The following is a 217,107-nucleotide window of genomic DNA, read 5'->3' on the forward strand; positions in this document are numbered from 1 at the left end:
CTGTACTACTGGCAAGCTAGGCGCCCCCCATCTTACATTTGCACAGCTGGCTATTCCTGTCTAAGTGTAGAACCTTACGTACGTCCCTACTAAAATTCATTTTGTAACTTTGGGCCCTGCAATCTATTAAGGTCTTTTTAGTTCTGCAATCTATTAAGGTCTTTTTGAATTCTGATTCTGTCCTCTGCAGCATTAGCTACCCCTCCCAGTTTGGTGTCATCTGCAAATTTCATCCAAATCCAAATCAAGGTGTTGAACAACAACGGGCCCAGGACTGAACGCTGCAAACCCCACTTAATGAGCACACTTTGGGTTCTGTCAGTCAACCAGCTATCTACAAATCCACCTAACAGTTACCTCATCCATCCCACATTTTACCAGCTTCCCCATCCTCCACAGATTAGTTCCAGGGTTGATGGAACAAAGGAATAACACTAATGACTAAGGGGGCAGTTTATAATCACTCTCTTACTTGGAGAAAAAACAACAACGTGAAACGTGTCAAATGGTCCACCTGTCATATTTCTCATGTATTTTTAGAGCACTCGAATAACCATCTTTCTGCTCGCACTTTGCAAAGGGTAATGCCACCTCAGTGATGCATAATGAAATGGTACCTCGGACAGGTTCTTCTCTCCCCCTGATATCCTGTAATTTAGTTTTTCAATGGACAGAATGGTTCCTGTGTTTATTTTTAGCCCTACTTTCCTCCAAAGGGTGGTGTTTACCATTCTTCACTTTTAACATTGCAACAACCCTATGAATTAGGTCAGGCTGAGAAATGGCAGCTCGCTCAGCAGGCACCATGGACCCTGGGCTTCCCCCAGGAGGGGAGTGGGGGAACCTTTTTTGGCCAATCCCCGCCCCTGCCCCACTGATCCTTATCCAACTCTGACAGGCCTGCCTGTCCGTCACCTGAACTGACAGGAGGGTTGTCCCACCTCCTCATCCAAGTCCCGGGCACAGCTTTACCCAAGTGCCAGCTGGTTTTCAGGCGCTTGGGAACCATAGCACAGGGGGCTTTGCTGGCCCTATGCTCTGCGAAGCACCAAGGTGGCAATCAGCTTTCTCCAGGGACTGGGTGCACGGCTGAGTTTCCCCGGGGAACTTGGTCATGCAGCCGATCCATCAGGATTCGAACTCACTCCCATTGTTGGAAAAGGTAAAGGGACCCCTGACAGTTAAGTCCAGTCGCGAATGACTCTGGGGTTGTGGCGCTCATCTCTCTTTACAGGCCGAAGGAGCCGGTGTTTGTCCACTTCCTCTGACAGTTTTTCCGGGTCATGTGGCCAGCATGACTAAGCCGCTTCTGGCGAAGCCAGAGCAGCACACGGAAACACTGTTTACCTTCCTGCTGGAGCGGTACCTATTTATCTACTTTCACTGCATGCTTTCAAACTGCTAGGTTGGCAGGAGAAGGGACCAAACAACGGAAGCTCACCCTGTTGCGGGGCCTCGAACCGCCAAACTTCCGATTGGCAAGTCCAAGCGGCACAGTGGTTTAAACCACAGTGCCACCCACGTCCCCCCATTGTTGGAAAGCTCTCTGCAAACTAATAGTTTTATGTCATTGGCACCATTGGACATAAGAACATGCCCTGTTCTATATACGTAATTGCACCTTCAGCAGTCATCAAATTGTAGAGTTGTGGAGCTGGAAGGGACCAATAGGTGTTATCTATTCCAAACCCTGCCATGCGGTCCTTACAATAGTAATCCTTACAACAACCCTGTAAAGCAGGTCAGTATTGCTATCCCCATATTTCAGATGGAGGCTGAGAATCGGAGATAATGGCTTTTCTAAAGCCACTAGAGACCCTCAAAGCACTGGTGTGAGATCAAGGCATCCCAATGTGTTCCTAGAGCATCTGTGCAGCTAATAGGACCTCTCTCTTTGTTTACAAGCCCCTTCTTGTGCCTTTGACAGCAGCTGGGCACACCTGGACTCAGCAAATGAAACCTTTCCCATCACTTATCTTCTAGACAAGCAAACAAAACCCACCAGTTTCCTCCTTGAGGTGATATGGAACCTGCAGGAAGCTGTCTTAAGGTAAAGGTAAAGGGACCCCTGACCATTAGGTCCAGTCGTGGCCGACTCTGGGGTTGCGGCGCTCATCTCGCTTTATTGGCCAAGGGAGCCAGCATACAGCTTCCGGGTCATGTGGCCAGCATGACTCAGCCGCTTCTGGCGGATCAGAGCAGCGCACGGAAACGCCGTTTACCTTCCCGCCAGAGTGGTACCTATTTATCTACTTGCACTGGCATGCTTTCAAACTGCTAGGTTGGTAGGAGCAGGGACCAAGCAATGGGAGGTCACCCCGTCATGGGGGTTTGAACTGCCAACCTTCTGATCGGCAAGTCCTAGGCTCTGTGGTTTAACCCACAGTGCCACCCACGTCCCTCAGAAGCTGTCTTGCTCAGTACTGTTACCCTGACTGGCACTGGCTCTCCAGAATTGCAGGCAGGGATCTCTCCCAGCCGTACTCAGAGCTGGCAGGGATTGATCCTGGCATCTTCTGCCTGCAACGCCCCTCGGCTATGGCCCTCCCTGCTACTCGGCAAGTAAATTGACAAGAGCGTCTCTTGTGCCAAGCCAAGGGGGCAAGCCGCCTTCTTAACAAATGAGTGCCGCCCAGGACGAGAAGTTGGATGCGCGAACCGATGGGAAGGGCAGGTTTTCAGTTAAGGAGCAAGTGGAGCATAGAGGGAGAATGCTAATCGCCTAATTAATAATTGAGCCTGAGCATTTAGCTGGGTCTTCAGCTCCGGAGGCTTCCGTGTGCTGCTTTCGGAAGCGGTGCGGTGACACCGGGACATGTCCACCCGGATTCCAGGAGAACCAACCGAGGCGCCCCAGAGGGCTGCCACTGCAATAAAATAAATGAGAAGAGAAATGCCTGCTTCTGAGTCTCTCCATGGAGGACGGAACCTTTTTCCTTTGCTGCCTCGTTTCTTTTCAGGGCAAGTTTGTTCTTGTCGACACCTGCTTCTCTTAAGGTTGCTTCAGCCTTCTGCCGCACTGCCCTCTGGGTGTTTGGGATGGTGAATCTCATAGAATCATTGAGTTGGAAGGGACCCCAAGGGCCATCTAGTCCAACCCCCTGCAATGCATTCTCATCGAAAATTTGTCAGAGGCAGTGTGGTGCAGTGGTTAGAGTGTAGGACCAGGGTTCAAATCCCCACCTAGCCCTGATGCTCGCCAGGTGAGCTTGGGACAGTGACTGCCCCTCAGATTATTCTCCCTCACAGGGTTGCTGTGGGGATTCATCGAGGAGCGGGAGAACCAGTGGTCCCCCCCCCCCCCGGAGGTACTTAACAGCAAGCAGTACTGGCACCTCTTTTCATTGTCGTTAAAAAGTGTGACATTTACCATAACAACACCTATTTTTCTAGGGGGGAAAGCACTGGGGAGAACCATGTGTGCTCCTTGGAGGAAAAGGAGTGCTATAAATGCAATGTATAAAACAAATAAGGAATAGATCCACACAGCTGCCTGGGGTTGATGGGAGTTGTAGTCCAAAAACATCTGGAGGTTGTTGCAAACTGGCTTATAAGGAGAGAGGCCAGGGCAAAGGAGGTGGGTAGGCTGCTTAGAGCGAACGAGGTTTTCCTACAAGGCGGTGTTAAAAGGGACCCCTGACCATTAAGTCCAGTCGTGGCTGACTCTGGGGTTGTGGTGCTCATCTCGCTTTACTGGCCAAGGGAGCCGGTGTACAGTTTCTGGGTCATGTGGCCGGCATGACTAAGCCACTTCTGGCAAACCAAAGTAGCGTTTACATTCCTGCTGGAGCGGTACCTATTTATCCACTTCCACTGGCATGCTTTCAAACTGCTAGGTTGGCAGGAGCAGGGACCGAGGAACAGGAGCTCACCCCATCACGGGGATTCGAACCACCAACCTTCTGATTGGCAAGCCCAAGAGGCTCAGTGGTTTAACCCACAGTGCCAGTAACCTGTTACAAAACAGGGTTGTGAATACAGGAACCCAAGCATCCCAGGATCCTCAGCTTCCTCTTTTGAAGAAGGGCAAGTTCCTAGCACTCTTTTCCTATCTGATGATGGGAAGTTGGAAACGTAACAATGTATTGCAGGGGGTTGGACTAGATGATCCTCAGGCCCCTTCCAACCATACAATTCTATGAAAGGTGCACTTCTCATATCTATAACATCAAAACTGCCAGAGGTGTGTGTGTATTTGTGTGCACCCCTGTGTGTGTGTGTGTGTGTGTATCCACTTCCCGAATTCCAGAGGACCAGGTAATTCATCATTAATCTGGTTCTGTTTCTCTGCACAGAGAAAAAGCCCAGAATGACAAAGAACCAGAAAGACAAATTCAACCGGTGAATAAGGTACTTAGGCTTTAACGACTCCCGCCATTAGCTCAAGATGCTGGAGCAGGAAGCTGTGGATGGGCTGAGATGAAAAGGAGAGGCTCATTAATTTTAATGTGGGGAGTCTTCAGCCCCAGGAGGGGTGGAAATTGCCCATCTCCCAAAGACAGCCTTTGAAATGCATGGAGCAGGTTAAGTGCCACATCAGTCGCAGGAGCAAAGCAGGGGAGAAAGTGTCTGGTGTGCAGCTGCTCAACATTTGGGATAGGATTGTCTTCCCTCCGCAGAGGCACATTGTAATATCGCAGTGGGGTCAGTGCTTCTGATGCAGCAGTGATCATCACAATGGGTGGGAAGCGGGATGAGGCCATCACACCTCCCTTTCTGGTTTATTAAATGGGGCGTTTGTGGTCACCAAGGGTGTGGAGCAGATGCGCACACACACCACTCCTCACATTAGGACAAAAATAACGCGGCAGTTTCCAGAGCAACCATTAATCTTGGTGGAGGCTTCTCTGCAGTTAGACCTGGAGGAGCAGAGTCCAGGTGGAGCGAAAGCTGTAGGAGTCAGGAGCAGATGGTGTGCAGGGCTAGCAGGAAACTGAAGGAGACAGAAATGTCCTCGCGAGGAATGGATGTGCCTGTGGAGGAAGAAGAGATGCATGCAGAGAATGAGAGAGAGAGAGCGCTTTGAAGACACAGAATTGCTTAGGGACAGCACTTCAGGGACCCTGGAGCAAAGCAAGCTGGCTGGCTGGTGTTTCACTTTCCTCTGGGAAAGTTACAACGCGCAGGACCGTGTCCTTGAATTCGCTTCACCTGGGCAAATGGCTCACTCAGGCCTAAAAGAGGAAGGCAACGTGGTGAGTTGAGGCCTCCCCATAATGGCGGAACTGAACCTGGGCGATAAGAAGAGTCAAGGAGAGTTGGGTTTTAAAGGACCGAGAGGACCAATGAATTAACCGAAAGCATACCTAAACTGCTTCGTGTTGAAAGACCTCTAAGCGCTACACAAAAACACAGCATAAACACAATAAAACGTACCATTAAAAATGGAGGCACACACAAAAAGACATCTCTTTACAAGGCCTCTCAGGCAACCAATGGACAATGTTTCACGTATTACGGCAGAGGGAAGGGCAGCTCTGGGATGCTGCCAACTCTGGGAATCAAACAGCCCATCATAAAGCCAGAGAAATGACAGGCTCCATTTCTTCTCAATATATAGAGATACTTTCCCTTCAGCTATCACGGCATTGAAAAGGCTGGTGGCAAAGAGTCAAGTCATACGTGCCGAAATTGAGCCCCTGGACACCACGGGCCAGCCAGCTGTGGCCGAAGTGGTCTTTCCTGGAGGGGGTCACACCAGCCCCTGGTCTTTCTGCTGAATGGACTTTTCCCTGGAAGTCCTGCCTGCTGGGCTCACCCACATGATGGCAACATAGCTGATTTCCCACAGGACGTTGTAGGGCTTCCACCAAATCCTATGTCGTATCTCAGCTGGCAGGTCTTCAGTGCAGGATTGCTCCCTAAGAGATCAGGGCTGGGTGAAATGGGAGTGGAATTATAGGAGACGTGTCTGGATGTTTAAACCAACCGATATTGGTCTTCTTTTCCACCAGATAGATTTGTGATTATTCATTTCTGTTTCAGTCAATATTTCCAAAATGCAGGAGCGTGAAATATCCGCTCATCTAAGAAAAAACCAAAATGAGAATGTCAGGTGAGGAAAACTCTGGAATGATTTCCTTTGGAATCAAATGTACAGGGGATCAGTGTTTACCCTGGAATAGAGGAAAGCTTGCAAGTGCCCCCACCACATCTTAATTTCCATCAGCAATTTAAATGTGCAGCCCCTGGATATTTTCCTATCATATATATTCCCAGCTACCTCAGTCGTTCCACAAGTCATCGGTTTGCCATAAGGCAACCTTCACTAACCTGCTCCTCTCTAGATATTTTGGACTACGATTCCAATCAACCCTGGCCAGGACTCTTCTGGAAAGCACTATAGATTTAAAGCAGTATCATATCACTTTAAACAATAATGGCTTCCCCTGAAGAAGACTAGGAAATGTAATTTCTTAAGGGTGCTGAGAGTTGTCAGGAGATTCTTCTTCCCCTCACTGAGCTACAATTCCCAAATATCCCTAGGAAGAGGGATTTGGACTGTTAACCCTCTCTAGGAATTCAGAAGGGAATAGGGGCACCCTTAACAAACCACTGTTCCCAGTATTGTTTGAGGGGGAGCCATGACTGTTTAAAGCATGAAAGTTCTGATCCTAAACCGGGGTCGGCAAGGTTTACCTCACCTGGGCTGGCTCACTCCAGCGGAGAGCCCTCTGTGGGCTGGATTGTGCTCGCACACCCACAATTTGATTTTCGGTGCCACGGAAGCGAGTCCCTGCGCCGCACTATGCCGGTTTAGTGCAGTGCGCGGGGACTCGCCAAGCAGGCGGTTGGGTTCAGGGGCGGCTTGTGGGTCAGTTAAATACCCCCGTGGGCCGCTTGTGGCCCATGGGCCTTAGGTTGCCTACCCCGTTAAACCCTTGCAGCCTTCCTGGATATCTTTGAGAGAAGAAATGGCTAGGGAGTCAACCCTACAGAAATCCGGAGTCCCTAAGATGCTTGGAAGGTGCTTTGTTCGTCTCCTTCCAGCAACTCCTGCAGCCAAGCAGGTGCCAAGCTTCTTGCTCTGCTTTCCTTTGTACCACAGGCTGAGGGGTGTGTGTGTGTTTTGTCATCTGGGCAGCCCAGGACCTCCATACACACTTCCCAGGCTGGTCGCTTCAGTGCTGCTAACATAGCAATTTGACCTCACCCTTGGAGGAACACTCCATTGCCTCTCCAGCGCCAACAACGTATCTCTACAGATCTCCCTCCCTCCCTCTCTTTGTGTGCATGTCTCGCCTGTCTGCTTCCTCTTCACTGAGCCCATCTCCCTGCCCCCTGTAGCATTGTATCCCATCATCTCAACCCAAACAGCCCGACTTGACAGGCCGGAGCCTTTCTCTGCAGAGCGCCCCGGGCCTGCCTCGCATGCGTGCACATGTGTGTGTTTGCTGGTGGGAAAGATGTGTCCCAGCAGATCCACGTGCCTCCGCACCCTGCCTCTGTTCCTTTGAGGAGGCCCTGGGGGAGCATCTTCCCGAGTGCCCTTGTGACTGGGAGACAGGAGCAGGGACGCCACTCGCAGAGTTTCACATCGGATGGGATTTCGTGCTGCTGCAGACTAAAGTGCTGAGCCCGGCAGAAACGGTCACATTCTCCAGGCTTGGACGATTTGCTAGCAACAACACAAAGGTGTTGAAGCCTGATTTCTCACCACCACCAGGAGCTATGAATTGGGGCTCTTCAACCCCAAGCCTGGTGGTACCTCCTCAAGGAGTGGGAATAGTGCCAGAATTTTTTATTTATTTTTTGCTATATAAGGATATATAAGAAATAACAACAACCTCAGATATGCAGATGACACAACCTTGATGGCAGAAAGTTAGGAGGAATTAAAAAACCTTTTAATGGCGGTGAAAGAGGAGAGTGCAAATTATGGTCTGAAGCTCAACATCAAAAAAAACAACAACCCGAAGATCATGGCCACTGGTCTCATCACCTTCTGGCAAATAGAAGGGAAGAAATGGAGGCAGTGAGAGATTTTACTTTCTTGGGCTCCATGATCACTGCAGATGGTGACAGCAGTCACAAAATTAACATCACCTTGCCGACAAAGGCCTGTATAGTTAAACCTATGGTTTTCCCAGTAGTGATGTATGGAAGTGAGAGCTGGACCATAAAGAAGGGTGATCGCCGAAGAATTGATGCTTTTGAATTATGGTGCTGGAGGAGACTCTTGAGAGTCCCATGGACTGCAAGAAGTTCAAACCTCTCCATTCTGAAGAAAATCAGCCCTGAGTGCTCATTGGAAGGGCAGATCGTGAAGCTGAGGCTCCAATACTTTGGCCACCTCATGAGAAGAGAAGACTCCCTGGAAAAGAGCCAGATGTTGGGAAAGATGGAGCGCACAAGGAAAGGGGACGACAGAGGACGAGATGGTGGGACAGTGTTCTTGAAGATACTAACATGAGTTTGACCAAACTGCGGGAGGCAGTGGAAGACAGAAGTGCCTGGCATGCTCTGGTCCATGAGGTCACGAAGATTCGGACACGACTAAACGACTAAACAACAAGGATCTGCACTTGGAGAACAAAGGTCTGCACACACAGCATGATAATGTGCATTTGGTGCTGGACGTAGTGGCCTATTAGGCGTGCTGCACATGTGAAGCCATCCCTGTGTTGTCGCTGTCCCACACCACTTGTGCTCTGAAGCGCATGCTGCTGGAACTTGCAGTTTGTTGTGCACCGAGCATGCCTTTCTCAAGCACTTGCTACCTATGTGTGTATCCCTGAGAGTGTTTTCTCAGGCGAACCCCCCTTGGGGCAGGCCCACGGATGTTGTAGGGCTGTAACGCTCCCCCTTGCCAGGTTTCATTTGCCTGTGAATGAAATAGGGAAAATAGGAAGTAGTACAGTCACTTAGCCACCCTTATATACCAATATATATTCTCTGCATATCGGTATATCAACAGACACGAAGTTTGCATCACATCTCTTTCAAAAGATTGTAAAAATGGGGGGGTTGGGGGGGAGAGAGGGAACATGAATTGAGGGCATGTTCTGAACTGCAGGCCCAAAAAAGGGCTCAGTACAGGGATATTGAAGAAAGACTGACACAATGTGGTCCAAGGTCACCCTGGACTCAGCTACATTAGTAAAAATAAAACGTTATAAATGTGTTATAACACTGTAACACCAGATGGCGCTGTAGAGCTGAAATCAGAACTCTATGAAATTTTCTCCTGCGAGCTTTATGTTTTTCCCCCAGAGCCTTTTCAGAGCCTTTTTTTTATAGCTGTGTAGATGCAGCCCCAGTGAGCTTCATGGCTGAGTGCGGGTTTGAACCCTGGTCTCCTGGGTCCTCGTCCAACACTCTAACCTCGTTCCTGCACTGCACCACACATAAAACCTCAAGAAGGCCCTCTTCCACTTTGTTATCCCGTGACAAATCACTCATCCTGGAAAGGCTAGCAGGAGCTGCTTGCAAGATTTTCCTGCGTGGGTTGGTCCGGTCTGGGGAAGGGAGTCTGCAAGGTATCCTGGCCTTTTGCAATACAAAGCCTGTGGCTGTTGCTGGGCTTCTGGCACGATCGTAGAAATTCACACGTATTCCAGTAACATTTTTGCACTGTTTTAAAATGCAATGCAATACATGTTTAAAACCGTATTGCAGCTTATTTTTGTACATTTTTGCAAGCGTCTCTGGGAAACCTTTTGTTTGCGGCAGCTAATGAATCTTTTCCTTTTGCCCCTTCAGTGTTGGTTCTCTAGGCCTGTTCATCACAAGGGCCCGTCTCAGAAGTTCTTTAGCCATTCAAGATTTGGTCCTTCATTATCACAAGGGTGGGAGTGAATATTTGGCATATTGCCATCATCCCAAACTGAAACTGGATATATATATATATATATATAGGGTACAGCTTGGTTCATCACGGCACTGTATTTTGTTAAGGGACTGATCCACGGTGCCACCAAAGCCATAAAACCGATGCCGAAAAAGAGAACGACAACTGGATCCTTTCCCCATGCATTTTTCAGAAATGGGATAATTTTGCTCAGCGCAGCCATCTTGAAAGGCCCATCCCTCTTACTTTTGACAGCTCGGGGAGGCTCCCCTCCCCCAGGAAGCAACCCGGGAGTGGGGGACAACGGTACGCCACCAGACTGCGACTCCCAAGCCTCCCCCGAGCTGTCAAAACAAAGGGGGAAGGGGGGAAGGCCGCTGGCAAGGGGGCACAGCTCCGCCCCTTCTCCTGCCGGCCTGGGGTAGGTGTGGGTGTTCCGGGTGGGCGGTGCATCGAATGTCACCCCCCCTCAGTGATGACCCCCGGGATATACCACCCCCACCATCCCCTTCCTCCACCCCTGAGACCAGTGGCATACTCTCCAGCATTTCAGTTGAAAACATGTGTGTGTGTGTGTGTGCATTAGGAATCCCTATCCTTACCTTAAGGATCAGTACACATCGCTGGAAGCTTCCCCTTACCCACTGCTTATTGTATTCCTGACCTTACGTTGCAACGGCTAATGGAACTGCATGCCAGCAAACTGACCAGAACAGGCTCTTCCCTAAAAATGTTTAATCTCACAATGAACTGCTGGCTGCACCTGACCGAACCACAAAATGCCGCTCTCCCTGTCTGCTGGGGGGAAAGGGGTGAATGAAGATCCACATCACGAACAAGGGGAGGGGGAAAATAAAGATCTCCATTTGGACCTGCTGCCCCTGTGGACCCTGCCGCCTCAGGTCGCTGCCTCACCTTGCCTCATTGGTGGGCAGGCCCTAGTTTATGCCTGACTAGGAAAAGTCCTTCTACAGTGGTACCTCGGGTTACAGACGCTTCAGGTTACAGACTCTGCTAACCCAGAAATAGTACCTCAGGTTAAGAACTTTGCTTCAGAATGAGAACTGTTATGTACTGAAGTTCTCACTCTGGGCCAGCAGGGGAATACTGTAGATAGTTTTCACTCAGGTCCACATATGCAAATAAGGGATTGAAAGTGACGTTCAATGATTGGATAGTTACAGAAAGTGGTTACTGTTGCGTTGTAGTGGAGCTCTGTAAAAGCAGGCTGGCTAAACCCTTCAGTTCAGTTCTGTTCTGGCCTGTGAATAAACAAGAACTGTTTGAAGAATCGCTGTGTCGTCTGATATGTTCACCGACAACTTAACAAGAACAGAAATCGCATGGCAGCAGCGGGAGGCCCCATTAAATAAAGTGGTACCTCAGGTTAAGAACAGTTTAAGGTTAAGAACGGACCTCCGGAACAAATTAAGTTCTTAACCTGAGGTACCACTGTACTTTGATAATGCTTCACTTGCTTGTTGGGATGGAGCATGGAGCGTGTGTGCAATTCCTAGAGTGGTTTCACAGTCATTCTCTCCACTCAGGGAACTGTGTGAATTCTAGCTCTGTGAGGGGAATAGGGGATCCCTAACCACTCTTGGTGCCCATAATAAACCATTAGCTACTGAAGGTAATGGGGCCCTTTATATGTCCAGCTGTCCTTTGTCAACAAATTGGCACTGGTTTTTTTTGTGTTTAATATATGCTATAGGGTAATTTATGCACCTAATAGGTATCTAAAGCCATTTGCACATAACAAATAGGAGCCTACACAACACGAAACACTGTTGCTGTATGTAGGTTTTTATTGGTTTTTTTATCTTATATTTTGGAAATGTACATCCAGGTGTTTTATTTCCCTTTAATTCCCTCCCCCCAGCTTATACATAAATCTGGCACTGGAGCCATGATTGTTTAAAGTGGCATGATTATGCTTTAAATGCATAATGCAGATGGGGCCTTCAATTGCCCAACCTGAATTTGCTAATATGTGATCAAACCCCACCCGAAAACAGCGACAGACTGTAAGTTCACCCCCTGCCCCCCCCGGGGATGGTTTGCGTGCAAAGCCTGCACTCCGTCACTGAACTACAATTCCATCCTAACACGCAGCTACTCTTTAGGGAAATTTGACTTTTCATACATTAGTCCTCAGAAAGCCTCTGTGTGTTAGTTCCCAACGATTACTCTTGAACAGATGGAGGGCTAAGGCTGAGAGACCGCGAACCGGGTAGGGTGTCTGCACCTCGTGTGGGACGGTGTCAAATCTGCTTCTTACTCCAGCGACATTCCTTCGAACCTCCTTTGTGATGGATCTGCCTCCTCCGGGTGGTTTTTTGATTTATTCCTCCTGTGGCGAAACAGAGATTGGATTTGCAGAACACTCTTTAGCATCGATAACCATTTTGATTACCTTGTTCTGAATTTAATTTGCACCAGGTTTTGCTGGTGTGCTTTTCCTTCTCATCATGCAGGTCTGAACGTTGTCGAGCTTATTGTTTTCTTATTTCAGATCTGAGGTGACCTAGTGGAACAAACAAATGAAACAAACCAGAGAAAAGAGCTGACATGACTTTTTCCCCCCTCACCCTCTCCTCCCCAGGAAATCAAAATATTTCACAGTACCTGGAAATTATTTTGTTTGCATTGGAAATCTGTTTAAATTGAGACACACACACACACACACACACACACACACACACACACAGTGGTACCTTGGGTTACATATGCTTCAGGTTACATACGCTTCAAGTTACAGACTCCGCTAACCCAGAAATATTACCTCGGGTTAAGAACTTTGCTTCAGCATGAGAACAGAAATTGTGCTCCGGGGGCAGCGGGAGGCCCCATTAGCTAAAGTGGTACCTCAGGTTAAGAACAGTTTCAGGTTAAGAACGGACCTCCAGAACGAATTATGTTCTTAACCTGAGGTACCACTGTGTGTATATATATATATGTGTGTGTGTGTGTGTGTGTGTGTGTGTGTGTGTATATGCATGCACGCACACCTACAATGGAATGTCACCAAACATTTCAGCTGGAAGAAAATAATGAGTTCTTCAGTGCACCGGGCAAAAAACCTGCCCTCCTCTGCAGGAAAATAGATTATATTCTTATGTAGAAATAGCAGAATGCAGAGAATCTGCCAACAAAGTGAGACTGGGAAAAGGCCCTTTCTTCATAATTTTACATCTCATTTTTCAACATGCAACCTGTGTTATAATATTGTTCCTATCACAGCCCTGCGTGGAAGGTTATTGCTGACAGAACTGAGACTCTGTCAGCACCTGCGCTCACGAGATCTGCATTGGTTGCTGATTTGCTACAGAGCCAAGCTATCAGTATTTAAAACCCTTAACAACTTGGGACTAGTTTAGCTGTGAGGTTGCCCTACCCACCTCAATCTGCGGCACTGGCACTGCGGCACTACTCTGCGCTTGCAAGAACTCAGTCTGTCAGTGTGGCTGAACCTACACTTTGGAACTCCCTGGCTATTGATGTCACTGTACAGTGGTACCTTGGTTCTCAAACACCTTGGTTCTCAAATGCTTTGGTTCTCAAACTCTGAAAACCCAGAAGTAAGTACCTTGGTACCTCGGGTTACATACGCTTCAGGTTCCATATGCTTCAGGTTACAGACTCCGCTAACCCAGAAATAGTGCTTCAGATTAAGAATTTTGCTTCAGGATAAGAACAGAAATCGGGCTCCAGCGGCACGGCGGCAGCAGGAGGCCCCATTAGCTAAAGTGGTGCTTCAGGTTAAGAACCGTTTCAGGTTAAGAACGGACCTCCGGAACGAATTAAGTACTTAACCTGAGGTACCACTGTAAGTGGAAGCTGAACGTCTGATGCGGCTGTTGGCTATTGTTTCCAGGCTGCCTGCACCAATCAGAAGCTGCGCCTTGGTTTTCGAACATTTTTGGAAGTCAAATGGACTTCCAGAACAGATTAAGTTTGGCACTTTTGTTTTTGCTATTTATTTTGCCTTTTTTTGTTTTTGAGGATTTTTTAGTTAATTTGTTTTTGTGACTGTGTGGAACCCAGTTCAGCTACTGATTGATTGTGTGACTGTGGAAATGTATAAAAGCCCCTCATCCAAACAATGACTATCATCAGTGCAGGGGAGAAAATAATTTAATTATTTTTTTTATCATCTACAATACTGTCTTATTTACTTAATAGGGCAGTACATTGATTATTGCTTTTGTTAGATAATAAACTTCATGTTAAATTGCTGTTTTAGGGGTTGCTTTTAAAAGTCTGGAATGGATTAATTCATTTTGCAGTACTTTCTATGGGAAAGCACGCCTTGGTTTTGGAACAGACTTCTGGAATGGATTAAGTACTGTACTCTTCTCGGCACCCGCTAAAAGCATTTTTATTTAGGTGAGCCTACCCAGCTATTTAGAAGGTTGTGGCACATTTCAATCTGTTTTTAGTTTAATTTTTGATTGTTTTTTGTTGCTGAAAGTTCTTAATGATTGTTTTATTGTTTTATCAAGCAGTCAAGTTTGTCTATCCATAGCAGTGACCAGAGGAAAAATAACCGCTGGGAGGAGCGCAGAGAGAAGAAATGCCATGGTACATCTGCAGCAGCACAACCGGACGCCTTCCTCTACCCCAGCTGCAACAAAACATGTCCCTTCCGCTTTGGTCTCTACAGTCACAGAAGGAAAACTCTCAGGTGTGAGCTGGGAGTGTCTGTCCTTTTTTGTAGCTGGCCAAGAATTACCTGTAAAAAGACTCCATATTTGTGCAGTGTTTGTGTTTTAGATATTCTGCTGTTGATTTTCTCCTCTGTTTCTTTATGGCTATTGCTGTTATGGGAACCTGTAATTTATTATGGATCTCGCATTATCATTATTGTTGTATTTGTATAACTGTGTTTATGTTGAAGGGCTCTTGGGTTATGTATTGATATTTGTGTCCCGTGCTGTAAACACCACCCCCGAGGGCAATTTAATGAACAATTATAAACAATTATGCACCTTTACTCAGGACTAAAGGGATGCGGGTGGCGCTGGGGGTTAAACCACAGAGCCTAGGACTTGCCTATCGGAAGGTAGGCGGTTCGAATCCCCGTGAAGGGGTGAGCTCCCGTTGCTTGGTCCCTGCTCCTGCCCACCTAGCAATTCGAAAGCACATCAAAGTGCAAGTAGATAAATAGGTACCACTGCGGCGGGAAGGTAAACGGTGTTTCTGTGGGCTGCTCTGGTTCGCCAGAAGCGGCTTAGTCATGCTGGCCACATGACCCGGAAGCTGTATGCCGGCTCCCTCGGCGAATAAAGAGATGAGCGCCGCAACCCCAGAGTCGGCCACGACTGGACCTAATGGTCAGGGGTCCCTTTACCTTTTACTCAGGACTAAAGTCTTACTCTTTGCAATGGGGCAGACTCTGAGCAAGAGTAGCGCAGGAATGCAGCCTGGAATTAAACCCCCTTGACCACAAAGGAAATTGCTGCGGAGGAAACCCGCAGAGAATCAGGTGCCTTCTTCAAAGAAGAAAGACCCATTCGTGTAAATTAGTGGCATTTACACCCGACTATATGTACCAGACTATATGTACCTATATGTATATGGGACGTGGGTGGCGCTGTGGGTAAAACCTCAGCGCCTAGGACTTGCCGATCGCATGGTTGGCGGTTCGAATCCCCGCAGCGGGGTGCGCTCCCGTCGTTCGGTCCCAGCGCCTGCCAACCTAGCAGTTCGAAAGCACTCCCGGGTGCAAGTAGATAAATAGGGACCGCTTACCAGCGGGAAGGTAAACGGCGTTCCGTGTGCTGCGCTGGCTCACCAGATGCAGCTTGTCATGCTGGCCACGTGACCCGGAAGTGTCTGCAGACAGCGCTGGCTCCCGGACTATGGAGTGAGATGAGCGCACAACCCTAGAGTGTCAAGACTGGCCCGTACGGGCAGGGGTACCTTTACCTTTACCTTTATATGTACCAGGTTATCAGGCTGCGAAGCTGAGAAATTTTGTTTGTTTCTAAAATTTATGAAGGCATTTATATGCTGCTTCTTTTCAGCCCTGAAAACCCCAAAGCAGCTCTGCAGTAAAACAATTAAAGTCCAATAAAACAACTGCAAATACAATAAAACCAGGAGCGAGATAAAATCATCATTAAAGGATTAGCAACAGGGGAATCGGCAAGCGCCTGTTACATAGGAATGCAGGAGGCAGCTGATACTGAGGCCATTGGTCCATGTAGCTCAGTATTGTCTACACTGACGGACAGCAGCTCTCTGGGGTTTCAGGTAGTGGTCTCTACCAGTGCTAACTGGAGATGCCACAGGCGACTAAACTCAAGACTATCTGCTGCCGCACTAGCACTGTGCTATGGCCCTGTTGTACTCAGGTTCAGCTTGTGAGCATCTAGTCAGCCACCTGTGTGGTGTCATAACACGGATAGAAAAAGAGCAGTGCTGGATCAGGCCAGAGGCCTGTTTTCTCCAGCATCCTGTTTCTCATAAAGGTAAAGGTAAAGGGACCCCTGGTAAAGGTCCAGTCACAGACGACTCTGGGGTTGTGGTGCTCATCTCGCTTTATTGGCCGAGGGAGCTGGCGTACAGCTTCCGGGTCATGTGGCCAGCATGACTAAGTCACTTCTGGTAAACCAGAGCAGCACACGGAAATGCCGTTTACCTTCCCGCCGGAGCGGTACCTATTTATCTATTTGCACTTTGACATGCTTTCGAACTGCTAGGTTGGCAGGAGCAGGGACCGAGCAATGGGAGCTCACCCCATCGCGGGGATTTGAACCACTGACCTTCTGATCACAAGTCCTAGGCTCTGTGGTTTAACCCACAGCGCCACCCGCGTCCCTCCTGTTTCTCATAGCCAAGCCTTTTTATGAAGATTACCCACTCTGGTATCCCACAGCTAATTCTCCCCTGGTCTCCTTGCTGGCCCAAATAGGACTAAGCCAGCTAGCCCTGGTGATCATCTAATGTTTATTGGATAGATTTCCCCCCTAAATTGATTTTTGAATTCTGAATTTATTGTTATTCATGTTTTATACTGTATTTTATGCTGTTTTTTGTTGCATCAATTAAGTGTTTTAAATTTGTTGTTAGCCGCCCTGAGCCCGGTTTTCTGAACCGAGAAGGGTGGAGTATAAATAAAATATTATTATTATTATTATTATGGAGGGTGGGTGTGGCTAGCCAGGTTTTTTGCCCTGGGTGAAGCCTCCAGAGGGGCGCCATTGAGAGTCCCAGCCTGTGTGTGGGTGTAGTGCTTTTTTCCAAGGGTAGGTAAAGGACCCCTGGACGGTTAAGTCCAGTCACACTTGACTATGGGATGTGGTGCTCTTCTCACTTTAGGCCGAGGGAGCCGGCGTTTGTCCACAGACAGCTTTCTGGGTCATGTGGCCTGCGTGACTAAACTGCTTCTGGCGCAACACGACACAGTGACGGAAACCAGAGCTCATAGAAACGTCGTTTACCTTCCCATCGGACCTATTTATCTACTTGCACTGGCATGCTTTTGTTTTTGTTTTTTTAGCTTTTTTATTATTATTTATTTATACAACAAGAAAAAAACACACACACAAAAAACACAAATACCAAATTACACACAAATTACAAAAATAACCATAGACACATGATTTTCTTGGCAAACAATAAAACATCTATTGGTCTTAACACTAAAGACCCAACTTCCTGTCTATTCCATATTTCAAATTCATATTACTTATTGCCAATACACATTTTTTTCATAATTAAACTTATTCTCAATAAATCTAATTTCTTCTATCTACCTAGCAACTATTACTGAAGTTCCTCGAATGCTGCAACAGAATTTAAACTACTATATTTATTTTACAGATATTCTTTGAAAACCTCCCATTTAGAAACAAATTCCTGTTTTGATTTATTCTTTATTTTTTCTGATAAACCATCTAATTTGGCATATTCTGTCAGCTTTTGGATCCAATCTTGTATAGAGGGGATTTCATTACTCTTCCATTTTGCTGCAATCAAAACTCTTGCTGCCGCCGTCGCATATAAAAAGATACCCTTCCTCTTTTGTGGAATATCCAAATCTGTTATTCCCAGGAGGTAGGCCTCTGGTTTTTTATTGAAAGAGATCTTTAGCATTTTTTGCAGTTCTGCATGTATACTCTCCCAGAATACCTGTATTTTCCTACATGTCCACCACATACGGTAGAATGTTCCTGAGTCTCTGCATCTCCAACAATTACTTGACACATTTTTATACATTTTTGAAAGTTTCCATGGTGTTAGATACCATCGATGTTGCATTTTTTGAAAGTTCTCTCTAATCGTGTAACAGTCAAGGAGGAGGAGGTAACAGTGGCAATGGTGAGGTGGTCCCAGGATTTTGGCCATTCAATAACCATTGCCCAATGGGAAAATTTATGGAAGATCAATTGGAAATTCACAAACTGTTCACAAACTGTTGCACTGGCATGCTTTTGAACTGCTAGGTTGGCAGGAGCTGCAACAGAGTGACGGGAGCTCACTCCATCGTGGGGATTTGAACCGCTGACCCTCTGATCAGCAAGCCCAAGAGGCTCAGTGGTTTTGACCACAGCGCCACCCACGTCCCACCCACTCAAGGGCACACAGTACTGGCACCTCTTTTTCACTGTTGTTAAAAAGTGTGGCACTTACTGAACCAGGGTGAGTAACAGCTTCCCACTTTTGCCCGCCCCTGGCATGTGGCCCTCGGAAGGTTGTCAAGAAAGTAAAATGGCCCTCGAGTAAAAAAAAGTCCCTCACCCTTGGATGAGATGCTGTTTCCTAGCCAGCATGGCTTTTTTACATTTCAGGTTTCGGTGAGGTTTCTGGCTGTTGGGCTGGAACTTTCAGAGTGTGCCGTGTTCGGGGCAGAACACAGGCTTGGACGAAGCCCTGTAGCTCCCGTAGGGGAAGGGCCAGGATGCCAGGGGGAGGTTCTGCAGTAGCGGATGCCAGCAGGGCCTGTGCCTCAGCCGGTTCCAAGGGCTGTGCATCTGCATCCCTCCATCTGCTTCCTTGTCCCTGCCTGCTGTGTGGGATCAGAAGCACTGGCTGTTTGTTGATCAAAGCACTCCAGGAGCTCTAGATGCTGAATCAGGGCTCAGCGGGGAGCAAAAGGCTGGCGCTTTAACCCTGCCTTGCCCAAAGCCTCCTCCAACCTCCGGGGCAGCTCTGGAGATGAACGAATGGGCGATGCTCTTTTGACCTTTCTCGCTGGAGATGGGGGACCTAGGAGGGAGTGGCTGCAACAGCAAACCTTTGCTCCCCTCAAAGTCCCCAGATCCAAGAGGCGACAGATAGGGATCTCGTGAATTTCTGCCACTGCACTGAAATCGGAGACCCGCTTGCAGCGACAGCAAAATCTGCTTCCTGCTGCAAACACAGGGGTCGCCTGGGGTAGAGGGCAGATCCAGCAACTGCTCCAAATGGTACTCCCCCCCATGCCTCGGGGGCTGCTGTTACTCCTGCACAGAGGCAGTGGGGTGTAGTGGTTAGAGCTCCCGGCTGTGACAGGGGAGGGCTGGGTTTGAATCCCCACTCAACCATGAAGCTGGGTGAAATATACTCGGAGTCGAGAGTGGATTTCGTGCTCTTTATTCAGCTCATAGTGGTGAGGAGGAATGGAAGTTCCCCAGAATGTCTGCCTTATGTACCTTATTTACACAATGGGCCCCACGTGATTGGCTAATTCCGGGATTCTCCTGTAATCCAATCAGGTTGCGGATACACTTCCACCTGGAGCTAGATTGGCTGGCTCCTGTAAACCAATCAGACTGCTGCATTCTGAATCCTATTGTTCTAGAACTAATCAGACTGCTGCATTTTGGATCCTATTCAACTCAGTACATAACACTGGGTGACCTTGGGCCAGTCATTGTCTCTCAGCCTAACCTACCTCACAGGGTTGTTGTGAGGATGAAACAGGGGGCGGGGGAGACTCATGTTCATCACTTGGAGCTCCATAGAGGAAAAGGGGGGCAAATCAATGCACTAAATAAATATATAATATAGTGTTATCAAAGTGCTCAAAGCACTTCACACCCACTATCTTGCTTTAACCCTTTCATCCTTCAAGGAAGGTCAGCACCACTCCCTCTGAGCTGCAGATCAGGAGCTGAGGTTGAGGGAATGTGTACTGGCTCCGGCCTGGTGGAACGCTCTGCCTCATGAGACCAGGGCCCTGCAGGATCTGATTTCTTTCTGCAGGGCCTGTAAGACAGAGTTGTTCCACCTGACCATTTGGCTTGGAATCAACTTGATTCCCTCCCCCTCTTTCTTTTTTCCTTTCTTCTTCTGTGATGGAACTCCTATTTGGGGATTTCCCTGGCCCCTGTAGGGCCAGTCTGGATAGTTAGCCTTGGTGAAGACTTGATGTTTTCACCCCCCCAAAAGTTTTTGATTTGAGTTTCCACTGAAATGAGGCTGCATGTTAATGTTTTAATGTATTTTAATCTGGTTTTTTTAGCTGTATTTCAATCAATTGTTTTTATATCTGGTGTTAGCCGCCCTGAGCCCGGTCTTGGCTGGGGAGGGCGGGGTATAAATAAAATCATTTATTATTTATTTATTTATTTATTTATTTATTTATTTATTTATACCCCGCCCATCTGGCTGGGCCTCCCCAGCCACACTGGGCGGCTTCCATAGAAAGCAAAAATACAGTAAAATATCACACGTTAAAAAGATGTCTTCTGAATGTCAGGTAGTTGTTTTTCTCTTTGACATCTGGTGGGAGGGCATTCCCCAGGGCGGGCGCCACTACCAAGAAGGCCCTCTGCCTGGTTCCTTGTAGCTTTGCTTCTCGCAATGAGGGAACCGCCAGAAGGCCCTCAGCGCTGGACCTCAGCGTCCGGTGGAGACGCTCCTTCAGGTATACTGGGCCAAGGCCGTTTAGGGCTTTAAAGGTCAGCACCAACACTTTGAATTGTGCTCGGAAATGTACTGGGAGCCAATGTAGGTCTTACTTGCCTCATGGCACTATAAGGCGTATGTTTACTCAGAAAAAGCCCATCCCACTGTGTTCAACAGCGCTTGCTCTCCAATAAGCAGGCTCAGTTTATGCAGTAAAGATGCAATTTGAGCTTCCTGGTTCCTGGTCGCCTGCATCCACAATCCTATGATTGCTTATATATATAAAGGGAGTTAAATGGCGCTTACAGTGCTCTTGAACTTTGGTTCCCCAGACACTGTTGGACTTGATTCCCATCATCCCCACCCACCTTAACCCATGCTTAGGAATGATGGGAGTTGTAGTCCAGTACAGCCCCTGAGGCCCCAAGAACAGTGCTCTTGTAATATTTAAGACTGCAACCTTTAGGCTGAGAATTGGTGACTGGCCCCAGGTCACCTAGTGATTTTAAAACTGAAGTGCAAACTAACAGCAGCCACTCAGTGGGGAACCTTTATTCAGCCCAAGGGCAACATTTGCTTCTAGAATCTAGGCAACCTTCTGAGGGTCACATGACAGGTGTGGGCGGGTTCAGAGGCAAAAGTGGGCGGAGCAATAAACGTTGCCTTTATAAGGCCGGCTAATTTTGACACTCTTCCCTCTTCTAGATAAGGCAAGAGGCATTAGTGGGTTGTGTGAAGCAGAACCAGGCAGGGGTGTGGCCCTGGGGAGGCTTCCGAGGGCCACATTCGGCCTGAGGTTCCCAAGGCCTTCTTTTGAGATGTGGCATCATCCTTCTGGGCCTCTTGCAAATTGGGGCAGAGAGGTGGCTAATGAGTCCTATTGGGTCTCTGTTCTGCAGTGCCCAGGGCTGCCAAGAGCAGATAATCCCATAATCTGCCTAATCCTTTGAGGGTGGAGGGAGGGGAATCCCAGAGGAAGGACAGGCAGATGGGAAAGATGAATGGGGTTGTGGCACTCTTTGTGTTGTTGTGGGAAGTAGGGAAGGAGAGCATACTAGCAGCCCCCAAAGCTTATAGGTTGCGTCACGGAGGTTCTGCCAGGGCATCATTGTGAAAGGCAAAGTGGGAGAAGGAAGGGATGTGGGGGGCGGGGATTATTATTTACCGTATATCTACATGTGTGTTTGTTGCATACAGTTTCCCAGCACTCCGATTTTTGTCAATCTGCCTGCACTCGAAATACCTCCTGGCAAATAGAAGGGGAAGAAATGGAGGCAGTGAGAGATTTTACTTTCTTGGGCTCCGTGATCACTGCAGATGGTAAGAGCAGCCATGAAATTAAAAGACGCCTGCTTCTTGGGAGAAAGGCGATGGCAAACCTAGACAGCGTCTTAAAAAGCAGAGACATCACCCTGCCAACAAAGGTCCGTATAGTAAAAGCTATGGTTTTCCCAATAGTGATGTATGGAAGTGAGAGCTGGACCATAAAGAAGGCTGATTGCCGAAGAATGGATGCTTTTGAATTATGGTGCTGGAGGAGACTCTTGAGAGTCCCACGGACTGCAAGAAGATCAAACCTCTCCATTCTTAAGGAAATCAGCCCTGAGTGCTCACTGGAAGGACAGATCCTGAAGCTGAGGCTCCAATACTTTGGCCACCTAATGAGAAGAGAAGACTCCCTGGAAAAGACCCTGATGTTGGGAAAGATGGAGGGCACAAGGAGAAGGGGACGACAGAGGACGAGATGGTTGGACAGTGTTCTCGAAGCTACCAGCATGAGTTTGACCAAACTGCAGGAGGCCGTGGAAGACAGGAGTGCCTGGCGTGCTCTGGTCCATGGGACCACGAAGAGTCGGACATGACTAAACGACTAAACAACAACAAATGGCACACAGAGGAGAAGTTGCCAGCAAGTTGCACACAGGCTAAGGGAACCTCACACAAATAGCAGGTATTTACTCGCACGTCACAAACACGTGCAGAACCGGAGCTCACAACTCGGCAAAAAACAATGCCAGCAGCTTGCACAACAGGCAGGTGTGGAGTCGCACTGTCGCACAGCCTTGAGACACCAACACCCCAGACCTATGTTGACAGAATAAGGCGACGCTGCGCATTCTCTGAGACATCCCTCCAAGGCACGAGCATGGAAGGGCATGCACAGCCGCAAATAACTGGCGCACACACTTCCACAGGCAGATACATCACCGTTAAATTCAGGTAGATGGTGGCTGTTGCTCTTTGGCTGTGAAAATCTGCATCTATTCAATTTTCTTTGTGGACCTGCACTTTTAATTCCGTAAGCACACACTTTTCTGAAGGGTGGTAACTGTGTGTGTATGTGTGTGTGTGTGTCTGTGTGTGTGTGTGTGAGAGAGAGAGAGAGAGAGAGAGAGAGAGAGAGAGAGAGAAATAGATAAAATTAAATTGGTGCTGGCACACATCCAGTCACACACATGGAGGTGTTCGCATCGCAACACCTCCACATACCATCACACAAAGTCTGCCTGAACACACACACACACACACACACACACACACACACACACACACACCTTGGCCCAGGCATCCATTTACACCCACAATTTTGAGCAGAGGTACATCAGTAGTGGTGCATTTTTAAAAATTCATTGCATAGCACCTCTTTTAGTCATACCGTGGTACCTCGGGTTACAGACGCTTCAGGTTACAGACCCCGCTAACTCTGAAATAGTACCTCGGGTTAAGAACTTTGCTTCAGAATGAGAACAGAAATCGCGCAGCGGTGGTGTGGCAGCAGCGGGAGGCCCTATTAGCTAAAGTGGTACCTCAGGTTAAGAACAGTTTCAGGTTAAGAACGGACCTTCAGAACGAATTAAGTTCTTAACCTGAGGTACTACTGTACTAGGACATGAGGACAAAATAACACTAGACTCCATTGAATGTGGCAATCCAAAACAACTTAAAATCATCAGAGTTTGAGGACGTATCTTTGTCTTTTACAAGCTATGGCTTGGTATGCTAGCTGTGGCTGTTCTTGGACAGGGATAAACTGGATGCACAGGTAAGTAACCTCAGTTCACTTTGTCCCTGGTGCAGAAGCTCCAACTGGTGCAATATTCTGTGGCTCCGACTGTTGATGGGGACAGACTACTGCTTTCTCATAACTTCAGTGCTCAAAAGCTTGCACTGACTGCTCATATGCTACCGCGCCAGGTTCAAGTTTCTAACTTCAAAGGTTAGAGTACCGCAACATGTTATCTGTGGGGCTGCCTCTGAAGATGATTTGGAAACTTCAGCTGGTGCAGAATTCGGCAGCCAGGTTGCTCACTGGGGCAAGATGGTTTGGGAAGATTGCACTGATCCTGGCTCGACTGCACCGGCTGCCAGTTAAGTTTCCAGGCCCAATTCAAAGTGCTGGTTTGGACCTATAAAGCCTTAAACAGCTCAGGACTGCAATACCTCAAGGACCGCCTTTCCCCATATGAACCAACCTGGACCCTGCAAGCATCATCTGAGGACCTCCTCCATGAGTGGTCCAGGTGGTGGCAATACAAGAACAAGCCTTTTCTGTTCTGGCTCCCTGCTTGTGGAATGCTCTCCCCAGGGTGGTTCGCCTGGTACCTTCATTCCATATCTTGAGATGTGAGGGAAAAACATTTCTCTTTAACCAGGCCTTTGGCTAATTAAACATTCTATAGCCTTTTAAATGTGTTTATGGGAGGGGAGTTATTGGTATGATGATGAGGATGATGATGATGTACTCTGTTTTGTATTTTTATGTTGTGATATTAGAACAAAAGGTGATATAAAAATTTAATAAATAATAATAATAATAATGTCCAGAATACCTCAGGGCCCGCCCGATCCCTTCTATCCATGCTCAATCACTTTGGGGGAGTCAGTGTTAGTGGCCCCCCACAGCTCAGATGCATGGCTCATATCCAATTTTATTTGCTCCAGCTGATGTCAGAAATGTCTTCTCCCTATTGAACTTCTGGCACTTGCCAAAGTCTTTGTTTTTAAAATTCTGACAGGCTTTTTAATTGAATTCTGATTTTATAATTTTATAATTTAATTTAATTTTTAGTTGATTTTTTTTAACACATTCTCCTGTGCTCTGCTGACAGGCGGCTGTGATTAAGCAGTATACAGAGTTTGCTGGAATAAAGAAAAAGCCATCATCCCCAGAGATTTAAAACACACATACCACACCAACCATCTGGAAGCAGCACAGCCCCATTCAAAATAAAAATAAAAATTATTAACCCGAGAGAAAGAAAGGCTGGAGGAAGTGACTGGATGGTCTTTCCTAGTGCAGGAATCCCCCCAAAGTGGGCACCATTTCAGAAAAAGCGCGAATAACTTCTGCAGAAGCGGTGCTGAAAGAAGAGCTCTCGCAAACTCTCCGCTGTTCTGTCATTTGGCAGTAAAGCCTACACTAAATAGAACGAGCGCTCCATTTTAAAGCAGGAACTCTCTTACACTTACTGGTGTCCCCCTTAATCCGCATTCACAAGTGTCCAGACTCGAGTTCCAGTTTCCAAGGTGTTCTCAGCGTCACATTGTGTGTGTGTGTGTGAACGTACCACCCTTCCCACAAAGACTCCTTTCTGTTTACATTTGCCTTCATGTGCGCAGTCTCACAACATGTGAAACGTGTCTTCCTGGAAATCGCCCGTCGGAGATAACTCGAGTCTCCGCGCCAGATCCAAGCTTTGCCTCCCGCGTGAAAGCGCTAACACGACCCCTGGTATCGCGGGGAGGCGCGAGGCGCGGATCCGCGCTTCTTCGGTCGCCTTTCACGCTACCTATGAGCCACCACAACTCTTCGCGCTTCCCACCTCTCCCTCCCTCGCACGCCTGGGCCGCCCTTCAGCACCCTGGACAGCTCCCGCCGCTTGCAAGCTGCGCGCTTTGCTGCTGCTGCTGCTGCCGCCGCCGCCGCTTTGACACTTCCCTGGCCACCCGTGGGCCGTGTCCACGGGTGCAATTCGAGGCTGTGGAATTAAGGGGTGTCGCGCGTGTGAGAGAGATGTTGACTCCGCACTTGATCGGGACCACCCCCTCTGTAGCCGTGCGCTACTTCGCTTTCCCCCAAATGTGGGTAAGGCAGTCCCACGCGTGCACTTTTGGGGCGGGTGGGGGAGCCTCCTCCTGATCATTCCTCTGCGCTGGGTCCTGGGCATCTACCCCAAAGTCCTGCCCGGACAGACCTCCCCCGCCCCCTCCACTTCACCCCCGAGAAAGAAAGACCCTCCTTCCTTTGCCCATTGATTTAGGGATACAGGCGGGCGCGCAAACACACACACACATTTTCTCATTCTCTCTCCCTCTCTCACAGGCCCCTCCCCGCCTCCATCATCATCATCCTTTTATCCATCCTCCTCCGGAGAAAGCAGCGACAGCCGCCCAAGCGGGCGGGGGAGGCGGGCTGAGACGGACAGAGCGGCCCCTCCCCTCCCCTCCCATTCCTTTCCTTTCCCGGCACCGGGCACCCTCCCCCTCCCGCTCTCGGCTTTGCGCGGTCGCTGCTCCGGGTCCCCAGCTGCTGCTCGGGGAGATCCCAGCCACTACCGCCACTAACACCACCACCACCTCTCCCAGCCTTTCCTCCTCATGTCTTGGATCTGTTAGGATCCAGCGCTGGGATCTACCAAGACCGCCGTCCTGCCTACTCACCCCCCCTACCAGATCACCAACACGCCCGCGCTGCCAGGCGAGATTGCTTCCTCTCCCAGCTGGGATCTCTCCATCACCAAGAGGGCTGTCCCTCTCTCTCTCCACAACCTCCCGCATCCGCCCGCCCGTGCGTCGGTCTCTCCGCCGCCGCTGCCGCCGGCTCTCTCAGCCTCTGGGATGGCTCAGCCGCCGCTGGGAACCCCTCGCTGACTGGGATCTGGCTTCTCCTCGGCTCGCTCGCTCTCCATCACCAAGGGGACTCTGCCCACCTCTCTACCAGAGAGCCGCTTCTTCGGGCGCCTCCTTCGCCCTCGCCTGGAAATTGGCTACCGCGGACAGCGCCCCAGGTAAGGATTCAGTTGCCTTTTGGCCTACCGTGGGGGGGGGGGGGGAGCCGGGGGTGGCGGCAGTAGTACTGGTGGTTATGGAGGCAAAAGCTCTTCCTATTGTTCCCCCCCTCAAACACCTTCCTCTACTGGCACTCAGCGCTGTGGCAATCGGGAACAGATTGTCCTGGGGTAATTGATGGGAGAAGGTTGGGCAATGGACTCTAGGCAGGGGGCAGAGGGAGAGAGCGGGAGGGGAGGGCAAGTCTGTTTGTGTGTGTGTGTGTGTGTGTGTGTGTGTGTGTGTGTGTGTGTGTTGCTTGATGGAGTGGGGGGGGGATTTCTGGTCTTCTGGGAAGCTCAGGGCACCAGGCGGCGTTGCTGCCCAGGTGGCCAAGTGCCAGGGCCATCCCCTGTGGGCAGGGCAGCGATTTACAGAGCGGGTGCTTTGTAGCAGGGCTTGGATTTATGCCTGGTGCCAGCCTGCTTGATTTACGCCTGTCCCCAGAGCTAGGCCAGGGAGACAGCTTAATCAGGGGCTCTCACTAGTCCCGTTTCACTTGGCATTTGCAGAGCAGAGGGGGAGGGGGAGTGCAGAGGGGTAAGGAGGAGGCCTGCATCTCTAGGGAGGGCAGCAATGGGGTGACATTAAGGCCTAGCTGGTTCTGATGCGCTCCTCTGCTCCCTCCATCACTCACAACCCTGCTCTACCCTACATTCCTGTCTGGACATGCCTCATCTTCTCCCTCCCTTCCTCCCTGTGTACTTGGAGGGTGCTAGCCACCCACACAGTGTGTTGGCCAAATGAGTTATTACTCCCTATGAACCCAGAGAAATCTTTTCTTCTTCTTTTTTTTAAAAAACCCTTGGCTCCAGCAATTTGTTGTAGCGGTCTTTTACTATCAGTTCTTTATTTATTGCATCCATATCCCGCCATTTCTCCAAGGAGCTCAAGGTTGGCATATGTGGTGGTTTGCTCCCTCCCCCATTTCCCCCCTCACAACAACCCTGTGAGGTAGACTGGGTGGAGAGACTGTGACTGGCCCAAGGTCGCTCAGGGAGTTCCATGCATGGCTGAGCGGGGATTTGAACCCAAGCCCTAGTTCTGACGCTCTAACCATTACACCGCACTGGCTCTCTCTGTTGCTGCCATTATTCATCGCATCATTGCAGGGGGTTGGACTAGATGACCCTTGTGGCCCCTTCCAACTATGATTCTAGGACAGGCTGGATGGTCGTCTGCCATGGATGCTTTAGCTGAGATCCCTGCGTTGTAGGGGGTTGGACTAGATGACCCTTGGGGTCCCTTCTAACTCCAGTTCTATGATTCCCTGAGGGTAGAGTAGACAATTCTGCCACTAGGGCCCTTTGCCTTGCAGCAGAGCTGTCAAATCTGGAAATAGAGGGAGTTTATGTCTGCAAGGGGGTCAGCAGAGGTTGCTAACCTGTGGCCGTCCCGATGTTATTTGGATTCCCATCATCCCTGACCATTGGCCATGTTGACTGGGGCTGTAGGGAGTTGGAGTCCTATGGCATCTTGAAGGCCACTCCTGATATCTTAGGGCAGGAGTTGGACCAGATGGTCTTCATCTCACCCTTGACTCCTGTGCTTCTTCTTCCCACAACCACATTCTTCCTTGTGCTAAGAGCTTTCCCACACACCCCTTCAAAACTGCACGTCCGCATTCGCACGCACACACTCCTCCCTTGAGTCACTGTGGCCAAGAGTTTTCCCCTAGATCTTGCCTGTGTTTAGGAAACCGTGGCTATCGTACATCTTAGCCCTCCAGGCAGCTGCAGGCATGCTTCTGGGCACTGACTATAGGCTGCTCAGCAGAGCTGAGCAAGCATTCACTCAGGGGTGGCTGCATCCCACATCGAAGTGTCACATGAAGACAAATGGCCCGCACTTCAGGACAGGTTGCAAGCACAATGGAGGCTGTGGACGGGGAACGAAGGGTCAATGCCAACCTGGGATAGGTGGGTACCGACCTATAGCACCAGACCAGGTACACTAAATGGAGATTAAATTCAAAGGAGTTTTGTTGCACCCAAAATAGATTTTGGATGGCATAAACTTTCACGGACTAGAGTCCACTTTGCTAGGTACATGAAGCATATTATGAGTGTGGAATGTATCTGTGGATTTATTTGTGTGCGTCTACAATTTGAGGACAGCACTCCAGGCATTTGAAGAGGTGAACTCTCACACACGGACATGCGTGCCGCAACAACTAGGTTTTTTTTAAGGTGCCAAAAAAACCCTTCCTTGCCTTTGCTTGTAACAAGACTAGCATGGTTGCCTTCAAAATGCATATTTCCTTTGGGATGTTTGGCTATGCAGGTATGACTCACTAGTTTCCCCACTGGGCTGAGCTTTAATCTGAAAAGTGTTAAAGCGTATGAGACTTGAGCCAGGAAACCCCTTGCTCAAAGGTCACCTCAGCCGTGAGCTCGCTAAACTGGTCTTTCAGTCTTAAATCCCTGAGTCTGTAATACGGGGATAATACTAATCACGTTTGCCCACCAAACTAGCCAAGACAACATCATTGTTGCTATTTTTATTAGTAAGCAACCTCAAAAAAATCATTTGATGAGGTGGATCTCTCCCCCTGTCCCATATTAGTTAGTAATTTAAGTTAGTAATTTATTTATCACCTTTAAAGGGAAAAAAGCTTCTCAATGTAAAATGCAATTAATCATAAGCCCCTTGCATAGCATGCAGGCCAGGTGTTACCTAGTTATTACTGTTAGCTTTGTGTGTATAAGTAGGGACAATATCTTGATTCTAAGTCTGTGTTGTGGTGGCATGGATTATTTGGGGTTAGAAAGCATGCAAAATACATGAATAAAAATTATTTTTTAAAAAACCCTCCAGATCTGAAGCGCTAGGTTACATGCAAAAGATTGTCATCCCTGCCTGCCTCCCAGGACAGCTCTTACGAGGATAAATGCGTCGAGGACTGTAAAGCACTTTGCACGCAGAAAAGTGGGACAGCAGCCTGATTAATATTAATGGCTGAATGAACCAAGGTGGCAGAAGTAACGGAGAAGCTCTTTGATTGCATTTATTTGTTTCCTGGCAAAGTGCTGATTCCTCCGGTCTCTAAATAGATTCCGGGAGCGGATGTTTCCCAGGGCTCAGCCCTGATCACTTCTGTCTCTTGGGGCTTCAAGGGTAAGGAACTGTCAGTGGCCAGGATGGCGCTGTGGAGAAGGGGAAGGAGGAGGAGGAGGAGGGCCAGGGCACGGCTCTGAGCTTCCTTCCAGCAGTGCCTAAACTGGGCAGCTGGAGATTTGCTGAGAGAGCTTCCCTCCAGCAGCGTCTGGCTGAAACCTTTGGTGGTGTTTCGCGCCCTGGCTTCAGGAGCCGCGGTGCCTTTGCTAAGCGTTTCCCACGGAGCGTTGCCCTGTGCATGGAGTGCTGCGGGACCCAAGAAGGTGCCGGAAGGGAAGCAGCAGAGGTGCAGCTCAGAGGAGCCTGTTGTGAGGCCTGTCTGTGTGCCCAGGCCCTGTGGCAGAGTGCGTAGCTAGGCAACCGGCTTAGCAGTTGTTGTCAGCTTTTATTAATGCCTGGGTTAATTACCCTGCTGGGGTCAGGAGACAGAGCACCTGTGGGGGAGAAGGCCCCTCTGACAGCTTTGTGCATCCCGCATGCGTGCATGCATACGCACACATGCACAAACACACAAACACATACATAGCAGTTCCCCGCAACTCTGACAATTCCAACATGTAAACCGCTCTCTAATATCAGTCAGGCCTACCTCAGGCCCAACAATGGAAGAAGGGCCCATTCTCTCAGTTACTTGTTGTCAGGCAAATGTTCCCATGAGTTTACGGCAGTGGTCAGCAAACCTTTTCAGCAGGGGGCTGGTCCACTGTCCCTCAGACCTTGTGGGGGGCCGGACTATATTTTGGAAAAGGAATGAATTCCTATGCCCCACAAATAACCCAGAGATGCATTTTAAATAAAAGGACACGTTCTACTCATGCAAAAACACGCTGATTCCCGAACCGTCCGCGGGCCGGATTTAGAAGGTGATTGGGCCGGATCCGGCCCCTGGGCCTTAGTTTGCCTACTCATGGTTTACGGTGTGAGCCACGGTCCTCCCCTGGGGTTGCTCCGGCTATCTGGTATCCAGAGACGTACTGCCCAGTTCTCCCTTTCAGAGGAATTTGAGCCCAGACGCCATAGTCACATCTTGTGGCAGTGAGTTCCATCAGTTCATTTTGTGTTGTGTGGATAAATGTTGTTGTTTGTTTGTTTTGGTCTGTCCTGAATTGACTGCCAGTTCTAACGATAAGAAGGAGGAAGAAAAAAGGTTCTCTTTCTGCCCGCTTTCTCCTCACAGGGCAGAATTTTATAACCCCATTATTATATCCCACATGCCACACACAGACACGTGACAAGATTTTTTTGGGAGGATGGGTCCTCCTTTTCCTCAGCTTCTGTGGTTTCTCCCTATGTTCCACAGCTTTCCTCTCCTCTCCTCTTGTTCTGTACTATTCCAGTTCCATCCCATAAAAGATAATATGAATTTAGGCACCTCCATGTCTAGAACTCACACTGGTAGTCAGGGACAATATCATAGTTTGATCCCAATATAATGTACTCTTTTGAACGCAGCTCTGTAATTGAAATGTGTGGCACAAAGTTGCTTTTCTTGTTGTTGTTGTTGTTGTTAGACAATTATAATATTATATAATACCATTGTTGTTGTTATCACCTTATAGCATTTTTGAGTTTTAAAACTGGCCCTACTTTACAGGTTTGTTATAATGAATAGCGAAATAATGTAAGTGAAATGTATGCTGCATAGACACCATACATCTGAAGCACATTCTTCCCCTCCCAAGAATTCTGAGAACTTTAGTTTACCCCTCAGGGAGCTATAATTCCCAGCACCCTTAAGAAGCTACAGTTCCTAGAAGTCTTTGGAGGAAGCCATGTGCTACAAATGTATGGTCTGTATGCAGAGTATGCTTCACTTACATTATTTCAGTATTTGTTACAACAAACTTGTAAGGTAGGCCAGTACTATCACTGAACTGTATTTTGTGGTGTTTGGGCGGAAGCTGAGGGATGCTGGTCGTCATAAGATAACACAGTGAATTCATGGCAGAGGTGAAGTTTGAGTAAATCACACTGGAGAAATATTGGCCTTGCACTGAAAAATATGAAGAATGGAAATGTGCTTTACTGGATTTTAAAGCTACAGCTAGACGTCAAAACATATTTAGTTTTCCCTCCCTTTATATCATTTGACTTTTTATTGATTCCATTTAGGCGCAACAAGTGAATATTGTTACCTCGCAATAATAGCAATGCTTAGATTTGTGCAAATAAGTCATGACAACATTTCGATTCTAAAGTTTTATGTTGCTGCATAGACTGTTTTGGGCTGGAGCTGTGTTCCAGCCTGGAATTCTTGCTTCTGAACGGGAAGTCTGCCTTATGGATCTTTTTGCCCAACTCCAAAAATCTGTTTCGCAAGTCAACATGTGGAGATTCTCAGGCAGTTGTGTGAAAGCCCTTGCTGTGTGTGAAAGTTTGTACATATCTCACAAAACACCGGCATTAAGAAAAGGATTGAACAGGATATCTTCCATTGCCTCCTTAAAACAGACACAGGGAACCATGGTTAGAAGAAAGCCAACAACTGTTTGTAGGGACATAGGAGATTGCTTTATAAAAGCAGGCACAGGGAACCATGGTTAGAAGAAAGCCAACAACTGTTTGTAGGGACATGGGAGATTGCTTTATAAAAGCAGGCACAGGGAACCATGGTTAGAAGAAAATCAACAACTGTGTGTAGGGACATGGGAGATTGCTTTATAAAAGTAGCACCGGGAACCATGGTTAGAAGAAAATCAACAGCTTTATAAAAGCAGGCACAGGGAACCATGGTTAGAAGAAAGCCAACAACTGTTTGTAGGGACATGGGAGATTGCTTTATAAAAGCAGGCACAGGGAACCATGGTTAGAAGAAAATCAACAGCTGTGTGTAGGGACATGGGAGATTGCTTTATAAAAGTAGCACAGGGGACCATGGTTAGAAGAAAATCAACAGCTGTGTGTAGGGACATGGGAGATTGCTTTATAAAAGCAGACACAGGGAACCATGGTTAGAAGAAAATCAACAGCTGTGTGTAGGCTTTACAACAATTTCAGACTATTGGTCCATCTAACTACTGTTGACACCGATTGGCAGGTTTCTGACAAGATAAGTTTCCCCGGCCTTACCTAGAACTGCTAGGGCTTGAACCTGGGATCAAAGCATGTGCTCAACCACTGAGCTACAGCCCACCATAGCCTCACATTCCCATCTTCCTAAAACAGGTTGGAATGACGTAAGGGGACTGGGGTGTGGTCACCCTGACATTGTGAACTAATGGTCATCAGTCAGGGCACATTCAACGCACTTAGACCTTAGGTAGGGGTGACCCAGGTAGATCTCTCAAGAGCTGACTTCCTGCGTGAATCTACCTGAATATTAAGTCCTTGGAGGCCATTCTCTGATTTCCCCACCTGGTGGAGACTGGGAATAGGGTTGCCTCTGTTGTGCTGCCTCTTCTCTGGCTGCTCTCAGTACCCCCACACCACACATTTGTGGGCACATTTCCTTTTACCAGTTGCATAAACCAGGGATAGGAACCTTTCTCAGCCCAGGGGCCACATTCCCTCCCACACAAGCTTCCCAGGGGCCATATGTCAGTGGTGGGCGGGGCCAAAGTGGGCAGAGCAATGGCTGCACATTTGACCTTTGTGCACTGGGCAAGTTTCTACCATCCCTTTCTGTCCTTCGGAAAAGCAAGAGGCACTACCAGACTTCGAGTTTGCGCCCCAGCCAGGCAAAAATGCTCAAGGTGCGAGGCAAGGCTAGTGAGCGGTGTGGCCGAGGGAGAGGGGGATGGCCTGTGAAGATGTCAAGGGCCAGAAAAAAAGGTCTGAAGGGCCACAGAGGCGGTTTTAGGGTACTGTGACCAGTGCGGTTGCCCCGGGCACCATGCTGTGGAACAGTGCTGTGGAACGGAGCTCCAAATTCAGCGTTGCATAGGGCACTGCTGAAATTTGAGAGCCGAAGAAGAAGAGGAGTTTGGATTTGATATCCCGCTTTATCACCACCTGAAGGAGTCTCAAAGCAGCTAACATTCTCCTTTCCCTTCCTCCCCCACAACAAACACTCTGTGAGGTGAGTGGGGCTGAGAGACTTCAGAGAAGTGTGACTAGCCCAAGGTCACCCAGCAGCTGTATGTGGAGGAGCAGGGAAGCGAACCCAGTTCACCAGATTACGAGTCCACCGCTCTTAACCACTACACCACACTGGCTCTCCTAAGGTCTACCACTGAGGGCTGCATGTGGCCCCGGGCACTGAGCTCCTCCACCACAAAATTAGGAGGACAGTGGGACAGGTAGTAACACCAGCAAGGAGGAACAGCCAGGTCAGGCGCTTTCTGGGGTGTTGGCTGGGGTAGGTGCCCACCAGCAGTGACCCCTGGCTCTTGCCTGGCACTCTTCCTTGGCAGTGAGTCAGATACCATTTCTGTTCCTGATGAAGACATTTCCAGCCGAAACCTTTCTGACCCTTTGTATTTTGTTCTGCGTCGTTTTCCTTTTGTTCTGCTGATCTTTGTTGCCACACCGCAGCCCTTGCTGTAATAATAACCGCAGCAGGAGTTTGCCCGATGTTAAAGAGCATTTGGCCACCCTGCCCCTTGCTGGGGCTTATTTCATGTGTGTGGCAGATCGTACCATAGAGGTTGCTTCCTTGCCGCAAAGAAAGGGAAACAAGTGGCTACATTTCAGGTTGCAGGAAAGTTCTGAATATCGTTTTGAACAGTCGTCTGGTTGGTGTTGTTGAAGATTTCGGACATAAAGGAAGACAGGAGAGAATGAAAATGGAGGAAGGCTGCATACGTGATGAATTGTTTATCTGTCAGAGGCATAGAGGGCCCTGAAACAGGGTTCACCACGAAGTCCACCCTGACAATTTTTAACATAGCCTTGATTATATAGTTGTAAGGGGGGGTGTGCGCGCAGTGAAGAGCGCTCCAGAGTTCTGTAGGAGCTAAAACGTGAAATTATTGATCTACCAACAACAGCCTGCAACTTGCCACTGTAATCAGCCTCCTTAACAGACAATTGGAAGGTAGCCTACATAACATCAATTTTTAACAGCATAGCAAGGGCAAAGCTAGAAAATTACAAGCCTGTCAACTTAATGCCTTTCCCTGGGTAAACTGGTGAAAGGCATTCTTTAAGATAGAATTAGAGATAAACAAGCCTTGCTGATGAAGGATCAGTATGGCTTTTGGAAAAGGAAGGCCAGCCTCACCAACCTTTTAGCATTTGCTGCAAATGTCAGTATGGATGTAGGCAGCAGTGATCAAGGAGACAAGAGGTACCTTGGTTTCCCTCACAATTGTTTGTGATGAGGTCCCTCCCCCAAATGCTCATGAGTGAACTCAGTGGTCATAGGACAAGAGCCAGACCCTCCATTTGTGTATGCTTGTTATTTGTTATCCTGTTGTTGTTTTTCATTCGGAAGCCAAAAGTGACTTGGAAAGTAATTTAGAACAAGCATCCGCCAACGAATCATAATAAAACAAGGCAATAAAATTGACAGCGGCAGTAAAATGAATACAATCACAGCAGCAGGAAGGTTCTAGAGGCAACAAAATGTTGAGTAAAAATCAGTGCAAGTAAGTGTAAAGCTTACACTTTGAGGCAAATCTGTGTGTGTGTGTGTGTGTGTGTGTGTGAGAGAGAGAGAGAGAGAGAGAGAGAGAGAGAGAGAGAGAGACTTGGCAGTGACTGACCATGACCCTCAGTAAACATGAACAAGGCAAATTCCATGCTTAGGAAAGAACCTGAGATAGCTCAGTTGAGACTCTTAATCTCAGTGTTGTAAATTCAAGCCCCATGTTGAGCAAAATAGTTGACCCATTTGGATCCTTCCAACTCTACAATTCTACGATACTATAACTGTGAAGGTAAGGGACGCGGGTGGTGCTGTGGGTTAAACCACAGAGCCTAGGACTTGCTGATCAGAAGGTCAGCAGTTCGAATCCCCGCAACGGGGTGAGCTCCCATTGTTTGGTCCCAGCTCCTGCCAACCTAGCAGTTTGAAAGCACCTCAAAGTGCAAGTAGATAAATAGGTACCGCTCCGGCGGGAAGGTAAACGGCGTTTCCGTGCACTGCTCTGGTTCGCCAGTCACGCTGGCCACATGACCCGGAAGCTGTACGCTGGCTCCCTCGGCCAATAAAGTGAGATGAGCACTGCAATCCCAGAGTCAGCCACGACTGGACCTAATGGTCAGGGGTCCCTTTACCTTTACCTATAACTGTGAAGGCAGCTACCCATATTGCGGCGTGTAAATCCATTATGGGTTTGCATTTGGAAAGATCTGTACCATTCTGGTAACCCCTATCTCAATAAAATAAAATAAAATAAAATAAAATGATTTGTTGTTGTTGTTGTTGTTGCTTACCTGCCCTTCAGGCTAAGATCCCAGGACAGATTACAATGTTAACATATACAGAGCTGGAAAAGATGCAGAATAACATGATCAAAATGACCAAGGGGCTACAGACCCTTCCCTGCAAATGTCTGGAGCTTTTTGGTTTAGACAATAAAATATGGCCGGGGGTGGAGGAGGGCGTGATACAATGGGAAACGATAAAATAGTGGGGAAGGTGGCTGGTCGGATTTTCCTCTCCCTCTTTCGTAACTGCCTGAGACCTTGGGGAACCGTTGCTGCAGCTCAGAGGAGACCTGAATCAGTGGCCTGACTCACTCGAAGGCAGCTTCACGGGGGTCAGATCATTCGGTTACCTTTTAAAACTTGCTCCAGTAACGCTTTCGCACACCCAACGAAGCTGTGAGGAGAATAATAAGAGGATGAACGCCGCTTTGCTCCTTCAGTATAAAGAAAAGAAAAAAGAATCCAAAAAACGTGTAGCGTCGTGTTTCCTAGCATGGGAAACAGGGTTTCTTTTAAGGCAGGTGAGTCCTTCAAAGGCCCTTGGCCAACCAGCATAGTCAATAGCCAAGGAGGAGGATGGGAACTGTGGCCCACCAACATCTAGAGCAACGGTTCTCTACCTGTGGGTCCCCAGATGTTGCTGGACTACAACTCCCATCATCCCTGAGCTCTGGCCTTGCTTGCTAGGGGTGATGGGAGTTGTAGTCCAACAACATCTGGGGAACCACAGGCTGAGAAAGACTGATCTAGAGGGTGCCACTGGTTTCTGCATCTTGGCTTTAAAGCCATGCTGTGCTCCCATTGAGCGTCAAAATCAGGCGATGGCGCCAGACCTGGATGAGCTATCCCAGAATGCAATGGTGTGGTTTTCTGCCAGTGCTGTTGTGGAACCCCAGAAGTGCTTTTCACAGCAGGAGCAAAGGGCATCGCCCGCCTGCCAGAGTGGTATTTGACAGGGCAGTGAGCTTGGGGTGAGTTGAAGGACAGCTCTGGCGTGGGGCACCATCCTTTGTTGAGCAGGCTAGGCTCTTTTTTATAGTACTTTTTATTGATTTTAACATATAAATTATAAAATGTACCACAAAACTTATCACTTATACAGCCTTTTTAGACTTCCATCAGCACCTCTGGTAATCCACCGTTTTGTCCACTTCTTATACATTTCTTAACTTTATATTGCCTTTAAATCTCTTAACAAATTATCCTTCCCCTTCTTCATTTTTGCAATACAGTACTTCCAATAATACTCCTCACAGAACATCTTGCAAACCTGCAAACGTCATCTGATCTTCACAAATACTTTTCAAATAATCTGTAAATTTACTCCAGTCTTCCGTGAATTTCTGGTCCCACTTGTTTCGAATTCTTCCTGTTAGTTTATCTAATTCTGCATAGTCCATTAACTTCATCCTCCATTCTTTAATCGTCGGTAATTCTTCTTGCTTCCATTTTTGGGCCAATAATACTCTTGCTGCTGTTATTGCATATAAAAAGAGCTTACATTCTTTTCTATTTATATCACTCCCAACCATAAACAGTAAAAATGCTTCTGGTTTCTTTATAAATGTATATTTCAACATTTTTTTCAACTCATTATATATCATCTCCCAGAAGCATTTCACCTTTTTACATTCCCACCACATGTGATAAAATGTTCCCTCTTTTTCTGAGCAGGCTAGGCTCAGAGGGTAAAGAGCTCAAAGTCATCAGGGCTGATCAGGGCTGGGAAGCCAGGTCTCCCCCGCCCAGAAGCAGCTTGCGAGGTGGGGCAGTGGCACTATTCCTGGCAGGTTGGTGGCTGTCACTTGCAAGGGAGGGAGGCTGGCACGGTGCAAATGCCCCAACAGCCTCAACTGACGTGTTTGCACCAGGCTGCCTCACTCCTCCCCTCTCCCTCCTGGGAGGCAGCAGTGACGTTTGCCAATTCACAATTCCGTGACTGTCAGCTGACCCAAATAGTTCTTTGCAGGGCATTTTGCTGTGTCCTGATGCTTTTTGTGTGCCTGTGTATGTATTTATATATATCGCCACATCTATCTTTCTGCGTACATATCTATATCGTCTATAACCTTCACTGTACTCGTTTTGGTGCCCGCTAAAAACATTTTTGTTCAGGCAAGCTTACCCAGACAGGCAGAAATTGGCATGAAATTAGATATATTAAGAATAGGTTTAATTATGATAAAAGTGTTGGATAGTGTTTTCGAGGTTACCAGCATGAGTTTGACCAAACTGCGGAAGGCAGTGGAGGACAGAGGTGCCTGGCGTTCTCTGGTCCATGGGGTCACGAAGAGTCGGACACGACTAAACGACTAAACAACAACAACAACAACATGATAAAAGTGTGTATTGGCAATAAGTAATATGAAATCGAAATATGGAATAGACGGGAGGTTGGGTCTTTAGTGTTAAGACCAATATATGTTGTTTTATTGTTTGCTAAGAAAAAGAAAAAGAAAAAAGAAATTGGCATGCATTTTAATCTGTTTCCAGCTTAATTGGTTAAATTTAATTATATTTTGAATTTTTTAAAATACCTGTTTTTAATGTCCTTTTTGCCGATTTAATAATGTTGTTGTTGTTTATAAACCGCTTAGGAGTTCGCTTACAATCAACAAGCAGATAAGAAATATTCAGTGGAAGTCTGCTAAATACAACCAATCAAAACAATGTAAAATAACAAAAGCACAAAATGCCCATCAATTACATTGGGTGCATGTTTGATATGCCGGCATGTCTTGTGACACAGAAACAGAAAAATCAAGCCACCCTTGTCTCTCACCTAGGGTGCGCATACACCCCTTCTGTGACTGGGCAGCGTTGGCTTCATGCGCACCATACATTTAAAGCACATCGCTTCCCCTCAAGGAATCATGGGAATTGTAGTTTATCCCTTCCAGAGCTATGATTCCCAGCAAGCTACAGTTCCCAGGATTCTTTTGAGGAAGTCCCGTGCTTTACATGTATGTGGTGTCCGCCACCTAAGAAATAAAGTAAATAAAATACGGAAATAAATCATATTTAACATTTTTGCACCTTTACAGTAACAGACTTTTCTGGGTGGGAGGTGTTTCTGAGGCTCTTGCCTCATATTTTGAAGTTCCTTTTTTATATATATATAATAAATTTTATTAGTATTTTCCACACAACAACAACAACACGAAATATATCAAAAAATAACAATACACAACACACAAAAATCAACATTAGAAAACTAAAAAAGCAAAAAACAAAAACAAATCCGTATCTTACAAGTTAATATTATAAACACTAAAAAGAAAAACAAACATTGACTTCCACCAATCCCACAACACCTCCTTTATCTCTCATTGTGTCTTCCTGTTTTCTTTATCATCTCTGTCCTAACATCTAGATATAAATCCTTCTTTCATATCCTTTCACTTCACAAGGTTATTCCAGACTCAGCCAGATTTCTGCCCTCAAAACTTGACTTTTGAGTTATTCATTTAGGCACTCCCATTCTTTTTTTACTTCACTTTTTGGTTTTCCCCAGGACCAATCCTTGGAATCTCCAGCTTCATAAACACACACACATATCCACATTCTCAGGCAGCACGGCTTTAAAAGACCACCCTCTGCCCTACAAGCCTTGAGAGCTGTCTGTCACAGCTAAGACAGGACTGGGCTAGGTGGATCAATGGTGTCAATCTATACTGAGTAGCTTTGTGTGTGTACATGTGTTTTGTGTTCAGGAAGGAATCCCTGCTAGCTTCAATGAAAAGGAGCGCCTGCCTCTCGTTATTCATTTCCTAAACCGAGGATTTATATCCCCCCTCCCTTTCGCTGTAGAAACTGTGCTCAGGGCGGCTTGCAACACTTTACGAGTTCCAACAGGAATTAGAAAATTAGCGACACAGTGCAACAAACTAAAATAAGCTCGCAGAGCTTATTTCTCTGGAATCACAAGGGGACAAAGCAATATCATCTGCTCTGTCTCAGTAATTGTCAGGTAAGAATGCCGTAAGCAGAGGTGTCATTTATTTTTGATATGCAAGAACACACCACTGGTCATCTCGCTGACCAGTAGCAAGGGAAACAGAATGAGTCTTGCGTGAGTGCCAAGAGATTTCCTCCAAGCTGGAGGAGATCTTACTGGGGTGGCACTTTCAGATGAGCTTCAACAGAAAGTATTAATGTGGTGCTGTGCACAGGTCTCCAGCTGCTGGATTGGGACCCAGGAGTGTGTCGTGATCTGATCCAAGGTGGGTTGTTGCACCGGAGCACTTCCACCGTGTAGATAAACAGTAGAAGATTAAGACATGGGTCCACAAATGCATGCTTGGGTTGAAAGTGGATCCTCAGCCTGAAAAGGCTGAAGATACCTGATGTAGTGGATATAGGAGAACTGTATTCAGATTCCCATTTGGCCTCAAAGACGATTAGTTGACTTTGGACCAATTGCAAGCTCTCAGCACAACTTAAGTCACAGGGTTGTAAGAGTAAAGTAACCACCCAGGTACACTGTCTTGAGCTACTTTCAAGAAGGACACTACCGTATTTTTTGTCCCATAGGATGCACCAGCCCATAAGATGCACCTAGTTTTTTGGGGGGGAAATAAAGGAATTTTTCCCCCTTTATTTCCCCCCCCCAAACCAGGTTGGGGAATCCAAACCAGGTCAGGGAACAGCGGGATGGAGGTGCTGCGCCTCCCCGCTGTCCCCCGAGCTGGTGGGGCTGCCCAATGTCTGCCCGAAGCGTGGGGCGCTCTGCTTCAGCGCGCCCCGCGCTCCATGCAGCAGGCTGCTATCTGCAGCCTAGGAAGCCCTGAGGGAACTCCCGCGGGCTCCCCAGGCTTACGGATAGCTTCCTGAAGCCTGAAGAGCGAGAGGGGTCGGTGCGCACTGACCCCTCTCGCTCTCCAAGCTTCAGTGAAAGCCTGCATTCGCCCCATAGGACGCACACAGATTTCCCCTTCATTTTTGGAGGGGGAAAATTCCGTCCTATAGGGCGAAAAATACGGTATATACATTAATCAAGAAAAGAAATTACATATTGGAAGCTGTGGCATGTGGTCAGTGGACATGGGGGACTAGGCTAGTCCCCTAAATCAGGCATGTCCAACAGGTAGATCGTGATCACTGGACATGTTGTAGATCACTAGTAGATCACTGGCTCCCCCCCCCCAAAGAAGCTCAGCAACTTTCCCTCCCTTAAAAAAAAAGCGGGCTTTCCTTTCCTCCTCCTCGCTAAAAACAGCCCAACAACTTTGACCAAAAAGGGGGTAGGTCACTGCCAGTTTTTAGTTCTGTGAATAGATCGCAGTCTCTTGGGAGTTGGCCACCCCTGCCCTAAATGTTCCCCTGGAACCTCCTTCCCAAAGCCCAGGAAGCTTCTGTCCAGCTTAGGGAGGGAGGCACACTGCTCATGCATGCAATGTCAGGACGTGAGCTCATCTGTGCAATGTCCCCCCCACCCCACAATCTCCCCTTGCAAGCTGGTGCCTCTGATCCTAACTCAGGGGTCAGCAAGGTTTACCTTTCCTGGGCCAGTTCATTCTAGCGAAAATCGCTCCATGGGCTGGATCGGGTGCGTAAGTGTGTCTGCACAGATATGATTTCCGGGGTCTGCGCATGCACAGACACGATTTCCAGCACCGAGGAAGCGAGCCCCCATCCCACACTGGTTTAGCGCCACGTGTAGGGACTCATGGGCCGGTTAAACAATCCCTGTGGGTCGCTTGTGGCCCATGGGCCTTAGGTTGCTGACCCCTGCCCTAACTGTTCCCCTACGAAAAATTTCACCCCCAGGTGTTAGGAGTAATGTACTGATGGATTTTCATGAGGATCAAAAAGTGAACAAATTGCAAAATGCAGAAATGTAGAGGGCAGAGTTTAAGATTGGAAGAACGAGAAAAGGAGAGACAGCGAAATCGGTAGATCCATCCATCGCTAATTACCACTGAGCCACACAGCTCGTGCTCAAAGACATCACCTGAAGCAAGTTCGCTAGAATATTGCAGCAGGCAGCTGCAGGGGGGTGTCGTTCCAGAATTCCTCCCCCTCGCCTAGCCCTATTGACCAGCAGGCAGGGATGGCATTGGGTAACCCAACACCATATATTGAGAACAAATTGTTTGTGGGGAAAGAGCGCAAGGCATTACATTATCCGAAGGAGGTCTTGAATGAGGAAGATCTTCCCGCACTGTATTCACAATTGGCTCGGACTCATCCGCCTGAGTTAAGCCATCAATGGCTGCACATGTAATTGCAGAATGCACTGACTAATGTTTGCAGACAGTGCCTTGTGCAATCTGAAAGGCCTTTGGGCGCCGGGGATGTCACAGAAAGCCTGCAATAATATAGAATAACATGCAGAGTGCGGGTACATTCCTTAGAACTGTCTCCAGGTGTGTTGAAAGGGACCTGGGAAAGAGATACAACACAGATGAATCCGGGGTGCCGGGAAGCTTTGGAGATCTGTTAGATCTACAGCACAGTGCAGCACTCCTCAACCGGTTGCCCTCCAGACGTCTCAGACTATTTTCCCCATCAGTCCCACAACCGGCATAGTTGGTGCGAAGGCTGGCAAGCTCCTACACAGGTGGTGGCTGTTTTCCTCAGAAATAAGTCCCATTCTTTTCAAGAGGCTTTCTGCAAAGGAATTCTGCACAGGATTGCAAAGCTGAGCACAACCGTTGTTTTGGAATAGGTCTAAACTCGAGCGGTTGCAGAATGCTGCAGCGAGGCTCCTCACGGGGTCCCTGCCATGGGAGCATATTCACCCAGTGCTTTACCAGTTGCACTGGCTCCCGGTGGAGTATAGGGTCAGGTTCAAGGTGCTGGTCTTGACCTTTAAAGCCCTTTGTGGCTTAGGGCCCTCATATCTACAGGACCGCCTCTCCTGGTATGCCCTTAAGGTCCATGAATAACCATAGTTTAGAGGTCCCAGGCCCTAAAGAAGTCAGATTATCCTCCACCAGGGCCAGGGCCTTTTCAGTGATGGCTCCGACCTGGTGGAATGCTCTGTTCCATGAGACTAGGGCCCTTCAGGATTTAACCTCCTTCCGTCGGGCCTGTAAGACAGAGCTATTCCGCCAGGCCTTTAATGCGAATTCAGCCTGATCTTTTATTTCCTTTCTCTTCCCTTTCCCTCCCCTTTTATGAAGATCGCCCGCTCTGAGACCCCACAGCAAATTCTCCCCTGACCTCCTCGCTGGCCCAAGTAGGACCAATTCAGCCAGCTAGCCCTGGGGATTATCTAATTGATTTTTGAATTTTATTGTTATTTGTGTCGTGAAGCTGAGGCTCCAATACTTTGGCCACCTCATGAGAAGAGAAGACTCCCTGGAAAAGACCCTGATGTTGGGAAAGATGGAGGGCACAAGGAGAAGGGGACGACAGAGGACGAGATGGTTGGATAGTGTCTTCGAAGCTACAAACATGAGTCTGACCAAACTGCGGGAGGCAGTGGACGACAGAAGTGCCTGGCGTGCTCTGGTCCATGGTGTCACGATGAGTCGGACATGACTAAACGACTAAACAACAACAATACCTATTTTATTCTGCTTTTATAATTTAGTGTTTTAAAGTGTTCTAAATTTGTTGTTAGCTGCCCTAAGCCCGGTTTTTGAACCGGGAAGGGCGGGGTATAAATAAAATTATTATTATTATTATTATTATTATTATTATTATTAAACAGAAAGACATAAGAAGAGCACTGCTGGATTAGGCCAATGGCATCCTGTTCTCACAATGGCCACCCAGATCCCTGTGGGAAGCCTGCAAGCAGGATCTGAGCACAGCAGCACTCTGCGCACCTGTGACTCTCAGAAGAACAGAGCTATTCTGGCCAGCAGCCATTGATGCTCATAGGATCAGGCTGCACAACTGATTTTGTTGACTGAGTGCTGCATCCCTTTGAGACAATGACACTCAAAATGAGTGGAGGCTAGTTGGTGGTTGCATTGTGTGGCTCTCAAATGACTACCTCTTTAAATCATATGGTATGGGAATGTTGTAAAATTGTAGTCTCTCCCCCCCCCAATTCCTCCCCCCCTCTCAAATGGCCACATGGTGTTCAAGCAGATCTGTGTTTTTTCGGTTGCTGCTATAAATACAAATTGTTTTTAATGAATTCCCCTTCAGTCAGTGCCACACAGCAAGAGACAAGTACTACTAGACCTAGTTCTCCTTGAAACAGAGCGAGAAATGGTCCTCTTTATGTATAATTAGCAGCTTCAAAGAATGCAGATTTTATGAAGTGAGACAAAAAAGGTATTTCCTAGATTGTGTGTGTGTGCCTAGACTGAGAGAGATATTCTACCTCCATTGTATGAGCATTCAGAATCCGGTTCATTCTTTGGTTCATAATCTGCATATTCATTACAATGGCTGCATGCTATTTTCTCTGAAAGCAGAATATTTGTTTGTTATTGTAACATATACAAACTTCCTTTTATGAGGTGGAATTTGCAGCGCAGTCCTATGCCCGTCTGCCCAGAAGTTACTATTTCCAGATGTGTAGCTAGCTGTGTAAGACTTTTGCAGAAAAAAAAACCAATGGAGAGTTCTGTAGCACCTTAATAGCACCACACAAGTTTGTGCTATGATAAATACATTCGTTGGTCCTCAACATGTCACAGGGCTCTTGTTTTAACTCAGAAGTAAGTGCCTCTGAGCTCAACAGGACTTCCTCTCAGCAGTCACGAGATTAAAAGACGCCTGCTTCTTGGGAGAAAAGCAATGACAAACCTAGACAGCATCTTAAAAAGCAGAGTCATCACCTTGCCAACAAAGGTCCGTATAGTTAAAGCTATGGTTTTCCCAGTAGTGATGTATGGAAGTGAGAGCTGGACCAGAAAGAAGGCTGATCGCCGAAGAATTGATGCTTTTGAATTATGGTGCTGGAGGAGACTCTTGAGAGTCTCATGGACTGCAAGAAGATCAAACCTCTCCATTCTGAAAGAAATCAGCCCTGAGTGCTTACTGGAAGGACAGATCCTGAAGCTGAGGCTCCAATACTTTGGCCACCTCATGAGAAGACGAGATGGTTGGACAGTGTTCTCGAAGCTACCAGCATGAGTCTGACCAAACTGCGGGAGGCAGTGGAAGACAGGAGTGCCTGGCGTGCTCTGGTCCATGGGGTCACGAAGAATCGGACACGACTAAACAACAACAACAACAAATGCGTCTTTGTGTCTTAGCATACTCCTATGCGGGTGGCGGGTCCTCAACTCACAAGTGGTTGCTCTTCTGCCTTCGCCTCGTGTGTGAATGTGTGATTATTTCTCTGACACTGCGTATGTTTCTCTGGCTCCAGATTAGCCTTTCAGGAACCCGCGATTAGGAGGCTGCAAACCGGGGATTATTTTGTCTGCCTGCTGGTCGCCCACCCCTCTGCCTCTCTCCTGCCTGTCCCTGCTATTGTATGAATAATGAATAGGGGATGTCTAGCTGCCGGGAAGCCTCCGTGGGGGGACGCCGCTCCTGCGGCAAGCAACACGGCTTCCCACTTAGTGCTCTCCCGCTTCGTGCAGTGCAACGGGTTGTGGTTAGACTTCCTGGACCTGCTTCCTCCCCGACCAGCCATTCAGCGCATAGCAGTTCCTCGCCGGCCTCCTCACTCCTCCACCGCCTCCACCTGCCTGGCCCGGCTTCGCAAAGGCTTCCTATTCTCAGCGGAAGCTTTAAAAGACTTATGTTCAGGGAAGCGGCCGGCCAGGGCCCCAGAGGGATGCTTGCCTCTGCTTGGGCAGCCAAGTGTGCCGTGTTTGGCCAGTATTCTCCATGCTGGCATAAGCTGCATAGTTATGAGTCGCTGGGCAGGCTTTGTGGCATGGAGATGAAGATGTGCTGAGGGCAGCACAGGTGCAAAGAGCTGCTGGGGGGGTTGCGAGGCATCAAGACACCCCTGCAGCAATGGCACGAATCACTACGGCCTTAACAAAAAAATTAAAAGGGTACAACCGGTGTTATTTATTGCATTTGTGTCCTGTTTTTTATTCGCCAAGTAGCTCACGATGGCGTAAATTGTTCTCCCTGCCCCTCCTCATTTAATGCTCACAGCAACCCTGTGATGTGGGTTAGCTGAGGGGCAGTGAATGGGCACAAGGCTACCCAGAGAGCCTCAGGAAAGAGCAAAGGATTTGAACCCTGGTCTGCCAGCTCAGTGAAGGGACGCAGGTGGCGCTGTGGGTTAAACCACTGAGCCTAGGGCTGGCTGATCAGAAGGTCTGCAGTTTGAATCCCCGCGATGGGGTGAGCTCCCATTGCACGATCCCTGCTCCTGCCAACCTAGCAGTTTGAAAGCACGTCAAAGTGCAAGTAGATAAATAGATACCACTCCGGCGGGAAGGTAAACGGCGTTTCCGTGTGCTGCTCTGGTTCACCAGAAGCGGCTTAATCATGCTGGCCACATGACCCGGAAGCTGTACGCCGGCTCCCTCGGCCAATAAAGCGAGATGAGCGCCGCAACCCCAGAGTCGTCCACGACTGGAGCTAATGGTCAGGAGTCCCTTTACCTTTACCTTACTGCCAGCTCAGAGCCCAACACTCTAATAACTGCACAACACTGGCTTTCTGTTGAATATTTTTCAATTCCTCTTCCTTCTCCTCCTCCTCCTCTTCTTCTTCTCTTTGCTCTTGTTCCTTTTTAAAATAGGTTTTCAAAGAATTTATTTTATTCCAGGATATTATAACATGGTACTAGGTATCAACTTTTGTATATCTTTTGGTAAGCATCAACAAAAACATATCCTTTTTTATTTTTGGTAAATTCATCACAAATTCTTTAGCATACTACTTCCAGTAATCTGAGTAACATTGTTTAGGCTACTGACCTTTGTACTACAGATAGGTCCAGGATAGCTAGACTGATGCTTCATCAATGGGAGATAATGGTTAGGAAATGATCTTTTGTTTGCTGAAAATCTCTCTGTGTTTTTACAATAGCTTTCTCCAGACCACCTACTATTAACTGAGCTTGTTTTGGATGTTTGGATGTGATGCCAATAAAAGGTTTGATGATGATGATTAACTGAGCATTCAATTCTGATTCCTAAAGTTCATGTGGAGGTCAAATTATACCAAGTCTTTCTTGAGCATGACTTCTTCTTCTTCTTCGTCTTCTTCTTCTTCTTCTTCTTCTTCTTCTTCTTTGTCTTCGTCTTCCAGCACTCCTTCTGATTTGTTTGTGTGGTAGCAGAACCCTTTAATCCACTTTAATCCAAATGTGCAAACCTAAAGTATGCACTTAAAAGTCACCCTGCAAAATACTGACGATCTGGAGGCACTCCGAAATATTCAGGAGAGCCGAAAGGAAAGTGACTTTCCTCCAGCTGAGGAGATTGGGCAGGTGGAGGGGAGGGCAGGGATGCTGCAAAATGCTGCAAAACTGTTGCCACACATCAGCACTGTTTTGGAGTGAATAGGACAACGTTGGGTTTTGGAGTGATAGCTATAGCCCTAGATTTGAGGAGCAATTGCTCAGTTTGTGGGACACTGCAAAACATAAAGGTAAAGGGACCCCTGACCATTAGGTCTAGTCGTGGCCGACTCTGGGGTTGCGGCGCTCATCCTGCTTTATTGGCCAAGGGAGCCGGCGTACAGCTACCAGGTCATGTGGCCAGCATGACTAAGCCACTTCTGGTGAAGTCAGAGCAGCACACGGAAATGCCGTTTACCTTCCCACCGGAGTGGTACCTATTTATCTACTTGCACTTTGACATGCTTTTGAACTGCTAGGTTGGCAGGAGCAGGGACCGAGCAACGGGAGCTCGCCCCGTCACGTGGATTCAAACTGCTGATCTTCTGATCGGCAAGTCCTAGGCTCTGTGGTTTAACCCACAGCACCACCCGCGGGGCTTTGTTTTTTTTTTTTTTGCTGCAAAACAACAGTTTTGGAGGGGATTCCAAATGTTGGGGTTCATGGTTAATGTTAAGTACGAACCCCATATTTGATGTATCAATTACTCGGTTTGTGGGGAGCTGCAAAATGCTGGGTTTTGCTGCAAAACGCTACAAAACAACTGCAAAACTATGGCACACGTTTGGAGAGAGAGGTCAATTTTTGAGCTAAGAAGATCCACGCTATACATTTAAAGCAGGTGACTTCTTCCCAAAGAATCATGGGAACTGTAGGTGCTGGGAATTTGTAGCTCTGTGAGGGGAAAACCATTGTTCTTGGAATTCTTTCAGGGAGTGAAGTCAAGTGATTTGTATGTGTGTTGGATACGTTTTAAGTGTGTGGTGTGACTCTGACCAGAGACAGGGGGAGAGAGTAGAGGCTTCTTGCCTTGGAGTTAGCTGAATCGGGGCATGTCTGCCCAAATCCAATCACTGAGAGATCTTTGGCACTGTTGTTTGCATCTGCCCACGGCTCTGCTTGTGTCTTTGTAAATAAAGCAAGCGTTATTGCAATAAGTTCCTGCTGCTCCAGTGCTCCCCGCCTGTGAAGACAACTAACCTAGGTGGAGCTGTGTCCCTGGAATATCCCCACCGACTGAGAAACTGGCCAGGATACAGCAATATAATAGCAGGCTCCTTCTTGAACCTGTAGCCTGTAATTATTACCTCCAGGGCCATATTCCAATAGCTCTGAATCTCAGACAATGAGCATCCAAAAGGACACAGACAACCTGCATTTAACAAACCGTGTTTCCAGCACCTGTAAACGTTCTGCAGATGCCCAGTTTTGGATTTCACAAAAAGGTAAATAAATGCCGGCTCTGTGGATGGGGCCAATGGGCATGGCCTAGATCAGGAGTCAGCAAACTTTTTCAGCAGGAGGCCGGTCCACTGTCCCTCAGACTTTGTGGGGGGCCGGACTATATTTTGAAAATAAAAATAAAAATGAACGAATTCCTATGCCCCACAAATAACCCAGAGGTTCATTTTAAAGAAAAGGACACATTCAACTCATGTAAAAACACGCTGATTCCCGGACCATCCACGGGCCAGATTGAGAAGGCGATTGGGCCGGATTCGGCCCCCGGCCTTAGGTTGCCTACCCATGGGCTACGAGAATGCTCACAACTTGCAGGCACCAGAACAAAGGCAGAGACAATCCCTTCCAATCCAACCCTTCAGTTCTATGATCAGGGATGCCCCCCCGTCTGAGAACCCCAATCACCTTGCCACCTCCATCCCTGGTGACGAAGCAACATCGTCTCTCCCCAGAAATTGGCACCAATGCTGGCAGCAGAGGTGGTGGTGCAGGTGGCATGGTATTGCTGCCAGTGGAGGTGGGCAGTACAGCGGAGGTGAGGAGTGTGGCGATAGAGGTGGCACAGCAGAGCAGTGTGGCACTTCCCCTTTCGCCTCAAGCGGAGAAAGGACGCGCTGCCTTGTCTATGATTCTAAGCGAGAGTTCCTGAACTGGAGTGCTGCAGTGGTTAGAGCAGGGATAGGCAACCTAAGGGTCCCAGGTTGCTGACCCCTGGGTTAGAGTGTTATGGCAGGACTTGGAAGTCTTTGTTACACACACACACACACACACACACACACACACACACACACACCATGGAGACCAGGGATAGGGAAATACACTCCATAGTGGTCTTACAATATGGGATGTGCTCCATGTTATGGAAGAAGAGGAAGTGAAGATGTGTGTATGGTGCTACTCTGAGCCTATTGTAGGATGTTCTTTTGCCCTGTGCCTTCTGCTGTGGACTCTTCTTTGGTTAGGCATCTTTGTGGTTACCATATTGACCCGAATATAAGCCGCACTCAAATATAAGCAGCACCTTTAAAATTGGAAGTGGGTGGGAAGGAAAAAAATTACCCGAATATAAGCCGCAATTGCTTATATTCAGGTCAATATGATAATCATCCAGGATGATTGGCTAATATTTCATCCACAGGAGCCTGCTGTGGTGTGTTCTGTTTTGCTGACTGAACCAAAACAGGAAAGTGCCACTCTGGCGCCCCCAGGAGTCTCAAAGAGAGGCAGAGATGGATGGATGAACAGAGAGAAAAACAGATGGTAGGTAGGTAGGTAGGTAGGTAGGTAGGTAGGTAGGTAGGTAGGTAAAGAGTGTTTCTAGATCACTGCACATGGTGACAGCAGTCACGAAATTAAAAGACACCTGCTTCTTGGGAGAAAAGCAATGACAAACCTAGATAGCATCTTAAAAAGCAGAGACATCACCTTGCTGACAAAGGTCCATATAGTTAAAGCTATGGTTTTCCCAGTAGTGATGTATGGAAGTGAGAGCTAGACCATAAAGAAGGCTGATAGCCGAAGAATTGATGCTTTTGAATTATGGTGCTGGAGGAGACTCTTGAGAGTCCCATGGACTGCAAGAAGATCAAACCTCTCCATACTGAAGGAAATCAACCCTGAGTGCTCACTGGAAGGACAGATCGTGAAGCTGAGGCTCCAATACTTTGGCCACCTCATGAGAAGAGAAGACTCCCTGGAAAAGACCCTGATGTTGGGAAAGATGGAGGGCACAAGGAGAAGGGGACAACAGAGGACGAGATGGTTGGACAGTGTTCTCAAAGCTACCAGCATGAGTTTGACCAAGCTGCGGGAGGCAGTGGAAGACAGGAGTGCCTGGCGTGCTCTGGTCCATGGGGTCACAAAGAGGTGGACATGACTAAATGACTCAACAACAACAAAAGTTGATTTGCTGAAATTTGGGGTGTGTCTGGAATAGTCTACCCAAATTGTTCTCTGGAGTCTCTTTGTTTCACCTTATCCTCTGCTTATATACAGGCATAAACAAAGCAGTTAAAAGCCATAGCACTCTTTCTCACCTGTAAGAAACTTACAGTACAATCTTTTACATGTCTGCATCAGCACTGCAAGCCATCAAACGGCCCCTGATGACCTATTTGTTCCAAAAAAGGCCCTTCTTTGATAAGCATTTTCTGCCGCTGTTAATCGATCTGCCGCTGAATTATCTTATATGTTTTAATGATACTGCATGGAATGGGATGTTGTTAGTTATGGGTGTTGCTGCTTTGCTGATGTTTTGCTGTTTGTGATTCTAAAATCCATGAACATTTACATCCCGTGGGCTGCTTCAGCTATCGTCTGAAGCCGTGTATAGACTCCTCCAGACACAGCTCAGCAATTTGTGACAACAGGGCCTTCGTCTCCATTGCCTGACACGGGATTATTTCCTTACATAATTAATTAACTTAAAGCGTTTATAAAGTGCTTAACATTTCGAAAGCCTCTCAGTGGGTACAATTTTTTTAAACATATTTTTTTAAAGTCATTTTAAAAACACAGCCTAAAACCAATAAAACAGCAGTATGAAAGCTGTTGGGACGTGGGTGGCGCTGTGGGTTAAACCACAGAGCCTAGGACTTGCCAATCAGAAGGTCGGCAGTTCGAATCCCCGTGACGGGGTGAGCTCCCGTTGCTCAGTCCCTGCTCCTGCCAACCTAGCAGTTCGAAAGCACGTCAAAGTTCAAGTAGATAAATAGATACCACTCCAGCGGGAAGGTAAACGGTGTTTTCGTGCGCTGCTCTGGTTTGCCAGAAGTGGCTTAGTCATGCTGGCGAATGACCCGGAAGCTGCACGCCGGCTCCCTCGGCCAGTAAAGCGAGATGAGCGCCGCAACTCCACAGTTGGTCACGACTGGACCTAATGGTCAGGGGTCCCTTTACCTTTACCTTTTATGAAAGCATACAAAACAGGCATTAGGGCTTTCAGACACATACAGCAGGGTCTGATCTTACGGTTCAAAAGAAGCCTGAGCAAAACATCTTTGTAGGACACCTGAAGCCACTAACAGTTGCTGCTTCATGTATGGCAGGGCAGTTGGAGAAAATGTCTCTTTCCACATCACTGGCTTTTGATATTCTGCAGGGTACGATCTCCCCATTCTTCTTCCACCAGGTCAACAGATCTATTGCTCTGGCCAGCCAGAAACCTGCTTGTACATTTCCATCCACATCTCTAAAGGACATGGGCAAAATGCCACTGTCCGGCCTTGAGAGCCAGTGTGGTGTAGTGGTTAAGAGCGGTAGACTCGTAATCTGGTGAACCGGGTTCGCGTCTCCGCTCCTCCACATGCAGCTGCTGGGCGACCTTGGGCTAGTCACACTTCTCTGAAGTCTCTCAGCCCCACTCACCTCACAGAGTGTTTGTTGTGGGGGAGGAAGGGAAAGGAGAATGTTAGCCACTTTGAGACTATCATTTGGGTAGTGATAAAGCGGGATATCAAATCCAAACTCTTCTTCTTCTCTGCTTCCACATCCTCTCCGTCTGGGCTCTGCAAAAGGACTCTTGCTCTCCTGCTTTGCACCCCAAAAGGCTTGCTGCATTTTAACTCCTCCCATGTTAAAGAGTGACAAAAGGGTGGCTTTTGCTTTTTTTCCAAAGTGCATCTAAAGGGCAGAGGGATCGTTCTAATCCACCATAATGATTATGAAAGTGCCCAAGGTTAATTAATTTTGGATAAAACATTAAAGAGAGGATTATAATAGAATTTTTTTAAAAAAAACCAACGCCATCCCATAAATGTGCATTGGAAGCATGCGAGGGTAATCCGGCCTTTAACCCTCATTAACCCAGTTTAGCTAAAAGGTGGCACGTGCATATTATGGGAGAATTCATGATCTTGAGAATATGTCTGCTGGCTCGGCTGGTTTTCAGCTGGCGGGTCAGGATCCACTATTAGGTCGTGGCCTGATGTAAGCTGGGTCGCGGGGCGGCAGCATTAACAACATGCTCCTCCACCTGCAGCTCCTGGGTGACCTTGGGCTAGTCACACTTCTCTGAAGTCTCTCAGCCCCACTCACCTCACAGAGTGTTTGTTGTGGGGGAGGAAGGGAAAGGAGATTGTTAGCTGCTTGGAGACTCCTTCGGGTAGTGATAAAGCGGGATATCAAATCCAAACTCCCCCTCTTCTTCTTCTTCTTCTTAATCTTCTTCTTCTTTAAAGCATGGGTAGGCAAACTAAGGCCTGGGGGCTGGATCCGGCCCAATCACCTTCTCAATCCAGCCCGCAGATGGTCTGGGAATCAGCATGTTTTTACATGAGTAGAATGTGTCCTTTTATTGAAAATGCATCTCTGGGTTACTTGTGGGGCATAGGAATTTGTTCATCCCCCCCCCCCAAATAGTTCGGCCTCCCACAAGGTCTGAGGGACAGTGGACCAGCCCCCTGCTGAAAAAGTTTGCTGACCCCTGGTTTAAAGAGTGCAAGAGCATAAAATGAGCCTTCCGGATCAGGCCAATGACCCAGCTTGTGCAGCATCCTGTTCCCTAGATACCTTTGGAAAACCAGCAAGGACTACTCAAGTGCAAGAGCCCTCTCCCCTCCTGCGGTTTCAGCAAGTGGCATTCAGAAGCATTGCCTCCTCTGCTTGTGGAGTTAGAGCATAGCTGTCATGGATAGTAGCTGCTGATAGCCTTTGTTGTTGTTGTTTAGTCGTTTAGTCGTGTCTGACTCTTCTTGACCCCATGGACCAGAGCACGCCAGGCACTCCTGTTTTCCACTGCCTCCCGCAGTTTGCTCAACCTCATGCTGGTAGCTCCAAGAACACTACCCAGCCATCTCGTCCTCTGTTGTCCCCTTCTCCTTGTGCCCTCCATCTTTCCCAACATCAGGGTCTTTTCCAGGGAGTCTTCTCTTCTCATGAGGTGGCCAAAGTATTGGAGCCTCAGCTTCACGATCTGTCCTTCCAGTGAGCACTCAGGGCTGATTTCCTTCAGAATGGAGAGGTTTGATCTTCTTGCAGTCCATGGGACTCTCAAGAGTCTCCTCCAGCACCATAATTCAAAAGCATCGATTCTTCAGCGATCAGCCTTCTTTCTGGTCCAGCTCTCACTTCCATACATCACTACTGGGAAAACCATAGCTTTAACTATACGGACCTTTGTTGGCAAGGTCATGTCTCTGCTTTTTAAGATGCTGTTTAGGTTTGTCATCACTTTTCTCCCAAGAAGCAGGCGTTTTTTAATTTCGTGGCTGCTGTCACCATCTGCAGTGATCATGGAGCCCAAGAAAGTAATATCTCTCACTGCCTCCATATCTTCCCCTTCTATTTGCCAGAAGGTGATGGGACCAGTGGCTATGATCTTTGTTGTTTTTTTTGATGATGAGTTTCAGCCTTTACCACCAGGAATTTCTCCAGTTCTCTTTTAAAGCTGCCTTTTAAATTTGGTGGCCGTCATGGCCTCCTGCCGGAGTGCGTTCCGTGGTTTAACTATGCACTGCATGGAGAAGCGCTTTCTTTTCTCTGCCTTGGGTCCTCAAACATTGGATGTCTACAAGTTCTAGTGGTTCTCCGTTCCGTTCCTCCTAATTTTCTCTGTGTATCATTTTTATTAAATTTCCTGTCTTCCCATTTAAAATACTCATTTCTCATCTTAAGATATCAGTGACTTCCCTTCTTCTCTTTCCATGGTTCATTTTACATATCATAAATCCCTGCATATTTTACAAAAACGATCCCATTCAGTATTCCATTATTGCATCCATCAAAACTTGTTTACACTGTTGAATTTATCTTAATGCTGCCAGCGTTTTCAGCTGCCAACAATTATTAACCATATGTTCAATAAATGTTTTTCAATCTTCTCTAAATGTATGTTCTTCTTGCTATCTTATTCTATGTGTTAAGTCTGCAAAGCTGCACATATTCTGTCAAGTTGCCATTCTTCTCTGGTTGGGACCTCGCTCGTTTTCCATTTTTGGGCTAACGAAACACGGGCTGCAGTTGTTGCATACATAAATAACCTTTTTTGACACCTGGGAATTTCAGTCTGATTTATCTCCAACAGAAAGGACTCTGGGTTTTGGGGGAAATGTCTTTTTTTTTTTCAATTCATTGTGAATCATTTCCCAATACTCTTTTACCCTTTTATAAGCCATCATTCCTCCTGGTTTTCTGTTCCCCCACCAACCGTCAGCCACCAAGGTCCTGGAGCTCCTCACAATGGAAGGAGGTAGAGGCATCCCTAACCCATAGCTGTCAACCGTCCCTTATTTGGTGGGAAACTCCCTTATCCCAGCGCCATGTCCCGCTGCTGTCCCTTATTGATGATGTCCCTTAAATTTCCCGGGTTTCAAAGGAAGCAGCTCCTCTCCCTCCCTCCCTGCCGGCCACCCAATAAGGAGTCTAAGATCGACTGGGGGTTGGAGCTTACATGCCTTGTGCCGATCAAGTTGGCCGTGTTGCCTGGGGACTCGCCTTCGCTCAGCGCTTCCCAGTGGAGAGGTGACGGTGGTTTTCCTTGCTGCATCCCCTTTGCCAGGTTGCTGCACTGTGGGAACCACTGCTTGAGGCTTCATTTGACTGCTGGCTGGGCTTTCTGCCTTTCGCTCAGAGAGGCTCAAAAGTTGAACATACCTGTGCCTGGAAAATCCCTTATTTTGGCTGATGGTCCCTTATTTTCAAATCTGTAAGTTGACAGCTATGCCCTAACCTGGAATTATATTTCATTGCTAACCAAGTAAGACATGCCACCCCTTTTATTTTAAATGATTTCCAGTGAGTCCAAATGGAAATAGAACTAATCAAGGAAATACCAACCTCAGCATACTAAATTAGAAATTTAGAACCAGCCTAAAAGTTCAAAACAGATTCATGCAAACCATGCTTAATGCCTAGAAAGAGAAGGCAGGAATCCTAACTCCAGTGTTGTCCCCACTGGTGCCTTCCACTCACTATGTCAGGCTTCAGGGGTTCGGCTTCTTTCCCCCCCTTTGGCCGTAGATAAGCAGGACAAAGCGAAAAGAGTCACTTACCATTTAAAGAGTCTGTAATGATCATAGCAAAATAACAAAGCATCCATTCTAGGAACGACGGTGCTCCCAATTAAGGTTTTCACCCACTTCTCCCCTAGTCACTTCCGCATATTGCAACCTGATCTCGCAACCGCTGTGCCTTTTGTGTAGCCACCTTATCTGCTATACGTGACCTTGAACTGATAGGTTGGACGCTTTCCAGTGAGAGAGAGTCTGTTAGCTCTCTTTCTCCCAGTTCTTCACTTTGTTGTTCACCCCCCAGTTTGTCCCAACTTTTGTCTTCAGAACTATGCCCCTCTGCAAACCAGTGTTCCAAATCTATACTGCTCCGCTGCTCCTGGGAAGATTCAGGATCCTGGCCAGGAGCAGGGGGAGAAGAAGAAGAAGAAGAAGAAGAGGAAGAGGAAGAAGAAGAAGAAGAGGAGGAGGAGGAGGAGGAGGAGGAGGAGGAAGAGTTTGGATTTAATATCCCGCTTTATCACTATCCTAAGGAGTTTCCAAGCGGCTAACAATCTCCTTTCCCTTCCTCCCCCAAAACAAACACTCTGTGAGGTGAGCGGGGCTGAGAGACTTCAGAGAAGTGTGACTGGCCTAAAGTCACCCAGCAGCTGCATGTGGAGGAGCGGGGAATCAAACTCAGTTCACCAGATTACGAGTCCACCGCTCTGAACCACTACACCACACTGGCTGGTAGGCTCCCACCATTCCTCATCAGAGCAGTACTCCTCAGCCTGGTCTCTGACACGCTATTTCACAACAGTTCGTGACAATCTGATGTGGCCGGATGGAAGGCAAAAGGTTTATTCTGGTTTTGTGACTTTTATAACAGAAATACACCATTATCAAGGCCAAGAAATATGGGCTAAACTAGGAAACTTACAACCCCCTTGGCTGCTGCTGCTCCATTAAAGCTGCACTATTTTGGCTAACCCAGTTACCACTAGCCCCATTTGAAAGAACTCGTAGTATCCACAGAAGGACAAGACCCAGGTACAACATCCACAATCTGTAAAATTCTACCTGGGGCATTGGTTGGTTCACCTGACCCTATTAAACATCAGTGGAAATGTTATTTTGGCTATGAACTTGAACCAGGACAATGGAATAGCTTTTGGACAAAAGCCCCATTTAAGTCTAGTTCAGCGAGCAAGAGAGAATTAAACTCCAAAACTCATATACAGGTGGTACCTACCCTCTAAGAAGTGGGCAGTGATTCATCCTGGCACCTCACCATGTTGTTGGATGGGCTGCCTTGCCTCCACACCAGGTATGTATCTCCCTATGTGGTGGGAATGTACAGTAATCCAGCCTTTCTGGAATTTGATATTCCAAGAAACTAGCAAAAAAAAACCCACAACAACAACAATTAGAAGTTGAACCAAAATTAGCTTTATTCCAAGACTACAATCTGGATGCAGTCATACCTCATGTTACATTTGCTTCATGTTACGTTCTTTCAGGTTACGTCCCGCGGTGACCCGGAAGTACTGGAAAGGGTTACTTCCGGGTTTCGCCGCTCGCGCATGTGCAGAAGCATGAAACAACGTCACACACATGTGCAGAAGCGGCGAATTGCAACCTGCTGCCGCACCACTGCGGGTTGTGCTCTTTTCATGTTGCGAACGGAATGGATCCCGTTCTCAACCAGAGGTACCACTGTATATATAATGAAGAATTAAGAAGCCATTTACTACAAGTGATGAGATGCAAGACACTGTACAAACCGGTTTGGGAAAGAGTCCAGATTAACAAATAAACTACAGTTGACATGTGGACAGATTAAGAAAGATGGCTTTAGCCCGGTGTGGTTTAATTTCACAACATATGCCAGTATTCCAGAAAATAAACAATCTCACCCATCAGCACTTGGCTCAATCTGGTTGATCTAAATTTAAAATTAAACATGTAATTTTATTATCTTCACTTTGAACTCCCCTCCCACGTCCATCTACATACCAACACTTTATATTGTTCCAATGGTAACATAAGAGGAAAAACAGCTATTAGTCATGCTTCACCTAAACAGAACCACAAGGACTCTCAATTAGGAGTTTGGCTCTACAATATCGAATGGGATCTGTTCACTCTGCTCTATTCCATTTCCCCTTTGTTTCTGTTTTTATTTAAACCAATTCACAAGCCAAAAAGCTGCACATTGACCAATAATAACGAACCATATGCCGCATATACTACTGCAAATTTTTAATGATATTTTGGTGTTATACAAATTACATGAGAAAAGCTGGTCTATGTATTTGTATTATTTATTGTTCTTAGGATCCATGACCCAATAAAAAGTTATTTAAACAGGGGGGGAAAGCCATTGAAGTTGGTAGCCGTCACTGGGAGCCAGTGTGGTGTAGTGGTTAAGAGCGGTAGACTCGTAATCTGGTGAACCGGGTTCGCGTCTCCGCTCCTCCATATGCAGCTGCTGGGTGACCTTGGGCCAGTCACACTTCTCTGAAGTCTCTCAGCCTCACTCACCTCACAGAGTGTTTGTTGTGGGGGAGGAAGGGAAAGGAGAATGTTAGCCGCTTTGAGATTCCTTAGGGTAGGGATAAAGCGGGATATCAAATCCAAATCCAAACTGCTTTCTGTGGGAGTGAGTCCCATAGTTTAGCCATATGCTTTGTGAAGAAGTGCTTTCTTGTAACTATCCTGAACGCTCATATTTCTATTAATACTTTATTTTATGGTTACCAGATTCTTTTCAATGAATATAGGGACACTTTTTTTTTTAAGCTGAGTAGCAACAGGGAGTCAGTAGTGGGGATGGTGAGGCAAAAGACCCTGGGCCCAAGCACAGATGCATATTGTATAAAGATGCAAAACCCTTCTTTCACACCCTGTGAAACATAAATGCGAAGAGTTTTAAAAAACTGGGCAACGGCCACCCACCCATGACTCCTGAGCCTCCTCCGATTAGTCAAAACTTGTGCACAACACATCATATGGGGACTTCCGGCGAGGAAAAATGGCGGGCGCCGTGGCAGCAAGCAGCTCCTGAACTGTGCTACCAGGCTGGCTCCGGTCTGCTGAGGCTGCCGCTGCCACGTTTCCTGGGGACAGATTTGCAAATCTGGGGACATTCCGGGGACGGAATTTGTCCAGGGACAGATTTGCAAATCCGGGAACTGTCCCCCCGGGGACGTCTGGTAACCCTACTTTATTTTATTGTTCCCTGCTCTGGGTTTGAATATATTCAATGGAGCAGGTTACAAATACATTGGTACGGGGGAGAGAAAACCAAGCTATATCCATTACAAAGAAAGAAAGAAAGCTCCATTTCTATTTTGGGCAAAGCAGATTGCTGACCTGGGCCCCCCTGATTTGACACAAAGTGGACACGGGTGGCGCTGTGGGTTAAACCACAGAGCCTAGGACTTGCCAATCGAAGTGCAAGTAGATAAATAGGTACCGCTCCGGAGAGAAGGTAAACGTTGTTTCCGTGCGCTGCTCTGGTTCGCCAGAAGCAGCTTAGTCATGCTGGCCACATGACCCGGAAGCTGTACGCCGGCTCCCTCGGCCAGTAAAGCGAGATGAGCGCCGCAACCCCAGAGTTGGTCACGAAAGGACCTAATGGACAGGGGTCCCTTTACTTTATGCAATCTCCTCTACCACCCACGCCAGTGTCCCAATCTGGATAGGACACCAGCTTCTGCAATGTGCTGCTTCCCCTCTTCTCTCCACAGATAACATAGAAGCCAAGCAGCAGTAGCAGGAGGGACCAGGGATGGGAGGCACCGAGGGCCAGGTGGGGAGTCTTCAAGGGCCGCATCTAGACCAGACGCTGTAGGTTCCTGAATCACACTATAGTGCATCTTAGTCCTTTTTTTGCTAGGTATTAAATGCTCTTTTAGAATTATTATTATTTTCTTGCTGATTGCATTGGATTTTGGGGTTTTTTTAAAAGGATACTTGTGTTGGCGTTATTGTTCTAACTTTTTTTTATCGTTGTGTATTTCATTGGTTCTTTTTGTTTTGTTTTATTGAACGGCCTCTGAGAATGCAGTTAATGGGTGGTCAATAAATGTCGAAATAAAATAAAATATTCTCATAGCCAGTTCTCTCTTCAGAGTTCTTGGGGCAATTTATAGACGGCTGCTTGTGGTCTTCAACCAGGTACAGATCTGGTACTCCACTTGTGCTTGGCTCCAACATTATGGCCACATTCGCACCATTCAGCTATAGATAGATAGATAGATAGATAGATAGATAGATAGATAGATATAGATGATAGATGTTTTTATTAAAGGATTTTCTGTTTAAATTCATAGTCCTTTCTACACATAACACCGGTCCTGAGAGATCTGCATGGACTCCCAGTACGTTTCCGAGCACAATTCAAAGTGTTGGTGCTGACCTTTAAAGCCCTAAACGGCTTCGGTCCTGTATACCTGAAGGAGCGTCTCCACCCCCATTGTTCAGCCCGGACACTGAAATCCAGCGCCGAGGGCCTTCTGGCGGTTCCCTCATTGTGAGAAGTGAGGTTACAGGGAACCAGGCAGAGGGCCTTCTCGGTAGTGGCGCTGGCTCTGTAGAACGCCCTCCCTTCAGATGTGAAGGAAATAAGCAGCTCTCCTATTTTTAAAAGACATCTGAAGGCAGCCCTGTTTAGGGAAGTTTTTAATATTTAATGCTGTATTGAACACTCGATTGGGAGCCGCCCAGAGTGGCTGGGGAAACTCAGCCAGATGGGCGGGGTATAAATAATAAATTATTATTAAATTATTATTACAGGTCAGTTAAATTTGGTGTGAGACACCGAAGAAGGAGGGTAGTGATTTTTCATTCTTTTGCTTAGTGTGTGTGCATAGTTTTTGTTGTCGGCTTTGTGAGGATAGCTTCTTTATTTATCTGTTTGATTCTTTTTGTTGTTGGTGCAAGAGGTTGGAGAGCCCAGAGTGTGGTTGGTTGCATTCAATTAAATGCAGGGCATTTTGTTTGTGTGTGAGAGGGGGTGGGGTTTGCATCATATGGTTAATACAGACGTACCTTGGAAGCATAGCTGTCAACATTTCCCTTTTCTTGCAAGGAATAAAGGAATTTCCCTTTAAAAAAGGGGAAACGTTGACAGCTATGCTTGGAAGTCGAACAGCTTAGTGCCCGAACGTTTTGCCTCCCAAATGTTGCTGTGCTAGTCCCGGGGGCGGGGGGGGGAAGGTTACCGGGAGGCGAGGTCAGGGTCCTGGGTCGAGGGTTGGTAGACTGTCCTCCACGGGCGAAGCGGGGACCAAACAAGGAGCTGGACAAGGACAGGAACTCTGGAGGAACAGGACTGGGTGCTGGCCGAAACAGCTCTTCAATGACATTGCTCCCGCAACCTGGGACCAGGCTGACTGGCCTTTATCTCCTCTGGGGCCTAGGGCGGTCCTAGCCCACAGGTGACTCGCCTCTCCTGGCCTTAAGGCGAGCACTCCTCCTGGGAGAAACCAGTTCCCTTCGCCTCTCTGCCCTGAGCCTCTGCAGCTCAGCAGAGGCTGGTGGGTTACTGGACCCAGGAGAAGACTCACCTTCCCCTGACAGGGCTGGGAGAGGAGCACCTGTAGGCACTGTGTCTTCAATCACCTCCGGAGCCAGAGAGGATTCAGCTGGTGCCTGCTCCTGAGGATCCGGCACAGGTGCAGGTGCTTCAGATCCAAGGCCCTGCCCCAGTTCAGCCGGCCCTGGAGGCGGGGACTCCTGTGCAGGCTGGGGTTCCTCCGGTTCGGCCTCTGAATCGGATTCCCAGGCCATCACAGTTGCATACCCGGAAGTGACTGTTCCGGTTTGCGAACTATTTTTGGAAGCCAAATGTCCAGTGGTGCTTCCTGCAGCCAATCAGAAGTCATGCTTTGGTTTTCGAATGTTTTGGAAGTCGAACGGACTTCCAGAACGGATTCCATTCGACTTCCGACTGTATACTGTTGTGCCACTTTAAAATGGCCGCAGCTCCCCTTTAAAGAATCCTGAGAGCTTTAGTTTGCTATGGGTGCCAAGAGTTGTGAGGAGACAAATATATTCCCTTCAAAGAGTTTCAATTCCCAGAGTTCTCTATGAAGAAGAAAGGCTCTGAAATGGGGGCCCTGTGTTTTCGGGGGGAAATAGAGGCCTTCTCTGAATCCTCAGCACTCTCAAGAAACTGCACCTCCCCTCATAGGAGCCAACTCCTAGCGGCAGGGTTCTCTTTGCGCCCCCCCCCCCATAAAATTATTCAAGTTGGCACCCCTGGCTCCCATAATTCTTTTGGGGAGGCTATGACTGTTCCAAGTGGGATCCAGACCACTTACCAGGCCCCCTTTAGCATGGGGATGTCTAGACTCCTTTAGTCCTATGATCCCATTATTATGGGTTATGCCCCCAATCATAATAGCATTTCGGCGTCCCTGCCTATAGACTCTCTATGCGCTAATTGACTTCTGGATTAGTATTATGGGATTTGCTTAATGCCATAAGTGGTGCACTTTATCAATCAATAAGGCCTCATCAGTCTTATTAGCGTATGATTTTTGTCCACCACCGTCAATAATGCATGCGCAACAAAGTACACAGAACTGTAAAACTAATGTAAGTGCCTAAGCGTCTTAATTCCCCCCCCCCCTTCTTCTTCTGGGAACTTTGTGTCTCTTAAACAACAGGAAATCTTAAATCTTTCAAAGAAGGGCTGCTATTAATACGAATCTTTTTTACATTTCCCTTTTGCTGTTCACTACCCACATCACCAGTTGACTGAAATCATCTCAGGTACTTTGGTCTGCTCTCTAAAATGTTTACAGTCCTTCCCAATGCTATTTTTCCACAAAAAAGAGGCGCTGGAGTCTGGAACTCAACATGAACTCCTCCATTGTGCTCTTAGAATGGCAATGGCACCCACCTGATAAGTTGCCGGATCAGGCCCATCTAGTCCCACATCCTGTTCTCACAGTGGCTAAAGTGGATGGCTGTGGGCAACCTGCAAGGGGACTCTCTTCTCCTGCGGTTTTGTCCTCTTTTAAAACCATCTAAGTTGGTGGCCGTCCCTGTGCCTCCTGTGGGGGTGAGTTCCATAGTTTAACTATGCACTGCATGAAGAAGCCCTTTCTCTCTTTTTTAACCTGTCCCAAATCTTCCAACGTTCAGCTTCATTGGAGTCTGCAGTGCAACTCTGCGCTGCTTAAAGGCTTTGATACGTGCGCTGTGTCAATCAAGTCGTTCCTGGTGATTCTAAGCAGCACTGGGACCAGCCTTTCTCCCTGCAGAACAGCACGCTCATTTAGATTAAATCGATGGGCTACTTTGAGTGAGTGAATGAGTGAGTGAGTAGGTGAGTGTGCCCGTTTCCCACACAGAGACGGTTTCATAGCCACCACTGCATTGTTGTTGAGTCCACAGGAACCTAGGTAGTTGACTTATCCTCTTATAACAAATCCATCTAGCTCAGTATTGTCTTCACTGAACATCAGCTTCTCTCTGGGGTTTTAGGCAGGATCATACCCTCCAACATTTCTACGATGAAAATAGGGATGTGCTATTCAACAACAACAACCCACCAGTCATTTTGGGTGGCTTCCAACACATAAAAACATTATAAATCATTTAACATAAAAAAGTACAGTGGTACCTCGGGTTACATACGCTTCAGGTTACATACGCTTCAGGTTACAGACTCTGCTAACCCAGAAATAGTACCTCGGGTTAAGAACTTTGCTTCAGGATGAGAACAGAAATCGTGCTCCGGCGGTGCAGTGACAGTGGGAGGCCCCATTAGCTAGTGTGGTGCTTCAGGTTAAGAACAGTTTCAGGTTAAGTACGGACCTCCGGAATGAATTAAGTACTTGACCCGAGGTACCACTGTATAGGGTAGCCTTCAGATGTCTTCTAAAGGTCGCATGGTTACTTATCTCCTTAGCTTGGGGGTTGCACACCTTCCATACCCTCCAACATTTCTCCAATGAAAATAGAGACATCCTACCATACCCTCCAACCTTTCTCTAATGAATATAGGGACGTCCTAAGGAAAAGCGGGAAATATTGCCAGAATATTGATTGCAAAAAACTGGAAGGGGGAGAAAATCCCATTACTATTAAAATGGCAAAACAAACTCTGTGAGTTTGTAGAAATGGCAAAATTGGCGGCAATTATTAGAGGCCACTCAAATCAGATAATAATTAGAGAATGGGATGGAGTGAAGGAATACATGGAAAAATATCGTCCCGGAATTGAAATATTAATAGAGAATGTGTAAAACGTGCAGGGGTAAGCAATAAAATAGCAATAGAATCAATTGAATAATTATTAAATTATAACAACACAACAAGATGGAAGAAGTAAAATATGGAGATCACACATGGGTGAAGGGGAGTATATGAGAACTTATAATATCATTTATAATATAATTTGTTAATTGCGTTGTATTTACATACAGCAAAGGGAAGCCTAGAGCAATTAAGGTAAAGGTAAAGGTACCCCTGCCCATACGGGCCAGTCGTGTCCGACTCTAGGGTTGTGCGCCCATCTCACTTAAGAGGCCGGGGGCCAGCGCTGTCCGAAGACACTTCCGGGTCACGTGGCCAGCGTGACAAGTTGCATCTGGCGAGCCAGCGCAGCACACGGAAACACCATTTACCTTCCCGCTAGTAAGCGGTCCCTATTTATCTACTTGCACCCGGGGGTGCTTTCGAACTGCTAGGTTGGCAGGCGCTGGGACTGAACGACTGGAGCGCACCCTGCCACGGGGATTCGAACCGCCGACCATGCGATCGGCAAGTCCTAGGCGCTGAGGTTTTACCCACAGCGCCACCCGTGTCCCCTAGAGCAATTACATATATTTTAATTTAGGTAACAGGCTTCCCTTTGAAAGGACGCGGGTGGCGCTGTGGGTTAAACCACAGAGCCTAGGACTTGCCGATCAGAAGGTCGGTGGTTCGAATCCCCACGACGGGGTGAGCTCCCGTTGCTCAGTCCCTGCTCCTGCCAACCTAGCAGTTCGAAAGCACGTCAAAGTGCAAGTAGATAAATAGGTACCGCTCCAGCGGGAAGGTAAACGGTGTATCCGTGAGCTGCTCTGGTTCGCCAGAAGCGGCTTAGTCATGCTGGCCACATGACCCGGAAGCTGTACGCCGGCTCCCTCGGCCAATAAAGCGAGATGAGCGCTGCAACCCCAGAGACAGTCACGACTGGACCTAATGGCCAGGGGTCCCTTTACCTTTACCTGCGTAACAGGCTTATGTTAGAAAATGAATATGGATTTTGAATTTGATGTTTGTAATTTTTTTTGGTTTTGAAATAAATTTTTAAAACCCAGCAAAAATCTTTTTTAAAAAAAGGAAAAGCAGGAAATCCAGGATCTGTACATCCAGGACTGTCCCTGGAAAATAGGGACCCTTGGAGGGTCTGCACGATTCTTTCCTGAAGATGCCAGGGATTTGACTTTGGCCCTCCTGCCTGCAAAAGGAGGTTCTCTGCCTCTGAGCCAGGGCCCTTTCCCATGTTGCTCCACCTTCCTTTTCAGGATGCCCTCGTGGGTCTAAGTGAAGAGTCCAGCTGCGTTCCCTTTGTCTTTTGAAACCAGCTTTAAGAAGGAAAGTAGGGTTTCTGGCATGAATGATTTGTGCTTAATAAAGCCATGCTGGCTGGCTTGTAATCTCTCCATTTTCTCTGAGTGCTGATACATTAAGGTTGCAGCCCAGCCTCGTCAAAATCAATGGGGGCTCTTCTATTGACTCCAATTGGATGTGGATTGCCCCTTAATTGTGTTTTCATTTCCGCTAATGTACACCAAGGTGCAGAAGTTGAGCTAAGAGAGCTGCAATTTCCCAGGTTTGCCGCCTTCCTGTGTGTGTATCTGCGTGCAAACATACAGGCTCTGCACTTGCCCTTTTCCAGTCTTCAGGGAGGGTGCCAGTTCCTTCCTCATGACTGAGCTCTCCAAAAAACAAAACCCTTCCATCCGTCCGCTTCCTACAAGCTTTCCTTTTTGTTGAGGGCCTCCACACAGATAATGGCTTCTGGTTGGGCTGCCCCTGAGGTTCCTGAAAGGAAATGTAATCCGATTAATGGTGCATGCTCTAGTTATCTCCCGCTTGGACTACTGCAATGCGCTCTACGTGGGGCTACCTTTGAAGGTGACTCAGAAACTGCAATTAATCCAGAATGCGGCAGTGGCCACCAAGAGACCACATAACACCGGTTCTGAGAGATCTGCATTGGCTCCCAGTACGTTTCTGAGCACAATTCAAAGTGTTGGTGCTGACCTTTAAAGCCCTAAACGGCCTCGGTCCTGTATACCTGAAGGAGCGTCTCCACCCCCATCATTCAGCACGGACACTGAGATCCAGCGCTGAGGGCCTTCTGGTGGTTCCGTCATTGCGAGAAGTAAGGTTACAGGGAACCAGACAGAGGGCTGAGTTTCCCCAGCCACTCTGGGCGGCTCCCAATCAAATGTTAAAAACAGTACAGCATTAAATCTTAAAAAGTTCCCTAAACAGGGCTGCTTTCAGATGTCTTTTAAAGATAGGATAGCTGCTTATTTCCTTCACATCTGAAGGGAGGGCGTTCCACAGGGTGGGCGCCACCACTGAGAAGGCCCTCTGTCTGGTTCTCACTTCTCACAATGAGGGAACCACCAGAAGGCCCTTGGCGCTGGATCTCAGTTTCCGGGCTGAACAATGGGGGTGGAGACGCTCCTTCAGGTATACAGGACCCAGGTCTCTCAGGTCCTAGTTTAACACTCTAGCCCATGGGTAGGCAAACTAAGGCTCGGGGGCTGGATCCGGCCCAATCGCCTTCTAAATCCGGCCCACGGATGGTCTGGGAATCAGCGTGTTTTTACATGAGTGGAATCTGTGCTTTTATTTAAAATGAATCTCTGGGTTATTTGTGGGGCATAGGAATTTTTTCATCCCCCCCCAAAAAAAATAGTCCAGCCCCTCACAAGGTCTAAGGGACAGTGGACTGGCCCCCTGCTGAAAACTTTGGTGACCCCTGGTCTAACCTCTATTCCATGTCAGAGGAGTCCAGGGGCTGTGATCATGGTCCTTCTAGGAGCTGCTGCTTTTCCACTGGAAGCCATGTACCCTGTGCCACCATTTCCACAGAAGCAAACGGGGACATTATAACACCTCTCCTCATACCAAGGATCATTCCACAAGACCCGAAATACTGTCTCTGCAATGGGCTCTCCTGGTCTGGCAGCTGAAACTGCAGGAGGGGGTGTTAGGGGGTTGTTATATATGGCCGGTTCCAGAGAATGTTTATTCTCACAATGGATGTTCCGGAGCACTTGTAATTCGTCTTGGCTCGGTTTTATTGTCCTAGCCATTAAGCAGAACAAGCATTTATTACAGGAAAGCCGCAACATCCTGCAACGTTAACCACTCAGTGAAGCTGCTCTGAGGCATGGGCAGAAAAGGATCAGGAGGCACATTTTGTATGTATGTGCATTTTGACACCCATGTGTGTAGGTACCCTCCAACTTCTCCCTGGTGAAGCAGAGGAGACATTGCCTGTGCTTGAGAACCCGCCGATTGGGTGGACTACAACTCCCATCATCCTTGACCGTTGGTCATACTGGCTCTAGGGCTGATGAGGAGCTGGCACCCAACAAAATATGGAGAGCCACAGGTCAGTCATACCTGTGGGTACTGAAGTCAGGGAAACTCTGTGTTTGGTGAGAAGATTCTCAGTCCTGGTTCTCAAACCTGCACGAATATCTCTTGAATTCTTTATACTCAATCCCTGCCCACTTTAAAAGTGGAAGCTGAGTGAACTCTGCCCCAGTGGCGTAGCGTGGGTTGTCAGCACCCGGGGCAAGGCAAGTAATTTGCGCCCCCTAACCCATGGATTTGCGCCCCCTAACCCTAACCCCCAGATGTTGCGCCCAGTGCGGCCGGCCCCCCTTGCACCCCCACGCTACGCCACTGCTCTGCCCTCTTGCAAAAATGCACTGTTCTTATATTTCCCCGACCAGAATTTGTAACCTGGGCTGGGGAGGAGGTTAACCTTAGAATTAATAGCAAATCTCCCCTTCCCTCTTTATCCCATCAAGGCTGGAGAGGAAACACAAGAAGACCTGGGTCTGGAACATCCCACCGGCGTGTCTGGGGAGATATGATCCCAAGGAGAAAGGTAGGCGGAATCTATGGCTAGTGCGTCAACATGAGCATGGGAAGGTTATTCTCTACTTTTTATTATTTATTAAAGATTTTCTTGATTTACAGAAGTGTTTGCAATGTCTCTCTCTCTCGTATCCCCCCCCCCCATGTAATATTTTTACAAATCAGTTCCATTCGTTGAGACATTAGGAAGAAAAGGGGGAAAGAGATGGAGGGGGGGAAAGGGTTGGGTAGTAAGTTTCTATTTCACTTACTATATGTGGGGTTTGGTGTCAGCGTTGCTTGTGCAGGTTCTTTGCTGTTCACTTGTGTTCCTTTGGTGGTGAGAGAGGTTGGGGTTGGCCTAGGGTGTGGGTGTTCATTTGTGGTTGGCTGCGGTGGTCTTTGTTGTCGTGTGTGAGTGGGGTGGGTGGGTGTTTTGGATCAGGTTAGCCATATTGATTTGTACGCTGTTTTTGGATCTTTTGTTGTTGTCTTGTTGGGCTGTGTATGTGATAAAGGGGAGCCATACCAGAGTGAAGGTGTCTTTTTCTATTTGTCCCTGTGGGTTATTCTCTACAGTGGTACCTCGGGTTCGTTCCGGAGGTCCGTTCTTAACCTGAAACTGTTCTTAACCTGAAACACCGCTTTAGCTATTGGGGCCTCCTGCTACCGCCATGCCACCGGAGCACAATTTCTGTTCTTATCCTGAAGGAAAGTTCATAACCTGAAGCACTATTTCTGGGTTAGCGGAGTCTGTAACCTGAAGCGTATGTAACCTGAAGTGTATGTAACCTGAAGCATATGTAACCCGAGGTACCACTGTACTTTAAAGCTGTGTATGGTTAAGGTCCACTCCCAATTACTGATATATTTTAATGTAACACAAGAAGAGCCCGTTGGATCAGGCCAATGGGTCATGTAGTCTGGCATCCTTGTTCTCACAGTGGCCAACCTGTGGGAAATAGACAAGCAGGACCTGAGTGCAAGAGCCTTCTCTCATCCTGTGGTTTCCAACAACTAGTATTCAGAAGCATTGTTGCCTCTGGCCGGCCGTGGAGGCAGAACATAGTCACCCTGGCTACTAGCCATCGATAGCCCTATCCTCCATTTTCAAACAGATGTCAACCACCAATAATGGCTCGAGATCTTAATGAGTGATACAGTGGTACCTCGGATTACAGATGCTTCAGGTTACAGACTCCGCTAACCCAGAAATAGTACCTTGGGTTAAGAACTTTGCTTCAGGATGAGAACAGAAATCGTGCAGCAGCGGCGCAGCAGCAGTGGGAGGCCCCATTAGCTAAAGTGGTGCTTCAGGTTAAGAACCGTTTCAGGTTAAGAACGGACCTCCAGAACGAATCAAGTTCTTAAGCCGAGGTACCACTGTATTCTAAATGCAGCTTCTGAGTTCCTATCCAGGAGAATGGAAAATTGAGGTCTTGCCCATCCAAAAGAAATGAGTTTGTCAGGACTGGTCGTTGACCTCTTCAGATCACCACACAAACGCTTCTTGTTCTTTTATAACTTTTTATTGCTTATTAACAAAACAATCTTATAAACGGTTCTTAAGTATTATTCCTCAAGTCACTTATTTCAGATACCTTCTGAGCTCTGCTTCTCCGTGACCAGCCACTCTCAAAATGTCGAACGCGCCCTTCCTTTTGCTTTCCCACTCTTTTTTCTAACCTCCTGGCTAGAGCTGGCTAGTATCTCCCCTCCTCCGAATCTGAGCTAGAACTGAACCCTTGCCTTTCCTGGGAACAGCCGGTCCCTCCCTGTTGTTGTCTTCTATTAGATTCACTGCTCTCCTTCCCCCCCTTGGGGAATGCTTTCTCCCTCTGAGAAACTGGAAACTTCTAACTCTTCCCTGACACCACCCCCTCCCCTAGGCCCCCCTTCCTCCTCCTCGCACTCCTCTGTTTCTGAAGGACCGAACCCTATGAACTCCTCTTCCTCGCTATCTGTCTCTTCAAAAATAGTGACTCCAAAGCACTGGCTGTCAACCGATTGCATTGTTAAAACCATGTTTATGGAAGACAATCTTACTTGGCTATGAGTGATTGCCAAAGAAGAAAGAAGCAGCAGCAGACACCTCTTTTGGCCACCCAGTTTGATGGACAAAAGCGGGTCACCTGTCACCACTCTGACATCAGGTGATGCCTCCACCCACCTGCCAAACTGGGCCTGTGGGGTGTGTGGAGATAAGAATCTGGCCCACCATGGCCAGATGGCACAGGGGGTGCCAGGCCCGTCCCCTGATTTCTCATAATGTGCAATGCTGCCCTGCTAAAAATCAAGCCTCCCTCCACACCTTGAGTTTAAAGGGGCTTTCCCTCCCCACAAAGTGCTCATAGGAGCCAAGCAATCATTAATCCTTGGCTCTCACAGCTGAATGTGTGAATGAGCCTCATTGATAACATTGTGCCAGTTACAGATAGGTAGCCGTGTTGGTCTGCCATAGTCATAGTTATCTGAAGAAGTGTGCATGCACACGAAAGCTCATACCAAGAACTGACTTAGTTGGTCTTTAAGGTGCTACTGGAAGGAATTTTTTTTTGTTTTGATAACATTGTGGTTCGAGGTGATAGGAGGCAGTGCCAAAGCTCACTGCAAGCCATCAGATGATGGAGAGGCATGCCGCAAGGTGCCTTTAGACCAGGATCACTCTTGGATGATTCCCCCATGAGATGGCAACATTGATTATCTCCTGCCAGGCATGTCCAAAGTCTGTTTCAGGGGCCTAATCTGGCCCGTCGCTCAGTTTAATCCAGCCCTTGTGGCAGTTTATTTCCTGAGGTAAAATCCTAAAAAACCCTCAGCAACTTCAACCCCTCAGCAACTTCAACCCTAAAAAAAAAAAGGTCAACAATTTCAATCCTAAAGGTCAACAATTTTGGTTGGCCCCTTAGTTGGCCCTCATGGCCCTTCACTTCTGGCCCTCTTTGAAAAAGGTTTGGACACCATTGCCTGATGCTAACACAGGGAGGGGAGCAGGATTTGAAAGGCACTATCAGCAGGAGGGAGTGCTTAGATCCCGCCCCCCACATTTCCCCCAATTTTCTCAACCACCCCTCATCCATTCCCCCCCCCCATTTTGACCCCAGCTGGCTTTGAGTATGGAAATGAGCCCAGGGTTTTTGGGGAGGAGAGGGGGAGGAGGGGCATTTGTTGTGACCCCATGGACCAGAGCCCGCCAGGCTCCCCTGTCCTCCACCGCCTCCGGCGGTTTGGTCAAACTCATGCTGGTAGCTTCGAGAACACCATTCTCGAATGTAAAGTGGGGGGGGGGGGCGTGTAAAGGAGAACTGGTAGGTAGAAGGAAGGGTTCATACACAAAGCAAACATTTGTGTGGATTTATTGTATTCCAGATGATAAGGAAAAAATCCTAGGGTGCAGGGATTTACGGGTCTCTCCAGTCAGCAAAAGAAGGCGTCTCCAGCCAGGTTATAGAAGCAAAACAGTGGTCTTTATTTGCTGCAAACACTCAAAGAGTAGGAACCCTGTGCGTGGGGTTGCATGAACTTTCAAGACCTCTCCCCATTACCCATACTACATTTTTCAACAGCATCATCGATACATCACAAATATGTCACAATGTAGGAACGTTTGGCATGTAGAAACATGAGCCCGTCACCCACCAGTCAATAACCCCAGTTCCCAACACCTTTTAACTACCCTCTTCCCCAAAGAACAATAAAAGTATTTGCACATCCCCCTAGCTGCAAGCCTTTCCTGAGCTCTTCCTTTGAACATATCAGGATTCAATCCACCATCCCATGGATTTCTGTCTGAGGCATGTGCTGCCCTTGATTGCCTCCTGCCTCATATTGTGAGGCTAAGTTCACGCCTTATTGGAGGGGCAAGGGGTATGTGACCTTATGTTTAAGGTGTTATGGAGGCAGGGGGAGCCCTGGATTCCTCTCTTCCAGAGGAGTCTTTAGCACTTGGAGCCAAGGAAATCAGTCAAAACGTTGAATTTTGGTGATTATTTGTGAAGCTTCTACCGTTTTCTATACAGTAGAGTGGTACCTCGGGTTAAGAACTTAATTTGTTCTGGAGGTCCATTCTTAACCTGAAACTGTTCTTAACCTGAGGTACCACTTTAGCTAATGGGGCCTCCTGCCACTGCCACCATGTGATTTCTGTTCTCATCCTGAGGTAAAGTTCTTAACCCGAGGTACTATTTCTGGGTTAGCGGAGTCTGTAACCTGAAGCGTCTGTAACCCAAGGTACCACTGTATTGGATAGTCAGAGGAAACAGTACAATACATGGTATCTGCCGACTGCTACAATTTTATACACTGCTTTTCTGAGTCTCTTTGCTGTTGTCTATGTATGGTGCTTGTGTAAACAGTCCAGAATTGGCCTCCACAGTCACTTATGGACTCACTGTTAAAACCGTGTTTATGGAAGACAATCTTACTCTGCTACGAGTGATCGCCAAAGAAGAAGATTGCCCTGGCCTTAATTTGAGGCAGTGGTGGGGACTTGAGATTTTGGGGGAGTCATTTAACAGCCCCCCCCATTCCTATTTGACACTGTATTTTGGAATATTTAATAAACAGTGCTAAAATAAAAAAGAAAGATTGAAACACCTTTGGACCCTCTCCTTCGGATCCAGTGACCTCATACAGTGGTACCTTGGGTTACATACGCTTCAGGTTACAGACGCTTCAGGTTACAGACTCCACTAACCCAGAAATAGTACCTCGGGTTAAGAACTTTGTTTCAGGATGAGAACAGAAATCGCACGGCAGCAGCGCAGGAGCAGCAGGAGGCCCCATTAGCTAAAGTGGTGCTTCAGGTTAAGAACAGTTTCAGGTTAAGAACGGACCTCCTATTCACCATAGTTTTAGAAGTTTTGGCGAATAAAATAAGATCAATGCCTGAGATACAAGGGATAAAAATTGGATCAAAGGAGTTCAAACTAAAAGATTATGCGGATGACCTGATGTTATCCTTGGAAGAGCCGCAAGGAAGTCTGGGTAGAGCGCTGGAAGTCTTAGAGGAGTACGGTAGACTATCTGGTTTCAAACTGAATAAATTTAAAACCAAAATGCTGATAAAGAATCTGGGTAACGATATAAAAGAAAAATTAGAGAGACAAAACGGAATTAAAGTGGCAAAAAAAATAAAATATTTAGGAATATGGCTCACACCAAAAAATATAAACCTGATTGAAGACAATTACTCGGCAACGTGGAATAAAATCAAAAAAGATCTGGATGTTTGGAACAGAGTTAACCTCTCCTGGTTGGGTAGGATGGAGGCTATAAAAATGAATATACTCCCTAAGATGCTGTTTCTGTTTCAAAATATTCCTGTTATCAGAGGGTCCAAAATATTCAAAGACTGGCAGAAAACTCTCTCAAGATTCATTTGGCAGGGAAGAAGGCCAAGGATCAGGTTTAAATTACTCACGGACCGAAAGGAGAGAGGAGGGCTCGCAGTCCCCAATCTAAAACTATATTACGAAGCTGCTTGTTTATGTTGGGTTAAGGAACGGATAACCTTGGAGAACACCGATTTATTAGATCTCGAAGGGGCAGATAATAGGTTTGGCTGGCACGCCTACCTTTGGTCAAATAAGGAGAAGCCCCATAAAGGATTTTCGAATCACATCATCAGAGGCCCCCTGTATGAAGTTTGGGAAAAAAATAAAAAATTGCTAGAGGGGAAAACACCTTGGTGGTTATGCCCAACAAATATCCTAACAATCAAAAAAATAAACCAGGAAGATCAAAGATTGACATATGAAGATTTATTAGTTAGATCTCAAAATAGCTGGAAATTAAGGCCATACGAGGAGTTAAAAGAGAAGCTGACGGGTTGGATACAGTGTCATCAGATTAACGCAAGATGGACGGAAGATAAAAAAATAGGAATGAATGAAAAGAAATCTAAATTTCAGATTGAGATAATCGAGAGTAAATCTAAATTATTGTCTAAAATGTATAACATATTACTGGAGTGGGACACAAAAGACGAAGAAATTAAGGAAGTCATGGTCAAGTGGGCGATAGATTTGGGACATAACATAGAATATGAGAAATGGGCAAAATTGTGGAATGAGGGAATGAAATTCACGGCAAGCGCTGCAATTAGAGAAAACTTAGAAAAAATGATATATCGATGGTACTTAACACCAGAAAAACTAAGTAGGATGTATAGGACTGGAGATAAGGCCTGTTGGAGATGTAAAACAAAAGAAGGCAATTTTATACATATGTGGTGGGCATGTGAGGTAATAAAAAATTTTTGGAATCAAATATATGATGAGTTAAAAAAAATATTTAGATACACATTCCCCAAAAAACCAGAGGCCTTTTTACTAGGGATTGTTGGAGATGAGATAAAGAAAGAAGATAAAACCCTATTTCAATATTCAATGGCAGCGGCCAGAATGCTAATCGCCCAAAACTGGAAAAGTACAACTATGCCAACGGTGAGGGATTGGCAATTAAAACTATACGACTTCATCGAATTGGCAAAAATGACGCAAAGAATTAGAAACCAAAAAAGTGCAAAGTTAAATGACGATTGGAACAAATTTATGGCTTATATAGAAGGAAATTTTAGAAACTTACCAACTATAGCAGGTCTGGTATAAAACTTCCGGTGTACAAACTAAATACCAACACCAGCTGTAAAAAGGAAACTATTAAAACTGGAAACCCGAAATCAGCAGGGAAGGAGGTCAGGTGATGGGTGTTAACTGTTATATACTTTAAGTTTTTTCTTTCATTTTTTTCTTTAATTTTCTCGGTTTTTCTTTTTCTTTTTAGTGCCTTTTTTCTTCAATTCACTGGTTACTGTGTTTAGTGTGCAGCTGTACTTTGTGTTGTTTTTTCTTTAATTGTTTTTCTTTTTCCTGTTTTGCATATGTCTGTGTTATGAAAGCTATTTAATAAAAAGAATTTTTTTTAAAAAAAGAACAGTTTCAGGTTAAGAACGGACCTCCAGAACAAATTAAGTACTTAACCTGAGGTACCACTGTATTACTATTAGGCATTATTAGCAAATACATCTGCCTCTGCCAGAATCACCTGTAGTTCTACTGCAAGTTTTTGGACCTAATCTAACAAGAAAGAGATACTACAAATTCACCATTTTATTTAAAAACTTTATCTTTTTTTCCACATAAGAATAGAAAGGAATGGCATTTCTGACTGACACAAATTGTTCAGGGGGCCTGCTCTGGTATACCAGTGAAACTCTTTTAATGACCTTTTCTCTTGCCTGTTTCAAAAGGGGGGGGGGGGTTAAAAACAGCAGCACGTTTTCTGTGTGATAGAGGGGAACACCAGAAACTGCCTGATTTTGTGATTTAAAGACTGCAGATTGCAGAGATCTGGCATTTTGCAGACATTTTCAATCATATCCACAACCACAGGGTCTAGAAACTTGCTTCTGTGCATCTTAGGTTTCCTGGGAATCTAAATATAATACTTCCCTCTTCCTTATGTACGCATGAGAGTGAGCACACACAGTAACTATTATTTGCAGAGGAAATAATCTTTAAACTACTTTATCTTATACATTCCACAAAAAACAGTGTCCGTCTCTAACAAAAAAAAAAAATCCTATACATGCACAAGTATGTTACCTCCATCATATTGAGCTAATTCCCATATATTATTATTATTATTATTTTATGAATTGCCTTCTACTTGACACTCAAGGCAAATTACATTAGAAACGAAATATATAATGAAAAGCAAAAAAACGGCAACTCAAGATAGGCTGGAAAACAATACAATGCAGACCAAACACCTGCAGAGGAGACATTTCCTTTTTCAAATTCCCCTTCACTCTTGAAGCCTTGGGAGTCTGAGAGAAGCTTAATTTCGCATCTTCTGCTGGATTACAGGCAATGCATTTTTTTCTCCCACCATTCATATTCCCCTCAAGAAATGCTCCCCTGTGCCAGTAGTTAAGAAGGTCTGATTAGGATCTGAATTCTTCCGGAAGCCAGGCTTCCTTGTTATCTCCCCTCTTTTATTCTCCCCACCTTTTCTTTTTTTGCCAAAGGTCTGGCTCCAAAAGATAAGGAAACACAAGTTCCTGACATTTCACTTTACAAATCGCAGGGAGGCAACACGCAGCCATAGCGAAGCCCAGAACTCAGGAACCTCACATCTTTGTGGAAGCAAAGATATAAGAGACCCAGCCCGCAGTTTTGCAGCAATTCGAAAGACTTGCTGGACAATCCATTTAGTATCTTCTCTTTTGCTCACTCCCCCTTCGCTTCCTCACACATCCCACACACATTCACACAAGTCACATTCAGTTCCTTCTTAAAAATATATAGGCATTGCTCTCATATGCCAGCCACAGTTCACTCTCATACATATACAACATTCGCACACAGCCCAGGCGGACGATAATTCACTTGTGTCGCCGATGCTGTTCTGCACTAAATCTTTTCTCACTGGCAGCAAACAGCCTCATTTGGTCCCTGCTGTAGGCCTTATGGGACGGCAGGTTGTTGTTTTCATTGGACAGCAGTTCCTGAACATTCCATTATGTCACAGCAGCTGAACCAATGACTAGGGAGGGCTTATTTCAAATAACGGAAGACAAGGCTCTTGCAACCAACACTGAGGTTTCAAAGGCAGCAATCTGCATTACATCAGTGCACTCCTCCCATCAATTTTACCTGATTTGGGGTATAAATGGACAAAAAACCCCACATTTTTCTATGAAAATCTCAGACTAGGGCTGAAGGGAAATGGGAGTCCAACAAATCTGGATGTTAACAGAGAAATCTGAGGGCTCCCTTGGACAAAAAGCAAGGACACCAACCAGGAAAATTGGAGCAAAACAGCAGCCAGTAGGCTTGGTCTTTATTGAGACTGTCGCGACAGGACTCCAACTCACTGCAAGAGGAAGCAAGATGGACGCCCTGAACAAAAGAGCTCCCAAACTTTTATTAGCTGCTAATCCCCATGTTACACCTCCCCAAACTACATCACTAATACATCATGGTTACATCATGAAAGGGGAGGTCTGGTGGCAGTAATCTGAGCATCCTGGACCCTGCCCCATGGTTCTCCTTGCCCTCCACCAAACACCCATCAAGTGTAACAAAAGAGATATTTACATTTCCCTGTTTCCCAGCCAAGTTAATCACACCCTTTTGTCTTCATCTGGGTTTGTTATTTCTGGAATGGCTACCTGTCTGGCATTCAGGTATCAGGATGCCAGGAATTATCACTCAGGCAGAAGGGCTGCTGAGTAGCTGAGCTACTCAGCTGAGCTACTCAGCAGCTGAAGTTTTCCCTGTGAGCCAGTTGTTGTTGTTGTTTAGTCATTTAGTCGTGTCCAACTCTTCATGACCCCATGGACCAGAGCACGCCAGGCACTCCTGTCTTCCACTGCCTCCCGCAGTATGGTCAAACTTATGCTGGTAGCTTCGAGAACACTGTCCAACCTTCTTGATCCTCTGCCGTCCCCTTCTCCTTGTGCCCTCCATCTTTCCCAACATCAGGGTCTTTTCCAGGGAGTCTTCTCTTCTCATGAGGTGGCCAAAGTATTGGAGCCTCAGCTTCACGATCTGGCCTTCCAATGAGCACTCAGGGCTGATTTTCTTCAGAATGGAGAGGTTTGATCTTCTTGCAGTCCATGGGACTCTCAAGAGTCTCCTCCAGCACCATAATTCAAAAGCATCAATTCTTCGGCGATCAGCCTTCTTGATGGTCCAGCTCTCACTTCCATACATCAGTCCTGGGAAAACCATAGCTTTAACTATATGGACCTTTGTCAGCAAGGTGATGTCTCTGCTTTTTAAGATGCTATCTAGGCTTGTCATTGCTTTTCTCCCAAGAAGCAGGCGTCTTTTAATTTCGTGGCTGCTGTCACCATCTGCAGTGATCATGGAGCCCAAGAAAGTAAAATCTCTCACTGCCTCCATTTCTTCCTCTTCTATTTGCCGGGAGGTGATAGGCCCAGTGGCCATGATCGTCGTTTTTTTGATGTTGAGCTTCAAACCATACATAGATACATTTATCATTTGGTATTGTGCAGCAGAGGCCCTTTGAATAGATCATCAAGAAACTGTGATGAAGTGTTTTGTGGGGACAAATCACCAAAGTCACAAAAGTGATTGTGTTGATTTTGGTAGTGGGCTGCATGTGCGTATCTGCTGGAGGGGCACCCCCCCCAACCTATACATAAATTCCTGCAACAGGGAGAACACCACATTGCCTAGGCCTGCCCTGGAGCATTACCCAAGACTTGGGCTGAATTCAGGCAGCCTGGTAGGGGGCATCAAGGATGAAGGCCCTGCATCTTATACAATGGCTTAAGGGGTCCCCACTGCCCTCAGTCTCCCATGATTGATTCATCTCTGTCTGGTTTTGGGCACCAGATTGTTTGAAACACCCCGAGGCATTTCCAAGACAGACACACAGAAATGTTCCCACAAACAACAGTAACCCCTTCCCTGCCTCCCTTGGCCAAGAGCCAAAGGCTGGCGCGGCGGCAGGAATCCTGCTGGAACCATCTAGGAGAGCTCTGGGCCTCTGTCAAGCCTTGGTTACAGTACCAAGTTAAATGATGGAGACCTTTTTGTGGGCTGCTGACTGCATTCTAAAAAGCACCAGCTTAAAACAGTGAGCAGCATTAAACCGCCCCCCCCCCCAAAAAAACTGGTATGCTTTCAAACTGCTAGAGCACCATACTCCATAGTCGCCTTTGACTGGACTTAACCGTCCAGCTGTGCTTTAAAGGCAAAGTGTAAAGGGACCCCTGACCATTAGGTCCAGTCGTGGCCAACTCTGGGGTTGCGACGCTCATCTCGCTTTATTGGCCGAGGGAGCCGGTGTACAGCTTCCGGGTCATGTGGCCAGCATGACTAAGCCGCTTCTGGCGAACCAGAGCAGCGCACGGAAACACCGTTTACCTTCCCGCCCGAGCTGTACCTATTTATCTACTTGCACTTTGATGTGCTTTCGAACTGCTAGGTTGGCAGGAGCTGGGACCGAGCAACGGGAGCTCACCCCATCACGGGGATTCAAACCGCCGACCTTCTGATCGGCAAGTCCTAGGCTCTGTAGTTTAACCCACAGCTCCAGCCACCCGTGTCCCTTCCAGGTGTCCTTTACCTTTGCCTTCTACCATATTTTGCAAATCAGCCAGTATTTACCAAGCAGGCAGTCTCTGCTTCAAAATCTAATCGGTGTCATGAACTCATTCAGGTGACTTTGGGTGAGCTGCTATTCTCTCAGCCTCAGTTGTTCCACCTGCAATATGAGAATAACAATGGCTCGCCTGACCTGTTTTTTTGTTAGGATGACTGAGAACAGGGCAGTGAAGATTCTGAAGTACACACACACACACACATACACACACACACACACATACACACACACAGCAAATGTGGATGACTCCGCTGGCAATTTGATTGCTCAAAGCCTCTTAAGTATTTGTGTTTAAGGCATTGTAGCTCCCCCTTCCAAGCAGCCCCCCCCTCTCCCAAGTTAATGGCCCACCGGATAACTTTTCCTAGTCATGTTTGTGACCTTTCTTTAAATAGAAGCCGTGCTGTCAAGTTGTCAGCAACAGAGATGGCTAAAGCAAAATTACTAAGGGAGAGTAAAATTGACAAAGCGTGAAACGAAATTAACATGCTGTCTGACAAGGTGGCAACCTAAAAATCTGATTACTGTATTCTAAAAGGTGGCTCCTGGCTTTTAAAGGACAACAGCCATCAGGTAAAGCCATAAAATGCATGATCTTTGAGAAGGATGGAGCAGGGTGTGATTACAGTCTCTTCCATAGCTGGGAGCCCACAAACACAATCGATCAAAGTTTCCGCCTTTCATTTCTCATATTTGCACTCCATCTGTCTACCAACGAGCTCGGGGCAGCACATGCTGTATATTCCTCTCTTATTCCCAACTGGAGTACAATACCCAGTTCTGGGCGCCATATTTTAAGATGGAGGTTGACACACTGGGCTGTTTCCAAAGGTGAGTGACCAGGATGGCACTGGGGTCTGGGAAGTGGTAAGTCTGTACACACACTCCTAAGAACATAAGAAGAGCTCTGCTAGGTTAGGCCCATGGCCCATCTGTTCTCAAAATAGCCAATCAGATGCTGGTGGGAAACTCATAAGCATCACAAGACCCCTCTCCCCTCCTGCAGTTTCCAGCAACTGATATTCGGAAGGATCCTGCCTATCTGTGTCTTGACATCATAGCTAGTAGTAGCTATTGATAGCCTTGCCCTCTGTTAATTTATCCAGCCCTCTTTTAAAGGCATCCCGGTTGATGGTCATGGCTGTCTCCTGTGGCAGTGAGTTCCATAGTTTAACAATGCGCTTCATGAAGAAGCACTTTCTTTCATGTGGCTTTCCAAAGGCATCCGGTTGGCAATGGAGGGAAAGAGGATCCAACAGGGCTATTCTTCTGCTAAGGGATGCCATGCAGAAGAGGGGGCAGGACTGGAGCCAATGGGTGCGCAGATTTTGGCTCAGCGTTAAACTTCCTAATGATACAAGCTGATTGGCAGCGGAACAGATTGGCTTGGGAGGCGGTGGGCTCTCCTTCGCTGGAGGCATTCAGGCAGAGGAGCTAAATGGTCTTCTATCAGGAGTTCAGCCTTTTGTCTTCCTGCAGTGAACAGGCTGGGTTGGAGTAGATGACCGCCGTGGTCCTTTCAAGCAGTACGACGCTGCATGATAATTTTGCGCTTGTCGTTTTGAGAGGCATGAGTCACCTTCTCTTGACACATCTCCGAAGTAACCTACTATAAGAACGTTTTAAAACATGGCAAGCTCTCGCGCATGCAATCAACTAGCAAGCCGTAGGGAGAGGCAGTCCATCTGTCTACCATCTATTTGATGGGAATGCAGTGTGACAGGTTCCTTTTGGACCAAGGTCTTCTGCACAGTATCTGAGATTACTGGCCAGAGGTGATTCCCAGACCCTGCTTTAGTGTTGCTACCCTTGAAATCTGATGGAAATCCACCTGCCTCTCATGACATGGGCCTTTCCACTTTTGGTGGCAGTCAGGATTACGGTGGGGGGACCCTGGAAGTCCTTTTCTTTTCTTTTCCAATATTCCTGGTTTTCCAAAGCAGGGAATATCGCCCCTTGCAGAATGATTTGCTCCTCATTGCTAGCTGATTAGCAGATCTTCTAAAGGAGACCACTTTGATAAGGTCGGGTTTCAATTTATTCCTTATGTTAGGAATAATATAGAGGCGTCTTGTCCCAGACCAGCTCATTTGTCCTGGAAGGAAGAAAACCAAAAGAGGCTTGGGCAACGGGGTCAGCCTCTTTTCTTTTGCCTTAGCCCCACCCACAGCTGGCCCTCCATTGTGCTCCCTGGCTGAGGGTGGGTGAAAGGCCAGCCCAAACAGGTGGGAGTCACCACCCAGGTGAGCCCCATTCGTTGCCGCAAACCCCGCCCACCAGTGGGGAAGGGAGGGAGGAAATTGTCATTGCGGAGACGTATACCAGATCTGACAGATGCTCTGTGGAATTTTTCTTTTTTTCCCCTCCTCCATCTGATTGAGTCCTGCTGTATAATAATAATAATAATAATAATAATAATAATAATAATATATTATTTATACCCCGCCATCTGGCTGGGTTTCCCCAGCTACTCTGGGTGACTTCCAACAAAACACTAAAATACAATAACCTATTAAACATGAAAAGCTTCCCTAAACAGGGCTGGCTTCAGATGTCTTCTAAAAGTCTGGTAGTTGTTTTTCTCTTTGACATCTGGTGGGAGGGCGTTCCACAGGGCGGGTGCCACTACCGAGAAGGCCCTCTGCCTGGTTCCCTGTAACTTGTCTCATGTATAGAGCCAGGGTGGTGCAGCGGTTAGTTAGAGAGCCAGACTAGGATCTGGGAGACGAGGGTTCAAATTCCCCACTCGACCATGAAGCTCACAGGGTAACCTTTGGCCAGTCACTGCCTCTCAGCCTAACCTACCTTGCAGGGTTGATGTTGGGGATAAATTGAGGAGGTGGGAGACCATGTATACCACCTTGATCTTCTTGGTGGGATATAAATGCAATAAACAAATAAAATGTATTATGTGTTTGAAGGCTGCACAGTTGTTGCAAACCGTTGTTTGTTGTTCTTTCTACGGACTTTTTAAAAAACTTTTTTTTCATAGAATCATAGAATTGGAAGGAACCCCAAGGGTCATCTAGGCCAACCCCCTGCAATGCAGGAATCTCAAGGAAAGCATCCATGTCAGATGGATTTCTGAGGTTCTCTCCTTGCAGCTCACCTCTGTGCTCAGGGGTCGCCACCTTTCCTTTCCTTTCCTTTCCTTTCCTTTCCTTTCCTTTCCTTTCCTTTCCTTTCCTTTCCTTTCCTTTCCTTTCTTTTTCAATAGCTCTGTTCCTGTGCCATCAACAGCAGCTTGATGCACAAGAATTGGTTTCACAAAGAAACTAATTGCTTTCACTCCCTCCTTTGAAAAATCATAAGTCTGTTTAGGGACATGGTGGCGCTGTGGTCTAAACCACTGAGCCTAGGGCTTGCTGATCGGAAGGTTGGCGGTTCAAATCCCCGTGACGGGGTGAGCTCCCGTTGCTCGGTCCCTGCTCCTGCCAACCTAGCAGTTCGAAAGCACACCCAAAAGTGCATGTAGATAAATAGGTACCACTCCGGCGGGAAGGTAAACGGCGTTTCCGTGCGCTGCTCTGGTTTGCCAGAAGTGGCTTAGTCATGCTGGCCACGTGACCTGGAAAAACTGTCTGCGGACAAATGCCGGCTCCCTCGGCCTGTAAAGCGGGATGAGCGGCGCAACCCCAGAGACGTTCGTGACTGGACTTAACTATCAGGGGTCCTTTACCTTTACCTTTTTTAGGTCTGTTTAAGGTCTCTGGGTCAGGCTGCAGTTAAAGATGCAGGAGCAGGGCAAGTGGGAAAGGAGGCAACTCTGCAACCATGACTCCTGCTGCTGCTGTGTGGGCGCGCTTAGTGATCCTGCTGTCAGGGACAACCCAAAGTGGTACCTCGGGTTAAGAACTTAATTCATTCTGGAGGTCCGTTCTTAACCTGAAACTGTTCTTAACCTGAGGTACCACTTTAGCTAATGGGGCCTCCCGCTGCCACCGCACGATTTCTGTTCTCATCCTGAGGTAAAGTTCTTAACCTGAGGTACTATTTCAGTGTTAGCGGAGTCTGTAAACTGAAGTGTCTGTAATCTGAGGTACCACTGTATAGGAGGAATTGTTGCCTGGTCTTTCGGATCTCTTGACACTCAAGATAAACATGCAAATGTTCATTCCCCAAAGCCAGAGGAGGCAGACAGAGTAGCATCTCCCCTTCACACTTTTCATGTTTACTGTGGCAAGCAGGAGTGAAGCATCAGAGTTTATCCAAGTATAAACCTTCTCCTTGAGTCTATTTCTGGCCGCTGTGTAGCGGTTGTGCCCATGCTACTGACGCTACTGCGCTCTAGTGGCTAGACAGCGTAATGCCGAGGGTGGCATATGGAGGATTATGCACAGCTGTGAGGGTGTTTCTTCTTGCTTAAGGACACATGGATGATTCAAGCCTACAGCGTGATGCTATGAGTGCCCTCCTATTGGTATGTGGATTGGCCGCTAACCTGGCAGCACCCCTTGCTATCATGACACCTTTTGCATCATTTCATGTTTCCAGAGAGGTAAGACACACTCCTGTCTTCCACTGCCTCCCGCAGTTTGGTCAAACTCAAGTTAGTAATAATATAATAATAATTTATTATTTGTACCCTGCCCATCTGGCTGGGTTTCCCCAGCCACTCTTCCAACAATCTTCCAACAAAGATTTAAAATATATTAAAATATCATACATTAAAAACTTCCCTGAACAGGGCTGCCTTCAGATGTTTTCTAAATGTCAGGTAGTTGTTTATCTCTTTGACATCTGATGGGAGGGCATTCCACAGGGTGGGCCCACCACCGAGAAGGCCCTCTGCCTGGTTCCCTGCACCTTTGCTTCTCACAGTGAAGGAACCGCCAGAAAGCCCTTGGTGCTGGACCTCAGCGTCCAGGCAGAACGATGTGGGTGGAGACGCTCCTTCAAGTATACTGGGCCGAGGCCATAGCTTTGAGAACACTGTCCAGCCATCTCGTCCTCTGTCGTCCCTTTCTCCTTGTGCCCTCCATCTTTCCCAACATCAGGGTCTTTTCCAGGGAGTCTTCTCTTCTCATGAGGTGGCCAAAGTATTGGAGCCTCAGCTTCAGGATCTGTCCTTCCAGTGAGCACTCAGGGCTGATTTCCTTAAGAATGGAGAGGTTTGATTTTCTTGCAGTCCATGGGACTCTCAAGAGTCTCCTCCAGCACCAGAATTCAAAAGCATCAATTCTTCGGTGATCAGCCTTCTTTATGGTCCAGCTCTCACTTCCTTACATCATGTAATGGTTCTAGGGGTTGCTCGTGCGTAAATCAACACCACACCTGGCTTGCCAGATGCAGCTTGTCACGCTGGCCACGCAACCCGGAAGTGTCTGCGGACAGCGCTGGTTCCCGGCCTATAGAGTGAGATGAGCGCACAACCCTAGAGTCTGGCAAGACTGGCCCGTACGGGCAGGGGTACCTTTACCTTTACCTTAGGGCTGCTATATGTCTAGATTTTCCTGGATAGTACCAGGATTTCAATGGCTGAATTGACGTCCAGGGGGAATTTCCAGAAGATGGTGCTTTGTCCTGGATCTTAGGCAAGTCAGCTCAAAAATTGTGAGGTGGTTTTTTTGTGTGTACGTGTTTTTGTAAAATAAACTCAACAACTTTCAGGGTGTCCTGATTTTTTTATTTTTTAAAATATGGCAACCCTAAAGGATGTGTACCACCAAACACCAATTCCTGAGGAGCAACAGCAGACTCTTCTTATATTTGCATAATGTGGGTCAGATGTGCAGCCCTGACCCACATTCAAATGCTCGTCCAATTGACAGCCTGTGGTCCAGCAGAGAAGTTTGCACTGTGCATGCAAATCTTCTCAGCTGGGTTTAAGGAGGAGCATCTTAACCAAGTTTAGACCAATGGCCAAAATGGAACTTTAGGAGGGTTTTTGTACTGCTCCAGCAATGGCTCATTGATATGGTGACAAAATGGAACTTCCATGTTTAGGGGCAGTATATCGCCAAGTGCTGGGAAGCCACAATGCAAGAGGGCCACTGCTTTCATGCCAAGCTCACGGGCTTCCTAGAGGGCCCTGGCTGGCCACTGTGGGAAGCAGGATGTTGGGACTTGTTAAGACTTTGGACTGATCCACCAGGGCTCCTCTTACACCTGAATGGCTCTCTCACACCATCTCCAACTCTCTTAAAAAGTGTTGGCTGCTTCCAGCCTGCCTCTCATGTTCTTAGCCAATATTCACAAATGATTTTGGATGCATGTGTGTGTGTTGTAGCCACACCAATGCCCTTGGTTCTGTGGGCATGGATGTAACTGCTCATAGTGTTGCTACACCTCCATCAGGTTTTCGTTTTCCCATTATTATTATTTCATTTTACGTTTTTATTTATACTTTTCAAGTTTATACATTTCATTAATTTTACAATCATTTTGACATTTCAAAACTTGACTTCCACCCCCCTCTCTCTGCCGTTCCTTAAATTTGTTTTTTAATATCTTCTGCATATCCAAATTCATTTAATTTGCCCATTTATTCATCAACTTTAAATATATACTCTTATGAAACTGCGGGTTATTACAGTGATCCTGCCAATGTTCTTTTTTGTTTGCAATTTATCTGTAAATATTCAATAAACCATTTCCATTCTTTTATAAAAAGGTTTGTTATCTTGATTTCTTATTCTTGCGGTAAGTTTTGCTATTTCTGCATATTCCATAAGTTATTGTATCCATTCTTCCTTTTGCTGAGACTTCTGCTTCTTTCCACTTTTGGGCAAGTAGCATTCTTTCTGCCCTAGTAGAATACATAAATAAATTTCTATTCTTTATTCTTATTTTGAGGGTTTCCATTCCACCCCCCACCCCCCAAAAAGTCCAGAGCAGCTCACAAAATAAATTCTATAAAATTATTTCAAGCCGACAACCAGGTCTAGACTCGTAATCTGGTGAACCGGGTTCGCTTCCCCGCTCCTACACATGCAGCTGACCTTGGGCCAGTCACATTTCTCTGACGTCTCTCAGCCCCACTCACCTCACAGAGTGTTTGTTTTGGGGGAGGAAGGGAAAGGAGATTGTTAGCCACTTTGAGACTCCTTAGGGTAGGGATAAAGCGGGATATCAAATCCAAACTCTTCTCCTTCTTCCCTGAGGCATCTTGTTTTGTCCACTGTGAGAACAGGATGCTAGACCTGATGGGCCTAACCCAGCAGGCCTATTATTATGTTATGCTGCCTTTTAAAGACAAGGCAGGCAGACAGTCACAGTTGCTGGGGTGGGGTGCAGCTGCCCTCCCTAAATCAGGGACGTCCAACTCCCAAGAGACTGCGATCTTCTCCCATAATAAAAAACTGGCAGTGAACTACCCATGGGGGGGGGGGGGCAAAGTTGTTGAGCTTTTTTAGGGGAAGTCTCTCAGCAAAGTCAGCAAACAATAAACCATGCAGCGATAAGTCCATATTCCGTTTATGCAACCGTGCGAAAAGACAAAGCGAGGGGAAATGGCTGGATCTTCTCCCCCCCCCCCCAATCAACTGTGATCAACTGCTAGCACCTGGGGACTGACCTGTCGATCCCGGTCAACCAGCTGGACATCCCTGCTCTATATCACCCAGATGAAGCTGTGGGGGCAACTGAAGGCAGCATAGAAATACGATGATGATAATGAAATGTAACTTCCTACACTAGTTGATGAGCCAGCATGGTGCAGTGGTTAGAGAGCCAGACTAGGTCCTTGGGAGACCAGGGTTCAAATCCCCGCTCAGCCATGAAGTTCGCTGGGTGACCTTGGGCCAGTCACTGCCTCTCAGCCTAACCTACCTCACAGGAATGTTGTGTGGGGATTAAATGAGGAAGAGTAGAACCATATAAACGACCTTGGAGGAAATGGTGGCATATAAACTCAATCAATAAATAACAAATTAATGATCATTCAGTTTTGTTCCCAGTAAGTTTCGAGTATGTGTTTCCTGAATACAGTGGTACCTCAGGTTACATACGCTTCAGGTTACATATGCTTCAGGTTACAGACTCCGCTAACCCAGAAATAGTACCTCAGGTTAAGAACTTTACTTCAGGATGAGAACAAAAATTGTGCTCCGGTGGCGCAGCAGCAGCAGGAGGCCCCATTAGCTAAAGTGGTGCTTCAGGTTAAGAACAGTTTCGGGTTAAGAATAGATCTCCGGAACGAATTAAGTACATAACCAGAGGTACCACTGTAATTTATTTTTGAGGGTGTCTTGCCTGCTTTCGCTTGCTGCCATTTTGTATTATAGTCATTTCTACTATTAGTTTGCCTGAATTATTTTATTTCTTTATTGTTTGGGTAGGGTTGTTCTGCCTCCATTATTTCTTCTTGTTGCTGTTTGGGAGTGTTATGCATACATCTGGAGTTTTTTCGGATGAGGGGTTCCACCCTGTGGAATGCCTTCCCATCAGATGTCAAGGAAATAAACAATTGACTTTTAGAAGACATCTGAAGGCAACCGTGTTTAAGGAAGTTTTTAATGTTTGATGTTTTATCGTGTTTTTAGTATTCTGTTGGGAGCTGCCCAGAGTGTCCGGGGAAACCCAGCCAGATGGGCAGGATAATAAATAATTAATAATAATAATAATAATAATAATAATAATAATAATAATAATGGTGTTGTCTGCCTTGTTGGGGGTATTTGTGTGTGAGGGTATTCGGCCTGCTTTTCATTTTATTGGACCCTTTTCATTTTATTGGGGGGCCCTGCATTTTTAGGGGCCTGCTTCCTTTCTGTTTGGTTGTGTTCTTTCTGCCAACTGCGCAATCGTGGGTATTGCCTACTTTTGGTTCGCTTATGTTTCTTTCTTTGGCAGTGGGGGCTGTATTTGTATTGTTTGTTGTTGTTTAGTAGTTTAGTCGTGTCCGACTCTTCGTGACCCCATGGACCAGAGAACACCAGGCACCTCTGTCCTCCACTGCCTCCCGCAGTTTGGTCAAACTCATGCTGGTAACCTCGAAAACACTACCCAGCCATCTCGTCCTCTGTCGCCCCTTCTCCTTGTGCCCTCCATCTTTCCCAACATCAGGGTCTTTTCCAGGGAGTCTTCTCTTCTCATGAGGTGGCCAAAGTATTGGAGCCTCAGCTTCAGGATCTGTCCTTCCAGTGATTTCCTCCAGAATGGATAGGTTTGATCTTCTTGCAGTCCATGGGACTCTCAAGAGTCTCCTCCAGCACCATAATTCAAAAGCCTCAATTCTTCGGCGATCAGCCTTCTTTATGGTCCAGCTCTCACTTCCATACATCACTACTAGGAAAACCCTGTTCATCTTGGGTGCCCTGCTCGGCATAGTTCATAGCTTCTCTGAGTTCTTCAAGCCCCTTCGCCACGGCAAGGCAGTGATCCATGAAGGGGTGTATTTTTATTACCTAACAATTTTTATTGTTAGTTTGGGGTGGTTTCCTCCTGTTTGGGGGGGGGGGCTGTTTGTTTTGTCTGTGTGTTTTTTTGGAGTGGTTGTTTGCTGTTTTGCCTGTTTCAGGCTCAACTGTTTTTCTCATATCGGATTGTCATTATGTGATGTTTCTTAGGTTTCCAAAGGTAGCCCCAGGCTCAGAAAAGCTTCATTTTGAGCCAGTGTGCCTCTGCTTCTGACTTTCAGATACAGTGGTACCTCAGGTTACAGACGCTTCATGTTACAGACTCTACTAACCCAGAAATAGTACCTTGGGTTAAAAACTTTGCTTCAGGATGAGAACAGAAATGTCATGGCGGCAGCGTGGTGGCAGCGGGAGGCCCCATTAGCTAAAGTGGTACCTCAGGTTAAGAACAGTTTCAGGTTAAGAACGGACCTCCAGAATGAATTAAGTTCTTAACCAGAGGTACCACTGTATAGCACACAGACAGAGCGAGAGAATGTGTGCATTTGCTGCCCTCTGCTGTTATTGTAGCATACAAGTTAAAGGTGCAAGAAATTACTCTGGATGAAAGGCAGGTGGCAGAAGCCTTTGGCTTGCCAAATGTCGTGGGACTCTAACTCCCATCAGCACTAGCAAGCATAGCCAACGACCAGAGTTTATGGGAATTGTAGTTCCCCAAGCACAGAGAGCCACAGATTTCCCACAACTGAGAAAAGGGCTGTGATGGCTCCTACTGTTTCCCCAGGAATGATGTATAGCTCAGTTAGTTAGAGCAGCTCTACATAGCTCCATCATCCTGGACCTGTGATGGATGCTGGCCGGGGCTGATGGGAATTGGAGTATAATAACATCTGGAGGGGCGTAGATGTCATTAATCCAGTCTGCTAGGTGGTAATAGATGAGAAACCGGGCTGCAGGGCCTCCCCTCTTCCCTGTGACACAGCAGGAAATTATTTTCTGCCTGCGGTATTCTACTTTTTATTATGCATTTATTATGTAATTTCATCACGCACATTTGTTTTCGAACTCCGTTGATTTATCTGTATTTTGACGATTTTATTGTACTTTTGTTTTTCAGAGTCTGCTTTTTATTTCTAGTTTAAATGAATATTTTATACCGTTTAATGGGAAAGCCCTTAGATATCTTATATTTGAATCTTGCTAAATAAATAAACAAACCCACATGCCCTGTAGTAACCTGAATTCCGAAGCAGGATGTGTTAGTAAATTGACCATAACCCTTGGGAGTTGTTGTTGTTGTTAATTGAATTTATATACCGGTTCGCAGATCTCAGGGCGATTTACATTTAATATGCTTACATTTTAGAAGAGTGCATGAACAGCCCATTGAAATTCTCAGCCCTGTTTGTGAGCCGAGAGATTGGGGGGGAATCATAGATTCATAGAATCAGAATTGTAGAGTGGGAAGGGATCACAAGGGTCAACTAGTCCAACCCCAACGTGCGGCTTGAACCCACCACCGGAAATTAAGATCCTCATGCTATACTGACTGAGCTAGTGTGGCTGATCAATGAATTTTCCCAGCAGGGATAGAAATTAGGAAATATTGTGTTGGCAGTGGGGGTCACCACAAGCAGCAGAAGTAGCACAGGTTATTTCTCTCTCCCCCCTCACCTTAAGCATATGGTTTGGTTTGGGTTTTTGTTTTGCTGCAACTGCAAGGGACAGCATCAGCATCTAAGTGGACAGCTAGACACCATTTCGCATCCTCCTCAATACTTGGACCTGGCAGTGTTTCAGGGCGTGCAGAGTGGGGAATGGCATCTACCTACCAAAAAATGGAAAGCAATATTCAGAGAAAATTCTGCCCAGCAGCTTTCTTTTCCCCTGCGTGTGTGAGAGAGAATGAAACATCTCAGAAATTGTATTCGGAAAACAGGGCCTGCCTATAAACAAAAATGTTTTTAGCAGGTGCATAAAAGAGTACAGCGAAGGCGCCTGCTTGGTGTCAAGCGGCAGGGAGTTCCAAAGTCTAGGTGCTGCCACACAAACAACTCTAACAAGTCAAATGTCCTGCTCCCCACCACGGCCAACCAGATGACTCTAGGAAGCCCCTGTCACGGTCCGGTCTACAGGTGATCAAAGTCCTGGATGAGGACGTTGGGACCGGGGGCAAGATGGCGGGGAGGGAGCAGGAACAAGAGTCCAGAAGCCAGGGGTCCGAGGGTCGGGAAGCAGGGAGTCACGAAGTCGAGGGTTGAGAAGCAAGGAGTCATGAAGTCAAGGTCCGAGGATCAGGAACCAAGAAGCCAAACGCAGCAAGGCAGGAAATGTGTTGCTGTGGCAAAGAGCCGAAGGGAAATGCTGACCTTATATCCCTTCCTGGCTCTTGCCACCAGGTGCAGTGAGTTACCAAGAGGCCACACCTTGCCTCTCCAGAACAAACTTAGGAAGGCCCCAGTCCTGGGAAGCCCTACTGGTCACAGGGCCTGGCTCCTGCATGCACTCCTCTGACAGCCCCCAAGCTGGGGATCAAAAATCACGTACCCACTGTTGCCTGGGGCTGCAATGGTGCAAAAATGTGGTTGCAAAGCATGGATCCACATGGATTCTCAGGATTTTTGCATTGGGCTACCCCAAACTCACCGTCAAATCACATGTTTGTGGCCACAGCATGAAGCACAAAAATGATACATCCACTGTTTCATTCAGATTTTTTTTTTCTTGTTTTCCTCCTCTAAAAATTATGTGCATGTTATGGTCGGGTGCGTGTTATCGAGCGAAAAATACGGTAATCATGCGCTGCTCTCTCACTTGAGTGTTCCAATAAGAAATGCATTCCCATCTTCCCCCAGGCATGGACCAATTCTAGAGGTAGCGTTAGACTGGGTTGACAACCTCTTCTTTGTTCTTCCCCTAAAAGTTTCTGAAAGCGTGCACTGCTTATCAGATGATGGGTACTGTGATAATATTGCCCCCCTGCTAAACTGCTCTTCCTTCATAGAATCATAGAATTGTAATGTTGGGATGGGGTCCCAAGGGTCATCTAGTCCAACCCCCTGCAATGCAGGAACTGCTCTCTTAAGTAAGTGTCAGGGAACTGACATCGGAGTCAGAGGTGGAGGCAAGGCTCCCGAGCGATGCTGGAGAGGGGCCCAGCAGGGAGAGAGGAAGCTCATCGGCTGGGGAAGGAAATCAGCGCAACACCAGTAGAGAAGGGGGGCAGATGGAGGATTCTGAGAGGGGTCTCCAAGACTCTTCGCCCGAAACTAGTGGGGAGAGCACGGGCACTCCTCTGCCCACTCCCTACCTGCGCAGAAGACTACCGCGCAGGGAGAGTAGGAGGAGACTTGGTGTCAAACAACTTCTTTGCTGGAAGAGGTTAAAAAAACGCCCACTGACGGATTCTGCGAGCGACTGAACGGCCACGGAGTGAAGGGCTGTCAGCCAAGACAGGTTTAACCAGGCAACCTAGCCAGCAGTGGCGGTAACTTACGCACAAGCAACCCCTTAAAACCATTACAGTAAGGGAAGGAATGCATCTCTGAGCCGAGCCGAGCTTCTGTATATTGTGTCGCACAAGCCGGCGACTAGCGAAAGTACTGAAAAAACAGGCACTGGTTTTTGTTTTTTGTTTTTGTTGTTGTTTAGTTGTTTAGTCGTGTCCGACTCTTCGTGACCCCATGGACCAGAGCACGCCAGGCACTCCTGTCTTCCACTGCCTCCCGCAGTTTGGTCAAACTCATGCTGGTAGCTTCGAGAACACTGTCCAACCTTCTTGATCCTCTGCCGTCCCCTTCTCCTTGTGCCCTCCATCTTTCCCAACATCAGGGTCTTTTCCAGGGAGTCTTCTCTTCTCATGAGGTGGTCAAAGTATTGGAGCCTCAGCTTCACGATCTGTCCTTCCAGTGAGCACTCAGGGCTGACTTCCTTCAGAATGGAGAGGTTTGATCTTCTTGCAGTCCATGGGACTCTCAAGAGTCTCCTCCAGCACCAGAATTCAAGAGCATCAATTCTTCAAATCAAACCTAACCTGTGTACTCGCAATGATACCTAATGACCACACGAGGGGAGCAGATGCAAGGAATTATTTTTTTAAAAGCAACTATTAACAGGAACGTCCAGTAGGAGGCAGCCGCGCTTTTCTCCTCCCGCATTGCTATTCCACGTGCTCTCCTCGCCTTTAATTTCCAGACTGTGCTCAATAACAAGCGATGCGTCTGCGTCACGGTTGTTTCTCCTCTCACCTCTCTTATTGTTTCAGGGAATAGAATGTCTTTAGGAACAATGACGTGATTGGGGATTCAGAGGTCCTGTTCGTGGCCGTGGAGAGTTTGCCCCGCCTGCCTTCTCCTCCCAGCTCATTCATTATGTGGGGCCCATCTCACCTCTCCCCACACTTTCCCCTTCGTGCTCTGTCAATAGATGATCATATAAATAGCCACTGTCTGTGCTGGGAGAAGTGTCTGGGCAGCATTGGCTCAGAATTAGCGACGTGTGTGTGAGAGCAGATTGCATTGAAAAGGTGGCTGCATCATCATGTCCTACTTAGCGGAGGGCGGTCCTTTCTTTGAAGGAGCCCTTTTTCCGGAAATTGGTCCACTTTATAAAGATAAAGACCTCCGCAGTTGGAGCTGATAGTGCTTCTATTTGCTGGAACCTGCAGGAGCAGAGAGTGCTGTTGTGCTCTGGTCCTTGTTGGCAGATTTCCCACAAGGCCATTGTGAGAACAGGGTGCCGGACAAAAAGGGACATTGGCCTGATTTAGTTTTTTATGTTCTTATGTTTTTTTATACATTGGTACCTCAGGTTACACTGGGACGCAGGTGGCGCTGTGGGTTAAACCACAGAGCCTAGGACTTGCCAATCAGAAGTTCGGCGGTTCGAATCCACACGACGGGGTGAGCTCCCGTTGCTCGGTCCCTGCTCCTGCCAACCTAGCAGTTCCAAAGCACGTCAAAGTGCAAGTAGATAAATAGGTACCACTCCGGCGGGAAGGTAAACGGCGTTTCCGTGCGCTGCTCTGGTTTGCCAGAAGCGGCTTAGTCATGCTGGCCACATGACCCGGAAGCTGTACGCCGGCTCCCTTGGCCAATAAAGCAAGATGAGTACCGCAAGCCTGAGTGGGCCACGACTGGACCTAATGGTCAGGGGTCCCTTTACCTTTACCTCAGGTTAAGAACTTAATTCGTTCCGGAGCTCTGTTCTTAACCTGAAACTGTTCTTAACCTGAAGCACCACTTTAGCTAATGGGGCCTCCTGCCGCCGCCGGAGAATGATTTCTGTTCTCATCCTGAAGCAAAGTTCTTAAACCGAAGTAATATTTATGGGTTAGCGGCGTCTGTAACCTGAAGCATCTGTAACCCAAGGTACCACTGTAATCTGAAGAAGGGAGAGCAGGAGGGGTCCTGAGGTTGCCCATCAATGGTGAGAGCCCAGGCAGCGGGCAGACCAGGCACATAGGCCACTTGCTTGCCGTTTCCCCCCACTATTGTGGCAGATGTGTTACTTTCCAGCTTAAATTGTAGCTGTCCTATTTAGCTTTGCACCTACAAATGCGAATTTCAGGCAAATCTGCATTCTCGCTTTTAGCCACACATTTATTTTATTTTTTCCCCTTGGCAGCAGCACATAAGTGGCCAGCTGGTCACCTTATTACAGAACCATCTACGCAAGAGATGGGAAAGTAACCATTTCGCAGAAGAACATGGGTGTGGAGATCTGGAAAGCCAAGTGCGTGGTGGCGGGGTGTGTGTGTGGAGGTCATGCGTGTTGAAGTGTAAAATGAATTGATTTTAGAATGCATTTCAATTAATTTATTGTGATTTTATGTAAACTGTGTTACTTTTATTGTTGTTAGCCGCTCTGAGCCCGGCATCGGCTGGGGAGGGCGGGATATAAATAAAAAATTATTATTATTATTATTATTATTATTATTATTATTATTATTATTAAAAATCACCGGTGGAGAAAGGGCTAAGCACCCTCCACACTGCTTTTCTGCCCGAATTCTGCCCCTGTCCTCTTGTGATCTAAAGGTACGAAGAAGACTTGTTTGAGGATAAGAGGGCATTCACATAGAACAAAATCAAGAGGGGAAATGAGTGCTGCAAGAATTTGAGATTCCTGCAATGCAGGTGGTTGTACTACATGACCCTCGAGGGTTACTTCCAACTCTACCATAATATGATTCTACAGAAACTGTGGCCCTCTAAATACTGTTGAACTACCAGCTCCCACCAGCCCCAGCCAGCATGGTCAGTGGTCAAGAATGATGGGAGTTGTAGTCCGCCAACATCTGGAGGGCCACAGCTTCCCTTGCCTCGGCGTAAGCACTCCTTTGTTTGAAGATTTATTTATTTTTTAGTCGGTCTCCATTTCCACTTTGTTAAAGAAGAATTCGTTTTTCCTACGTGTATGAATGCAGATTTGGACAAGCACCTGTGAACAAGTGGTGAAAGGTGCGAAAGGTGGTGGATACTGTGCAGACTCCATAGATATGGGAGTAGAATTCCTTTTCCTTCCCGTTGCAGCTCCTCCCACCCTCCAGCTACCCAAAGCTGCTTCTGAGAGTCAGACAACCCTCTAGGTTTGTGTGGGTTGCAGGGCTGGGGGAAGGCAATTGGAGGAGAAAACTGACAGAAATTGGAGACCTGCCCTGGAGTGGGTGGGGGCAGGCTTTCTACTTGTACCACCTAATTTATCATCATCATCAACACCATCATCATCATCATTAATCACCTGCCCGATTCCTTCATCTTTAATTCCAGGATGGGTCACAACAATAAAAACACAATGTTGAAAACACAGAAATAAGGTGGGCCGTCAAAAGGTATCTCTCTGGTGTCAAATGCCAAGGTAAAGAGGTTTTTCTTCAGCATCTGCCCAGGAACGGTTTAATGGAGGGAAAATGTGGGGAAAGAGTTCCACAACTCAGTTGCTGCCACAGAGAATGCACTCTCCTGGGTCGCCTGGGCCGCTGAGGGTGGCAAAACAACCGAGAGGGCTCATTTTAGCACCCAAGGAGGTCTGTGGGGAAGGAGGTGCTTTTTCAGGTATTTGCAGACTGAGTTGTTTAGGGCTTTAAACGTCAATGCGAGCATCTTGAAGTGGGCCCAGAGATGAACTGGCAACCAGTCACATGCACTTGTTTCCACCCAACTTTTTTTTGGGGGGGGGGCCTGGCATGAGCATGTGATGTCATGCGGCGGGAGGAGGCCGTTCCCTTCCAGCCGTCCCGCTGCGAAGACCATAACCACTGCTCCGATGTAAATCAGCGACCCGGGCTTCTGAGCCAGGGCACACTATCAGCAGATAGAACTGCGCACACAGAATAGGCGTGAGGCTTGTGGAAGCATACTACAACTACAGATTTATTAATCATAAATCAGGAGAAAGAAACAGGAGAAAACAGCTAAAAGCAAAAGCTATACACACAACGGAAGTTCCCAGCGTACTGTGCTGGAATGTAAACAGACCTGTGACACGTAACAATCCCATGTCTGTTCCTTAAGGTGGAATGGAAATGTCAACAGGCTCCACAAGGCCTTTCGCAGCCACAGGCAGGCCCAGAGGGGTCCAATGTAGCCTCAGGAAATCCTGTCAGGGCTCACTGCATGCTGTGGAATATTGAGGGGGGCTGGCCACCTCATTGAAAATTGGTGGCCCTGCAACCAGTGCAGCTGCTTTGAAAATCGGGTAATATGGAATCTCAATGGAACCCCAGCCAGTAAGGTAGCTGCTGTATTTGGGGCCGATTGGAGTTTCTGAGCCGTCTTCAAGGGCAGCCCCACGTAGAGCGCATTGCAATAACCCAGTCTGGAAGTTACCAGAGCATGGAGTACAGCGACCAAGTCATCTCTGTTCAAAAGCAAGCTGTAGCTGGCAAACCAACCATATCTGGAAAGCTACCTATGTATGTGTGGTAATATTTTTGAGGAATTGGGCACTGCTTTTTGCTGAATATGGATAAAGGGGGGGGGGGGACCACTTCACAATGTTGTCCAGATGGTACAGTACCCCATACATATTGCAATATCACAAGTGGGAACAACATTTTCAAGGGGCTGTAAGTACAGAAGCACACACAAAGGAGATTTGTTTCATTTATAATGTAGATGGTCGACTAACAAAGAAACGCTGCTGGGAAATAAATAATGAAAATTGAAAAGATTCTTGGATTTATTAATATGCACTTAAGATGGTGCTTATGTTCTTACAGGGAAAGAACTGGCCTCTTTTATGATAACAGCTGTCAGGATTTTGTGTGCCAGATAGTGGTTATTATTTTTTTTATTTAAAAAAACCCTAGTTATTAAGGAATAGATAAATAAAGCACAAGACAATGTCCTTAAGGCAAAATTAAATCATGATATGAGCAGGAGCGGAGGGGAGTTAAATCGATGGGTTTAATCAGATCTCTCCTGTTGTTGTGCACTATGGAATCAAGATGTTGTGAAATTAAAATGAAAGGAAATGGAAAATAGTATTTAAAGTTTAAATTAAAAGAAAAGGATTACTTTCTTACTGCTTCTTGTTAGGAAAACACATCATATGCACGGAGTATGCTGTTGAGCCATGCGTTCAGCTACCAGAAGGTCAGAGCTTTCAGGAAGATGGCAGCTTGGAAAATGTGGGATATTGTATTGCTGAGATTACAAACAGGGTCGCTTGTATTTTGTTATGCTACAATCTCACTGTACAATTGCAGAATTTGGTATTGGACACAGCACTTTGGCCTCCAGAGAATTTGCACTTAGAGTACAGGAGCATAGGATAGAAAGCTGCGATATACTGAACCAGATCTTTGGCCCATCAATATTGTCTACACTGACTAGCTTTCCAGGATTTGAGACAGGGGTCTGTCTCAGCCCTACCTGGGAATACCAGGAATTGAACCGGCAATCTTCTGCCTGTAGGGCAGATGCTCTACCGTTGAGCTATGGCCTTGCCCCTTAAGGTTGTGGAAATAGATGAGCACATCTGTGTTATGTCCCCATGCTCAGTCCCCACTGCCATCGGTCAACATGGTCACCATGCTGGGAAGCATCCCTGTAAAAAGCTCTTGCTGGGGAGAGCTGACAACACTGGCTAAATAGATGAATGTTCTGACTTCAAATGGATGTTCCAATGAATGCCCTTCCACATTCAGTGAATGTGTGAGGGAGAGGCAGGACTGCACCTAGAAGCCCCCTAGAAGCAGAATACCTGCTCTGAGTGGCCACATGTCCAGCACTGGAGCAGTACAGGAAATATATATATATACAGTGGTACCTTGGTTGTTGAACTTAATCCATCCCGGGAGTCCGTTCGATTCCCAGAACAGTTTGAAAACCAAGGCACGGCTTCCGTTTGGCTGCAGGATTTTCCTGCATTCAATCAGAAGCCACGTAACCAGCGCCAGACATTCAGCTTCCAAAAAACAGTGGCAAACCAGAACACTCAGTTCCGGGTTTGTGGCCCTCGGGAGCCAAAATGTCTGAGTGCCAAGGCGTTCGACATTCAAGGTATGACTGTATGATGTGTGGGTCTTCTTTGGTGGCCGGACACGGAGAATAAAGTCATGCAAAACTGGTCAATATACGCAAATGTGTACCGTTCCTAAGGTCACATTCCTCTCTTCCTGTCCTCAGATGCCGCTTCTCCTGGTGCTGAGCTTGCTGGCGCTGACGACACCACTACCTGGCGATGGGGCGCTTCACCTGAACACCTCCGAAGGTAAGAACCTCTGTTCCCCTTCCTGGCTTCCCCACATCTGCTCAAGGAGCTGCAATTCTGGCTCGCTGAATTCCCTGTGGGGTGCATATGAATGAACAGCTGAAGGCTCATTCTTTCCAGACACTTCTCCCAGTTTGCATCACACATTAAACGTCTGCTCAAACAACCGTTTCTCGTTGTGTTCCTGTGTCTTTGACATTGTTAGCGTTTCTTATTATTTATTCAGCAGTTAAAATATTGCCGAGAAGCCTGCAGCCGAAGGATATCGAGCGAGTGCCTGTGTTGAACTTACCTCAGATCCCTCTTCGCTTTGACCTTTTCCTCAAGCCGTCTTTGTTTTCAACCCACCCTTTCCTCCAAGGACTCCTCCTGGTGTGAGGACCTCCCTGGCAAGTGGATCTTCCCCACCTTGCTTCCAGTACACCCTCAATCGGCAGACTTATCGCTGCTGCCGCCACCGCACCAGGTTGCAAACCACCACATTTTGAGAGGGGCTCATGTGAGCGCCGGCTATTTTGACATTCCCACAATGCCCACAGAGTTGCATTGCTCTGAGGCACTGTGGGCATGTCAAAATGGTGGGTTTCTGCCTGCCTGTGGCTGCCCCTCTGTAAATTTGAACTGAATGGTTGGGGCAGTAGCAGGTGGCTGGGCCCAGCTAAGATGCTGGACCCCCAGAACTCAATAAACACACAAGACGTAACCGGCTGTACTTTTGAATAAATAAGGTATACTATTTATTGTATCAAATTGTAGATTTCAGCGGAAGTCTCATAAAGTTCAACAAAAAAAAAAGCAGAAGACCCAGTGGATCAGTTCATTCTCTAGTCAGTTCATGCAGAAGGTCCATACATATATAAGTGTCTGTGAAAGGATTCTGTGGAACTGTAACAACCCTTCATGTGGTTTACTGGACTCTATGAACAGACAGGTGAAGTAGACACTTATACATGTATGGACCTTATGAATGAACTGACTAGAGAATGAACTGAGTATGTTTCACGTAACCATAGGTTTTTGTTGTTGTTTTGGACCCGCAGAACTGCCTGACCATGTTGTGTATGCCCACTGGCCCTCCTTCCCTCAAATTCCTGCCTCTCGGTCCATTGTCTGCTCTCTGTGTATCCATTGTATCCCCCGCCCCACAGTTTCCCTGCCTTTCTGGGACCTCTTTCTGGTCCTTAGTCTGCCCCTGTCCAAAGCTGTGTGGTTTAACGCCAGCCAAAGCGACAACTCTCCCTTCCCTCAGAGAATCTGAGTTGCGAACATCCTAACTGCTTTGTTCCCTGAGCAGCTGGAATGTTCATGAAGGTTTCAGGCCCTCATGCCAGTCGTTGTCACAGTCATCCTTTGCCCCGCTTTACAGTTACTTAAACTATTATTTTACTTTTATTTATTTGATTTGTATACCCTTATCCGTAGATCTCAGGGCAGTTCACAACCTGAAATCAGAAACAGGCTACAGGAAACAGCTCGGTAACTATTTACAGTAAATAGAGGATAGTCCCCTGAGGTAAAATGGAGGACTGTCCTCCATAAAGTAGGACACAGGGCCACCCGCGCCACTTGTTGCCTCTGTTAGTTGTCATGAGCTGTGGCGTATTTGGCCTGGGGTTGTTGCTTAATTATATTTTGGGTGGAATTTTTGTGCTGTTTCCTCATTTCAGCATGTGATGCTTTTATGATGGAAAGAGGGATCTTTGTTTGTGGTAAAAACCTGATGCGGAACATTCTTTTAGCCAGCATAAAAGAATATTTATGAGGACTGAGCTGTAAGCAAATGCATCCAGCATTGCAGCTGTTACGGTAGGGGTTGCTTCTCCTTTTTTGCCAAAGTTGTTGAGATTTCGCAAATAAGTTTTTGAGTGCTTTTTAATGGAATTTGCCAAAATCTACACTACTCGCATGGGCTGCCATACTTCCAGATTTTCACAGACATTTAAGCGATTTCCGTCCGGACATTGCTTACTATGTCCTGGAAATTCAGGACTTGCCACCCATTCCTGAGACAGTATTAAGAAGAACGATGGATGTGCATTATAGGACCAGGGAGAGTCCTGGGTTCAAATCCCCTCTCTCTCATGAACTTCACCACTGCCAACCTAGCAGTTTGAAAGCACACCAGTGCAGGTAGATAAATAGGTACCGCTGCAGCGGGAAGGTAAACGATGTTTCCGTGCGCTCTGGTTTCTGTCACCATGTCCTGTTGCGCCGGAAGCGGTTTAGTCCTGCTGGCCACATGACCCAGACAGCTGTCTGTGGACAAATGCCAGCTCCCTTGGCCTGAAAGCGAGATGAGCGCCACAACCCCATAGTCACCTTTGACTGGACTTAACCGTCCAGGGTTCCTTTACCTTTACCTAGTAAAATGTGGTAGCTACTCTGACCACCTTTAGGGAAGGATGAGGTAGAATTGTAATAAACATGGGAGTTTCTGACACAAGGGTGGGGGCCAGTTCTGCTGTCCTCAAGAAAAAAATATACACAGAGAAAGCACAGTTAAGGATAAAACACTAAAAAGGGGAGTTACAAACAAACATGCTAAAAGTTATTTAATATTTCGAGTTGCCATATTTCAAAAAGTGAAACTCAAGACACAAAAGTTGTTTAGTTTTGCCCAAAGCTGTTGAATGTTTAATGTTTCATAAGAAAGCATGCTATGGCTGGCATTTTTTAAAGTGTTTTGTGTGTGTGTGTGTGTGTGTGTGTGAGAGAGAGAGAGAGAGAGAGAGAGAGAGATTGATTTTCACCTCATCCTGTGGACACTGGCATTTTAACCTTTCCCTCTGCTATTGGTTTTTCTAAAAACCATGGTGTGCTTTCTAGTGATGCATTTAGCATCGTGTCTAGTGTGGCCCTTACAGTAAAACAGTATGCATTTTGTGGCTGAATAATTATTTTAAAATGTTCTTTACTGGGAAGTTGGCTCTGTCGAGTGGCTCTTTGATGAGGGAGGAAGTCTCCAACAGCACATCCATCAGCTAGTCAGGAAAGTACTGGCTGTGTGTACATTTAAGGATGTGCCAATTCCCCCCCCCCCTTCCTGGCTTAGCTGGTTGCCAAAGATAGGGATCTGTTTTTCACCTGCTCTGGCATCTTTTTGCTGTTGCAATCCTTTTCCGGGGCTCTTCAAGTTGCACTGCTTTCTCTTTCTTGTTTAGCTGAAAGCATGACCAAGTACAGTGGTACCTCGGGTTACGAACTTAATTCGTTCCGGAGGTCCGTTCTTAACCCAAAACTGTTCTTAACCTGATACGCGCTTTCGCTAATGGGGTCTCCTACTGCCGCTGTGCCATTGGTGTGTGATTTCCGTTCTCATCCTGGGGTAAAGTTCTCTACCTGAGGGACTGATTCCAGGTTAGCGGAGTTTGTAACCTGAAGTGTTTGTAACCTGAAGCGTTTGTAACCCGAGGTACCACTGTAAACATAAATTAAACTGTTTGGGGAAGGAAGAAGAAGAAGAAGAGTTTGGATTTGATATCCCACTTTATCACTACCTGAAGAAGTCTCAAAGCGGCTAACATTCTCCTTTCCCTTCCTCCCCCAAAACAAACACTCTGTGAGGTGAGTGGGGCTGAGAGACTTCAGAGAAGTGTGACTGGCCCAAGGTCACCCAGCAGCTGCATGTGGGGGAGCGGAGACGCGAACCCGGTTCACCAGATTACAAGTCTACCGCTCTTAACCACTACACCACACTGGAGAAACACCCATTCAGATGGAGTGGAACCCCTACTCCACACCCCAACCCCAAAAGCTGACTTTTGCTAGATATTCCAATATATATCCAGCTGTAACTGCTGCATGTTGCTGGCATCCGTCTGTCTCGGGAGATAATTAAGCAGTGCGCTTTTGGGGATGAGGTCAAGCTGTTGGAAGGTTGCAGCGCCTGCTGTGACTGTAGAGACCATACACAAATCTGGGGTGTAGTCCCAAAGGCGGTTGGATGGCATCTTGTATCTCTCCTTCCAGCAACTCCTGCAGCCAAGCTGGTGCCGGCTGCTGCTTGCACACATACTGTATTTTTCCGTGTATAAGAAAAGGTTTTTTAGTATAAAAAATGCTAAAAATTGGGGGTCGTCTTATATACAGATAGTGCAGAGGTGGGACGGGCGATTGGTGGCTGCTAAGAGCTGGAGATTGTTAGCGGCGTTTGGGCGGGTGATTGGTGGCTGTGGCAAGGTCCGCCGGCGATTGGCTGCTGCGGCAATTGGACGGGTGATTTTTGGCTGGTGTCGAGCAGGCAGACGATTGGTGGCTTCATTGATGCGTGTGATGGGCAGCAGCAGTCAGGCGGGTGAGTGATTGTCGGCACCCTCCCCCCAAAAAAAGTTCAACCAAAGCTTAACAACTCTGGGAAATCTCCCCCCATTTCCTCAATTTGGAATCCCCCAAAATAGGGGTCGTCTTATACACGGGGGGCGTGTTATACACAGAAAAATACGGTACATTTGTAGCACATAGCTTCCCCCAAGAAACCCTGAGAATTGTAGTTTTTCCAGAGCTACCATTCCAAGTTCCTGTCACAAGCTACAGTTCCCAAGATTCTTTAAATGAATGCTGTACACACAGCCTTAAATTAAGCTTTTCCGGATGGGGGAACGAGTCCTGATCACATATCTGCATATGAATTTCTTTATCTTAAAAGCCTGTTATTTCAGAGTTGGGAAAATTCATCAGATTGGAGTTTATTTTTAGCACTGATAATCAATGGATGTTTCCCCCCCCCCCCCAAATGTCTGAGGCGCATGAAGTCACAGCTTGGCAAGCCATACTTTAATTAAACAGGAACACTTAAAATGCTTAGAATATTGTTACAAATGCCCAGCGCCTGTCCTTCTTTCTGCCAAGCCCTGGCACATGGAATCTCAGGGTCTGTGTCCCTTTTGAGAATAGAAGACACGGCGGAGATTGTCATGCTTTAAGAACTAGGGTTTGTTCACCTATTTACACCCTTGGTCTGCTTGGAGGGGGTCCAGATCGTACAGCATGGCCCAGAGCATTGCAGGGAGTGCTTCCTTCCCCCTCGCCAAGAAGGAACGCCCCTTTCTTCTTCCCAGAAGCCTCTCTCCCAGAGCAGTTACCCTGGCAACCTTCCAAATCTCCAGCCTCTGGTCACACCTGGGACACTGAATTGTTGCAAACTGTGGATGGCACTCTATTGTAATATTAACAGCTCTCCTCTTCCCTCAGCCAGCCAGACTGGGATGTGTCCAGGAATCCCCTTGCAGCTTATATTCTCCCTTCACATCACAAAGAACCCCAAATCCTAGCATTTATTACCGGTAATTTCTAGGGTTTTAGGGGGATCCTTCCTACTTCTATAACAATATCATTGGAGTTGTGGGTTTTGTCCACACCGGAGCATGATGTCTTCCGCCATCCAAGTGTTGCTTTTTATTTAAGATTTTCTTGTGCTACAAAACAAATAAGAAGGGGAAAGTACTTCTCATCTCCACTTTCAGTTGATGGAGTCTTTTTCACAGGGTGTTGTTCTTCTTTCCTTCTTTTGCAGTGTTAGTGGGGGGGGGGTTGTGTCAGCATCACTGTGGGCAGGTCCTTTGTTTTTACAGATACAGGGGTGGGTGGGTGGGTTTGTGTGGGTGGGTGTATGACATTGTAGGAGAAGGGGGAAATCCCACATTTGAAGGTGAAAGGTCCCGGACACAGCTGTGATGGGGAGAACCCCTACATATGTTTCTATTATTTATTTATTTATGTACTTACTTACTTACTTACTTAGTTACTTACTTACTTACTTACTTACATTTACAAAAGTGTTTGTACACCGTCCTCTCTCAAAACATCAGGGTGGCTTATGACAGCATAAAAACATGTAAAAGCAATACAAAGCAATCATAAAAATGGCTCGCTGCTCAAGGGGCATTTTAAACAGCTGCATAGGTCTGCTGGCATAATAATAATAATAATAATAATAATAATAATAATAATAATAATACAGTGGTACCTCAGGATGCGAACGGGATCCGTTCCGGAGCCCCGTTCACATCATGAACAGAATGTAAGACACGACAGTGCGTTTGCGCGTACGCGGGTCGCATTTCGCCGCTTCTGCACATGCGCGTGACGTCATTTTGACCATCTGCGCTTCCGCGAGTGGGGAAACCCGGAAGTAACGCGCTCCGTTACTTCCGGGTCACCATGGAGCGCAACCTAATAGCACTCAATACTGCACTCAAAAGCACTCAAATACTGAAGCGTATTTGTCCCAAGGTGGCAGGTGGCGCTGTGGGTTAAACCACAGAACCTAGGACTTGCCAATCAGAAGGCCGGCGGTTCGAATCCCCGCAACAGGGTGAGCTCCCATTGTTCGGTCCCTGGCCACCTATCAGTTCGAAAGCACGTCAAAGTACAAATAGATAAATAGGTATCACTCCAGCAGGAAGGTAAATGGCGTTTCTGTGGGCTGCTCTGGTTCGCCAGAAGCGGCTTAGTCATGCTGGGCACATGACTAAGCTGTGCACCAGCTCCCTCGGCCAGTAAAGCGAGATGAGCGCCGCAACCACAGAGTCAGCCATGACTGGACCTAATGGTCAGGGGTCCCTTTACCTTTACCTATGACTGTAATAATAATAATAATAATAATAATAATAATAATAGCTTTCAAGAGGCGTCCGAAGAAAACACCTGCCAAATCCCCACCGGAAGACTGTTCCACAGAATGGACCGGGCAATGCTAAATGCCTGCCTTCTGGCTGAGGCCGGTCTGGCCTCTGTAACATCAGGGGAAACTCACAACGTTCCTCCAATCATCAATGGAGGAACAGGTTGGTGCAAATACACATATTGCTATGGCATGGACATGCACTCTGTCTGAACAGTCAGGCTGTGTTTAAAGCACATGACTGTCCCGGGAACCGTTGTCTACCGCTCAGAAAGCTACAGTTCCCAACACCCTTAACAGACTATAGCTCCCAGGACTCTGGAGGAAGCCAAGTGCTTTCAGCTTAGGGCACATTTACGCAGCAAAATAGTCAGTCTCTAGGGACTAATACCAATTCAGTTCTTCCAGATGCCTATGAGTTTGCAGGCAAAGCCGCTCTACCAACAAAGAAGAGAATGGCAGGAGCTGACTTGGGGTAACCCCGAGGTACATTTTTAAAAGGTTTAGCAAGAAAAACTAAAGCGAGGTAGCTCCCTCCGAAAACACAGCCCCATAATAACTTGGTGCTGTGGAATATTGAAAGATTGAGAGGAAATAAACCTGGCAACTGGACGGTGTGGAGGTGGGGGGGGGGGAATAAGAGTTGCTGGAACACTGCAGACAGAGAAATGTAAATATAGAAAGGTTAGAAAGGGTCGTCTCATTACCGTTTTTGGATAGGTCATTTCCTGCTTCCTGCTGAGCAGCTCTTTTCTAAACATCCTCAGGGACAGAGCAAGAGAGCTGCCCATAGACATCAATGGAGAAATGAAACACTGTGATGCAGCTGGAGATGGGTACACGTCTGTCTTTCTGTGTACACACAGGCACACGGAGAAAAAAGAGCTGAATAGAAGGACAGGAAAACCATCCAAAACAGGCTAATGAGGACTGAGCATGCTCAGTGAACATGGAATTCTGTTTGATGGTTGAGGGGGAACTTAAGAAACCTAGAAATTGTTGTATGGGGCAAGGGGGGAGAGAGTTTTGCAGGGAAAGGAAGCTAAGGAGTATCCAACTAGTTTTGTATACAGTTTTGCGGTCTTCTCCTTCTCCTTCTCCAATCACTTGTAAGATTGTCTTCCATGAGCAGGGTCTTAACAGTGAGTCCATAAGTGAGTTGAGAATAGAGTACAGTGGTACCTCAGGTTACATATGCTTCAGGTTACAGACTCCACTAACCCAGAAATAGTACCTCGGGTTAAGAACTTTGCTTCAGGATGAGAACAGAAATCGTGCAGCAGCGGCGCGGCGGCAGCAGGAGGCCCCATTAGCTAAAGTGGTGCTTCAGGTTAAGAACAGTTTCAGATTAAGAACGGACCTCCGAAACGAATTAAGTTCTTAAACCGAGGTACTACTGTAGTTGCCTTGGAAGACGATAATCAGGCATCTGAACAACATGACCAGCCCAACAAAGTTGATGCTGAAGAATCATTGCTTCGACAGTGGTGATCTTTGCTTATTCCAGTACACTGGCATTAGTTTTCCCGCCCTCCCAAGAAATGTGTAAAAAAATTAGGAGACACAGTTGATGGAATATTTTGAGGCGTTGGAGATGCCGTTTATAAGTGGTTCATGTTTCGCAAGCATACAGTAAAGTTGGTAGTACAATACAAAATACAGTAAAAATACAGTAAAGCTGGTAGTACAATACAAAAGCTGGTAGTACATGGGACACAGGTGGCACTGTGAGTTAAACCACAGAGCCTAGGACTTTCCGATCAGAAGGTCGGTGGTTCGAATCCCCGGGACAGGGTGAGCTCCTGTTGCTCGGTCCCTGCTCCTGCCAACCTAGCAGTTCGAAAGTAAGTCAAAGTGCAAGTAGATAAATAGGTACCACTGCGGCGGGAAGGTAAACGGCGTTTCCATATTCTGCTCTGGTTCGCCGGAAGTGGCTTAGTCATGCTGGCCACATGACCCGGAAGCTGTACGCCGGCTCCCTCGGCCAATAAAGCGAGATGAGCGCCGCAACCCCAGAGTCGGCCACGACTGGACCTAATGGTCAGGGGTCCCTTTACCTTTACTTACAATAGCTGCAATAGGGGACAATGACCCCTCAGCTGCCATGGTTCCTTGCTCTTGATTTCAAGGCGGGTGGGAAAGGCAGGTTTGTGGTTCTTCTGGAAAGATCCCCCAGCAAAAAGGGGTCCATGGTGAGGATGCCTGTCCTTCCAAATGACAGGTATGTAACTGGTATTACAAATGAAAATCGGCATCCAAACCATTCACCTTGACTTTAAGCAGGAACAAATGCAAGGACTCTGCTTCCCTGGAGACCCCAGCCCTAGTACGTGTCATCGGAGTGCTTTGAAATGTGAGGGTGCAGCCCAGCCCTGGCTCTTTTCATTTTCCCTGCGACTTAGAATTCAGTGGCCGCTCTCTCGCTCTCTCCTCAAATCCCAGTCGGAGGCCTATTTAGAATACTGATAGCTGAGCTGACCCATATAAGGGCCAGAACTCTGTCTGAAACGCTGGCTTTTTTCAGAGGCAAAGGCAGGAAGATAGCAAAGGGAGGTGATTACCTCTGTTCGCGGCTCTGCTTTGTTATCTGGCAGAGCTCCTGTGATGTTTCAGCACTCGCACAGAAAGCGAAAATTCAACAGGTGACGCTGTTCCCCTGTCAGGTCACCTGTTGGATTCCTGACTGTCAGGTTGCTGTAGAATCAGCAGATGGCCAGAATTAAAGAAACAAATGGTCCGGCCTGCTCTTCCCCTTTTATCAGAGTTAAAACGTAAACTGCTGCGGATCAAAGGAATTGCTACAGGAGCCTGCACAAGAGCTGGCAGCCTTATGGGAATCACAGCAGAGTAAGGGCTGGCAAAATTTTGCCTTCAAAGGGGAGCCATGTCTAAGAACCTTAAGAAAGCAGGAGAAGGGCAGGCGTTGAAGTAAAGGCCAATTGAAAAAAGACAGTCACGGAACTGAGAAATTGCACAAAACAAATGAAATACCATGAAAATCCCTTTAACATCTTTAACATCCAGACCAAGGGACGCGGGTGGCGCTGTAAGTTAAACCACAGAGCCTAGGACTTGCCAATCAGAAGGTCGGCGGTTCGAATCCCCGCGATGGGGTGAACTCCTGTTGCTCGGTCCCTGCTCCTGCCAACCTAGCAGTTCCAAAGCACGTCAAAGTGCAAGTAGATGCCTCTCCGGCGGGAAGGTAAACGGCGTTTCCTTGCGCTGCTCTGGTTCGCCAGAAGTGGCTTAGTCCTGCTGGCCACATGACCCGGAAGCTGTACGCCGGCTCCCTCGGCCAAGAAAGCAAGATAAGCGCCGCAACCCCAGAGTCGGCCACGACTGGACTTAATGGTCAGGGGTCCCTTTACCTTTACCTTTAACATCCAGACCATGGGAGCGTTTCAGCCCTGTTCTTGAGTTTGTTGAAAATCTATAACAGCTTATCTTGTATTCCTTTCTTTGAATTTGTGCCATTTAGGTATTTAAACCTTTTTTGTAAAAGCAGCACTAGAATTTTCACAGCTGAGTCCTCAACCCTTTAATCCTGTGCTTTGCTTTCTTCAAGTTGGGCTTTGTTTAAAACTTGCCATTTAGGTTTTCAAACCTCTTTTGTAAATTAAGTATTACAAACTGTACTTTTGAGTCCTCAATCCTTTATTACTGCACTTTGCTTTACCTAGCTTGAGCTAGGATTAGAATACTTCAGAATTTTGGGGGGGGTTCTACCCTCTTTTTTAAATTTTGGTCATTTAAAGTTTATGATTTTTCTATTTTCTTCTGAGGAAACGCAATAGTTCAGTGAAACGAGGTTTGTAGCCAGCATCCCGTTAAGGCTTTGTTCTATCTTAGGTTTTTCTATTTTTTTCCTTAAGCTTTTTGATTTTTTTTTATTTACCATATTTTTCGCTCTATAAGACGCACCAGACCACAAGTTTCTGGAGGAGGAAAACAAGAAAAAAAAATATTCTGAATCTCAGAAGCTAGAATAGCAAGAGGGATCGCTCCACAGTGAAAGCAGCAATCCCTCTTCCTGTTTTGGCTTCTGGGATAGCTGCGCAGCCTGCATTCGCTCCATAAGACACACACACATTTCCCCTTACTTTTTAGGAGGGAAAAAGTGAGTCTTATAGAGCAAAAAATACGGTAGTTTATTTCCATAAGATAATATTTCTAGCCAATTAATTCTCGTTTCAGGCATTTTCACGGTATTTCATTTGTTTTGTGCAATTGAAGTAGAGGCAGCAGAAACGTACATACTAGGGCTTTGCACCTATTCCAGCTGAATGCCAGATCCTGAGCTGAATCGGGCCAGCTGAGGTTGACCCAGGATTTGTCTGCAACCCAAGATTTGGCCAGAGTTGATTGAGGAGTGATCTGGAGCTGTCAAAGGAGGTGAGGCAGCCCAGCAGAGAGGAGCAGCAGCATGCAGGCTGCCTGTGTGTGTCTCCTCTACCCCCCCCCCCAAATGTATATTTCATTAGGTTTTTGAGCTCCAGTTAAAAGATTATGCAAGGCTCTAGATTTGGTTTGCGGCTGCTCTGAAGTGCTGAGTAAGGCTCTGAATTAGATTGGGGGGTGGGTGGGCATGCACCGCTGTCATGGACTGGCTGGATGCAGAAAAAAGGTGGTGGGAGGCACCAGCTAGGGAACCTCTGGGGGAGAAGGCTCAAAGCCAGGGGACTGGTGGTGGGACTACGATGGGTGGCCAGAGGGTAAAGAGGGAGCAGAATGGGAGGAGGAGGAGGCATCGGAAGCTGAAGGGGCAACAGGGTTTTGTGAGCAGGTAAAAGTTGGGGCAGAGAGCAGTCCAGAAGCAGAGGCAGAAGCAGAGGCTGGAGAGGAGAAGGGTCATGTGGAATCGGATTCGGATGCTGAACCTGAGGAATCCCAGCCTGCACAGGATTCCCCGCCTCCAGAACCAGCTGAGCTGGGCTGGGGCATGAGCCCGAAGGGTCCTCACCTGTGCTGGATCCTCAGGTGCAGGCACCAGCTGAGTCTGCTCTGGCTCCTGAGGGGATGTAGGACCCATTGCCTGCAGGTGCTCCACCCTCAGCCCCGTCAGAGGAAGCTGAGGTTGCCTCTGGGTCCGGTAACCCTCCAGCCGCTCCTGAGCTGCAGAGGCTCAGGGCAGAGAGGCGGAGGGAGCTAAGTTCCCACAGGAGGAGTGCTCGCCTCCAGGCCAGGAGAGGCGAGTCACCTGAGGATCGGGGCGTCCCTATGCCTTGGGGAAGATAAAAGCCAGCCCCAGTCCCAAGTTGCAGGAGCAACATCATTGGTTGTCAGTTCCAGCCTGATCCCTGACCTGCTTCCCTGCCGGAGCTCCTGACCTCACCTGACACCCTGCCCTGCACCCAGCTTCAACTTCTACGGACTGCCTTCATTTTGCACCATCGACCTCGGACTGGACTCGGACCTCACCTCTCGGTTAGCCCCCGGGACCAGCACAGATCAAGAGGTTGCTGAAGAATCCAGGGAGTCTCCCCCTCCCTGCTGCGACCATCTCCCTTCTCCCCTGGTCTCCCAGAACGCACAGAGAAATGAAGAGGGTGGAGCAAAGAGAGACCAAGCGAAGGAGTCTTCGGCTGCTGGGAAAGGAACCAGGGGAGGAGTCTTAGAGAGCACAAGTGCCTCATTGGGGCAAGACCGACTGGGAAGGGTGGCTGAGACCGCTAGGACTGAGCTGTTCCGTTTATTTGAACAAAGAGCTCGCTTTCCTGACTTGGGGTGATTTACTGTATTGTTTCATTGCTGACTTCAGCTCCTGACAACAACCCTAGTTCGCATAGAACTGCCTGCTCCCATAGGAACCTAGGATGCTGCCTTCTACTGATGAGTCAGACCACTGGTCCAGCTACTTTAGCTCAGAATTGCTTGCACTGACTGGCAGGGGCTCTGCGGGGATTCAGGCAGGGAGTCTCTCCCAGGAGTTGCTGGAGATTGAATCTGGTGTTGCTGCACCACTGAGCCATGGCCACACCCCTGTCCTAATATCCACGGAGACCTTTCCCCAGGTGCTTATCAACACAAGGCAAATACGTCCTTGTTCTCCCGAGCTTTTTAATGCCTTCTGACATTTTAAGAACACCTTTTGAAGATAATTTTAGCACCGGGGAAAGACTGGGTTGAATATTAGCGCCCTCGGTCTTAATAGAAGTTTCTTGAGGTTTTTTTCTTTAAAAAACCACACCCTTAATGAAGTTGTTCAGCACGTTTAATCGATGAGGCTCTTGGATTATGGTCGTTGCTGCCTATCTCCCTAGGTTGATGTGGGATTTCTATATTGAATTTTCTTGCGGTGTTGTTATACCATGCTTTAAATTCTCTTTGAAAACTAATGGCTGTATGTTGCCTGGACAACATAATGTTATCCGAGTGGCATGGCCTCCACTGCCTGTGGCAATATATGCCTCTGAATGCCCGTGACTGGGAATGTGCTCAGGTTCTGCTTGCAGTCTTCCCATGAGTACCTGGTCAGCCACTGCAAGAACAGGATCCTAGACTAGATGGGCCGCTGGCCTGATCCAGCATGCCCCTCTTACGTTCCTATGGCCATGTGCCCTAATTTAGAGAAGACTGTCCTTGATTTGAAGGGCCGTCACTGGTCCAAGCCCAGTTTCTTTGTTGCATTGTTGGCATCTATCTGTCTCGAGAGACAATGGAGTGTGCCTCCAGGGGTGAAGTCAAACGGCTGCAAGAGCAGTGCTGAAGTGACCTGCCTGGGACGGAAGCCAGGGCAGTGGGGATGGAGGTCCTGGGCCGCCCAGACAACAGGGTGGGACTTGAACCAATGGATTCAAGTTACAAGGAAGGAGATTCCAACTAAACATGAGGAAGAACTTTCTGACAGTTTTTAAAAAGAGAAGATCAGTATTGCAAAGCCCCGTCTAAACAATATAGCTGTGCTGTGTCCCATTGGTGAAGTGGTGGTCACAGTTGCCCTTCTTCTCATAGGAAATGCTCTGTGAGGGCGAGGGAACAAAACATGGTGGAGTCAAGGAGGGTCAGTTGGGGTGGCAGCGGGGTGAGAAATGTCCCTATTTACCATCTGAGGAATGACGAAGGGAATGTAGGGCCTGCTGCCCCAAAGGTGTGGCCCCTCGCAAAGGCTGTTGTGTTGCGTCTCAGGGGCGTGGGGAACCACCAGAAGTGTCCCCTCAGTGGATCTCAGGGATGGAGAATGGAGCACAAGGGATCAGGTGGTTCTCAAGATACTGTGAGCCCAAGTTGTTTAGCGCTCTGTGCATTATTGTGGGTTAAACCACAGAGCCTAGGGCTTGCCGATCAGAAGGCCGGCGGTTCGAATCCCCACGACAGGGTGAGCTCCCATTGCTCGGTCCCTGCTCCTGCCAACCTAGCAGTTCGAAAGCACATTAAAGTGCAAGTAGATAAATAGGTACTGCTCCGGCGGGAAGGTAAACGGCATTTCCGTGTGCTGCTCTGGTTTCACCAGATTAGCGGTTTAGTCATGCTGGCCACATGACCCGGAAGCTGTAAGCTCCCTCGGCCAATAAAGTGAGATGAGCACCGCAACCCCAGAGTCATCTGCGACTGGACCTAATGGTCAGAGGTCCCTTTACCTTTACCTTACCTTGAACCTGGCCCAGGAGGCAAGTACCACCCAGTGCAGCTCCCTCTGCAGCAGAGTAACACATTTGCAGCAATCTGCTCCTGCAAGCAGGTCCATCCACTGCTATGTCAAATCAGCCTCTCTCTTCATCTGCTGCTTTCTTAAGGTGATCAGCAGAGCTTGCAAGTGCCCAGAACTGGCTGGATGTTGATCATCCAGTTCAGTCCATATGGTTCCTTTATTTTTCTATTAAAGATGAGCCGAAGAAAGGAGAGGGGGGGGGAGAGATTGTGGTTTGTTGATACGCAGGTTGAAAGCAGAGCTGGGACTAAGCTGGCGTTACACCCCTGATTTATTCTTCTCCCTCAATCCAAAGCACCAGTTTGTTTGTTCTTTAATCATACTGAGAGATTGGATTTGATAAGGTCATATGTTCGCCTCAGACTCCACATGGTAGCAATTTAAGGTTAGGTTCAGGAGGCCAGATGGAGTAAAAAGCTTTTCAGAACTCAATGGAGCAAGCAACAATAGCCGAAATCTGTGCTTCCTCTTTTGCATTCCCTCCCTCCCCCCCCCCCCCCCGCACCTTTTTGGGATAAATGCCTTTAATGAATACGAAAATGTGGTTGGTGGTTTGCTCCTTCTTTGTCTGGAAACGAAACCCACTTGAATGCCTGTTAATTACACGGCAATTTTCTTTGTTGAGGAGACTGCTGAGCGGTTTGCCTTCATTACAGGCTAACATAATTATCAGATGCTGGGGACAAACAGCAGGGGACAGCCATCTCCATCATACCCTATTTTTGAACTTCCCAGGGGCTTTTGGCTGCCCACTGCTGGGTACTAAGTGCTAAGACTACATGGGCCTGTCATCTGATCCAGCGCAGCAGTTCTTAAGTCCCTAATGTTGCAACTTTGGGAGACGGTGTATTTTACTCTGCTAAATTTCTAGGTTACGCCAACTCCAGGGCTTCCAATAGGACCAAAGCTACTCAGTTAAAAAAGAAAAGTTTACGCGGCACATCGTTAAACTATGGAACTCACTGCCACAGGAACCAATGGTGGCTACCACCTTGGATGGCTTTAAAAGCAGATTGGACAAATTCTTAGAAGAAAGGCAGGATAAGGACAATAATAAATTCAGCTCTGTACTCTTGCTCAGAGTAAACCCCTTGTCCATTCCTTTTAATAGGCCTGCTAATCTGAATGCTGCCTAATAACAAGAATAAATATTCTTTATATACTGCCTGAAAACTGCTAAACCCTGGGTCCGACCATTTTGGGGATTCATAGGGCAGAGTCATTCCAGAGCCCAAAAATGCTTCGCTGGGAATTTGCTACCTGCTGTTAAAGTTGCTCACACCACAGGGCAGTTGCCCACAGATCCTGGGAGATCTAGAGCAGGGGTTAGCACGGTTTACCTCGCCTGGGCCGATTCACCTCAGCGGAGATCCCTCCATGGACTGGATCGTGCATGCGCACACGATTTCCGGCATCTGTGTCTGCGCAGGTGCGTCGGCGGAGACACAATTTCTGGCATCTGCGCATGCACAGACACTATTTCCGGTGCTGTGGAAGCAAGTCACCGCACTGCGCCAGTTTAGCGCAGCTCAAGGGGATTTGCTGAGTGGGCAGCTCGGTTTGGGGGCCCCTGGGCCTTAGGTTACCGACCCCTGATCTAGAGAGATTCCCCTCCTCCCAGGGAACTCTGGGAATTGTGTTCCTTCCAGTTGACCCAGTCACCGTTGTTGGCGCCTGCTCTTTCCCCCTGTTTCGTTTGAATGGCCTTGGGAGAGTCCTATTCCCATTGCTTCTCATGGCCATTTTATGCCCCTTTCTAAGGTCCGACAGAGGATGCGGTGGCGCTGTGGGTTAAACCAAAGAGCCTAGGGCTTGCCAATCAGAAGGTCGGCGGTTCGAATCCCTGTGACGGCGTGAGCTCCCATTGCTCGGACCCTGCTCCTGCCAACCTAGCAGTTCGAAAGCATGTCAAGTGCAAGTAGATAAATAGGTACCACTCCATCGGGAAGGTAAACGGCGTTTCTGTGAGCTGCTCTGGTTCACCAGAAGCGGCTTAGTCATGCTAGCCACATGACCCAGAAGCTGTACGCCGGCTCCCTCGGCCAATAAAGCGAGATGAGCGCCGCAACCCCAGAGTCAGCCACGACTGGACCTAATGGTCAGGGGTCCCTTTACCTTTACCTTTAAGGTCCGACAGAGCACAGTTCCTACTTGGAGCAAGAGCTGAAACCTGAAGTGGTATCTCAGGAACACCATCACCACTAGCTGCAGCCAGCCAGCCCCTTTGCCTTCCGGGACAAACTCACAGGTACAGAAGAGCAGCATCTTCATCTCCTAAAATGCTGCTGCTGTTAGAGGCACAGCTATCAGTGCCAGTTGTAAAGTTGGCAGCCTCTTGAAGAAGAAAGAAAATCCATACATAAATGCAGCTACATTGTGAGCATAGGAATAAATCTCCCTGTGAGGTATTGATGGTAATCAGTAACTCATTGTTTCCCCCCAATCATTCCTTAGCCTTCCCATAATGTGGAAGAAAGTCAGTTCCCCCAATGGGTGTTTTTCTCAACTACATGGTTACAGTAATTGCTCGATTTGCATGCGCAGCTCAGGTTTTCTCCTGCACTGATCCCACCTGTTTCCTCCCTTTTGGCTCAGCTCAGCCAAGGCACAAAACCAAACCGGAGGCGCATCTTCCAAGAAAGGCCTCTTTCCTGTTTTTCTTAAATAATATATATATATATATATATGCTTTCGTAGATTTTCACGGGTACAGGAATGCAGGTTTTGGTGTCCTCGGGTGTCTTCCCGTGTAAAAGTTGGGGTGTCTAGGCGACGTTTCGACGAGGTCTCACTCGTCATCTTCAGGCTGGTGCTTTCGGCTTCTTGTTACTGGAACAGAGCGGGATCTCAATGTTTGAGTTCCTATAAATACTGTAGAGGGGGTGTGGTGTCTAGCCTCCAATGTTCTGGGCAGAGAGGAAGTTCCCAGGCTAGTGTGCCTTTTCTTCTTTTGTTCTTTTGTTCTTCTTCTTTTGCTCTTTAACACGGAACATCACCACAAGAGAATAATCATGGAAGCCATCGAGATAGAGAAACACCCTCACAACATGAACAAGCGTGACGACACATCCCGCTTGCCAGACATCTGGAAATTAGCCCTCCCCACAAAAACTGACACCAGATCCAGAGGCACACAGAACGCCAACACCAATCAACCACACCAGACCCAAACCCAGACCCTCTCCACAGATGAATTACTGACACCATCCAGTAGCCAATCCATGGTGGCACCTCCGGATGCTGCACCCCCCTGCAATCCCTACACAGATCTGGCTGACACAAGCCACAAAACCACAGCTCGCCCCTATACACGAAGCCAAGCCAAAGCACAACTAAGTGCAATACAGCCATCTTCTCAGGAAAACTCTTCACAAAGTTCAAGAGGTCAAGACACAAAGACTTTAGCAACTAATCCACACCTAATGACCCACCTAAGTGGTACTCAGGATATCACTCAAGAAATCACTCAAGGTATCTCTCAAGTAATTAAGGAACAAAAGAAGAAAAGGCACACTAGCCTGGGAACTTCCTCTCTGCCCAGAACATTGGAGGCTAGACACCACACCCTCTCTACAGTATTTATAGGAACTCAAACATTGAGATCCCGCTCTGTTCCAGTAACAAGAAGCCGAAAGCACCAGCCTGAAGATGACGAGTGAGACCTCGTCGAAACGTCGCCTAGACACCCCAACTTTTACACGGGAAGACACCCGAGGACACCAAAACCATATATATATATATATATATATATATATATATATATATATATATAAGCCATAGAGGCATTAGGCCAGCTGAAGGCTTTTGCAATGGTCTTTTCCCTTGGCTTCGTGGCGGAGCGGTATATTACAATTATATGAGTTGTGCCGGTAGAATGATGTTCTGTCATGTTGCTGTTGTTGTTGCTGCTTGTTTGTAAGCCGCTTTGGGATTCGTTGAATGGAACGCTGCATAGAAATGCAATCAGTCAAGTGAAAGGGGATGACACGGGACGCCTCTATACTGTCACTGTTTTCTGCAAGAGGGATATGAGTGCTCGCCCGCCCGGTTTGCGCATTTGAAGTGGATTCGAGGGCTCTGTTGCCCCAGAGCAACAAATCCAATCCTTTCTCCCTTCATGTTTTTAAAGCTGCGGCAGACTCTTTGTGGTTTGGGCAGTGACAGGGGAAGAGCATTAAAAAGCGTGGGATGAATGAATGATTAACGGAAAGACGGTTTAAACGCCCCGCAAGCAAATCAGGACGTATGCTTATTGTCGCTTAAGCGCCCTATAAACAAATCGGAATAAATGCCGAATAAAGACTCGGTATAAACCAACCTCCCTGTAAGCTTGGTGCAGGCAAACCCAGAGAACATGAATCAGGAGATTCATGCACGCACGAACCGACACATCATCTCTCCGCAGTTCACGCATTCTGTCACGCTGAATACCTGGAACATTCTTTGCCCCACTCTGTTCATTAACTTGCATTGTTCCAATCATTCCACATAGAATCACAGCATTGTTGAGTTGTATGGACCCCCAGGGGTAATCTATTCCAATCCCCCTGGAAGGCAGGAATCAAAACCAAAGAAACCCTGGCAGATAGCCGTCCAACCTCTGTTTAAAAACCCCCAAGGAAGGAGAGTCCATCACATTCCAAGGGAGTCGGTTCCACTGTCAGAACCAGTGGCGTAGCATGGGGGGTGCAGGGGGGGCCGCCAGCACCGGGTGCAACATCTGGGGGTTAGGGTTAGGGGGCGCAAATCCATGGGTTAGGGGGCACAAATTACTTGCCTTGCCCCGGGTGCTGACAACCCACGCTACGCCACTGGTCAGAACGACGCTTGCTGTTAAAAAGTCCTTCCTAATATTCAATCAGAATATCCTTTCCTGTAACTTGAATCCATTGGATTGGGTCCTACCCATAGCTGTCAACTTTTCCCTTTTCTTGCGAGGAATCCTGTTCGGAATAAGGGAATTTCCCTTTAAAAAAGGGAAACGTTGACAGCTATGGTCCTACCCCACCGGAGCAGCCAAAAACAAGCTTGCTCCACCGTCCATTTGACAGCCCTTCGGCTATTTGAAGATGGCCATAATATCACCTCTCAGTCTTCTCCAAGGCAAACGTACTCAGCTCCCTCAACCGTTCCTCATAAGGCTTGCTTTCCAGAACCTTGGTCGCCCTCCTCTGTACACATTCCAGCTTGTCAAGATCCTCCTTAATCTGTGGCGCCCAGAACTGGGCACAGTGATTGCTGCTGAGCCATTGTCAATCTGCCTGCCAAGACCTCAGCGACCATGCTTCAGCCATTTTTGCAGAAAACAACTCCCATTCTCTCCCTCAAGTAGATAGACCAGCTCAACAGAAGCTGCTTTTAGGTACCTGGGACTTGAGTTACTAAACCTTGTCCAGTAACACAGGTCCCATTGGCATAAGAAAATAGGCCCAGGGCCTCCTCCAGAATCTTAAAGAAACAGCCTCCCATGCAAGGGACCCTGAGGATCATCTACTCCAACCCCTTGCAGTACAGGAATATGCACCTCTCCCATACCAGGGATTGAACCTGCAAGCTTGGCATTGTCACCACGGTGCTCTAACCAGCTGAGCTATGTCCCATCTACGATTCCATTCTATGTTCTCATTTCTTCCTAACTAGAACCTACCTAGGAGGGGGGGGGTTATAATTAACCTTTCTTGTACATGTGATTGGCTTCTGCCAAGGGAGAAGAAATGGCCAGTGCTTCCCAATGAGAAGGCTTAAAGAGGAATTTGTGTTCACACACCATTTTTTTAAGACATCATGAGAGCAGGTATCTCCAGGGGGTCCCCACGCCTAGCTGGATGATTCACCAGCCATATCAGCCTAAAATCCCTCAGAAGCCATCTCCATAGATCGGCTTCTTCTATTTTAATTTATCGCCTCACTATCTTAATAAGAGTATCTGCAGACAGATTATATTTTCCAGACAGGATTTTAGCAGCTCTCGGAACTTTAGGTTTGCATAATCAAAGCGGATTCAAGTGATCTGCCTGCCGAGCACAACAAATCCACTTTAAAACACACAAGCACACAATTTGGTGCATCTGTGGGGGTGGGGTTCTTGAATATTGATTGTTGCTTCTTGTATGAATGTGTGAAAACAATCAAATATTGGGGGCGGGGGACCAGATATTATGTGGTTTGGAAAGCGATGGGGAAGTGAAGTGAGAAATGTAGGGCGAACGGACTATTGACGGTTGGTTAGAGCATGGTGCTGGTAACGCTGAGGTTGCAGGTTCGATCCCTGTGTGGGGCAGCTGCATATTCCTGCATTGCAGGGGGTTGGACTAGATGATCCTTGGGACCCCTTCCAACTCTACAATTCTATGATTTTAATTTTATTTTTAAACTTTATTCCAAAACTGAAAAAGAACTACAAACATCAAATTCAAAATCCATATTCATTTTGTAACATAAGCCTATCACATAGTTGACTAGATTAAAATATACCTAATTGCTATAGAGTTCCCTTTGCTATATATAAGGTAAAGGGTAAAGGGACCCCTGACCATTAGGTCCAGTCGTGGCTGACTCTGGGGTTGCGGCGCTCATCTCGCTTTATTGGCCGAGGGAGCCGGCGTACAGCTTCCGGGTCATGTGGCCAGCATGACTAAGCCGCTTCTGGCGAACCAGAACAGTGCACGGAAACACCGTTTACCTTCCCGCTGGAGTGGTACCTATTTATCTACTTGCACTGGTGTGCTTTCGAACTGCTAGGTTGGCAGGAGCAGGGACCGAGCAATGGGAGCTCACCCTGTCGCGGGGATTCGAACCGCCGACCTTCCGATCAGCAAGCCGTAGGCCCTGTGGTTTAACCCACAGCGCCACCCGCATCCCATTTTGCTATATATAAATTTATATAAATTTCTAATATAATATTTCTAATTACGTTGCATTTATATATCTACACTTCTGTGATTATATGGCATGTAAACACTTTGTAAACTAATCAGAAGAGATGCTCAGCAATTGCCAAATATAGCCTAACCAACCTATAAGCTCTCTGCATGCAGATCAGGAGGAATGCTGAGTAAAGGGGTCATTCAGCAGAACCTTAAATTAGCTTTATTAAATTAAGAGCACCACCTTTGTGTCTGGTGATTAATCACAGCTCTGTTTTATTCCTACCTGATAACAATACCATTAAAATAAAATAAAAAATACAAAGCCTTTCATGATGAGCCTTCCTGGTTGCCTGCTCTTCCCTCTCCACCCCCGCAGTTCCTTGTCAGCCTGTGGCCTCTTTGTCTTTCTTGCAGAGTTATGCATCTTCAAACCCTCCTGGACAAGCACTGTGCAGAGTCGGTGTTAGGGAACTCAAAGCAGACCATGTCAAATTCTCCCCTTTGTTCTCACTTCAACCGTGTGCAGTGTAAGGAAAGCCAAAGCACACTTTTTATTCCTGAATCAACATCGGAGGCACCGTTTTTCCTCCTTCTTTTGAAAAAAGGATTGCTTTTAACCTAAAGGAAGAGCAACCCTCGTTTTTCTCCATGAGGCACCATGGAATGTAGAACTTCCATGTTCAGACATAGTCAATGCTCATTGACTACCAATTTGCTGGGGAGCCAGACATGCCCAGAAGCACCTGACTGGTCTCTATTGGAAGCAGGAGGCTATGCTGCTAACTTTCTGTTCTGACCCAGCAGGTATCCTCTTACATTGTGTAAAGATTTTTTTTATCCCGTTCTTCGATTTTTCTTTTTAAATAAAGGTTCCCAAGAGTTGCTTATTTTGGAGCCTAAAAAGAGGTTCCTGGGGTGGCTTACAAGTCAATAAAAACAATGCAGTTCTTGCCCACCGTGCTTGCAATCTACAAAGGCATGACATCAGAGGAAAATCGAATTGGGAGGGAGGAGGAAATAAGAAAAACCACATACCTGTTCTTTCCTTACGCGTCTTCCTAATGGCCAGCTGAGATGAAAACAGCTCTCTCTTTTGAGTGGGTGCCTCAACTTGGAAGAGGTAAGGCCAAGAGTGGTGACTAATGCAAAGAACGAACAGGCAATTTCCTTTATGGGCAGGTAATCGCGCTGCATCTTTGCATCAGAATTACTCACTGTCAGATGAGGTCACTCGCTTTGAGTAGGGGCTACGGTCTTGCAGGGAGCCTTGATTTAGTTACCCGCAGCATGTGAGCAGGCAAATGGCTGCTTCTTGCTGAACGAGAGCAATTGTGCCATTGAGGTCACCCAGGTTACAGACTGAGAGACCTGGGGGGACCATGGAGGTCATCCAGTCTGACCCCCTCACTCAACACAAGATCAACATTGCCAGATGATGCAATTACAGCACACGCAAGAGATGGCCACCGTCCTTCTGCTGAAATACCTGCCACAAAGGAGGGTCCACTTCCTCCCAAGTCAGCCTGTCCCATGGTCAAACAGGCCCAACCATGGGCATAGCCAGGATTTCTATTAGGGGGATGGCCGGGGCAGAACCTCGTTTGCTATGTATTTTTTATTGATTTTTATTAGTGGGGGGACAGCTGCCCCTCCCTGCCGCCCCCCTTGGCTACAGCCCCGTTGAGAAGTTTCTCTTTGCATTTAGTTGAAATGCAATTTAGTTTCTAGCCCTGCCCTCTGGGGCAACAGAGAACAGCTCTGCTTCATCTTCTTCTGTAATGACGCCCCTTCAGATATTTGAAGGTAAGGTAAAGGTAAAGGGACCCCTGACCATTAGGTCCAGTCGTGACTGACTCTGGGGTTGCGGCGATCATCTCGCTCTATAGGCCGAGGGAGCCGGTGTACAGCTTCCGGGTCATGTGGCCAGCATGACTAAGCCGCTTCTGGCGAATCAGAGCAGCGCACAAAAACGCCGTTTACCTTCCCGCCAGCGGTACCTATTTATTTACTTGCACTTTGATGTGCTTTCGAACTGCTAGGTTGGCAGGAGCAACTGGAGCTCACCCTGTCGTGGGGATTCAAACCGCGGACCTTCTGGTCAGTAAGCCTTAGACTCTGTGGTTTAGGCCACAGTGCCACCCACTGCTAATTAAGCAGTCATGGCTTTCCCCACAGCCTCCTGGGAGCTGCAATTTGTTAAGGGTGCTGAAAGCTGTCCCTCCCCAATTCCCGTCAAAGAGCTACAATTCCCAGAGTTCCCTGGAAAGTAGAACTAACCATTAAACTTCTCTGTGAGGGTCTCCTAGCAACTCTCAACAGCTTTTACAAATTGTCGAGGAAGCCACGACTGTTCGAAGTCCCATAATGTCGCTTTCATTGTAAAGTGCCTCCCCTTAATCTCTCATCCAAGCTAAACATACCCAGCTCTTTCAAACATTCCTCTAGTGTGAGCCAGGTTGGGACATCCCTAAGTAGGTGATTTGAATCCAGGTCTCCTGGTCTGAATTCTCCATCTTCTCGATGGACTACCAGTATATGGAATTGGCGGAAATGACTGGCAGAATCCGAGACCAGGGAGAAGAGCTGGTGGAAGAAGATTTGAAGAAATTTAAAGACTATCTGCAGAAATACTGTAAAATTAATGAATGTTAAAATGATGTTGGATTGAAAATAAGTGGCATTAGCAACAAAGTTAATAAGAATATGCAAAAATGGATTGATAATATATGAAAATATATAATATTATGTTAAGATTTAAAGTTAAGATAAATGAAAGGGTAACGATTTGCTGATTTGATTATGTAAATGGGAATACAAAAAGGGGAGGTGTGAGGAGGTCAACGAAACAAGCAAATGAGTTCAAAGATACTTAAAAATGGATTTCTTTTTAATTTTTCTTTTTATCTTGTAATCTTTATTTCTTAATTTTTGTATTTTTCTTTTTCTTAGTTTTTCCTTCTTATATGCTTTTTAAAAATTTTCACTCTGTAAACTTTTGTTTTTTGTAAAATCTCAATAAATATATATATATTTTTTAATGAATTTTCCATCTTCTCAGCTACCCCACACTAATCCTCTGGTCTCGTGACCTACCCGCTTTCTCCCTTTCCCTAGAAATGCAGTGCTAATGCACTCCCTGTTGCCTCTCCCTTCTTCTGCCTGGAGCATATAGAATAATTTGTTATATTTAGGGGCATATGCAGATGGCCATTTACGAAGTAGCAACTTGTGGGCATCAATCCATACGGGGAGCCACCATCTGCCTGGAGCACCCGCCCATGCGTTGAGCTGAGGAGAGCTGTACCGGCTCCTCTGCTTCCCTAGATTCCCTAATTGGTTGCGGAAGTGCGATAAAAACCCTCTCCAGGTGGGCCTGCAGTATGGCTGATCAGCACCCCAGGTGGCTGCCTGCTCACTGAGGAATAGTTATCAACTTGGGAAATGGCTCTCTGTATTCCCTCTGTGCTGATGCAGTTTGCTTAACCTTTAGAGCATGGAGAGGCAAACTAAGGCCCGGGGGCCGGATCCGGCCCCCACGCCTTCTAAATCCGGCCCATGGACGGTCCAGGAATCAGCATGTTTTTACATGAGTAGAATGTGTGCTTTTATTTAAAATGCATCTCTGGGTTATTTGTTGGGCATAGAAATTCGTTAATTTTTTCTCCAAAATATAGTCACAAGGTATGAGGGACAGTGGACCGGCCCCCTGCCAAAAAAGTTTGCTGACCCCTGCTTTAGAGGGTATCTATGTAAAATAACTCGCATTGCATATGGCAGAATTCCTTCACTGAAGACTTCCTTCGCCACGTAAAGATTTTTGTACTGTACCTGAATTGGCTCCTAAACATTTATTCCAACGGGCTGCTTGAAAATTGCTTAGGGTCTTGGATGATCACTTAACAATGTTTCTGTTTGTTTTAGCAATTGCAATGTGCTGTGCTAGATGCGGCGTACTTTTTAATTGTATTTTAAATGCTTCTTTTATTTCTAGCATGCTGGGCAGCGTTCAGCTCAGCAAACACACAGTGGAACAACTTCCGCTTGGGCAGCTGGACTCCCCTAATCTCTCCTCCCTTTACGTGTGGCCTGTGGCATCCACAGATCTGCTCTGGAGGATTTGGGGGATCCCCCCAGGACAGATTTAGAGGGGGACCCATTTTTAAAATTGTGTTATAGAATCGTAGAATTATAGAGTTGGAAGGGACCCTGAGTGTCATCCTAGTCCAGCCTTTCTCAACCTGTGGGTCCCCAGATGTTGTTGAACTACAACTCCCATCACCCCAGCTAGGAAGGCCAGAGCTCAGGGATGATGGGAGTTGTAGTCCAACAACATCTGGGGACCCACAGGTTGAGAACTGCTGTCTAGTCCAGCCCCCTGCAATGTAGGAATCTCAGCCATGACAGATGCCCATCCAACCTCTGCTTTAAAATCTCCAAAGAAGGAAGTTATTATTTTCATTCCGTAAGATTCCATAAGGTGGCATATATGAATGAAAACATGTGCTTTCTATTCTCACAACAGCCTTGTGGAGTTTGTTGTTGTTGTTTAGTCATTTAGTCATGTCCAACTCTTCGTGACCCCACAGACCAGAGCACGCCAGGCACTCCTGTCTTCCACTGCCTCCCGCAGTTTGGTCAAACTCATGCTGGTAGCTTCGAGGACACTGTCCAACCATCTCGTCCTCTGCCGTCCCCTTCTCCTTGTGCTTGTGCCCTCCATCTTTCCCAACATCAGGGTCTTTTCCAGGGAGTCTTCTCTTCTCATGAGGTGGCCAAAGTATTGGAGCCTCAGCTTCAGGATCTATCCTCAGGGCTGGTTTCCTTAAGAATGGATAAGAATGGAGTTATGTAGGGTCAAAAAATGATAGGCTCCAGGTCACCCAAAAAGCTTTGTGGCTGAATCAAGATTTGAACTCAGGCCTCCAAGATCCTAAGCAGTACAGCACACAGACTCTCATGATGCAGGCTGCTTATAAACCAGTGCTGATCACTGCTTAAAATAAAATAAAATAAAATTGTTCCCTTCTTCTTTTCCCCCTCCTCTACCTTGCCTTGCCCCCTTCCCTCCACCTCTTCTTCTCCCTCTCCCCTCCCAGGCTGCAAACTCATCTTCCCTCCTTGGGATGGCGGCATCCGCTACCGAGGCTTGACTCGCGAACAGGTCCAGAGTGCCCGCTTCCTGCCCTTCGACTACGAGATCGAATACGTGTGCCGGCCCGAGCGCGAGATCGTGGGGCCCAAAGTGCGGAAGTGCCTGTCCAACGGCACCTGGACGGACAGTGAAGTCGAGAGCCGCTGCTGTGAGTCCCATGTGGCAGAGGGGGAAGAGTTGTTATTGTTGAGTTGTGGGTGAACATATCAGACAACACAGCGATTCTTCAAACAGCTCTTGTTTATTCACAGGCCAGAACAGAACTGAACTGAAGGGTTCAGTCAGCCTGCTTATATACAGCTCCAATACAACGTAATTGTAACAATTTTCTAAAACTATCCAATCACTGAACGTCACTTTCGATCCCTTATTTGCATAACTATCTGCAGTATCCCCCTCTGGCCCAGGGTAAGAAGTTCAGTACATAACAGTTATTGCCATGCATGTCCTTCTGCTTGCCCCCAGAGTCAGACCAGGCTGCGGAGAGGGGCTGAACCACTGTCCACACTTAGCAGTGAGTTGGATGAGGGTCAGTTAAGCTGAATCTGAATCTTGGCAAGTGGTCTGGTAGCTCCTGAGGCCGGGGATTTACCTGCTTTGGATGGGATGCCACCCCTCCTGTGTCAGGGGCTGGTCTGAATCGGAAGATTGGGGAATGCAATTGCAGGAAGATCAGATCCTAACAGAAGAGGAAGGGGAATATTCGCCCACCCCCTTTGCTTCCAGTGTCTCCAGAATAATAATAATAATAATAATAATAATAATAATAATAATAATAATTTATACCCCGCCCTTCCCAGTTCAAAAACCGGGCTCAGGGCAGCTAACAACAACTTTAAAACACTTAATTGTAAAATCAGATTTAAATACAGTATAAAAACATGAATAACAATAAAATTCAAAATTCCGAAATTTAATTTAGGGGAAATAAGCATTAGATAATTCCCAGGGCTAGCTGGCTGAATTGGTCCTACTTGGGCCAGCAAGGAGGCCAGGGGAGAATTAGCTGTGGGGTCTCAGAGCGGGTGATCTTCATAAAAGGGGAGGGGGAGGGAAGAGAAGGGACATAAAAGATCAGGCTGAATTCAAATTAAAGGCCAGGCGGAATAGCAGGGAGACAGGCAGACAGGCACAGTTGAGAGAGGAGCTGCCCAGCTTTGAGATAGTAGCTAAGCAACCAGAAGGGAGGGGGCAGCTGGGCAATATATCGGTCAAGAGTGGGAGGGAATCCCCTCCCTCCCCCCAAACTCAGGTGTCCGAGCGTGTCAGAGAACAAAGGAAATGTGGGGGGGAGACTTCCGTTTGGCGCACTCCTTGCTGCGGAAATCGCAAGGAGGAGTCAAAGGAGGCAGCTAATGTCTTTGCAGAGAAATGCCCGCTAGTGCTGGTAACAGAATGCTGTAATAAAAAGACCATAAATCTACCAAATGCTCGTTAATTCTTATTTGTGAGCTACCAGAAGGGAGATGGGAACTCCCATACCTGACATCCTGAAGGCACAGGTGTACGGCTGGGGAGCTCTCCTTGATTCAATGGGGTCACGTGATATCCAAGTGTAAATAGCTCTAAGTGAATAATAATAATAATAATAATATTATAATAATAATTATTATTATTTATTTATTTATTTATTTATTTATTTATTTATTTATACCCCGCTCATCTGGCTGGGTTTCCCCAGCTACTCTGGGCGGCTTCCAACAAAAGATTAAAAATACATTAAAACATCAATCATTAAAAACTTCCCTAAACAGGGCTGCCTTCAGATGTCTTCTAAAAGTCAGATAGTTGTTTATTTCATTGACATCTAATGGGAGCGCATTCCATAGGGCGGGCCCCACTATTGAGAAGTTCCTCTTCCTGGTTCCCTGTAACTTGACTTCTTGCAGTGAGGGAACCACCAGAAGGCCCTCTATGCTGGACCTCAGTGTCTGGGTTGAACGATGAGGGTGGAGACACTCCTTCAGGTATACTTATGCTACCAAGCCAAGCTACATACTCTAGTAATGAGACCATGCTTCTCAAAGAACTGCTTCTTTCCTCTCTCCTGCAGTGCGCACCTGTCCCAAGATGCATCTGAGCCTGGAGAACGGGCAAGTGCATGTCCGGGCGATTGAGCGGGTGCCCGTGGAGGGCACCTGGGTGGAGTATCGCTGCAATCCTGGCTTCCACCTGGTGGGCAGCCCACGTAGTAACTGCACCAAGGTGGGCCGCTGGAGTTCCTCCAAGCCTGTCTGCGAATGTAAGTCACAAAGCAGGACAGCAGGTGGAGTGGTGGGAGCAGGGCAAATGGATAGATGTCCTGGGTTGGGGGACGACAACAACAACTGCACACCCCCCCCCCAATGATTGAACCATAACCCCTAGATTCTCATATTTTTAAAAGTCAAATTCTAGCATTTGTGGAACCTGAAATGTGCAACGAAAAAAGCACAGGCACTATTATTCCCTCTTTTTTGGTGAGAAGCTGGCCTGTTGCTCCCCTTTCAGTATTTTACCGCATTTTTTGTTCTATAAGACTCACTTTTTCCCTCCTAAAAAGTAAGGGGAAATGTGTGTGCGTCTTATGGAGTGAATGCAGGCTGCGCTGCTATCCCAGAAGCCAGAACAGCAAGAGGGATTGCTGCTTTCACTGCGCAGCGATCCCTCTTGCTGTTCTGGCTTCTGAGATTCAGAATATTTTTTTTCTTGTTTTCCTCCTCCAAAAACTAGGTGCGTCTTGTTGTCTGGTGCGTCTTATAGAGCAAAAAATACGGTACTTTACTTCCTGTGAACATCCATAACTATATTTGGAGCAGAAAGTTCTCACTCAGAAAAAAAGTGTGTGGATCTGTGACTCTAGCAGAAGTTTCCAGGAATTTTTAAAATATATAGTTATAATGGGCTTAGAATTAACACCACAACAGCTATGTTTGAAACTTTTGTGGTACATGATGCACTCTGGCTCTTGTTCCTCTTCTCTGCTGAGAGAGTAAGGAATGAACTGGTATTTCTGTGAGGGGGGGGGGACACTCTGGAATATAAGGCACTTGCTTGGGAATTTCAAGAAAACTAAAGATCAGTGCAGCTTTTATACTGGTGATTGAAATCAGTGCAGGTTTGATAGGTTCACGCTGTCATCTTGATTAAAAGGAGTGACCAATTGTAACTAAACATAGACAAGAACCTGCTCCTGGATCTCAGGAACCATCATGGAATATTTGGTTATGGTGTCTTAAGAAATGTGCAGATGCGTGCCAAACAAGCAAGCAACTTTCCAAAATATATAGGAGATGAGTTGCAAGAATGAGGTGATGAGAAAGGCTTTGGTATGGAAAGAACTGGGGGTGGGGTTCCTAGTCCCCTGGATTGTGCTAAGAAACTGGTGGCCACAAAATAGATGGCTGGTGTAAATTTGCACCATTGACAGAGGCTGAAAGTGTATAGCAGGGATGGGAAACTTGTGAGCACCCATGTATTGTTGGACTCCCATCACCTGGAGGATGGCAGTCTCCCTATTCCTGGGGTACAGAATTCACAGTCTCGTACTTCCATCAGGGTCACCCAAGGAGGTAAGGTCAAAGGGGAAGAGCCAGACAAAGAATGAAGAAGGGCTCACCACTTTGGCCCATTATAGCCATTCTCTTGGCATCTCTGTCCTGGCAGAGGCATACTGGTTGGCATAATAGGGCTTTTGCCAAGATCCCTTATTATGAGATTCCTTATATCTTGCCCTTCCCACAAAGTGGAATTCACAGAGGCTTGCATAAGAGCCCGTCGTGCAGTTAGTTTAAAAGAGACGATATAAAATTTGATGGCATCAAATGTCATCAAGTAAAACATTAGTAATGGCAGTAAACATCTCAAAAATAACAAAGTAAAGAGAGCAATCAATTACAGGCCTTCTGGAACAGCCATGTCTTGGGCAGACTCTAAAAAGGACAAAGTGTCGGACCCTGGTAATTTTTTCTTTTGAGTACACATCCCATTATCCAGTCCCGTAGGCTCTTGAACCTCACAGGGGAAGTGGGTTGTACCCAGTGAAGTTAAGTCAAGACATGCAAGGCCAGATCAAGCAGGTAAAGTCCAGTCTAGGTAGGCTGGATCAAGGCAGGCCAAGTCTGGTCGGAAACTCTCTACTTAGACAGAAAGCAAAGAAAATCAGGACCTTGGACAGCTCCAAGCATCACTGGAGCTCTTTTGTACCAAGCTAGGAGCTAAAGCCAACTGAACGCATAGTACACTTTCCACAGAGGAAGTCTCCTTATACTGGCCTTCATCTGAGTTGGGGAGTGGGAGAGACAGCTGTGGACTCTGAGGGTGGTGTGGGGCTGTGTTATCTGGCCAGGAGGCTCCTGGAAATTGTACTTACAGTTCTTCCCCACTGAGGAAGCAGCCTGAATCTCATGGCCTTGAGTCTTCTGCAGCACACTGCAAGGACCCAGGGTCTGGGGTCATGACATCTATGGAGTGGGGCTGATACCAAAAAGGCCCTGCTCCTGGTGGTTGCTGACTGCGTTTCATACGAAGTGGTACTTGGAGCAAGGCCTCAGATGTTGAACAGAGCATGGGGGGGGGGGGAGGACCATATGGAAGAAGGTTTATCCTTAACACACCAAAACCAAAATAGTTTCCAAAAATAAGCAGGAACTTCATCCTCAGTCTTAATAATAGACGTTCGCACTTTGGGATTGCAGCTGGGACATGTCTGAGTGATCCATTAAAGCAGATTTATATACCAATTAAATCAATTAAGGTTTATGATCCTAGGTATTTTTAATTGTGCTGACAGGATGATAAGAGTTCTCTCAATTCTGCATCATTTAATCTGCCTTACAAACTTAATTAAAAATTCTATTAAAAAAAACACCTTACCTGCTGTGAAAAATCAGTGGTGGTTCAGACACTCTCCCAGGCCAACTTACCCAGAATGCCTTGCTCTGGCAAAGGACCCTCAAAGAGAAGCATGGGGTGGGATGGATGCTCCCCACAAGAACTGGGTGTGTCGGCTGGCCAGCAAAAAAAGCTCATGGAGGCCCCTGGGGTGAAAATTTGCCACGCCCATGGCCTGAGGCAGTTGCCTCAGTTTGCCCAATATTGGAGACAGACCTCTCTTTTAGTTCTGATTGCTTTTTCTACCTTGCTCCCTTCCACAGTGTGGCGGCCTCCTGTTTACACACCTGGATCAGGTGAGTTGTGTTCTGACTGCCCTTCACCCTTGCTTTCCCATGTCTACAAAGATGTCTTGCCTTCACCCTTCCGCTTTGCCGAATCTTGGCCTTGGCTTGTGTGGTTTTCCTTGTGACAAACGGATGCCTTCGCTTCTTGCAGCCAACTCCAGCTGACCCTAAAGGACTTGGTAGTAGGCAGAGCTTTGACGCCCCTCCCTGCCCCACTGGGATCCTGAACCCAGTAGTGAGACTTGGGCTGCAAACCTGTACACACGCCTGCCTGGCAGCAAGTCCCACTGAACTCAGCAAACCTTACATTTGAGTAGACGTCTGGAGGAGGGCCCTGCCACCCTCTCATGTAGAAAGGAAGGTGTGTTAGCATCACGAGGGAGTACGTACAGATTCCACATCCCTCCCTAATCCCAGGCTGACCTACATCCCCTTGCTGGGATGTCATGCAGCTCAGAGCTCTTCTTGGACCAAGTGAAAGTAGCAGGTTGCTTAACGTGGCAGAGATAACAAGCAAGGAGAAGGAATAGGCAAGCGGTTGCTTTAGGGAGAAGATGGGAGTTAAAACGTCGGCTCAGTCTTGTGTCCCTTTTGCTAGGGCAGAGAAGGGACTCGCCAGATGTCGCTAGACTACAGCTCCCATCGTTCCTGAGCGCTGGCCATGCTTGCTGAGGCTGGTGGGAATTGAAGTCCAACAACAACTAGAGAGCTACATGTTCCCCATCTCTGCACCAGGCTGGCTGCAAGTGCCGTTGCTGTGGTCAAAGTTTGCAGAGGAAAGGAGGCCCAATGGGAGGATTTGTAGACAACTGATTTATCTGCCTTTAAAAATGAATCCACCACATCCAAATCAATCTGCTTAAATACTTTCTCTTACTAGTAAAATGGTAAGTGTTAAAAGTGTTAATGGGCGATTCCATTAAAGGCTGCGAGTGGGGGGGTGCATTTTCAATGCTCCTCCATGTCAGCAGGGCGAAGCATTCCTTGTACATACTCTTCAGGTTACATATGCTTCAGGTTACAGACTCCGCTAACCCAGAAATAGTGCTTCAGGTTAAGAACTTTGCTTCAGGATGAGAACAGAAATTGTGCTCCGGCGGCGTGGCAGCAGCAGGAGGCTCCATTAGCTAAAGTGGTGCTTCAGGTTAAGAACAGTTAAGTACGGTTAAGTACGGACCGCTAGAATGAATTAAGTACTTAACCCGAGGTACCACTGTATATACAAATACTGTAGATCAAGGAGAAGGCTCAGTGGAAACCTTCCTCCTGATAGGCTAGATTTTCACATGCAGGGAGGTTGAGGTGTGTGAGAGAGAGAAAGAAAGAGGAAGAGGCAGTATTCAAATATACTGATACATCACATACAACCTGAAATGATACGTTTCAGGGAACTCTCCCCACTTTACTCCTTGTGTGCAGAAACAAGCCTTTGCAATTTAATAAATGAAAGCTACCACCCCAAAGGGAAGGCTCGACATCAGATTGCAGTGGCAGATGCTGTTTCTTTTACCATAACTAGCTAAGAAGAAGAGAGGATTTTGGTGCATACACCTGCACTTTAACAGTCATGGCTTCTCCCCAAAGAATTCTGGGAACTGTAGTTTGTTAAGGGTGCTGAGAGTTGTTAGGAGACCCCCTGTTCCTCTCACTGGGAGCCAGTGTGGTGTAGTGGTTAAGAGCGGTGGACTCGTAATCTGGGGAACCGGGTTCGCGTCTCCGCTCCTCCACATGCAGCTGCTGGGTGACCTTGGGCCAGTCACACTTCTCTGAAGTCTCTCAGCCCCACTCACCTCACAGAGTGTTTGTTGTGGGGGAAGAAGGGAAAGGAGAATGTTAGCCGCTTGGAGACTCCTTCGGGTAGTGATAAAGTGGGATATCAAGTACAAACTCTTCTTCTTCTCACAGAGCTCTGCAGGGAAGAGAGGCTGGTTGTTAAACCACTCTGGGAATTGTAGTTCTATGAGAAGATGAATAGTAAAGATGTGACATGGAACATGAAAAATTGTGGACGCTAACCTCTGAGCACACAAAGAGTGTGCTGATTGACCTTGATCAATCCATAGGCATCTTTACCCTGGCCTGTGATGGTGAAGTTACTTTGTTTTGTGGGGTGCCTGTCTTTGGCTGAATTTATACTTTTCAGTTCCTTTCGGAACAGTTTTACTGGTTTCATAATCAAAATAGTTTTACTTTCTTTTAAAAATTGTATATTTTGTCGTCGTAACCCACCCTGAAACCCTATAGTGAAGGGTGGCTTAAACACACAACACCTAATAAAATAATAACTAAATCTAGGATACAGGATGGCTTAAGGGTTACAAAACATGGCACTCGTTTTACCTAAGTGTAGACCCCACCCTTCCTCCCCAAGGAGTTCAGGATCAGCCCACTTTATCTTCACAACAGCTCTGCGAGGTAGGTTCGCAGAGTGCCTGGCCCAAGGTCGTCCCGTGAAGTCCATGACTGAGCATCAATTTGAACCCGGCTCTCCCTTTTCTCGGGACGCGGGTGGTGCTGTGGGTTAAACCACAGAGCCTAGGACTTGCTGATCAGAAGGTCAGTGGTTCGAATCCCCGCGACGGGGTGAGCTCCCGTTACTCAGTCCCTGCTCCTGCCAACCTAGCAGATCTGAAGGCATGTCAAAGTGCAAGTAGATAAAAAGGTACCACTCTGGCAGGAAGGTAAACGCCGTTTCCGTGCGCTGCTCTGGTTCTCCAGAAGCAGCTTAATCATGCTGGCCACATGACCCGGAAGCTGTCTGCGGACAAACGCCGGCTCCCTCGGCCAATAAAGCGAGATGAGCGCCGCAACCCCAGAGTCAGTCACGACTGGACCTAATGGTCAGGGGTCCCTTTACCTTTTACTCCCTTTTCTCAAGCCAACATCTTAACCGTTCCGCTTTAAAACTATCTCTCATCCATGCATCCGAAAGCACCAGCTTCTCTCTTTCAACGTGTGCTTTGAACCTTTCCATAATGTTCTGTCTCCCCTGGTTTTAAGGGCATTTCGGGGGGTTGGCTGCAGAATCAGTTTCATGCTGTGACTCCAGCTGAAAAAAGCCTAAAGGGTAAAAAACCTTCCTCTCCCTCTACCTACCCCAGTTTCTGTACTGGCCAGCACTCAGTGTTCCCCATGTATCACTGATGCATCTTAACTGTTGCTTTCAAGGGCAATAGTCTGTTTCTTCCCCCCCCCCCCCATGTGGGGCACACCTGCTCAGAATCCTTGATGATTGGCGGTGCTTAACAGAGCAGCCACCGCTGCTGATGTGGCCAGACTGTCTCCATCAGGGCCCATCTGCATGCACACTTCGTCTCTCCGTCAAGCCCGAGCCTTCTTGTCACGACGCCACTTCCTCTGTTCTTTCCCTTTGGGTCATTCTTTATGCTGTCAAAAGTCAGATCGGCTCCTTTTCTCCTCTCACCCGTCAGAAGCTCTTTGGTTTTGAGCCTCTTGACACACATTGTTCATGTGCAACCCCCACCCCAAAGTCACCAGGAACTGGTATGGAAGACGCCAGGGTTGCTCTATAGCTTCTCTCTGGGAATCCTCACCCAGGTGGGCTCCAGACAGCAAGGGAAGCTGCTGTTGTGTATCTTGAGAGGCAGCAGCGTTCAAGGGTCTCAGGCCTAGAGGGAGCCCTTTCTCATTGCCTAATAATAATAATAATAATAATAATAATAATAATAATTTATATCCCCTGCCCATCTGGCTGGGTTTCCCTAGCCACTCTGGGCAGCTTCCAACTGAATATTTAAAACAATACAGCGTCACACATTAAAAACTTCCCTAAACAGGGCCGCCTTCAGTTGTCTTTTAAAAGTAAAATACAGTGGTACCTCGGGTTAAGTACTTAATTCGTTCCAGAGGTCCGTTCTTAACCTGAAACTGTTCTTAACCTGAAGCACCACTTTAGCTAATGGGGCCTCCTGCTGCCGCCACGCCGCCGGAGCACGATTTCTGTTCTCATCCTGAAGCAAAGTTCTTAACCCGAGGTACTATTTCTGGGTTAGCGGAGTCTGTAACCTGAAGCGTCTGTAACCCGAAGCATCTGTAACCCGAGGTACCACTGTACACAGTTGGCTCACGGCCTTGACGTTATCAGCACCATGCTCTAACCAACTGAGCTAACGATATAACCTAAAAAGAGACTCCTGGATGAAGCCAATGGGTCATCAAATCCAGCACCCTGTTCTCCCAATGGCCATCCAGATGCCATTTCCAACCACTGGTTCACTGACCTGAGGCGATTCATTGCCCTTAGGGCCAGTGGGCACGTCTGCATGTGGATGTCAGGCATAAAACCCTTGTGAAGGTGCTGCCAAATGGTGATCAATCAGGAACAGGCCACAGCTCAGTGAAACAGCAAAAGCTTTGCATGCAAAAGGTCTCAGGTTCAATCAAGTACGTTTCCGAGCACAATTCAAAGTGTTGGTGCTGACCTTTAAAGCCCTAAGCGGCCTCGGTCCTGTATACCTGAAGGAGCGTCTCCACCCCACCCCCCCATCATCCAGCCCGGACACTGAGGTCCAGCGCTGAGGGCCTTCTGGCAATTCCCTCACTGCGAGAAGCCAAGTTACAGGGAACCAGGCAGAGGGCCTTCCCGGTAGTGGCACCAGCCCTGTGGAACGCCCTCCCAGCATATGTCAAGGCAATAAACAACTACAGTGGTACCTCAGATTACATAACCCGAGGTACCACTGTATTCCTGCACTGCAGGGCGTTGGACTAGATGATCCTTGTGTGTGTGGGGGGGGTCCTTTCCAACTCTATGGTTCTATATGTTCTTAATCCTTAACTTATCCCTCAAACAGTGGAGGCTGATCCAGTAGGGATATGGGGCGCTGCCCTAATAGCTTCAATCTGGCCTTGGCCAGCCTGACCTGCCTGCCTTCTAACTTCCCACAGCATTGCAGGGGGTGGACAAGAGGGCCTTTGTGGTCCCTTCCAACTCTATGATTCTATGATTTTGTTCCAGGGAATGACAGCACTTCCTGTCAGCTTCCTTCTCCTCAGAAATCAACAGGAAGGAGGTGAATAAGTCGGCTCCACCTCGCATTGGCTCTAGCGCCACCTACTGGCTGGTTCCATGCTTTCTGCCCTACCAGTCCCAATGGGCACTAGCCAACACTGCCATCGGAGTCCGTGTTAGATTTACGAGTCAAGGTTCTTTGAGTCGGGGCAATTTTTTACCTGCTCCCCTCCAACCCTGCTGCTCCCTGCCGTTCAGACAGGCTACTAGTGCTGTGGAGCTTTGAACCTGAGGTCTTTGGGGTGTTGTCCATGAGATCAAAATAAGGCTGGTTTCTCTTCAGATCGTATAAATCTTTTGCCTTTCACAATCCCATTTTCAAGGCGTGTGGGTGTCTGCGTTTGCGACCCTTCTAGCTCTGAGGATCCACATGGAATGTTAATAATAATAATAATAATAATAATAATAATAATAATAATAAATTTATACCCCGCCCATCTGGCTGGGCTTCCCCAGCCACTCTGGGTGGCTTCCAACAAACGATTAAAATACAATAATGCATCAAACATTAAAAGCTTCCCTAAACAGGGCTGCCTTCAGATGTTTTCTAAAAGTCTAGTAGTAGTTGTTCTCTTTGACATCTGGTGGGAGGGTGTTCCACAGGGTGGGTGCCACTACCGAGAAGGCCCTCTACCTGGTTCCCTATAACTTGGCTTCTCACAGTGAGGGAACCGCCAGAAGGCCCTCGGCGCTGGACCTCAGTGTCTGGGCTGAACGATGGGGGTGGAGACGCTCCTTCAGATATACTGGACTGAGGCCATTTAGGGCTTTAAAGCACCAACACTTTGAATTGTGCTCAGAAACATACTGGGAGCCAATGTTCGTCTTTCAAGACCGGTGTTATGTGGTCTCGGCAGCCGCTCCCAGTCACCAGTCTAGCTGCCGCATTCTGGATTAGTTGTAGTTTCCGGGTCACCTTCAAAGGTAGCCCCACGTAGAGCAGTCCATGTTCTGGGAAATGTCTCTTAAGATGCACACCACCATCAGCCTCGTGATGCCAGATATGGAAACCTGAGCAGGAATGTGTACAAAACAGAAAGTTTTCTAAGAAGGGAAAAGATCAGGGGAGGGGGAAGCTTGAGCCTGTTTTTCCCCCTAGAAGCTCTGATGCAGTGCATTGGCTAAAAGAAAGCATGCAGGCACTGGAAGCTGTCTGATATTGAATCGGACCATTGCTCCATCTAGCTCACCCATGACTTTCCAGGGTTTCATGCAGAAGTCTTACCCAACCCAAGAATGCCAGGGACTGAACCTGGGACCCTAAGCCCTCAAAGCGGGTGATCTACCAGCTGAGATGCATCTCTTCCCCTGCCTGCAGTTGGTAATATTCTCTTCTCTACAAAGATCAGGACCAGTACCCATATGTTAAACTTCTCAGTCATGGCCATTAGGGTGCATACCATTCTGCTCACTTCCTCCATATATCAGAGATGGGTTTTGGGCTACAGAGACCTGGGTTTGAAAGCCAACTCAACCATGAAGCTCAAGGGACATGGCCTGACAGCATACAGGCAGCCGGTGCAAGCTTTCAAGCTCTGGAGAAATGTGCCAGCGATTGTCTGCCCCCACCAGCAGTCTAGCCACCATCTGGACTGGTGCACAAGTGGCAGCCTCCAGACCAGGCCCAAGCATTGAAATAACTGAGCCTTGAGGTTATTAATGCATCAAACTGTATACGTTCCAGCTGGAGCACAGATTTTTATATATATATATATATATATACATGCTATGGGAAGGCTGTTTTTGTAAACGGCATTTTCACATCAAACGTGCTTTGGTTTCACAGCCTTTTCCTTCAGGAGCCAGCTTCCCTAGTGGTTGGGCTCCCCATCAACAGCTAATGCATTCAAACAAACGCCGCCAGGTAGATGCATCAGCTTCTCTTACCTGCAGTACTGTCCCTCTTATTGTGAGATGGGACTTCTCAAGGAGCTACAAGAAGGACATGGGTAGGGGATGATTCTAGGTGTCTAATTATTATTTATTTATTTATTTATTTATTTATTTATATCCCGCCCATCTGGCTGGGCCTCCCCAGCCACTCTGGGCAGCTTCCATAGAAACCAAAAATACAGTAAAATATCACACGTTTAAAACTTCCCTGAACAGGGCTGCCTTAAGATGTCTTCTGAATGTCAGGTAGTTGTTTATCGCTTTGACATCTGCTGGAAGGGCATTCCACAGGGCGGGCGCCACTACCGAGAAGGCCCTCTGCCTGGTTCCCTGTAGCTTTGCTTCTCGCAATGAGGGAACCACCAGAAGGCCCTCGGCGCTGGACCTCAGCGTCCGGGCAGAACGATGGGGGTGGAGACGCTCCTTCAGGTATACTGGACCGAGGCCGTCTTGTCCCCCTTCCCACACGGTTATCGAGTGTGTGGCTTGCCTAGGCCAAAAATCAGCAAAATGACCTCTTCCTTCCCAGCCAGAATGTGTCCATCCATTTAGGTAATGACATCAGATTACTGAATACCAAGCAATGAGGTAACCACCTTGTTTTTCATGGGCTGTTTGCCTCTCTTTTGGCATCCGTCCTTTGGGGTTTTAAAGACCACCACAGACCCATATGACTGCCTCTCTCTGAAAATTCGTCATCCTCTGCCAGGGATGAGTAAGCACTATGTTGTTTTATATCACTTTTAAAAATCATGGTATTGTATTTAAAAGCATTCCTAACCTGCATGATATTTTATATATCTAAAATAAATAAATAAATCCCTAAGTGGTGTACAAAAATAACATAAAAAACAGTAAAACAGCATACTAAAAGCAGTAAACCGTCGGTATGAAAACAGATAAAAACCAGGGGCAGGAATTCGGAAACAAGAGATTCTTGTGGGTCAGGGAAATTCTAGGCAAATGAAGAAAATGTCTTCACAAGACATCGGAAGCCACTGGATCAATGCTATTTCACATATGGCAGAGGGATAGGACATTCCATGGTGCAAGAGCTATGGTGCAAAAGGCCCATTTGGGGTCACTGGCCTCGTATTCTGTTGGGTGGGGTCCCATGAATAAAAGTTCCCCACATGAGCTAAGTCAGTAGTCCTCAGCTTCTTGAGATCTACGACCCACCTTTGGCACAAAGATGTGTTTGGGTACCCACTTCATATTTTCTTTACCATATAACCTAGCAGTTCGAAAGCACGTCAAAGTGCAAGTAGATAAATAGGTACCGCTCTGGTGGGAAGGTAAACGGCGTTTCCGTGCACTGCTCTGGTTCGCCAGAAGTGACTTAGTCATGCTGGCCACATGACCTGGAAGCTGTCTGCGGACAAACGCTGGCTCCCTTGACCTATAGAGCAAGATGAGTGTGCAACCCCAGAGTCGTCCACAACTGGACCTAACAATCAGGGGTACCTTTACCTTTATTTTGGAGATGGCACTTAAAACTTTCTTCTAGGCCCTAAAATAAATATGGGAGGCCCCTGTATGTCTCCCTCCAGCTATGTTAAGAGTCAGTCCATTATGTTCTTCTGGGTGCATGTGGGAAAAGCAAGGCCCCTTGTCCCTCTGGGAAGATGTCCTATTCCTAACTCTGGGAGGACACCCCAAACCCCTGGTTTCCTTGAAAGATTAGTAGGGTTCAGGGCAACCTGCACCAACCTGGCTACCTCCAGATGTTTTGAAATGCAGTTTCCAAAGACTGGGGCTGATGGGAGTTGTAGTCCAAAACAGCCAGGGAAGGGTGAGGAGGGAAGGCTAGCTTAGGGCAGGCATAGCCAATGAGGTGCCCTCTGGTGGTTTGCGGACTACAATTCCATTCATTCCTGACCGTTGGCTATGCTGCCTCTGATGGGAGTTGTAGTTCAGCAACACCGGGCGGGCGCCACGTTGGTTATCCCTAGACCCTGATGGGTGAGAACAGGGAGATTTGGAGAACCAAGAATTGCTCTTTTCTGCTTCCGCTTCCCCTCCCTCCCCCCTCCCTGTTTTCTTCTGTGCGTGCCCTTTCCTCTCCCCGAGTCTCCGTTTCCCCGCCAGGGGTGAACCCCAGCGAGCGGCTGGTGAAAGAACATTGATCTGCAGGGAAGCTCTTTATTCCTTTCTTTGCTTCCGTTCCTTTCCCAGCCACCTCCGCATGTCTCCGTGCCAGGAAAATGTCAGCAGCCAGCAGGGAGGGGAGCTGGTGACATACAGCACCTCCTCCCCGTTCCCCAAAGCTGGGAAAAGAGCCGAGGACTTCACAGTGCGCGCGCGCCCCTCCACCAGTACCACCAAACGCGCGCGCGCGCGCGCACACACACACACGTGTACCACCATCTTTGTATCATCTGGGCTCCCCTTCCAGTGAATCTAGGAATCCTGACCCCCAGTGTCTCTATTCTAAACCAGAAAACTGTTCTCTCCCCCCCCCCCCCCCGCCCCACACACAGCAGGGAAGGGAACAGATCTGATGCAGTTCAAAGCAACTGCTTTTAGCTTGTTTTCACATCAGGTCCCCACCACCACCACTTTATCTGTTGCTGAACTAATATATAGAAAGTGTTTCTTCTGGTCAGCTGGAAGTTGAGAAGCATGATGCACCCCTTAGATGGAGCTCCGTCTGCATGTGGGGCTGGGATCCCTTTGCTCCCCGCACCCTGCCCCGATGGCTGTGAACCCCTGTCCTTCATTCAACTGTTCCTTGTGTCCTCCGCACCTCTCAGACTGCGCCTCTGCTTCTCCCTCGGTATCAACTGTTTTGATCGATCCTATCTGCCTTTTCTCCTCTTCCTCTTCCCCTGCCCCCCCATCTCTGTACATCTCCACAAAGCTTCTCCCATCTCCTCTCCTCTCTTCCCTGCTCTCTCTGCTTTGCCTCCAGACGATCCGTTTATTCAGCATTTGTCCTCGTTTGCTTGCGCCCAGCTTATGCAGAGGTTAGATTACGGGCACTTCCAGGCTCTCGCTTGTTTTGGGGTGGGATCCAGTCGCATATCAGCAAGTTCAGGTTGCACAACTACGGGAACTCTTGTGCAAAAATAGGTAAATGAAATGAAACCCTGATTCCCGAGAAGATCGGACTCTTGTGATAAGGCAAGTGGAGTGACATTTGCTTGGATGCAATGTCGTCGTCCAACCTCCGGACAAACAAATCAGAGTGAACGCTCATTAAATAGCCAGTGTGTCATCTAATCTCCTTGCAAACAATGCCCAACAGCTTGTCCGTCCGGAAATGCCTTACATCCAGGCTTCACTGAGCATTAGTTCAGATCTGTTTGTGGGGCAGTTATGTGACAATGAGCATTTCTCCTGATTTGCTTGCGTCCATTTAATTTATGTGTCTTCCTGTTAGACATTTGCTCACTCCACACTTTTCAGTGAATTTCCCCATCACTTTCCCAAACTACAAAAAAACTCCCAATTCTTCTTTTTTTTAAAAAAAAAAAAAAGTGGACTTGTTAGGGCAACAAAGCCCTTCCATCCACGTTGATAGCGCAAACCCAAAGTTCTGGGATGTGAGTGACTCCCTCCAGAAAAACAGGGAGAGTCTGGAGGCACCTTTCACCAGCTTCTTCTTCAACCCTCCTTCATCCTTGACCCCATCGCTGTGTTTCCTCTCTCTGAATCTCTGCACCCCTGTCAGTTCCCCTCCCTCCCTGCAGCAGCCCAGCTCTCAACCCCAGGTCCATCTTTCCCTGTCTCGTCTACTCCCTTTCTGCCCGGCTTCGCCACCAGCTGCTTTTCCACCCCTTCAGTCCATCTCTCCCTCCCTCATCTCTGCCCTCACCATCTTTCTCCGACATACATAAGGCCTGTGCCACCTCCTTCCACAAACCTCCATGCATCTTCCCCTCACTGGCTCTTTACGCCAGCCTCTTCTCCATCCCCTCAACACAGGCATGTGGGACACCTGTGGCTCTCCAGAGGATGTCGGTTTCCAACTCCCATCAGCTCCACCCAGAATGGTCAGTGTTCATGGGAGCTGGGCCCCAGCAAGACCTGGAGCTAGCCTGAGGTCCTTCTAGTCTTCCTCTTTTTAGTATACATGCCCTCTCTCTGATCATCCATCCACTTCTCTCTTTCTCCAGCTGCCTCTTTCTCTCCATCTTCCCCTGACTTTTCATTCCTTGGGCCTCCGTTGCCTCTTCACTCTGAGTGTCCTTTAAGCATCTTTCCTTACCAGCCAGATTCTCCCTGCCTCCTTCCCTTTCTCTCCATCCTATTCTCACTTCTCCACAGTCTCCTAGCGCTCCTCCACCACGTGCTCTTGCTCCATCCCCCACCACCACAGGCCATTTCCCTCTCCTCCCGCCCCAACTCTTTGCCCCTCATTCCCATCCACCCCTCTTTGATCTCTATTCTGATCCTTTCTCCATTTCCAATCTATACCTCTCAGCGCCTCTAGCCACCGACCCCTCTTCCTCCACCCATCCCTGGATGTCTTCTGCTCCTCCATCTCTTCCCCGCAGCCAGACACGCACACCTGTGCTCCCCGCTTCCTTCACCTGACTTCCCCATCCCTCCATCACCCTGCCACTTTCTCTCCACCAGCGCCCCGTCCTTCCTTTCCTCTTTCTCTCCATCATCCCAAGTTGTTTCCATACCCCCCGTCCTCCACCCCTCTCTCTTCTCCATCACCCCCATCTTTCCCCACACCTCCTCCTGTAGCTCCCCCCTCGCCTCCTCGGCCTCTACCTCCCTCGCCTCGCTTGCCCTGGTCCCCATCCCCACCCCTTTGCGCCGGGACGTGGCGCCGCGGTGGGCTCTCATCGCAACCCCCTTCCCCACCCAGCCCCGGAGTAACGCCGGCTCCGCGCTGACATCAGCCCCCTCCCTCCCTCTCTCCCTCCCCCTCCCCTCCCCGCTCTCCCTCCTCCTCCTCCTCCCTCCTCCTCCCCCTCCCCCCTCGGCTGGCTCGCTCGCCCGCCCGCCCGCCCGCTCGCTCACTGCAGCACCGACGCCGGGCAGCGCCATGGAGGAGCCGGCTCTGGCGCCCTCGCCGCCGCCGCACAGTGCAGCCAGCGCCGCCGCCGCGCGCCCTCGCCGCCAGCGCCGCCGCCGCCCCTGACCTCCGGCCGGCCGCACACCATGGCCTGGCCCGGCCCGCGCCCCGCCGGGGGTGCCCAGGCGGCCTTGCTGGTGCTCACGGGCTGGCTCTTGCTGTCTCCCCCGCTGGGCGCAGGCAAGAAGAGGCTGCACATCGGCGCGCTCTTCCCCATGACCGGAGGGTGGCCCGGGGGCCAAGCCTGCCTGCCCTCGGCCCAGATGGCCCTCGACGACGTCAACAGCCGTAGGGACATCCTGCCCGACTACGAGCTGCGCCTCGACCACCGCGACAGCGAGGTGAGACGACGTTGCGACCCGTCCCAGCCTTACCCCACCCTCCCAAGCGCCCCCGGCCCGTTCTGGGGCGACACGTGGGCATCGCTGCGGGGATGAGAGGCTCTGGAGGTTGGCATAGGGGGACGGGGGGACGGCGACATCCCATCACACTGGACGGGCAGGATGGGGGGCATCGGCAGGGGTTGGTGGTGAACCTCCTGGTGCAAGTGCAGCGAAGTGAGCCCTGGGTGGATGGACTCGCAGGAGTAATTGAAGTGCTGGGGCTGGTCTGCATCCTTCCACCCACTCCCTCGCAGATTCCAGAGGGGCACGGAGAGCACAGGTTGGGCTGGGAGATCTGTCCAAGGGCTGTCCATCCTTCCCACTAGAACGCCCCTGGGAGAAGGGATGGATGAAAAGACCTTGAAAGTAGGAAGCAGATGTGTGGGAAGGTGTAGAGACAGCCAGTTAGCACCCCATGAGAGCTGGGAGGTGAGGGGCGAGGGAACTGGCCAAGGCCGGAGGGATGCAAGCTTGAACGGGGCAGTGCCGCGGACGGTCCCCTTCTGCCCCCTCACCTTTCATGTGGGGCCAGAGCACCTCCTTTGGACAGAGAACCTTGCGGTCCCATCTGCTGCCAAGAGAGGAAGGCAGAGAGGGCTGGGGGGAAACTGGGCATGGGGAGGTTTGGTGGGCTCTAATCGGAAAAGGGGTGTTGGGAGAGATGTGCCACAGAGATATATCGGGGCTTTGGGAGAGATGCAAGCCAGGGTTGCAAAGTGGGGTGATTGGCCCAACATGGCAGCAGCAGCAGTCAAGGTGAAAAGGGAGGCAAGAAGTCTGCAAAGGGAAGAAGCAGTCTCAGCAGTGCATGCAGAGGGAGAAGAGTCCTGGGGGCCGCGATCAGACGTGGAGCTGGTGGGAAGTGGGGGGGGGGCTTCCAGGGACGTTGATGCGAGGTGGGTTGCACGAGAGGAAGATTCGCGTTGAGACTTACCAGGTGACCCACTGATGGTGTGGACAGAAGGAGGCATAGGGAGATGTGCTCCCTCCCGCCCCATGCTTTTTCCCTTGCAGGACCTCGCTTCTGTCAAGGGAATGGAGGGATCAGCATGCAGGCATGGTGCTACTGTTTGTGGCTATGGGAAGAACAGCATTAGATCTGTGGGTGTCAATGGAGTCCTGTGTGCCAGGGCTACAGAAGGAATCCTCTCTCTGTGTTGGTTTCCCCTCTGGCAATATGGACCAGGCTGTGGGTGATGACTACTTTGGTGGTCTCTAAGGGGAAGACTGTCTCTTGGAATGGGATCCAAACGAGAGGTCCTAGGGGTGGGAGATGGGATGATGTGGCACCAAGGTGGTCGCCATTGCCAGTGTGGATCGGTTTCCTGGGGTAGAGATTGCAGGAGGGCAAGTGGTCCCTTTGAGAGGAAATATCTGGAGCTGCCTTATTCAGAGTCAGATTATTGGTTCCTCTGACTCAGTGCTGTTTGCACTGTCTGGCAGCATCTCTCCAGGGTTTCAGGCAGGGGACGTTCCCAGCCTCACCTGGTAATGGCAGGGATGGGACCATCTGCAACCTTCTGCCTGTCAAGCAGATGCTCTTCCACTGAGCCGCAGCCCAGGTGAAGCTCACCTGCCCTTGGCTCTCCGTTGCCTCTTCCTAGAGCCGTGAGCTTGATTAAAGCTCGTTTCTGGGATTGCTGACCTCTGTTAAGAGTACTCTTCTTTAACCTTGGGTCTCCATACATTGCTGGACTACAACTCCCATCATTCCTACCACTGGCTAAGTGGGCTGGGGATAATGGGAGTTGCAGTCCCGCTAGATCCCCAGCCAATTTACCCAGTGGTGGGAATGGGGATCCAAGGTTAGAAATTGAAGAGAATTCAACAAGGAGTTATGGTGACAGGAGGTGGAGGGCGGTGGAAGAATCCCAGCATTGGTTTAACCCTGTCAGTTCTTTCTTTCCTAGAGGTACCTTTTGAACCAAAGTCATAAATGAATTTTCCCGCTCCAGGATTGTGTGTGTGTGTGTGTGTGTCTCACAGCCAGTATGAGACAGAATTAAGAGGGGTGTGCAAATCTAGAAGGCACTGCAGCCTCCTCAAGAGGCAAACTGTCCAAGGCCGGACTTCTAACTTGGCCCAGGTCTTGCCTGAACTGGGAACCTGTCCCAGGGTCTCCCCCTGAGCTGCCAGTACAGTTGCAGGCAGATCTGGGCCTCGAGAAATGCTCAGCCTTCTCAGGCATGCTGCCCTCTCCCTCTCTAACTGCTTTACTGTATTTTTGCATATACGTTGTTCTAAGTCTGTGTCCTGCGCAAGTGGGACTTAGCCATTTAGGTACGAATGCAATGGAACGGCAACCAAAGGTTCTGTCCAATTTGATTCCACAAGCAAACAGCATAGTGGTTTGTTCAGCCAGATTTTGCCACGTGCTCTCTCTTTCTCTCCCGTTCTTGTTTTTTTGTTTTCTTTCCCTGCGCATTCATGCCTCTGTGTACTCATTCACTCTGCCTGTTCTGCGTTTGTGCCCGCCGTGTGTTTACAGGAACATCAGAAGCGTCCTCGTTCTGAGTCAGACCATTTGTCTTGCCCAGCTCAGTACCATCTATGCTGGCTCTCAGGGGCTCTCCAGAGTTTCCAACAGGGGACAAAAACACTGACTGGCAGCCGCTCTTCAGGGTTTCAGACAGGGAGCCGTTTGTAGTCTTACCTGGAGACGCCAGGGATTGAACCTGCGACCTCCTGCTTGCAAAGCAAAATGCTCTCCTGCTGAGCCACGGCCCCTTTCTCAAAGGGGCTGGTGTTCCCGCTCTAATGTACCTTGTGCCATTCTTCAGGTGCCAATCCTGTCTGGTTTCCAATACGTGCATTCGTACCTGTTGGCAGTTCACCCATGCTCCTCAACACCCACCCAGCTCTTCACACTTCTGTCTTCTATGTTCAGTGACTTTCAGGAAAGCAGTAGGACACCTCCCTCGAATAATGTCCAGGGGTAGCCGTGCTTCTAAGCACCAGTTGCTGCAAAGCTTAGGAGGGAAAACGATTCTTTTGTTTGGGTCCTGCGTGCGGATTTCCCACACGCCTCTGATTTGATGACCTAGTTGGGCTTTTGGCCTGATCCAGCAGGCCCTTCTTCTGTCTTCATCACCAGTTTTCTCTGAGCATCGAAATGTGCCAGAGGTCAAGAACAAGAAGAGGAACCCAACTGGCAACACAAGGGGGTGGAGAGAGAGGAGCTCTCACTGTATGGCTTCAGCCTTCTAGGGTTTCATCACAGCCAAGCAGGGCCTGGGAGGAAGCCATGCTCTTGTTGTTGTTGCCAAGCTCTTTGGCTTTCACTGGTAGTCCTGGAAAGGCCTTTGAATTGGAGTTCTCAGTTTCCCAGGTTGCAATAAAACCAGGCCACATTGCCTCATCTCCCCAAACTGGGAGGTGGCATCTGCTGGAGTACGTACCATTGGCCCTCTGAGTGGCAGGTGCCTGTAAATTGCTTGCATTGCCCTGAGCATGGTCTTTTTAAAAAAAAAAAATTATTTATAAAATTTTCAAATTTAACAATAAATGAAAAACATTCCATTTGAATTATACATCCAATTCTAATCTTTCCACTTTCAGACTTCCTTCAGCCTTTCTGGAAATTTTCATGTTTTCACAATTGTTCACATTTCTTGCATCTGTATTGTTTTGTTGTTGTTTTTAACCAAATTAATCTTAACAATTATTATAAAACAATATTTCTTTCCATTATTATCACAGAGCTTCTTGAAAACCTACAAATGTTAATTGAGCTTCACATATATTCTTAATATACTCTGTAAATTTATTCCAGTCCTCGGTAAATCTCTGGTCTCGCCGGTTCCGAATTTTCCCCGTAAGCTTGTCTAGTTCTGCGTATTTCATCAACTTCATTCTCCATTCTTCTGCCCTGAGCATGGTCATAGGTAAAGACAGACCTCTCTCTCTGTGTGTGCAATCTTTTCCAAGAAGGCCCAATTTGCAGCGGACTTGAGTTTGCGGCTCATGTTTTCGACATAAGGGAATGAATCGGACCACAGGCCCATGGAGCCCAGCATCCTGCTGTCACAGTTTTTTGCTCTTCTATTATGGGCTGTGTGTTATTCTGCTGCAAAAGGCCCCCGAGATCAGTGGAGGATGGGTGGCACACAAATTTAATAAATGAAATTAAATTCCTGTGGGGAGTCCCTGAAACGCAACAGCCGCTCTCCCCCTTCACTTGCAGGTGCAAGCAACGGGCAGACTACGGAAAGCCAAATCGGCTTCCAGTGCGCATTCCGTGGCCACTCCGCCTTCCACGAACACACGTGCCCTCCCACTCTCTGTCTGGCTCTGCCCACGCTTCTTGCCAGAAGTGGCGTGTTCTTTCCACATCCAGCGCTGTGCACCTCACCCTAAGCGCCCCCATCTCTCTGTTCACCCACAAAACCGAGTCTGCCGCCTCTCCGTCTGTCCTGCCCGTTTCCTTGTCCTCAGCCATCGTTTCCAGAAGCGCTGCTCTCTTCCGTGCCCGATCCCCAAATTCACAGCCACTCATCCATCCGCCCCTCCGTCAATCTCTGTGGTCTCGTCTGTCCCTCCTCCCACGCATATGCATCAATCCTCGCCCCCCCCCCCACCCCGAAAAAAGCTGCCTTTGCTGTGCCGATTCTTCTCTATTCTCTCACTCTTCGGTTACCCTGGGTGCTTCCTGGTCCCCCATCCGTCCTGCGCCCCGCGTTCCTCCCTTTGTTCCCTCCCAATTGAAGCCCCGCTCCCTGGCGCTGACAGGTTGCCGTGGCAGCGCCTGCGATGGGGTTGCCATGGAAACTGATCCTCTTTCCCGGGCGGCTATGCCCTGAATAATTCATCATCCCCTTGCGGTGGAGGCGCACAGCCAGGAGCAGTATGGGCAGCCCTGGCGGTTCTTGGAATGGGGGGGGGGGGAGTAGAGGGTGGGATGCCTAGTATATTTGCCCAAAAAGAGAGAGAGAAAGTGCAACGCAACAGGGCGGAGGTCAGGTGGGGTGTGTGGGAAGATCTTAGCTGCACAGAAAGGGAGAAAGGCGTTCCTTGTCTCTTTAAGTCCTTCGGAAGCGGAGGGTAAATTGGCAGCTATATTTGGGAACCTGCCTCTCCAAGCTGCTGCTCAGAACGCCGGCAGGCCACGTTTTTCTGTGCTGTGCTTGTGGATGTCGAAGAATGGAGCCTCCATGGTCAGGGACAGGATATCTCCAATCCCCATTGGCAGGGGAGGCTGGTCTCCCATTATGCTGTGCTGGTGGAAGAAGGGGGTGCAGGGGCAGCCCTTCCGCTGGCCATTAATATCAGGATCAGTGCAGGAGGAGATGGATCCCTTGGCACGAAAAAGCCATCCCTTGTTATGCAACGGCTTGGCCTGCATTTCCTCCTGCCCCATCTTTCATTTTGCACAATGGCAACAGAAAGGTGGGCAAACCAGCCCCATACAAGACCTAAGGGAGGAGGAAACCCACCCATCAAAATCTCAGCAGCTGTTGAAAAACCTGCACAGGGTCTGGCTTTGTCATCTTACGTTTTTGCAAACAGAGGGACCATTCTGCCCCCGCCCTCACATATCCCTTGCTGCTCAGGGCAGATGTGTAGATGGCCTGTTTAAAGGAAAATAGCTTTCCTTCCCGGTTCCTGCATCAAACCAAGCACTCTGGTCCACCGCTCTTGGCCTTGTTCCTTAAGCCCTGAGCACTTGAGGCCTCTCCAGATGTTTACGCTGTTTTCATAGGGTGGGGATAGGAAAAGAAGGCATTTGAGAGGGGGAAGCTCATCTGCAGCTCTCCCTCTCCCTCTCACCAGCCATAGGAGTCAAACCAAGGAAACACAGTTGAGCCCTTGCCTGAGAGTGCAGGTTAGCGTTGCACCCCCAGGAACACAGGGAACTATTAGTCTGTCTCAGTCAGTAATGCACTATGCTGGGGGTTAAACTTTTTACATGCACAGCATCATGTGCTAGTTATCACAGTCCCCACACCCCCAGGGCCTTTCACCTCTCTGTTCGTCAAGCTCCCTTCTCCATCCTGCAGATCCATTTTGCTAGCAAAGCTTCTTTCATGCCATGGCACATCGCTTTGGCCAAATTTTCATGGCCACCTGACCCTTTCCCATCCTGTCTCCACCGCTGCCTTCTCAAGCACTGACCTTCCGTGCCTGCTAAGTCGATGGCAGCTCTTTTGGACAGGAGCCACGTCCTGCGTCCGCGTCGTGTACAATGCCTAGTATGTGATTTTAGCCTTTCCCCCAGCTGTCTCCTGGGCTTGTTCCCCCGAGTGTGTCGGGAGTGTTTGCGTGCAGGTTAGGGATATACCGTACGTTGCCACCTTTGTGACGGGATTTGTTCTCTGTCCGCCCCACTCCGTGCAGTGCGAACCAGGCGTGGCCACCAAATTCCTCTACGAGCTCCTCTACAATGACCCCATCAAGATCATCCTCATGCCAGGCTGCAGCAGCGTCTCCACCCTGGTGGCCGAAGCAGCACGCATGTGGAACCTCATTGTGGTGAGCATACCTTGCACTTTGTGTATCCGCTTGTGTGTGTGTGTGTGGTGCCTGTGGATTTTCGTGGGGAAGGCGTGTCTCCCCACGAAGCAGGGTTCAGCTCAGTGACCTGTTTTCAGAACTGGAAGCTGTAGCGAGAGTGCCTCTGAGTGTGTGTAGAGTGCACTTCTGTAGACACTAAGCTAGCACAGCCCACGCCTAGGATTGGGAGATAAGGTTTCCGGGTGAAGCTTCTCTGCGGGGGTGGGACCCCCACAGTGGGTGCTTCCAGACAGTCACACATTTTCGGTGGGATTCAGTCACCCACCAGCCGATTGGGTTAAACCATTATAGCTGTTTAGAAGGTCTTGTGCAACAAAGAAAAAACGACCGGATTGTTTGCAGTAAGGAAAGTGGCAAGAAAACATGTTGGAAATATGGGAAGCGGCGCTTGCTTTGACGCAACGTCCTCTAACACCCCCGCAAAACAAATCAGAGCAAATGCATGTTAAATAGCAGGTGTGGTGCTACCCACCATTGGCCCTCAGAAGACAATGTGGCCCTTGGGCTGCCAAAGGTTTTATCCGTTCCTGATCTAACCCCCCCTGCAAACAAATCAGGAAGAAGCTTCAATAAACAGGCCGTCTGGAAGTGTCTGGCATCCACCGCCAGCACCTCTAGAAAGCAGGCTTGAGAGCAAGGCCCTGAGGGATAGCTCAGTCGGCAGAACATGGGACTCTTAATCTCAGGGCCGTGGGTTCGAGTCCCACGTTGGGTGAAAGATTCCTGCATTGCAGGGGGTTGGACTAGATGACCCTCGTGATCCCTTCCTGATTCTGTGATTTGAAGGGTTGGGTGGTGTCTCTGTGCCAGAGTTAACGATGGGTGGGAAACTTTGAACCCATAGACTGAATGAGGCCGGTGTTGGCGGTCTCAGCCTTTTAAAGCCCTGTTTCCCGTCTCTTCCTCCTTTCCTTGCAGCTGTCCTATGGCTCCAGCTCTCCAGCCCTCTCCAACCGCCAGCGCTTCCCCACCTTCTTCCGCACGCACCCATCCGCCACTCTGCACAACCCCACCCGCGTGCAGCTCTTCAAGAAGTGGAGCTGGACCAAGATCGCCACCATACAGCAGACCACAGAGGTGTTCACCTCGGTATGGAGAGACCCCAGCCCTGAGCAGAAATCCCCCACCTGACACACCTTTCGGGCATCCTGGGACATCCTGCAGCATTGCCCAACCCTCCCCCCCCCAAAAAAAACCAGACAGCGGTGCTGCTTAAGCACTTAAAAGGACCACAGATTTGATAGGGGAACGGGTGGTGCTGTGGTCTAAACCACTGAGCCTCTTGGGCTTGCTGATCAGAAGGCCGGCGGTTCAAATCCCAGCAACAGGGTGAGCTCCCGCTGCTCTGTCCCAGCTCCTGCCAACCTAGCAGTTCAAAAGCACACCAGTGCAAGTAGATAAATAGGTATCACTGTGGCAGGAAGGTAAACAATGTTTCCATGTGCTCTGGTTTCCGTCATGGTGTCCCGTTGCACCAGAAGCAGTTTAGTTCTGCTGGCCACATGACCCGGAAAGCTGTCTGCGGACAAACACTGGTCCCCAATATTTGATTGATTCTGGCAACAGCCAAATACAGAGTTGCTTTTCAAGGGTTCCCATTAAGTTCTGCGGCACCAAACAAATGGGCTATATTTTGTGGAACACAATAATCTTCTTGATACTGTGTCAGAGCCAATCTATTCTCTAGTGCTGGCAGCAACTCTCCTGGTTGTTACACCAAACTGGGGCTGATGGATGTTGTGGTCCAAAATATCTTGAGGGAACCAAGTTGGGAAAGGCTGTTTTAAGGAGTCGTTTATCTACGGGAACTGATCTTGTGGATTCCCAAACCTCAGCAGGCTATCAGAGTTTATTTGTCTCATAGCACAAAAATCCCTTCTCTGAGCTGCACATGGAACCTTGAGGTTGATCATCCCCAAACACAATCCAACTGAAGTTCATCATCTTAAAAATCCTCATCCGTATGTGATGCTTTATCCTGAACACACACAAATCTATGCACCATACTGTAATATTAGAACCTTGAAACTTTCAGCTTTCTTTCAAAATAAGTTTCTAGTCCTTATCAAGACCCAAGTTATCTTTAAGACCTTATTTGTTTGTTTTACTTTCAGTGCTTCTAAACCTCACTTTCATCTTAGTAAAAAAGAATCAGAAGGAAGTAGGCAAACTAAAAACCACAGTATTACAGTAAGAACGATCTAAGATGTCAAACACATCAGCTTGTGCTTGATTAGTACAATTGTATCAATATTATGCAGGCTGTTAATGGGACACGGGTGGCGCTGTGGGTTAAACCACAGAGCCTTGGACTTGCCGATCAGAAGGTCAGCAGTTCGAATCCCCACGATGGGGTGAGCTCTCGTTGCTCAGTCCCTGCTCCTGCCAACCTAGCAGTTTGATAGCATGTCAAAGTGCCAGTAGATAAATAGGTACCGCTCCGGCGGCAAGGTAAACAGTTTCTGTGTGCTGCTCTGGTTCGCCAGAAGCGGCTTAGTCATGCTGACCACATACCCGGAAGCTGTACGCTGGCTCCCTTGGCCAATAAAGTGAGATGAGCGCCGCAACCCCAGAGTCGGCTACGACTGAACCTAATGGTCAGGGGTACCTTTACCTTTACCTATCAATATTATGCAGGCTGTTAATGTGCTGGGTAATATAAGCAGCAAGGAGAGAGGTCTCTGCTGCAAGGAGCTTCCAGTCTGAAGTTAGGCAGCTGAGAGAGAGGAGAAGAAAAGAATGAGATAGGAGAGGCATGGATAAAACGAAAACAGGAGGAGGCAGGGATGTTGTTAGTCTGCCTCTAGACTGCTCTCTCTGGCATGAAGCATATCTCTCGGTCCCTTTTTCCTACTGAATCTTAATAAATGTCATCTAAGATCTCTGCCGAGTGCTGTTCCCTCTCCAAGATGTCCTAAGAAGAATTACCACTTCCAGTTTCAGACAAGGAAATCGCACCGACAAAAGAAATGGAACATTTGTACCAGCTGCGCTCCGACATGTCCATCACATTAATGCAAATGTTAGGCTAATGAAGCTATTTTTGTGTGGACCGCGATAAGCAAATGGGCTGCAGCCCTCCGTGCCTCATTGTGGTACATTTCCACAAGCTCCCAAAGGCTGGGCAATTCTCCTGCAGCTGAAGAAACCCCTTTGTCTAATCTCAGTCCTTAAAAAGAGCCACTTAGAAAATTTGTCTGACCATAGTTGTGCTGATTGGTGCAATATGTGACTGGTCACAGAAGCCATCCCATGGTTCTTACAGAATCTTGGGTGGAGCTATTATTATTATTATTATTATTATTATTATTATTATTATTATTTACACCAGGCTCACAATGCAGCACAGATTCCTGTACCGTTAGGCGCCAAACTTCCATGTTACATTCGTCATGCATTTTCGAAAGTGTGCTTAAACGAACTGGTTTTTTTTATTTTGGAGAGAGAGGACACGCTCCTTACTTTCGACACCTGTATAGCAAGCTGCCTTTTACTGAGTCAGACTATTGGGCCATTGGGCTCAGTATTGACCACATTGATTGACAGCAGCAGCTCTTCTGGGTTGCAGCCCTACCTGGCAATGCCAGGAACTGAACCTGGGACCTTCTGCACGCAAGGCAGAAGCTCTGCCACTGAGCTATGCTGCACCACCCTTTATCCAGTGGATTTTCCTAGGCAGTGAAGGCCACCACTATTGCTTTCTGTTAGATAAAAATAAATAAATGAATAGATTATGGCTCAGTGTGAGGAAAGGGCAGGGCTGGATTTAGGTTTGATGAGGCCCTAAGCTACTTTATATGTCCGGCTATCCTTTGTCCACAAATTGTCACTGTTTTTCGTGCTGAATATATGCTATATGGTAATTTATGGACCTAATAGGTCCCTAAAGCCATTTGCACATGTTGCCGTGCAACCAGTCCATGCAGAATGTAGGCACCCTATGTATAGAAATCAGCAAACCAATGATATATTAGGGAGCAGGTGGGGCCCATTACATCCTAGGAGCCTACACAACACAAAACAGTGTTGCTTTATGTAGGTTTTATTTGTGTTTTATCTTAAATTTTGGAAATGTAAATCCAGGTGTTTTTTCCCCTTTAAATTTGTTGTGGGCCCCCAAGAGAGTGGGGCCTTAAGCTATAGCTTGTTTAGCTTATACCTAAATCCGGCACTGGGAAAGGGGTTGGGGTTGGGACAGTAAACACTTCTCCTCACACTCAGAACTTTTCCTCCAGAGACTCCTGCCTGTCTCTCGCTGGCTGATAAAGGATCGCCAGCAAACTCCTTGTTATCCTCCTCCTCTCCTACTCTTGTCAATTAGCTTTCCTGTCCTGCCTGTTACTCTGCCTAGGCCTTTACTTGCAAACAGGCTATTACTCACAGCAAGCAAATAGCCCAGTGGAGAGCTAATAGCTCGGGGGCGATTCTCATTACACCAGTGCAAGAAGGAAAGGATATCTTTTTGGTAACTGCTATGCTGCAGTTCCTGTCTGGTTTGGGGGTGGGGTGGGGCCCTTACATTGCCTCTTCTTTATCACCATCCTCATCCTTCTTGTTTTTTAAGCACATTTAACGTAATGCGTGGGACGCAGGTGGCGCTGTGGGTTAAAGCCTCAGCGCCTAGGACTTGCCGATCGAAAGGTCGACGGTTCGAATCCCTGTGGCGGGGTGCGCTCCCGCTGCTCGGTCCCAGCGCCTGCCAACCTAGCAGTTCGAAAGCACCTCCGGGTGCAAGTAGATAAATAGGGACCACTTACCAGCGGGAAGGTAAACGGCGTTTCCGTGTGCGGCTCTGGCTCGCCAGAGCAGCGATGTCACGCTGGCCACGTGACCCGGAAGTGTCTCCGGACAGCACTGGCCCCCGGCCTCTTAAGTGAGATGGGCGCACAACCCCAGAGTCTGTCAAGACTGGCCCGTACGGGCAGGGGTACCTTTACCTTTACCTTTTAACGTAATGCGTAATTTGGCTCTTAAGAGGAGCCAAATTAGCTGTCACCTATGTTTTGACAAAATTGGTTTTGTTTGCCATGGAAAGAGGCAAGGATTTATGGAGAACTCCTGCCCAGTGAAGCCGTCCCCTCTCCTTCAACAACAACAACAACAAAAGGTTTCTGAATATTTTTCAGGTATTGCCCTATAGCCACAGGGGCTAGAAAATTTTCCAAAATAGAAACAGATTCTCAGGAAGCTGCATTTGCTGTTGGATACAAAAGGTGGCGTTGTGGGTTAAACCACAGAGCCTAGGACTTGCCGATCAGAAGGTTGGCGGTTCGAATCCCCACGACGGGGTGAGCTCCCATTGCTCAGTCCCTGCTCCTGTCAACCTAGCAGTTCGAAAGCACATCAAAAATGCAAGTAGATAAATAGGTACCGCTCCGGCGGGAAGGTAAACGGTGTTTCCGTGCACTGCTCTGGTTCGCCAGAAGCGGCTTAGTCATGCTGGCCACATGACCCAGAAGCTGAACACCAGCTCCCTCGCCAGTAAAGTGAGATGAGTGCCGCAACCCCAGAGTCGGCCACGACTGCACCTAATGGTCAGGGGTCCCTTTACCTTTGCAAAAGGTACTTTACCAGTGAGATTGTAGAAGCACAGGGAACGTGCATGCTGATTTTTAAAACCCTTATCCTTAACCACCACTGTATCCCCTATTTTAGCATTGTTTATACGCTGAACCATTGTTCCACTCCAACACCACCTATTCCTTCCTTATCTCTGTGCCTCCTTCTTCATTCCCATAGACCTTGGATGACCTGGAAGAGCGAGTCAAAGAAGCCGGGATCGAGATCACTTTCCGCCAGAGCTTCTTCTCTGACCCTGCTGTGCCTGTCAAGAATCTAAAGGTGATCCTGGCTGCGAGGGGGTGGGTGAGGGGTGGGTGCGCACTGACCACAGGTTTAGAGATCCCTGTTGGCAGGGAGGGCAGAGGGACTCAGCTTTGCTTCATCCAAACCCTCTTCAACAAGGGTGGGTGGGATACAGTGGTACCCTCGGGTTAAGTACTTAATTCGTTCCAGCAGTCTGTACTTAACCCGAAGCTGTTCTTAACCTGAAGCACCACTTTAGCTAATGGGGCCTCCTGCTGCCGCCGCGCCACTGGAGCACGATTTCTGTTCTCATCCGGAAGCAAAGTTCTTAACCCGAGGTAATATTTCTGGGCTAGCGGAGTAAGTAACCTGAAGCGTATGTAACCTGAAGCCAAGATACCACTGTATTTGGACTGCTTTGAATCTCTGCTTTTTGTATGTGCCAGATCTGTGCTTTTTGCTGCCTGGGACAGTTTCAAGCTGTTGTGGGGTAGGGACGGGCTTGTGTGGAGCTGTGAAAAGTTTGGTCCCAGTGTACATATCGCAAACGGACAGCGGAATCCTAGACGTGTTTGCTGGAAGATAAGCTCCAGTGTCTTCAGTGGGGCTTTCTCCCGAGTAAGTGTGCTCTGGGTGGCAGCCGCAAGGAGGGTTCATAACCACGAGCCACATCCCTTTGGCCTCGGCTAACCTCTAGAGCAGGCGTTGTCAACCTTTTCAAACCCAGGGCCCACCTTTAATGCAAACATGCGTTTGGGGACCCACTTCTTAATCGTTTGACATATATCTGCAGGGTGATACTTCTTCTTCTTCTCTGGCGATCACTCATAACCGAGTAAGATTGTCTTCCATAAACATGGTTTTAACAGTGAGTCCGTAAGTGACTGTGGAGGCCAATTCTGGATCCACACATCCTTCCACAGTGGGGACATTGGTTTCCGGGCGGGAGTTGATCACGGTGTGGATTTGCCAAGCGTGCCTTCCTCTTGGCACATTTCTCCCTTGCGTCCTGAATTTGAGTGTCTTCAAAGTCCATGACACCTTTGGTATAGGCTGTCCTCCAATTGGTGCACTCGCAGGCCAGTGTTTCCCAGTTGTCGGCATTTATACTGCATTTCTTTAGATTTGCCTTGAGACAGTCTTTAAACCTCTTTTGTTGACCACCAGCATTACGCTTTCCGTTTTTAAGTTCGGAATAGAGTAGTTGCTTTGGAAGACGATCATCAGGCATCCAGACAACATGACCAGACCAACGAAGCTGGTGTTGAAGAATCATTGCTTCAACACTGGTGATCTTTGCTTCTTCCAGTACACTGGTGTTAGTTCGCTTGTCTTCCCAAGTGATGTGTAAAATCAGGGTGATAGTGCTGCTGTTGAGACCCACTTGGTTCAGACCTTGTCCTGCAGGTGGGTTTTGACCCACCAGCTGAAGAAGGGCCCTCTAGAGAAATGAATCGTGTTGTATCCCCGCCTGCACTCAGCATCTCAGTAGCGCCTCCTGGACAGCCATCTTTCTTTTTAGCCCTGGGAATGGAGGGTTAATTGACTGAAATTTTGAGAATGCCCTTGCTGTGTGTGTGTGGCAGTGTGTTAAATTACCCCAAGTGACAGAGTGTGTGTGTATGTGGGGGAGGTGATCGGGTGGAAGGAAGAGTGTCAAAACTTTCTTGCTTCCTTGTCCCAGCCCTCATTACTTGGCTGGCTACCAATGATGCTTTTTTACAGTTAGGGTTGCATCCAATCTTAGTCCCATTCAGAGCAGATGCTTTGAAATTAATAGATTGGACTAATTTAGGTCCCTGCATTTCAGTGGGTCCACCCTGAGTAAAACTTAATTGGATGCAACCCTTAGATTTTGAAAACCTATGCAGAATTTTTTTGGTGTGTGTGTGTGTGTGTGTATTCAGTTTATAACAATTTAACAATGTGTAACACTTATACATTTGCAATCTCATAACAGAGGAAAGAGAAGAAAAAGAAAGAAACGGGGAGCGATAAAGGAACTATGAGTTAAATCATGCAACATTTCTTAGATACGTTCGTTAACATTATCTGAGTGGCAGTTTTCTAATTATAAGAACGTAGAGATTCCAACGAGCCTGGATCAGGGATGATTTAATAGATTAAATGCTTCCTTTATTAGTACAGTCGTGCCTTGGTTTTCGAACAGAATGTGTTCCGCAAGTCCATTTAACTTCCAACACGTTCGGAAACCGAGGCATGGCTTCTGATTGGCTGCAGGAGCGTTCTGCAGCCAATCGGAAACAGCAGAAGCCATGCCGGATGTTCGGCTTCCAAGGCAAAGTTCGCAAACCAGAACACCTACTTCAAGGTTTGCGGCGTTCGAGTTCCAAGTTGTTTGTGGACTACGCTGTTCAAAAACCAAGGGTCGACTGTATATGCGAGTTAGTGAAAGCTTTTAACTAGAAGTTACCGATATATTATTGAAACATGGATGTTGCATTTGAAATGCATGGCTGCTCTTGTATAATTGGAATGCTTTTGGATTAAATTTTGTAGATATTTGTTTACCCTGCACTTGGTCAGGCAAGTAGGACAGGAGTTAAACAGCCACTCTCCTCCTCTGCGATAGCCTTATCTTCCACAAGGTTGTCTGTCTAGCTGTCTGTCTGTCTGTCTGTCTGTCTGTCTGTCTGTCTGTCTGTCTGTCTTCCAAGTAGGTGGCCATCCCAACCTGCTGTAGATTCCATAGAGGGGCCTTTGGCCTTTTGCCCCCCCCCCCCCCGATAAACTTGGAAATTTCCTTCTGCCATTTTTCGAGGCAATCGTCTTTCACCAATACTGGGACTGACTGGAAAAGAAATAGCATTTTTGGCAAAACATTCCTTTTTACTGCTGCTCTTTTTCCTAACAGGGAGAGATTCATTCTGCTCCATATTTCTAGATTTCTTTTTGTCTCGAGCCACACTTTTTCATAATTGTCTTTGTAGATATTTATATTTCTTGATGCTAACCATATCCCTAGATATTTAACCTTTTTAGGGACTTCTTTCTCAATACATTGCTCCAACTCTTTTTTCTCTTCTTCCTTCAAATTTTTAACAGAGGGGAAAAACCTCCCGTCCATTTTCTTCACCCTAAGCACCTCTGAACGCCGTTTCCTTTGTGGAAAGGCAGAGTGTATATCAAAAAGTGAATCTATATAATCTATGAGATGGACTTACATTGCCCCCACATGCTCCAAGCCAATCACGATTGTTAGGTGCTTCTGGCGCACACACGTGCTGGTGGAGACTGGCATGGGGGGGGGGAGGCAGGGGGAGGAAGAAAGAAGCCACCCCTGAAAATCAGTGCCTTTCTCCTTCTGGCGGCAGCTGCCATCCCCTGAGCCGACAGATGGACAGACAGCGCCACCCCCAATCCTCCTGACAGCTTCTGCTCAGGGGAGAACTGATGCCACCAGAATGAATGAGCCAGATACTGCCGCAACACTTTGCATTCCCTCTTGGGTTTGGTTTTCTCTTTTTAAAAAAAGAACAAGCAGGCAACGCTTGCAAGAAGCATCCAGCAGCAGCCATCGGAATATAGCTGCCTTGTTCCCTTTTCATGTCAGCGAGTGGCTGCATTTATCATTGCAGAAGAAAACAAGAGCGCTCTCTTTCTCGCTCTCGCTTTCTCTTATATATACTGTATTTTTTGCTCTATAAGACTCACTTTTTCCCTCCTAAAAAGTAAGGGGAAATGTGTGTGCGTCTTATGGAGCGAATGCAGGCTGCGCAGCTATCCCAGAAGCCAGAACAGCAAGAGGGATTGCTGCTTTCACTGCGCAGTGATCCCTCTTGCTGTTCTGGCTTCTGAGATTCAGAATATTTTTTTTCTTGTTTTCCTCCTCCAAAAACTAGGTGTGTCTTGTGGTCTGGTGCGTCTTATAGAACGAAAAATATGGTATCTTGGAGGGAGGTCTGTTTGATTGGTGCAGATCTTATCTCCTGCCTGCCCCAAAGACTGCTCCCTCTGCTGGTTGGGACCCTATGGGGCCAGGGTGGCTTATAGGCAACATGGCCCCTTTCCCCTCACCCCAGAAACAGGGTGTTTTGCATCGTGACTTCAGATCACTCAGGCTCCTTGGGAAAGGTCTATTAAACATTAATGAAAACTGCATTTCGGATTCATTGGCGCTCGCGCTGCAGGAGCAAGAGGCAGGAACCCCAAGCAAGAGGGAGTGCGTCTCTCTCGTCAAATGCCTTGTCTCCTTCAAATATGCAGAATTCACAGCTAGATTGGGCCAGCCGCCCCATGCACCAGCCTGATGTGCAGCAGTACGTTCAGGGCGCACAAAAGAAAGCTCTCCTTTGCACAATGTACAATCAGCGCAGGAATTCAGGACTGCAATTAGATGGTGACGCCAGTAGCTTTGATGGTTTTGGGGGTTGTTGTTTTTTGGAAAGAATCAGACTAACTCAGATTGCTCATAAATAGCATTCCCATAATAAGAGATAGTAGGGACGCGGGTGGCACTGTGAGTTAAACCACAGAGCCTAGGATTTGCCGATCAGAAGGTCGGCGGTTCGAATCCCTCCGACAGGATGAGCTCCCGTTGTTCGGTTCCTGCTCCTGCCAACCTAACAGTCCGAAAGCACGTCAAAGGGCAAGCAGATAAATAGGTACCGCTCTGGTGGGAAGGTAAACGGTGTTTCCGTGCACTGCTCTGGTTCGCCAGAAGAGGCTTTGTCATGCTGGCCACATGACCCGGAAGCTGTACACTGGCTCCCTCGACCAGTAAAGCGAGATGAGCGCCACAACCCCAGAGTCAGTCACTACTGGACCTAATGGTCAGGGGTCCTTTTACCTTTTAATAAGAGATAGTAGCGTACCTCTGAGCAGTGGTTGCCTGCTGTGACAAACAAAGGAGAACAACCATCACTTTAATGCTCTGCTTCAAAGAGGCAGCTGGTTGGCAGGGGTGTAGGAAAGGGGGGGCAGCGGGGCGGGCCACCCCTGGTGCCATCATGGGGGTGTGTGACAAATTATCAAGGAACAATTACTGCCCTACTAGAGTAGTTCATAATGGGACGCAGGTGGCGCTGTGGTCTAAACCACAGAGCCTAGGACTTGCCAATCAGAAGGTCGGCGGTTCGAATCCCTGTGATGGAGTGAGCTCCCGTTGCTCGGTCCTTTCTCCTGCCAACCTAGCAGTTCGAAAGCACGTCAAAGTGCAAGTAGATAAATGGGTATCGCTCTGGTGGGAAGGTAAACGGTGTTTCCATGCGCTTCTCTGGTTCATCAGAAGCGGCTTAGTCATGCTGGCCGCATGACCCGGAAAAACTGTCTGCGGACAAACGCCAGCTCCCTCGGCCTATAGAGTGAGATGAGCGCCGGAACCCCAGAGTTGTCCGCTACTGGACCTAACGGTCAGGGGTACCTTTAACTTTACCTTTTTTAGGGTGGTTCATAAAAAACTTTTTTTTGAAAATGCCTGCTCCAACGGTCTTATTTTACTACACTGGGGATTATATAGCTATATATGGAATTTCATGCATATCAGTTTATCAGTTAATATGTTGACCCTCGTCCATAAAAATAGCTGTTTACTTGGCCGTTTTCCTATGTCGTGAAGGCTGAAATTTCAATTCATTGGAGCACCTACTGATCCCAACCCTAACCCTGCGGAAAGCCATCTAATTAGACTTTAATTTGATTTTGACACGTTTTTAGGAGGTAATTTAATTATTGCTTGATTTTATAGCAATGTTATGTATCTGATGTTAGCCGCCCTGAGCCCGACTTTGGTCAGGAAGGGCAAGATATAAATAAAAGTTGTTGTTGTTGTTATTATTATTATTATTATTATTATTATTATTACTATTATTATTATTTCCTTTGCAAGAAAATATGAAATAACGTAAAACCATTTTTGCAGGCAAAAAAAAAAGTCAATGTGGGGGGGGCGGTGACAATAAATTTTCTACACCAGGTACCACCTGACCTTCCTACGCCACTGCTTGCATAACACTAAGCTACCGTATTTTTTGCTCTATAAGACTCACTTTTTCCCTCCTAAAAAGTAAGGGGAAATGTGTGCGCGTCTTATGGAGTGAATGCAGGCTGCGCAACTATCCCAGAAGCCAGAACAGCAAGAGGGATTGCTGCTTTGACTGCGCAGCTGTTCTGGCTTCTGAAATTCAGAATATTTTCCCCCCCTTGTTGTCCTCCTCCAAAAACTAGGTGCGTCTTGTGGTCTGGTGCGTCTTATAGAGCAAAAAATACGGTAACTATAAAAGCTAGGGAACTCTAAGCAGGGAGAGCTCAGATCTTGCTTGTGGGATTCTCAGAGTCATCTGGTTGGCCACTAAGAGAACAGGCTACCATACCCTCCACCATTTCTCCGATGAAAATCAGCATTTCCTCCTCTTCCTCCTCCTCCTCCTCCTCCTCCTCCTCCTCCTCCTCCTCCTCCTCCTAATACCCCATCCATCTGACTGGGTTGCCCCAGCCACTCTCGGCAGCTTCCAACATATATAAAAACATAATAAAACATTAAACATTTTAAAACATCCCTATTCAGGGCTACCTTCCAATATTTTCTAAAGGTTGTAAAGTTACTTATCTCCTTGGCTTGGGGAGGGGGTTCACATAACTCCATACCCTCCAACATTTCTCTGATGAAAATAGCCACTTCCTAAGGAAAAGGGGGACATTCTGGGATCTAATCAGGGACAGCTTCTGTAAATCCAGGACTGGAAAATAGGGACACTTGGAGGGTCCAGAATGCTGGACAAGATGGGCCTTTGGCCCAGTTGTGTATGTGTGTGAAGCAAACTCCGTGCTCATATGTTCAATTCATTAAAAGATACATGAAAAGTTTGAGTTATGGGGGTGAGGAGAATGTGTGCGTGAATTCAGCAATTCTTGGTTTATTTTTGGTTGCTGTTTTGGGAATGTTGTTAATACTGTTGTTTTATAGATTATGAATGCTGTAGCACTTTGTGAATCCTGTGATGCGATTTTCCTTGCAATTGCGACGCTTACCTTATTTTTAGTAGTTCTGTTTCATAGGCGGTAATTGTCTCCTTGATAATTTGGGGTCGTTTTGCTGACGATTTGTTAGTTCTTCGATATGATTTGTGCTGTATTTGTGACGTTCTGCTCTGTTATTGTCAACCGTTGCTTGTAAGCCGCTTTGGGACTCGTCTGAATGAAAAGAGGCATAGAAATACAACCAATCAATCTGCGATAAGTAATTGATCGCGCTTGATTCCGTAGAAATCCCCTCCAGCCACCTGATCCTATTTTCCCCCTTACAGCGCCAAGATGCCCGTATCATCGTTGGACTCTTTTATGAGACGGAGGCGCGGAAGGTCTTCTGTGAGGTGAGTGTCCAGGGCGGAGGTTCCTCTCTGGGAATACAAGAGGCTGTAGCGAAGATGCTTCCTTCATTCCCTGCTTTAACTAGAGATGTCGGGGATTGAACTTGCGACTCTCGGCAGGCAAAGCAGAGCTTTACCTACTAAGCTACAGCCCTTCCTCCTAGAATGGGTGATAGGAGGCTTGAGATAAAATGCAAACCATGGCATGGCCCTGACTGGACTACTCTAGCTATTGGCGAACCTTCTTTTCTCCTCTCTTGCGGCATTGGGGACAGGTTTACAAGGAGCGCTTGTTTGGGAAGAAGTACGTCTGGTTCCTGATTGGCTGGTACGCTGACAACTGGTTCCGCATCAAGGATGCGAATATTAACTGCACCGAGGAGGAGATGAGGGAGGCTGTGGAGGGTCACATCACCACCGAAATTGTCATGTTGAACCCAGAGAACACACGCAGCATCTCCAATATGGTGAGGGAGCATCTCAGAGGGCATGGGAGGTGTGGGTGGCGCTGTGGGTTAAACCACAGAGCCTAGGACTTGCCAATCAGAAGGTCGGCGGTTCAAATCCCCGCGACAGGGTGAGCTCCCGTTGCTCAGTCCCTGCTCCTGCCAACCTAGCAGTTCGAAAGCACGTCAAAGTGCAAGTAGATAAATAAGTATTGCTCCGGCAGGAAGGTAAATGACATTTCCGTGCGCTGCTCTGGTACGCCGGCTCCCTCAGCCAATAAAGTGAGATGAGCACCACAACACCAGAGTTGTCCATGACTGGACCTAATGGTCAGGGGTCCCTTTACCTTTTTAAATGTCAAATGTTGGGGTTTTTACGCTTGCCTGGAAGTCACGCTCCGATGTTTGGAAACCCTCGCCATAGAGGATGGCTCCGATTTGTTGCCCGCAAAGGAAATGCACTTTGCAGGTGTTCTGAGGTGATAATAATAATAATAATAATAATAATAATAATAGTAATAGTAATAATAATAATAATAATAATAATAATAATAATATTTTTTTATTTATACCCTGACCTTCCCGGTTCAAAAACCAGGCTCAGGGTGGCTAACAACAAATTTAAAACACTTTAAATCACTTAATTATAAAAGCAGCATAAAATTCAGTATAAAAACATGAATAACAATAAAATTCAAAAATCAATCAGATAATCCCCAGGGCTAGCTGGCTTAATTGGTCCTACTTGGGCCAGCAAGGAGGTCAAGGGAGAATTAGCTGTGGGGTCTCAGAGTGGGTGATCTTCATAAAAAGGGAGGGGGAGGGAAGAGAAGGGAAATAAAAGATCAGGCTGAATTCAAATTAAAGGCCAGTTGGAATAGCTCTGTCTTACAGGCCCAACGGAAGGAGGTTAAATCCTGAAGGGCCCTAGTCTCATGGGACAGAGCATTCCACCTGGTCGGAGCCATCACTGAAAAGGCCCTGGCCCTGGTGGAGGATAGTCTGACTTCCTTAGGACCCGGGACCTCTAAACTATAGTTATTCATGGACCTTAAGGTCCTCTGTGGGGCATACCAGGAGAGGCGGTCCCGTAGATACAAGGGTCCTAAGCCGCAAATGTTGTCAAATGTCCCAAGCCTAACTCTTGTTGTTGAGAACTGGCTCCAAGGCGAAAGTCTGGAGAGGTCTGGTTCAAGCTGAGAGGTGATTTAAAAAACACAGAAACCAGACGTTTGCTCAAGTTGCAGGTTATGAGCAATGGTGAAAGCAATATACACTGCCAAAGGGAACGAGAAACTTTTGTAATATCCCAAATAGACAAAAACCAAATTTTAAAAACCCGCTTCCCCCCTCCCAGATTTTTAAAGCAAGATTTCATCTTAATGGATTTCTGTCTGTTAAAGAGAGTTGATTCATGTGACAGTTAATACTTTTAAAACTTTATTCAGTCTTAAGAATTTTACACCAGATCTTTGAGAAGCCATTGGTTTTTTTTCTTTTTTACTAGGTAGGATTAACTTACGTATAATAATAATAATAATAATAATAATAATAATAATAATAATAAGGGAGGGGGGAAGCGGGGCAGCTAACAACCGATATAAAAACAAATTGATTGAAATACAACTTAAAAACCAGATTAAAATACAACATCAAAACATCAAAACATTAAAATGCCATTATAGAGTCAACATGGGGTGGAAGGACAGGGGTACCTGGAAAAACAAAATTGCTGCAACTTTAAGGCTCAATCCTGTTGCAAAATCAAATCGTGATACAGAGACAACACATTATCCATCCAACCTTATCCATAATTTACATGTCTGGGAATCATTTTCAATCTTTCTTTTTGTTATGTACTGAAGTTCTCACCCTGGGCCAGCAGGGGGATACTGTAGATAGTTATGCAAATGAAGGATCGAAAGTGATGTTCAGTGATTGGATAGTTTTAGAAAGTTGTTACAGTAACAAGGTACCGGAGCTCTATATAAGCAGGCTGACTGAGCCCTTCAGTTCAGTTCTGTTCTGGCATCTGAATAAAGAAGAGCTGTTTGAAGAATCGCTGTGTCGTCTGATATGTTCACCCACAACTTAACACTTTTGTCCCCTGCAGACATCACAGGAGTTCATTGAGAAGCTGACGAAGCGGGTGGAAAAATCCCCAGAGGAAACGGGAGGCTTCCAGGAGGCTCCGCTGGCCTATGATGCCATCTGGGCCCTGGCACTTGCACTCAACAAAACCTCCACGGAGCTGGTGAAGAAGGGCCTGCGGCTGGAAGACTTCAATTATAACAACAGAACCATCACAGATGAGATCTACCGAGCCCTCAACTCTTCAGCCTTTGAGGGAGTCTCTGTGCGTGGCTCTTGAATCTGGTCCGCTTGGGGCAGAATGTGGATGTTTGGGATTTAGAAATGCCCACATATCTGTCTGTCTGTCTGTCTGTCTGTATAGTATTTGCATGCCACCCTGAAACTTGGGAGACCCTGTATTGATATGCACAGTGCTTTTTTCCCTTAAAAATGTTTAGGGGTAACTCTCATTTTGACTCAAGAAAATCACCATTTTATAGTTCAAATCAGGAAAAATAAATACAGTGGTACCTCGGGTTTCAGACGCTTTGGGTTACGCATTTTCAGGTTACGGACGCGCCGAAACTCAGAAGTACTGGAACAGGTTACTTCCAGGTTTCGGCGCTTTGCGTATGCGCAGAAGCACCAAATCGCGTCCTGCATGTGTGCAGATGCGACGCTGCGGGTTGTGAATGCTGCAGGTTGCGAACGTGCCTCCCGCATGGATCACGCTCGCAACCCGAGGTTCCACTGTACAGTAAATGGACAAAAGTACAAAGATTCACAAAATGTTTAGGGGTATGTGTACCCCTGCACCCCCCTGAAAAGCACTGGAAATATTATTATTATTATTATTATTATTATTATTATTATTATTATTATTATATTTATATCCCAACCTCCCCAGCCAGGACCGGGCTCAGGGCGGCTAACAGCAGAGTATATAATAAATTCAACAAACAATAAAATCAAACAATCAATTAAAATACATCTTAAAATCAGATGAAGATCCGAATAAAAACAGATGGCAACCCACAAATTATAACTGTAGGAATTGGGAACATGAAGTGCTCACCAGGCCCAACTACTGAATATGCAACTCCCTTTCCCTTTCCTCACCAGGGACATGTGGTCTTTGATGCCAGCGGCTCTCGGATGGCCTGGACCCTCATTGAACAGCTTCAGGGTGAGCAAGGATCATTGTTGTTGTGCTGGGTGTGTTGGTTTCTCTTTTGACACATTCCTGCAAGGCAGCTGTTCTGTGTGGCCCGTGATACTTTGGGCAGACCCCATATGCCACGTGCAGTACTGCTCCTGATCAATCCCAGCCTCCCATTATTCATTGTCTTATTATTTGTTAACTTCTTTAACACCCCTTTCTTTCTCCCTCTCTCATTCTGACATCTCTCTCGCTCTCTCTCCACCCAGCCAAAGGTCTGGACTCCCCCTCCCCCCCTGCTTTTCATCCATTTAGGCTTCCCCCTCATTTTCTCTCCCCCCTCCCCGTTCCTTCCATGTTCCCCACATCCGCACAAAATTTAAGTTGAGAGCCACAGGCCCATCCCCTGCACCGCAAGGGGTTTGTTCCACTTTCCTACCCAGCATCAATGCTTCACCTCCCTACTGTATGTAATGCTTCCTTCTGCCAACAGATGGCATCTATAAGAAGATCGGGTATTATGACAGCACCAAGGATAATCTCTCCTGGTACAACAATGAAAAATGGATTGGTAAGAGACTGACGTTTTAGGCATGGCAACCAGTTGTGTGACTCTCGCAGGACCCAAAATAAAATATATAATGCATGTTGTTGTTGTTTAGTCTAAGGTTACCAGATTTTTTTTTTCCAATTAATCCAGGGACACTTTTCAACTTCCTGCTAAATAGATGGGTTTTGTCAGGGGACTGATTTGTAAATCTGGGGACTGTCCCCGGGAAACGGGGACGTCTGGTAACCTTAGTTTAATCGTCTTAGTCGTGTTCGACTCTCCGTGACCCCATGAACCAGAACATGCCTTGGAAACTCTCACTTTCTTCTCAAAGCTTCTCTTTTTTTATGTCCATGGAGTTTTCTTGGCAAAATACTGGAGTGGATCGCCAGTTCCTTCTCCAGGTGGATCACATTTAGTCTAAACTCTTGGCTATGACCTGTCCATCTTGAGTGGCCATGCACAGCATAGCTGATAGCTATTCAAGCCCCTTCGCCATGACAAGGCAGTGATCCATAGAATCCTAGAATCATAGAGTTGGAAGAGACCACAAGGGCCATCGAGTCCAACCCCCTGCCAAGCAGGAAACACCATCAGAGCACTCCTGACATATGGTTGTCAAGCCTCTGCTTAAAGACCTCCAAAGAAGGAGACTCCACCACACTCCTTGGCAGCAAATTCCACTGTCAAACAGCTCTTACTGTCAGGAAGTTTTTCCTAATGTTTAGGTGGAATCTTCTTTCTTGTAGTTTGGATCCATTGCTCCGTGTCCGCTTCTCTGGAGCAGCAGAAAACAACCTTTCTCCCTCCTCTATGTGACATCCTTTTATATATTTGAACATGGCTATCATATCACCCCTTAGCCTCCTCTTCTCCAGGCTAAACATGCCCAGCTCCCTTAGCCGTTCCTCATAAGGCATCGTTTCCAGGCCTTTGACCATTTTGGTTGCCCTCCTCTGGACACATTCCAGTTTGTTAGTGTCCTTCTTGAACTGTGGTGCCCAGAACTGGACACAGTACTCCAGGTGAGGTCTGACCAGAGCAGAATACAGTGGCACTATTACTTCCCTTGATCTAGATGCTATACTCCTATTGATGCAGCCCAGAATTGCATTGGCTTTTTAGCTGCCGCGTCACACTGTTGGCTCATCCCCATGAAGGGGATATAATGCATACAAAATAGTTCATACAATACTTTCAATTTCCTGACTTCTTGGGTTCATTTTATTTGTAAATAGGTGTGGCTATTCACAAAAGTGAATGAAAAATTAGACTCTGTGTGTGTGTGTGTGTGTGTGTGTGTGTGTGTGTGTGTGTATTTTATTTACTGCATTTAAATCCCATCTTTCCTCCCAGTAGCTAAAGGTGCCATACATGGTTCTCTTACTACTCATACACACAGAGATAGATTGATAGAGACACAGAGAAATAGAGATAGATATCTTTAAAAACAAGTCAAGTCCCAGTGTCTGCTGAGACCAAGCTGCTGTAAAGCACCTTGGGCAATAGCTGTCAACCTTTTCCCTTTTTAAAGGGAAATTCCCTTATTCCGAATAGGATTCCTCGCAAGAAAAGGGAAAAGTTGACAGCTATGACCTTGGGAAATATGTGAAACTGGGTTGAGTCAGGAGGCAGTCTATGCGCTTGTTGAGCCATTCAGGGCAGTTTCCACACAGCCACATCCATACACATGGCGGCCTTGTTGTTGTCAGATTGGCTGGTGCCAACTTGCCCTCTGTCTTCCAGGGTCACAGAAAGGGGTAAGCAAAACCATTCATGGGGGAAAAAGAACATAGTCTTCCTGGATGCTAATGGTGGAAAGTACTATGAGGCGCTCCCCGGTGCCTGAGTTTCTCTGTTCTCCCCCCCCCCCCATACCCTACAGGCGGTGTCCCGCCAGCTGACTACACAAAGGTCATCATCACTTTCCGGTACCTCTCCCAGAAACTCTTCATTTCTGTCTCGGTGCTCTCCAGCGTGGGTATCCTGTTGGCCATCATCTGCTTGGCCTTCAACATCTACAACGGGCACGTCAGGTGGGTAACCCTCAACCTACTTAGTCACCCACTCTTCTGCTGGTAGAGCTATGGAATAGCAGCTCAGCGAGTCATCTGCACCTGAGGAATTTGTGCAGCTGCTCCATTCAGTTTTTAGAAGTTGGATTTTGTAAAGTCGGGGCATGGTGGGAAGCCTTAGAAGCTGAGAAGGGAAAACATGGGAGGAGTACTGTATTTTTCGCTCTATAAGACACACTTTTCCCCCTCCAAAAATTAAGGGGAAATGTGTGTGCGTCTTATGGAGTGAATGCAAGCTCCATGGCTTCAGCGAAAGCAACACGAAGCCTCCGGAGCACAGCAGGAGCGCTCCCGCTGCGCTTCGGAGGCTTCGCGTTGCTTTCGCCGAAGCCAGGAGAGCAAGAGGGATCGGTGCGCACCGATCCCTCTTGCTCTCCTGACTTCGCTTTGCTGGAGAGGCGCTGCGCAGCTTTCCCTCTCTGCGCAGCGCCCCTTCAGCGAAGCGGGAGGAGAAATGGAAGGGGCTCCGTTTCTTCTGCCGCTTCGCTGAAGGGACGCTGCGCAGAGAGCGAGAGAAATTTCTTTTCTTGTTCTCCCCCTCTAAAACTAGGTGCGTCTTATGGTCTGGTGCATCCTATACAGCGAAAAATACAGTATATTTTGATCATGACGTCATGCAGATGCCTTATAAAAAGTGAGCTAATAACATGCAAGGGTAGGTTCCCAGTGCAGATACAGATCCATACATTTTCCGAGAGGACTTGGCATCTGTCTTATCCCCCTATGCAAGACTCTGTGTTAGACACCATTTATCCGACACCACCTTTAATCTGTTGCTCCCCATAATGTGAACAAACACAAACCCCTGTGTTGCAAAATGTGACAATCTACAAAAATGCAAACGCAACACGCTGGCTAATAGCTGTTAGTAAATATATAATTGGTATGATGTCATTCAAAATATAGAAATATACAAATAAGCGACTTCAAATAATATATATACAGTGGTACCTCGGGTTAAGTACTTAATTCATTCCGGAGGTCCGTTCTTAACCTGAAACTGTTCTTAGCCTGAAGCACCACTTTAGCTAATGGGGCCTCCCGCTGCTGCCGCGCGATTTCTGTTCTCATCCGGAGGTAAAGTTCTTAACCCGAGGTATTATTTCTGGGTGAGCAGAGTCTGTAACCTGAAGCGTCTGTAACCTGAGGTACCACTGTATATATATCATACAACACATCTCACAAAATATACAAGCAACTTCATAATGTGGGCATCGAGGGCAGCCTGGTTTAGATCCTTTCTGATGCAAATCCCCGCTTTAGGTCTCTCACACCTTCCGTTCCTTCACAGATACATCCAGAACTCACAGCCGTACCTCAACAACATGACAGCCGTGGGTTGCGCACTGGCGCAAGCATCTGTCTTCCCGCTCGGACTGGATGGCCTCCACATCAGCAAGGGCCTCTTTCCCTTTGTTTGCCAGGTACATGAGAGACTCTCTAGAGGTCTGGGGCATCGTCTGTTGGACATAGACCTCCCAGTTAGATCACGCATAGGGCTGTTTCTGAGACCCGTAGCTCTCTTCTTTTTCCATCTTCCCCTGGGATAGAAGCGAGAGCTCCCCATGGAAATTGATGGACGAAATCCAAGTTTTGACATAGCAACACTCAGGCACCAATTTGCCTCCTCCCACCACCGAAAAAAGAGAGCAAAAGGTAGCAGGCAGTGGAGGATTTGATGCGCTTTCTAACTAGGAATCTGTGGGAAAATTGATTCCTTTTTTAATTTTATAACACGTTTAGAGGTATATGCATGCAACTCGATGGAGTGCAAGGTTTCCGCTCCAAGGACCGTTTTGGGTTGCAAAACCAAACTAGCCTCAACCCTGCCCCTGAACTACATTGCAAGGCTGCTGTAAAATACTCTCTTTCTCTTCTGTTGCCACACCCATTCAGTCAGCAGCATGGGAATATTATTTAGCAGAGCAGACAATGTAAAATCTTCATTGACCATTGAAGCTTAAGTAAAGTTGGTGCGTCCTGCTGTATTTTACCAATGGGTAAAAGTAGGTTCCAGTCTTGACGCTTCCATTAGAGAATTGTAAGCAATAGCCTCCAACTTGGATGGCTTTGAAAGAGGATTAGACAAATTCATGGAGGACAAAGCAATCACTGGCTACTAGCCACAATGGCTATGTTCTACCTCTACTTTATTAGAATCATAGAGTTGGAAGTCTTCTTCTTTGGCAATCATTCATAGCCGAGTAAGATTGTCTTCTATAAACACAGTTTTAACAGGGAGTCCGTAAGTGACTGTGGAGGCCAATTCTGGATTGGCGGGGACATTGGTTTCCAGGCGGGAGTTGATCATGGTGTGTATTTGCCAAGCGTGCCTTTCTCTTAGCACGCTTCTCCCTTGTGTCCTGAGTTCGAGTGTCTTCAAAGCCCATGACACTTTAGTAAAGGCTGTTCTCCAAGTGGAGCACTCGCAGGCTAGTGTTTCCCAGTTGTCAGTGTTTGGCGCTGTGGTCTAAACCACAGAGCCGAAGGCTTGCTGATCAGAAGGTCGGCGGTTCGAATCCCCACGACGGGGTGAGCTCCCATTGCTCGGTCCCTGCTCCTGCCAACCTAGCAGTTTGAAAGCACGTCAACGTGCAAGTAGATAAATAGGTACCACTCCAGCAGGAAGGTAAACTGTGTTTCCGTGCACTGCTCTGGTTCACCAGAAGCGGCTTAGACATGCTGGCCTCATGACCCGGAAGCTGTACGCCAGCTCCCTCGGCCTATAGAGCGAGATGAGCACCACAACCCCAGAGTCTGCCACGACTGGACCTAATGGTCAGAGGTACCTTTACCTTTATACTACATTTTTTAAGATTTGCCTTGAGACAGTCTTTAAACCTCTTTTGTTGACCACCAGCACTACGCTTTCCATTTTTAAGTTTGGAATAGAGTAGTTGCTTTGAAAGACGATCATCAGGCATCCGCACAACATGACCAGACCAACGAAGTTGGTGTTGAAGAATCATTGCTTCAACACTGGTGATCTTTGCTTCTTCCAGTACACTGGTGTTAGTTTGCCTGTCTTCCCAAGTGATGTGTAAAAATTTTCAGGGACACCATTGGTGGAATCTTTTGAAAAGTTGGAAGTGATCCCAAGGGTCATTCTAGTTGAACCTGCTGCAGTGCAGGAATCTCAACTAAAGCATCCATGACCGATGGCCACCCAGCCTTGGCTTTAAAACCTTGAAGAAAGGAGGTTTATCTAAGGCAGCATGCTTCCAAATACAGCTCCCATCAACCATGACACTTGGCCATGCTGGGCGCTGATGGGAGTTGGAGTCCAATGCAGGTTCCCCAGACCTGAGGTGGAGAAAGAGGCAGGAGGATGACAGAGGAAACATGGGAGGGAAATCAAAACAGCAGGGAACAAGACTGGAATAGATGGTGCGTTACAGCAGCACAACCCAGCCAGTTTTGCAAAATTCACATGGAACTTGAGTGGGTGGGATTGAGAATTTAAAATACGGCAGAGGTCTTCCTTCCCCAAAATGGTGCCCACAACTCCTGTCCACCTCTGGCAGCACAGCTGGGTGAGACTGCTGGCAGTTCTGGTCCAAAACCTCTGGAAGGCAGCAGATTAGGCAAGGCTGGGAGAAGTGGTGAGATGGGAGATTGGACTCTTCCAGCCATTTCCCTCCTAACAGGTGATGCTTCTGGTATCATAATATTATACAGAGACACTAAAGGTAAAGGTAAAGGGACCCCTGACCATTAGGTCCAGTCGTGGCCGACTCTGGGTTTGCGGCGCTCATCTTGCTTTATTGGCCGAGGGAGCCGGTGTACAGCTTCCGGGTCATGTGGCCAGCATGACTAAGCCGCTTCTGGCGAACCGGAGCAGCGCACAGAAATGCCGTTTACCTTCCCGCTGGAGTGGTACCTATTTATCTACTTGCACTTTGATGTGCTTTTGAACTGCTAGGTTGGCAGGAGCAGGGACCGAGCAACGAGATTCAAACTGCCGACCTTCTGATCGGCAAGCACTAGGCTCTGTGGTTTAACCCACAGTGCCACCCATGTCCCTTACTGAGACAATAAGCTGTGGTAAATCAGCGTTTTTTGGGGGGATGGGGGACACAGAGAGAGAGCACCCACTGAAGCTGCATTTTAAAGCCCTCTCCACTCTAGACTGGCAACCACATGGCTTTTCCATCCAGGTTGCCTCCATAATGCCTAGTTTGTCTTTGTGCTACAGTTTTGTGGGGAGGTCTGGCAGTTCTTGGGTATGTTGTGCAAAATGTGGCACTGCTCTTCAACATGCTCTTCTGTTGCTGTTGTGGGATGTCCAATCCACAGGCTCGTCTTTGGCTCCTGGGCTTGGGCTTCAGCTTGGGCTACGGCAGCATGTTCACCAAGATCTGGTGGGTGCACACTGTTTTCACCAAGAAAGAAGAGAAGAAAGAACGGCGGAAGGTGAGACGCTTTGACCTGCTTTATTATGCCGCCAGAGACGAACTGCCTAGCAAGGATGAGGGAGTCGGTGTGGCCCTTCAAGCGTGGCTGGACTACAACTCCCATCATCCATGATGCTTGGGCCATGCCGGCTGAGGGCTGATGGGAGTTTGAGTCCAACTCAGGTTCCCCCTTCTAGTTGCGTAGCTTTCAGAGGTGTAGCCATGTTACGTCTGCACTATGGCAAAACCCAGCAAATAGTCTTTTTTTACACTTGATGTTAGCCAAAAGGCCGAGAAGCGATACAAATAGTCTTTTTTTTTAGCACGTGAAAGGTTCACAATTTGTTTGTGGCATAAGCTTCTATGGATTGAGGGGTGGTGTTTTTGCTTTAAGTTTCTATTTTGTGCTTTTATCCTGCATTTTTATCTTGTGAACCACCCTGAGATCTCTGGATAAAGGGTGGTATATAAATTTAATTGATGATTATGATGAAGTGGGCTCTAGTCTGTGGATGTTTCTGCTGTAATAAGATTTGCTGGCCGCAAGACGCTTTGAGGTTTTCGGTTGCAGGTAACACCACCGTGCAGTAGGGAGAGCCTTCAGCCGTTTGGTGCTGAGAAGGCCTCTCTTTGAAACGCCATTATTTATGAAACAGTTGTGACTGGCTAGATGGTGTGCGAAGATACCGTGGGAGCATTGGGCGAGAACTATGCATGCACCATACCTGTAAATTGCACAGCTTCCACCAAAGAATTCTGGGAACTATGGTTTGTTAAGGCTGTTGGGGACCCTGGCAAACTATAGTTCCCAGCATTTGTGCAGTTATGGGTGGGGGCTTTGGGGGTGATCGCAAGACCGAAGCCACCCATTTCAGAAGAAACCTATCTGAAATCAACACTACCGCTCCCTTGTTTTGGTCTTCCAGAATTGCTAATGCAGATTAAGGTTGCCTACTTCATATCTGGCAGGTGTGTCTCTAGGTTAAAGGCTTTTGGGTGGAGCGGTTCATACAATATAGCGAATCTCAGGTGTGCCTTAGAGGGGAGCCTCTGTGCTTGACCTCTGTGAATGTTTTTTTGCGTATTCTGGAACACCCCTTTCAGCTGACTCAGGGCTCTCCCCGTCTTTTGAGCGCTCATCCTGATTAGTTTGCTGGGAGATTAGGTGACATTGGGCATCGACTGAGCGTTCATTCCGAATTGTGTGCAGGGGGCGCAGATGGCATTGCGTCAAAGCAAGCATTATCCCACATTTCACACTGATTTTCCCACCACTTTCCTTCTCAAAAAAACAACAACGCCCAACGCTGAATGGCAACTTAAATTGGCAAAAAATGTTCAGCTTGCAGATTTAACGTATAGAATAAGAGAACGAGAAGAACATACGATGAGAGAAGACTGGAAAATGTTTATTGAGTATACTGTGGGGGGAAACTGTGTACACTTGAAAACGTTGGCGGCATTAAGATAAATTCAACAGTGTAAATAAGTTTTGATGGATGTAATAATGGAATACTGAATGGTTTAGTTTTTTGTAAAATATGCAGGGATTTATGATATGTTAAATGAACCATGGAAAGAGGAGAGAAGTCCTTGATATTTTAAGGATGTTTAAATAAGTATTTTAAATAAGTATTTTAAATAGTAAAACAGAAAATTTAAATTATATACACACAAAAATGCCCAACCCTTTGGGGAAGTGGGTTTGTTGCACAAGGTCTCCCAGGCAGCTATAACTGCACAACCTGAGCCAGCCACAATGGGACTGAATCTCACCCCAAAATAACAACCATCTGGAAGTGCCCTCAGGCCTCTTGTTCCCTCATTCTGTCTTTCCTCTTCTCTTCCAGACTCTGGAGCCCTGGAAGCTCTATGCCACGGTTGGGCTGCTTGTCGGGCTCGACTTCGTCATCTTGGCCATCTGGCAAATTGTCAACCCACTGAAACGCACCACAGAGGTAATTCCCTTGCGTGTGGCGCTCATGCTGGGAGGCTTAAATAGCTTGCAGGGTGACTGAACACAAGTCACATCCACAAATACACAAGGTGCTCCATGCCCAGGGCTTAATTGGTGACAGAACCAAACCAGGAAATCAGTTTTCGGTACAAGGCCTTAATTACTATTATTTATTTGATTTGTATACCCCGTTTTATCAAAAGGTTCCAGAGCAGTGTCCAACATTAAGAACTCATTTTATGAAGCACAATAATAAAAACATAATAAAAGGCATAATAACAGACAGCGTAGTAATAAAATAATCATAACAACAGTCCACCCAACCCCACAGCTTTAACAGGCCATAGATTATTTAACGGCCAAGAGGAATGTTTTCGCCTGGTGCCTAAAGGTATCTAATGATAGCACCAGGCAAGCCTCTCTGGGGAGAGCATTCCACAGATGGGGAGCCACCACCAAAAAGGCCGGTTCTTGTGTTGCCGCCCTCCAAACCTCTCGGGGAAGGGGGACATAGAGAAGGGCCTAAGATGACAAGTGCAGAGTGTGGGTCGGTTTGTATGGGGAGTGGCTGTCCTTAAGGTATTGAGGTCCTGTAAGGCTTTATAGGTCAAGACCAGCACTTTGAACTGGGCCTGGAAACCAAATGGCAGCCAGTGCAGTTGGGCCAGGATTGGTGATATATGCTCAAACTGTCCTGTTCTGGTGAGCAGCCTGGCCATCTAAGAGCCTTTCCCAGATGCTGGACTTCCAGCACCAATCAGCCTCTCCCAGCATGAGCAGCAGGCAGGGATCATGGGAGTTGCAGTCCAGCAACAGTTGGAGGGCGCCAGGTTGGGAAAGCTGGCCCAGTGCAAAGGGTAGTGCTACTGCTGCTCAGCCCTCCCCCATCCCTTCCACCCCCTTCCCATTTGAAATCCCGTCTGCAGAACACAGTGATCAGGGGAGTGTGGCAGTCTTTTAGGTATCCTGGTCCCAAGCTGTACTGTAGAAGGCTTTGTAGACCTACACTAACGCATTGAGCCTTGCTGAGTGGCAGCAACCAGTGCAATTCTTTCAGCAGCTGCATAATACGATGGTGATATTCCGTCCCGGTCAGAAGTTGAGCTGTTGCATTTTGCACATAGCTGTCAAGCGTCCCTTATTTGGAGGGAATGTCCCTTATCCCAGCACTGTGTCCCGCTGCTGTCCCTTATTGATGATGTCCCTTAAATTTCCTGGGTTTCAAAGGAAGTAGCTCCTCTCCCTCCCTCCCTGCCGGCCAGGGAGGAGGGAGGCTCCAACTGTGTTACATGGCTGCGTTGCTCACCCAATAAGGAGTCTAAGAACGACTGGGGGGTGGAGCTTGCATGCTTTGTGCCGATCAAATTGGCTTCGTTGCCTTGGGACTCGCCTTTGCTCAGCACTTCCCAGCGGAGAGGTAACAGTGGTTTTCCTTGCTGCATCCCCTTTGCTGGGTTGCTGCGTTGTGGGAACCACTGCTTGAGGCTTTGTTTGGCTGCTGGCTGGGCTTTCTGCCTTTGGCTTGGAGGGGCTCAGAAGTTGAACATACCTGTGCTCTGAAAATCCCTTATTTTGGCTGCTGATCCCTTATTTTCGAGGCTGCTGGTCCCTTATTTTCAAATCTGTAAGTTGACAGCTATGATTTTGCACTCAGTGCAGCTTCTGAGAGCCAGTGTGGTGTAGTGGTTAAGAGCGATAGACTCGTAATCTGGTGAACCGGGTTTGTGTCTCCGCTCCTCCACATGCAGCTGCTGGGTCACCTTGGGCCAGTCACACTTCTTTGAAGTCTCTCAGCCTCACTCACCTCACAGAGTGTTTGTTGTGGGGGAGGAAGGGAAAGGAGAATGTTAGCCGCTTGGAGACTCCTGAAGGGGAGTGAAAGGCGGGATATCAAGTCCAAACTCCTCTTCTTCTTCTTCTTCTTCTTCTTCTTCTTCTTCTTCTTCTTCTTCTTCTTCCAAGTCAGCCTCAAGGACAGCCTCACATTGCAGTCATCCAGTCCGGGGATTAGCATGGACGATAGGGGTCAGGCTACCCTGTTCCAGAAATGGCTGTGGTTTTCTTATCAGCTGAAACAGGCCGAAGGCAGCCACCGAGGTCGCCTGGGCCTCTAGCGGTGATTCCACAGATGGATCCAGCACCACCTCTATGAAGCTGCTCCTTCAGGGGCAGAGTGACCCCGTCCATAGCAGCCAGTTGACCAATGAGTTGGGCTCAGGAGTCGCCCACCCACGGAACTGTTCAGTTTCTGTTAATTGATTCTCATGAAAACTTACAGATTCTGGCTTCACACAATTAACTCAAGGCAGTGTCAATTTACTCTTGGCAGAAAGCCAAGGTCTGCTTGACCTAGAAACTACTTACTCTGATTGGTTAACGACCAGCACTCAACTCTGTTATCTAGGAATGCTAGCACAGTTTGTGTTAGGTGGGTGTGTTAGGAGTAGAAGTGCTTTGTATGGTTAAGAGAGAGAGAGAGAGAGAAAGGATTTATTTTACTTTGTTTTGTATGCAGAAACTCTGCTGGTTTTATTTTTCCTTTTAATAAATCCTGTAAATAGTTATTCTGAGTCTAGCTGACAAGTCATTTCCACCTCAACTAGCTTCTTCGCTGTGCAGGAAAACTCTGCTACGTTTGGGCTAAAGCCATTAGAGCTATGCCTGACACTTCAAAGTTCCAAGAGGAACCTCCTTCTTTCTAGGACTCAGATTCAGTTTCATCCAGATCACCACCAAGTGCTGGCACTGGTCCAGGACTTCTCCCGATTCAGTTGCTACGCACAAATGGAGTTGGGTAGCACCAGCGTGCTGATGACCCCTCAGCCTAAAGTCCCAGGTGACCACTCCCAGCAGCTGAATGTATGTATTAAATAGCATAGAGAGCAGGATCCTGTGGACTGAAAAAATGGAGAGGAATAACCTCAGGTTACAGATGCTTCAGGTTACAGACTCCGCTAACCCAGAAATAGTACCTCGGGTTAAGAACTTTGCTTCAGGATGAGAACAGAAATTGTGCACCGGTGGCGTGGCGGCAGCAGGAGGCCTCATTAGCTAAAGTGGTAGCTCAGGTTTCAGGTTAAGAACGGACCTCCAGAACGAATTAAGTTCTTAACCTGAGGTACCACAGTACCACTGAGCGTACACAGAGTGCCTTTCTGCCACCCCTGAGCAACTGCAGCTTGCCTACATATATTTCAGAGTTGTGGAACAGGGTGTCCAATGCAGGCGCAAGGTTTTCAGCCAGGCTTGACTTTCTTTTGAGGACAGAGCATTGTTTATTAAAACAGAGCTGACAGGTTTGTCTGTTTTTGCAGTGGAAGAGGGCAATGCTATATTCACAGTAGGCAAATTGTTCTGTGGAGTGCGTGACCTTGCAGGAAGGGCTGTAGTGATGGTTTTCACTAATAAGCATCTGCACGCACACTTATCCCGAGCTGCAGACCATGGAAGAATCTTCTTCCACCTCCCGTTTTGCCTCTTGTTCCCCCGCCCCCCATCTCTCCTGATCCTAACTCTACTCATTGTTCTCCCACAGCCTGCCAATCTCACCAAAATTTCCTGGCTCCTTCCCACTGTAATAATCCTGACTCCCCTTTTGCCCGTCTCTCATCTGTGTGTGTGCGCTTCTTTCTTTCTTTCTTTCTTTCTTTCTTTCTTTCTTTCTTTCTTTCTTTCTTTCTTTCTCTCTCTCTCTCCCTCCCTCCTCCCTGACACACGTAGGGTTCATGGCAAGACGTCGCCGGCGGACAGCAGTTTTAAGATGTTTGTCGAAGGATCAGTTCAATCTGCTTTTTAAGAATTTACAGCTGTTGCTTCATGTTCTGCGCAGTTTGTCGCTGGCACACAAACACGCCCCGATTGCTGCACACGGATATTCTTGTAACCATTGGTTTCTGACATGGGACAAGCTTCCTGGGGAATTCCCATGTGGAACTCCCGTGCGTGTGAGAATTCTAGAACCGGTTAAAGTGACTTCGGGTCCTCCACCTGCCATCACCGCCTTTCTTTATAGGCAGACATTCTGCAAACCTGGGATACTTAATACCTTCTGAAAGCCTTAAAGGGGAACCTCTTCCAGCCTCACCTTATCCTGCAAGGTGGCAGTTAGGGGACCTTCCTTATATTTGTGCTTTTGTATTTTATTTTACGTTGTGAACCACGCTGAGATCTACATATGCAGGATATACAAATTTATTACAGGCGTACCTCGGAAGCCGAACAGAATCCGTTCTGGAAGTCCGTTCAACTTCCAAAACCAAAGCGTGGCTTCCAATTGGCTGCAGGAAGCTCCTGCAGCCAATTGGAAGCCGCATCGGACGTTTGGGTTCCAAAGAACGTTCACAAACCAAAACACTCACTTCCGGGTTTGCGGCGTTCAGGAGCCAAGACGTTCGGCTCACAAAGCATTCTACTTCCGAGGTACGACTGTATATCAAATTTATCAGAACCCAGGCTGGCATCTTAGAACTGAAATGGACGCAGGAAGTCGATTATATGTTCTCCCTATGGTCCCTGATACACACTTTAATACAGCTGGAGAGGCACACTGCAATTGCAATTGGAGCACCGATGCTGGGAGAAGGGGTATTTCCCCAGTCTAAAATACCTCCCACCCCCGGAAGCAGCTTTCGGAGCAGCAATGGAGAAAGGGCAGACATAATCCCCCCCCAAAAAAATTGTGGGCCTAACAACTGTTTTACATGACGATTTGGCTCAGGGGAGCAGCACAGCAGAATGGTCCATTCTCCACAACCACTGCAGAAGCATCCCACCCAGGGAGTCAGGCGGTCCAATCACAGATCTGGGGAAGGGCCACGGCTCAGCAGGTAGAGCATCTGCTTTGCATGCAGAAGGTCCCAGGTTCAATCCCCGGTATCTCCAGATAGGGTTATGGGTGCCCCCTGTTTGAAATCCTGGCAAGTCACTGCCAGCCTGTCTGTTACCCATTTGGACTGATAGGGCAGAAGGCAGGGAGACTGACAGTAGGTGGCGCCAGAGCTGAGGGGCAGAGCCCACCTGATGACTGGTAGTGAGACAGGAGGCTGGTGGGGCCAGTTGAGAGCAGACGGAGGTTGGTGGGACAGTGTGCCATTTCTCTTTATGGGCCAGCCTGCACTGCAGCCCACCTAATCGAGAGCTAGGTGGACCAATGGACTGATTCACTATAAGGCAGGTTCCTATCTTCCACCGCCTGGTAGTTGCAACACTGACAGTGCTATTAAAGTTCAGGCATCTCTATCTGACCAAGCGTTACAAGCAGTTATTAGCCGCGGTTATGGCCAACATGATGCAAGAGGGACAACCTGGAACAAAAGAAAGTCACCAATAATTAATCTGTCAAAGGCCGAGGCTTGCGAACTTCCTGATTCCAGAAGGGTTAGAAGTTTTACAGGGTTTCGTGTTTACAGGTATAAAGATATGTGCTTACAGGTACCAGCAAAAGGAGCCCTCTCTATAGCTGCATCTCCCAGGAGAGGATATTCCCTATGGCAGCCCCTAAGTCGTGCCATTCACTAGTGTTTCTTCACTATACATCTTCAGGCAAATTCTGAAGGCACACCTAACTTTGCCCAGCTCTTTGGCACCTGAGATGTCAAAGGTTGTCCATGCCCGGCTTGAATTGTGGTCCCCGGGCTGGATAAAATTGTGTGTCTGCTGCTGTTCTTCTCGTTTGTTCTAGAATAATAATAATAATAATAATAATAATAATAATAATAATAATAATTTATACCCCACCCATCTGGCTGAGTTTCCCCAGCCACTCTGGGCGGCTCCCAATCAAGTGTTAAAAACAGTACAGCGTTACATATTAAAAACTGAATGTCAGGTAGTTGTTTATCTCCAGTCACCAGTCTAGCTGCTGCATTCTGGATTAATTGCAGTTTCCGGATCACCTTCAAAGGTAGCCCCATGTAGAGCGCGTTGCAGTAGACCCGTCATCTCCTCCTCAAACTCAAGCAACAGCTACACGTTTCTCAGCCTTCTAGATAGTTGTAGGACTGGGAATGTCTGAAATCCTGGAGAGCCGCTGCCAGTCCGTGCAGACAGCATTGAACTAGATGGAAAAATGAGCTGACTCGCCATTAGTTCACCTACCCCAGCATTATCTACATAGACAGGAGCAGTTCTGCAGGGCTTCCCAGCTTGGAGAAGCTGGAGAAGCTGGGAACCTTCTTCATAAGAAGTTGGTGCCCTGACACTGAGCCATGGCCCTTCCTGAGGTGGGGGGGGGGGCTCCACGGCTGTTCTTCTCATTTGTTCTATAAGACATGCCCCCTAAAACCCTCAAGCAACAGCTACACAACTTTCCTCAGCCTATCAACTCTCTGCTGAGGACTGTGAGTCAAGCAAGGCCCACAGGATTCAGAAGTTGAGATTTGAGGGCAACCAATGGCCAAGATGAGGAGGCAGCCATGGGGGCTTGGAATGTGACATCTCAGTGTTTAAGGAAAGCCTCTTTGCATTCCAACCCTTCTGGAACCAGGAAGTTTGCAAACCTCTGCCCTTTGACAGATAAGTGATTAATTACTGGCGAGTTTCATTTGTTCAAGAAGTCTCTCTTGCATCATGTTGGCATCTGGTTCTCGGTCAGATAGAGATGCCTGAAAATTAATAATATCACCTGTGTTGCAACTACCAAGAGGCAAGAGATAGGAACCTGGCTTTTAGGGAGTCAAACTATAGGTCCATCTAGCTCAGATGGCTACAGTAGAGGCTGGTGCTTTGGGGGAACTGGCCCCCTGTCCCTCCTCAACCTCAGTCTGCTTTCAGTCGGGTCCCACCAGCCTGCCATCTTGCATCCAGTCAGGGACGGCTTTGGCATAGCATTGGCTCTGGCGCCACCTACTGTTGGCCTCCCAGTGATCAGTCACTGCTGGTGGGCTGGATTTCAGCCAGGGGACATCCCCAATCACACCTGAAGATGCCGGTGGATTGATCCTGGGGCCTTCTGCATGCAAAGCAGGTGCTCAACCTTTGAGCAGCAGCTCTTCTGCAGACTCAAAGCAACCAGTCTGCCCCCCATCATTTGTAAATCAGGGTCTGCAGTTTACAGTACTAAAGGGATGCGAGTGAATGGCAGTCAACCCCGGTGCCACGTTTATCCACATGGTTTGCTCTCAGAGTAATTTTTCATTCATTCATCATCCCCATTTACCTGCTGCTTAATATACAAAATCCATAAGGGATTTTAAACATATAACATATAAAACGCAATGAGTTCTAGGGGCGGACCTACATTTTGGAGGCCTTGAAGCTCGAACTGTTATGGGGGAACCTTTGAAACCACCACTGAGGTCTAGGTAACCACTGTTATCTTCTTCCGTGGGGTTGTTTACAAAAACATTTACAACATCTGTGCTATGGAGTCTCAAACTTTGGGGATGTTGAAATAAAGTTAAAGGAGGTCCAGTCGTGGCCAACTCTGGGGTTGCTGCGCTCATCTCGCTTTATTGGCTGAGGGAGCCGGTATACAGCTTCTGGGTCATGTGGCCAGCATGACTAAGCCGCTTCTGGTGAACCAGAGCAGTGCACGGAAACGCCGTTTACCTTCCCGCCAGAGCGGTACCTATTTATCTACTTGCACTTTGACGTGCTTTGGAACTGCTAGGTTGGCAGGAGCAGGGACCAAGCAACGGGAGCTCACCCGGTTGCGGGGATTCGAACCGCCGACCTTCTGATTGGCAAGCCCTAGGCTCTGTGGTTTAACCCACAGCGTGCGACTCAGACGGGGTCTACTACACACAATTTTTTTAAAGCAATGTGGGCTGAAGTCACTTCTATGAGCCCCCTCCAGGATTAGGGGGCCTGAAGCTTAAGCTCCATTAGTTACATTGTAGATCTGCCCCAGATCATTAAGAGAGAAAAGAAAGATGTATACACAACACCATAAGCAAACATATAAAAGCAGAGAACCCGCCGGTAAAACATCTGGGTAAATTTCAACAGGTCATAAAACAGAGCGTTGGGATAAAATCCTACAAGCCGGAGAAAGTCCGCTTAAATAGATGGGTCTTCCAAGAGGTGTTGAAAGCTTGCCACCGTTTCTGCCTCAGAAAAGGCACATGGAAGGGTAGAACCCTGGCTGTGGTTTGAAAGATAAACCCAGCAACAGGCAGCAGGCATGGGGAGGGCCTAGTTCAAACACATTTGCCACATGCCCTGTTCTCCAGTTTGAACCGCATCTCCGCCTGCTCCTGGGCATGTGATTGGGGCAGGCCTGACTCTGCCCGGCGTCACACGCTCTTTGGCCCACACAAGGCAACAACTGAATAAATGGCTGGCACTGTGACTCATCGTTGTTAACTCGTGTTTCGCATCTTCCTCAGTGATTAAACCCTTCCTTCCTGTGTCTCCTGCAGGAATTCACCAAAGAGGAGCCCAAGAGTGACATCGACGTGCTGATCCTCCCTAAGCTGGAGCACTGCAGTTCGGAGAGAATGAACACTTGGCTGGGTGAGCTGGTTTTGTCCAGCTTCTGCCCATCCCCTCTTCCCTATGCCTGTGCCCTCCTTCCTGTCCTCTGGAATACCTGTTTCCCCATCCTAGGACTACTAGAGCCCTTGCCAGACTGGGATGTGTTTGTGTGTGTGTGTGTGTGTGTGTGTGTGTGTGTGTGTGTGTGTGTGCATTCTGCAACATGTCATCGGTGCAATAATAGTACATTAGAATGGATCTCTGGGGATGCAGGTGGCGCTGTGGGTTAAACCACAGAGCCTAGGACTTGCCGATCAGAAGGTCAGCGGTTCGAATCCCCACAACGGGGTGAGCTCCCGTTGCTCGGTCCCTGCTCCTGCCAACCTAGCAGTTCAAAAGCACGTCAAAGTGCAAGGAGATAAATAGGTACCACTCCGGCGGGAAGGTAAATGGCGTTTCCGTGAGCTGCTCTGGTTCACCAGAAGCGGCTTAGTCATGCTGGCCACATGACCCAGAAGCTGTACACCGGCTGCCTTGGCCAATAAAGTGAGATGAGCGCCACAACCCCAGAGTCGGCCATGACTAGACCTAATGGTCAGGGGTCCCTTTACCTTTAATGGATCTCTGCTGCTTCCACAGTGCTACTGCATTCTTCCCAACTGGAAGGACACTTTTATATTACAGCGCACCATAAATGGGACACGCCAATTGCAGGACATGCACTGGTTGGAAATGGAGCAGTATGACTTCCCATAAACCTTTGGCAGGCAGAGTGTTGAAAAGCACATTGGGTATAACCACCCCATCAGCACCATGAACCCAAATAATTATCCTAGGGCTGGAAGGGACCATGAGGGTCATCGAGTCCAACCGCCTGCAATCTTTTGCCCGACTTAGGGCTCAAACCCACAACCCTGAGATTAAGAGTCTCATGCTCAACTGACTGAGCTATCAGTGAACTGTCTCCAGACTAGGCAAATTGGTGGTAAGTTTGAGCAAGGTTCTTTTAAAGTTAGTTATAGTAATGTCCATGGACCACCCATTCCTCCTTTCTGAAAACAAGGCTTTCAAAATTGGTGCTATAATACCAGATTTGAACCCAACTGATTGCTATTAAACACCATATATGCTAGGGAGAAAGCGGCACTTCTGGCTTCAGAAAACAGGAAGCTGATGGTGGCCAAGCTTCACGTACAAAACTATTCTATAGCCTATTGCTCCAGCAAAGGGACCATGTCTATTTTGAGGATACACTTAGACTATCCACAAGAACAGATTATGTACAATTAAAAAGGATGTCTGGAGAGGACCCAAAACAACTCAGTTCACCGTCCCACACATACTGCGATCCATCCTTCCTTCTTTCTCCCAGTCCTGCAACACAATTCCTGTTTCATGGCTTGTGCTCTCAGACGAAAGTTCAAGAGGTCAAGACACAAAGACTTTAGCAACTAATCCACACCTAATGACCCACCTAAGTGGTACTCAGGATATCACTCAAGAAATCACTCAAGGTATCTCTCAAGTAATTAAGGAACAAAAGAAGAAAAGGCACACTAGCCTGGGAACTTCCTCTCTGCCCAGAACATTGGAGGCTAGACACCACACCCCCTCTACAGTATTTATAGGAACTCAAACATTGAGATCCCGCTCTGTTCCAGTAACAAGAAGCCGAAAGCACCAGCCTGAAGATGACGAGTGAGACCTCGTCGAAACGTCGCCTAGACACCCCAACTTTTACACGGGAAGACACCCGAGGACACCAAAACCTGCATTCCTGTACCCGTGAAAATCTACGAAAGCAAATATATATATATATATATATATATATATATATATATATATATATGAGAGAAACTCACTGGGTGACCTTGGGCCAGTCGCTCATTCTCAGCCTAACGATCTTGCAAGGTCGTTGTGAGGATAATCAAAGGAGGAGGAGCAGAACCACCTACAATCCACCTTCAGCTTCTTGGAGGAAAAGAGGGGTATAAATAATGGAAACACATAGAAATGAAGGGTATGACTATCAGTCAGCAATGAACCATGGGCAGAGTCTCCACCACCCACTGCAGTGGCCTTTCCCATGGCTTCTTCACCCTTCTCCCTTCACCCTTCTCCTCCATTAGCACTTTGAAGGCCCCTGTTGACCCCTTCTCCTCTCTCTCCCTGTCTGCAGGTATCTTCTATGGCTTCAAAGGGCTGCTGCTGCTTCTGGGCATATTCCTTGCCTATGAGACAAAGGGAGTCTCCACGGAGAAGATCAACGACCACCGCGCTGTGGGCATGGCGATCTACAATGTGGCTGTGAGTTGCGTGTCTCTAATGTGTCCAGACCACTGGGCTAGCTTGAAAAACTCATGCTCTTGTTGAGTTGGCTTTCTGAGAGAGGGAAATCAAACCTGGACTGCAGTCAAGAGAGAGAGAGAGCAACAAGTCTTCCTGACCCCACAACCTCTGGGGAGAAAGAGCAAAGTTTTGCCGTGTGTTCCTGCATGCAAATGCTTGATTTTGAGCCATGCTGGTTTACAGTCTGCCCTGGAGAGCTGTGACCAGTCATTATAGACCAGGGGTCCTAAACTGGTCCACGTGGCTTGTCTGGATTTGTGGTTCAAGTCAGACGTTAGCATATGTTGTTGTTGTTTAGTCGTTTAGTGTCCAACTCTTCATGACCCCATGGACCAGAGCACGCCAGGCACTCCTGTCTTCCACTGCCCCCCACAGTTTGGTCAAACTCATGCTGGTAGCTTCGAGTCCCCTTTTCCTTGTGCCCTCCATCTTTCCCAACATCAGGGTCTTTTCCAGGGAGTCTTCTCTTCTCATGAGGTGGCCAAAGTATTGGAGCCTCAGCTTCAGGATCTATCCTTCCAGTGAACACTCAGGGCTGATTTCCTTCAGAATGGATAGGTTTGATCTTCTTGCAGTCCATGGGACTCTCAAGAGTCTCCTCCAGCACCATAATTCAAAAGCATCAATTCTTTGGCGATCAGCCTTCTTTATGGTCCAGCTCTCACTTCCATTCATCACGACTGGGAAAACCATGGCTTTAACTATACAGACCTTTGTTGGCAAGGTGATGTCTCTGATTTTTAAGATGCCGTCTAAGTTTGTCATTGCTTTTCTCCCAAGGAGCAGGCGTCTTTGAATTTCGTGACTACTGTCACCATCTGCAGTGATCATGGAGCCAAAGAAAGTAAAATCTCTCACTGCCTCCATTTCATCCCCTTCTATTTGCCAGGAGGTGATGGGACCAGTGGCCGTGATCTTCGGGGGTTTTTTGATGTTGAGCTTCAGACCATAATTTGCACTCTCCTCTTTCACCTTCATTAAAAGTTTCTTTAATTCCTCCTCACTTTCTGCCATCAAGGTTGTGTCATCAGCATATCTGAGGTTGTTGATATTTCTTTCGGCAATCTTAATTCCGCCTTGGGATATGCATTGGCATATGCATCACATTAAACATTTGCCATGATCTTTAATTGTATTTGTTTCGCTCCTCCTATTTCTTATATATTGCATTTTGCCGTGTTACAATTTGATTTCCGTGGAATTCGGATTGTAGTGAAGCAAAGCGGATTATATAAAACATAAAAGGGGCAACGAAAATACAATGAAAAGTCAAACAGCATCAAGCACAGCGCATTAGAATTGTTACAAGAAGGCGCAAAATCATTAAGTGATATTCCAAGGCCCCCAGGATTTCCAAGTGGCCCGTGGGATGAGAGGGGGGAATGTTTGAAAACCACTGATGTAGCTACAACCTTTCTGGATAGACGAATGGTCTGTCTCTGTATAAGGCAGCATACTGCATCCCTATGTACCCTGGTACCAAGCTGTCTTTCCTTTGGGCGTTAGAGGTGATTTTTGTGCTTCCCCAGGCCCAGCCTCCACTTTGCAAGGAAAGATGTTGATTCTGTGATTGGGAGGCCCTTGGAACATCTGGGTTCACTCTAGCCATGACCCTCACGTGGCCTCAAACAAGTTGCTGTCTTTGGTGTAAAGCGCCACAGTGCCAGCCACCTGCCTTTGTGCAGTCTTGTTGTCACATTGTGGGAATTCAGTGCCATTATCCACCCTGAGGGATGCAGGTGGCACTGTGGGTTAAACCACAGAGCCTAGGACTTGCCGATCAGAAGGTCAGCGGTTCGAATGCCCGCAACGGGGTGAGCTCCCGTTGCTCGGTCCCTGCTCCTGCCAACCTAGCAGTTCCAAAGCATGGCAAAGTGCAAGTAGATAAATAGGTACCGCTCTGGTGGGAAGGTAAATGGCGTTTCCGTGCACTGCTCTGGTTCGCCAGAAGTGGCTTAGTCATGCTGGCCACATGACCCGGAAGCTGTATGCTGGCTTCCTCGGCCAATAAAGCGAGATGAGCGCCGCAACCCGAGTCGGCCATGACTGGACCTAATAGTCAGGGGTCCCTTTACCTTTACCTATCCGCCCTGAGCTATACAGACAAGATTGGACTATAAAGCACAGTTGTCAATTTTGCGATACAGAATAAAATATTCCTGCATGTCCTCGTTTCTAATGACTGCTGCAATGTTTCTTTTCCGGACTTGCACAGCCACCCTGACCCTGTCTCTAATCCTTCCCTCCTGCAGGTGTTGTGTCTCATCACTGCCCCGGTCACCATGATCCTGAGCAGTCAACAGGATGCGGCCTTCGCTTTCGCCTCCCTCGCCATTGTCTTCTCCTCTTACATCACCCTGGTTGTCCTCTTTGTGCCCAAGGTAACAACCAAGCCGGGATCGAGCTGCGCATTGGTAGCAACTGGCTCCTAGCGTGGTATGCAGCAGAACTTAGCGCATGCCCAAGAATCTCAGGTTTCACTTACCCAAAAAGGGGCCAAGTTCTATTCCCCATAATTTACAGTCCCTGATGTAAAGCACGGATAATGTGCTGAGATAAAGTCTGCGAACCTACACATGTCTATTGCTTAGTAAGCCCCACTGAAATTAGTGTGACTTGCTTCCAGGTAAACAGATGGAGGATGAGGTTATACTCATGGATGACACTGGGGGATGGGGACTGGGGGACGGTAAGTGATCCCCCAAAAAGAGCTCCCTCCCACTAACATACAGGCAGTGACAGTTTTGCATGGGGGCCCATTCTTCCTCCTTTGAGGTCCAAAAGGACCCATGTGTTAGCCTAAAACGGTCACCGCCTCTACAGTCATGCCTCGGGTTACAGACACTTCGGATTGTGCGTTTTCAGGTTGTGCACCATGCCGAACCCGGAAGTACCGGAACAGGTTACTTCTGGGTTTCAGCAATCGTGCATGCGCAGAAGCGCTAAATCATGCTTTGCACATGCGCAGAAGCACCGAATCACAACCCACACGTGTGCCAATGTGACGCTGCGAATTGCGAACGCTGCAGGTTGCGAACGTGCCTCCCGCATGGATCACGTTTGCAACCCGAGCGTCCACTGTATACTGTTACTTTCCCCCCCCGAGACTTACCGTATTTTTTGCTCTATAGGACTCACTTTTTCCCTCCTAAAAAGTAAGGGGAAATGTGTGTGCGTCTTATGGAGCGAATGCAGGCTGCGCAGCTATCCCAGAAGCCAGAACAGCAAGAGGGATTACTGCTTTCACTGTGCAGCGATCCCTCTTGCTGTTCTGGCTTCTGGAATTCAGAATATTTTGTTTGTTTGTTTTCCTCCTCCAAAAACGAGGTGCGTCTTGTGGTCTGGTGCGTCTTATAGAGCGAAAAATACGGTAGCTTGCCCACCTAGAAATACGCTTTGTCCTTTCTGTGCCCCTCACCGCAGTGTTTTTCCCCTGGTGTCTCTGCTGGTTACACTGGGATGGGGATAAAGGGATTCACAGCAGCAACAGACTAATTTTTGCTGTTCACATTTCCCTGTACTTCCTCATCAACCCTAGTCCTTAGTTTCACCATTCCCAACCTTAATGCCTGTTAGCATCTCACCGAGTCCTCCCACAGATCCAGGGACACGGAAACAGAAGTAGTTTAACCAGTTTCCACGCTGGCATCTTACTCAGGAGACCTGGCTGCATTCTCTCACGGGCAACTTTCTGGGTGGCCGTGGTGGGTGAGGTTCAATGGCAACAAGCGGGTGGAGAAACTGGCGTGAAGCTACCTTTCTGTACAGTGGGCTGCATTCCAGCCACGCAAAAGCCAGAGGTTTCCGCTACACACGTCTCTCCATCCAGACAGGCCAAAGGCATTATCACAGGGCACAGTCCAGCCAGGCAAAAGCACTCAAGGGAGGGCGAGGAGCAGGAAAGGCTTCTCAAAAGGATGCCCAAGCGTAGATGGAAAATCTGCTCCTTCATCTCAGGAACCCCGTCATGCAGCATTTGGTTAGGAGTTTGGATTTGAGATCCTGCTTTATCACTACTCTAGGGCGTCTCAAAGCGGCTAACGTTCTCCTTTCCCTTCCTCCCCCACAACAAACACTCTGTGGGGTGAGTGGGGCTGAGAGACTTCAGAGAAGTGTGACTGACCCAAGGTCACTCAGCAGCTGCATGTGGAGGAGCGGGGAAGCGAACCCGGTTCACCAGATTACGAGTCTATCACTCTTAACCACTACACCACACTGGTTATGAAATCTTAAGAGGTGGCGAAGGAACAGTTTCCCAAAATATATAGCAGACTTGCCTAGTGTTGCTTGGGAGTTTTACAAAACCAAAAAACCCCCACAACAATCCAGTGAGGGATGAAGCTTGGGGAGAGTCCCAAGGCCCAGATGGAGAAGCATTTGGCCCCCTCTTCCACATTTTTAGGAATCTCTCCAATCTCCCCCTGAAAAAATTCCTCTGCTTTCAGACCTGAGGTTGGCACTTTTGGCCCAGCACCAGAGTTCCCCCTTCCTGCTGCCAGGCTCGGCCTTCTCCTCCCTTGACGCTGAGGTGCAGTCGTACGGCTGAGCTCCATGTGTTTGTGTGTGGCCTCTTCTTTCAGATGCGGCGCCTCATCACTCGGGGAGAGTGGCAGTCGGAGCAGCAGGACACCATGAAGACGGGCTCGTCCACCAACAACAACGAGGAGGAGAAGTCGCGGATGCTGGAGAAGGAGAACCGCGAACTGGAGAAGATCATCGCAGAGGTGAGGCAGGGTGTGACTTGTTCCGGTCAAGTTGGGTGTGTGTCTTCCCTCCCCCTTGCCCTGTGCTTCCTGCCATTGGTGGCTTGTCTCTTCTGGAACATTAGAAGAACCCTGCTGGATCTCGCCCATCAAGTCCAGCCATCCTTTTCTCACAGTGGCCAGCCAGCCTGTCAGCAGGATCTGGGCACAACAGCCCTCTCTCCTCCTGGGGTTTTGAAATATACTCAGAGTCGAGAGTGGATTTCATGCTCTTTATTCAGCTCATAGTGGTGAGGAGGAATGAAAGTCCCCTCAAAGTATCTGCTTTATATACATTATTTACACAATGGGCCCCACGTGATTGGCTAATTCTGGAATTCTCCTGTAGGCCAATCAGGTTGTGGATTCACTTCCATCTGGAGCTGGATTGGGTGGCTCCTGCAGACCAGTCATACTGCTGCATTGTTCTAGGGCCAATCAGACTGCTGCATTTTGGATCCTATTCAACTCAGTACATAACAGGTTTCCAGCAACTGATATTCAGAAATGGATCTGACAGTGGAGGTAGAACATAAGGCATCATGGCTAGTAGCCATCAGTAATCCTCTCCTCCGTGTATTTGCCCAATCCTCTTTTAAAGCTATCCAAGTCAGCGGCTGTCACTGCTTCTTGTGGCAGTGAGTTCCATAGTTTAACTGTGTGGTGCATGACCGAGCCCTTTCTTTTATCTGTCTGGAATTTTCCAACGTTCAGCTATGTTGAATATCCTCAAGTTCTAACGCCATGAGAGAGGGAGAAAAGCTTTTCCCGATCCACTTTTTCCATGGCATGTATAGTTTTGTACATTTCGGTCATGTCACCTGCTGCACGTCATTTCTCTAAGCTAAAAAGCTGCAAATGGAATAGTCTCCTTCTGGAGGTGGTGGACTCCCCTGGGGTTTTTAAACCAGAGTTTGGAGGGCCATCTGTCATGGATGCTTTGGCTGAGATTCCTGCATTGCAAGGGGTTGGACTAGGGCAGGGGTAGGCAACCTAAGGCCCGGGGGCCGAATCTGGCCCAATCGCCTTCTAAATCTGGCCCATGGACGGTCCAGGAATCAGCATGTTTTTACATGAGTAGAACATGTCATTTTATTTAAAATGCATCTCTGGGTTATTTGTGGGGCATAGGAATTCCTTTATTGATTTATTTTCAAAATATAGTCTGGCCCCCCACAAGGTCTGAGGGATGGTGGACCGGCCCATGGCTGAAAAAGTTTGCTGGCCCCTGGACTAGGATGACTCGCGGGGTCCCTTCCAACTCTTAGGATTCTATGAAATGTTTTAATATTTTCCCATAGGGCAGTTGCACCACCCTCTTGGTTGCACTTGAAATCTTTTACAACTCCACAGTATCTTTTTTTAAGGAGAGGGGGCCAGAATTGCACACAGCATTTCGATTTCCCCCTACATTTCTAAATACACATATAAGATGGGGGGTTGGGGTGGGAAGACGTTTTAAAACAAAACAGAAAGAAAACCTCAAACCAATGAATTTGTTTCATTGGCTTTTGTTGATAAACCCGCTCTGCCGTGAAAAGTCCCAGGATATAGTACATCGACAGTTAAAATCAGATTAAATACAATAAAACATAAAGCCACACACCAACCGTGACGCCATCAAATGTACTATAAGGGGTGATGACAGCTACTCAGAGTAGACCTGTTATAACCAGTGGGTCTACTCTTGAGTATGACTTGGCATGAACTCACCCGCAGGGCACACAAGGTGGTGTTACGATGTTTACTGTTCCTATAACTCCTCCTTAAGCGTTCAAAGTACTTGGCGTACGATCTGAGTAAACCAAATGTACCAATAAATATGGTACGACTCAGCTAGTCAAGGGAACGAGGCCTGATTTGGTTGCCAGGCAACCTTAGGGCCTGCTGTTAATTACTTCCTGGGTCTGTTTGCAAAGGGGAATCGTACTGGGGTAGACAACCTGCGGCCCTCCAGATGCTATATTTAAAAAAAAAAAAAATCCCAACATCCCTGGCCATTGCCCCTGCTGGCTGGGGCTGATGGCAGTTGTTTTTGTTATTAAAATAAAAACAACAAAACAGCCCCCCTCCCTCCCCACAAACACATTTAAAAGGCTGTAAAATATTAATCAGCCCAAAGCCTGGTTGAAGAGGAACATTTTCGCCTGGTGCCTAAAGTTATGTAATGAAGGCGCCAGACGGACCTCCCTGGGGAGAGCATTTCACAACAGGGAGCCACTACAGAAAAGGTCCCGTTCTCGACTTGCCACCCTCTGGACCTCACACAGAGGAGGCACACAAAGAACGGCCTCAGATTATGAACACGGAGTCCTGGAGAAAGAGAGGCAGTCCTGGGGGTATTGAGATATACGCCTCTTTCATGCTTCTAAGTCACTTGCAGCCACCCGTTTCCCCTCCTTGCCCCTCCCCAACAATAAGGGATGTGGGTGGCGCTGTGGTCTAAACCACTGAGCCTCTTGGGCTTGCCATTTTGAAGGTCAGCGGTTCGAACACCCATGACAGGGTGAGCTCCCGTTGCTCTGCCACAGCTCCTGCCAACCTAGCAGTTCGAAAGCATGCCAGTGCAAGTAGATAAATAGCTATTTCTGTGGCAGGAAGGTAAACAGTGTTTCTGTGCGGTCTGGTTTCCGTCACGGTGTCCTCTTGCGCCAGAAGCAGTTGAGTCCTGCTGGCCACATGACCTGGAAGGCTGTCTGTGGACAAATGCCAGCTCCCTCGGCCTGAAAGCGAGATGAGCGCCGCAACTCCATAGTCGCCTTTGACTGGATTTACCGCATTTTTCGCTCCATAAGACACACTTTTTTCCTCCTAAAAGGTAAGGGGAAATGTGAGTGCGTCTTATGGAGCGCATGGCGCTGCGCAGAGAGGGAGAGCTGCGCAACGCCCATTCAGCGAAGCGGGAGGAGGAACAGAAGGAGACCCTGCGCAGAGAGGGAGAACTGTGCAGCACCCCTTCAGGGACGCACCTGTCCTGTGCTTCAGGGACTCCTTCTGTTCCTTCTCCAGCTTCGCTGAAGGGGCGCTATGCAGTTCTCCCTCTCTGCGCAGCTCCCCTTCAACGACGCACCTATCCTGGCTTCTGCCTTAGCCCTGTGCAGCCTCTTCAGACCGGGGGAGCCTTCATCCCGCTGCCCTGAAGAGGCTTGGCGCGGTTATCCCAGAAGCCAGAACAGCCACACGGTATCCCAGAAGCCAGATCCCTCTTGCTGTTCTGGCTTCTGGGATTCAGAATAATTTTTTCTCGTTTTCCTCCTCCCAAACCTAGGTGCACCTTATGGTCTGGTGCGTCTTATGGAGCGAAAAATACGGTAACTGTATTTTTTCTTCTTTTTCTCTCTCTTTTTTTTACCCAACAGAAGGAAGAGCGGGTCTCTGAGCTCCAGCAGCAGCTGAAAGAGCGGCAGCAGCTCCGGTCCCGGCGGCGCTCCTCCAACTGTGCCGCTGACAACCACTTCAACAACTCGGCCTCGGCCTCAGCAGCCACCGCCCCGAACCTCTACCAGCCCAGCCTCCCTCTCGTCCGCTGCCTGGTGGCCGAGCAGGCCGACAAGCTGGGGCGAAACAACTGCGATGGCAGCCGCGTTCACCTGCTCTACAAGTGACACTTTTTTCCTGGGCAAGCGACACGGAGGAGGGGAGGAGGGCGGGTGACGCCGGCGCAGCCAAGGCAGGTCGGGGCAGAGGCTCACGAAACCAGTGGGAAGGGACTTATGCAGCCGGCTTGGGGAGTTTGCTCAGAGTTCTTTTGTTCGTTTTCTAAGGGGGGAGGGAAGAAGAGAAATCATAACCTCTGGTTTTTGTAAAATACCTTTGTGTCCGTCCACCTGCCTGTGCCCCTTGAACCTGGAATCCAGGTGCCAACTCTATGGAGACTTGTTTTAGAAGTAGCGGATTGCAGGGGACACCGCCGTTTTGCCCCTCCCCTCCCCAAATGCACATGCACACTTGGTGACTTGACAAATGTGCCTCTCTGGAAAGATGGGTGTGCATCAGGCATCAGGCAGAAATAAGGGTTCTGTGGCTCTTTGTGGTTGGGGTGTGTGTGTGTGTGTGTGTGTGTGTGTGTGTGTGTGTAAATCTCTCAAGACTCTGAACAATTGCATCCTGCAGGGTCTGTTCCTGTGCACTTCTCTGCATGCAGTTATTTGGCTGCTGCAGCCTACAGAAGCCCCAGCTGAAGTACGGTTCAACTGCAGCATAGCAATTGATAGTTGTGCTTGCAGTTACCAGTGGAAGCTTTTCCCTCCTTGCTTCCGTATCGCTTCCGGGCGCAGCTGGTTGTCTGGAAAAGGTAGGCACTGTAGCTCTGAGAACAGTATGAACAGTATTAAAAGGGATAATCCGTTTACTTGTGGGCCAAGCCAGCCTGTTGCACAGCTCGGCCAAAGCGTTTTTGTACTGTGCAAACCCCAAACGGTTCCACGCAGTTAGACTGCGACGGATTGGTTTCGTATGTCATTTAGCATCAAAATGGTCAAACTAGGCCCCCTGCCCAGTCTGATTGTGCCTGTTTGTGTTGGGAACTAGAAACACACACACACACACACACACACACACACACATTCACTCCTCCTGTGGTTGCACATATAAGCCACATTGCACAAGGCCATCGAACCTCATTTTGACTTCCCTCGATGCTTGCGTATACAAGCGCAGGATTGTGCACAACTGCAACCTAGTCTCATCTGCGCGTGTTAAGACTGAAGGCATAAGTTAAGGAGGTGGGGATCAAGTGCAGTTAGCTTGTAGGGCAGTGGAAGTTGCAGCATTCCTGCGCATTCTCAGTTGCAGAATGCACTTCTTAAATAGGAGAAAGCTCCTATCCAGACACCCAGGGGTACGTCCAGAGACTGTGTAAGAAGGCTGAAACCCAAGCAGGCTGCTTCCTTTTCAGAGGCAGCTGTCAACCACTGAAGACACGAACACCTTGCCAGTTCTCTTGTAACAAAGTTCATAGGGAAGCGTTGCTCTTCGGCGCATGGGGTGGGCAGGGGCATCGCCAGTGTGCTTGCCAACTCTGAGCTCTGCCTACGAGATTGCTGCCTGCACTGCACTCTCTGCCAGACTCGCCACAAATGCCTTCATCTCTCACCCCACCAGGAATGTAGGATCTGAAGCCACAGGGAGGGTAAGAGCTGGGCAGGATGCTGGTGAATATTAGGGAAATGTGGGTTAGCAGCTCCCTTTCAACCAGTAGCTTGTATGTATGTGTGTGTGTGCAAGCAAGCATGCATGCGTCAACACCTGTTTCTCCCCACACTTTTCCAATCTGAGCACTTTATTGTCCCAACAGATGTGGGTGGGAGCAGTGGGTGCTGCCAAGGGGAGCGGGGGAGAGAAGGGGAGTCCAGGTGCCTGCCAGGTGTCCCCATCCAGCGTGCAGATGTTCTTCAGTAAAATAATACAATATGAGATTTGGGCTCTCGTGTCATCTGTGAATGAAACCATTTCCCCAACCTGTGCTCCATCTTTCTATTCTTGCACCAGCTTTGGGTAGTGGTGGTGGTGCTCGTAAGAGGTAGGTGAAGTATCCATTCACTAAATTAGTGTGCTTTAATTTCTTGAATGGACAGCGCAAAGCTGCTCGGGTGACTGGGCGGAGGAGGTTTCTCGGTGACATCGGAGGGGCCAGCCAATCTGCACCGGCCACAACCGGCTGTTGCTGCTGCTGCAAACTTGCAGAACTCGTTTTCTTTCAGAGCCCAGCTCCGGGAGAAGGAAGGTGCGCTTGGATTCAAAGGCGGCGAGGCTGCTTCCAAATTGTCTCTGAAAACAGTGTGCTTGTCTTCAGCTTAAACGGAAGCTGCACACACAGGCTTCTGATCCATGCACAATATATGCTTTGTCACTTAAGCCCTACGGTATCCGGGTTGATGGAAAAACTCAGGTGGAGGGGTAGGTCAGTGAGCAGGAATGGAAGATGCTTGTAGGGGAGCGTGGAGGAGCTGTGAAGGAAGGCTCTAAGTGGCCAGCTTGCTCAGCAAACTACAAGTCCCAGGAGTCCTTGGGGGAAAGCCATGACTCTTATAGCATTTGTAACAGGCATGGCTTCCCCCAAAGAATCCTGGGAACTGCTTTAACTGTATTGTACGGATGTGGTCTAAACCACTGAGCCTCTTGGGCTTGCTGATCGGAAGGTTGGTGGTTCGAATCCGCACGACGGGGCGAGCTTCCATTGCTCTGTCCCTGCTTCTGCGAACCCAGTGGCGTAGCTTGGGTTGTCAGCACCTGGGGCATGGCAAGTAATTTGCGCCCCCTAACCCGTGGATTTGCGCCCCCTAACCCCTACCCCCAGATGTTGCGCCCAGTGCGGCCAGCCCCCCCTGCACCCCCCACGCTACGCCACTGTGCCAACCTAGCAGTTTGAAAGTACACCCGTGTGAGTAGATAATTAGGTACCACTGTGAACAGTGTTTCCATGCACTCTGGTTTCCGTCACGGTGTTCTCTTGTGCCAGAAGCGGTTTAGTCATGCTGGCCACATGACCCAGAAAGCTGTCTGTGGACAAACTCCGGCTCCCTCGGCCTGAAGCAAGATGATCGCTGCACCCCATAGTCACCTTTGACTGCAGTTAACCGTCCAGGGGTCCTTTACCTTTATCATATTCTGTACTTTGCACAGACAGCTGTCTGTGTTCGTCATTCAGCCCGTAAGAATCTGGCCACCCAACTTATCACTAGAGTAGTCTTGCTGTAACTCTAGAGCAGGTGGAGAAGAAAGTACAGTGGGAGATCTACTGAGTGATTTGCAGTAGACCAGGAAGGGTTTCCCAGTTGTCCTAAGAACAGCAATAACAAAGGAGGTTTCCCCTGCCCTAAAGTTTGTTGTTAGAATCTGTAGTAACACACCTGTAGGCTTGTACCTGCATACACAGGTTGCCCCAGTGTGAGCTTCAGGAGCTGAGGTAGGCAATTAGCTTTGGCCCATGCGCCACTATTTTATACCTGGTTATGTGTGGCAGCCTTTCCAGCAGAGGAAAAACCTAGATCCCACATGCCTTAACATTTTCCCATGTCCTGCCCTCTTCTCTATGCAATATAACTCTGCATGTTTACATTGGTCTGTGTTATATTCCATTTGTGAAATCACAGGGTTTTAAAACTTTTTTAAAAAAACGGAATACTGTTCTGGAAAACAAATTTTATTGGGGGGGAGACAAAGAGGGATGGGGAGACAAATATTTGGGGAGTCCCTTCAATCAGTCCCGTGGGAAACAATGGGAAGTGTCCATAATCAAGCTCCCAGCATTTGTCCCAGGGTTTCTAGTTAGTGGAGATCAGTTTGATCAGCTCATGGAAAGCCATAAGTATCCATCCAGAACAAATCCTCAAGGGGTTCTTTAGAAACCTGTGGGCCTCTGCTGGTAGTAGATTACATTTTAAAAAAAATAATAATATGGTTATGTCTTCGAGGAATATCCGAGGTTTTGGACCAGCAGCATCACTTAGGGGAGGAAGTCATGTTGGCTCTTGCCCAGTTGCCCAACGCAAGACAAGCAAGACATGAAATATAAAATGGAAAACAATTTGCTGGAGCACTAAATTTGAGTGGGTGCGAAATCAGGTTGCCAATTTTTGAATGGCACCCCCACTGGCGTGACATTGACAGGAAACTGGCAGCCAACCATGTTCATTTCTGTGCTTTACCAGATTATTTCTGCACAAAAACGAGCCAAGTCGGTCTCTCCTGTAACCATTTTGCCCTCTAAGTCCAGTAACAAGTTATGACGACTCTGTGATGAAGACAGAAATCTCAAATCCAAACCGGATTATCCTTCCTCCTGTGATGGGCTGCCCCCCACCCCCCGCAGGGCTCCTGTGCCTTTAATTGCTGTGTGGCAGGTAGAAATTTAACAGGTGAAGCCACTACCACCAACCTATCGCCACATCTATGCAATTTGAATTTTTGCTGGCCGTGCAGCTGTTCAAGACACAGAAAGCAAGCTGGCTGTCTTGCTAGCAGCTGTGAATGTGAGAGTCAAGAGAGCCAACATGATGTCAAGTTGCAAGCATGCACACTTAGGCTCTCAAGTCCTCATCCTTGTGCATGTTAAGTTGGAGAAATGGTCATCCCTTAGGAGCTGTACTCGCATTGCCCTGGTACAAGGAGTCAGCATTGCTGAGCATCTGCTGGGGCCACACATCCCTAGCTAGGACCCCACCGCTGCTGACTCCCAAAGCCCTGGGGACCCCTACCCAGCAAGTGAACAGGGACTGGCCCAAAGAGAAGCAGCCGCCTCCAATCCCCTTGCTCTCTCCTCCAGGGCCGTGATGGACAGGGTGAGTGAATGGGCAGCAACAGAGAGGTGAGGCTGATCAGGGAGAGTCCCCCTGGCCAAGTTAACTTCCCCACCCTCAGCCCCCACCAAAGATCTAGAGCCTATGCTGCAAACTCTACACACAGAGATGGTAGAGTGGATTGGGCCCCTATGGTCCCCATCTTCATTTGCTCTCCTTTGTCCCAAGTTAAAAATCAAGCACATCAAGGAGGGAAAGGTTCTGTCCTCACCCACCTGCTGCTGAACTAGTTTTCCTACTACGCAGGTTGGTATGTTTTTATGCAGGAGAGCATTCCAAAAAGGCAACCCCTTATCCCCTTCTTCCAGAAAGTCTTATCACCTCGGGGTTCTGCCATCACCTTCTGGGACCAACCCAATAGTCCCATTCACACATTTACTCATTTTGCATTGAGAAGGTGGATTTGATCTCTCTGGACTGCCCTGCTTCTGAGTGCAGCGACGAGATTATAGACGGCAACTTAAGGCATGTTACGCCATATTGAGGCAACGTGGCCCCTGATGGCTGCGGTGGGAATTCTCCCGGTCATTCAAGCAGCAATTCAACTGGTAAAGTGCAAGTGCCTCCACAGCTTCGGCCAGTCTTGGACACGTGGCAATTTCCCCAGTATCCTGCTTCTGAGCGAGGCAAGCAGCCTCTGTGCAATCGGAGGCTACAAGTGGTGCAGCCGCTACAAATGGCAACTGGAAGACAGGAAGGGGGCAAGTGGGACCCTTTTTCCTTCGCCCCTCTTTAGCCCTAGGGTGCAGGGCCAGGTGCTGGGCTAGAGGTCCAGTTCGGCCCTGGCCCAAGACTCTGGTTACTATGATGAGGGCCTCCCATTGAAACAGTGTACATGGACGGCATCAAAAATATGTAAATGCCACAGGTAATTAAGCCGATGGTAACCAGGAGGGCAACCGCCAAGGCCACGTAGAACGGCCAGCCTGAGAGGGCCAGGTTGCGGTTGGCTCCTGGTGGCGCGGGCCTGCCAACGTCGACACTCAGACTGATGGTGTTGAGGGAAGTCCCGGGCTTGGGCCCAGCTGGGGTGCCGCCTCGACCCCTGCCCGGCAGGTAGAGCAGCCCCCGGCGACGGTCAAAGCGCACGGAGCCCGGGGGGACAGCGGGCATGGAAGAGAGTTGTTCCAGGAGGTCGCTGCGGGTGGGGAGGCCCGGCAACCCCTTGCGGGAGGGGAAGGCCGTGGGGGCCCGGCAGATGGGGCAGGTGAGGGCGTTGACATCCTCGGAAGAGACGTTGATGCGCGCCAGGCACTCGAGGCAGAAGATGTGGCCGCAGCTCAGCTCCTTGGGCAGCCGGAAGAGCCGGTCGTAAGGGGTGAAGCAGATAACGCAGTCGAGGGCGCTGGGCTCGGCGCTGGGCGCCTCCTCCTTGCAGGCCGGCTGCTGGGCCGAGGCCTCGGGCTGGAAGCTGACGTCAGGCTGGTCCATGGCCTCATTGACCCCCACGCTGCGCCCAGAGGCCGAGGCCTCCTGTTCCATGTCAGCAGGCAGCATCTCGGCTCAGCCGCCCCATAGACTTGGGTTGGGCCCGTGTTGACATTTCTAGAAAGGAGAGAAAGAAAGAGAGGCCAAATATTTACCCCCGGTGATAAGGGGCCGCACAACCACACTGGTACAGGAGCCACCTTCCCCGATGTGGATTAAAAGGGAGGTGTTCCACTGTATCTGGAGATACCACGAAAGGGCATCCAGATGAGGGGAACCAGGCAAACCACATTAAAGTCGGCTCAAGGCTCAAAAACGCAGCTAAGCAATTCTTGTTCTCAGCTGGGATTAAAGCTGGGGTTGTGTTTGTGGGGATGCATCAAAGCACAGCATTTTGTAAAGAATGACAGGACAGAGATGGGTTGTGTCTAATGTTCAGGGGTGCACCACTTCCCAAACCAGTGGTGGGAGCCCAGTGGGTACAGAGAAAAGCGTGTAAACGGTCCTAGTCTCTCTTACACATTCTGTCTGACATATTCGAAATAAATTAAAAAAACTGTCCAGTAGCACCTTAGAGACCAACTAAGTTTGTTCTGGGTATAAGCTGCATGCACACAAAAGCTTATACTGTACCCAGAACAAACTTAGTTGGTCTCTAAGGTGCTATGGGACAATTTTTTAATTTTCTTATTTATTTCGACTGCGTCAGACCAACACAGCTACCTACCTGAATCTAGAATCACATCTGACATATTTTATGCTTGCCAGCGTTAGTAGAATCATAGAATTGTGGAGCTAGAAGGGACCCTGTGGGTTACCCAGTTCAACTAAGGGGAACACAGGAATTGAGAATTGAAATATATGGAGTCGAGAGTGGATTTTATGCTCTTTATTCAGCTCATAGGGATGAGGAGGAATGGAAGTTCCCCCAGAATGTCTGCCTTATATACATTATTTACACAATGGGCCCCACATGATTGGCTAATTCTGGGATTCTTCTGTAGGCCAATCAGGTTGCAGATTCCCTTCCATCTGGAGCTGGATTGGGTGGCTCCTGTGGACCAATCAGACTGCTGCATTCTGGATCCTATTGTTCTAGGACCAATCAGCATTCTGAATCCTATTCAACTCAGTACATAACAAGAACAATTGTCTGATTTGTTCCACCCCCAAACTGCAGCCCTATTTATGCGCTACTCATACGGAGGAGGGACACTGATACAAAGGGCCTGCTGTTTCAGTCCAGCTCCCGAGGTTGCACCATGCCTTCAGGTGCTAAGGGATGACATCTGAAGCAAGGAACCTTCTCTGTTCATGCAGGCTCCCCCTACAATTTTCAGCCGCCTAAGTTCAGGCTTCTAATTGTGCAAGGAGCCTCTACAGCCGGGAGGAAGCAGGTGGCCTTGAGAACTGGGCTGGACATGCAGGCCTTTGGTAACCATGATGCCCCTTCCCAGAGGCGATTCAGCCATAGCTCAGGGGTAGAACATCTGCTTTGCATGCAGAAGGTCCCAGGTTCAGTGCCCAATGACATCTCCAGGTTGGGCCAAGAAACAGAACGCTGTGTGAAATCCAGTAGAGTCTCAGCCAGCCAGTGCAGACCAGAGCTAGTGAACCCATGGCTTGTCAGACTACAACTCCCATCCTCCCTGGCCAGGAGTTGCAGTCCAGAAACACCTGGAGGGCCACAGCTATTCCCCAACACTGGTGTTGGAAGCACTGGGATAGAGAGACCAATGGCCCAACCATCTATAAGGCAACTTCCTGTGTAATGTATGAAGAGAGCTTTCATTGCCACTGTTCACACTTTGTGTGACTGCATACCCTCCAACATGTTCAGTCCCCAAACTGGGACTTGTGTCTTCCTGGCCGAGCAAGATCACAGAGCTCAAAACACATGCTTTTTTGTGGAGCGGGGATCATGCTCTTGCATGAGCGCACAGTGCCCCAAAACATGAATTTTAGAGCGCTGCACAAGATTAAAGGTAAAGGTAAAGGGACCCCTGACCATTAGGTCCAGTCGTGGCCGATTCTGGGGTTGCGGCGCTCATCTCGCTTTATTGGCCGAGGGAGCTGGCGTACAGCTTTCAGGTCATGTGGCCAGCATGACTAAGCCGCTTCTGGCGAACCAGAGCAGCGCACGGAAACGCTGTTTACCTTCCTGCCGGAGTGGTACCTATTTATCTACTTGCACTTTGATGTGCTTTCGAACTGCTAGGTTGTCAGGAGCAGGGACCAAGCAACGCTCGCCCCGTTGCGGGGATTTGAACCGCCGACCTTCTGATCAGCAAGTCCTAGGCTCTGTGGTTTAACCTACAGTGCCACAAGATTACAGCCCTGAAAAAAAGCACTTTTGGGGGGGGGGAGATCTTGGCACAAAATCATGCGAGATCATGGCGCCCAAAGTGGCTGCCATGCTCCTGCAGGGGGGCAAAACGGGATGCCCTGTTGTTTTTCCCAGGACACTTGCAGAGTATGTGACTGAATGTGCAAAAAGTGGCTCTCATCTTCTCCTGCCATTTCCACAACCAAGATAGCCTACATGCGTCTGTCAACACACAGGTTTCTGCTCAGAAGTCATGATGAACATGAAAGGGAAGAAGAGGAAGAGCCTGCAGGATCAAGCCCGTGGCAAGTCTAGCCCAGCTTCCTGTTTTCTCATAGCAACCAACCAGAAACCTTTGAGCAGCCCACAAGCAGGATCCGAGTGCAAGATTATGATTCTGCTGTCGCTCAAAAACATCCAGTCACTTGCAGAAATATTATCTGAACGGAGTTTTGAGAGCAGCTGGTTCCTCCTCAATCCCACTCCACAGGCGCCACGGTGCTGGGGTAGATCAGCTACCATAGCCTGTCCTCTTTGCTATAATCATCAAAGTGCATCTCACTGACTCTAAACATTCACCGCCGGCACTACCATGAACCCCCCTCATCCCAACCCATCCTATAAACAAGCCGTCTCAGTCCCAAACCACAGCCTTCTCTTTTTCTTTTTGAAATCATGTTTATTTGGTTTTACAAATACAAAGTTATAAAAATCCAAATATAATTCCATGTACAGAGATTCCTCTCTGAATCTCGTGACTTCCCCCCACCCCCTCCATGGGGTCCCATTTTGAACATTTGCAACTGCATATTCTTCCATACTCTTAACTTTTATATCAGTCTATACTGTCCATGGTATTTGTTAGACTACAAGTGAAATCAAAATCCATCTGCCTACAGTGGTCTCCTTAAAAACTTATAAATTTCCCCCCTTTCTTTTATAAACTTTTTGCCCTCTTGTTTTTCTGAGTTTTCCGATCAGTTTTGCCATTTTGGCATATTCCATCAGCTTGGTTTGCCATTCCTCTCTGGTTTGCCAATCCATAGCCTTCTCAAGCTGTTCTGATCCTTAGCAGGAACGACAGAATTATCCTGCTCATTATTTTAATACAGAACAGCTTCCAGAAAGGAAGGGTCTAGCATTGCCACCCCAAAGGACTAGGCTTCATCTGAGGCAGGCTTCTTAGGCGTTTCCCAACTTGGGTCATTAACCATGTAGATCGTGCGTAGGCAAACTAAGGCCCAGGGGTCAGATCCGGCCTAATCGCCTTCTAAATATGACCCGCGGACGGTCTGGGAATCAGCGTGTTTTTACATGAGTAGAATGAGTCCTTTTATTTATAATGCATCTCTGGGTTATTTGTGGGGCTTGCCTGGTGTTTTCACATGAGTAGAATATCTGCTTTTATTTAAAATGCATCACTGGGTTATTTGTGGGGCATAGGAATTCGTTCTTTTTCTTCTTCAAAATATAGTCCGCCCCCCCCCCACAAGGTCTGAGGGACAGTGGGCCAGCCCCTGCTGAAAAAGTTTGCTGACCCCTGATGTACAGTGGTACCTCAGGTTAAGAACTTAATTCATTCCAGAGGTCCGTTCTTAATCTGAAACCGTTCTTAACCTGAGGTATCACTTTAGCTAACGGTGCCTCCTGCTGCCGCCACACGATTTCTGTTCTCCTCCTGAAGCAAAGTTCTTAACCTGAGGTACTACTGTAGACATTTCTCCTCACATTCCAGCAAAGCTCTGGGAGGGAGCCTGCAGCCTTCCAGGTGTGGGACTCCTGCTCCCATCAGCCCCAACCAGCCAGCTAATGGTCGTTGATTATGGGAGTTGTAGTCCAAAACACTGGGATAGCCACAGGTTCCTGTTCTGCTGGAAGAAATGTTCCACAAGAATGGACCCGCCAAACACCGCTTTCCCTAGGAAACCAGCAGCATCCTCCACAGGGTTGGGGGAAGGTGTGTTAATCTAAGCGGGATCCCAGCCAAAGCCATTACCTGGAACAAAGGAACTGGTTTGGCAAGCTTGATCTTATACATTTTACCACAGACATGCTCACAGGTTTGGAAGGGGCACAGAGCCCTGTGGGATTGAGAAACACGCTAAAAGCAAGGACTAAAAAGGCCTTTTGCTTTCTGCAAAGCGTCACCCACTCTCCACCACGAGAAATTCCCTTCTCCGTTTCCTGTGAAGTTCCTGGAAACATTTCATCTCAAGACAGCATGCTGAACTCAGTCATGACTGTCTCCCCAGCTGGGGTAGAAGGCAGGTGCGAAAGAGGACAGGTGTCCTCGCTGCAACTTTAAGAGTGAGGTAGAACAAGGGAAGCCCAGCAGCTGCAGGTTACACAATTCCCTGTTTTGCCCCACTGTTAAAGGTGCAGCCAGGACACCTGGCCATCCAATTGTCCTCCCTGCTCCTTCCACCACCCCCTATCAGTTCCACTAAGTACACCCCATCTTATTTTGGGACTTACCATCAGCTTAAGGAGCTCTTGTGTTTTGAAAGACAGAACATCTAATCTGCCTTCGAGATCCTTGTTCTCCTGTAACGAACTCTTCCTTTCAAAATCCGGAATAATCTCATGAACAAATGAACCTCTGGCAACTCTCTAGTGCTGCCAATTTGAGCAGGAAGGAGGAAAAAACTTTTGTGGCTTAGTTTAACAGGACCCTGCTCTGCTCAGATAGGCAAGTAAAGCTTTTCACAGAAAGGAGATAAGCGTTATCACCTGCTAAAGGCAGCGATGGAAAGCTACTGTTAAAGGCACCACAGAAGGGGCTGCTGGTTTCTCTTTTTTTTTAATATTGGCGCCCCCCAATTCATGCACATACACTCCCTGCCCTCTACTTGAGGGTCCGGAAGCTCCACATCACGAGAATCTCAAACCTGACAGGAAGAATTATTGAAATTTTGTCTCTCGCTTTCTGCCTTCGTCTCATTTGAGCCTGGCAACCAGGGGTGGCAGCAGAAGTCGGGTTTTTTTGAAGCCAAATTGATCAAATTTCGACTTTCCAGAACAACAGATGACACTCTTTTAACAAAGTTTTCAATACAGTTCTCCAGCCAAAGAATATGTACCAAAATCCATACAGATGGGGAAAGAGTGCATAACATGAATATTGTATTTATCTCCTGGAGAATAAGTCTATCCATGGCTATTAGGTAAAGGGATCCCTGACCATTAGGTCCAGTCGTGACCGACTCTGAGGTTGCGGCCCTCATCTTGCTTTATTGGCCAAGGGAGCCAGCGTACAGCTTCCAGATCATGTGGCCAGCATGACTAAGCCGCTTCTGACGAACCAGAGCAGCGCACGGAAACGCCATTTACCTTCCCGCCAGAGTGGTACCTCTTTATCTACTTGCACTTTGACGTGCTTTCGAACTGCTAGTTGGGCAGGAGCAGGGACCGAGCAACAGGAGCTCACCCCGCCATGGCGATTCAAACTGCCGACCTTCTGATTGGCAAGTCCTTGGGCTTTGTGGTTTAACCCACAGCGCCACCCGTGTCCCTATGGCTATTAGACCTCATGGTTATTAGACCTCTGCCTTCGTGGTTGGGGGCAGAATTGCTCCTGAATCCCAGTTGCTGGAAATCGCAGGAGGGTAGAGGGCTCTTGCTCTCGGGTCCTGCTCTGGGGATTACCCACAGGAATCTAGTTGGCTACGGTAAGAACAGGAAGCTGGTCTAGATGGCCACTGGCCTGATCCAGCTCTTCTCAGGTTCGTGGTTATATTTTCTGTATATGTAGTTTGTTCATGGTGCTGAGGGTTGCTGGGAAATCCACATCCGCAGTAAAATTAACTATAAACCCCAAAATTTGGAACCCCCTCCAAACCTGTGCCAACTTTTGCAGCCTTCACATCCGGCTCACAGAGCTACTGTTAAGTTGTGGGCGAACATATCAGACGACACAGCGATTCTTCCACAGCAGCTCTTTATTTGTAAACTGGAACAGAACTGAACTGAGGAGCTCAGTCAGCCTGCTTATATAGAGCTCCAGAACAATGTAACTGTTGCCATTTTCTAAAACTATCCAATCACTGAACTTCACTTTCGATCCTTCATTTGCATACAAACTATCCAATCACTGAACGTCACTTTCGATCCTTCATTTGCATAACTATCTACAGTATCCCCCTGCTGGCCCAGGGTAAGAACTTCAGTACATAACAGCTACGATTTCCTAGCATTCCCTGCGAAGATTAGTTGTGAAACCACTTGAGGAATTGTAGCTCTGTGAGGGGAATAGAGGGGGGTCTCCTAACAAGACTCAGCACCCTTAACATATAACAGCTCCCATAATTCTTGACTGTTTAAAGTGGCATCATAGCTTTCAAATGTTTGGTGTGAAGGTGGCCTTCGTCTGTGCCATGATGACATGTGGATTTTGAGGATAATGTTTGACAGCTTTTCACAGGTTAAAAATAGGGTCAGATGTATGTGTAATAACTAGGCCTACTCCAATCCATCAGGCTTCAGGAGAGGGAGAAAGGGATTGGCAGGCCTCTCCTTTGGCACTGCTGAAAGACCAGCAGCGTCTGTCCGCCTCTCCTTGAGATTTTTCCATCCCATTTGGCTGCTACTGCACCTAAACGCCGAGCCGCCTGTTCTTCTTTCCCCGCCTTGAAATAATTTCCCCTTTTGTGTTGTGTTTTTAAGATTGCCTGCCTCAGGGCAGGGACTGCCTTGTTTCTGTTACTTGCAAACAGCTTGAGCAGCCTGCTTTGGCAGAAGAGCAGGATGAAGATGCTTTTAAAACAAACAGGTAGACTCACGAAAAGGAGTCACCTACACACGCACAACCTGCCTCTTCTGCACTCTCTGCTAGAGTGATGGTGTGTTTCATTCGCTTGCTCCACAATCACACTTCTACTAGAATTTTGAAAAGTAATTTCTGCCTTTTCTACGCATTTGGACACCTCTTAAGAGGGAAGTAGGTGGCGCTGTGGGTTAAGAAGGTCAGAAGGTCGGCGGTTCGAATCCCCGCAACAGGGTGAGCTCCCGTTGCTCAGTGGCCGGGTTACTCAAGGCTGATGGGAGCTGGAGTCTACCATTGTCCCTCCTCTAAAAGCCTTCTTGGTCTCTTGGATGGGCACAGAGGTGTGGTGTTTTTAATCTTTGTTGGAAGCCGCCCAGAGTGGCTGGGGAAGCCCAGCCAGGTGGGTGGGGTACAAATAATAAATTATTATTATTATTATTATTATTATTATTATTATTATTATTATTATTATCCACATCTCTACTGGTCAACTCCCTTGCTGGCATGCAATTATTCCTTGTCTATGGTAGGCTAGGAACACAGGTGGCGCTGTGGGTTAAACCACAGAGCCTAGGACTTGCTGATCAGAAGGTCGGCGGTTCAAATCCCCACGATGGGGTGAGCTCCCGTTGCTCGGTCCCTGCTCCTGCCAACCTAGCAGTTCGAAAGCACGTCAAAGTGCAAGTAGATAAATAGGTACCGCTCTGGCGGGAAGGTAAATGGCGTTTCCGCGTACTGCTCTGGTTCACCAGAAGCGGCTTAGTCATGCTGGCCACATGACCTGGAAGCTGTACTCCAGCTCCCTTGGCCAATAAAGCGAGATGAGCGCCGCAACCCCAGAGTCGGTCACGACTGGACCTAATGGTCAGGGGTCCCTTTACCTTTAAGAGATCATAACCCAAATCTGCACAATGGTTCCTGAGATCAAGGCGCAGGTTGTCCTTCATGTTTGGATTCAGCCGGGCATCTTTTTTGAACCAAGATGCCCAACAGAACCTTTCGAACCTGCACTGGTTTTAACCAGAGATTTCAAAATGGCGCCAACTTTTTCGGTTTCTTCCAATTCCCAAATAACACCAATGGAATGGCGGCACACAAGCAGCTTTGTCAATAAAACAAAACAAAATTGTCTCCGGTAGCCACTGACAGTCAGAAAGAATTGCCCTAACCTCACAGGATGATGGCGCTCTCCTGGTCGTGCCTCGACCTGACGAGGCTTATTCTAGTGGCAAGGAGAGGGATTGCCTTTTCTGTAGTTGGCACCATTCCTGCGGAACCACTGCCCAGACAACAAGACTCCCCTCTCAGCCTCATTTTGATGTGGTCCAAAAGAAAGCAGAGCAATGTGTTTGGCACCAGCTGGGTTGGAGGAGTTGCTGGAAGAAGACATATCCTACCGTCTTAGGGACCTCAACTCCAGATTTGTGTAGTAGGGTTTACTCCTTAGCCTTTTCTTGTCCCCAATATGGCCCTCAATGCAGTGGAGGTTTCCATCAGAGTTTTCCATTGCTACCTTCCCAGGTTGGCAGGCCCCATCTGCCCCTCATGTCCCTCTACAGCATATGGAGAAACTGCCTTCTTGACCATTGGACCCACTGTTGGTCTCGTCTGTTCAATCTGCCAAAGCCTATCTTTGCATGCAAGGGAAATTCCTAACTTACTGAGGGCTTGAGACCCATTGGCTTCCCTCCCCTGGTTTGTCCAATCAGTCAAAGCCATTTCCTGGGGTGTGGCCACTGTCAGCTTCCAGGAACCGCAGGTGAGAGCTGAGCACAGGGTGGGGACCAAAGGTGAACAAAGTACCCTAGAAGGAGCACAATGTGTCCCCCACCAGCGGTACTACCACTCCCATAGCACCCCAGGCTGCAGTAAGCTAGCTTATACATACACACTGTACAAAGGTAAAAATGACATGAGTTACTCCACCCACTTTTATCTCTAGCTCCACCCACCACCAGCATGTAGATCCCAGAGTGTCACCTCAAAGGAAATGTGGTCCTTGGGAAGAAAAAGATTCTGCACACCCAAGCTCTCGTTTCAATCTGGATTTTGTGGGTCTCTTGGATTTTTTCTTTCTGCACACCACTAGGTTATTGTGCATGAAAGGCAATATACAGATAAAAAGATATTACAGTAAATGGCTTGCAGTAATTGGTAGGGCTCTTAACCCATAATACTACTAATATTAGTAACTATAATATTACCAGCCTCTATCATTTTTGGGTGCCTGCTGAAGACATTCTCATTTAGACAAGACTACCTAGATGTTTAGAAAGTTCGTATGAGTTTGTTTTAGTCTGCTCTGTTGTGGGGTTTGTAACTTTCTGTATGTTTTAGATTCTGGTTTTAAATTTTTTAGCGATAATTTTATTGCTTTTTTTTTTCCTTTGGCAAACCGCTCTGAGGTTTACACTCAAGCAGTACAGCGGTACCTCTGGTTACATAATTCATTCCGGAGGTCCGTTCTTAACCTGAAACTGTTCTTAACCTGAAGCACCACTTTAGCTAATGGGGCCTCCCACTACCGCTGCTGCTGCTGCTGCTGCTGCGCAATTTCTGTTCTCATCCTGAAGCAAAGTTATTTACCCGAGGTACTATTTCTGGGTTAGCGGAGTCTGTAATCTGAAGCGTATGTAACCTGAAATGTATGTAACCCAAGGTTCCACTGTACATAAATTTCATGAAATAAATAAACACTGTAACTGCCAATTACTACAAATACCCCAAATACCCAGATTGAAACAGGGGACTGAGTATTGCAATGAGGTCTTAGTGCTGATGTCCGTACACTTGCGTTTGTGAGGGCCAATCCAAGAAAACTTGGGGGCCAGCAGAGGAACAAATAACACCCCCGATCCAAGACAAAGTGCCTAATATTCAAGGCAGGTCAAGGGATCTGGGGCACCAGAGGCAGATTCCCACAAGTCCCTCTCCCCTCCCTGGCAGTACAAGTACAGCAATAAACTGAATGACTAACAGCTTTCTGCCTTTTTATGACATCCAAAGTCAGCTGCCTGAGGCAGCCGCCTCAGACCGCCAAATGGTACAGCTGGCTTTTAGCATATGCCTTAGACGCCAGGGGCACCATCTTCCCAGATTTCTCTTCTTTAGACTCAGGACCAGGGGCAGAGGAAGGGGGGTACAGTGGGTACGGACCGGACCGGGTGTCACCATTGAGGAGGGTGACAAAATACCGGGCGGCACTCACTGTGGGGCCTGTCCCAGAAGAGACGTGGGGCTCGGGCGCGCACAGGCTCTGCGCTGCCCAAACAGTCCACCCGCTGCCTCCCCACCAGCTGTAGGGCGGCTGAGTGGGAGGAGACAAACAGACTCTGCAGGAACTGCAATGTGCCCAGCCCCTATGGGTGGCTCACCCTGCCCCTGGGCACACCGCCCCAAGCAACTGAGCAGCTTCCTCCGCCACTGCTCAGGACATTGGAAATGGGATTTGAAAATTGCCACAATTCTCATGTTTGCCCGAGGTCAGGAACGGAAACCACAAAAATGAATATATATTTTAAAAATTAAAAAATTGTCCAGTAGCACCTTAGAAACCAACTATGTTTGTTGAGAGCTGGACCATAAAGAAGGTTGATCGCCGAAGAATTGATGCTTTTGAATTATGGTGCTAGAGGAGACTCTTGAGAGTCCCATGGATACAAGAAGATCAAACCTCTCCATTCTGAAGGAAATCAGCCCTGAGTGCTCACTGGAAGGACAGATCCTGAAGCTGAGGCTCCAATACTTTGGCCACCTCATGAGAAGAGAAGACTCCCTGGAAAAGACCCTGATGTTGGGAAAGATGGAGGGCACAAGGAGAAGGGGATGACAGAGGACAAGATGGTTGGACAGTGTTCTGGAAGATACCGGCATGAGTTTGACCAAACTGTGGGAGGCAGTGGAAGACAGGAGTGCCTGGCGTGCTGTGGTCCATGGGGTCACAAAGAGTCAGACACGACTAAACGACTCAACAACAAGTTTGTTCTCAGTATGAGCTTTCGTGTGCATGCACACTTCTTCAGATACACTGGAAATGAATGTGAGTGGCATTTGCGATTGTTGGGATTTTTTAGTCCGCAGATGGTTACACATAAATAACCATGTTGTTCCCTGGCATTGGTTTGGCCCTTTCCTTTCCATTGAAATGCATTGAATGACATTAGTTGCGATCAATGTATATTTCAGCAGAAGCCAGACTGCAGCAGAATGGAAACAGCGCTGGTGGCAGTGAACACAGGATGGCACACAAATCGATGCCTCCTGCATGAATGTTGATTGCCAAAAAATTGGAAAGGAGAGAAAATTCCAACGAAGGAAGAATGGCAAATTAAATGATGTGAATACTTAGAACTAGCAAAGATGATAGAGGCCATCAGGAATCAAACAAACCAAAATTTTAAAACTGAATGGGAGTGTTACAGAGTATGCTTAGAAAAACATTGTTCCCAAACAAAACCTCTAATACGCTTTGAGTAATTTTCACAAACTAGTTAACAGACAGATAATGTTTGCCATGTGAGTTCAATGAATCAAAAGGTGAAAATGGACACAGTTAAAAAGAAAAAAGAAGTCAGTACCAGCAATGTGGTGGAGGGAAGTCACTGTTTAAGATGTTGTTTTATTCTGGGGGTTTTTTAAATGTGTTTTTTATGTTTTGAAGAATGAAATGAATAACTGTACAGTGGTACCTCGGGTTAAGTACTTAATTCGTTCCGGAGGTCAGTTCTTAACCTGAAACTGTTCTTAACCTGAGGTACCACTTTAGCTAATGGGGCCTGCAGCTGCTGCCGCCACACGATTTCTGTTCTCATCCTGAAGCAAAGTTCTTAACCTGATGCACTATTTCTGGGTTAGCAGAGTCTGTAACCTGAAGCGTCTGTAACCCGAAGTACCACTGTACTAATAAGCAAACTCAATAAAGAATATTGCAAAAAACAACAACCCCCAAATCTCTGCCTCCTCGGATCACCTTACCAGACGAGACAGTGAGGAACTCCAGCAACTTATCCTAACTAACAGGGCATCCTTCAAAAGGCAAATGTAGGAGCCATTGTGTTCCTAACACAGGATTGCATTGCAAGATGCAGCTAGGGACAGCTGCCCAGCCTCTTCCTAAATTATTGCAGTGAAGGAAGGTCCAGCCTTCTCCAGAGGGCTGTGTGCTGCACCGTCATACAGTTTGGGCTGTTGAGAAGATTCAGCCAACACCTCCTTCCTTGCCATTCCCTCTAGTTCTGACCTGTGGAGAAACGTCTTCTGCATGACAGCCCTTCAGGTATTTTAAGGCGACCATCCAGGCTAAACTCACACAGCTCTTCCAACCGTTCCTCGCAGGACTCGGCGAACCATATCCAAGACACTTCTGGAATGAGTACTGAAAACTGGGCTGCGTAGACTTTAAATCACACATACCCCTCTCCTTAAAGAATAGAATAGTCACACAGCTACGGTTGTGTAGATCTCATGTGTACATCGCATGGAGACAGTGGTTTAGAAGGTGATTCATATTTGAATCGCAATACAGTGGTTCCTCGGGTTACAGACGCTTCAGGTTACAGATGCTTCAGGTTACAGACTCTGCTAACCCAGAAATAGTACCTCAGGTTAAGAGCTTTGCTTCAGGATGAGAACAGAAATTGTGTGGCGGCAGCGGGAGGCCCCATTAGCTAAAGTGGCACCTCAGGTTAAGAACAGTTTCAGGTTAAGAACAGACCTCCAGAACAAATTAAGTTCTTAACCCAAGGTACCACTGTAATACAAAGTTACAACAAAAATCATCCAATTATCAGCACTCTTAAGAGAAATTTTTCACAGGGTTTTTCTTAATTGGATTTTTCAGGCGATTTTTTTTTTTTTTTTTTTTTGAAAAAAAGGGGGCGAGAGGAAGAATGGGAATGTATTTTAAATGTATACACAGCCCTGGAGGACTCTAGTGCAGGTGTGCAATCACCGATGTGATTTTATTATTTATTTTTTAATTAAATTTCTATTCCGCCCTTCATCCAAGGATCACAGGACGGTTGACAATATAAAAACACAAAAACACACAACATAGTAACAAATAAAAACAATACAGCCATCCAATTTAAAAGGCCATAGATTGTTCTGGGAGAAGAGGAATGTTTTTGCCTGCCACCTAAAGATATCCTAAACTAATTCTAGAGAGACTTCCTTTTTTAAAAGGTAACAGAGGGACAGTGTTTTAGCCAGGGAAATGATTAATAGGCACTGTCCTTAAGACACCTGAAGCCCACGTACAGATTGTCCTGTATTTCTCTATTATTGCTCACCTGTGGCTTCAAACGTGGAATATGGGATGCAAGTAGAGCAAAGGCAGTACATATAAACAGACCCAAGGAGTTATTCTGTTTGCCTTGTTCTTTGTGTACCACTACATTCCTCCATCCCCATTCCACCCCATGGCCCCTGCTTTCCAGAAAGGCTCCCTAATTTTCCACTACTGGCCTCTCTATAGCCCTGATCAAGCAAAGCTATCTGCTCACAAACAAACACAGGAGAACTGTGCAAACAGCTCAGGAGTGCTCTCAGGTTTTCATGGCTGCTGCTGTTTGCGCTGCTGAAGAGGCTAGCCTTTTTTTCTTTTCTTTTTTGGTGCTGCCGAAGAGGCTAGCTTGCTCTTTCTTTCTTTCTTTCTTTCTTTCTTTCTTTCTTTCTTTTGCACAGCCTCTTCAAATAAATCTCTGACTCTTCAGCGCCTTCCTCTGCTATTTCAATTGCGGTCCTAGGGACCACCTGAAAACACGACGAGGATCACTTCCCTGGATCACAGGACCTCAAAGCAGAGACCAAGCAAGGGGGTGATCTCAAAATACAGAGCTTTGTTGGACTTGGAAACCCCCCCCCCCCAGACCACAAAACTAATTTCCAGATTGATTATGCAATCCCAGAATATCTGAAGTCAGGCACACCTGTGACTGAGTGCCCCTGAGCATGGGCAGAGTGAATTTCCCTCACACTGCTGGATAACTACAAACAGTTCCCATATGCCCACCATGGGATTTCCTTGTTATGGGATGGACTGAGTCCTGTTGCAGACGTTAGAAATCCCTATCTATGCAATATGTCCATTCCTTGTCTACCAATTCCATTCTAAATATTAAGCCATTAGCAGAAATGGCCTTCATAGGTTTTCCTGGACCCACGGGGACTAGAAGCAAGTTGGTACTCTATCCATTGTCTTTTTTAAGGAGGTGGTTCTCAGCACTGGATGGTTGCCCACCGCCTTCCCAGAGGGGCGGTTTTAAACCCAATGTATCACAATCGCATGCCAATATATCCATTGCCCAAAACAAACAAGCAGGCATCCAGCATCCACTGAGTGCATCACTAGGAATAGTTTTCAGCATACTGTGTGTCACCCGGAAATCAGCTTCCAGCCACATCAAAAAGGCTTCCCTCTCTTTCGCTCCTGCATTGAGCACCTTCTGCTCTCTCATTTTGGAGGACTTGCCCTTTTCACAATCACTGCCAGCCCCTCAAACTCCTGCCCGTCTGTCTGCAGCCCCCTGTTCCTTCCAGGCCCGCCCCTGCCAGTTCTTTGCAAAGCCTCACCTGATCTCGAACGGCAGACGTTTTCCTGCAAGAGAGATCTGTCTCCAGCTAGCTGAGTGCCAGGTTTGCTGCTGCCCGTCTCACGGTGCCTTCTCGTGTCTCCAGTCGCCCGCTTGCTCGCAGCCACTCCCTGCCACTGGAATCTGCCCCCTGGAGAGAATGTATTCCCAGGTCACACCCCACCTCAGGGCTCCACCTGCTGCGAGGCAAGGCAGGGGTGGCCGAGCCGGTGCCGCCACATTCTCTCCTTCAGGCTGCTTGGGGAGGAATTTGCCGGCACATAAGCCTTCCTCAGGGTTCCCAGAGTGCCTCCTTCCAGACGCGACATCAACTGCAAGCTGCAGAGTCCGTCCCTCTCGCAGGACAGAGGCTCTTTTGGCCTGTAAACACCGGTCCTTATAAACTGGTCACCTCCTTATACATGGCCTACAGCAGGTGGGCAGCAGCACATTGCCGTGCATTACTATGTGAGGAAAGAGCTCTTCCGAAAATTAGTGGGTGCAAAGGATTCTATGGGATGGAGCCCCCAACCCACCCTAAATCATTTTATAAGCCGTCCCCTGCCACCTAATGCTTTTTCTCTACTGTAGATTATTACAGCTGGTCATAAATCTCAAAATGTTGATTTTCAGAGGTGCAAGATGTGTGCGGAGGAAAGAGCAGATGGGGAGAACAAACCCCACAAAGAGAACAGCAGTGGTTTACAACCGGCGGTCCAGGGGTCCTCTTCTTCCTCAGATGGTTTGAAAAATGAGATTCACTGGCAAAGTTCTTAGATCTAGAGTACCAAAGCCTGAAAAGTCTTAATATACCAGTCAAGTAATATGCAGTTCCCAGAGTGGTTAAAAATCATTCCCTCTCCATGAGGGATTCTGGGAATTGTAGCTCTGGGAGGGAAATAGTGCCCTTAACAAACCACAGCTCCCAAGATTCATTGGAGAAGACATGACAGTGGTGTCATAGTGCTTAAATGTATAGTACACACATGGGCCTCAGTTGGCATTGATCCATGACGGGGCCTTCTCAGTGGTGACACTTCATTTTTTGAATGCCCTCCGGGCTGACGTCCATCTTTTCCCCTCAAGATTAACTTCAGGGGGATTTTGAAACATTCCTGTTCACCCCAGGCATCACATGGCTGTGAGATGCTGTTCCCAGAAGCCTTGACATTACCAACTATGATTGACAGTTTCCACACATTTTTAGACGTTCTCGTTTTCTCAGTATTTTACGTGTTTTTGTTAATTGTGGGTTTCCTCTAACTTTAGTCATGCTCAGGGGAGACCTGTTGAAGTTAATTACCCAGTACCCAGTACCCATAATCCTTTGAGGGATCATAGAATCATAGAGTTGGAAGAGACCACAAGGGCCATCGAGTCCAACCCCCTGCCAAGCAGGAAACACCATCAGAGCACTCCTGACATATGGTTGTCAAGCCTCTGCTTAAAGACCTCCAAAGAAGGAGACTCCACCACACTCCTTGGCAGCAAATTCCACTGTTGAACAGCTCTTACTCAGTGGCGTAGCGTGGGTTGTCAGCACCCGGGGCAAGGCAAGTAATTTGCGCCCCCTAACCAGTGGATTTGCGCCCCCTAACCCTAACCCCCAGATGTTGCTCCCGGTGCGGCCGGCCCCCCCTGCACCCCCCACGCTACGCCACTGCTCTTACTGTCAGGAAGTTCTTCCTAATGTTTAGGTGGAATCTTCTTTCTTGTAGTTTGGATCCATTGCTCTGTGTCCGCTTCTCTGGAGCAGCAGAAAACAACCTTTCTCCCTCCTCTATGTGACATCCTTTTATATATTTGAACATGGCTATCATATCACCCCTTAACCTCCTCTTCTCCAGGCTAAACATGCCCAGCTCCCTTAGCCGTTCCTCATAAGGCATCGTTTCCAGGCCTTTGACCATTTTGGTTGCCCTCCTCTGGACACGTTCCAGTTTGTCAGTGTCCTTCTTGAACTGTGGTGCCCAGAACTGGACACAGTGCTCCAGGTGAGGTCTGACCAGAGCAGAATACAGTGGCACTATTACTTCCCTTGATCTAGATGCTGTACTCCTACTGATGCAGCCCAGAATTGCATTGGCCTTTTTAGCTGCCGCATCACACTGTTGGCTCATGTCAAGTTTGTGGTCAACCAAGACTCCTAGATCCTTTTCCCGTGTACTGCTCTCAAGCCAGCTGTCACCCATCTTGTATTTGTGCCTCTCATTTTTTTTGCCCAAGTGCAATACTTTACATTTCTCCATTAAAATTCATCTTGTTTGTTTTGGCCCAGTTCTCTAATCTGTCAAGGTCGTTTTGAAGTGTGATCCTGTCCTCTGGGGTGTTAGCCAAATCCCAGTTTGGTGTCATCTGCAAATTTGATCAGGATGCCCTTGAGTCCATCATCCAAGTCGTTGATAAAGATGTTGAAAAAGACCGGGCCCAAGACAGAACCCTGTGGCACACCACTAGTCACTCTTCTCCAGGATGAAGAGGAACCATTGATGAGCACCCTTTGGGTTCGGTCAGTCAGCCAGTTACAAATCCACTGAGTGGTAGCATAGTCAAGACCGCATTTTACCAGCTTCTTGAATGTGCTGTAGTTCTAATTATATTGTTTTGCTGCTTAGTTACCGTATGTGTTTCCCTGGGCTTCTTTGAGAGGAAGGGTGGGGTGTAAATTGAATAGTAAAGAAACAAACAAACAAATAATCTCTCTCTTTTTCTCTTTATGGACACAACTGCCACCCACGTTATTTAAGGATGAAAGCTCAAAGGAGATTTGATTTACAAAATTTTATATACTGTACTTCTACACACTCTTTGAAGCTGACAGGCTCCCAGGTTTGCTACTAGAATATCCCTGCAAAAAAAACAACAACACTTGGACTGTCCCCTGAAGCTAGACCTCTTCGTTGCCTCCTGCCTGTTCTCAGAAGGAGGGGTGACACCCGACATCTGCCCCAACAGCAAAACACAGAACGGTTGAGGTTCCTGAAGACTTGCCTGGTCCCTGTTCAAGTCTGACTTGCCTAACCAGCCCACACCTCCCACAGCCAAGAGAACCGGATCTGTTTTGCCCTTGCCAGGACTGGAAAAAAACTCAGAAGAGAACCTGGGGGATGGAAACCTCAACACTGAAGAGGAGCT

General features: G+C 47.8%; 2 protein-coding genes across 5 annotated transcripts; one reads left to right on the plus strand and one right to left on the minus strand.

Annotated features, from left to right (window-relative positions):
• The first annotated feature begins 26,124 nt into the window (after positions 1–26,124).
• On the plus strand, positions 26,125–195,000 carry GABBR1 (gamma-aminobutyric acid type B receptor subunit 1). Its single transcript, XM_083723342.1, has 24 exons — positions 26,125–26,637; positions 67,786–67,865; positions 97,908–97,992; positions 124,228–124,431; positions 126,337–126,525; positions 129,419–129,451; positions 141,580–141,740; positions 148,116–148,250; positions 149,211–149,381; positions 154,032–154,133; positions 161,363–161,428; positions 161,701–161,892; positions 163,985–164,227; positions 165,067–165,130; positions 165,597–165,674; positions 167,539–167,689; positions 169,020–169,152; positions 172,025–172,141; positions 173,973–174,080; positions 182,440–182,533; positions 184,674–184,801; positions 187,096–187,224; positions 189,424–189,567; positions 192,945–195,000. The coding sequence occupies exons 2-24, from the start codon at positions 67,848–67,850 to the stop codon at positions 193,188–193,190; spliced, it is 2,991 nt and encodes a 996-aa protein (XP_083579468.1). The 5' UTR covers positions 26,125–26,637; positions 67,786–67,847; the 3' UTR covers positions 193,191–195,000.
• A 1,713-nt stretch (positions 195,001–196,713) lies between these two features.
• On the minus strand, positions 196,714–214,164 carry RNF225 (ring finger protein 225). 4 transcript variants are annotated; one of them, XM_083725235.1, is made up of 2 exons: positions 213,974–214,164; positions 196,714–199,430 (listed from the first exon to the last, which is right to left on the minus strand). In XM_083725235.1, the coding sequence occupies exon 2, from the start codon at positions 199,380–199,382 to the stop codon at positions 198,624–198,626; it is 759 nt and encodes a 252-aa protein (XP_083581361.1). In that variant the 5' UTR covers positions 199,383–199,430; positions 213,974–214,164; the 3' UTR covers positions 196,714–198,623. The 4 variants fall into 4 exon arrangements, 3 of the variants coding, with proteins under 3 accessions (XP_083581361.1, XP_083581363.1, XP_083581362.1); XM_083725237.1 differs by lacking the exon at positions 213,974–214,164 and adding an exon at positions 207,571–207,671; XM_083725236.1 differs by lacking the exon at positions 213,974–214,164 and adding an exon at positions 204,115–204,260.
• Positions 214,165–217,107: the final 2,943 nt, after the last annotated feature.

Source organism: Podarcis gaigeae (genome assembly GCF_964106915.1).
Source record: "Podarcis gaigeae genome assembly, chromosome: 2".
NCBI lineage: Eukaryota > Metazoa > Chordata > Lepidosauria > Squamata > Lacertidae > Podarcis > Podarcis gaigeae.

Excerpts from the sequence above, each read along its gene's own strand:
- GABBR1 (XM_083723342.1), top strand. Across the intron at positions 174,081-182,439 it reads CACTGAAACGCACCACAGAG|GAATTCACCAAAGAGGAGCC; the intron begins GTAATTCCCTTG and ends TGTCTCCTGCAG. Across the intron at positions 187,225-189,423 it reads TTGTCCTCTTTGTGCCCAAG|ATGCGGCGCCTCATCACTCG; the intron begins GTAACAACCAAG and ends CTCTTCTTTCAG.
- RNF225 (XM_083725235.1), bottom strand. The coding sequence starts at position 199,382 with ATGCTGCCTGCTGACATGGAACAGGAGGCCTCGGCCTCTGGGCGCAGC.